Raw genomic sequence first — 288,358 nt, forward strand, 5'->3', positions numbered from 1 at the left:
CATCAAACACATTTAACCATTAGTCAAATATAACACAAGTAAACACAAATGCAGTTTTTAAATGATGTTTTTTATTATTTAGGGAGAAAAAAAAATCCAAACCTACATGGCCCTGTGTGAAAAAGTAATTGCCCCTGAACCTAATAACTGGTTGGGCCACCCTTAGCAGCAATAACTGCAATCAAGCGTTTGCGATAACGTGCAATGAGTCTTTTACAGCGCTCTGGAGGAATTTTGGCCCACTCATCTTTGCAGAATTGTTGTAATTCAGCTTTATTTGAGGGTTTTCTAGCATGAAATGCCTTTTTAAGGTCATGCCACAGCATCTCAATTGGATTCAGGTCAGGACTTTGACTAGGCCACTCCAAAGTCTTCATTTTGTTTTTCTTCAGCCATTCAGAGGTGGATTTGCTAGTGTGTTTTGGGTCATTGTCCTGTTGCAGCACCCAAGATCGCTTCAGCTTGAGTTGACGAACAGATGGCCGGACATTCTCCTTCAGGATTTTTTGGTAGACAGTAGAATTCATGGTTCCATCTATCACAGCAAGCCTTCCAGGTCCTGAAGCAGCAAAACAACCCCAGACTATCACACTACCACCACCATATTTTACTGTTGGTATGATGTTCTTTTTCTGAAATGCTGTGTTCCTTTTATGCCAGATGTAACGGACATTTGCCTTCCAAAAATTCAACTTTTGTCTCATCAGTCCACAAGGTATTTTCCCAAAAGTCTTGGCAATCATTGAGATATTTCTTAGCAAAATTGAGACGAGCCCTAATGTTCTTTTGCTTAACAGTGGTTTGCATCTTGGAAATCTGCCATGCAGGCCGTATTTGCCCAGTCTCTTTCTTATGGTGGAGTCGTGAACACTGACCTTAATTGAGGCAAGTGAGGCCTGCAGTTCTTTAGACGTTGTCCTGGGATCTTTTGTGACCTCTCAGATGAGTCGTCTCTGCACTCTTGGGGTAATTTTGGTCGGCCGGCCACTCCTGGGAAGGTTCACCACTGTTCCATGTTTTTGCCATTTGTGGATAATGGCTCTCACTGTGGTTTGCTGGAGTCCCAAAGCTTTAGAAATGGCTTTATAACCTTTACCAGACTGATAGATCTCAATTACTTCTGTTCTCATTTGTTCCTGAATTTCTTTGGATCTTGGCATGATGTCTAGCTTTTGAGGTGCTTTTGGTCTACTTCTCTGTGTCAGGCAACTCGTATTTAAGTGATTTCTTGATTGAAACAGGTGTGGCAGTAATCAGGCCTGGGGGTGGCTACGGAAATTGAACTCAGGTGTGATGCACCACAGTTAAGTTATTTTTTAACAAGGGGGCAATTACTTTTTCACACAGGGCCATGTAGGTTTGGATTTTTTCTCCCTAAATAATAAAAACCATCATTTAAAAACTGCATTTTGTGTTTACTTGTGTTATATTTGACTAATGGTTAAATGTGTTTGATGATCAGAAACATTTTGTGTGACAAACATGCAAAAGAATAAGAAATCAGGAAGGGGGCAAATAGTTTTTCACACCACTGTACTGTTTGAATTACTTTGAAAAGCATCATCTTTCTATTATAAAAAGAAATCCTGGAATGCAAAAGCAAGGCCACGGTGATACGTGATTTTCTCGGAAGTTCTTGAAAGACATTTAAAAGACCTGCGAGACAAAAGAGACTTGCCACAGAACATCTCGCGGGGACTGTAAACATGAGACTTGGTGCCAAGAGACTGTCCCAGGGCCATGGACATGGAGCATGAGATTCTTGCAAGACACGCCCTACTTACAACAGATATCATATAAGAGCACATCCATCAAAAAAACAGTCAGTTGTGTAAAAGCACATAGTGCACACACATCCTGTGCTCTAAACACATATAAAGCGTATCAGGACAATACGGAGAATAGAGACCCAAAGGCGTTGGAGTGAAAAAAAGGCAGATTAGAGATTATGAAACCGTAAAATTCAAAGGTATTGCAGTATCCCAGCCAGGTTGCGGCCTTTTTGGTTTTAAGTGACTGTTCAGTCTGATTGAGGGAGGGCAGAGTACAGCACGGAAGACTGATAACGGGGTATTGATTGATGCGTTAAGGTGGGGGCGAGACATATGGGATGAGGGATTGGAGAGGGTGCTAGAAAGTTGTGTTTGGGGTTACGAAGTCAGCGATTGTTCAAGTAAAACTTTTGTGACACTTTATCATGTCAGTCGCTACAGTATCAAAGAAAAGATAGAAAAGATTGCATTACCGCAAAACAAAAAAAGGTGATTAACCATCAGAACCAGGTGTAATTGAAAAAAGAGCAGGACAAATCGAGGTCAGAAATAAAAGGCAAAGAGTAGAGTCTTTTCACATTGTGGAATATGCCCATGCAGTTTATCCCGGCCAAGACCGCCAAGCCGCCAGATGGAGCCCTCCCTGCAATGTGGAGATGCCCCGAATTCCAGCAGGGCATCATGGAATTTGGAGTTGTAATACACAGCCCTGCTGGATAACGTCGGGGCCGCCAGGGGACGCTGCAGGGAGGCACAGAGACATTTGGTGTTCCTAAAGCCCGGAAGTACTTGCAGGTCACGAGGACGCAAGGAATAAAGTGCTTCCGGGCTGAAGAAGAAAGAAGAGTTTTGATTTGACCCAGAAGTGCTAGGAAGTCACATGGACAGCAGGTTAAGGAGCACTTCCGGGTCGTGAACTATAAAAGGACTATGGGAACTCCCAGATGACGAGCTGAGCTGGGTGGTAGGAGGGCAACGCGTCTGGGAGTGGAGGATTGGTTTATTGTGATTATTATTGTGTTGTGGTTAATTAATGAATAGTGTAGAGTGGAGGGTGCTTAGTGCACATTATTGTAATAAAAATAATTATTGTGGCACTTTTACCTGGTGTTTGACGTGGTACCTGAGGGTTCAAGGGAGCGATACTGCTCCCTACTGTCACAACATTCACATAATTCTTATGCACAAGACGTGGATTTACACAATAATAGACCATACGCTATGAGAATCTGTGGTCCCGCAACAGTTAAAGTAACGACAAGTTGAATTTCAAAGAATACACAATTCAGTCAGGTGTATATTTATGATCACAGAGAAGCGATGCAAATTTTAACAGGCAAAAAGAAAGGTAATGTATATATTCCGCGAATAGCATTACACACCAAAGGAGATCGTGATATACCATTCGTATTAAAATGTTCACAGTTTAACGTGAGAATAGCTTTTGCTATGACAATCAATACATCACAGGGACAAACATTAGAAAAAGTCCGATTATTTATTAGAGAAACAGAAACAGTATTCACTCATGGACAGTTATACGTTGCATTGTCACAATGTGTCTCCAAAAAATATTGTTTTTAATGAAGCTTTAAAGTAAAAGTGCAAATACTGAAATCAAAACAATTCCAAAGAAAAAAAAAAATTTTAATTGTATATCCGATTAACCAAACACAGGGGTTGGCGAGCAAAGCGAGCAGGGGGCAAAGCCCCCTAGTTATTTATAATTTAATTAGATAGTTCATACCAGAAATCCTTATTCATGACACATCTCAGTTCACAAGTGTTATTAGCATTAGCATGAGCAGGAAAATCACCAAAAAACCTGTTCAAGCCTTACTATTAAACTAATTTAATTTATTAGAGTTAAGACGCAAAAGCAAACAAAAACTCAAGAAAATTTCAAAATAATATCTGAAAATACAAAATCCAAGGTTGGAAAACTAAATTTGAAATTTCAAAATAGAGACATAAAGAATATGGACGCAAAATCAGCAAATAATCAATTACCAAATATCAAAGTTCATAATCCAAAATTCATATTCCAAAGCAAAAATTAAAAAATAAAAACAAGAAAATTGAGAACGAAAAGGTCAAAGAGCATGAGACTTACAAGAAAGGGGAAAGAGAATGAAAGGGAGTACTGTATTGTGATTTGGCTCTTTGTTATAATTGCTGCTTGCATTTAATGTTTCTCAGGCTCTCGTGAAATGCTAAAAATAATACATGCAAGCTCTTTGGGGTTTTCTGAGGTAGGGTTTTGTTTTCTGGTGTCAGTGTTTTATTCAGTCATAAATTTTCCTGTGTGTATCAATGATTGTGTATTTCTTCCATGCACTGTTTTGCTGAGGTTAGCATGTCAACTGTTTTTATGGAAATGCTTCCCAAAATGCACTGGGTTTGTGTGGATGTGACATGAACAGCACAATAACTTTAAGGTAAGCTTGTGCAGCCTCACATTTATCAGAGATTACATTCATTTTTTGCCAACTACATGCTTTATTTTGAGATTTTTTTTATGATTGACTTTAACTCTGAACTTAGACTTTGATTGTTGGGTAAGCGTTTCTGGTTTTGTTGTTATCTCTCTTTGATCTCTGGTTTAGATCGCTTGCTTCATTTTTTGACCTCATCTTTTCTCTTTTTTTTATATTTTTGTTAATTTTAATTAGAAACAGATAGCATTCCATACAGTCAAGTCAAACTTAACAGATCAAAGCAAAATTCAACCCCTAGCCAAGAGAGAGAAAAGCCAGCAACCACAACTCTATAAAAGGAACCAGAAAGGAAGGGTATCCTTTTCCCTGAAATGGTAGTTTATTCCAGTTTATATTTATTGATATTAAAATGTTATTGATTAGATCCTGCCATATTTAAAAAAAAAGTTTTGAACAGATCCTCTAAATGAGAATTTGATTTGATCTCATCTCGTCTCATACAATTGTTATTTCCTTTCACCAAAGCCTGTGCACTCTTGTTGCTGATTTTTTATAAATAACCCTTGACCTCTAAACTTAATACTTAGACCTTATTTTGGGGGTTTTAGAGGTATGGTGAAATCTTTTATTGTGTTCATTTCTTTTATAATAATGTTCAACATTCTTCCACAACGCCATGTTGTTTTTGTTACAGGTTCCACTATGTTGAGGAGAATATGTGGACAGTTGTTGTTGTTTCATTGCTAAATGAGGTCAGCCAGATGTGAGTGACACAAAACACATCAGGGTTAAGAGTGTAAAGGTCACCTAGTACTCTTCCTCATTGTCGTTGATTGGATTCAACCTAAACCTTAAAACATGAATTCCTTTGTTTTTTCGAGATTATCCTGATTAATAAATTCTGGTTCTTTCTGACTATGTTCATAGATAGATAGATAGATAGATAGATAGATAGACAAACTTACACTCATCTATGTTTGTCTATCTATCTAACTAGGTTCATTCTGACTATGATTTAAGACTAACGTTTTGGTTTTTTGAATTCCTGCCCTTTCTATTTAATTGTAATTTTTATCACACTTATTGAGTTTCGATTATTTGTTTTTTAACTTTCCGGTTGTGACCCACCTCTTGTTGATTTGGTTACAATTCAGCTTCCAATTCCTTTTCTAACCAAATTCTGCTGCTGTCAAGCTTTGGAATGATCTTGAGATTCATTACAAGGCCTTCTTCAATTTTATGCTGCTTTAGAGTTTCATGGGGTTGAGTTCACATCAGTAACATTCAGAATAAAAAATAATATATTAAAATTAAATCACAACAGACTTGTAAAAGTTATTGTTACAGGGCAACCTATTCTACCATTAAGAGCAATGGTAGGAAAATATTTACAAAACAAGAATACATCCATCCATCCATCCATTTTCCAACCCGCTGAATCCGAACACAGGGTCACAGGGGTCTGCTGGAGCCAATCCCAGCCAACAAGGCAGGAACCAATCCTGGGCAGGGTGCCAACCCACCGCAGGACACACACAAACACACACCAAGGCCAATTTAGAATCGCCAATCCACCTAACCGGCATGTGTTTGGATTGTGGGAGGAAACCGGAGCGCCCAAAGGAAACCCACGCGAGACACGGGAGAACATGCAAACTCCACGCAGGGAGGACCCGGGAAGCGAACCCGGGTCTCCTAACTGCGAGGCAGCAGCGCTAAACAAGAATACAGTTAAAAGCAATTATCTGCTATACCTTAAGTGGATATTATGCTACACACATACAAAAATAATCATCTTGCTCATACACCAAAATTTCTTTTTCTTTAATTTACTAATAGACCATGGGAATTCTACCATATAGTGAAGAAACGAATGGTTGTCATATGCATGACTTTGTGAGAGCCAGCAGTTGCAGGTAAAAATTCTACATACCTGGGCCAGTTCAGCCATAGAGGCGGTGCACTGCTACAAGCCTTTGGGTTTCCACTTCATTGACAGGTTGGACTGGTCACAGAACACAGAGGAATTGTAGAAGAAAGGGCAGAGGAGACACTTTTTTGCTTACAGCATTGTGTTCCTCTAATGTGGGAAGTGACATCCCCATCTTCTATAACTCTGTGATGGTCAGTGTGATTTTCTATGCTGTGTTGTGCTGGGCTGGTAACATCACTTCAAGAGATGCCCACTAAATCAACAAGAAAATTAAAAGAGAAGGCTCAGTTATAAGATGCACTCTGGCCCTGGAGGTAGTAGCAAATAAGTGAATTAAAGCAAAACAGAGTGCTGTTATGAACAATGCTGTACATTCTCCCTCTCACTGACTTTCAGCCAACAAATTATTCAGCAGAAGTGTTTCAAGAAATGCTGCTAGGGGTCTTTTATGCCACCAGCAATACTCATGTATAATGCCTCACTGTGACATGTGACTGTCAAGTCAGACGTTTTTGTTTCTTTTAAATTTTCTTCCTTTTAATTTTTTTCTGGTGTATGTTTAGACCAAAGTGTAAGTTTACCTATCTATCTATCTATCTATCTATCTATCTATCTATCTATCTATCTATCTATCTATCTATCTATCTATCTATCTATCTATTGTTGTGGACGGCCGGAGTCCTTGCCCGGCCGGGATGCCCTGACCATGGAAGGCCCAGGGGACAGAGTATTTCCAGGACAGTTTCTCACACCCGGACTGACAGAGGGCAGCCCCCTTGGTTTCCAGTGGGGCCACAAGTCATGAGCACGGAAGGTTAACCCTGTTGGGGCCCATGGCCACCGCCAGGGAGCCCATGGATATTTACAGGGCCCTATTTAGCCACACTTCTGCCACATCCGGAAGAGCGGCTGGAATAAGCTGGAGTCCTCCAGGTGCCCTATAAAAAGGGGCCAGTCCCACACCATTCTTTGGCAAGAGTCGGGACGGAAGAGGGCAAAGCCTGAGGAGGAAGGGATGCAAATGGACTGACAGCAGAGAAGGGACTGTGTGTTTTTTGTTGATTTGGGCACTGTGCTTTGGGGAGCAGGGTGGAAGGCTCCCCAATTTTAAATCAACGGGTGTGGCAAATCCTGTCATCTGCCTGTCTGTGTCTGGGTTGGCTTTCACATTATCTATCTATCTATCTATCTATCTATCTATCTATCTATCTATCTATCTATCTATCTATCAATCAAGGTACAATACGCATTAAACAAAATTACTTATCTATTAGGCTAATTAGTAATTGGCCAGATACGAGTGAGTGTGTTTAGGGACAGCCCTACATTTGATGCCCCCAGGACTGGCACTGATTAGATGAGTTTGATAAGAGATGAATGGAAATCGGATAGGCCTAATTTCAAGCATAAACACTGTGATGCATGTAAATGTTATTACTATAAAGGAAGCAAACTAACATGAGTTATTTTGAAACCTTCCACATGCTGATTTTGCCATGTCAGGATTATTTTTTGAGAAAGTACAAAAAAAAAGCCTGCAGAGTCTTTGCAACTTTAAATAGAGAAGAAACATAGAAATCATTAGTCCTGTTGGGACTAAAAGAGATACAGTGTGTGGAGTGGAATAAAGTTAAAATCAGAAATCTGGGAATACTTACTGCCTTTAGCCCAAGCATATGGAGAACAATGTCTTAAAGAATGACAGCAAGCATGAGCTTCACTTTTAGCTCTTAACTACAAATATTTTGTGTCACTTAATGGCAGATCTGGATGCAAGCCCATAATAATAATGCAGATAATGCAGAGTTACCCTCAGAAGACCTCCTTATGCAATTATATGCCTTGTTTTTGCACAGTGTTGCCCAGAGCGTTCAAGGTTTCCGTGACTCTGTGACAATGCAAAGTCAAATCTACTCAGCACCAGAACAACTTCCTCATTCCATGACAGGAATTGTTTTTGTATTTCTTTGTCTTGAGGGGTATTAAGAATAGAACAACCCAGCAACACGTTAGGATTGCATAACCAGTGCCTTCATAAAAGGTTCTTAAATTAAAAATATCTGTCAAAGTTAAAATACGGCATTTAATGATGACCAGAGGATATTTCTGGAATCCTACACAGTATGCTTAGTGGAATACAATGTCACGAAAAGCATTCTGTACTTCAGTTGGTAAGGTAATACAAATAAAACTGGATTTTTATTTTGCTACAATACCTTCAGAAAATATTCAGACTCCCGCACTTTTTTCACATTTTCCTATGTTGCAGCCTTGTACTAAAATCGTATAAATTATTTTTTTTCCTCATGAGGCAGCACTCAATACCTTTTGCAAACTTCATTAAAAAATAAAAAAACTGAAATAGCTCATTAATGCTCATTTTTAGACTTTTATTCGGTACTTAGTTGTAGCACTATTGTCACTGATTTCAGCCTGAAGTCTTCTTGGGTTTGACATGACAAGCTTCTCACTCCTGGATTTGGGCGTTTTCTGCCATTCTCCTCTGCAGATCCTCTCAAGCTCTGTCAGGTTGGATGGAGCTATTTCAGGTCACTCCAGAGATGTTTGGGTTCAAATATGAGCTCTAGATCAAGAACATTCACAGAGTTGACCCTAATCCATACCTATGTTGTCTTTGCTTCATGCTTAGTGTCATTGTCCAGTTGAAGGTGAAACGTTGGCCCAGTCTGAGGTCCAGAGAGCTCTGGGCAGGTTTTCATTAAGGATAACTCTTTACGTTTTTCTGTTTTGTTTCACTTTAATCCTTACTAGTCTTCTATTCCCTAACACAAAAAGCAACCCCACAGAAGATGCTGGCACTGATATTCTTCACCGTTGGAATAGTATTGCACATTTTATGAGAGGTACCTGATTTCCTACAGAACTGATGCTTTGAACTGAGGTCATACAGTTCAGTCTTGATTTCATCAAACCACAGAATCATGTTTCTGATAGTCTGAGATTAATCTAGGTGCTTTTTTGCAAAATCCAAGCAGGCTTTCATATGTCTTTTACTAAGCAGAGGCTTCTGTCTGGTCACTCTTTATAAAGCCCAAATCAGTGGAGAGCTGCAGTGATGGTTGTTAATTTTTTTTCCCATCTCTACACAGAATCTCTTGGATTCAACAAGAATGATCATTGGATTCATGGTCACCTCTCTTGCCATTGCCCTTCTCTGGTTAGCTCCAGGAAGAGTTGTGGTTGTTCCAAATTCATTCCTTTTAGGAATTATGGAGACCATTGTCAGTCAGTCAGTCATTTTCCACCCTGCTATGTTTTTGTAGCCTTCCCCAAATCTCTGCCTTGACATAAACCCGTCTCTAAGCTTTGTAGGCAATACCTTCAACTTCATGGCTTGGGTTTTGTTTGCATACACATTGTGAACTGTGGGGCCTTCTATAGACAGGTGTGGTGGGCCTTTCCTAATCATATCCAGTCAATTGCATTGAATGGTGAACTCCAAACAAGGTAGAGGAACATCTCAACAGTGATCAACAGAATGGAATGCAACTAAACAAAATTTTGAGTGTCTTAGCAAAAGGTCTGATATTTGTATCAATGTAATATTTCAGTTTTTTTATTTTTAATAAATTTCTAAAAGCTTATCTCCATTTTGTCATTCGGGTGTATTGAGTGTTGGTTGATATTAAAAAATGAATTTAAACATTTTTAACATAAGGCTGCAACATAAAATGAGAAAAAAGTGAAGGGGTGTGAACACTTTTGGAAGGTTCTATATAATATATCAGATATCAGGTTAGGATGGAGTATTTATTTATTTGCAGGTAAGGCCCATTTATTAAATGGTAAGGTAGGCAGGTACTAACCTTACATTGTATACAGAGAAACACAATTAGAAGTGTGTTGTTATTTTGCAAATAAAACACTAATTCAAAATTAAACAAGAAAAAAATGCCACTTAGCTGGCAAGATTTAAATTTTTTGTAAATTTTAAAGGCTTGCATCCTGTTTCAATCCACAGCCTATCCTTGATTGATAAGGGAGACTTTAATTTCCTATTAGGCTGATTGTTGACTATGGATGGACTGGTGTGAGCATCTTGCCAGGACACGACAGCCGACAGATCTAATGTCTAGATGAGGAAAACCAGGAGATGAATTAACAAAACAGGCAAAACCAAATTGATGGTTGAGGAGCAAGTCAGGATCAGAATATCTAAGACGTGCACAAAATCAAATGACATAGTCAAAAGCTAGGAATCAAGTGAGAAAAAAGATGCCAAATAGCTGTTACACTAACACCAGTGCCACATTACATGATATCTAGTCAGAGAAGCTTTCAGTCAAGACGACTGTAGTTGCTGATCTGGTTTTCTGAGGTTGTCACATGTACGGTTGTGCAGTATGCCGGTAGTGAAAAAGTATTGAAAACCCAGTTTTAAAAACAGAACAGTGCCAGTTTTGGTATTTTTGGTATTGGAAGTAAAAGGCAGTTTTCAAGAACCTTGCGCTAAGCTGTTGCATGTAACTTGATTCATCCTCCCCATTTGACCTGGTTTTCAAAGCCCTGGAGACTCAACAGGGGAATCCCCTCCCTCTCTCTTCAACACACTGGTAGACTCCATAAGGGTATCGTTACTTGTATTGAGTTGTTAATTATGTTAATTGTTTCAGTACCCGTTTGGTACCGATACTTAGGCCTAAAAACTGTTATTAATACATAAGTCAAAATTGTAGTACCGATCCAACACTAGTTATATTACATGACTCAAAATCTCAGGGGATGGCTGACTACATGGCTTCATGGCAACTTTCCACTGCAGGTTCACATTTCCAAAGTATTGCAACTGTACCACTTTTTCTGACAGCCAGTGCTATTGAAATGTTTTCCATGTATGGCAAGTCCAGCCACAATCTTAGTCCTTTTTTTTTTTCTTTTTTCTATTCTGCTGTGGTATGTAAAACACAAAAGATCATACAGATGAGCCTCTCTTCTGTTAGTGAGATCCAAAACATGCACTTCTCTTGCGGCAACATTGCATGCACTGTATTTCAGCTGTTATCGAGGTGTTGAATAATTAGACTCAACTGATTCTTTAAATGAAGTCCTTTATAGCAAGTGCAATCGCCACAGGTTGTCCATAAGAAGTGTCAGAAAGAGGAGATGTCCAAATAATTATTTATTAAAATACAAATCCACGCAAGTCATATCTTCAAGAAGTTGTTTACAATAGGGTTAGATAATAATGATTATATCAGTGAACTACCGTAAGGGGGGAGAGAAAGAGAGCAAGTTATCTCTAATCTATCCTTTTAATCCTTATAAATTATAAATGCCAACGTAACAATAGGCTTCATGGCAATAATTCCTGGGAAAACTGGAAATTAAGGTCAAAGCTGTCTTATCTTAAGTTAAGACTACAAAATGACCACCAAAGTTCAGAAGCAATGTCTCCATGATTGAAGAGTTAACTTTGTGAGCTGGAATGTTAAAGGTCTGAATCACAAAAATAAAGAGAAAGAAAGTATTATCTCACCTAACTGGTCTAAATGCACATCTGTCTGATTTAAAATTGTCCAAAATGTTTCCAGGGCAAGATCCAACCTGTGAACGTTGCAATCAAGTTCCAGCCTCATTTGGTCACATGTTTTGGTCCTGCACCAAATTAACATCATTCTGGACCAAAATCTTTAAATGCCTTTCAGACAGCCTTGGTGTCACAATCCCTCCTAACCCATTAAAAGCTGTGTTTGGTGTTCTTCTAGGTGGGCTTCAAGTGGAGAAGGACAAACAAACACTACACTATTGACACATTGACTTATCTTGCTCATCCGGAAGAATCCTAACTTTCCTCTTTTAAGTCAGTGGGTAACTGATGTTATATACAAGTACTGTTTGAAAGTGGAAAAAATCAATTTCTCAGTTAGAGGATCTGTACAAAATGTTTTCAGAACCTGGCAGGCTCTAATCAATAATATTTTAGAATAAGCATTTAAATTGAGGAAGCAGATTCTCTCCCCTCTTTTTTATTCTATTTATTTTATTCATTTATTAATTTATCTATTTACTTATTTTTTTCTAGCTTAAAGTTTTACTTTGCTGGCCTAGCTCTCTTTCTCATGGGTACGGGGTTGATTTGTTTCTAACCTTGTTTTGTTAAACTTGACTCGCTTGTATGGAATGTTACTTGATTTTAATAAATTCAATAAAATGCAAAAAAAAATGATAAACTGTATACGTGTGTGGTTTTCTTTAACAAAACACCAGAAAAAAGGAAACATTCATTTAAAACTACTATAATAAATACAAATAATAACTAAGAACGTGACTGATCTAAATACCATATGATAATAATATGAGGGGCAGTCAAAAAGGTCTCGGAATTGTGATATAGCAGGAGAGTGAGAGATCAGATTATGCACACATTGTTTTGGAGGGGAGTGCAGCAAGTCTGTAGACCAGTTACAACAGGTCTGGATTGGTTTCGGCGTGTAGTATTGTTGTGATTACCATTTGATTTAGGCGTGTGCATAGTCATCAAGTTTATGTGCAAATCGGGGAAATCATGATTCTGCGCTCTTTTTGACTGCCCTTCATATAGAAAACAAGCTGCTGTTTTGTAGTTATAGCGTTATGCACATGGCACTGCCATTAAACAAGCATGAAAGCATTGACGACACACTATTCATGAACTGCAATATTTAAGCATAAGCATTACTGGTTACAAATAACAATGTTGAAATGACAACTATCTAAATAATATATAATAAATGATTATGAACTAACACGCAGTAAAGTTGCTTAACAATTATGATACACTGCATATACACAGACATTACTTTTACATGGTAATGAAGCTGTATTATATTGACATAATACCCATGTCTTACAGATTAAGTTTTGGAGATGTTCTTGGAATAGAATAAGTATGAAACGATGAATAGATATGCAGGTGAGAATTTGTTTGAGAAGTCTCTCGTAACGATCAACTGGAGACAACAGGAGATGCTACGAGCTCCTCCGGAGTTGGCTGATGCAATAACCCTGGGGTGGATATAAACTCCAGAACAGGGCAAAAGATCTTGGGCCAATCTCTTCAGGAGTTTAAAAATTGACAAGTTATACTAAAAGATTATTGGCTGCGCACAGAATAGCAACCTGGGTTGAAAACAGGAAACAACTGCGGCTGAATAACAAATCTTCTATACTTGAGCACTCAGTGGTTGTGAGCTCCCTACAGTCCGTCCATACAACTTAAGACAAAGTCCTCTCATCGTAAGTCACGGACTTTGTTGCTGGGGATGTCAAAGTACACAACTAATGGTCATGGGAGCATGCTGTGACCGCCCATGACGATCTAAGAAATGGAAATGAAACAATAATAAACATTTTATAAAAATAATAAAAATTTTAAATATAAAATGAAAATGTAAATGAAGTCAGCAATTGGAAACCTCTGTAATGTGTCAAGGACTTAAGTTGGATTGCCTACCACTAACTGTTCTAAAAAGTCTGATTTTTATTTATAGAGAATTTGATTAAAACTAGGATGATGTGAGATAGGTGCCATGATCTTACATAGAAAAGGGGAAATAACATTAAGACATTTCACATGACTGACAGCAGCCATAGCAACGATACTCAAAAAGACCGCAAAAAATACCGTTGCCCATGAACAAAACAGGAACTCAAAGCAACAAAGCATCAATGTCACAGTCAAAAGGAAAAACAAAAAATACAGTATATAACAAAACTGACATGTGCCAAAATTGCAGAAATTATTCCTATAAGTTAAAACAAACCTAAATTTACAAAATAAAAATCACAATCATGACCACTGGCATCCCCTTCTGGCATAGCTACAGCCTTGTACCTGAAGCTTCTGGGTTGATCCAAAGTGGCATATGACCGTCACTTGGTAAATATAGCGATTACAAAGAGTGACTGGATGGCTAAGTCTCCATTTGCATTCTATTTACTAATTCTTCTATGAAAAGCTTGCAGGGAAACAAAGTTTATCTCAGTACAGGCAAAACAGGAAAGCTCTTTAAACTGTCCAGCCATTCATTTTCCAATCTGCTTATCCAGGTCAGAGTTGCTGGATAGTTGTGACTGTCCTGGCAGCATTGGGCACAACATGGGAACCAGCCCTGGACAGGGCGTCAGCTGCTTTCTAAACTAATGCATGAAAATGCAGTTTAGTCTTGGGAAATAATGTTTACTGAACTAATTTTGATATCTGGGAACTAAAGCATCATGTATTTAAATACCTCGGTTTGTTCATACTGAGCATAATCAATGTCTTCATTTGTAAGTAAATGCTGTCACTACAGTAACAAACAATGGAAACAGGCAGACAGTGCATGGCATCTCCCTTGGGGCATTCAACGGCTAATAACAGCCATATGTGTGTTCTCTCCTGAAATCTAAAACACATTTTCTATGAACAAAAATGCAAACTTTGACTAATGTCAGAGTGAAGTGGAAGACTTTACAGCATGATGTGTGCAGAATTGTTTAACACTCGGTTTGCAGCCTGAAGGCAGGCAAGGTTGAGATTTGGGATAAGTTTGTGTTTGCACAAGAACAAAATATTTTTTTTTTATTTATGGAATATTAAAAATGTTTATTGTGCAAAATCAAGGAAGTCATGATGCTGTCATATCATAGCCAGGGTTCTTCACCTGGCTGTGGCTGAAATGCTTGTTTTGTATCTTTGTTTAATATTTTTGATTTATCTGTTTGTGATACTATTTCCTTCATTTACAGTTCACAGTATTCTTTACATTTTATGTATCTGTACCTAAGCTTGTGTTATGTTCCATGTGTTTTGTGGGTGGTACCCCAAGAGGCGGGGCCACCTGCCAATCACCACCAGGAACTGCCCTCTGCTCTATAAATCTGGAGGGCCTTCCATCTTCCCTGCCGGTTAATTTAGACTAACCTTGGGAATTTGGTGATTTTTTCTTAGTGTGCTTTTTTGATTCTTTGGATTTTTGACCATTTTGCTGTTTTTTTTTTTACTTTGCCATTGAATTGTGTATTAGGACTTGTTCACATTAGGTCTTGTTCTCCATGCTGCCAACTATATTTTGCCTTGTGTGCTCTAGGGAGCTTCTTGGCTTTTTGTAAAATAAACCATTTTATTTTATAAAAATATGGTGCCTGCCCTTATTAGTAGCTGGGGTTTCACTGTCATCTCCACCTCTAGTGGGCATTATATGAAGTGTGTGAGACTAGAGGCTTTGACACTTTTTAGTTCTTGGGATTCCTAGTTCACAACAGATGCATGTAATTAATTTATTGCATTTAATTTTGTTTCAGTGTGTTATGTCTTTTTATGATCAATTTTTTATTTAGCAAAATCAAAACAAATCCAATATAACAAAAGGAGAAGCAATCAATATGTGAAATAAATCATCACCCTCATCCACATGTCCATGTTATTATGTACATTTTCATTTGTTACTGTTTTTCCATTTTGACAAAGGTATCATCACTTTTCTATTTTGTTGTTTTGCTTTCTTTTGGATCTTGTCATCTTAGAGCTCTTGGTCTGTATGATGTTATGTTGTTAATAGCCATGTGACTCATGACATGAAGACAGCCATTATATAAAAGGTGGCAGTGCATAGCTCACAACATTTAAACTGAGAGACTCAAAATATATTTAGGGAAAGATTGTCATTTGTTGTTATGTTTGCAACTGCTGTAATGATTAATACAGCGGTTCTCAAACTTTCGTATTTTGCGCCCCCAATTTTCTACCTGGAATAATTCTGTGCCCCCTGCATAATATAAGATAGATGAGAATAACCCATGATACAACTAACAAAGGTGTGATACTCGTGTGGTGTAGCGGTATCCTATCATTTTTACTTCCATAAGATTTGCATGTGTTCGGCTAACTTCGATGAAATATTTGCAATTTATTTTTTTTCAAGTGCTTTAATAACCGTTAAAATGCCTTGTGTGGTTTTTGGTAGTAATTCTAATCCCAAAAACAAAGAATAAATTATTCTTATTTAATTATTTTTTTATGTAAATTTTAATTTTTAGTCGTGCTGCATTATCACCTAATCTACTGTTACCCGAATGTTCTGAGAAATACCAATGAGTCTCGAACTTTCTAGATTGAAAACACGCGACTATAAAAGCAGCAGCAGCGGCGCTGCTCGTCATAGAAAAACACTTCAAATAGAAAAGGAGCTCAGAGTGTCTATCTCGAATATCAAACCAAACCTGGACAGGCTGTGTACTTTAAAGCAGGCACATATTAGTCATTAGATCTATGCCTTTGAAATGTTTTATTGTAATTTTAGTTATAATGCATTCATTGTGATTATATGCTTGTAAATTTAAATTTGAAATAAAAATGTAAAAAATTCATTTTGATGTCTTGTTCATTTATTCAATGCCCTGCTTGTACAGCTTCAGCGCGCCCCACAGTTTGAGAACAGCTGGATTAATACATTTTAAGCTTTTGTTATGATATGGTGTTTTACTATGTCTATTATGTCTTTTAGGGTTTATAGTTATTTGGATTTAACATTTTTTTTTATTCACATCTCATTCTTTGTTTACACAACACAGCAGGATATATCACATGATCATAATCTTCACATCAAGATCGCATTACATTATGCTATTGGATATGAAGATATAAATATTGCGGTGGTTCTGTGGCAATTTGTCCCTTGGTTGGATAAAATCTTTGAATTATTTTCTAGCTATAATTATTATCAAAACAAATAGGCCGTAGCATCAGGTTTTGTTTTGGTTAATTAATCTCCTTCCTTTGACTACTGATTTACATCTTGCCCTCGGATTTTGTTTGCCTGATCATTTGTCTCATTTGTTTTTGATCTTCTTCCTCTGTTTATGATTCTAGTCTTATGTTACCATCTCCTGACTATTTAACCTTCCTCACAGTAATCCCCAGTATGAGTGTCCATCATAACAACTGTGTTATGTATCAGTTTAAATACAATGTTTTACTGTTAATTTTGAGTTATAATTTTCAATGTCTTTAAATTACAATATTTGTACTGTATTGGTTTAATTTGTAATTCTATAATTATGTTGTGTCTCTGTAAATGTTCTACTGTTTCTTGTTTTTTGTGGGTGAAGCCCCCAGGAGGCAGTGTCACCCTGACATCACTGCTCGAGTGACTTCACTCTGGCTATATAATTGAGAAGGCTCGGAAGCAGGAGATCATTCTTTTATTGTGTAGTTAAGTGAATATTGTGTTTTCTGAGCTGAATATTTAATCCTATTGTGTTCAGTTTTAAGGATTCTTATATTTGGATTATGTTTTGGAACTTGTTTGCTTAGGGTTGCCTTTGTGCCTCTTTTTTCTGTTTTGTGCTTTTTCTTTGTATTATCTAGTTTTCTGTGAATACATCTTTGATTTATAAAGATTGTCCTTTTAATTCCATACAAGGGTTTATCGCCATTCTTCCACTTGTTAGGCTTTTATTATATTTTTGTTATATTTATAGTTGTTTGCCAGCTCTCTATTATTGGGCCTACTCTAGCGGAAGCCAGCAGGTAGTATTTGGGGCCTAGCTGGGCTAAGGTGAGGCTCTGCTGGATAGACCAGCGATGATCTAGGGCTGCTTAAGTAGCAAGTTTTGAAGGCTTCACACCATTATGCCTTTGTGATAAAATTGAAAATTTGGTTTTGTCCTTAAAATAATGTGTTGAGCACTGAAACAAATCTCCATTCAATGACTTTTGATGAATCTCTGTTCTTGGAACATATTAGTTGTATTTCATTGTTAATTTGGTGATGTCAACATGCCACCATTTTTTGACAATCATTACACATGCCATGTTGTTTGCCCTTGTCATGTCAGTGGCCATCATGACATCCGAGTGATGAATTAATCATTAAAAATAAAACAGGAAACATCAGTTTAGTTTAGTATTAGTTAGGGGCAAGAATTCAGGCCAGAATATGGGCTTTGAAATGCTTATTTTTTTATTTTGTTTTGGTTGGGTGATTTTGTGTTTTGTCCTCAGTTTTAATATTTCTTTTAGCTCAGGCCTCTGAGTGCCAATGGTTTTCTTTTCCTGCTTTTTGGAACATTTACATGTCCCAGATAAAATGTTTTATGCCTCAATAATTATTTTAAAAACCACCATATGCAATAACATTTATCGAGCTTCTCATAACAACGATGACAATGCTAAAAAAAATTCTAACCCATAGGACGCTCATTTTGTCCCTTTCAAATGTCACAAGGATGACATAATGGACAGCACTGCTACTCCACAGCTACAGGAAACTGGGCTTGAATCCTGATCCAGTCACCTGTCCAAGTAGACTTGCTGGGATTGTATGGTTTTACTTCAGGTATTTACATTTTAAAGACCAGTCTGTTAAGTTGCCTGTTAATTTTAAACCTGCCTGGCGACAATGGCCCTGACCAATGGCTTTTGTTTTGCACCTGATTTTCATGGCATAAACTTTCTAGCTCCACTATATTCCTGCATTTAATTAAATAGATTTGAAGTGATACACTGAACTGGAGACAAACCCAGGTCGGTTTAGATTTGATGATGTCTTATTACCTTAGAGAAGTGCTTCTTAAACTATGGGTCATGACCCATTTTGGGAGGCATTACAATGTCTATAATTGGGTTTGCTGAGTCATAAATTACAATTGTACTGAATGAGAAATGGTCATGGAATGTTTTTGGAAACCCTTATGATCAGTCGCCGCTTGCATGGCTGAAACAAATTCCCATGATGATGATCTCTAAGCGGAACTGATGGTGATCGATGGTGAATCTCCAAGGGGGAATGGGATGATAACTGGTGATTACAGATCCTGAGAAAAAAAAGGTTTAAGAACCACTGCTTTAAAAAATTGTGTATACAGTGGTATAAAACTGAGTTCAGGTTAGTGGGTGCTGGAACTGATCCTGGCAGGAAGTCCTAATCTTAGAAGGGGTGCCAATCCATCATAGAGCACCAATATGTGCTTATGCTCAGCCACATTTGACTATACAATGGCAGTTTAAGGTTATTAATAAACCTTAAACACATGTGGAAGGAATAGCAGGAATGCTGACAGAAAACCACATGTAGCCACGGAGGCAACATGTAAACTGCACACACAGCACAGTGCCAGAACTATCATGTGAATCCAGGACAGTGTAGCAATGAAGGAATAATGCCACGTACACCAGTACTATGCAGCCACTTCAATAATATATAACCTTTCAAGTAAGGTAAAAATCAAATAACACAATATTAAAATAGTGTTTTAACCTCTTTAATTTTCAACGAGCACCAACTCCAAAGTTTAGGGTCATTTGAAGGCTCGTCAAGTTGATTTCTGTGTAGAGCTTGCACATTCTCTTCGTGTCATTAGGACTTTTCTCCCAGGACTTGGGTTTCCTTCAACATCCTAAAAATTTGCAGATTAGATGGACTGTATACTGATTGTATGTGGATGTCTGTCACAGCGACATCCTTTCCAGGCTTGGTTTCTTTCGCTGGCTGAATTCCAGAAGAAAGAAGGAAGGACGGAAAGCCAGACTGCTGGTTACAACACAAACCTGGCCCAGTTACATAGGTGCAGAAATTAAGAAGACACATCAACAAGTGTATGATCAACAAGTGCCTATCAACATTTGGTTTTCCTAAAATATTAGTAGTTTTAACAGAATGCTGTAGAATGTTTATCATCATCTGCATGACTGTCTAGTGCAGATTCAGACATTAAGGCATTATTGACGGTTAAAAGACCATGAATGTAACAGAACAGAGTGATAATTATCACTCTATGCAGGGCACATAATAAGAATGTTTAATGTGGTCTATTTTATTTTGTATGTTTGTTTCATTTCACTTTAGGTTTACTCTAACAAGACAGCATTGTAACAGTTCACAGAATGCTTTTCAAGAATAGATTAAATTGAATTGAACATAATGAAGGACCCGAGATGCCTTTGAAGTGTTTTATTTTTTCTCTCTAGGAAACCTGCATTTAATTGTTGACTTGGCAAGGTGGAACCAAAAAAAGAAAACATGGAAATAACTGCATCCCCCAACACAAAGACCAAAATGCTTCTGCTTCTGTTATGCCACATTTTAATGAAAAGTACCAGGAGAAAGCAAGGGAAAAATTGCTGTTGAAAAATAAACCGTAGGTTCAAAACCAGAAAATCAAACAAATAAACAGCTAAACTAAAAGTAAGAGATACCCAGTGTCACACACATGTGTGTAGAAGATAGCTTTAGGGCTTTGGTGATGGTAATTACTGGCCAAAGCAGGGACTGGTGCTATGGTCTAATGCCTTCTCTTCTCAGAACAGAAGATTGACAGCCACTCCATTGTTGATGTCATTTCCATTGACCACATCTGGATCTGCCCCTTCCTGCCACATGACTATATAACCTGAGAACTGGCAAGCCTGTTTCCAGTTCTGTGCTGAACTCGTGTCTGAGAAGACGTCTCTGCAGTTATCAGTTGGTTTTTAAAACCTTCAATTATACAGGGACATCATAGAACCCTAACTCCTTATCTTTATATCTGTTTTACTCATGTCTTTCAGTCAAAAAATCAGTACACAGAAACTCCTACACACTAGATTGAAACATTGGAAAGTCAGGACCCTAAACTAGATGAAAACATAAACAAAGAGAGCACACACCAGAAGTGAGTTAGCCACATTCTTGGGTTTAACATGCCACTGACTTCTATAGGGTTGTGGAAGTAATGACATGGCATGTCACTGCTGGCAACACACACATAGCAATGACTTGTCACATCTTGGCAACAGGTTGACAAAAAGGAAGTGCCTGCTAAAATGGGACCACGGTAAACTTCAAAACGTAAGTATAATTAGGGTCATGATGTTTCTTGAGCCAAAAAAGAGGACACAAAAATTAAAAATGCTACCAGCCATTTACATCAGTAAACGAATACTTTGGCTTCGGTATTTTTGGTTCTTGGAATGTATTCAGTTTATTTTTATTCACGTTAGTCACATTTTATTCATGTTATTCACATTTTATTCACGTACAGTACTAAAGTCAATCTTGAAAGTGATCTCATCAGACCTGCCTCTACTGCAAAGAATCTTGGTGTCATTTTTGATTCCTCCCTTTCTTACTCTGCCCACATAAATCACATTAAGAAACTTTCTTACTTTCATCTCTGTAACATATCCCGTGTTCGCTCCTTCCTCTCCTTTTCTAATACTGAGAAACTTGTCTATGCTTTTATCACATCCCACATTGATTATTTTAATTCCCTACTGACAGGTGCCCCTTCTAATCTTATATCACAGCTTCATCTTATTCAAAGCTTGGCTGCAAGAGTCCTTACTCAAACCAGCAGCAGTGAGCACATCACACTCATCCTGCTCCATCTTCACTGGCTCCCTGTGTCTTACAGAATTGAATATAAAATTCTATTAATAATGTAGAAAGCCTTCAACGACCTTGCGTCAAACTACATCAGTGACTTTCTCCATCACGATGTGCCTGCCCGCCCACTAAGGTCCTCTGATTCTGGCAATCTTGTTGGGCCCCACAATATTCTACACTAAATTGGTGACAGGGCCTTCAGCTGTTCAGCTGTATAGTGCCCAGACTCTGGAATGACCTACCAAAATTAATTAGATCAGCTGACTCCATGAATTCTTTTAAACAACAACTCAAAACTCATCTGTTCAGGAAGACTTTTAGCTCTACTTGACTTCATTCCCCTTCTATCAGTTTACCTCTCTGTCAAGATGCTCATGTAACCTGTATGTGTGTGCTAGACCATCAATTATGTTGTATGTTAGGCTTTCTCTGAATTTACTGCCTTAATCTTCTTTATTTATTTGGTTTGTACTATGCTATATACTGTATACCCTGCCATTCTTTCTTATATTCTGTAGGTGCCTTGAGCATGGGAAACGCACTATATAAATAAAATGTATTATTATCATTATTTATTAAAGTATATTGTTGATACACAAACAGTGCAATAGAGTAAGGCCTCCGGTGACATATAAAGCCTTGAAAAGCATTAAAATGTGGCAGAGAGTCTCACGTCACAAATGATGTAAGTTTGCATTTGGGCCATTTTAGTGTGGGTTATTAGAATCTATGTTATCACTGTTGCAGGTTCATTGGATGGTAGGTAAAACTGCAAAACCAATCTTGAATTGAAATTAAGTAAAACCTGGTTGGGAACAATGGGCCACAGCATGAAAAACTGGGACAAACTGCCAGCTTTATAAAATCCACCAGAGTGCCCTGATAGAAGCCTACAAATAAGACGTATCCAGGGAACCCCCAGACATATGGTAGCCCCGACTATAATAAAATTAATAAAGTTCAAACAAAATTATTATCAGAAAACAAATATATATGTTTTAATTATCCTTTAGACTTTTAAGAAAAATGTTTAAACGTAATAGTAAGAATCATAACATTTTTAGTTGCTACTCAGGAAACAACATTTGGCCAGAATAATAAGGCCTGAAAACCAGAAGAAAACAATCTGGTGTAGAGTTATAGGTGAATTCAAGAAGCTCCTCTGTGTTGTTGTTCTTATACAGGTGGAATTTCATTGTAAAGAAATTCATGGGACCATAAAAAATATTTTGTTATACTGAAATTTTGTTATAACGAATATGGGGAAAATATAAAATAAAAGGGCGGCACGGTGGCGCAGTGGTAGCGCTGCTGCCTCGCAGTTAGGAGACCCGGGTTCGCTTCCCAGGTCCTCCCTGCGTGGGTTTCCTCCGGGCGCTTCAGTTTCCTCCCACAATCCAAAGACATGCAGGTTAGGTGGATTGGCGACTCTAAATTGGCTCTAGTGTGTGTTTGTGTGTGTCCTGCCGTGGGTTGGCACCCTGCCCAGGATTGGTTCCTGCCTTGTGCCCTGTGTTGGCTGGGATTGGCTCCAGCAGACCCCCGTGACCCTGTATTCGGATTCAGCGGGTTAGCAAATGGATGGATGGATAAAGTAAAAAAACACTGCAGAAAATATTTGATTTAAAAATTACACATTGGATGTAACTTTTTTATACAAATATGAATACAAACTTTTTTAAAAAAAAAAAAAAAAATTTTTTGACTGCACAGACTTTTTTTAGCAGTATTCATGATCACATCTTCTACATTATATAATTTTCCTTTCTCGTATACATAGAGAAAACATAGGAAATATAAAAAAATTCGACCTTGAGATTTTATTGAATTTTGACGTTTTATACCTTCCTGAGTCTGAAAATACCATTTTTGAAATGATGTCTGTCTGTGTGTAAACACGGTAACTCGAAAATGCTTTGACCTAGTCAATGAGATTTTGTACAACTGCTTTATATCAGAAATTAGGAATACTATCCTAGGAATACTAGGAATACTTTGGGCCACTTCTGGTACTTTAATTGAATACTGTCATGAATTTTCAAGTAAATTATGGTTATAATTACAGATAGATGATTGTAGTACTAGGTTGACTACAGATCTGCATTGTTTTGAAAAACTTCACAAACTTCAAAGGACTTTATTGGACAGTTATCTTATCTAAAGATCTTGACCATACATTGTTCTTCTATCTCCTGTTAAATTAATCTTAGCCTGAATGAACCTATTAATTTTTTACATTTAAGAGTTTTCATTCAAAAATTTACCATTGTTGTTTCTTGTCCTAGTGTGTGGATATAAACACAGGAAACTTCAGTTTCTGTATTACATCTTGCCTGAAGAAGGGGCCTGAGTTGCCTCGAAAGCTTATATATTGTAATCTTTTTAGTTAGCAAATAAAAGGTGTCATTTTGCTTGGCTTTTCTCTAGATAGATGATTGAAATGTTTTATACATATGTATAATGATAAAAAGCAAACAGTTATTAAATTTGAGAAAAATTACTCAACTGGAAGTAGTATCTTATTGAAACACCCATCCAATTTTTTTGTATAACGGAAATATAAATGTATACATGATATGAAAAACTGTATTCAATATAACGTTGTGGAAGTTTGGGGGGTGCTGTTGCCCTGTGAAACCCAACAGACAGATGCTCTGGACAAAAACGTAAAAGCACCAAGCAGATTTTCAATCTTCTTTTCAGCCTTCCAAAGCACCACATCCACCAAATACAATAAACAATACTATAAATATAATAATTCTTTCCTCCCAGCAGCTCCATCGCACACCCTACCAACTTCGGTTCCCTTACTGGGTTTCCACTAGTCCTTTATATAGTCCTTGACCCAGAAGTGCTTCTGTCCTTCCGTCCATGTGATTCACCAGCACTTCCAGGTCAGATGGAGACTTGTATTTTCTTCAGCCTGGAAGTACTTCTGTCCTCTCATCCCCATGACTTGGGAGTACTTCCGGGCTATATAGAAAACAGAAATCCCAGTGTCTCCCTGCAGCATTCCCTGGCAGCACCCATGGTACCCAGCAGGGCTGTGAAGCCGAACTCCATCTCCCATAATGCCCTGCGGGAATCTGGGGTGCCGCTAATTTGCAGGAAAGTCGCCATCTAGCGTCCTGGGGGTGTTGGCCAGATTGAGCTGCCAGCCATCCGTCACAAACGCATATTTTTTCAATAACTATTATTACTTTTATTTTAATTTATACATAATCAGTTTAGCAATAACTTGTAAAAATGTCATGTAAATATAAAGATGTAATGGGAACAATAAGCTGCTACGTCCCCATCATGTTCCTGGTAATACATTTAATTTTATATCTTTTTTATTTCCGACATCATTATCATAATTAAATGTAGCTAAATGCAGTTTTACCTATAGCAATTTTTTGCAACAAATATTATATAATATTAACACTTATTCTGTGTGTTTAGGTGACTATAACTCTTTTTACTTTGCACGTAATCTAGGTAATGCATATGTAATTATGAAAATATCCACCACCGTTTTTGACCTCCCTAAGTGCGAAAATATCATTTTAATACAAAGATTGATTATAGAGATAAATGATTGTGTGTAGATGTTATCAATTTGTTATGATGAGAAACAAAGACATATTGTATTTGAGAAATATTACCAAACTGGAAGTGGTTCTGATGACCTTCTCCTCTATCAAAGTATACAGCAAAAGTCGAGGGGAGCACACTCCGATTTTTTTAAAAACACTTTCTGGGACATCAATGCTGGACGATGAATCTTTTTTAGTCCATCCATTGATTCAGAAAAGGAAACATTTGTAACAAGTGGCATATTATTTTCATCATCTTTTTCCTTGCTTTCCAGAGTTAAGACATTTGACACAGACGACTATAAATTTTCAATAATGTCCTTATTGGTTAGCGATCATTAAATTATTATGTGTCAATATACTCCTCATAATCTACAATATCAGCATCTACAGAGCGCCACATTTCTCTCACATCATTTTCCCCTTTTTCCCCCGGATCTGTTCCAGTCATCTGGATTTCATGGTTGATTTCAATAACAACCATTCGGCAGAGCACTGAATTTGGATATGTGTATGATGTTGTGCCTACACTATTGCCAAGACTAAAATTTTGCCACAGACTGTCTCTTTCTTTTGGTCTAACATGAAACAGACACTTGTTGCAGGGTTCTCGAGACTCAGTGAATGTGTAGGGGCAGCGTTAAATATTGTTTGTATCCCATTAATATCTTCAGTGGCTATTTTTGGTTGAAAAAAGTTTGATATACAGGAATTTACCCTTCTTTAAAACGAAATTCATTAAACATAATGTTTTATGAACGTTTGTTTGGTCCAACAAAAAATACTTATTCTGAAAATGTCATTATTCACTAAAATGAGATTTGACCTGTACTTGTGGATAAAACAAAGAAACCAGTAAGTGTTGGTTTCCCTCCATCAAATATTTACTTGGTGTTACCTCTAAATCAGTCCCTATGAGGCTTGTGATAAAGTGCACAAGTATAAAATGCCAGGCTTAATGAGATGTGTTATTTTTCTCTTTTGCCATATGACGTTTGACATCGACCACCTCATCATACTTTATATTCTATTTAAGTATAATGACATTTGACACTAAAAAGCCCACTTTATTTAGTACAAACTATCTTTAATTTTGCCTCCTTCTGACCTGGGAAAATTGTATTTAATTAGTGTAAAACTAGCTGGAAGGCCTTTTGAAATGATCAGTTTGGCCAAGACATATTATTTAGAGTAGCATGTTGTAAATGAATCCTATTCATAAGATTTCTTGGTTAACATTCTAAGCTGGATTTTCTTAAAATGATTTTTGACAGTCTGAACAGAAGAATGGACAGTAGACTTGCATCAAAAACCTTCAAGGAACAGAACGAAACTTGACTATTTCATCTAGGCCAAAACTCAAAATCAAGGAAGTTCCAGGAAAACATCTACAGTGGGTACCGAAAGTATTCAGACCCCCTTCAATTTTTCACTCTTTGTTATATTGCAGCCATTTGCTAAAATCATTTAAATTAATTTTTCCCCCATTAATGTACACACAGCACCCCATATTGACAGACAAAAAAAAGAATTTTTGAAATTGAAAAACTGAAATATCACAAATACAATATAGCAAAGAGTGAAAAATTGAAGGGGGTCTGAATACTTTCCGTACCCACTGTATATCTGTTTTATTGACTGCTCTAAAACCTTTGACAGCGTGGATCATAACAAACTATGGTATATTCTTAAAGAAATGGAGAAACCAGTTCATCTCATCTACCTCAAAAGGAAAGTACACGTAGAACGATAAGCAGCTTTTAGAAATGAAAATAGAACAACAAACTGGTTCAAGATAGGAAAAGGAAGGATGTATACTGTCACCCAGCTTATTTAATCTATATGCTGAGTATATCATGCAAAATGCTGGCCAAGAGGACTCAAATTGCCAGAGGAAATCTCAGCATTCTTAGGTATGTGGATGACACCACTCTAATGGCTGAAAGTGTGGAGGATTCGAAAAGACTTTTCACGAAAGTAAAAGAAAAATGTGCAAACATCAAGAAAACAAAGGTTATGTCAACCAGCATTGTCAATGTTATGCTAACAGATGAAGAGGAAGTAGAAGCAGTAGCAGATTTTGTTTTCCATGACTCCAAGATTTCTGTAGATGAGGATTGCAGCCATGAAATTACATGATAATTAGTTCTACAAAGGACAGCTATGCCAAATTTAGACAAGATACCAAAGAACAGAGGCATCACATTGTCAACAAAACTAGTGATGATGTATGGCTGTGAGAACTGGATGACTGCTAAAGCTGAACACAAAAGAATCAACACTTTTGAAATCTGATACTGGAGAAGACTGCTGAGAGGTCCTTGGATAGCAAGAAAATCCAGCAAATCAATACTTAATAAAATACTACCAGACTACTCATTGGAATTCTTGATTAGATAGATAGATAGATAGATAGATAGATAGATAGATAGATAGATAGATAGATAGATAGATAGATAGATAGATAGATAGATACTTTATTAATCCCAAGGGGAAATTCACATAATCCAGCAGCAGTATACTGATACAAAGAAACAATATTAAATTAAATAGTAATAAAAATGAAAAAAATTTAAAAAAAATTATTGTTAGCATTTACTCCCCCGGGTGGAATTGAACAGTCGCATAGTGTGGGGGGAGGAACGATCTCCTCAGTCTGTCAGTGGAGCAGGACAGTGACAAAAGTCTGTCACTGAAGCTACTCCTCTGCCTGGAGATGACACTGTTCAGTGGATGCAGTGGATTATTCATGATTGACAGGAGTTTGCTTAGTATCAAGGAAAAGCTGAAATACTTTGGCAACATAATGAGAGGACATAATTCCTTGGAGAAGAATCTCATGTTGGGAAGAACTGAAGGCAAATGGAGAAGAGGATGAAAGAGAATAAGATGGATAAATGGCATTACTTAGATATGCATATGATCTTGAAGGAACTGAGAGAAAGATAGAAAGATGTGACGTCACAAAAAGCTGAGTTTGAACAATGTGGTTAAAAAGACACACTTGAGCTTGTCCATTGACAAAATGTTTAATGAGAAGTTCATCTTTAACTTTCATACTCTTCCATCTATTTTCCTTACCCAGCCAGGGTTGAGTGGTTTCAAGATCTTTCTTTAATGAAAACATTCATCCTTTAACAAACTTGTTTCCAAGTGACACTATAGCAGGCTATTACAGCATCACACAATCTTAAAAATACTTTAACACCACTTCAAGGTTCATTACTGGGAGGTGTGGTTTTTTGTAGAGCCATTGCTTGACAAAGCACCATTCATTTCATTCTGGGAAGACTTCTTTGCATATGATGTTGGTTATTTCTGCTTTGGAAAACTTAATATATAGAAAAAAAAATCTTTAATGTATAGTAGGCTACCATGCAGGACACAAACAGATTAAGAAAATCTAGACTTAGCCTTTGTGATTGTATGCAGCGAGAGTCCTTTTGAAAAAGTCCTTTGGTATTTCACAAATTTGTTGACATCTATTCATGGTTATTTACTGTACGGAGACGGTTGTGGATCTTAATAAATAATGGTTCTTTCTGCAGCATTCATGTGGATGAATCTTTTGGGAACCAAAAATGGTTCACCCTATGGCACTGCTCTGAAGAACCTCTCTGGCACTTTTACAGAGTGCATGTAAAACAATCATAGGGCACACTCATCCCCAAAGACGCTTAGCTATTTTTGAGCCAACAATTAATCTAATGTGCACATCTTTATAATGTGGGAAGAAAACTAGAGATTTACAGTACCATGATAAAAATATATAAAGATACATCATACAGTAAATAAGATTAAAGTGAACATATCTTATTTGAGAGCGGTGACATGTAAAAAAAATATGTGAGCTGAATTAGTGAATCAGATAATTGAGTTTTAAGGGTATATAAGGCCATGCATGACCTAGCCTACTAACAATGGGCTGAAAGTATTGACCAACCCCAGACAGAATACCAGACCATTGTTGGGCAGCCACCTTACCAACACTTACTCATACCAGGTCAATCAAATTTGGAATGAAAAGCAGAGCTCCTGGGAAAACAAAAACACACACAAACATGGGAGATGAATTTTGTTTTGCTTTACTCCATTCAATATAGAATAGAATCAATTTGATCATGATAATTATTATTCTCATATGCCTTAGCAAATCATATCATTGAATCTATAGATAGGAAATGAAAAATGGGAAACACTTATAAGGAATGTCAGTGTGTGCTGATTGCATTGTATTATATAAAAGAGATGTGCACCCATTGTGAAAATGATGAATTTCAAGAAAATAATCTCATTAGAACTCTGCCTTTACTGTTTTCACACAAAGCCTTCAAAATCAACAGGGGGTAGCCAGCAGTCTAAGGACAGGCGACAGTAAAAGTAATCCAGATGTGATCTGAAGCCCTAAAAGAAGGGAAGTCAGTGGCTCAGGACTGATTCACTATGGCATGTTTACAAGTCCGTTTGATACGGCTTGGCAGTCAATCTGGACCAATATGCATATCTGCCCATCATGAAGCTCAAGCAGCAATTATAGCAAACAGCATGACGCCCTCCTAACTATCAGAACCAATCAGTGTCTAGCGTCTGCATCAAATTTGAATGTCTGTAGCCCGAGGTCCCCCAGTATCTGCTCTGTCTGCTGTAAGGTGCAAGTTGTGTAACCCTATGCTTAAAAAGCAATGGAAGTGTAAGCCTTCATGAATGAAATTTCAAAAGGAAGCAGTTATTTAGTAATTTGTGTGCGGATTATATTACACTTAACTTTTAAAAGGACATTGTGTGGTATTTTGTGGTTATTTCCATATTTGGATATGTAATGTTTGTGTTTTTGTGTGTGTGTATATATATATATATATATATATATATATATATATATATATATATATATATATATACTAATAAAAGACAAGGCCCTCACTGACTGACTCACTGACTCATCACTAATTCTCCAAGTTCCCGTGTGGGTAGAAGGCTGAAATTTGGCAGGCTCATTCCTTACAGCTTCCTTACAAAAGTTGGGCAGGTTTCATTTCGAAATTCTAAGCGTAATGGTCATAACTGGAAGCTATTTTTCTCCATATAATGTAATGGAGTTGAGCAGGATGGCCGTGGGGGGTGGAGTTTCGTGTGACATCATCACACCTCCTACGTAAGTATGTAGGGAACAAGGAAGACCTCCAAACAGCGCTGAACAAAAAACGCCATTTCACATTTGAGAATGCAGAAAAAGATTATGAAGCAAGTGATGCATACAAGCGTATTCATAAATACAAGCATATTCATAAGTACAGCTACTGCGGAAACAAAGCACGGCGTGAACCGTAAGTTTATATCAAATTAAGTTCATAGACAGGCTGCCGCTGGCTTTTGCAATTTAGTGCCTGCCCATATAAGGCCATCCGTCAGCGGCAATCCAATAGAAACACTGCCGCTAAATATTCACGGGTGAAGGACTGTGCTTATGCAGAGGAAGATGAGATGGTCAGGGTGGTGTTTGGCACAAACTCATTGAAACTGTGAGAGAAAGTTTTCGAAGGCAGCAAAAAAATATGAAGCGTCTGATACATACAAGCATATTCATAAATGCAGCTACTGTGGAAACAAAGCACATGGTACAAAAAGTCAATGTCCCGCTAAAGGAAGTGTTAAAAAAAAACCTGTGCATGCAGTGTGTCACGTCTCAGATAAAGAGGAAGACGAGCTGTTTATTGATGCAGTAAGAAACAAATCGAATGAATGAAACCTGTTATCTTTACAACGATTGACAAACACGGAATGTAACTTGAAAACAACACATCCTACAAATACGAACCTGATTGAAAGAAATAATGATAATCAAATCCTTGATGACAGCAACACTCAATAACACTCACAAAACAATTACTGTATATTGACACTCATGTTACGTCATTTTTAAAATGTTCCCTTTTCTTTTTCATAACTTCTTTAACACACTACTTCTCCGCTGCGAATCGCGGGTATATATATATATATGTATATATATACCCCGATCTACATACAGTCAAATAGATAAGCCACATGCCATGGCGCAATGGTAGAGCCTTCGCCTCTAGCGCCGACGACCGAGGTTTGATTCCTGAGAGGGGGTGCACTGAATATGTACGCGCGCATTTTTATTCATTTTACCTTTGCATCCGCTTGGTTTGAGACGTATGAAAAAATATGCGGTTAACGCAGAAAGACAGATCGCCAATTGAAGCTTTATGAATAATGGATATTTTATTCGCCATCAATGATTGTTTTGGTAAAGCCATACTCAGTGTATTCATTAGATGAACGGTAAAAAAGTAAGAGCGAGGGGAGGGTGACTTATTGAGGCACGCAGGCAAAACCACAATAGCACGCGGGCTCGATGTAATGTAGTGCGCGTCAGCTCGTCAACTTGCGCGATTACATTCGAAAAAATATATCTTTTCAAGCTCTATTTAGTCCATATGTGTCAAACTCAAAGCCCACGGGCCACATCCGGCCCGGTGTGTAATTATATCCGGTCCGAGAGATAATTTTATATACTGTATTATTGTTATTAATGGCCTGGGGATATGAAGTGCTGGTAACACAATAAACTACAGATCCCATAATGCAGCGCTTCAGCTGCCTTGCCGAACACTTACCACGTTAATCAAGTCTAGCTTATGATGCTGCAAGTTATTGCGAAGTTCGCCCACACGATGCCGAAGAGAAAAGTTGATTCTGAAAATAGAGCCTTTAAAAACCGATGGGAGGCTGAGTATATGTTTACTGACATTGCCGGTAAACCCGTGTGTCTCATTTGTGGAGCTAATGTGGCTGTAATTACAGAATTTAATCTAAGACGGCACTATGAGACAAAACATCAGGATAACCTGAAAGACCTGAATGCAACGCACAACATACAGAAAGCAGAAGAGTTAAAGAAGAATCTGACACTTCAGCAGACGTTTTTAAGTGATTTCAAGTGAAGCTGCTTTTATGGGAGACACAAATGCACCAGTGCAACTTGCCCTACTTTCCCTGTTGCCAAATAATGTTGAACCAAGTCGGCACAATGGTGTTCCCAAATACGCACTTTGCTGATAAACTGAGCGCACTGCACACTGAGTTCGCACGGCGCTTTGGTGACTTTGAAGAACAAAAAAAGAATTTTGAGTTGTTTCGCAACCCATTTGCCGTTGATGTGGAAACTGCACCTGTGCAGATTCAAATGGAGGTGATTGAGCTGCAAATGGCACACTGAAGGCAAAGTACGATACTGCATGGCCCGCACAGTTTATTCAATCCATTCCCGCAGAAATGCTCCAGCTCCGTCTACATGCGGCTTGAACCTTGTGCATGTTTGGTACCACATATCTGTGTGAGAAGCTCTTCTCAGTGACGAAGACTAACAAAACAGCACACAGGAGTCGCCTCACTGATGAGCACCTGCAATCCATCCTGAGAATCTCCACAACACAGAACCTCACACCAAACATAAACGAACTTGTTGCCAAAAAAAGATGCCAGGCGTCCAGCTCTGATAAAATGACATAAGAGCAAAGACAACTGAATGATTTGATTTGTTATTGCTGAAAAGAACAAATTTTATTTATATTTCCAGGTTTTGTTATGCAGCATGTTCATATCTGAATTTGTATAATTTTGACAGGATATATTTTTATGGAGAGCAAAATCTTTTGGGATATTTAAAATCTAAGTTTATTTTTTATATAAAATTACATAAGAGTAAAGAAATTTGAATGTTTGTTCTTTTAACATTTACTTTATTTCTAACTTGTATAATTTAGACAGGATATATTTTTATGGAGAGCAAAATATTATAAGTTATTTAAGGTTTGAGTTGATTTATTCCGGAATAATATTCCTGTCTGTTTTTATTCATATTTATGTTCAAAAAAGTTACGTTTTAAAAGTTTTAAAGTTTTAAGAAAGTTTAGTTTTAGTGTGTTCAATAAATGTTTATCCTGTTTGGCCCGCGACCTAAAGTGTGTTTTGGATTTTGGACCCCTGTGCAATTGAGTTTGACACCCCTGATTTAGTCAACACAAATATCTTTGGTTGGAATGTAAGGCGAATTTACTCTTTACATTTGTATGGTGAAAAAAAATTTACATTTAACTTCCATTCCTACCAAAGATAATTCTGTTGACTAAATAAAAATTCCTTCTATTTAAAATTTAAATTGAACTTGAACAGATACGATAGCTCATAATATCCATGCAGACTTGTATGTAAGAGCGGGAGTCATACGTTTTAACAAACAGTGTATTGCACTGATACGAAATAGCCTGCCCATTTAATTATTTAGGAATGGATAAATAAATTAAGATTTTATACAAATAATGTTTTTCATTTTTCTTCCTTGATGGATTATGCCACCCCCAGCAACAGTTCCTCACACCCCAAAGAGTGTATGTATGTGTATATATATATATACGTATATGTGTGTGTGTATATGTATATATGTAGATATGTATGTATATGTATATATATGTTTATATATGTGTGTATGTATATATATATATATATGTGTGTGTGTATATATATGTGTGTATATGTATATATGTATGGATATGTATATATATATGTTTATATGTGTGTGTGTGTATATATATATATATATATATATATATATATATATATGACAGCAACACTCATCACTCACAACAGTGACAAAACAATTACATTGACAATCATGTTACGTTATTTTCAAAATGTTTCCTTTTCTTTTCATTACTTCTTTAACACACTACTTCTCCTCTGCGAAGCCTGCTGGTATTTTGCTAGTATATATATATATATATATATATATATATATCCATATATATATATATAGTGAATGCCAAATGGTTTAGATGAGCATCCCGTCTACAGAAGGTGATGGTTCCTTACCTGGAATGGAGGTTCTGAACAGGTAAATGGGCATCCTGAACAAGAAAAAAAAAGGAGCCAGACCCGGAAGTGAGAGAATATTGTAGAGTGAGTGAGAGAAACCTGTGCTTTTTGTTAATTTAGTTAATAAACCATCCTTTATTTGAACCCAGGACTCTTTGTGTGTTCGTGTTTGGGTTTGGGACAGGCTGACACTCTAGTTTCCATCACAATTGGCATAGTCGGCAGGATTTCTAGCCGTCTGATTGGCAGAAACCTGTTTAATATAAATTGTATTGTGAGTGGACACTCCAACACGATTTTTGCAAGTTTTTTCCTTTATTTTTCTTCTTTCCTTTTTTTGGCAAAGAGGACAGGGTGGCGCTATGACCTCTGGATCCCTGGTCATACCAGAGATGGGATTGGCGGTGGTCAAGAAACACAATGGATAACCTCTGCAGTGTTTACAGCTGAATCTCAGGTATGGAGGTATATGCTGATAGTGTGCTAAGGTCAAAGAATTAATAATTATTTTAATTATTTTTCTGATTCCTGTCTATGCAGCACAGAAGACATGGCTGCAGCCTCAAGTTATACCCCACCTAGTCAAGATGGTGCTGACGAGCAGTCCAGCCAATCTAGCTTTACAAATCTGGGAACCGTATTTGTTAAGGATAGTCACGTGGATCAAACTGGGGGAGGGTGGAAAAATCAACATGATACCTGGAATGACGAGCCAACAGATCCACTGGAGCAGGTAACAAATTTATATTGCCAAGACGGATCAGTTTTGTCTGCGATCGTCCGGAGCCATACTTTTCACCTGTAGCACTGGCGGAGCCTCTGCTGGAAGTTGTCATTATGTCTGACTCGATGGTCGGTGACGGGAATGCACAAGATCCTCACCGACAACCCACGGAAAAACCTAAAGAACCAATCGAATGGGAACAGCTTGCAACCCTACTGGAGCCAATGAAATCGCTTATTTATGCCTTAGAAACATAGAGACTGCTGTTAAAAAGGCAGAAAAGCAGACCAGACTCCAGTTTGAAGCGCTTAGCCATTTCCTTAGGCAGCAGGGTATTAATACCATGACTAAAGAGGATTCGGCAATGCAGGTGAATGAAACCTGTATAGTACATAATAAAGGGGTGCAGTGTAAAATAATCCCTAATCTATATGAGGGAAATTGGGTAATACTCATTCCAACAGCTACGTCAGTGCTTGCTGGAAAATTTACCCTACCGGAAATGTGAATCTCAGAGGATGTTACTGAAAATGCTAAGGTCAGGAGGAGAAAAGAAAAAGGGACGGCACCCGAAGGGACCATGGATCACATGATAGGGTGTCGAGTAGGGCAGATTCCCACAAAACATAAAGATAAATCTACTGTACTTTTAAGGCCACACAGATAGTGATGGGTCCCTCTTTAATCAATAGAGGATCCAGGACTGTCAGAAGGCCATATAAAAAAAATGGGTGTTCGGGCAATGGGGAATGACGAGCTCGATAAACTAGAGACAGCCAATTCATGGAAACCATTCCCCTCTAGAATAGAACAAGCAGCGATCAATCCTAAGGAATAAGGCATAATCCCAAATAATATTGGATAAACAGGAATGTTAATCAAAAATATACAAGCAAACTGCATAAAAAAATATGTCAAAACAACGAGAGAACAATTAAAGGTGAAGAAATCATGAAACAATGTCAAAATTTACTAACAACAATATACTACTACATAAGAAGTATATACAGTAAGTGTAGTGTATACCAAAAAAGTAGTCAAGAAAATAAAAAATCAGAAACAGAGAAAAAACAGGCAAATGTAATGCAATGATTGTACAGTATATTGTATTGAATCATAAAAGAATATAACAAAAATATACTAGAGAAATAACAAATTTGTTTAGAGATGGAGAATTCTTTACTAATTTGTTTAGCTCTGTTTTTTTCAGAAAGCTATGCTACCTCAATACATGTTGGCGAATTTACAAAGTGTGCTGTTCTTGTCAGAAAATATCAACTGAACATTTTTTTTGCTTTTTACAACTTTCTGCTGGGCGTCTGATTATAAACTTTAACTGTCCTGCTGATGCAGTATTGCTTTGAGTAAACTATACATCCTAATACAGCAAAACAGTGAAAATTATACAGTAATTAATAAAAAGGGTTATTGATAGCATAGAGTTGACGTTTTACTGAATATGATACTATACTGATTCCTTAAAATTATTATGAAGTAAATATCACACATATATTTTTTACTGGTTTTTATTTTTTTACTAGCAGATTACCTAATGGCTTCGCTCACTGAGTGGAAGGGAAAAATTTGTGGCTCTCGTGAGGCATTAATGCCATCTGAACAAAACATCCCACGTGATTCAAATTTAACCCTCTGTGCTTGGCAGTACTCACACATGTTGTCCATTTCTCCTATTGTAACTTTTGGATGTAGGCAATAATCTTTTTCAGTGTTATAATTGAATCCCTCCATATACAGACCCTGACACTTGTGTGACATGGTAGCCTGTGAATACTGCATCCGTCGAATTTGGTTCTATTCAGCACGTTGTTCGGGTGTTTGTGTGGCCCTCAATTGTGATTGTCGTATACGTTGATCAGCGAGCCTGCAAGCCTTCTCTCTCAATCTGCTTCTGTCTCACTTTCTCTGTGTAACCTGACTGTTGTGGTCATAAGTAATTTCTGTTTCAAACGTGAGTGCGCGAGTGCATTATATGTTCTGTGGTCATACACAATTTCTGTTTCAAACACAAAAATAATTTTATATATATGGATTTATTCGTATTATTGGAGACTGTGAGTTCTAAAGTTATAGTATCTGTCAACCACTGTCTGGTAAAGTGTGGCTGTGTACACATCTGATTCCTGTCGCTATATAAGGTTATATAAGAGACTATTCAGTTCATCAAGCTCAACTGTTTAGCTAATAGCTAAGATCTCATTCAGATACTTCTTGACCATTGTAGAGGTTTCTGTTTCACTCCATTGCTCGGTGGTTTGTTCCAGATTCCCACCAATCTTTGTGTAAAGAAGTGCTTCCTGGGTCCAGATTTAAATACACGTCCCCTTAATTTCTTCTGATGTCCTCGAGTATGTGATTCACACTTATGCTGAAAGAATGTTGCTGCATTTCCTTTATCAATGCCTTCTGAGGATTTTAAATACTTGGATTAGGTCCCCATTCTGTCTTCTCCACTCGACACTAAACAGGTTTAACAATCTGAGTCAGTCAGAGTAGGACATGTCCTTAAGTCCTGGGATGCACTTGGTTGCTCTCCTCTGCGCAGCTTCAAGTGCTGCTATGTCTTTCTTATACCGGGGTGACCAGAACTATACACCAGATGTGGCCTTACGAATGCATTATATCGTTCAAGCATAACATCCCTTGACTTCAATTCAACAGTTTTTATGATATAACCTAATATTTCATTCGCCTTTTGAATTGTCTGTGCATTGCTTAGTCGATGAAAATATTGTGTTAACATATACCCTTAAATTCTTTTCAGAGGTTGCTTCCTGTATGACAGTGTCTCCCATCTTGTATTCATAATTGATGTTCCTTTTGCCCACTTGTAGCACTTGGCACTTTTCTACGTTAAACTGCATTTTCCAGGTGTTTGCCCACTTCTGAACATTGTCCAGGTCTTTTTGAATTCTTTTTGCTGCCTCCATGATATCTGCCATCCCTCCAATTTTAGTGCCATCTGTGAATTTGACTAATTATATGAGAATCAATGTCATTACTATAAATCAGAAAAAGTAATAGTCCAAGGACAGACCCTAAGGGTCTCCACTGATGACCTTGCTCCATGTGGACATTTTCCTCTTATCTGTAATGTTTGTTACACATCAGGTCTTCTTTACTGAGTAATGCTGTGTAATTTGTTGAGAACAAAATGATGTAACAACAGTCAATGTAAACCAAAGTCATCAATCCATTGAGGGCTAAATTGAACACCACACGTACAATCAAAGTCAAAAACTGAGATTAGAGGCTGACCCAGCTTTCATGAAATTCATCACAGCAGCTCATAATGTGCCTCAGTAGTCTGTATGGCCACCACCTGTCTGTAGAGATAGTGGATTATGTTCTGGGGGAATTTCATCTCAGACCTGGGCATCAGTGACTTCCTGAACAGTCTGTGGCACTACTTGGTGGTGTTCTTGGTCTGGGGAATGTGTGGGCCAGTCAGTGGCATCAATTCCTTTGTCATCCAGGAACTGCCTACACACTCTGGCCGCATGAGGCCAGGTCTTGTCCTGCACCAGAAGGAACCCATGACCCACTGCACCAGTATAAGGTCTGACAATAGCCCTGAGGATTTCATCCTGGTACTTAACAGCAGTCAGGGTACTTTTGCCTAGCACGTGGAGGTCTGTGCGACCCTCCAAGGATATGCCTCCCCAGACTTTTACTGACTCACCGCCAAACCAAACATGCTGGATGATGTTGTAGACTGCATAACGTTCAACATGGCACCTCCAGACTCTTTTACGTCTGTGACATGTGATTAGTGTGAACTTGTTCTCATCTGTGTAGAGAATGGGATGGCAATAGTGGAGCTGCCAATTGTGGTATTCTCAGTTAAGCTGCACAGTGACGGGTTGCAAGCATAGCTCCCACTAGAGGACATTGGACCCTCATGGAGTTTGTTTCTACCAGTTTAGTCAGAGACATGTACACCAGTAACCAACTAGAGGTCACTTTGTAGGGTTCTGGTAGAGGTGTTTTGGTTTTCTGAGTATAAGCAGACACCAGTTCTGCAGCTGGGCTGATGCCCTTCTATAACCCTGTCCAGCTTTCCTTTTGTAACATCCCATCTCCTGGTATCTCCTCCATTCTCTTGAAACTGTGCTAGGAGATGCAGCAAACCTTCTTGCGACCACATGTATGGAAGTGCCGTCCTGGAGGAGGTGGAGCAACTGTACAACCTGAATCAGCTGTAGGTACCATCTAATGCTACCAGGAGTGACAAGGACACTAGCAAAATGCAAAACTAGCGAAGAATCAGTCAGGAAGGATAAGTAGAGAGCAATTGTCTGTGGCCACCACCTACAAAACCAATCCCTTTATGGCGATTGTCTTGCTGTTGCCTCTCTAGTGCACCAGTTGTCACTTTTATTTGCACCAAAGCAGGTGATGTCAATTCACAATCACTTATACTTCCTGACTGGACAGATTGATATCCCTAAACCTTAATTGACTTGGTATTATACTGTGATGATTGAATGTTCCCTTAATTTTTTGAGCAATATATATATATATTTATATATATTGTGTAATGCAAGGCCAGGATGGATGATATGCCCTTACCTGGTCAGAAGGCAAATAGTAACTAACAGGCAGTGGAAAAACACCTCTTATGGCCATGATTTTCTCTGGCATGCTGGGTGACAGCATCCTTCAAGTGTGGCTCCCATTTGAGACACCTGCAGGGCTACAATAGAGTTGTAGTTACAACAGGCTCCCCTGTCATGTGGAGGTTCTGCCTGAGCCTTAAGTGCTTCTAACATAGTAACTTTCTCAAGTTAAAAAAAGAGAAAACTGAAATCTTAGTGATTGGCAATAATAGATACAATGAGGCTATTAGGAATAAACTGGATACATTAGGATTAAAAGTCAAGATAGAGGTAAAAAGCTTAGGGGTAATTGTTGACTGCAATCTGAATTTTAAATTGCATATTCATTGGATCACTAGAACAGCATTTTTTCACTTAAGAAACATAGCAAAAGTTAGACCTCTTATATCACTGAAAGATGCTGAGAAATTAGTTCACGTGTTTGTTTTCAGTCGACTAGATTACTGTAACGCACTCCTCTCTGGACAACCCAAAAAAGACATAAATCGTTTGCAACTAGTGCAGAATGCAGCTGCTAGAATCTTAACTAGGAAAAGAAAATCCGAACACATTTCTCCAGTTTTAATGTCACTACACTGGTTACCTGTGTCTTTCAGGATTGACTTTAAAATTCTGCTTATGGTTTATAAAGCCTTAAATAATCTCGCCTCATCTTATATTTCGGAATGCCTGACACGTTATATTCCAAATCGTAACCTTAGATCTTCAAATGAGTATCTCCTTAGAATTCCAAGAACAAAACTTAAAAGAAGTGGTGAGGTGGCCTTCTGCTGCTATGCACCTAAAATCTGGAATAGCCTGCCAATAGGAATTCGCCAGGCAAATACAGTAGAGCACTTTAAAACACTGCTGAAAACACATTACTTTAACACGGCCTTCTCATAACTTCACTTTAACTTAATCCTGATACTCTGTATGTTCAATTCATCATAACTATTCATGGTGGCTCTACAATCAGTACTGACTCCTACTCTGTTTCTTTTTCCGGTTTCTCTGTGGTGGCGGCCTGCGCCACCTCCACCTACTCAAAGCATCATGATGCTCCAACAATTATGGACGGATCAAAAGCCAGAAGTATACGTGACCATCATCATCAAGTTCTTCAGTGAGAATCCTAAATCCAAAGAGGACTGTTTCATTTATGATAGGTAGAATGCCCAGAGGGGACTGGGCAGTCTAATGGTCTGGAATCCCTACAGATTTTATTTTTTTTCTCCAGCTGTCTGGAGTTTTTTTTGTTTTTTCTGTCCACCCTGGCCATTGGACCTTACTCTTATTCTATGTTAATTAATGTTGACTCATTTTATTTTTTTACTGTGTCTTTTATTTTTCTATTCTTCATTATGTAAAGCACTTTGAGCTACTGCTTGTATGAACATGTGCTATATAAATAAATGTTGTTGTTGTTCTAGCATATACTACTATTGTACCAGAAGTGCACATGGGTCCAGTTTGAAAAAAAGACCTTTCCGCCTCAGCCAGGTAAGTCAGAAGTACAGGACAAGCAAACTTCACCTGGAGAGAAGTGGAGGAAATAAAGGAAGAATAAATTTGCAAAGCTTTGCAAGACATTGTATTGTGAAGAACAACAAGCATGTTTGAAGGAAACTGGACAGACTTTTATGTTTAATACAATAAAGATGTATTTGTAAGTTACTTAAACCACCTTGCAAAGATTTGTTTTTACTTTGACATTAAATGTTTTTTCCTATCGATCAGCATCAAAAAAGCCACATTAAACCCAAGTTGTATGCAAATAAAATGTGAAAACTTCTAAAGGGGTGAATAATTTTTAGAGGTATTGCAGACAGGGTGTAGGCTCCTCTAGGGGAGTCTCTTATGTGTTACTGACTTTCATGGAGAGGTGCAGCTTTGTACTTGAGGACCGAATCACTGCTGTTTACAACCAGGTGGAGCAAAGCTGTGATCACAACACCTCCATCTCTACAGTTACGCTCATCTCTCAGAATAAAAGATGGCTTTCACCCTGTGGGTTGGGGGGAGCATCTGCTCCAGCTAGGGTATTTTTTTTATCTGGTGGTCTTCCTCATATGCTTGTGTATAGGCGTTTATGTAATTGATCTATTATCTATTATTAGCAGACTGGGAACAAAATATACTGAGGGAGCTTTACAGTTATAATTCAAAGTACAACCTCATCCTCACCCTCATCTGGAAATACACCAAAATTGTTTGATGGCCTGTACTCTCCACATTAGGCATGTTACTATTAGCCCACACCAGGAAAACTGGATGGTGAGTGAAGTGAGGGATACGGATGTGAGCTTTATCCAATGGGTACAAAAATATACACACAGTAGCCACTTCATCTAATTTAGTATCATGGGGGCCAAAACGTTTCTCATTAGCACTAGGCAGGAACTGACCCTTTATGAATTGACAGTCATTTGCAACGCTGACTCCTGAAGATGATTATAAATAATAATGATGGTAATCCAAGAATTTTATTCTTAATTATTGATCGCCTTCTAAACTCAGCACATTCAACGGAATGCCTTCTAAAAACTACTACTGAAACCTGTGAGGCTTCTGCTATATTTTGATAAAACATAAAATGAACGATATTAGAAATAACATAGTACATCTGCCCAAAAGTTAATCCCGTTGAACCCAAGCATGACCTTTTAAACAAATTTTTTAACTGTGCCAAGAAAACATCCTCCACACCATTACACCACCACCACCAGCCTGCACAGTGGTAACAAGGCATGATGGATCCATGTTCTCATTCTGTTTACGCCAAATTCTGACTCTACCATTTGAATGTCTCAACAGAAATCGAGACTCGTCAGACCAGGCAGCATTTTTCCAGTCTTTAACTGTCCAATTTTGGTGAGCTCATGCAAATTGTAGCCTCTTTTTCCTATTTGTAGTGGAGATGAGTGGTACCCGGTGGGGTCTTCTGCTGTTGTAGCCCATCCGCCTCAAGGTTGTGCGTGTTGTGGCTTCACAAATGCTTTGCTGCATGCCTCGGTTGTAACAAGTGGTTATTTCAGTCAAAGTTGCTCTTGTATCAGCTTGAATCAGTCGGCCCATTCTCCTCTGACCTCTAGCATCAACAAGGCATTTTCACCCACAGGACTGCCGCATACTAACCCCTAGAAATGGTTGTGCGTGAAAATCCCAGTAACTGAGCAGATTGTGAAATACTCAGACCGGCCCGTCTGGCACCAACAACCATGCCACGCTCAAAATTGCTTAAATCACCCTTCTTTCCCATTCTGACATTCAGTTTGGAGTTCAGGAGATTGTCTTGACCAGGACCACACCCCTAAATGCATTGAAGCAACTGCCGTGTGATTGGTTGATTAGATAATTGTATTAATGAGAAATTGAACAGGTGTTCCTAATAATCCTTTAGGTGAGTGTATTTTGGAATGACTCCCTACACTCAAGTCATAACCTTACATCTTCAAATGGAGGTTTGCTTATAATACCAAGAGCCAAGCGTAAAAGAAATGGTGAGGTGGCCTTTTGCTGTCATGCATTTAAAATCTGGAATACTTTACCTAAATAAATTCTCCGGGCAAATACTATGCAACATTTTTAAAAACTGCTAAAAACCCATTATTTTAAATTTATCTAATTATGCAGGTCCAAATCGTCTGGATGACTTTGATTTATGCGGAGACAATTCCAGTTTGGCACAAAGACGATTCTTCTTGTAGTCCGTTCGCTCACTTCTCGATGGTCCAGGATTTTTCAGGTGATTTTCTATGTAATAAACTTAATACGTTATAGCGTAATGAAAATTGCATAATTAGATCTGGACCACCCTATAGCTAGATTTTATTTGTATTCCTAATAGACTAGATATGCACATAATTACATTCTTCAGGGCTCTGCAATATTTAACAATTGTTACTGTTCTCTGCAATCTTTTCCGGTTCTTCTGTGGCAGCAATCTGCACCACCACCATTTGATCAAGGCACCATGTGGTCACCTGTGAGGATGGAATGAAAGCGGGCGCCCCAGCTGGCCACTAGGCAAACTTCAGCAAATCCTAGCATGTGAAGCATGAAAGCAAAGAGGAATGAATTAAGAACATTTATGTCAAGTAGAATGTCCAATGGGCACTGGATGGTCTTTCGGTCATGGTAATCCTTCATGTTTCCTTCAGCCTAACTAAACTATTTTTCCTTTTGCTCTTCTCCCAGCCATCTGACTTACCTTTTGTTTTTTGTTACTTATTCTTTAATTTACTTAATTTAATTTCATGTCTTGTGAAGCACTTTGAGCTTCATTGTTTGTATGAAATCGTGTAATACAAAAGTTTTTGAACATATCCAAACGACGCTCATAAAGCACTAAATTTAGAGTCCTGAATTAAATGAATATGCGTTCTGTATCTGTGAATTTAGAAAAACTGGTGTATACATTTTACACTTTATAAATCACAAACATATTGTAAATGTACCTTAACTCCACCCTGTTGCCCCCCTTAACCATATATGGTCTATGAAAATCAACCTTGTACACTACACACACACAGTCACAAGGCTGCAGGCCTTTGTTCACTTTTACAGTAGCCTCCCTCCTGATGGATCCTGGCACCGCCACCTACATTTCAGGAATCCTGTGGTGCGCCCCACAAACGAGTGCGCAAGTGCATACACGACCTTGTAACACTTCTCATCTGTACTCTGAGGATCGGGGATACAACAGGTACCCGCTACCACCTGACACATGTAACGACAGGATTGCGATTACACTGAATAGTATAGGCCATATGAAACAGAGTTCAGCCAGTTACCTTACCAACAAGCCAGCTATCACCAAGTTAAAGGTCATGGGTTGACCCAGGCCACGACACATCAGTCTCATCTTGGCATCACAGATGACTCGTATGTTAATGGAATGTCGCGGTTTATGAAGAACATTATCACTTGATGCCCCCGTTTACAATAGGACTATATGCGATTACATTGCTTACTTTAGGGAAACTGGCCACTGCTGCATATTGCTTTCTTATCTTGGCTTATAAACATATACCATAAGGCAACAGAATGTAGCTCCTTATCAGTTTATGGCTTCCAGAACAGCTAACATGATAGAACTAAAGCTTGGATTAAATATTCTGGACCTGTTAGCCAGTTTCCTCTGATAAGGTGCCTGTTGACAGAAGGCCAGCTACTGTTAAATCCTGGATATGAACAATTACAGCCGGATTTTGGGCAGTCTGTGTTTGTAATGCTGATCCCATCTCGGCACATATTTAGAAGAGAATGGCTCGTGGGATCCGAATTTACCTCAGGATTAGAAACAAATGTGATTATAAAAAAAAAAGTGGTAATGCATAATCGTTTTCCATTAAAAATTAAATTTACACATGCAGTTATTGAAAAGGCTTTTAATTTTTGCAGACTTTGCAGCTCTACCTTTATTAGAAATGCTCTCTTCTCCTCAAGAACAAATGTCACAGAAGACAGTTAACAGTGCAATACATTAAAATACAAGTTTTACAAAATGCATTAGAAGGTCACAAGCAGTTTCATTCCAAATTACCATTTCATTTTTATAATATAACCTAATATGTACAATACAAATGTCAACTAAATTGTAAATTGAATGCATGTGTGATTAAAAAAAAAACCAATCACATTGATGCAGTATTTAAACTCTAAAAAGGGAAAAGCATAAATGTGCTTAAAAATATTATTACAAACACTAGAATGAGTTACTTGGATAAATGTCACAGTGATGACATGGTAACATGACTCTTCCAGTAGGTTAAATAATAAATATACCAGCAATGAAAGTCATAATTTAAAATTGTTAGAATTTATAAAAATGATAAACACAAGAGACACACAGATTTACAATAAACTCTATATGTGATCATGTTCATTTTTTTAAATTTTATCTTGCTTAAAATGGTTTATAGTTTTCTAAAAATAAAGTGTAGAAAAACTATATTTATGGTATCACGCTGTATACTTTATATTTTCAGTGAAGATAGGTAACCATATTCTTTAAATAACATTTAAAGGCAAAAATTACAATTAATTAATTAATAAAACAATGCATTCTACAAGACATGAACATAAATCTTCATGTGACAACTAACTTCAACAGGATACAAAGACAGACAACAGAATTGCATAATTATTCTATATGAGGCGTGCTAAATAAAGCAGACTTTTGGCAAAAAGACCAATCTTGGATCTATATATACATCCAGCATACTGGGCACCTACACGAATGGAAAGGTTAACAGAAAGCACTTCAAAACATTTGTCACAGGATTGGCGAACAAATTGTCATTTAAAATATGAGGATACAGAAGATCAGATTAAAAAAAAACAAAAAAAAAAAAACAAAAGAAAATTATGTTGTAATTGGGTGCAGTGTGCTAAATCAACAAGTATAAAATAAATTAACAGCAAGAACAAGAGTTAAAACTGAACACTGAGTTATGAATTATACAAGAACTGTACACAATAACACAATATTAGTTCACATCACAAAATAAATAAATAAATAAATAATAAAAACACACCACACATTACATTAATGCGTGAATGTTTTGTTATGGGCAGCTTTTAATTTGCCTATTGATGAGATCCTTCTTGAAAATAGCTAGCAAAGCTTAGGAAAAATATAGATCAAAAGAAACAAGATGTTCAAGCTTTAATTAGATACATTCCTTTCAAACATCAAATATATATAAAAAGTATTCTTTGTGCCCCACCTCCCCCTTGGGAAATTCAGAAAAATTACAGCTTAGTGAGGCTTCCAAATTATGAAGATGCATTTAAACCGCATGTAAAGTGCAAAGAAAAAAAAAACTAATTCTAAATCTGTCTGATTGCCTGGCAGATTAATTAGAAAAGTCATGGAAAAAAAGTAATATGCAATTACTTTAAACCTGTCAAAAAACAAAAAAAGACCAACATGATTTAATAGAAGTACTTGCATTGTCCACGTTTTCTAAATCTGAAACCCAAAGATGTTTTTCTGATATCTACTGCAAAGAATTTTTTCCCCCCATAACCCAATTACAAAACAGTATTAAATCAATCATGCAAAGGCATATTTTCATTACCTAAATGGTTAAAGAAGTACCTTCATGATGAGGCATCTACTTCTACGGACAAATACTTCAGAGCTTCATGGATGGAACTGTTATGACCTCATAACCAAGACTTCTAACTAAAGGAAGTGGTTAAAAAACTATGGCATTTCATATACAAAGTTCAACATTCAAGACTGCAAAGGTACAATTTAGAAACTGTAAAGAAGCATGTAACTAGAATTGCTCTATATTACACATTTTCAAAAAATACTTGACCAAGCTAAATCTTATTCCTATTTACACTTATCTGTATGGTTCACTTTAAACATTGTAGTTGCAAACTAAATTTTCCCTTTCAATTCTAGTCAGAGTCTGTACAAGGGAAACTAAAAATCTATATTTCACATTTAACTCCTTATACGTATAGGAGTGCTTTCTCATATCCACACACAAAAAGAAAAAAGGCACTTTGTTCAAAATTAGCAACTATATAAAAAAAAGTGCAAACAAGAAACATCAGTAAACCAACAGCAAAACATTTTCAGAATGCCACAGAATATAAACTGTTATGCATTAAAAATTAACAAATGTAGTATATATATATATATATTACATAATTCTTTAGCATTTTGAACAATATATACAATAAGAAAAGAACTCCGTGTAATGCAGTCCATTACATTTCTTTGTAGTGCTTACTTTGATGCACCTCCCTTATTATTATGTAAAGATTCCACAAAAGCAATTGCACTTTGCATAGATGTAAGGCAATAACCTTCTTCTCCAATTAGATACCTGTTAATAAAAAGTGAGATATTGATCACAATTTAATAATACAAATATTTACTCATGAAAAGCAGATGCATTACTCTTAACTTTTAAGGAGAATGCAGGAAATTCAAATAAAAACATATGGCATACTAAAACATAAAAAAAAAGTTACTTGTTTTAAACAAAAACACAACAGATCACAATAGATTTTTAACAAATTTCATACTAAATACATATCAATTTTAAACCATAAAGTAAAAATAACAAAATATTTTCATCCATCTATTTATTGAAACTGCTTAAGCTATGCTTAGGAGAGGGATTATTTTATTTAATGTCAATAGGCTGAGCTGGACCACATTAGGTGGCATTTGCAAAGTATACTCGGGATTAAAATGACTGCAATAGTAGTAGGACTGTTACATGTACAGAGTACAATGAAATACCCAGTATAAAAAAAAGAAAACCTTGAAAAGTCTTCAGCATGAAACAATATACAATTTGGAAAATGCAACGCAATTCAAGTTTATATTATTTCCTTAAAAGCACTTGAAATGCCCTTTCTTAATGCATACCTCTTGTTCTACATGTACCATCCTACCAAATTTCAGCTTTTTAACTGAATAGGAAATAGTGTTTTGGTGATGAGTGAGTGAATGAACAAGTCAGTCAACTTTGCAATAGATTTTATACAGTATATATATTTAATGTAAAAGTACTTGAAATCCCTTTTTCAATAAATAGCCGACTGTGAGGTTTATGCATAAACTGCTTATTATACATTTAAAATATAAAGTGGGTGCTTTTGTTTTTTCAAAATAAATAAATAAATAAATAAATAAATAAATAAAATTAAATATATACCACCATCCAAAAATAATTTGGATTGCAGGTCCAGAGGCTACTAGGTTTCTGAGCAAAAAGTATCACAGTCGTGCACCCCATCTAACAACAAGGAAATGGTATTGTAGCAGTTATGATGGAACTGGAAAATGGTTAGTGCATTTCTCTTTCAAACAAGAAATGTGCGTTGGATTCCCAACACCTACACTAAACTTTTTTCTTTAATCTACCATCTCATTCACTGTTTTTGTCATGTCCCCCTTGTGGTCCCTGATGCTACCATATTCTCTGTGGACTTATTTATTGAATTTAGTGTTATATGTATCATCCACACACCACTTTCACAGCAGGCCTAGTACAGTTTACCTGTCATATTTGAAGATGCACTCTAGGAATATATAGTCATAATTCCACAACTTAAACCTCATAACAAATTGGGATTTATTCTTCTGACAATTACTTTAAACTTACAGTGGACTTTCTAAATAACAGCCATGGCAAAACAAGGAAATGTGGCTATTTCTATATAAATAAAAGAAAACTTGTCATCTGTTTGTATGTTTTTTTCCAGTAGTACTCAAAAATAGCTGCCAACATCTACAAGAGACTTCTAGGTATCTATAATCTACATGGTGTCACTATACAGTGAAAACAAGGGCTCAGTTAATCTGGTATATCTGTGTTTCTATTGTTGACCATTCAGTGCTTCCTTTAAGATGTCGGAGGCTACATTTTAAAGTTGCCATATCCCTGTTGGTTTGCGTTTTGCAGTCAGACATTTTGGGTCAAACTGCTTCTCCACAAGCAACCATATATTGCTTTCTCAAATGACTGTAAATTCTAATTTACTGAGATGTTCTGAAATTAAACTTTTTTTTTAATAAATGGTAACTGTTACCTGTAGGTGCTGAAGTTTAATATATCCACATTATAAATGCAATGAAACTGGTTTAGTTACAGTATTCCTTTTATCAAATCTCTTCCCCTAAAAAGTGTCTTGATTTGGCCATTTTGGAAAATCTTATAAGCATTACTATTCATACAAAAAACATGGCTATATAAGTGTGCCATATTTAGTGATTTTCTAGATCATGGTGCAATTACCTTTTGCAGTTTTTTGTTGCATTTTAGCAACAAATGCACTAAATGCTACATAAGTCTTAAAGGCAGAACACTCAATTTCAACCTAAACTTCAAATTAATGTGCATGTTGAATAAACAGCATAGACAGCTGCATGCTGACCTGCAAGTTGCCTCTGAAGTTTTGTATTAAGATGCCCCGTTTCACTTATTGGTGCCGATTACTTCAGACAGTCTTGCTATACATCCCTTTTGTTTTCCTGTTATTTTGATGAGCATTAAAGCAAAAATAAATAAATACTGAATGCTAATATTATAAAAAGATATGAATAACATTACTGTCCAGAAAAGTAAACAAAAACAGAAAAGTTAATTGAAATGAATCACACACAGCTATTGCTGTATGTGTTTGAGGCTTTATGAGTAAAATACCAAAATTTGTATTAGAACTTTGGGATAATATTCTGCAAAAAACATTTACATTTCTTTTTTCAGGAGGAGTTGATGATCTTGCCCATTCTTTCTCCATTGCTTAAAATCTCAAATTTAACAAGTATAATAAAATTTGGTAATATATCATTTTTAATTCGTCTTTATTTTTCCACCATTACACTTTCAAATCTAAGCTAGTTATTACATAAAGTTGGGAAACAAAGGGTGCTCAAATTGATGATTCCCGAGCATCTTATTGTCTCCAGTACTTGGAACTACTTCTACCAAGATCTGACAGACTAATTTGGCTAAGTACGGTGTCCATTGACTCAAGTAAAAATCCACACACATTCAAAATACAGTAAGGATCACTGACTCAAAGTGCATGTAGTCTGATGCCTTGGAATGTAAATCTGAAATGTAGCTTTAAAAAAAATAGAAATAAAAAAAATAATGGAGGAGGACAACTTGAATTTCTACCAATAAGTAAATGAGACTACTACTGCTACCTTCATATGAACCATCTGTTCCACGCTCCTTCAATTATATAGCAAATGAAGAGTATTGGAGCTCAACCCTTTGCTTTTTTGGTGCTGCTGCGAAAAACATTCTTTAATACTGTAGCATTAAGAATGTCACAAAACCACCAGGTCCAAAGGAGCAGGAAAAACAAAAAGAGAAAGAAAAACTACTGGGGCCAGGAAAAAAAACAAAAAAAAAAAAACAAAAAACAAACAAAAAAAAAACCAAAACAAAAAAAACAAACCCTTGCATACTGCAAAACGATACAAGTTTAATTCTGGAATTCAGATTGTTCAAGATGAATCTTGGATGCACAACTCATTAAGACCTCTTAAGGAAGCTAATTCACACAAGTAATAACACAACCTAAAGTATCTTAAGCACAATCTCTGCAACTAATCCACTTCAATTACAAAGACTACAAGAAGAGAGAGAAGTACCCCATCTGGAAAAAGAATGTCAGAGTTTGTATGACTTCTCCCTTTCATCCTATAAATGCATTGCATGTTCGGCTACTAGCCAACAATACTCTATGATACTATTCTACAATAAACAGAAATTTGGGGAAAAAAAACAAAAACAAAAAAAGTGCAGTTTATCAAATTCTTTAAAAATAAAAAAACAACAATTTGTTAACACTCAATTAAGATCAATTTATTTTTTTTAAATTACACATGAAAAACTATTTGTAACAACAAGCCAAGCTATGTTACCAGTATAAATGCCTTTATTTTACTACAAATGTAGTAGTTAAACATAAGTATACAGACGATGCCTGATGGACTATTAAATAGTTATTTTGTTCATGCCATACATACAGGCAAAAAAAAAAAAAAACTGGTCTTAAACTCACACCAGAAACGCCTCCAATATTCACGGTACTTTAAATCTAATATACTGCATGTTCTAGCACACCTGCACATGGGTTCACCTTAGCCAAGTATGCCTGAACATTCCATTGTACTCATTGTTGAAAAAAATATACCTGTCTATGTTTAGACTGGAAAAGAGATAGAAAGTGAAGTCTGTAAAACAGTGTATGCTTGTGTGCCCTGCACTGATGTAGATTTTGTTTTACTTGCCTCTTAAAAGAAAGGTCAGCATTTGTAACTAGAAGCACTTAAAAATTTCATTAGTGTTTATGCATGCAAGTTTGTAAAAAATTGCAGCACAATTATGCGAGGCTTATTTTAATTATTTTGCATTGCAAATATATTTGTTAATGGTGATTAGAGACCAAAGCTTGTTTACTGGGAATGGTACATACCAGCATCACAAACATTTTTTTCAGGAAGAAAGTGTTTTAAATCATAAGAATCATCTCCCCTCACCCAAGTCAATTAAAATAACCAAAAACATCCACCTTTCCTCAGACCTGCTATTCCACGCCATAGCATGAAACCTAAACTAGAAACACTGGGTGCTGCTTAAAGGCCAAACCATGATGTGGTGCCAAATACACACACACAATGTAGAATTGCCAACAAGCCTATCATGCATGTCTTTGGGATGTAAAAAGAAAAACAGGGTACCTGAAGGATAAACTCACTGTCTCTCACTCACACACACACACACACACACTTACTTGGAGTGGGATTTAAACTGATAAAATGCACTGCACATATGCTAGAAAGGAAAAATAACTGATAAGACAATTAACGTTTTACAGTATTTAATTCATTAACAAGATCTGACCCTTAGTTCCACTGTGACATCTAGTTGTGCTTCATTAAAAGGAAAATTACAAAATATTGATGTTATAAATACTTAGCATTTATATGCAGACTTTAAGATCAAGTGGATGTACCTTTTACTAATTTTATTTACTTTCTCTCTCATGCAAGAAATAAGAAAATTAAGGCAAGATTTTTTTCAGACATAAGTACCAAAACATAATAAAATAAAACTTTGCATTAAAGTTCGCAATTGGGAATAGTATGATTCCCATATCCAATATTATGTAATATGATATAACTAAACTTTTTATAATTTGGAATAGTTCCCACAGTATAATCTGATTTTAATCCTGGATTAATAACATACTAAAAAAGCAAAACTTTCATTCAAAAGAAAGCAACTGTGAACTACAGTCCATACAAAATGGTGATTTTGGACCATCAGTAAATTAACTCTCCAAGAACTAAGGCTATCGTGACAGCCTGCAAATCAACGAATTAAAAACTGCTGTTAACTTTGGGTGACCTCTTGTTAATTACTTCAAGACATGAACCAAAACAAAAAAAATCATCTCCCATCTGCCAAAGTTATTGAAAGGGGATTTAGGCTCATAAACAGTATTTATGTTTTTATAATGTAAGCTATTTTAACTTTGTGCCTATTTTTTAAGGAAACATGGAAAAGTATATTTTTAATGTAACATTAAAAAATAAAAGCATGATACACACAGAGAGAGAGAGAATGAATATGTACACACACACACACATATACTGTACATATATACACACACACACACACACACACACACACACACACATACATTATACACATACATACATAGGGTATAGAAAAGAATCACCCCCTTCGAAATATTCCCAGCTTTACTTACTCAATGCAACCTATAACACCCAAGTGAAAGATATAACTACAGATCGGAAAAGTTATAATAAAAAAAACAAAAACAAAAAAAAAACAAAACGAAAACAAGACATACGGAGATTAATAAAGGATCACCCCCAATGTCAATATTTTGTTGAACCACCTTGTGCTTTAATGACCGCCTTGAATGTGTTGGGATACTTCTCTATCAGCTTTGCACATCTAGATTGAGCAATATTTGCCCACTCTGCTTTACAGAACTGTTCCAAGTTCGGTCAAATGGGATGGTGAGCATTGGTGGACTGCTATCTTGAAATCTTTCTACAGATTTTCAAAGGGATTTACGTCTGGGCTCCGATTGGGCAACACGAGAACATTCACTTTTTTCTCCTTCAGCCACTGTGTGGTCAATTTTGTTGTGTGCTTCAGGTCATTGTGTTGAAAAATGAACATTCTGCCCATCTTCAACTTTCTGGCAGAGGGTAGCAGGTTTTCCTCAAGAACTTGACAGTATTTTTTCCTTCTAATCTAACAAGAGCCCCAGGCCCTGCGGCAGAGAAACAACCCCAGAACAGGATGCTGCCACCTCCATGCTTTACTGTAGGTATGGTGTGTTTGGGATGGTGTGCTGCATTCGATTTTGGTCTCATCTGACCAGAACACCTTTTTCCACTTGCCATCAGAATCTTCAAGGTGCATTCTGGCAATGCTCAAAAAAGCCTTAATGTGGCCTTTCTTGAGAAGTGGCTTTTTCCTTGTGACTCTCCTGAATAAGCCACAATTGTGGAGCACTTGTGAAATTGTTGTCACATGCACACAATGACCACTCTTTGCCATAAAACCCTGTAACTCCTTCAAAGTGGCCATTGGCCTCTTGGTAGACTCTCTAACCAGTTTTCTCTTTGCTCTAGTCATAGTAGTACCAAACACTTCCCACTTCTTTATTATGGACTTTACTGTACTCCTTGAGATTGAAAAATCCTTCGAGTTGTTATTTGTATCCATCTCATGCCGTATGTCTGTCCACAACTCTATCCCTGAGATCTTTTGAAAGTGGCTTGCCACCGATAGTCAGTTGTTTGCTGTCAGTTGCACTACCAAGCAATGGAATGATCCAGGAACAGCTGTTTTTATGCTTCACTAATCACACTGATTACAACTGATCAAAGGTGGAAGCCATTAACCATGGTCTGAGATATATATATATATATATATATATATATATAGAGATATATATATATATATATATATATATATATATATATATATATATATATATATATATATATATATATATATATATATATATATATATATATATATATATATATATATATATATATATATATATATATATATATATATATATATATATATATATATATATATATATATATATATATATATATATATATATATATATATATAGATATATATATATATATAGATATATATATATATATAGATATATATATATATATATATATATAGATATATATATAGATATAGATATAGACATTTTAGAGACCCGCGAGGCAAAAAAGAATGGCCACGGAGTGTCTCACAGGGACCATAAACATGAGACTTGGTGCAAAGAGATTGTCCCAGGGCAGTCTCACGGGGACGTGTAACATAAGATTCTTGCAAGACACACCCTTCTTATCAAATAGGAGCAAGGACAGCCAGCAAAACATTCAGTCATGTAAAGTCACGTGGCACACACAGATCCTGTGCTCTCAGCAAAGAAGAGCGAGCAGTGCGGAGAAAAGAGACCCAAGGCGCGATACATATACAGAGAAAGGTACTGAATATGAAAGCAGTAACAGTCGAAAGTATTTTAGCGTCCCAGCCAAGCTGAAGCCTTTTTCGTTTTAAGGGACAGTTCGGTCGAATCGAGGGAGGGCAGAGTGTAGCATGGAAGACTGATAGCTGGGTGCCGATTGATGCGGTAAGGGAGAGGTGATACTCGTGTGAGGAGGGGTTGGAGAGGGTGCTAGAAAGTTGTGTTTGGGGTTACGCAGTCGACGATTGTTAAAGTAGAACTTGTGACACTTTATTACATCAGTCGCTACAGTATCAAAAAAAAAAAAAGATAGCACAGATTGCATTACTGCAAAACAAACAGAAATTAGTTTAAGTCGGAGAATTTCAAAAACGGGGTTTAACTCACATGCATTTATTGGTTACTTTGCAAAACAAATTATTAACTGCTGACGATGTGGATCGTTTTGTCTTTGCTGAAATTCCAAACAGAGAAATCTATCCTAAATTAAGGTACAAAGTCATTAAACACAAGTCTCACAGACCTCATTTAAAAGATTCAGCATATTGGGACACGAACAATTCCAAATATTGTTTTTACAGAAGTTCTGAAATAAAAGTGAAACTAATGAAATAGCATCAATTCAAAGAAAACAACGCTGTACAGCAAAAAAAAAAAAAAGGAATATTTCGAAGGGGGCGATTCTTTTCTATACCCAATGTGTGTATATTATTATATTATAGTATATTACACACACACACACACACACACACAATATATATTATCTTATATATTATATATTTTATATAATATATATTTCCATATGTATCTCAAACATATACATTATATAGAATATGATTGATATATGTATATTATACAGTATATACAGTATGCAATACATACATTTACACATCTATAGATATACCCATGAACATATTATACTATACATGTATAGTGTTGTGTCTATATACAAGTTTAGTAAACAAGCAAATATTACATACTCTTAAATATCAAAGATGCTCAAAAAAATTAACACTGTGTCCAATAATCCCTGAATTTAAGTCACAATTTGTAGTACAATCTAAATTGTGCTTATGCAGTCTAAAATTCCTTCTTATGCTTGACTCAAACAAAAAAAAGCAAAACTTATTAAAACATATTTGTTAGTATAATACTAAATTTTGCTATCCTTGATTGTGTAAATGATCAGTAGGCTATTTCAATCTAATCCACAAAAGAGGACACTGGTAAAAGGAGTCTGAATTGTAGAATTATCAAATAGAACTAAAATGCAAGCTGTGTGCATCCATAGTTCGTTCCTTCAAAAAAAAAAAAAAGAATTCCAATAAATACCACGTTTCCTGGAGCTTTTTCTCAATTTGTGTGTATTCTAAAAAGGGGGATGCCAAATGCTGAAATAGTGTTACTACAGTTAAAATATTAAGGGACCACACAGTAAATACACAATCAGGACTGTTTACAGCAAGGTGATGGGAATATTTTCCTGCTTCAATCCTGCATATCACTGAAATGAGGCACACTTGCCTTGAGCAAACCAATACTGCCATACTGCTGGAATATATTCCAGTCCCTTATATGAGAATGTCATGTTAGGTTACATACTTGTTTTATTGCAATGGCTGAAAATTAATCAAGGTCCCAGTCAAAGTGAACTAAAAAGTCTTCATGATTGTCAGCTTTCCTGTAGGGGTTTAACATTGGCAGTACATCTATGCATGAATATATTGTATGTAAAGTAAATATATTAATATAGATGCGTGTCCAAGAGAAATTAAATTAAAATACACTTACACACTATTTGTTATAAATGCTCTCCATTAAGTAGTGAGATCATTTAGTTTTTGTGGACTAGTGATACGAACGCTCCAGAAACAAGGCTACATAATGAGGCAATATGAACAAATTTGAATTACTCAAAATAACCCTACCCTTCATGGATGAACTCCTCCAGTGCTGCACATTCCGACACCAGTTGTGGAAAGTTACTCTTCAAGGCAACATATGACAAAATTGGAAGCAGGTCATCTGCACCACTGCAAAGAGACAAAAATTACTTTATGTGAAAACAACATGCACTAAAGCGGTACTTTGCTGTATTTTGCCAATTTAGAAAGGATATAGTGATACTGATTGCAACAAACTTGTACATCGATTTGTTTGAATGCTGGTTTATCCAAAGCACAGTTTATTCATTACTCTTATTAAAACCGAGCTTAAAGGCATATTCATCCATCGTTTTCCATTTTAAATGTGGTGTCTTGCTTAATTTCCCACCTAAATCCTTCATGAAAGTTGCAACCAAAAGTGAACACTTAGTGCACATCATGTCTCTTTTTATCCATAAACAAATATATGGCATTCAGATTTAGGGTAGCATTAAGTAGATAAATAAGGTGTTTTGTATTTCATCAAACACATGTAAGCTGTGAACAAGAGTAAAAAAATAAAAAATGCTCCAAAGGAAAAATTATTAACAATTACTTGGAATATAATCTAATTTTAAGGTTCTGGAATAAGTAAAATTGCTTGCAGCACTCAGCTGTTGCAAGACCAAACAATATTGTGTCTGATATATTTAGAATTTTTTTAGTTATTTGTATATAGCAGTTGTAGATCTTCAAAAATCCAAATTTTTATCAATATTATAGTTTATTTCAAAATGCCCTTGAAACGAGACATCTGAATGAAACTTGGTAATCATAAACCAATAATCCGGTTACTAAGCTTGGAAAGCCATTTTTTTTTAACTAAGGCAACACTAATCTAGAGATGGAGCACTGGTTTAATCCTTGCTAGTTGTGTGATGTTTTCTGACAAACCAGCCCAATGTTTCAGAGTGGTTTTTTTTTTATTATTTATCAGCAGTGTAAAACTTGACTTCATAACTTACAGTGATGTGGTACTAATGGCTGTGTATTTCTATAACTACTTGTGTATCAGATGTTTTGTGTGTTGTTTTAATGCTTAACTTTCAGTTAAACATATTACTTACATATCTATAACACTCATACCAATGTCCAAGTGATATTTTTGGGAACTCAAGGATGAACATATAATGTTGGCAATGTGATAAACAGCAATTTTCTATTAACTTGTGTATTTAACTGAATTCAATAAATACTAATTGCTTGTGAATTACCCTCCTTAAACAATAATGAAATCTTATAGTTCATGTAGAGGATACAGTGGCTGCAGGTCTTAAAGTTTTTGCATTAACCAATTTCTTAATTGGAACGATTCCATTTTCTGCTAAAGCAACATGTTTTTTGGAACTATTTTTAGTTAACTTACTTGTTATGATTCAGAACTGTTAACTGTTTATTTTAAACAGCCGCATTTATGTTTTGATTCCCATTATTTTTAACCATCACCAGTGAAAGAGACACAAATGACAAAGGAACCAACAGCTCTCCAGCTAACTTCATTACATTTAAACCTCTGTATATGCATCATGAAGCATCCACATTAATAGAGGTTTACAAATAAGAGACAAGGGAAGGATCAAGAAGTACAAATCTGTTTTGGTCCACAAAACATTCAGATAATGTTCTCAAAAAGGAAACTCTACAGCTTCTGGAATTCTCTTGGGAGAATCAAAGCACTAACAAGCCATAAAATGAAATAAGTTTCATTACCAGCAAGAATTGGCTTCAAATTAGGAAACTGATTGGGGAAAAAAGCCTGCAGCTACCACGGCCCTCCAGGAACATAAATGAGAATCCTTTGTCTAAAACAAATCAGTTTATCAGGTCTATCACGACTGTTGTTGGCCAGGGATCAAAATTTTGATAAAGCATATATTAAAACTTTTAAATAAATTCTATTGAAGTAATTTAAGTAAAAAAAAACAAAAAAAGTTGTACATTGTTGTCTTGTATTTAAATCAACAGTAAAATGAACAGCATAAGGATTGGTCCATAACTCTGAACTGAACAGTATGGTTAAAATATACTGTAGATGAATTTAGATGTTAATATAAAGCCAGGACAGCATTTAGACATTGGTGAAAACCACAGAATGTGCAATGTAAGAACAAACATTGGCTGGCAAACTACTGTGAAAAGATACTTGTGCTCAGATCCTGCACACATCAAAATGCCCTTGAAATGAGACAAATACTGTACATAAATATGATAAATGGCATATGCTGATGACCGTACACATGCACAACCACAGGAATAAAGAAAGAACTGAGAGACAACAGCAGTTGTCCTGCTACTGCACTGCCACTGTATGCACCAAAAATAAGCATTAAAAGTATCACCCTAAAATATGAACAGTATACACTCACCTAAAGGATTAGGAACACCTGTTCATTTTCTCATTAATGCAATTATCCAATCAACCAATCACATGGCAGTTGCTTCAATGCATTTAGGGGTGTGGTCCTGGTCAAGACAATCTCCTGAACTCCAAACTGAATGTCAGAATGGGAAAGAAAGGTGATTTAAGCAATTTTGAGCGTGGCATGGTTGTTGGTGCCAGACGGGCCGGTCTGAGTATTTCACAATCTGCTCAGTTACTGGGATTTTCACGCACAACCATTTCTAGGGTTTACAAAGAATGGTGTGAAAAAGGAAAAACATCCAGTATGTGGCAGTCCTGTGGGTGAAAATGCCTTGTTGATGCTAGAGGTCAGAGGAGAATGGGCCGACTGATTCAAGCTAATAGAAGAGCAACTTTGACTGAAATAACCACTCGTTACAACCGAGGTATGCAGCAAAGCATTTGTGAAGCCACAACACGCACAACCTTGAGGCGGATGGGCTACAACAGCAGAAGACCCCACCGGGTACCACTCATCTCCACTACAAATAGGAAAAAGAGGCTACAATTTGCATGAGCTCACCAAAATTGGACAGTTGAAGACTGGATGTGCATCCCACAAATCTCCATCAACTGCAAGATGCTATCCTATCAATATGGGCCAACATTTCTAAAGAATGCTTTCAGCACCTTGTTGAATCAATGCCACGTAGAATTAAGGCAGTTCTGAAGGCGAAAGGGGGTCAAACACCGTATTAGTATGGTGTTCCTAATAATCCTTTAGGCGAGTGTATAAATGTAACAGCAGAAAATTAGTACTGTTGTATTATTTTTATTATTTGATAAAATCTGCATATGACTAGAATGGTTTTCATTTTGAAACAGGTGCTCTATATTGCCACTCATTCAGAATATTAAAAAAACGGAGATCAAAAGATAGAACAAATGCCACTGTTTTTCGTTTTAAAAGTGGTGTCATGGTTAATTTCCCACCTAAATCCTTCCTGAGTGTTTTATCCAAGCAGCAGATGTTAAAAGCATTACTCAGCCTCTGTATCTGCAAAACTATTCTAGAAATCAGTGTTTTAAAGTTACTGTCAAACATCATTTACTGATGCATGATTTATTGTATCATATAAAATAAGCCACACAACAAAAAGGCACTAATAAAATCTAAATGAATGACACCCTGTTAATGCTGTGGCGATCTCAACATCTTTGCAAAGGGACAAAAGGCCCAAGTCTTTAGAGTCCTGGTGCTTCCTGTTTTGCTATACGGTTGCAAGACATGGATGCTATTCACTGACCGGAGACGAAGACTGAATGCCTTCAGTACTGGGTCTCTTTGGAGGATCCTTAGGTACCGGTGGTTTGACTTTGTGATGTACAAGTACTTGCTCACAGAATTCCAAAAGAAGCACATTACCAGCATTGTAAGGAAGAGTCAGTTATAGCACTATGGCCATGTGGCACAATTCCATTACAGAGGACCTGAGCAGCTGGGCCATACCATGGGGACACCCATATAACACCTGGCTGCGGCAGATAGATGGTAATTTCCAGAGTGGGTGTGGCAATACTCCTTGACACAGACATTACATACAAGTTAGATTCATTGACTTTACCTTATAATTGATTTGTAAACTATGAAGTTGTAGATTAAGTGTAGGACATTTTCATGCTTTCCATCATCAATCTCTGCATTCATGAAATACTCTTCAAAAAAATATATAAGCAACAGACGTGATCACTGGTAAACTCAAAGTACTGGCACATATACAACTTTTACACTGCAATTGAAGGTACCACTACATCACAAAATGTATTATTTCATAGCTCTGTTCTGTTAACTATTGACCATCAGTTTAACTTTTTATGTGCTATTTGGTAATGGAAAATATATAGATTTTAATAAAAGGCTCAGGTTTGACTATTAAGACTTGCTACATGTTAGATATGTAACTAAAAATCATTAAGTATTGCCTCTACCAGGAATAATGCCAAGAAGGTCCTTTGCTTCCCAATGTTTTTAGAAAAGGAGGTGTTACAGATATTAGTTAGCCACAGATTATTTTATCATCACACAATTTTACAGTTTGTTGTGACTATTGTATACTGCATGAGTAAAGTAACTTTCATGGCCTGCATGTGCTTCCTTTTTATTTTAATTTTATGAAAGGTGAAAAACTGGAGAAAATTAATAAAAAGCCAAACAAATATGAGAACCTACAAAATTCTCAAATGTTTTTAAAATGAAGTGCAATACTGTTCTATTGTTACGTATATTAAACAAAACAAAAAAAAAATACAATGAAAACATGTGGAAAAAATGTTAAATATTAACAAATCAAAAAAAAAAAAAAAAAAAAAAAGTTTTTACTAATACTCTATAAAACACGGACATTCAGCATTTAAACTGCGGCAAGTACCACAAAAAAAATTAAATTAATATAATCCAACTTAACATACAATTACGTAAAAAGGTTGGGTTTTGTAAACTTATTTACTTGCTTCCCCAGCTTATCTTCACACTTGACTTCATTTGTTTGAAAAATGCTGTGGTGTGCGTGAGTCAAGTTGTTTATATTAGACATGAAATGCAACACCGCCGCTCTGTCACGCACTCTTGTAAACACTCATTTTAACTTGGAGTTTACTTTCTAGCTTTGATTGTTTTCTTGGGTGTGGGGAGGGGAAACATCTAATTATATCACTCCAGCATCATTTACATTTAACAAGTGAGCTAGGATATCATGTGCTGAAAAGAAAATGAGGTGCCATTTATAAGCCACTGTGTTAATTCTGTCAAGTTTTATTTTATTGTTGTATTTTCTCATGAATATTAGGAGTTGACACAGAAGCTCTGAATATAAAAATGTATAATTTATATCACATGGGGATTTTTTTTTTTACACTTTTTTTATATTGTTCATGATTTCCTTTAATACAGATACTTTTTGGAATGATGTCAGCAACTATGAACTCCCTTGAAACTATTGTATTTAAAAGCTAAATAAATAAAAGCATGGTGTGGGTAAGGAAACAAAGCTTAAAGTAAAGTTTTTTTTTTATTAATAATATTATTGTTATTTATTATTATTATTAATTATATAGCACATTCCCAACCACAAAGCGCTTATGCTTTATGGTCATCTGTCAAACATCATCTCTGGGAACAATGATTATTCTTCTTGTGTTACATTTTGTAAATTGTCTGCATTGCAAACACAAAACTGCTTTTTAATTGAATGTTCAGAAGCCTAAAGAGAGCACTTGCAGCACCACTATCACACCAAGGAATAGTGATGAAGACAGACTATGATCTAATTGTTTAATAATTGTGGTGGCTATTGGTTGCTGGACCAAAAAGGGTCATGTTCTACAATTTACAGTTTCAGTGAGCCAACTTCCAATTTATGATTGGAATTGCATTAAACAGAAAGCCAAACAAATCAAAATTCAACACCAACAATTCAATTTCAAGTATTGGTTTGATATGCTCCATACCACTTTACATTCCCTTTAAGCTGCATAATTGCTCTTCACAAAGCATAATATTGATTGCACTTTGTTTTTCAAAAATCATGTCCTAGACATTAGCCACTTTGAAATACACCAGCCTCTTAATGGCAGATAAGACATGGTCTACTAAGTTTTTGATTAAAAAAAAAAACACAAAAAAAAAACTGCTTGATAGTCTACCCCATTATTTCTTCCATTTCTGGCTTGCTACATATTATCTGCCTAGGCTTTACAAGTTGAGGATTGCATTTCAACTGTGCAATTCCAATTTGCTACTTATTTCTTTTAAATTTGGCATAAAAAAAAAAAATCAGGAGGTTCATGCATAGATGTACAACTGCTTTCAATGTATCTCACAGATAGAAATATTAAACTGAAATGATCAACTTTAAAACAATAGAAAAAAGTGTATATATATATCTATATATCTATATCTATATCTATATCTCCACTAGCAGGGATTTATTTAGACATAGTGATTCAGAGTATTAAGCAGGTGCAGCATTGAAGGTTCTTAGAAAGGAGGGATTTATTAGCAACCCATATAATGATTATTTGAGGCAAATGAGGCTAAATATTTAGGGTGTTGTTGTTTAAGGGACAGAATATTTTACCAATCTGCAAATCTTTGAACAGACAGTTTAGTCTACAAAACATTTCAAATAACTGCCTGATGATTGCTGCAAATCAGCAACGTGGAACTTAACATCACTGTTAGAAACAACTTGGGGCAAAGGACAAAAACATTCCTTTAACAAATTTACTCCTTAAAACACCAGAATGGAAGCAAAACATGATTTTAAGACAAGTCTGAAGCATCAGTTTAGGATCAAAACAAAACAGGCTTTACCTTGCCTTTCTACTGGTAAATTTGAATTTAAATCCATCATCATTGTATCTCTGTTTTAATTCTCTCTTAATGTTTGTTTTTAATATTTTGCTTTTAGTCCTGCTTGTTGTAACTGTACAGCGCTTCGGTCAGTTGTAATGCTGCGTTTTTAAGCGCTCAACAAATAAATATGGTATGGTATCATATAAAGCAGTCATTTGAATAGCTAGAATTTTAACTTTAATGCCTGCAATGTTTCTCTTATTGTTATAATTGAAAGTATTTTTCTGAGGGAAAAAAACCTGAACAAAAATTGCAACAGCTTTAAACTTTAAGTCTTTTTTGTTACATTTTTAGGTGCTCAAAGGAAAGGTATCTCCCCTCACTTCAAAATTCTTTACCAAATACAGGCAAATACACATCATACAGTAAACCAAAAAAAGAGAAAACCTTCAGTATTTGGAAATTGTTCCCAAGGATGAAGCAGACTTGTGGAGGACCACAATTTTTTTTTTACGTGGTCCAGTCCCGGAAATGACCCTCTATCTGCTGCAGCCAGGTGTTACGTGGGCTTCCTTTTGGCCTGATCCAGCCACTTAGGTCCTCAGCAATGAGGATCCTGCTAGCTGCATCGCCTTCAAGGAATCGTGCCAAATGGCCGCAGTGCCGTAACTGACGTTCCCTTACAATGCTGTTAATGTGCCTCATTTGGGACTCCGTGAGAAACCGCTCATTCAACACAAAGATGAACCAGCCACACCCCCATTCTAGTGACCACATGACACCCCATGCTTTCCCAATCTGTCTACTGACTTCATAGGAAGAGTCACCAGAGACATGAATGTCACTGCCGAGGTAAGTAAACCTCTTAACAAGGTCAACACTCTCTCCGCAAACAGACACACTGCTGATGGCTTTGCCCAAGAGGTCACTAAAGACCTGGATCTTGCTTTTCATCCAGGACATTCGCAAGCTCAGACACTCAGATTCCTCTCTCCGTCTCTCAAGAGCCCCAATCACAGCCTCCATGAACACCACAGTATTGTCAGCAAAGTCAACATCAGTAAATCTTTTTTCACCAACAGATGACCCACATCTGCTGGACCCCACGACTGTGCCCAACACCCAGTCCATGCGAGCAATGAACAGAGAAGGAGCAAGAACACACTCCTGACAAACTCCAGAATCAACTAGGGAAAAAAGCAGATATTCTGCCTCAACTCTGCACAGCACTCACAGTACCAGTGTATAGGCTGGCCATGATATCGAGCAACTTTGGGGATCCCGCAAAGTCTCAGGATGTCTTAAACGATACGCTAAATTTATAGTTTGTTAGTATAAAAACTGTGGAGGGGTTACAAAGTGAGTTTTAAAGAATTCACCCTAAATGCATGTAAAATTCTCACTTCAACTGTATCTCCAATTCTCTGTAACAACCACCAATATCTAATATAAAAACAAATCATACATACCTTTTTAACTGCATCTATACAGTAATCGGTTGTGTACAGCTAGGACTTTTAATCTATTATATTAGACTTAACTTTACTGCTCCATGCCCCACTAGGCCATAATAGTGAAAAATGGAAAAGCCTAGATTCTACTACCATAAAATCCTTTTGTTATTTCTTCACTAAATTCCCTTGTTTGTATGTAAAGCAGTATTTAACCTGCTTTAAAACCAACCAACACTGGCTGACTACCAACACACCTGTACTTGATGGCTGCTTCATTATCGCACGTTTTATATTTGTTCCCCATTAACCTACCTGTACACTTTTTAACTAAATAGTTAATCGTTACTGGGGTGGCTCCATCACCTTTCTCTTCAAGGGAGAAGCCATTCTCTCTCATCAGCCAGACATTTCATGTGCATGCAGCAATTTCAAAATTGAGGATTTATATCTTCAAAGTCCTGTTTCCTTGCTCCCTTCTCTGTAAATGTTGTATCAAAAATAAAATGCTGTCATCAGCAGTGCAGCAACTTATACCACAGTGCACGCTGACCATTTTCTGCATTTATTTCCCATCTACTTGTACAGGTGAGCAGCTGTTTATCTACAGATGCCGATTTGCATTATACACAAGACAGGCACTATACATTTAACTCTTTGCCATTCCCCTTAGTGTATTTCTAGTTAACTTTAAGCTCTCCCCCCTTTCTATGAACCTGAAGTAATTTAGCATTTTGTTATACTACAGGTGAAAAAACAAAAAAATAATTAGCACATTTCTTTTTCCATTTTGGTATACAATTACAATTCATAACATGTTTTACCTTATCCTTGACCAATGCATTGCTAAAATACTGTAATATAACATTAACCACAAATTATTAGAGAATATTTAAAAGTTCACAGTTAAAACTTAATTTAGAACTATTCGAAAAATAGTTGAAAATTAAATACAGAGGACAATCAGAAACAAATGTATACAAATTGAGTTTTACCTTCAGTCTTAAGTATATTGTAGGTTATTAGATGGAAAGATTAACATTTTTCTTGTCCTACTGTGCACATATATAAGTGTTGTTTCATTTTAGCATTGTCTTCACAACAGATTTTATTTTTTTTTAATAATTCACATCTCTGTTCTGTGCTTTAACTATGTAATACGATGACCCAAATTTGGGAGTATTTCTATGTTTGGACTCCCATTGCTTCTTGTCTCAAAGGTTTAGCATCAGGTGTGACCCAAATTTGGCAAACTACAGTATTCTTTTGTTCCAAGCTTCACTAGAAAAAACGTTTCCAAGCAATCTGACCTAACAAGTTTTCTGGCTGGATTTTTGTGCCAGAATTTACTACACTATATGAAAATGTTGGATGGACAGAGTCGGAACATGAAAATAAAAGCTTGAAAAATGCAGCCTAAAGCATTCAAAAGACAACTGTGCACTTAAGGCTGATAAATATGTATTTATATATAATGATTGTTTGATTCAAAGTAGCTTGGCTTGGCAACTGAGCAGTGAAAAGCACCCAAAACAGTAATTTGTTGTTGTGTTTTGTATTTTTTAGAATTTGTTTCAGTTCCACAATCTGTAACTATTGTTCACCCTGAGAAGATTTCAGAAATACTTTCTGTATGCTAAAGGTGTGAACAAATGTGTCAGTAAAACAACGGTGTGTTTAAAGAATGCTTAAGGCCTGTCATAAAGTGAATTATGTGCAGAATGGATTTGGACCATTAGTCAAGCAAGCGACTGGACAGCTTCTAGAATAGAACTTCATATTGGTAACCAACCAAAGGGAAAAAAACACAGATATTCCTTGAATTGTCAACAGAACTGGAGAAGAGTCCTGGAAGTAATGCAATCATATAAATGAGGCATTCACACAAAAGCTACTTTGACATAACAGTTAACTATTATGAAATAAAAAAACAGACCATGGCTATGATGAAAGAACTGTAGTTGTTTGTATAAACATCAGTTAATTATCAAAGCTGCAAAGAAAATTTAGCATCTAATTTATTAAGTGAGCATATCCTAATACAATTTTATTTATGCTTGACCTTAGAAGAATAATATACTGGGATTGCACTTGGAACTACACCAAGCAACAGGACTAGGGAATGGCAAAGAGTAAAAACTACACAATGCCAGTCTTGTGCACAAGTGAAAGTAGGCATCTGATGACAAACAGATGCTCACCACTTCAAATAAGAGGGAAATAGCTGCAGAAGCTGATCATTATGAACTGTGGTATAAGATGCTACACTACTGATGGCAGTCTATAATCACAACAACAACATACACATTTGCACATGGCCCATTATTAATGATGATTTAAGTTAGACTAGTATAGAAAAACAATCAATCTACGTAGATATACTGTTGCCCACCCCAATTTGTAGAACATGGAAAGTTGATATACCTATTCGGCAAAAAGGCTTTTTCAGCATGCAAAGATAGTAAGAACCTCAGATATTCAAATTGAGTAGGACAGTACTTTACATTGCACAAGCATTGAAGACTTGCTACCAAATGTATTCCTTAATTAAATCTTTTTTGATGTTGGTTGATATATTACATGGGGTTTTGGGCAAGTACATTCTTTAAGGTAAAATATTTGCCAGAATCAGAATAAAATCACTCAAAATTACACATTCTATCAAGTGGTTAAACTTTCTTCAAGATGACACTTCAATAAAGATTGCAAAAAAAAAAAATAAAAAATAATGGCACAGAGTTAAAAACCCTTAATAAAAAGTCACTCCTAGCCATCTGGGAATGTATCCCCTGGTTTTATACAGTAGAAGTAGTGTCAAATTCAAGCTACCCAAAAAATCACTTCATTATTCAAAACATGAAACAAAAAGATTTCTTCAAAATCCCTTTTTAACATGCATTTAGTATCTAGACAATAAGGCATTTTAAATATGATATGGCTAAATTATGCCTCTGGTTCTTATCTGATCTGTACATTTGCAATTGTATGGAACACTGGCTTTAAAAAAAATATTAATGTTGAAGGCAGTGCCCACAGAAATTCTTCCAGACTGAAATGCTGGAGAAGACTTGTAACAAAGTGGTTAGCAAGACAAAGAATGTCTAAATGCAAAAAATGCTAGTAGCATTTCTCGTACAACTGACTGCTGACTTGGATTAACCGAATACACAATGAGTGTAATGATTCATTTTATTGACAGTAATTCAAAGATTATTCAAGTGGTTTCAATAAAAAGGACAGGACAGTGTTTCACAAAGAAGTGTACACTGTGCAGTTTATGAACACTGGGACACTGAAAGACTGTACCCACTGCTGGTTTTCAGAGATGGTGCAATTATGGTCAAGGGCATGAGAGTGGTTAAAATGTCTGGTCTTAGCTGTAATACAAATTTTCTTTAGCTTTCCATATATGATGGCATCAATTCAAAAAAAGAGTATTTTGAGATATTCTTATCTAAAGATGCACAACCTATTTTAATCTCCTTGACGTTAACCACAAGCATGACTCAGGCTAAATACGAGTCAGACTCTGGGTCAAGTGTAATCATCCGCTTTACAGTGTTAAGTCCAAACAACTCAGGATAAACTCTGCTGCGATCTAGTGGATGAAATATCATGCTGCAGAAAACCTGAATACCTCTATGTGTTGTGCCACATTACGGTAACTAATTAATACTCATGAGTGCGGCAGAGCCTTTAACCAAAAGCACAATGGCAAATAAAGTCAGTTTTAGAGCATAGTGATAGCGATGATGTGAATTGGACATCAGATGTTGAAATCGATGCATACAGAGAGTATTGTGCGACTGAACTGCTGTAACATGCATGATGAATTCAGTTGTTGAAGAACCTATCTATTCTACCCTCCACAATCCCAAGTCAGACGATTTTTAAAACACAGTGGTGAACATTTATAAAGACCACAGAAGTTCATTCTCAAATGAAAAAGCTGAGAAACGGTCTCCTCCAGTACAATCTGCCACTGCTAGACTGGAATAATTAAGGCCATTTTAAACGTTGGTGAAAACATTTTTTTGGAACAGTTGCTCTCAATCAGTCTTTATTATGCTTGCATAAAAGTTAAATTAAAACATATTCATGTGAAAACATTATACAGTTAATGTCTTTGTTTTAATAGGAAAAACATGAAGGAAAAGAAACACTTAAAATGATACCAGCAATATCTGCACAATCTATAAATTAGTCAAGGCAGCCTTGCTGCCCACATATCAATATAGTAATCGTCAATCAAAAAAGAAAATCCATACAAGTCAGGTACTACTAGAAAAGTGCCTAAAAAACAAATGAAAAAAAATTCAAATAAACTCAGAAGAAACTACAGACATTTGTTCACTCCACAGTTTAACAATTAATGGACAGATATGGTTGGTTTCCAGTTTTTACTCTGAAGCATTTGTTAAAACACTACTCTGGATCAACTTTATCAATACCCTTATAATTTCATAAACCAGAATTAGATCCCTACATCCAATTTGGCTGTATCGAAAGATTCAATTCCCTCACTCTAATAACAGAATACATGCAAGTAGACAGGAAGTGGTAATTTCTGACGAATACTCAAAGATCTGAATTTTAGATGAAACACAAGACGTAAGATACATTTTATTCTTTAGAAAGGCGATCACAAATTCTGTAACATTTAAAAATATGTGGTTGGAAAAAGTGTTTCATATCTTGAACAGTCAGTAATGGGCGAAAATTTTGAAGGGGAGTTACGAATGGTACATGCAGCGTGGCACAGTGGCTAAGGCAATCTACTTTAAAATCACTAAGCCCCTGGCTTAATTCCTACCTTTAACTTACTGTTTACCCAAATCAAGTCAATTGTAAAACAAAAAATTGTGTGCTATCCTGCATCTAGTAAATTGACTTGGATACTGGTCATTAGCAAATATATACACCAGCTGTCTTATAACAAGTTCGATGAGATCATAGGTTTCCAGTTGTATAAAATTTCAAGTTCACATGAAGCAAATAAAGCAATATATAGTTCTAATTAACAAACCAATAGGTCAAGGGTGGCGAACTCCAGGCCTAGGTTTTCATTCTTACCATCTTCTTAATTAGTGACCAGTTTTTGCTGCCAATTACTTCTTTTAATTAACTTGACTCAGGTCCCATAATTGTTTATTTTTCTTTAATTAGCAGCCAAACAATAATGAGACACACAACAAGCCACCACATGACCAGCTCCCCTGTACCCATTACACAATATCTGAAATTAAAGAAATGTGATGGTCTTCGTAAGGTTAATCTCTCAGGTCATCAAAACATTTTGACGGTGCTCTTAGAAAGAACAGAAAAACAACAGTTTTTGAAATGTGTGCTCTGGCAGAATGAGAGGAGCAACAAGCCATGGAATTAAATGACGGGTTTAACAGCAAGAATTGGGTTCTCATTAAGAAAGTGATTAGAGTGAAATTGGTTGGAGTTTGAAGCCCCATTTTATCTGGTCATCTGTTAGCGCGTTTCACATCTCATTTCTGCTTGGCTGTCATTTAATGAAGAAAGGAATCAATTCAGGGGATGAACTCTTCTAACAGTGCTATTAAAGTGATGGGGAAAAAGTTAATTAGCAGTGAAAAATGGTCACTGATTAGGAAAAGGTTTAGAATGAAAAGCTGTGGCCACTGCGGCACTCCAGGCCTGGAGTTCGCCACCCCTGCAATAGGTATTCAATCATTAATGAAGAACAAAGATTTGAACATTAGCCTCTAAGAATTGTTATTCATTATTTATCACAGACAGAAACAAATTAAAAAACAAAACACCATATTGGGGGTTGATTTGTATTTAGTTTTGTTAAGTTTGACTTGATTGCATGGAATGTTATTTGCTTTTAATAAATTCAATAAAAGATCCAAAAAACACACACCATACTTACATTGCTGCAGAAGTGTGTGAGGTAGATGGCTCGTTTGAATTGCGGTACTCTTCAGCACATTCACAGATTAAACGTAGAGCTTTCACTTCATACAACAGAGAAAAAAAATTTAATGATGTATAGTAAGAACATATCCAGTTCACTACTGTATAACCCTGGACATTAATCTGTATGTATTCAGTATTGAAGCAAAACTCACTAATTAATCAGCATTACTGTGTCTTCTAAACAGGCACCTCCTACATTATTGTAGCCTGGAGATTGGTAAATATCACAGATACATTTTTTTATGCGAGTTAATCAGTTCACATCCTGATTAACATTTAAATGTGAAAATTATTGATTACAGCCTTCCAATTTTATCCAACCACCTAGTAAACACAGACTATCAAATCATGCAGAAGTGTTATTATTAAAAAAAAAAACCAAAAAAAACAGGAACACCTATGTTTAAAGACAAAGGTTTTGTTCATTGTATCTGTCCTATTTTGCTCTACTATGAAACTGAATTTTTTGTTGTTACTATAAAAAGCTTAAGTCAACCAGTAACTGATACAGCCTGAATTTACTTTAAATATGAAAAGTACCAAAATGATAGTTAATGGGTGCAAACTGAATTTAAATATCAACATATAGTACTTGGAAATTTTAGTAATGAACTGACAAAAAAAGCTTGGGATGGATTAGTGGAAAGAATTATTCCACATTTTAAAACAAGTTACCTTCAGTCTAAAGAAACTGCATCCAAATACAACAGAATGATGCCAAAAAGTGACTATTTCATATTCTACCCTATTCTTGGTTATGGTTTTTATAAGAGCTGGCAAAATGCTGAAAACAAATTAGTATAAAAACAAAAGCCTTACCAATACATTCAAGTTTCTTTTGAGGATAGCAGAATTTAGATATTTGCTTCAGCTCCATCACTGCTACCTCATAAGGGTAGCAGCCAGAAGGTGGTGAAGACTCAGACGGAAAAAGTTTAGACTTAACACCAATGTCACAGGGCTTCATATTTTTGTACAATGCCATACTTCTTTCAAAAGCAATTTCACGATTAATGTAAACTTTTCTAAAAGTACAAAGAGAAAAAAAAATACTTAATAAATGAGTTACTTTAGAACAGGGGTTCTCGACGTTGGTCCTGGGGACCCCCTGTCGCTGCAGGTTTTTGTTCCAACCAGCTTCTGTTTTTAATTGAACTCCTGGGCTAATTAAGTGAACTGATATTTCCCAAGTTGTGTTTAAGGAACAATATATTAATTAGAAAACTAAGTTTGATATATATAGATATTATATATATATATATATATATATATATATATATCTCTATATCTCATATATATATCTCTATCTCTCTCTATATATATATATATATAGAGATAGAGATAGAGAGATATACATACATACACACACACACACACACACATATATATACACATATATATACCAGCTAATTAAATGAGATCAGTGCTATAAGGTGTTGTCACCAATTAGGACTGAAGTTGAGAACCCCTGCTTTAGAAGGATAGTGCAAGTAGACTCATTGTCAAAACAGACATTTATTATGCTCTAATTTATTAAATTGAAGTGTACATAAAAGCTACTATGAAGACTGAGAAACAAGTTTAATAACAACAACCTAACCTATTTAACACAAATACATCTCATTAATATGCTAGGTTTTACTGATGCGGACTATAGTCTTTAAAGAACTTCAACACCAAGCTTAACTTTGTATTTTAGGGAAGTCTACAATGTATTCTGTAGCTAAGAAATTGCTTTGAAACAGAATTAAACCGTGGAAAAATGATTTTTAGCAACAACGGTGCCACCTGCAGGATATTACAAATATTACAATGTCCTTTATACGAATGGCAACAAAAAAGTTCTCCAATGAAATATTAAAAAAAAAAAAAATTAAGAGCCTCTTATGAAAACATTTTTGAAATGTAAATGTTGCTAATTGAAAAGGAGTAGCTTAGAAGTCAAGATATAAAACCCTACATTAGGTACGAGAATAATTAGGAATGCCCAAAGGTTGGCACTAGAATCAGGAATAAAAAGGCAAATCTGCCTAAGCTTCCAAAATTGGACACATTATACTGCTCAAATCAATAACGTAATAAACATAATTCTGAAATCATACTAAAGCTTAATTAGATTAGAAAGATTTACAAAAATCAGCTTCATTTCCAGTTGTACTACATGTTTTATCAAGCAAAGAAGCTCCTACTTAATTAGACATCAGTTTATTGAAAACACTAACTTTTGTGGACAGGGTTGTTTACTATGAAATGATGGAAACTGGTCCCCATCTATCCACTTCTCCTTCTGAAAGGGCTTGCTTAATAATGACTCAGCTTCTATTCTGCATGCATTACATCCTGAACATACAACACAGACATTAACATAAGACGAAAGACAGAACTGGTAAAGACAGAAGGAAATTTAGCCTAAGCCTTCATTCAAAATTCTGACATTATATGCAGTGAAACCGGAACAGATTGCTGAAATAAAAAAGTTATTTGAATTGGAGTAAGCAATTGCTGGAAAAAGTGTAATCAATACATACCTAAACAAGGCAAATAAAAGTGTCCAAATAGGGGTGAAGAAAGCCTCTTCCAATATTGCTAAACACTGATCTTTAGCAGCAGCATTGTTCAAAGTTTCAAACGACAGAATGCATAATGACAGAAGTCGATCTGGCCATAATGGGAGAGGGAAAAAAAAAAAAAAAAAAAAAGAAAGTTTGCCAATTAATACAACAATTCACAACCAAACCATTATTGTAGAATTGTCGCTGTTGGCACTAAAGTTAGAAATCACAGAAAGCCTCCAAACCCACCCCCCCTAAACACCACATAAAATCAACTACTAAGAGCAATAACATGCCGCTCTATATTTGATATTTTGGTTTAACAGCCACACAACCACTTATTTTTTAACCAAACTGTTAATCTTAGGGTGAAGGAAACCCACACCTACTGCATAAATAGCACAAGGTAGGAACTGAAATTTGAAAGACACCATCCACTGACCAATTTAGAGTTGTCAACAAGCTTAATGTTCAAGCCTTTTGGAGCAGAGGGGGAAAAACTGGAGCACAAAGAAGAAAACCAAGTGGCCCATTTGTAATGGTAAAACTCTACATAGAGCGCATGAGGACTGGTTTTTAAAAACCTGATCTCTGAACATGCAAGACAACACCACTGGCCTCTGTGCCAGTGGTTTTACTCCGCTTACTAAACAGTGGTCTTTATGCTTATAGACTCTGAAAACATAAAACAGCACTGACTCACCTTTTCCAAATGTATCTACACTATGTAATAATTCTAATTTAGACCACACAATCCAGGTTACCTGGACTCTATCCCACCAAAAACACAGGAAAAATCCAGCAGAAAAATCATGAGCAGGCCAAGTTGCTTAAATTATTGTATTTGCTGCAAATTCCAAAATATTCTCCAAATTCATTAAAGTTTGTTTTGAATTCAACATATATGTATAATGTAATGTATATATTGCTACCAGCAAAATATACATTAAATACATTTTGATATTTTAAATTAACTAAATTACCACTTACACCAAACAATTACTGTTTTCCCAGCTATACAATCTCTTTAATAAAAAGGGCCTTATAACACTACTCTGCAATAAAGACAATGGGCGTTGAATACTTACAAAATACTAACCTATAGAGTTATGAATATCTTTGACAATGTCTTTCAGTTGCTGGGGAAGGTTATCATTCTCCAAAGACAGAACTGGAAACTCTTCTGGTTTCTGTGAAGACAGATTAGGAAGACTTTCTGGCTGGCCTTGAAACTGTGGTAAAAACTGTTCCAGATCTTCAAAGGAGCCATCTTTGTCAACAGCACTTAATGTGGAGGTTTCTTGGTTATTAATATGTTGTGTCTGCTCTTGAACTCGAGAGTCTGTGTTGGCATTGTAGTCTTCAATTAGGGGTAGAGATGTCACAGAAACACTGTGCTTCATTTTTTCATTGTTCATTTGGTTGTTCTCCTGTAGGGACTGCATGCAGTGTATACTATGTGAAGCCTTCATGCTGTGCTGCTTGCCGATAGAAGCCACATGTGCAGGAGATTTCTGGACTAAGTTGTGACTGCAGTTAGCTCGGCTAACAATACTATATAGCTTGTTGTAAATACGGTACTGCAGTTTCTTCAAAAGCTTCATGACAGGATGTTCAGGGCAGCTGGGGGTAGGAGACAAAAGGAACAAAACGCTTATTCCCCGCTCAAAAAAAACATATAGGCATCCAGTAAATTTTATTTTTTGCTCCAAATTCACATATATAATTCATCAAAAGCAAAAACCTTCTGAAGTTAGAATTAAAAACATTTTCAATATTCCATTTGCACAATATGATGAAATAAGTTTATGCTAGGCACAAATACATATTTAAGTCAGGAATAAGTTAAAATGAATATTTTCTCCCAATGTATCCTAAACAGAAAGATGAAACTAAGTTTTTTTTTTTTTATAAAAACACTTTTGCACATTTTTAAGCACACTATTGAGTCTACCTGTACATTTTCTTTACCTTAGAATACATGATAAAAGACCAACAACAAGCGAAAGATCATTAGGATTTTTCTTTAATTTTGACTTCCAATTCTTGGGCCAATCCTGAAAATACATAAGATATACAATGGCATAAAACATCTGATTCATATTGTTTCAATTTTCACATTATGAACAGCTTATGTACCACAGCACTGACCAATACTTCATGCTCGCATTACTATTTAAAAACAACTATTTTGCCTGATTACTTGGTAATCCTTTATTTTAAATTGCTTGTCAAAATCTTCCAATAATTAAATTTTCATTATAAAAATTAACTCCTATACCTCAGCAAATCTTCATCTTGAATGCTTGCATTTGAACATGCATTGGTCTTTCCAATTAAGGACAAAACCCATTTATTTATACATTCTCTGTGCTATCCTTGTCAGATTAGACTTTGGCACACCATAGTCCTGATACTACCAGCATTGAGGCCACAGCAGGAAGCAACCCTGAATGGGACATCAATCCATCACACAGAAAACTCCCTCACCCAGTCCACCAAACACTGAGCCACTTTACAGTTTTCACTTAACCAGTCACGCAAATCTTTGGAATATGGGAAGAAAACCTGAATACCCTATTAACCTCAGCACAGAGAGGGAAAAATATGAAAAATTCATGCAGTTAGTGACCGAGATGGCATCCAATCCCAGTTTACGGGAGATGGGAGGCTGTAGTGCCAACCACCACCACTGTGCAACCCACAAATAGAAACAAGATTTTTTGAATATATCTGTGTAAATTTATGTTGACATCTTTCAATAACTAATATAATCTCAAATAGAAAGCTATAGTACTTATTTTTCAACAATTGAAGTATAGACAGGTTCTTGACTTACAGGTTCCTGCATTATTCTACCTCAACACCTCCAGTATCTGGTGTCTCCAAAACTTCCCTTCGAGGAAGCTCCTTTCAGCATCAGTATATCTGCCAACTGCACCTCCTCTCACCAGATATGCTAATACTGGACGGTTTTTCCCATTCTTGCACTTCAGCTCCCCTGACCATCCAAAATGCTCATAACCTACTGATATTTCAGCACCTCTAAGTTCTACCTCTTTTCAAGGTATCTTGGGACATTTTAGACTTTCTGACTCACTGCTCTCTTCTTGAAAATCCCAAGCTATACTGGTCCAATCAACTTTCAAGTAACTTAGATTTTGCTTGAATTCTAATTTTTCATTTTATCTTGGAACTGCAGTACTGCACTACTTGTGTTCCATCGTAATTTTTTTTTTGTTTGTTTTTTAAACATGTGCTGAGACTTACTTTAGAAAGTCACCTTGGATGGAGGTCCAAGGTAAGAAAAATGGTTTGGACAAATCTTATTGAATATTATGTTTTTATAATTTTAGGCATGTTGATCTACAGTTTTATGTTTAAATGCTTGACAATTCATTTACATTATGCCCATGACAAATATTTAAGTTTAAGTGCAGGTATAAATTAGTTTTGAATGCAAAAATTCAAAAACGTTTAAATGCTATAACTAATAACATTGTGAAATTTTGACAAGTAAAATGTTGAACCACAATCATCATATCCTCCCAATTACTATGTGCGCCACTTCAAAAGTTAATTTGTGGTTTGAGGCAATTAGTTTGTTATAACATGGTAGCGTGGATATAAATAGCCCAAATTGGTATAATGTTAGTTCTGCCTGCAGTAGTCAATGACAGGGCAAGAACTGCTTAAATTAGCAAAGAGAAACAGTATATCACCAATTTAAGAACTGGTGGTCTGTCAATCAGTAAAAATTCAAAAACATTGAAAGTTTCTCAACATGAACTGAGGAGACCATGTAAATCATTAGAGAAAAAGAAATAGCTAATGAAAGACAAATAAGTAGAGACTTGCTTAGGTCAATAAACACATGATCAAAGAAAATGTGTTTGAGATTTGTGGTTCCAACTGCTGTGTGCTCATGAAAAACAGAAAATGTGAATGGAAGACACCTACATGTATGGTTCCCACCATGAAGCACATAGAAGGTGGCGTGATGGCGCTTTGCTGGTAACAAGATCAAATATTTATGAAGGCAGTGATACACCATCCTTTGAGTTTGGCAGGGCAGTCTATTTTTCAACACGACAGCGACCCAAAACATACCCCCAGGCTGTATAAGGCTGGCGGCACATTATACAACTTCTAGTTTGAGCATATCAAACTTAATGACTACAGTCGCTGAATTTCATTGCATTTAGAATGGCACAGTACATGCCTAGGAATAACAAGGGAGGACAGAAAAAAACCAACTACACTCATGATTTTGAAGCACAGTTTAAAATTTTCAATGCATTGCAAACTTGATGCATCTTTACAGCCAATTGACAGACTACCTGAAAACACCAATGGCCATTATAAAGGTTTTCAAAGTATGGCAAAGTTCAGCTGCAATCTGTTAGTCTTTTTCATTTTTCCATAGTGTTTTGATATGATAAACAGGACAGGTAGACAAGCCTCTCTTATTATCATAATCCAAAGCACCCTTTAGTACAGGGGTTGCTGTGTATGCACTGTACTTCCAATTGACAACACATTGGCACAATCAAGAGAGCACCCAGGTGTGTACCACTTTAACCTTTGTCTGGGTTAGTTCTAGACTAATCTGACCGAGTAGCAGAAAACGTCAAACTACATGACTAGCATCACAGAAGTGCACCCTGCCTCACCGAGATTATATAAATGAAGTCTACAACTTAAATTCACTGGGAAAATACATGCAGTGTGATGGGTCTGTAAGAGCAATTTGGCAAAAAACTAGGGTTATTCAGTGCTGCAGTAGAAGACCGGACTTCAACCATTAACTGAAATAAACTCAACAGAGATGTTTTCAGGGGAATTCTACCAGAGAATAAAGGAAAAAGTAACCAACTGGTGTTATCATTCAAGACGACTGTAAACACATCCCTGGAGACTACATCATGAAGCTAGTTCAGAGACCCTGTCAGTAAAGCCATTATCAAGGCAACAGGAAGCTACTTTGAAGAATCTAAAATAACAGCTTTCATTTAACATTTCTTTGATGATTGCAGAATTCCACATCATTATTTTAAAGCCTTTTACTATTCTAAAATGTAAAAAAAAAACAAAAAGAAAAACACTTCTAAGACTAGGTGTGTCCAGCCTTTTAACTAGTATGGTTAGTGGATGGTGAGGACTAAACAGGAAAAACCTGCGTTATAAAATTCAGTGTGTTAGCCTCTAGGTCACTCTCTGCAAAAATAAAGCTTAGAATAAAAGTAATACAACACCTTGAATTTTGTAAATTATCTCAAATATAAAACTATTACACCTTTCTTAAATATATATATACAAAGTAAGTTTTAGGAACTAAACATAGAAGAGAAAATATACACACACACACCTCACAAAGAACATCCAAGTTATTCACTGTCCACTCATTGTGTTACCCTTTCAATTAAAATCTACTCCACTCAGAACAATACAAGCATAATTTTAAACAGAATGCAAAAACAACTTAAATCAGTTAGTCTGGACTTGTTTGGCTTGACTATAAAGACTAAATATTTATGAAGACAAATGTAAAAGCTAGAAGGCTAGACAAAAATTAACACTCACAAAAACAAGAAACATTTTTAAAGTGATAACATTCTGGATAAAAAGTAGTACTATCAGGGCTGTTTATCTTGCAAAACTTCAGCTTTGTAAACACACTCTTAAAGATGTCCCCTAACAACAAAAGTAGTTTTAGAAGCAAACACACTGCAGAATAGTGAAGATAAAACAACAATATGCAAAGAGATAAAGATGTAAAATCAGATTTTAAAAAGTAAGTTTGAGAAACGCTCAAGTTAGCTGCTCGGTTACTGATATTTATGAAATTAATCTGGAATTAAAGATTTTTTCTGATACTATTCTAGTATCCATCCATCCATTTTCTAACCCGCTGAATCCGAATACAGGGTCACGGGGGTCTGCTGGAGCCAATCCCAGCCAACACAGGGCACAAGGCAGGAACCAATCCTGGGCAGGGTGCCAACCCACCGCAGGACACACACAAACACACCCACACACCAAGCACACACTAGGGCCAATTTAGAATCGCCAATCCACCTAACCTGCATGTCTTTGGATTGTGGGAGGAAACCGGAACGTCCGGAGGAAACCCACGCAGACACGGGGAGAACATGCAAACTCCACGCAGGGAGGACCCGGGAAGCGAACCCGGGTCTCCTAACTGCGAGGCAGCAGTGCTACCACTGCGCCACCGTGCCGCCCATCTATTCTAGTATCGTGACACAAATTGTATTATCGCATGCGTGACTTGCAGTGGAAGACAGTGGGGGTGGTGGCCCCACCGATTTGCGTCACGATAATAAAAGTGCCTTTTTTCCTCTTGAACTAAACACGCCTCATGGAAATGCAGTAATGTAAATGCATAAAACATCACAAGCATCATGTACAGAAAACAGGCTTTTGTTTTACCCTGTAGCCATCCTAAGTCTAAGTTTTATATACTTCCTTTCACATACATGATCTTGATCATATTCAAGTATGCTGGTGTAAAAAATTCTTTGTTCTTGTTCTTCTGCAGTCAAACATGCTGAACTAGAAAATCTCCTAAAATGATAAAGTTTCATAATTAAATTATAAGCAGCTTTAACAAGCTATGAAATAGAACAAACATAATAAACTACTATATACATTTATAAAATCACGTTTCCTTTCTATGCAAAAAAGCTAATCAGATATCAAAATACATTAAGTAACATTAGCAGGAATAAAACAAATTCAATACATATGAAATTAAATTACTGTAGTCTTATAGCGAAGACAGTACTGTGAAATTCTCTAACAGATTAAAGTGGCAAAACTATCAAATAAAGTCAGTGGCGTAGCGTGGGTGTCAGCCGCCCGGGGCGGAGAAAAATTTTGTTGCCCCCTTATTTAGGTATTTCAATTTAAAAGACTAAAATATACAGTAATTCTTTGCCGCCCCCTAAAAGTGCCGCCCAGGGCGGGCTGCCCCTGCCGCTCCCACTACACTACACCACTGAATAAAGTACAAATTAAAATAAGACCATTCGCAGCCACATGTACATATCCGTTTTTTTTCTTTTTTTTTTTTTTTTTTAAAAACAAGTAATTCGGAATTAAAATGAAAAGGCATATAAATTGAATGAGTAATACTTAATCCAATAAAGTGAATTAGCCACCCATTCCTTTTCCGATCACTTAAATTACTGGCATCACTAGCATTCCATCATACAGAGGGGAGGAGAAAAATCAATTCTTTTCATAAAATGCAATTCTATTTTAGAGGTAAAATTACTAGTTTGCAGTTGTCCTGCTACTGAACAGAATCAAAAGCAAAACAAAATGAAAGCAAGTTTGATTCCGTCATACTGCAGTCACACACTGCTTTAAAACTTTCAATTATTACCACTAAGACTATTACATTTAAGAAGTTTCATTCAAACTGCTGTAAGCATTTTAAAATGTAATGGCTGTAAAAACCCTGACGAGCTCCAAATTATTTCATTCATTTGAATGCTATTAACACGTGTATATTGCAAACAAAAATTTTAACTCCTGTCTCTTCACTTGTTACATCTGTAGATTAACGATTTGTTTGTACATTCCTCCTAAAATCACATTTTCCTAGGAAAATCTAAATCTAAAAGCAATTTAGCATGCCAAGAAAACCAAAGTACTTATAGAAAAACTATATATAAACAATTAAAGCATATGCACAACATCCAGTAAAAAAGAATAATGTGTGAAAGGTTCTCTTACAGTATGTCATAAGTGAAACCGAAATGGCTTAGTTAAAATCAAAGACAATATTAAATGCATTCACTTACCTGTTAGCTTCTTCCTGTAGCCGGAGACGTCTTTCCTCCACCTTCCTTTGAAGCTATTAAGATTTTAGTTAAAGTATTCTAACCAAAAATTACTGTTAAACTTAAGATAGTTTAGATAAACCTTGTTTTCTGACCAACTGTGTGTTTTCTGTGAACTGCAGTTAATTTTACGAATAAAATCCAACTATAAATACTGCACTGTACCATCCTGAAAATAGCCGCAAATTTGACATTAGGACAATCTGCATCAAATAGCAATTATTGCAGAGCTAGCCATATTTTTTATTAAATGTATATCATTACACCATGCTTATAATCTTATACTGAATATATAAAAATATATTTTCTCTGTGGTCTAAGAAACAAATTCAGAATAAACAGAGGCTACTGCAGAATACTCACTTCAGCAGGTTAAACTGTACCCATTTTTGGAAGAGAAATGATTCTGATATTACAGAATCATATTTTAAGAGAAATACAGTATGTATTTCATATTTAATTATTTTATTTGAAAAACTACTTAATAGATCATATTGCCTTATGTATCTGATTATATAAAGGAATCATTCAACTGTCAGTGTACCACTTATTATTACTTAGGCCAAAACTCTACATTTGACACTTTCCAAGTTTCCAATTCAATTTAAATGACCACTTTTTCTCCAGTGTTCAGATGATATACACAAAATTTTACAATTCTGGTCCAAACTTAAAATGATTTTGCTTTACCTTTCCATTACTCTTAACTAAGAGGCAGAATACATTGCTTTTTATTTCCATCAATACAAAGCAATCCTATGAAATGTAGTAAATCTATTAATATATCTAAAAGCAGGACTATACAGCAAAGACAGTGTTAAAAGTAGGACAAAGTTGTGAGCACAACATATACTAAACATTTACAAAAGAAATTAAACATTAACTGCAAATGTAAATGGAGTCCTCTTATCAGAAGATAGGAAAGCAACATGCAATCTTTAGGATACAGCATCTTGTCTTGCCTTTGCAATAATTAGATTCTCCATCATCTGGCGCTGTAGAGACAGGGTCTGCAAAACAGAGAAAACACAGCAATTCTATTACCTTCCACAAGGCGGCACTATCAACATTTTAAAAGTACTGTACTTCATCTGACAAAAATCCATTCTAAGCAAAGCAAGGAAGTGGAGTCAGATCAACCTTCAGTCCTAAAAGACCCCTATGTCTACAAATTTTTATTCTAACCAGTTTCTCAATTAGTGAGTCATGGTTACCTTAAATTGAACTTACTGTTTAATCGCCTACGCTGTTTTCCCCCCCTTTTTGCATTTAGAAAAAAGTGCAGTAGTCTCCGATTTACAATTAAAGTAAATTGATATACTTTTATTTTTTCTGTATCTTTAAATGCTTACTATGTTGTGTTGTTTTGTGCAACTTCTCTGTGGAATTTGCTTTCTTAACTGTACCTGAATCCAGACAATGTTGAGCAGAGCAGACACCAGCACAAATGACTCAAAGAAACACTTTCCGCTGCTAATTACCAGGAAATAGTTATCTAAAAAGGCCAATAAAAAATAAAATATTTAAAAGAATAAAAGTTAATTCCTACCTAAAACAAAAATTACCGCTTCATTTAGTAAAAATAGAGCACAACCATATTGTAATTAACAGGAGGATGCAAAAAACATTTAAACTGGGAAATAACCACTTGCCTACTCTAATTGAGACAAGAAGCTGGTTGGGACAAAAACCAGCAGTCACAATTGGCCTCGATGTCTGAACGTTAAGAACCACTGAGGTAGTGAAAGTTTTACGATTAAAATCGGTGTACAAGCATTGTTGATCTACTTAACTTCAGACTTGAAACTGGTCCATGACAACCAGGCAGAACAGAAAACCCCCTAACAAGACGTGGCTTTGCTAACTCACCTTAACACTTAACTTGTTTTTTTCATACGCAACAACCGCCGTATGTTCGTTGCGTCATTCGATACTGCGCTCCTGCTACAGGTGTATACTAAAACTCCAACTTTCAAGTGAAGGTAAGTTATAAACTCTCCACTAACGTTCTTAAATTTGTTCTAATTGCGTTTACCGTTACGCCAGAAAAAAATACCACTTTCGATTGTTCGCTATTGAGGACGTGAACTTCCACGGGCCCCTTTTAAAGTACCTTTAAAAATGCCTTGAATGTTCTCCAAAAGTAGTGTATTTCTTCCGAAAGCGTATACCCTGCCATCATTGAAATGGACACTCTCTTCAAAAACGAAGGATCCAATCTACCTGCAAAGGTGAATGCTTTTGTGATTTACGCCACACCGCCTCCTCTAAGAGCTCAGAACCCTTTTATAAATAATGCCTTGCTGCGTTAATGCTGGAAAATACTGGCGCGAGAAAAAGCAAGAGAGGGGCTGAGACATCGATGAGGTTATCCCGCACAAACACGCAACGCCCCATTGTGCGGATTGGCGTTGGCGGTATTTTTCCTTTGTGCGTTTCACACCTTTCACATGCTTCGGTTTTGGAGAAGGGTGGGGTCTAATGACGTTTTTCTTCTTGGCCAGCCATTCGAAATCACGTTAGGTACCTTTGATAACATTTTAATTGGCTAGTTTGACATTCACGAATTCCGAAAGTCAGAGGATCGCATACAGTGCATTATTTTATATACATATAGTTTTAAATGGTTCATTTATATTCGCATGTAAATTGCGAACAGCGTTGTCCTCCGATTCAACCCTTTTTAGCGTATTTTAAATGGAACACATTTTTGGGAAGCCGAACGTACATAGTCCACAATTTGCATGGGCATTCCCGGACTAGAATTTGGAACCTCATCTCATGTTCATATTAGGTTTCCTCATATTCCCCAGAAACGTACCGGTATTTTTAAATGGTGTGTTTCGTTGTAAGTCGTACCGTGTGCGTGTACTCTGCGATCAGTTCTAAGACTTCTTTTTCCGCCCAGTGCTGTTGAAATGGGCTCCTCAATCGCATCCCTGGATTAGGTTAATCGGGCTTGAGACTTTTCGAATGTAAACAAATGTATGCTTTTTTTTGATAACCTTTAAATGAACATATTCCGTGGAACAGTAAGCGTAATCAGGAATGAAATTCAATGATACTGTATGTAAAGTAGTAGTGCACATCTCCCTGATGGCCCTTCCGATCTAAATTCATCCATCCATTTACACAGGTGTTGGGTGTCGTCAGTACAGGATGACCGGCAGTAAGCGCCTATAACCCAACTGCATCAGACGCAAGATATGTGTCAGCTCTGATACGTACACACTCACGTTTAACCATACTGGCCCAAATTTGAACGTCACCACTGGAATGGCGCTAATTGAAAGAGTATTCTTTCTTTTAGGCTATCGCGCCCTTTCCCCGCCAATTCATTTGTTTTTTCCAAATACAGGATCAAAGATAACACAAATCTAGCAGTGGTGGACAAGTGGCCCTCGCTACGGGACGGGGTCGCAAACACACTGCGTGGCCCATGCTCATTAATCTTACCTTTATATATTTTTAAGAGTATTTAATTTATTCAAGGAAGGGTCTAATGGAGTTTAAACAACAGCGTTTCTAAGAGTCGAACTTTACAAAATCAAGGAAACTTTTGCGTTCATGCTTTCAATAATAGCGCATGCTTAAGCGTGTTTTGAACTGCGCTAGTTTCTTTAGTAGTTCATTCATTAGAAAAAAAGCTTCTCATGCCGTTATGAAGGCAATCGCTTACTGCACAAAACTCCACAGAGTGTAGTAGCTATTCGTGAGATCTTCGTAATTTTTTTTAATATCTTCAGTGCGAAGTCAAATAGGCAGACACTGTGGTACATATATACTGAGCGGTGCCAGTCAGCTACCAGTGGTTTTTCAAAAACGCTTAGAGTAGAATTTATTTTGTGTATATTGTTGTTGAATTATCAGCATCCAGCAGTAGTCGGCCTTCATACTCTAATTTCTAAACCCGGTCATGTAAATCAACCCAAATGAAACCCATTAATCGAACGTACTTTAAATCGCCCTAAATAACGCCCCATTAAATCAAATTCCATGTGTGGTTCTGAGAGATTCTCATTTCGCACAGTGCTAGCCGTGGATTACTATGCAGCTGATAACGGGCACAGTTTCAGAGGGCGAGCACGCCATTTTTTTTATCTTTTTCAATTGTTAGCAGCGCTGATTGATCATTCCTCTCTTAGCAAGCACTGGGTTAAAACTACTAACGGGTTCCGTTTCAGACGTTTGTCAACAAGCATACACAGTTTAATCTTTTTCCATTGTCGGCAATACTGCTTGATCACTCTCCTTTTAGCAAACACTGAGTTAAAAGTCAATGCTAGGCTGCTCTCTGTACAGATGATATCTAGGTTAGGTTAGGTAGACTTCATTATCCCAGAGGAAAATCTGTTTGCAGCAGGAAAGTACAAAAAAAAGAAGCCACTGTTACATATTGTCACATATACACATTAATCATCTTAACTGAAATGAGCCACCGTTACAGGTTATAATTTGACCTTACATCTTTTATAATTCTTATCCACCTATTTAAAAAAAAATATTAAGGCTACCTTTATAAGTGTGATTTTTACTATTTCAAAACCAAGAAATTCAATTTATCTGTTTCCAAACCCATATTGCCCATTAAAAAAAAATCCATCATTCATACTCTTAATACACTGGACCAGTTGTTATATTGGTCACTTTGGGCGCAGGGAGAACCCCGATTTTTTTATTTCTTAAAAAAAAAAACCCTAAATCATCTCAGTAACAGATGATCGTTAATTAGTGGCGTATAGACTGTGCTTGGATGCCGATTAGAATACTAGTTAGGTGTATTTTTTATGCTGACAGAGAATTACGACTTGTAGATTTACTTTGATGTTTTTTTTAGTGTCATACATGTTTTCAAGCTGCTTTTATCAGCAAATATTATTACATCGATCAATGAGAATTATTAATAGCATAAATGGTTTATTTTTTTTTTTTTAAGTAATTTTATTGCAATCCATACAAAGCAATCAAGTTTTTACAAAAAGAATTGAGTTAAGAACAGATCGATCCCCACCCCTGAGAGAGAGAGCAAGCCAAACAGCGTAAAATTTAAGGCTTGTAAACATACCTAAATTAATAAATTCTCTGTGCTTCATGACCTTATTTTACAATGTTACTGATTAGCTCCTGCCATGTTTTGAAAAAAGTCTGTATGGATCCTCTGAGCATTTGATTTTTTCCAATTTCAAATAATATAACACATCGGTTTCCCACTGACTTAAAAGAGGAGAGTTTGGGTTCTTCCAGTTTATCAGAATAAGTCTGCATGCCAAAAGTGTAGCCCCTCTAATGGTTTCTAATTAAGTAGCAAATTACATATACAGTATTAACTTTCATTGCCTAAAGTGGAAGCAAATAAGTTGTGCCAATACTCTGTTTTTGTCAGCGTCTCGGTCCTCTTTTGGGTTCTGAGGTCTGTTTATCATGTTTTGGGGGATAATGGGGGGGCTCCACTTGGAGTGTCGATTGCAATGTAGTTTGATATTCGCATATTGCATCGTAGAACTGGGTGGTTGGCAGAGGCTTGGTCCCCCGTAGGTCTCCCTCATAGGTTCTTTGTGTAGGTCATAGTGGGCGGTACCAGTATGTATCCATTTACTGTTGGTAAAAATGAATACTACCAGTAATATGTACCAGTGCATACTGGTCCACTTCAAACCCCACAAATTCCTCTTTTTTCATAAGTTATATCAAAACTCAGCCAATATTTTCATTCTTTCTTTATTCCGCTTAATACTATATCTGCTACCAGACAAAATTAAGGCAAGAACACTAGTAGTGACAAAACTTGAACAGCACTACATTTCGGCCAGTGCTATAACCAGACAGATGTAAGTGTGCATTTGAATTCACCACATAAATAAAATAATTTTCTAGCCAAATATACAAATTTTAATTTTATTATTTTTAACTCCTGTTTCCTGTGTTTTTAATCCTGATGGCAGCAACCTAAACTCAGCATGTTAATCATAGCCCCTATCCTATAGCTTGCATCCTGTCATGGAAATGAACACTTGCAACATTTAAACATTAAAACTTGGACTGTTTAATATTAACAATGTTTTCAAGGCTTCAGCAAGATTAATGCAATACCGAGTTAAGGGGTGTTAGAACCTAACATTGCAGAATGGGCCCAAGCCAGGAATCAAACCAAAAATGAGGATGCCATTATTTCACATAAAAACTGTTTTGCACACCCACATTTACCAGCATAATACATATTTAGATATGATAATCAACCAAAGTTGGATGTTTTTGGATGTGGGATATAAACATAGTCTGCATGCATGCACAGTCTATCAGATTTAAAAAAAACGCACACACACACACAATCATTAAATATTACAAGAAACTTTGTACTGAATTAGGGCCATGTAGTTTCAGCAAATGTGAACTGTTATTAATAGGGGAACTAAATTGCTAAATCTGCTTATTTTACAATTTCTGCTATCAGATTCAGAATTTGACTTAGCTGTTTCAAATGTTTTAAATTGGTTCTCCAGCACACTATCTACCCAGTCCTCTACCTGGTGATTGGAACTTTGCCCAATGTTGGGAATGGACCTTCTCTCCCCAAAAAAGAAAAGAATTTCTGCCAGTGTAATGTAGATTAAGTAGCCTTTTAATTACAGCCATCCAGTATTATTTATTTATATTTTTCATTATTTTATATTGTAAGTAGTAAGAGCCCAGGAGTGTTTCAGTTAAGTTTTATTTTCACAGGAATGAAAAGCAGTTTCCAAAGACTTAGTAGTTATTAATCAAAATATAAACAGTTATTACACCCATCTATTCACTTTTGTACAGTACGTCTGTAACCCTTAGTGGGCTAAGCAAGTGTAAGATGTATGTATGTATGCAAGCACAATACAACATCAAAAGTATGACTTCCCACTAATAAGCCCAATATGAGTGCTATTTAAGTAGCTTTAAAACATTTTCTTAATAAAAAAGTATGAATATAGCTAAATTAAAACCATAGCTGCCAAACCACAAACAAAATTAAGGGAATATAACCAGGGATAATTAACACAAAAGACAAACTGAGCAAAGGCTTAAAAACCACTGAAGTCTCTAAGGAAATACCGTAACTGTCACCAACAACAGTCTTGGCTAAACATAAGGAGCCTGATGAAATAAACGAGACAGATGAACCGCAGTAGCTTCAGTTGATGGCTAAGTAATTGCTGTCACCAGTTAAAAACAACAAGAAAATGTATTGAAATGTGAAATATTTAACTTGAATTAGATTATCTGTAAATTGTGCTATATTTATGCTACACTAATGATTTCGGAAGCACCAAAACCAACAATTAATTTCAGAATTTTCCAGCACGATGAGGAAATTGCTCTTCTACAATATTTAGAAATTCTTATTAAACAGAAAGTAATGTTTCATGAGGAATATATCAATGGCTCTATATCTCAAGTAAATATTACATATATTTTTCCTATATGAATGCTTTGCTTTTATTCGAGCAACTTGAAATGAGTTATGTGCCCGTGCTAATAATCAAATGACTATAGAAAATGGAGTACTTTCAAGAATGCCTTTAGGGAAGTTGCTGACATTTTCAATAAAATGTAACACAGACTCACTATTCTACTGAATATATCAAGACACTATTAAGTTCATTTATCATTATAAAACATACCCAGAAAGAAATCATAAGGTATGCAAGACAACATATGCAACTACGGTGAGAAAATAAATTTACTTCGGTTCTTACAAAATGCATACACAATCTAAACATACATGTAAATTAGAATAACTAATGGGTATTCTAAAAAATATGCATTTAATATTACAAGGAAAAAATCAATGAAATATACAGTACAGGCCAAAAGTTTGGACACACCTCCTCATTCAATGTGTTTTCTTTATTTTCATGACCATTTACATTGGTAGATTCTCACTGAAGGCATCAAAACTATGAATGAACACATGTGGAGTTATGTACATAACAAAAAAAGGTGAAATAACTGAAAAAATGTTTTATATTCTAGTTTCTTCAAAATAGCCACCCTTTGCTCTGATTAATGCTTTGCACACTCTAGGCATTCTCTCAATGAGCTTCAACAGGTAGTCACCTGAAATAAAACCACTATTTTGAAGAAACTAGAATATAAAACATGTTTTCAGTTATTTCACCTTTTTTTGTTAAGTACATAACTCCACATGTGTTCATTCATAGTTTTGATGCCTTCAGTGAGAATCTACCAATGTAAATGGTCATGAAAATAAAGAAAACACATTGAATGAGGAGGTGTGTCCAAACTTTTGGCCTGTACTGTATTTAGTAATACATTTTATAAAAATGGCAACCAAACTCACATGAAAAATGTATTGCTTAAACATTTATTTACTTTATCCAGCATTAGACAGAATTCATAATATACATTACTATCTCTCACTATAACGGGTGTAAGTTATACATTAAAGGAACAGAGTTATATTTTTACTCTTTAAATATATATTTCTGTATATAGATTTATAAAAATAAAGCAGTAGAATTAAAACCAGCCTATAGCAGTCTCACCCAAAATAAGCTACTATTGTCACATAAAAAATAAACTATTTTCAGATTTTAAAAGGAAATATCAACTTTATTTGTAACACTTTGAACCTTATAATAATATTATTACTCAAAGACATAGATATGAAATTAAAAAAATGTTTAGTTTTTCTTTTAAAAAGCATGTTGTATTAAATGTTGAACTACTGTTTTCCCAAGAGTACAGCAAGATAAACGAGCTGACAAATTGATCTTCACAAACATGACTCACCAGGGATGTTTTCTGCATAGCCTGACTGGGATTCAGACGGGCCAGTCTTGCTTCGTATGTAGCCTTGAGCTTCTGATTAAGTCTAGATGCCTCTTCCATTGGTGTAAGCTCCCTTTCACAAAAAACACATGCACACATTACATTTTATTCATAATATTAGAAGTTTCTTCCCCTGAACTATTATCTCCAAGTGCTTTTACTTCCACATTGGTATTAAGAATTCTTTATTTTGGAAACTACACAGATCAAATCTACTTAATCCAGTTCCAGGTTGAAGGATACAGGACCGTATTCCAGCAGCATTCTATGCAAAACAGGAACAAACTTTGGAAGACGCACCAGTTCACATTTCATGTCCAAACCCATTTTCACTCATAGAGCATCAATTTAAGTTATAAGTTATCCTAAAACACACAAACTTTAGGAGAATAAGTGCAGTCCCTAATGAAAGACCTCTGTACAGGAAATGGAGATTACTTGGAAGTTTCATACACATGATAACCGGACCAGAATTTGAACCCAGTCTTCTGCAGCTGTGACACAGAAGCAGTAACTGCTGCACCACTCTGCCATCCATTTTTGGAAAAGTAACTTAAGAAAATATAACATTGGAGGATTGAGGAGCCAAGGCAATTTCAGCAGCATTCAGTCACAAAGCAAGAATTATCCATGGACAGTTCATTGCAGGGCCCACTCACACCCACAGTCATGCAGGGCCAATTAGGAATCATCAACTCACATGTCTGTAGGTAAATAGCAGGAAAACCCAAACAGACAAGGGGAGATTTTGCATGCTCAATCTACATAGACAATGATTGGATACAGAATTCTAAACTCAGGATGCTAGATCCATGAGGCAATACTGCTAACCACTGTGCCACCGTCCAGCCCATTTCTGGAAAATGTGTTTCACAAATGTATAATATTTGCTTATCAGGTATAGGTCTGCCTAACATAATTAAACCTAAATAAATAATTATCCGGTACTTGATATCAACAGTCTAAAAATTCTTAGTCTGTAGGTTGATAATCTTTGAAAAAACTGATTTGCTCTTTACATATTTTAGGAAGGTGGTACAGTAGTAGCATTGCTGCCTCTCCGTAAGGAGACCAGGGTTTATGGCACGGGTCCTCCTTGCATGGAGTTTGCATGTTCTCCCCGTGTATGCATGGGTTTCCTCCAGGTGCTCCTTTTATTCTTACTGTCGAAAGACATCTACGTTAGGTTAATTGGTGATGCTAAATTGGCCCTAGTGTGTATCTGGTGTGTGGGGATGTGTGTTGACCCTGAGATGGACTGGCACCCTGTCCAGGGTTTGTTCTTGCCTTGTGCCCAATGCTAGTTGGAATAGGCTCCAGCCCCCAACATGACCCTCATCTGGATTAAGCAGGTTGGAAAATGACATGACAGGTTTTAGGAAAAGAAGTACAACAGTTGAATCAATGAAAAAAAATTCTTTGCACAGAAATGTTTTAAATAGTCGTGTAAGTTACTACCTGAGTGTCACTTAAAGTAATTCTTTATTCAAGAAAACAGACAAAATTAACAGTGGAGCAATGGTCTCTAGCAGAAAATGATATCATGTGCTGAAAGAACATGTATATCTATACATTAATTCCTGTCCATTTGCATTATAAACTGTACAGTCAAATCTGAAAGACTCAATTTAGACAATGCTGTCTGACATCTATCTTACTTTTTTGTGTTTTGTGTGTCAGCAATCTGCATCTTCTCAAAGATTTCTGGAGGAAGGAAAGGGGATGTTGCTTGCCCTCCATCTGAGAGAACTCTGCGATGCCCTGGCTTGCACGTAGGTCGGTGCTGTTCCAAGGCGGCAGGCTTTTCTTCTAATTTGCCTTTAATAACAAATAGGAAAAATACATAAAATGTCACATTAGAAAAGTTTTATTTGCCTCCATAGGTCATTTTCAAAGCACTTACAATCTCAATCAAAGAAATAATTTCATGGTCAGTTTGAAATTTAAACAATGAAAAGAAAACAGAATTTGCTCCTCTGGGATATGAAATGGTAACATCAGGATTTCAAAGTATGTTGTTAATCTCCTATACTCAAAGGAGTGTAATTTACACTTTATTGTATTCTTTTTCAATGCCTAAATGATAATGCGCTTGCAAATGTAAACAGCTAATTATACCCTTAGTAAATTTCTCACTAAAATATAATCTGACCCTGCAACAACTGCTCTTTGTTTTTTATTTTTCAGGGTTGTTAGGACAAAAGTATTTCGAACTAGCATCAAAATTAAGGCTGAATGCAAATCAACTGCACAGTGCACACACATGCAGTCCCACAGGCCCAAAGTTCAGCCCCCATTCAATCCACTAAGCCATTAGAATGTGGAAAGTAAACTGGAGTACCAGAAGGAAAGCCCACAAAGACTTAGGGAAATGTGCAGACTCCATATGGTCAGTGACCAGGCCCAATATTTTACTTGTTCATGTTGCAAAGGTTCAAGGAGCAGCTGAAGGATATGGTGGACTAGTATCCCAGAGCCTTTATAGAATGAACCTAACCCCAGAACTAATTTAAGCAGCACCATGGTAGAATTTAAAGGCACATTCTTGCAAGAAACACTTTAAGGCTAAAGGCATTGGTGCAAGATGGGGCAGAGCTCAAACTGCAGGAGGTGGAAAGTCAAAATCTGACAGGGAGAGAAGGGGAAGCGATTTTGAACATTACCGTTTTTCTGATTTGGATTAACCACCCTATCCATAAAATAAGAGTTGGAATTTTTAACAGCCAGACGTATTCCTTAAACACTTTGCTTTCTCCCTATAAACACCTTTCCACTTATTTTTATTAAAAATAGTGAACAGGAATCCCTTTTGATCACGAGGACAGTTTCTTAGTCAGATGGGAGGCCAGAGCACAAGGAAGGACAGGATTGCTGGCTGGATGAAGAAACAACTTTGTGCCTGGCCGGAATAATATAATGGTTGGACCAGTGGAAGTTGGGACCAGTTCCATTCCTCATCCGGCAGGTGGCAGTGGTCCTCTTGTGGTGGTTCAGTTGGGACATCTGCCAGGGTTCTTGAGAGTGGGAGTCCCTGACCTCCCTACTTTCCAAACAACCCAGAAGTGTTCTCAAGTGGACAGGCTGTGGCACTTTTAGCATTGCCGGGTCTGGTTTGAAAAAAAGCCTGCTGCCACACATCTGGGAGTCAGAGTCGGGAGGCGGCGGGTGACACTCAAGAGGAGCGGAAGGAGAGAAGAGAGACACTTACTGTAATTATAATTGTGGTTGGTCTTTACTGCACATATGGTGACTTATTTATAATAAAATACTTTATTTGAACCCAGGACTGTGTGGAGTACTATTGTGTCTGAGGTTTTGGGGCTCAGTGGCTCCCCCTTGTGGACACACTAGATACTCTGTATTTTTATACATTTTTGAGTTTGCTTGATTTATCTAAGTAACATTACCGTACACAAGTGCCAAATTTTTCAGTTTTTCTAAATTAATTTTATTAAAAAGATTAAGAAAATGAACAATTAGTTCCTGGGTCTTCTTTTACTAATCATGGTTAATAGCATTTTTAAACCTTAATCCAATTCATAGCCATGGGGAGCCACAACAGCTTATCCTAGCAGCATTGTGCACAAAACGTGAATCTGCCCATCACAGGGCCCACTCATACACACCCACCCACACTGGGTTTAATTTAGGGGCATCATTTAACCTAAACTGCTTGCATTTTCAGGATGGGGGAGGAAAACATTGATACCCAGAACTAAATCCACACACTGGTAAGGAGAATGTGCAAACTACATTCAGAAAATGTTTCGGTGTGGGATTCAAACCCAGGATGGTAGATCAATGTAGCAGTAGCACTAACTTCCTCATGACCATGCTACCAATTATAGTCAATAACATTTGTTAAATGGTTTTCAATAAAAATTATTTAAATGTAAAGAAATTGTAGAATTGAATATGATTTGTGGTAATCTAATTTAATAACTGTACCTTAGTCAATAATCAGACAAATATAAAGGTATGTAAAGATTTGCCTCAGCTGGGGGTATCAAACTTCCTATAGTTTCTGAAGAACCACAGTGGCTCAAGGTTTTTGTACCAATTTCTAAATTAGATGCAAATTTCTGAAGACAGTTATTATAATGAATGGTCTCAAGGGGCTAGAGACTGTCATAGCAGAAGTGGGTAGAAAGCAGGAATCATCCATGAGCAGGACACCTTTCAATTACTGGACACACTCAGTCACATTACACAATTTAAATAGACTCACTATGAAAAGCACTTTGAGTAGTGAGAAAAAGCACTTTCACAGCCTACTGTGCAAATATTTAGCCCATGATAAGAAACTAGTTCATAGAAAGAAACACTTGTGCTTTGTGCTAATTACTGCACCACTGTGTACTCATTCCTCATTGTGTCTGTTTAAGTAGAATTCCAGAAAAGGAGAGGAAACATTCAAGGACTTAAAGAGTTACTGTTTAATTTCAGTGTTTAAAAGTGCTATTTTGATTTCCTCAGAAAAGCCTTATCAAGTGCATTCAGATAGCAGTGTCTTATGTGAAAAAATCAGTGCAGACCCAACAACACATCACTGTCTAAATGAGTTTATCAGCTCTGTTCTCTTCAGAGCTTAACAACATTTCTTCACTGGAATAAACAATATTATTAATGCAACCATATCACTTATTATTCATCTTTTTTTAAATCACCAAATGTTGATCATTTTACTTAGTGCAAATAATGTATTAAATATAATGTATTAAAGATGTGTTAAATTTGACTGATTTAAAACATAACCATTCCTGCACACGTAGACACACAAACTAATTCCTTAATTGCATAAAGCTGCTGGGTCATTTGTAAGGTTACTGTGAGCCAGAGCATTGCACAAGAGGCATTATCCAGCTCTGCCAGGTAAGCAAGTATAATGCAAAGCACACTTCCTCGCTTTGGGCAACCTGCATGTCTTTTGTGATGTAGACAAATAACCTCAGTGTGCGTTTAAAAAAAAATAAAATAAAAACAGGCAATATGGAGAAATAAGAAGATTCCACAAAGACAAAGCCCAGGCCCAAGATTACTAAAATTATTCATTATTCAGGGAATTATTTTGTGAGCTCATATATATATGTCTATCAGTTTCTCTTCTTCTCTTATCTGAACCCATCTTAGCTAATTTTAAGATAGCAGGTAGCCAACACTTTCTCCAGCAGCACTGTGCACAAGAAAGGAATCACCGCTAGACGCAAAACTAGTCCACCACAGGCCACACTTATGCAGGGGCAATTTAAAGAGTGTAAGAATGTACAAGCTCTGAACGGACGCTGACTGGGATGCAATTTAAAACATGTTACCTGGAGATTTGATAAAGTACAGCTATTCAATTTGGGAAAATTAAACTGTTGAGGTAGGCCACAGCAAGAACAAGAAGAATCATGCAGGTGGCACAGTGGTAGTGCTGCTGCTTTGAAGTAAGAAGATCATGGGTTCACGTCCTGGGTTCTCCCTGTGTGGTAGTGCTTTGAGTAGTGAGAAAAGCACCATATAAATGTAAAGAAGTATCATTATTAATGGGAAAGTAAGGATATTAATAAAAGTTTGAATGAAGCATTTCAAGGTGGCCTCAATGTATGTATGTGAAATAAACATCAATTTAATCAAGTCAGACAATATATGACTAATTTGATATCCTAAGCCTGAGAAACGTTTCCATTTATGCTAAAATGCATGCTCACTAGTCGGAAAGCTTCATTTAACCATGTATTCATCCTGGGAAAGATTGCTTCAAGTGACAAATATAGCCTTCAGACAGTGGGGAAACCAGCCAAGCACTTTAAGAAAAAAATATTTTAAATTTTATCAGCTTTGTAGAACAGCTGTCAGAGATGCTGTCAAGAACATTGTTGATCTGAAATTTTCAAGCCTATGGTTGATGTTTACATTGTTGTTGCCATTGCTTATCATCACTTGGGCTGTTTTGACTAAACAGGTACAGTGTGTTCACAAATGTCTCCAACTGACAGTGCACAAATCTTGAACTCTTCTTGCTTGCAGATGAATGTTTGAATAACACAGTCAAAGCTTTACTCCACACGAGTATAAATCCAGCATTGGTAAAATTTAATTTTTGCTCTGTTTAAGTTTTGGTCCCCTGTATGGTCTTGCCTTGCAAACAAAAAGTATTACACATTCTTTTTGCTCTTATGATATTTGTTTCTAGTTTGTCTGGCATGCAAAAGTTAAGCACCCTTGCTTAAAATGTCTGTTACTGTGAATAGTAAAGTGAGGAGAACATGAACTGATCACCAAAGGCATAAAAGTTAAAGATGACACATTTCTTTAATATTTTAAGCAAGCTTACACTTTTATTTCCATCATTCATAGGTGCAAAATACCAAAAATTAAAAAGGACCTGAAACAAAAGTTTAGGGCATCTGACATGGTCAGTATTTAGGAACACCCCCTTTGTCAAGTAGTACAGCTTGTAAACTCTTTTTGTAGCAAGCTAATAGTGTTTCAAATCCTTACTTGTGGTATTTTCACCCATTCGTCCTTGCAAAAGGCCTCTAATTTTGCAAGATTCTTGAGTCGTCTTGTATGCACTGCTCTTTCAAGTTCTATCTACAGATTTTCAATTATGTTTAGGTCAGGGGACTGTGAGGGCCATGGCAAAACTTCAGCATGTGCCTCTTGAGGTATTCCATTGTACATTTTGAGGAGGGTTTCAGATCATTGTCTTTTTGTAGGACCCATCCTCTTTTAAGTTCAACTTTTTTTTACAGATGATGTGATATTTGCTTCCAGAATTTGCTGGTATTTATTTGAATTCATTCTTCCTTCTTATCTATGACATGTTCCTTGTGCCACTGGCTGCAACACAAGCCCAGAGCTGGATTGATCCACTCCCATGCTTAATAGCTGAAGAAGTATTTTTTCCAGGAACTTGGCCCCTTTTTTTTTTGCAAACATACCTTTGCACATTGTGCCCAAAAAGTTCAGGCTTGTGTAGTTCATTTGAAAACCGTTGTTCATTTGCAGCCACTGAATTTTTTGAGTTGGGCCCAGGAAAGATTTTCTTCTGCTGACTCTACCATGGAGGTAATATTTGTTCAGGTGTCACTGCACATTAGAACAATGCAGCTAAATCTTCCTGAAGGTCTATTTTCGAAGGGTGGTGGTTGGGTGTGGGAGGGTCATCTGCTTTTCTAGCAATCCAATAAGTTGTAAATAGTTGGTGATCAGTTCATCTTCTGCTCACTTAACTATTCACAGTAACAGATATTTTAAGCAAGGGTGCCTAAACTTTTGAATGCATTCCCCTCAGTCATCACCATTTGTGGTGCAGTTGGTGTCCTTTAATCATACAAATTACCTCCTGCATGGCAGAATGCAGCTCTAAAGCACTGTGATTAGCAGGAATACCATTCTTGTTACTCTATGTACAGTATCTGTATCAATAAAAGAACAGAATAGAGAGTGCTTTGATAGATGCATGACTGTGATAGTGATGCAGATGGTAGCTTTCATCTTTATGATAAGATCAAAAAATTAATTTTAGATGACAAGATTATGATAATGCACAACTTCATTTAAACAAACTTAAATTGAGAGAACCTGGGAAATAGTGGAGTGGAACAACAGTTATTTAGATGTTAATCAATAATTGTTTTCTTAACTGAGAATATCGAAGAGTTACGCTTTGAGAATCAGGAATGGGTTTTAGTTTAATTTTTCTTCCAGTGATAAATTTCTTCTACCGTGTTAATTGTTTTTGTATTCTACTTTGGCATAATTTGAAGTGCTATTTAGTTGTATTTAATTATTAAACCATCTCCCACAAAACATTTTGGGATGCCACTGTTAAGACACAATGGTGGGTTTCAACGTCATTAAGACAGCAATTACTTAAAGCAGCATTGCAGTGAAAATAAAATCAAAGATTCTGAATTCACTCTAAAAGTTTTCATGGTGCTTTACACTAAATCTATAATTAAAGTAACACATTTTTGCACATTTGCTTCCAACTTTGCTTTCTGGATAATGTTTAGGTACACAATTTTTTGACTTCCCAGTATTAGACCTTTCCTTTTTCGCTAGCCTTGATCTCAGTCTTTGTTTCTGTCCAACTGCTAGTCATTACTATTCAGTGTTAGTGTTGGCTCTGCCGATCTATACACAAAAAGCCTACTTTAATCAGTATTTTTTTTAAGCTAAGAATATCACAGGGAAGTGAAGCCTGTATGGATGTAATATTTTATAATAAATGCATACTACTGAGATTACTGAAACAGACTACGTGAAGGAATATTCTGAAAGGCAATGTCTAAATTGGGATTTAAAGCCAGTCTAATGCAGATGTAAGACAGCGACAATAACAGATAATAGCATGTCATTCAACCATGTGTTAGATGTGATAAACAATGATCACTAATATGCTGCAGTTTTGTAATAAAACACCAATAGTGTGGGACTCTAATGAGAGTGAATGGAAGCATTCATCATGATTTTCAGGAATCTTTTACTAGGTTGAAGGTACTTCATAGTAAACTAATTATCAAAATATGAGACACAAGGAGATTTAAGTAACAGGTGCAAATGCGTGAAGAAAGAGCTTACAGAATGAAGACAAAGATATGGTCTTGCAAGTCAGTTAAAGCTGCTATTTTAATCTTTATAAATCATTTAGATAAGAAAACTAGTTGTCAAGAACCTTTTCTGGCAGCATTAGGCACAAGTCTAAACCAAATACTCATAGGGTATTGAACTAGATGGATAAGCAGGTATTGTCAAAATCACTGAAGGAGGACCTGGACAGTTTAATAAATTTTTGAGTAAATAAATAAAAGCTGATACAGATTAACTAATAATATGTAGTTCAACTGCATGATGCACAATATGGGCTAGAGAATGATTTGGATTATGGTTGTCAACCTAACAGTGCACATACGTAATAAGCAGCTAATAGGATGCAAGTTTAAGTAGCACGTTGCATGGGATGTGGAATGCAAGTCATGAGAGGTTAGGCTTACGCTGAGACATTAACTGCAAGGGCTGATGTGAAATTTCTTCTGCAGTTCTGGACTCTCTGAGACAGAGATAGTCTAGGCAAGAGCCGAGAGCAAAGATTGCCGAAACTGAATATTTTTATCAAAGGAAATAAAGAAGAGACATGATAAAAGCATTTACAATTGTGCACAGAGTTCTTTGGATGAGTGCTGTCACTTTAAGATCTTTTGAATAATACGATAATGGGGAGCCCAGATGGTAAACTTAAATAAACACATGGAGATATTTCACAGTTCCCAGAGTTCACAGACAGAACAGAGTTCACAGAAAGAACTGTGTACCTTAGAGATCTTTAAATCTTGACAGATAAAACAGGAAAATGTGAAGTGATAAACTATCCTGAGCCTGTTCCCTTCAAAACTTTTCTTACATTTTCATTATAAAGTAGGGGGTTCCCCCCGCTCACTTGCTATTGCTAACCAACCCCCCCTGCCGCTCACGTTGTGAAAAGGGGGGCTGAACGCACCCCAAGGAGATGCGGTCGCTCCTCCGAAACCCTCTCTTAAACGGTGATACAATGGGAAAGAATTTTTTTTTTTCTTTTTTAACACCTCCTCTTTGCTCAATCAGCTGCTGGCTTGCTGCTGCTGCTGCCGTGCTGCGTGATCTGCATCTCGCACAGCGCTTCAAATATTTAAAAGCCTGTACAGCAGCTGTCCTACTCTTTGTCTTTTATTTCTGCCACCGGGCGTGGTTAAATCTTTTGGCACAAAGTTGTCTCGGGGGATGTTAGTTCTTGATATTTTTTAGTTTATAATTTAAAAATGGAATAAGAATCTGAAAATTTAACAACATCACATTAAAGTTCAGTAAATTCTGAAAAGAACATTACCAAACATTTATATGTAGGTTTTAAAATAAGTCTCATATAAGGCGTTACAAAAAACAGGACATAAAAACGCCACAGAAAATATGGGAGTTATAAACACTGTGAACTCAAATCTCTAATAGTTTTATCTTTTATATTTTACTCACTTTCAGTTCACTCATGTGACATGAAATTCATTAAAGTTGTTAACAGAGGTGGGTAGAGTAGCTAAAAATTGTACTCAAGTAAAAGTAGTGTGACCTCAAAATAATATTACACAAGCAGTTAAAAGTTAAAAGTAGTTATCCAAAAAATTACTCAAGTAAGAGTACAACCCCAATTCCAATGAAGTTGTGACGTTGTGTAAAACGTAAATAAAAACAGAATACAATGATCTGCAAATCCTTTTCAACCTATATTCAATTGAATACACTATGAAGACAAGATATCTAATGTTCAAACTGATAAACTTTATTGTTGTTTTGCAAATCTTCATTCATTTTGAATTTGATGCCTGCAACACATTCCAAAAAAGCTGGGACAGGGGCAGCAAAAGACTGGGAAAGTTGAGGAATGTTCAAAAAACACCTGTTTTGAACATTCCACAGGTGAACAGGTTATTTGGAAACAGGTGTTTGTCATGATTGGGTATAAAAGGAGCATCCCCAAAAGGCTCAGTCGTTCACAAGCAAGGATGGGGCGATGTTCACCACTTTGTCAACAACTGCGTGGGCAAATAGTCCAGCAGTTTAAGAACAACGTTTCTCAACATACAATTGTAAGAAATCTAGGGATTTCATCATCTACTGTCCATAATATCATCAAAAGAGGAGGAGTTGGTCTCGTCCGATGCGAGAGATGGACGTCTGAAGTGGAGCTCCGCTAGCAGTGGTGCTATTTTTCATATTATTTGCTTATTATTCTGAGATATCCTGTATTTATTCAACCCGAGAGGGACCGCTACAGTATATGTAAACACATATAAACATGGCCAACAAGAAGGGGGGTCCGAAAGAATCGAAGACTAAAGCTACATCCAAGCTGCGATCAGCAAGCCCTAGTTCGAGATACGGCCTCTCAGAGACAGACCTGGATCAGATGGGCGAAAGTACAGACTCCTCGGGACCACGGTCCGCTACATCGTCGCCTGCTGAGAGCGAAAAGGGGCGAAGGTGCGATCGTGAGTGCAGATGTGGATAGCTCGCCGATTGGAGAGGATTACCTGAAACTGGAAAAGGCCGGGAGGTCCGCGGCTTCAGTTACGCAATCACGCGGGACTGGAGCAGCGGGACACCGGCTTCAGCAGAGTCTGCTGCTTCATCTACGGTACAAGAAGGCACATTTGAGCTATCTGAACTGAAAGTGTTGCTCGCTGAGCTCAGGCAAGATATAAAGAAAAGCGAGAAGGCTAATGAGAAAGCAACGGCAAAGGCACATGAGAGACTGAAACAGGAATGGAACAGGAGATGAAACAGGCCAATGAATGTCTGAGGAAATCCAACAGGCAAATGAAAGGCTGCGCAAGAGGTACAGCTTGAACTTCGACAGGTGCTGGGTAAAATTGAAGAGCGCATTGAGAAAAACTCGGCTAAACTGAGCACGCTTGCTGATCGATTGGAGCATCTTAGTGAGACATTCACGAATCGGATCGAAATAGCGAACATCTAGCTGCCAGTGCCGAGGAAAGAGCAGTAAATGTCAGTTGAATGTAAAAAACTCGGAGAAAAACTTGGAGACAGACTGGCTGCTTTAGAAGATGGGAATAGAAGGTATAATGTCAGAATTGAAGGCTTGCCGGAGAATCGAAAGTTTAAACCCGTGAAATTCGCAACTGAACTTTTTCTAAAATAATCGGGCGACTTTAAAGCAGAATCTGAGATAGCAGCGGCTTACGCGTCGCGGATCAAACACCGTCAGACCCGACCAAGATCTTTTATAGTCCGTTTTGAACGATTATCATTTAAGTTAGAGGTGATGGAACTCCTCAGGAAAAAAAGGAAGATATTATATATGAAGATTGCCACATTGCGTCTTCCCTGACTTCTCTCCAGCAACAGCTATCAAGCGCCGCCTTCTATAATATTAAACAGCGGCTCGGCAAGCCAATGTCAAATCGGCCTCCTGTATCCGGCAAAACTGAAAGTGGAATGGCAGGGTCATTTCTATGTTTTCGCTAGCAAGGAGGAGGCAGAAAATGAGTTAAGAAAGCTGATCCCGGGACTATTCTGATACATAATTGTGAGTCATGGCGGTAAATGATAAAGCTAGGATTAATAATCTACTGTCTGATCTATTTGTTTTAAAATACGGGTTTTTATCAGCATATATTCTCATATTCTTATATTATTATTACTTACTTATTACTTATCATTACTTAGTATTACTAGGGCGCTAAATGTTTATGTTTTATTGTGCTTAATTACGTTTTCCTCCTCTTTTTTTTTTCTTTTCTAATTATTTCATGTGTACCCTAAATGAGACTGTTCAATATCATACCCTTGGTTTGCTGTTATTGCTATTACTGCATTAAGACTTGTTATGCTTGTTTTGGACACATCTTTAACACCATCACCTGGGTTTATTATCTGGGGATATCATCTTAATGCACTAAAATTGATGAAGATTATATGTATGTATGTATGTATATATATATATATATATATATATATATATATATATATATATATATATATATATATATATATATGTATATTAAGTGCAAAATTCTTTTCTTTCTTTTTCCTCTTTTAAAGACTATATTGGTAACAGATATCTCTATCTTTTAACCTTAAAGCGCCACTGCATGGGGGCTTGATGTGCTTTGGGCGTGCTCTGTCTCTGGGTATGTCAGAGGACTGGGACTGCATGAAGTGGGTTTTAGCCTCACCTGGGGAGGCAAAAAGGGAGGGTGGGGGTTAAGGGGGGAAGAGAAAGAGAGCAGGCTTGATCTATATCTAATCTATCATCTCAATCTTTATAATTATAACTATCAACGTAATAATAAGCTGCATGGCAACAACTCTTGGGGGAATAGGAAATTAAGACCTAAACTATTTCACTTCCAGTTAAGACTATAATATGACACCAAAACTCAGAATCAGTGTCTCCATGATGGGACAGTTAACCGTAAGCTGGAATGTTAAAGGCCTGAATCACGAATTAAAGAGAAAGAAAGTACTTTCTCACCTAACAGGTCTAAATGCTAAAATAGTATTTTTACAGGAAACCCACTTACTAAGTAAGGATCAGTTCCGGCTGCAAAAAGACTGGACTGGCCAAATGTTCCATTCTAGTTTTACAAAGAAAACTAGAGGGGTGGGAATTCTCATACATAGAACAGTACCATTTGTAGCATCAGATGTAGTATTGGATCCTGAAGGGAGATATGTGATGGTCATGGGAGACTTATCTAACTGTAAAATGATTTTGATAAATGTTTATGCACCTAATGTTGATGATAAGGAATTTATACAAAATTTATTTGCATCCATTCCCAATCTGAACACTCATAAACTTATAATGGCTGGGGACTTTAATTGTGTTCTAAATCCACTTTTAGATAAGACTTCCTCCACAGGGGGAACGGCAACTAACACCGCAAAGATAATTACAAAGTTTATAACTGATCACAACTTATCAGATCCCTGGAGGTTTTTAAACCCAAATTCAAGAACATATTCTTTCTACTCACCAGTACATCATTGCTACTCAAGGATTGATTACTTCTTTATAGATAATAACTTCTTGCCTAAGATTAAATCTTGTAAATACGATGCTATTGTTATTTCAGACCATGCTCGATGATCTTGGAGCTGAAATTACTAAGCCCCATACACTCACTCCGCAGATGGCGTCTCAATCCGCTTCTATTAGCTGACGAGAATTGTACTGAATTTATATCCAAACAAATTGAATTCTTTCTAGAGACAAATACATCCCCTGAGATCTCTGCAGGAACACTCTGGGAAACTCTTAAGGCCTTCTTAAGAGGACAGATTATCTCATATCTTTCCCACAGAAATAAATCCGCGAAGAAAGTAGCAGAGATAAAAGCGAAATTACTAAAATAGATGAAGAACATGCCAGACTACCAAGCGAGACTCTACATAAGAGGAGGCAGGCTCTACATTCAGAATTAAACCTCTTGACAACTAAAGAAACCGAACAACTAATTTACAAATCCAGACATCATTATTATGAACATGGAGAGAAAGCTAATAAGCTTTTAGCGCAACAAATTCACAAGCAAGAAGTGCATAGCGCAATCTCGTAATTACTAACACGAATGGAGATAAAATCATCGAACACAAAAATATAATGTGCACTTTTAGAGACTACTATAAATCCCTATATACTACTGAGTTTAAAGAAGACAATATACAATCTAATGCATTTCTGGATAAATTACAGATACCACAAATTGACGCTATTAGTGTGGAGGAGCTCGATAAACCTCTGTCATTATCAGAATTACTGGATGCTATAAAGTCACTCCAAGGTGGAAAAGCAGCAGGCCCTGATGGCTACCCTGCAGAGTTTTACAAGAAATTCTCCGCTCAGCTAGCTCCCCTCCTATTTATTTGCATCCATTCCCAATCTGAACACTCATAAACTTATAATGGCTGGGGACTTTAATTGTGTTCTAAATCCACTTTTAGATAAGACTTCCTCCACAGGGGGAACGGCAACTAACACCGCAAAGATAATTACAAAGTTTATAACTGATCACAACTTATCAGATCCCTGGAGGTTTTTAAACCCAAATTCAAGAACATATTCTTTCTACTCACCAGTACATCATTGCTACTCAAGGATTGATTACTTCTTTATAGATAATAACTTCTTGCCTAAGATTAAATCTTGTAAATACGATGCTATTGTTATTTCAGACCATGCTCCTATGATCTTGGAGCTGAAATTACTAAGCCCCATACACTCACCCCAGATGGCCTCAATCCGCTTCTATTAGCTGACGAGAATTGTACTGAATTTATATCCAAACAAATCAAATTCTTTCTAGAGACAAATACATCCCCTGAGATCTCTGCAGGAATACTCTGGGAAACTCTTAAGGCCTTCTTAAGAGGACAGATTATCTCATATCTTTCCCACAGAAATAAATCCGAAGCCAAGAAAGTAGCAGAGATAAAAGCGAAATTACTAAAATAGATGAAGAACATGCCAGACTACCAAGCGAGACTCTACATAGGAGGAGGCAGGCTCTACATTCAGAATTAAACCTCTTGACAACTAAAGAAACTGAACAACTAATCTACAAATCCAGACATCATTATTATGAACATGGAGAAAGCTAATAAGCTTTTAGCTCAACAAATTCACAAGCAAGAAGTGCATAGCGCAATCTCGGTAATTACTAACACGAACGGAGATAAAATCATCGAACACAAAAATATAATGCACACTTTTAGAGACTACTATAAATCCCTATATACTACTGAGTTTAAAGAAGACAATATACAATCTAATGCATTTCTGGATAAATTACAGATACCACAAATTGACGCTTTTAGTGTGGAGGAACTTGATAAACCTCTGTCATTATCAGAATTACTGGATGCTATAAAGTCACTCCAAGGTGGAAAAGCAGCAGGCCCTGATGGCTACCCTGCAGAGTTTTACAAGAAATTCTCCGCTCAGCTAGCTCCCTCCTATTAGCAACATTTACAGAAGCCAGAGATAACCAATCTCTTCCACAAACCTTTCGCCAAGCACTAATCACTGTCTTTCCAAAACAAAATAAGGACTTATTACAATGTGCATCATACAGACCAATTTCACTTCTGAATAACGACGTTAAAATACTCTCTAAAATCATAGCTAGAAGGATGGAGAAAGTGCTCCCTCAATAATATCACAAGACCAAACTGGATTTATTAGGGGCCGACACTTATCTTCAAATCTTGACGCCTGTTTAATGTAATATACTCACCAACTAAATCAAACACCCCAGAAATATTATTATCATTGGATGCAGAAAAAGCATTCGACATGATTGAATGGAAATACCTTTTACTATTTTGGAGAAGTTTGGGTTTGGCCCAACATTTGTGCATGGATTAAATTACTGTATACTAACCCAGAAGCTTCAGTTTGCATCAATAACATTTGCTCAGACTACTTTAAACTAGAGCGTGGCACAAGACAAGGATGCCCTTTGTCACCACTGCTGTTTGCAATTGCCATTGAACCACTGGCAATACATTGTCGAAATACTGATCAGATAAAGGGGATTAGCAGAGAAGGACTGGAACAGAAAATCTCATTATATGCAGATGACATGGTACTGTATATATCGGACCCAGAAAATTCTGTGCCTGCAGTCTTAGCAGCACTCACAGAATTTCAAAAGCTCTCTGGTCTCAGAATTAATCTGAATAAAAGTGTACTCTTTCCGGTGAATTCTCAAGCATATAATATTAGATTAGACACCCTTCCTTTTATCATTGCAGAACAGTTTAAATACCTCGGGTAAACATCACAAGTAAACATAAAGCTCTTTATCAACAAAATTTAGCGTCTGTATGGAAAAAATTAAACAAGACTTGCATAGATGGTCAACCCTTCATCTCACACTAGCTGGAAGAATTAACACTGTTAAGATGAATATTCTTCCTAAGCTCCTTTTTATTTCAAAACATACCAATATACATTAATAAATCGTTCTTTAAGCAATTAGATTCAACAATAACCTCATTTATTTGAATTCTAAACATCCACGCATCAAAGAGCGACCCTACAAAGACAAAAGGCAGAAGGCGGCATGGCTCTACCTAACTTCCAGTTTTATTACTGGGCAAATATACAGTCGATAAGAACCTGGACACAAATAGAAGAACATACACAGGCATGGACCGCAATAGAAGTAAAATCCTGCAGTACTTCTTTGTATTCCTTGCTTTGTGCTCCAATAAACACACGTTATCGGCAATACACTAATAACCCAATTGTGCTCCACTCACTTAGAATCTGGAACCAATGTAGAAAGCATTTTAAGACGGAGAAGCTTCTTTCTGTGGCACCTGCAAAGAACCACCTCTTTCAACCCTCACAAACATATGCAGTTTTTAATATCTGGAAAAATTTGGAATTAACTTGCTTAGAGATCTTTATATAGACAACGTCTTTGCATCCTATGAACAATTACATTCCAAATTTAACATTCCAGCTACAAATTTCTTTCACTATCTTCAAATCAGGAACTTTGTTAAACAGAACCTTCCAGATTTTCCTCATCTTGCACCCTCATCCACGCTGGAAAAATTATTGCTCAATTTCAAGGAGTTAGACTCCATCTCTACAATATATAAAATCCTTTTACAATCCCTTCCTTTCAAAGATCCAAGAGGACACTGGGAAAATGACCTCTCAATTAATATATCAGAAAAGGAGTGGAAAGTAGCAATGCAGAGAATTCACTCAAGCTCCATATGCAAAGCATACAATTATACAACTCAAAATTATATATCGAGCACATCTGTCTCGACTAAAACTCTCAAAATGTTTCCAGGGCATGATCCAACCTGCGAGCGTTGCAACCAAGCCCCAGCCTCACTAGGTCACATGTTCTGGGCCTGCTCCAAATTAACATTATTCTGGACAAAAAATTTTAATTACCTCTCAGACAGTCTTGGACTCACAATCCCTCCTAACCCATTAACAGCTGTGTTTGGGGTTCTTCCAGAGGGTCTTAAAGTGGAGAAAGACAAACAAATTGTGATTGCATTCACTACACTGTTGGCACGCAGACTTATTCTGATAAACTGGAAGAACCCAAACTCTCCTCTTTTAAGTCAGTGGGAAACTGATGTGTTATATTATTTAAAATTGGAAAAAATCAAATACTCAGTTAGAGGATCTGTGCAGACTTTTTTCAAAACATGGCAGGATCTAATCAGTAATATTTTGAAATGATTTTATAAAGCACAGAGAATTTGTTGATTTAGGTATTTTTAAAAGCCTTAAATTTTACACCGTTTGGCTTGCTCTCTCTCTCAAGGGTGGGGATCGATCTGTTCTTAGCATAATTCTTTTTTTTGTAAAAACTTGATTGCTATGTATTGATTGTAATAAAATTAATAAAAAAAAAAAAAAAAAAATATCATCAAAAGATTCAGAGAATCTGGAGAAATCTCGTATATAAGCGGCAAGACCAAATACCAACACTGGATGCCCGTGACCTTCGATCCCTCAGGCGGCCCTGCATTAAAAACCAACATCATTCTGTAAAGGATATTACCACGTGGGCTCAGGAATACTTCAGAAAACAATTGTCAGTTAACACAGTTGGTCACTACATCTACAAGTACAAGTTAAAACTCTACCATGCAAAGCGAAAGCCATATATCAACAACACCCAGAAACGCTGACAGCTTCTCTGGGTCCAAGCTCATCTGAGATGGACTGACGCAAAGTGGAAAAGTGGTCTGACGAGTCCACATTTCAAATTGTTTTTGGAAATCATGGACGTCGTGTCTTCCGGGCCAAAGAGGAAAAGAACCATCCAGATTGTTATCAGCACAAAGTTCAAAAGCCAGCATCTGTGATGGTATGGGGGTGTGTTAGTGCCCATGGCATGGGTAACTTGCATATTTGTGAAGGCACCATTAATGCTGAAAGGTACTTACAGGTTTTGGAGCAATATATGCTGCCATCCACGCGACGTCTTTTTCAGGGACGTCCCTGCTTATTTTAGCAGGACAATGCGAAACCACATTCTGCATGTGTTACAACAGCGTGGCTTTGTAGTAAAAGAGTGCGGGTACTAGACTGGCCTGCCTGCAGTCCAGACCTGTCTCCCATTGAAAATGTGTGGCGCATTATGAAGCGCAAAATACGACGACAGAGACCCCGGACTGTCGAGCAACTGAAGTTGTACATCAAGCAAGAATGGGAAAGAATTCCACCTACACAGCTTCAACAATTAGTGTCCTCAGTTCCCAAACGCTTATTGAGTGTTGTTAAAAGGAAAGGTGATATAACACAGTGGTAAACATGCCCCTGTCCCAGCTTTTTTGGAATGTGTTGCAGGCATCAAATTCAAAATGAGTGAAGATTTGCAAAACAACAATAAAGTTTATCAGTTTGAACATTCGATATCTTGTCTTTGTAGTGTATTCAATTGAATATAGGTTCAAAAGGATTTGGAAATCATTGTATTCTGTTTTTATTTATGTTTTACACAACGTCCCAACTTAATTGGAATTGGGGTTGTAAAAAAGTATTTGGTTAAAAGACTACTCAAGTACTGAGTAACTGTTTGAACATAATAAATGATTTATTTTTTAGAAATGTTGTAATAAGACAGACAAAAATATAAAATAATGTGCAAATTCTACTATTTCCAAATAATAAAATAAAAAAATGAGTAAAAATAAATAACATCTTTACAAAATAAAGATGCACAAATAACACAAAGTTCCAAATCTCAGTTTTCACAACAAAGCTTTTGAAGCCAATACCTACAGTAGGTAACATGTATGTTTGAACAGTGCAAACTACTTACAGCGACAAGATACACTGTACACTGATAATATAATACTGTATATTCACTTTGTGGTGCAGCGGGCCCGCGGCTTCAAAAAAAAAAAAAAAAAAAAAGGCCCAGTTTCAAATCCATAAAGCCATGTCAATCTCCGTGGGCACAACAGCACGACCATAGGGAATTAATGAGGTAGCTGGAGCGAGTCGCATCTGCACGTGCGGGTGCGATCGTTCTCAATTGCTTCATTGGCTTCCTGCGGCATATGATTAAGGAGACCTGGAGAGAGACCCGGGTGAGCACAAAAAAAAGGGGGAAATCAAAGAAAAGGAGAAAAGAAAAGAGCCAAGATGGAGGTCGGCCGAAAGGAGCTTGTGGCTGCCGAGTCTCCGCAGCTACACAAGCAATGGGTGAGCCAGGAGAATAAGAAGGAGGTGAGTTGAGATCAAAAGGAGTTAGTCTGCATTTTAACCTCAGATTTTTAACGGATTTATTTATTCATTTTTCTTAACTTTTCACAATGATTTTTATGGATTTATATATGTTCTGTTTTTTAGAACACTGCACCATTGACACTTTTGTTTTGACTGGTTTTTAATAAAAGCACTTGAGCACTTTTTCCACCATCCTCTGGTCTCATCAGTGAATTATCCTCATATGTCAGCTCATCTCGGTCATAACTATCGACGGTGTGGGTTTAGCAAACTCCCATGAGGGAAAAGGGAGTCTGTAGGGGACCGGCATTGTCATACACTTGCCCTCCAAATAGCACAGCTGATAGAAAATAACATTAGAACAAGGCAGCTTGTGCACATACAAGAAGTCTCACTTTACCATGACTGTCTGTGCAGGTTTGGTTAAAACGTGCTTGTTCTTCACTCAGTGAAGTAATGGTTAAGCTACAGTGAGAGTTGGCGCTCAAGGTTCTTGCAGTGAAGCTGTGACCATTTAGCAGTGAACAGGAGCCCCGCATGACTAAAAAGTCTTTCACAGGCTGCAGAAGCAGGAAGTTTGTGTGTGGTCATGTGACTGCATGGATCCTTCTGATTGCTGAAATGTAGTCATGTGATTATTGTTGCTACATCTGATTGGCGAAACAGTCTTGCAGTAGATCCATTGGCGACTTCTCTCTGGCAAAAATATAGTGTAATGTATAAATGGAAAAAAGTAACGAGTGGAGTGTTGCCCAATGTAGCAGAGTTAAGAGTAGTGTTTCTTCATCCCAAATGTACTCAAGTAAAAGTAAAAAGTATGGTGCAGTAAAACTACTCTTAGAAGTACATTTTTTAAAAAAAAGTTACTCACGTACATGTAACGGAGTAAATGTAACTCGTTACTACCACCTCTGGTTGGGACCCATTTGTGTCCCCAAGAGAACTTGAGTGAGTAAATAAATTACTGCGCGTTTCGATGTTTAACCTTCTACTGATATACATAAAGTCACAACCTTTTCAGGAAAATCTCCAGCAGGCATTGTGCTGTAATGCAGAAAGCAATATGCATGCTGTAATATTATTTTGGTGCAAAGACCCATTTTGGCTTTCTTTGTAAGTTTCTTTGATGTTTCATAAAAGACTGAAAAGTGTTAGGGAACTGAAAATATGATACTATAAAATCGATTAAAAGAAAACCAAAATAATTCTCTTTTTACACTATATTATAAGGCACATGGCATGAATACATAAATCACATGAACCTGTTAACAGATGAATAAATCCCCCAACCCCTTTATAAGATGAAAATAACTTCATATGCAAATCACACTTAAAACTGTTTTCAGTAGAAAAAAAAGTATCTCATAGATTTACCTGTGATTTCGACATCCATTTAACACTGAATTTACAGGGCTGAACTGATACCCAGGTCAGACCCTAATGTTGACTTACCAAGCTTAGTGGCGGTTGACTTGGCTCTTTCCAAACATTGCTCCGCCAACTTAAGCATCTTCTGTGCATCTGCTGCAACAATCTCAGTGCCATCTTTAAAAAAATATAAGCAGAACAAGATAATCACAAATACAGTGCCATTTTTGATCTCTTTATTATGTTGCTCTTACTATATGTTTACAATGGCTTTCATTGGCTTTAGTTGTTTCAAAGCCAAAAACCTGCCCAGGTGCTTCTGTGTATTCTAACATACATAAATATACTGTACATTTATACATTACTAGCTGCATGTGGTCTTCAGGACAGAAAACAACCCGAAGACTTCATAACAGCTTTACTACATTGGTGAACTTGCAGAGGTGCCAGCTAAGTGGGCCAGGACAGGTTGCATCTTCTCCAAGACAGATGTGTAGTCGAGTGCAGCTGTGGCACAAATTGAGCAGGACAGGCTGGAACTTGTCTGAGGCAAAGATATGGTAGCTTGTTGTGTGACCATACAACGTGCATATACAACAAAGCTGAGTTTGTCTACTTGGGTTAAATGAGAAGTGAGGTGCATGCATGCGCCATCTCAGCAAGTGCTAGCTACACTTGTATAAGCTTCTACATCTTCTATAGAATTCAGACCAACTCCCGTGGCTGTGGTTGAGTGTGAGCAGAGCAGACCACTCTATACAAACATACACTAATTTTTCGTATTGAGAACTGAAGTGCATGCAAACGCCAAAAAAAAAGTAAAAGTGCATGCATGCACCATCTAGTGGCTGTGGTTGAGAATGACCAAAGCAGACTGCTCCATACACACACACACAAAAAGGTCTTTCTTTTATATATGTCTAATGAACTATCAAACACAAAGTCAAGTAATTTATTTATACTGAATTATTTTCAACAGTTCACTAATGGCAACAGTGGGAGGCATGGTGGCGCACTGGTAGCTCTTCTGCTTCACAGTAAGGAGATCAGGGTTCATGTCCTGGATCCTTCCTGCGTGGAGTTTACATGTTCTTCCTGTGTCAGTGTGGGTTTTCTGTGGGTGCTCATGTTTCCTCCCACAGACCAAAGATATCCAGGTTAGGTGATTTGGCAATCCTAAATTGGCCCTAGTGTTTGGTTAGGGTGTGTTTGTGTTCACCCTGCGATGTACTGTACAAGTTCAGGGTTTGTTCCTGCCTTGTGCTCTATGCTAGCTGGGATGGGCTTCAGCAGACTTCCGCAACCCTGTTCAGGATTAAGCGGGTTTGAAAATGACTGACTAATGGCAGTAGGGCAGTGCTTAGTACTGCTGCTACACAGTTCATAGTGATAAGCTTTGAATTTCAGGTGGCCATTGTCTGTGCAGAGTTTACAAGTGCTCTCTGTATGTCTGTGTAGGATTTCTTAAGTTCTCCAGTTTTTCTCCTGTATACCAAAACATGTTTGGTTAATTAGTGACTCAAAAATAGCAGAGTATGAGTAAATGTGTGTGTATTTCCCCTGAATTCCATGGTTGCTGTGTACTTTGTGCCCAATTTTGTTATGATAGGCTTTTGCTCTCCAGGACTATAAAATTCAATTATGGGAATTTGGAAAATGGATAGAGAAACATAACAAGAAGAGGATCTTGATCTGACATTGTGAAAGAGTACAGCATGACTATTATCACAGTGACTCATGTAGCGAAACTCAGTTTTAATATATAATAACTTCCACAGAATATGAGTGCTTGTCATTTAAAAAAAAAAAAAATCACTCCTAGAAGACAATTTCATTTACTTAACTACTGTACTATAATGAAGAACAAACTACTGGGCTGCAAAATATACTGGCTTTATGGAGAGCTAAAGCTATAGCAGTATGTCACATTTAATACTTCTTCAGCGCAAATGAAAACACTAATATTAAAAATGACTTCTGCATAAAACAGAGGAAAGGCAGATTGGCATAATGTTGTACTTTGTACTAGCACTGCTGCTTCACCACTCCAGAAACCTGAGTTCAGATTCAACCCAGACAATACCTAGATTAAGCATGTTCTTTCTATATCTACATTCCTTCTGGGTACTCTGCTTTTCACTAGGCCATTCTAATGACATGCACGTTAACTTAACCGGCAATGCTAAATTGGCCTTGAATGAGTAAATGTGTGTTTGAAAATGAGTGTTCCTAGTGATAGACTGTCCTTCCATACTACATTGTGCCCAGTTATGCTAGGAGAGGGTCAAGCACCATGAAGCCCTGCGTTAACTAAGCTAGTCCAGAAAATAGATTTAATTGAATTGACCAGTTAGACAATCAAAGGTAATTGTCCCAGTAACAACACACAAAAAAATATTAATCTAAAGGAAAAGGTGATTAAACAGTGGTCAACAGTAACGTCAAAAAAAAATAAAATATTGAAAGGACATAAGAAAGTGATATACCTTGAGTGACTGCCTCATCCAGAAGAGCTTGGGAAATAAAATTTATACTTTTCAAGTATTCACAATAAGCATCCTATGAAAAAGAACAACAAAATTCTGTAAATTACACACACACACACACACACATATATATATATTATGTGTATATATATATATTATATATATATATATATATATATATATATATATATATATATATATATATATATATATATATATTATGTATATATAGATATATATATACACTGAATGAAATGGAAACAGTCAGTGTTAAACACATGCAATAAAGTATAACACTAGCATTTAAATCATTGCATGGAATACAACCTACAGTGCATCCAGAAAGTATTCACAGCACATCAGTTTTTCCACATTTTGTTATGTTACAGCCTTATTCCAAAATGGATTAAATTCATTTTTTCCTCAGAATTCTACACACAACACCCCATAATGACAACATCAAAAAAGTTTACTTGAGATTTTTGCAAATTTATTAAAAATGTACATAAGTATTCACAGCCTTTGCCATGAAGCTCAAAATTGAGCTCAGGTGCATCCTGTTTCCCCTGATCATCCTTGAGATGTTTCTGCAGCTTAACTGGAGTCCACCTGTGGTAAATTCAGTTGATTGGACACGATTTGGACAGGCACACACCTGTCTATATAAAGTCCCACAGTTGACAGTTCATGTCAGAGCACAAATCAAGCATGAAGTCAAAGGAATTGTCTGTAGACCTCCAAGACAGGATTGTCTCGAGGCACAAATCTGGGGAAGGTTACAGAAAAATTTCTGCTTTTTTGAAGGTCCCAATGAGGACAGTAGCCTCCATCATCTGTAAGTGGAAGAAGTTCGAAACCACCAGGACTCTTCCTAGAGCTGGCCGGCCATCTAAACTGAGCGATCGGGGGAGAAGGGCCTTAGTCAGGGAGGTGATCAAGAACCCGATGGTCACTCTGTCAGAGCTCCAGAGGTCCTCTGTGGAGAGAGAAGAACCTTCCAGAAGGACAACCATCTCTGCAACAATCCACAAATCAGGCCTGTATGGTAGAGTGGCCAGACGGAAGCCACTCCTTAGTAAAAGGCACATGGCAGCCCGCCTGGAGTTTGCTAAAAGGCACCCGAAGGACTCTCAGACCATGAGAAATAAAATTCTCTGGTCTGATGAGACAAAGATTGAACTTTCTGGTGTGAATGCCAGGCATCACGTTTGGAGGAAACCAGGCCCTGCTCATCACCAGGCCAATACCATCCCTACAGTGAAGCATGGTGGTGGCAGCATCATGCTGTGGGGATGTTTTTCAGTGGCAGGAACTGGGAGACTAGTCAGGATAAAGGGAAAGATGACTGCAGCAATGTACAGAGACATCCTGGATGAAAACCTGCTCCAGAGCGCTCTAGACCTCAGACTGGGGCGACGGTTCATCTTTCAGCAGGACAACGACCCTAAGCACACAGCCAGAATATCAAAAAAGTGGCTTCAGGACAACTCTGTGAATGTCCTTGAGTGGCCCATCCAGAACCCAGACTTGAATCCGATTGAACATCTTTGGAGAGATCTTAAAATGGCTGTGCACCGACGCTTCCCATCCAACCTGATGGAGCTTGAGAGGTGCTGCAAAGAGGAATGGGCGAAACTGGCCAAGGATAGGTGTGCCAAGCTTGTGGCATCATATTCAAAAAGACTTGAGGCTGGGGGGGTTGGTCTCGTCCAATGCGAGAGATGGACGTCTGAAGTGGAGCTCCGCTAGCAGTGGTGTTATTTTTCATATTATTTGCTTATTATCCTGAGATATCCTGTATTTATTCAACCCGAGAGGGACTGCTACAGTATATGTAAGCACATATAAACATGGCCAACAAGAAGGGGGGTTCGAAAGAATCAAAAACTAAAGCTACACCCAAGCTGCGATCAGCAAGCCCCAGTTCTAGATACGGCCTTTCAGAGACAGACCTGGATCAGATGGGAGAAAGCACAGACTCCTCGGGACCACGGTCCGCTACATCGTCGCCGACTAAGAGCGAAAAGGGGAGCGAAGGTGCGATCGTGAGTGCAGATCTGGATAGCTCACCGATTGGAGAAGATCACATGAAACTGGAAAGGGCCTGGAAGTCCGCGGCTTCAATTACGCAATTATGCGAGCCTGGAGCAGCGGGGACACCGGCTACAGCAAAGTCTGCTGCTTCATCTACGGTACAAGAAAGCACAATTGAACTATCTGAACTGAAGGTGTTGCTCGCTGAGCTCACGCAAGATATAAAGAAAAGCGAGAAGGCTAATGAGAAAGCAAGGGCAAAGGCACATGAGAGACTGAAACAGGAATTGAAACAGAAGATGAAACAGGCCAATGAATGGCTGCGACAGGAATTCCAACAGGCAAATGAAAGGCTGCGACAGGAATTCCAACAGGCAAATGAAAGGCTGCGTCAAGAGGTGCAACTTGAGCTTCGACAGGTGCTGGGTAAAATTGAAGAGCGCATTCAGGAAAACTCGGTTAAACTGAGCACGCTTACTAATCAATTGAAGCATTTCAAGGAGACATTCATGAATCGGATTGAAATGGCCGAACATTTAGCTGCCAGTGCCGAGGAAAGAGCAGTAAATGTCAGTTCCGAATGCAAAAAACTCGGAGAAAAACTTGGAGACAGACTGGCTGCTTTAGAAGATGGGAGTAGAAGGTATAATGTCAGAATTGAAGGTCTGCCGGAGAATCGAGAAAGTTCAAACCCTGTGAAATTTGCGGCTGAACTTTTTCTAAAATAATCGGGGATGACTTTAAAGCAGAATCTGAGATAGCAGCGGCTTACCGCGTACGCGGATCAAACACCGTCAGACCCTGACCAAGATCTTTTATAGTTCATTTTGAATGATTATCATTTAAGCTAGAGGTGATGGCACTCCTCAGAAACAAGGAAGATACTATATATGAAAATAACCACATCTTATCTTCCCTGACTTCTCTCCAGCAACAGCTACTAAACGCGCAGCCTTCTATAATATTAAACAGCGGCTACGGCAAGCCAGTGTCAAATACAGCCTCTTGTATCCGGCAAAACTGAAAGTGGAATGGCAGGGTCAATTCTATGTCTTCGCTAGCAAGGAAGCAGCAGAAAAGGAATTAAGAAAGCTGATCCCGGGACTATTCTGATACATAATAGTGAGTCATGGCGCTTAATGATAAAGCAAAGAATAATAATCTTTTGTCTGATCTATTAGTTTTAAAATACGGGTTTTTATCAGCATATATTCTAATATATTCTCATTATTACTTAGTATTACGAGGGCGCTATCTGTTTATGTTTTATTGTTCTTAATTATGCTTTTTTTTTCTCTTTTTCTTTTCTAATTATTTCATCTCTACCCTAAACGAGACTGTTCAATATCATACCCTTGGTTTACTGTTATTGCTATTACTGCATTAAGACTTGTTATGCTTCTTCTGGACACATTTTTAACACCATCCCCCGGGTTTATTATCTGGGTGTATCATCTTAATGCACTAAAATTGCTGAAGACTATATATATATATATATAAGAGATATCTCTATCTTTTAACCCTAAAGCGCTGCTGCATTGGAGCTTGTTTTGCTTTGGACGTACTCTGTCTCTGGGTATGTCAGAGGACTGGGACTGTGTGAAGTGGGTTTTAGCCTCACTTGGGGAGGCAAAAGGGAGGGTGGGGGGTTAAGGGGGGGAGAGAAAGAGAGCAGGCCTGATCTATACCTAATCTATCCTCTCAGTCTTTATAATTATAATAAGACTATAAAATGACATCAAAAACTCAGAATCAGTGTCTCCATGATGGGACAGTTAACTTCGTAAGCTGGAATGTTAAAGGCCTGAATCACGAATTAAAGAGAAAGAAAGTACTCTCTCACCTAACAGGTCTAAATGCTAAAATAGTATTTTTACAGGAAACCCACTTACTAAGCAAGGATCAGTTCCGGCTGCAAAAGACTGGACTGGCCAAATGTTCCATTCTAGTTTTACAAAGAAAACTAGAGGTGTGGGAATTCTCATACATAGAACAGTACCATTTGTAGCATCAGATGTAGTATTGGATCCTGAAGGGAGATATGTAATGGTCATGGGAGACTTATCTAACTGTAAAATGATTTTGATAAATGTTTATGCACCTAATGTTGATGATAAGGAATTTATACAAAATTTATTTGCATCCATTCCCAATCTGAACACTCATAAAGTTATAATGGCTGGGGACTTTAATTGTGTTCTAAATCCACTTTTAGATAGGACTTCCTCCACAGGGGAACGCATCTAACACTGCAAAATAATTACAAAGTTTATAACTGATCATAACTTATCAGACCTCTGGAGGTTTTTAAACCCAAATTCAAGAACATATTCTTTCTACTCACCAGTACATCATTGCTACTCAAGGATTGATTACTTCTTTATAGACAATAACTTCTTGCCTAAGATTAAATCTTGCAAATACGATGCTATTGTTATTTCTGACCATGCACCTATGATCTTGGAGCTAAAATTACTAAGCCCCATGCACTCACCCGCAGATGGCCTCAACCCGCTTCTATTAGCTGAGAGAATTGTACTGAATTTATATCCAAACAAATCAAATTCTTTCTAGAGACAAATACATCCCCGAGATCTCTGCAGGAATACTCTGGGAAACTCTTAAGGCCTTCTTAAGAGGACAGATTATCTCATATCTTTCCCACAGAAATAAATCCGAGCCAAGAAAGTAGCAGAGATAAAAAGCGAAATTACTAAAATAGATGAAGAACATGCCAGACTACCAAGCGAGACTCTACATAGGAGGAGGCAGGCTCTACATTCAGAATTAAACCTCTTGACAACTAAAGAAACTGAACAACTAATTTACAAATCCAGACATCATTACTATGAACATGGAGAAAGCTAATAAGCTTTTAGCTCAACAAATTCACAAGCAAGAAGTGCAAGCGCAATCTCGGTAATCACTAACACGAACGGAGATAAAATCATCGAACACAAAAATATAATGCACACTTTCAGAGACTACTATAAATCCCTATATACTACTGAGTTTAAAGAAGACAATACACAATCTAATGCATTTCTGGATACATTACAGATACCACAAATAGACGCTTTAGTGTGGAGGAACTTGATAAACCTCTGGCATTATCAGAATTACTAGATGCTATAAAGTCACTCCAAGGTGGAAAGCAGCAGGCCCTGATGGCTACCCTGCAGAATTTTACAAGAAATTCTCCGCTCAGCTAGCTCCCTCCTATTAGCAACATTTACAGAAGCCAGAGATAACCAATCTCTTCCACAAACCTTTCGCCAAGCACTAATCACTGTCTTTCCAAAACAAAATAAGGACTTATTACAATGTGCATCATACAGACCAATTTCACTTCTGAATAACGACGTTAAAATACTCTCTAAAATCATAGCTAGAAGGATGGAGAAAGTGCTCCCTCGTAATATCACAAGACCAAACTGGATTTATTAGGGGCCGACACTTATCTTCAAATCTTGACGCCTGTTTAATGTAATATACTCACCAACTAAATCAAACACCCCAGAAATATTATTATCATTGGATGCAGAAAAAGCATTCGACATGATTGAATGGAAATACCTTTTTACTATATTGGAGAAGTTTGGGTTTGGCCCGAACATTTGTGCATGGATTAAATTATTGTATACTAACCCAGAAGCTTCAGTTTGCATCAACAACCTTTGCTCGGACTACTTTAAACTAGAGCGTGGCACTAGACAAGGATGCCCTTGTCACCGCTGCTGTTTGCGATTGCCATTGAACCACTGGCAATACATTGTCGAAATACTGATCAGATAAAGGGGATTAGCAGAGAAGGACTGGAACAGAAAATCTCATTATATGCAGATGACATGGTACTGTATATATCGACCCAGAAAATTCTGTGCCTGCAGTCTTAGCAGCACTCACAGAATTTCAAAAGATCTCTGGTCTCAGAATTAATCTGAATAAAAGTGTACTCTTTCCAGTGAATTCTCAAGCATATAATATTAGATTAGATACCCTACCTTTTATCATTGCAGAACAGTTTAAATACCTAGGGTAAACATCACAAGTAAACATAAAGTTCTATATCAACAAAATTTAGCCGTCTGCATGGAAAAAATTAAACAAGACTTGCATAGATGGTCAACCCTTCATCTCACACTAGCTGGAAGAATTAACACTGTTAAGATGAATATTCTTCCTAAGCTCCTTTTTATTTCAAAACATCCCAATATACATTAATAAATCATTTTTAAGCAATTAGATTCAACAATAACCTCATTTATTTGGAATTCAAAACATCCACGCATCAAAAGAGCGACCTACAAAGATAAAAGGCAGAAGGTGGCATGGCTCTACCTAACTTCCAGTTTTATTACTGGGCAGCAAATATACAGGCGATAAGAACCTGGACACAAATAGAAGAACATACACAGGCTTGGACCGCAATAGAAGTAAAATCCTGCAGTACTTCTTTGTATTCCTTGCTCTGTGCTCCAATAAACACACGTTATCGGCAATATACTAATAACCCAATTGTGCTCCACTCACTTAGAATCTGGAACCAATGTAGAAAGCATTTTAAGACGGAGAAGCTTCTATCTGTGGCAACCCTGCAAGAGAACCACCTCTTTCAACCTTCACAAACATATGCAGTTTTAATATCTGGAAAAATTTGGAATTAACTTGCTTAGAGATCTTTATATAGACAACGTCTTTGCATCCTATGAACAATTACATTCCAAATTTAACATTCCAGCTACACATTTCTTTCACTATCTTCAAATCAGGAACTTTGTTAAACAGAACCTTCCAGATTTTCCTCATCTTGCACCCTCATCCATGCTGGAAAAATATTGCTCAATCTCAAGGACTTAGACTCCATCTCTACAATATATAAAATCATTTTACAATCCCTCCCTTTCAAAGATCCAAGAGGACACTGGGAAAAAGATCTCTCAATTAATATATCAGAAAAGGAGTGGAAAGTAGCAATGCAGAGAATTCACTCGAGCTCCATATGCAAAGCATACAATTATATAACTCAAAATTATATATCGAGCACATCTGTCTCGACTAAAACTCTCCAAAATGTTTCCAGGGCATGATCCAACCTGCGAACGTTGCAACCAAGTCCCAGCCTCACTAGGTCACATGTTCTGGGCCTGCACCAAATTAACATTATTCTGGACAAAATTTTAATTACCTTCAGACAGCCTTGGACTCACAATCCCTCCTAACCCATTAACAGCTGTGTTTGGTGTTCTTCCAGATTGGTTTAAAGTGGAGAAAGACAAACAAATTGTGATTGCATTCACTACACTGTTGGCACGCAGACTTATTCTGATAAACTGGAAGAACCCAAACTCTCCTCTTTTAAGTCAGTGGGAAACCGATGTGTTATATTATTTGAAATTGGAAAAATCAAATACTCAGTTAGAGGATCTACAGACTTTTTCAAAACATGGCAGGATCTAATCAGTAATATTTTAAAATAAGTTCATAAAGCACAGAGAATTTATTAATTTAGGTATGTTTACAAGCCTTAAATTTAACGCCGTTTGGCTTGCTCTCTCTCTGGGGTGGGGATCGATTTGTTCTTAACTAATTTTTCTTTTGTAAAACTTGATTGCTTTGTATGGATTGTAATAAAATTAATAAAAAAATAAATAAAAAAAAAAAAAGACTTGAGGCTGTAATTACTGTCAAAGGTGCATCGACAAAGTATTGAGCAAAGGCTGTGAATACTTATGTACATGTGATTTCTCAGTTTTTTTATTTTTAATAAATTTGCAAAAATCTCAAGTAAACGTTTTTCACGTTGTCATTATGGGGTGTTGTGTGTAGAATTCTGAGGAAAAAAATGAATGTAATCCATTTTGGAATAAGGCTGTAACATAACAAAATGTGGAAAAAGTGATGCGCTATGAATACTTTCCAGATGCACTGTATATTCTTGTAATGAATTAATTGATAAAATTGGCAATTCAAATATGTAAATCAAAGTTTTATATACTGTTTTGATGCCCCAAACATGCCATCTTTAAAGAAGACTTGTATATATTTTGCACAAAGGAATGGACTAAAGATGGAAGTGAGCCTATTGTAACATATACTAAGATTAATGTACATCAGTTTCAAAATAATTAATGGCTAAAATATGTTCTACTCTGCATTCTAGCAGAAGCCAAATAAAACACTTCTGTCATTTGATCTCCTTCTACTGTATGTCTAGATAGTGTGGACGCTGGCCCGGACACACACAGACGGACATCTTCAGTTCACCACACACTGTTTATTTACACTATTTACACAGTTCAATTACGTGCACCACAAACCCCAGTGCCTCTTGCACCGTTCCCCCAAATGTCCAGGCCTCACAGTTCCAATGCCTTTCTCCTGGCCACCTCCAGTCCTCTCTCCAGCTCTGTCCACTTCCACCCGGGGAGGGCAGAGTACAGCACAGAAGACTGATAGCAGCGTGACAGCAACAGAAAGACAGCAGATGATCCGACAGCACCTCCTTAGCATGCGTTCAGCCCCCTCCCCACCTTGACAACGCGAGCAGCATTATACGTCCTGAGAAAGAGATTTAGCCACGCCCGGGGCCAGAAATAAAGAACAAGTTTTTTGTTTACAATGTCACGCGAGACAAGGCAGTGAGACATCATTTAAATCAAGTCCAAGGACATCTAACCTAGCAGTTGTTGGATTGCTGCTGGCAGACACGCTTCATGTGCTCCCAGTTCTTAAAACAACGACAGGAGACAAGCAAAACACGTAGCTCGCCAGCAGCAAAAAGCCTGCAGATGATCAGAATGCTTCTCATTAGTATGCGTTCAGCTAAACTAACCATCGCGCCCCCTCCCCCCCCACAACACGAGCAACACAGATGCGAAGTGGCAAAAGGACAGCTGCTATACAGGCTTTGAGACAAACAGAACAGACAGCTCACCAGCAGCAGAAAGACAGCAGATGATCCGACGGCATCTCCTTAGCGTGTGTTCAGCCGCACCCCCTTCACAACGCGAGCAGCGTTATATATCCGGAGAGAAACAGATGTAACCACGCCTGGGGCCGGAAATAAAGTATTGTTTTTACAAAAGTTTTAAAATAAAAGTGACAATAATGCATATGTAACAATTCCCATGAAATGAACAACCTTTTTAAATTGTATATCTGGTAAACCAAACCCGGGGGTGGGCGAGCGAAGCGAGCAGGGGGAAGAGCCCCCTAGTCTGTCAAAAACAAAACAAAAATTTCTTATGTTTGTAACTGATGAACCCGTGTTTGGTGATTGGCTGCTTATGTCTACATTGTGGAAACATCTTCAGGTTTCTTACTGGCACGCTCTGACTAGTGGATCTGACTTTGGCAATCCTGCTATTGGTAAGCTTTTCAGATTCTCCTAGGTAACAGGTAACCCTTAGTGCCCATTATATTTAGCTTGCAAAAGGTTTACAAAAATTGGTTCCATAAAAAGGAAAGAATTAATATCTTGTATTTTTTCATTCCTTACTAATCTGCAGGTACAATAAGGTGTTCTTATGATGTCAGAATTAGATCATAGATAGTTAAAACTTTATATTTTCCCCAGAGGGAAATTCGAGTTTTTACAGATCCCCATTAGATAGATAGATCTAAACACACCAGAATGTCTAAAAAGGAAGGAAATTAAAAAGAAAACCTTCTGCCTTGTCAGTTAAAGGTCACAGCGAGGCACTACACAGGTGTACTGCTGTCTTATAGCGCTCCTCTGTGTTACAAGATCAGTCAAACCTGTCATTTATATGGTCCCCCAAGTGGTTGCAGGAGTGCACCTCCTCTATTTCTGCTCCCTGAATAGTGACAGACATAGAGGCTTTCTGGTGTGGCAAAAGTTGATTACCAGTTAATTGATTTTAATAATGTTAAGCTGTACACAAATCTTTCTGCACCAAAAAAAAAAAAAAAAAAGTTCTCCACCTGACTGCTATACTCTGTCTCTTCCCCCTTATTGATACACTCTATAAGTGCATAATCATCCGACAGTTTTTGCAAGTAACACGACATGGCATTATATTTATAATCTGAGGTGTAGTAAAAAGAAAAGGAGATGTGACTGTTCCTTGTGGAGCTTCACTGTTGCTCACATTCATAATAATGACACAGTCATTAAGCCACACAAACTGGGGTCTGTTGGGCAGACAGTCCATTATCCAGGACATTATAGGCTCTATAGCTATATATCTCTGAGCTTACCCTTTTACTGCTTTGTTTACATTTTTTTCTGATGTGTTTTTTGCCCTTCATTGAAACCATATGTCTGAAACAAATACAGATAAGAGCCATTCATTACCTAAAAGATTTTGTAGCTATAGCAAGCAAATTTTTTAATGTTGTATTACATTAGTTTTTATGCTGCCGTTCAATATAAAATAATTGTTCCAATAGAATACAAAATAAAAATCTAAATGAAGCACAATTGTACAAGTGACAAAATTTCATCTCCCAATTTCTGACTCCTTGGTTCAACTTTTGGCCCCAGCACTACCTGTTTTAAATTAGAATAATCTGAAAGAGAACAGGCCATTCAGCCCAGCAAAGCCTGCCAGTACTATCAACTTAATTCTTCTAAAACAGGGGTTCTCAACGTCGGTCCTGGGACCCCAGTCACTGCAGGTTTTTGTTCCAAACAGCTTCTGTTTTTATTTGAACTCCTAGGCTAATTAAGTGAACTGATATTCCCAAGTTCTGTGTATTTAATGAACAATATATTAATTAGAAAACTGAGTTTGCTATATATATATATATATATATATATATATATATTAAAATGTACCAAGCAGTTATATAGGAATAATGTATTTTTTTCTTTTTTAACAGTATTTTCATCTTGATTTTCATTCTACTTTTCAAGGTGTTCTAATTGTTTAATTAATCCATTATTTACTAATTAGTGGGTCCGACTCTAAAGTAGCTGCAGCCTTTGATTATTCAGTGTTGTTTGCCTGGGTGTCTGCTCTGCTTGTTTTAAGTTGTCATTATTAAGATACAATGAAGGGGGAAAAACTGCACAGAGAAAGGGCAAAGTATAATGAAATCAACAAAAGAGAGTTAAGCATTTAAATCTATAGCAAAAGCAGAAATATTTATAAATATCTTATTAATGTAAAAATCATGCTGCTATGCTTTTCTGAATGTCGAATAAAAGAAAAAAGAATACCAGCTAATTAAATGAGATCAGTGTTATCACTGATTAGGAATCTGGTTGGAACAAAAACCTGCAGCCACAGGGGGTCCCCAGGACCGAAGTTGAGAACCCCTGTTCTAAAAGAACATCAAGTTGAATTTTAAAGTTCCCCAACGTCTTACTGTCTACCACACTACTTGGTAGCTTATTCCAAATGCCTATGTTTGTGCGAAATTTACCCAGAACAAAATTCCAACTGGGTCCCCGTGTTCTTGCTTGATCCACTGTTTTAATTCCCTTCACAATTTTCAGCACTTCAATCGTTTCTTCTCTTTATCACTAAAAAGTGATTAAAAATTAAAAACCCCAGCTGTTTTAATCTTTTCTCATAACTCATCCCCTGCAGTCCTGGAATCAGCCTGGTCGCTCTTATCTGGACCTTTTCCAGTGCTGCTATGTCATTTTTATAGCCTGGAGACCAAAACACCACACACACAGCACTCCAACTGAGGTCTAACCAATGCATTTTAAAGTTTAAGCATAACCTCCTTTGATTTGTACTCTACACATTGTGCTATAACACCTAACATTCTGTTAGCCTTCCTAATGGTTTCTGAACACTGTTTAACAATTGAAAATGACAAGTCCATTCCATGTTCAGAAGCCATTTAGAAGGCTTCTGTGTAAGTCCTGCTTGTGCTTGCATGGATGGATGTTTCTTCAGGTAACTTGGTTTCCATTCCACAAGACAAAGGCATACACTTCAGATTGACTGGTAGCTCTAAATTTACCTCGTATTAGCCAGTGTGTTGCTATGTACAATGTTATGTCCAGAGTTTGTACCTGCCTTGCACCAGGCATTGCCACAAACCTAAATTGCATTATGCGGGTGTACAATTTTAAATTTCCCTTTGGTGAAAAATAAAGTATAATATAATCTAAAAATGTATTGGATGGCTAGAGAGTACATACAGCATGCATTCAGAATATGCAGAACTGCATCCTTAAATTATTAATTTTTAGCAAGCAGTATAACAATGGTCATCTGAAAATTTAAATAGAAGTTCGCAGGCAGAGAACTTGCACTTCAATGCAATATGTGATCTTTAATTTGAAATGCCCATAAAAGTTATTTTATCGTGTTGATCATAAGGGAACATAGATAAAACGACAACATATTAAAAAATCCGGTTACTTCTCTTTTCTCTAATTCAATTCAGTTAAATGCGGTATTCCTGTTCTCGTGATTTTCTACGCAAAATACAGTCTGCGTAATGCATTAGTTTAAATTATTTTACTAATTGCTCTGTAAAATTCGGCATTACAAAAAAAAAGCCACCAAAACTAATATATATCCCATCTTTATGAATAAAATAACATTTTCAACATATTTAACGAGGTAACACCCATAGGAATTGCTCAAGATCTTTAGAGCTCGTCGAATCCTTTTCCTCGCAAGGATAGATGGGTATAAATTAAGTAAGTCATACTGACCTCTGCTGTGCAACAGAAGCACCAGATACATGTCCTGATCATTTAACGTCGTCGATTAGCTCTCCGTGTTCTATATATATTTTTGTTTTCTTAAATTACACTTTATAACACCGTATTTGTTAAATGTTATCGTCAAAATCGCATGAACCGCAGAATTGGTTCTAGCTTGGCTGTATGTTTACAAAGACTGAAACGGAGCATTTGGTACAGACGCAGCCGTTACGCTTTCAACACATTCTGCGACAACGATCAAAAGAGCCGAGATCGGAGCTTTCCATGACAAACAAAGGTGCCGGACACAGCTGTCAATTTCTTTATACAAACAGAACCAATTCGTTAGCGCGATATCCATGGCGATTCGTTTTAATTTTCCTGAAGCAGATCCCATCTACCTTTGCATGTTACCTTGTGTCTGTTTTGGGTGTCCAGCTGTATGGCTACATTAGCCAACTTCATTGCATTCTGCAGCGGCGCAGCCATTGCGGAGCCAACCATCCCCCGGATATTTACTTCCTGGCTGAAGGAAACGGTGGGTTCTTGTAGCGCACACTCTGTGCAAATATGCGCATCTATGGAAGCTGATTGGATCGTTTTGTTATCTTTCCCCAGTCTTGCGCAGTATGAGCTGTCTGCTCTTTTATATAAATTCGGGGACGGCCACTTATTTTACATAAAAAAGTTAATTACAAATGATCTGAAAAAGTAATGTCTTGTGCATTATCACAGATGGGAATAGATAGCATGACAATGCAAACTGAGAGAGAAAAGTAACCATTTTAATAATATAACCCTTTATCATTAAATCTCAGACTATGAAACCAAATGTCAAATAGGACAGCAAACTTTTACTGAGGTCTACTTGTAAGTAATTTAAGACGACTTGTTTACCCTGTTTGTAATTTCATTTTGTGATTTAATTGTGAAATCCAAAGAACTTCACAGAAAACAGGGAACATCAACCCCAATCATAATACATATGAATTCTGTACAATAGATGAGACTTTAAAACTAGAAATCAGATGGTCAATTGACATACCTAGCAGAACCAACAGATATGCTGCCACAGTTTTCACTTTAAAACTTTTAATACAATTAATTTTTTGGCAATTTAATCTGTATTTGATATTTTCATGTTCACTTCTTTGTAAAATTTGTCATCTAACACCTGATGAAGGTCACCCGAATGGGGCTGTGCAGCTAAAATGTTGCGTTTTTACCATTTTTTTCAGCATGGAAACTTCTTTCCTTTGGAGATACACTTTGATGTAGCCCAAATCTAACTCTAGCTATAATTTTTATTGTGGATTTGGTAATGAAATGTTATCACCTTTTTCTAACCAAATTTTGATTTAGTTCTAATAACTTTCTTTATTTCATCAAGTGGTATTCAGAGGTTCATGGAGCAGTATTTCACTAATGCATGTAAATATGATTTTGTGACAACCTTTATCACAAGAGGTTTAAAAAAAGTGCAGGTTATTATTAAGTACAAATGAATGGCCACCCAGAAATAAAAATTGAATAGTGCATCTATTGTATGCTTTATGTACTTTATGTCTTCCTCTTTTTACAGTAGTGGGGCCAACATAGTGGTTAATCCTTTTTTGAAAGAGATTTCTTTTTTTTCTTTTGGTAACTCAGGTGTGTGTTGTGTCGTGTGTTGTAAATTAATAAAATTCCATTGGATTTACTGGTATTGATTTTTAATGTCACTTGTCATCTGCATGACCCTGTTCTGGATAGGCAGGTTAGGAAAATGGATGGATAGATGGATTTATAATCTCCAAATTTATAATGGCATAGCCTTGCTTATGGCCATAGAGGACCCTGGCCCACTCACAGGGATTACATGGTGGGGAGGCAGGGAGTAAAGATATGAAAACCGACAGAAGTTCTTTTGAGCAGGCTAGTAGTGGAAACTGAGTAGACAAGTATGATTTGGGTTAGGGAAATGTAGGAGTTAGAGGGATGATGTTTACAATGGAAATGCAAAATCAGCTTTGATGGATGGATGTCTTTTTTCTTAATTATTGTGCCTTTTATTAACTGTTGTTAACAAACAGTTATTTTGCAGTCATCTGTGGCTCACTTTATAATGTTGCTCTCACTATTTATTTTAAATGTCTCTCATTCTCATTCACTATTGCCTTACTGTAGGGTCAATTTAAGTTTAACTATGTTCTTATGTTTTTGACCTTCAACCATCTGATTTTGCCTTTGGATCATTCATGATTTCTTTTGTTCTTATTTTGACATTTGTCACAAAATAAAGTCAAATCAGGCCCAGCCCAATCTTTATACTTAATAAATATAAAGTAAAAACAAATTATTATAATTACAGTGTTTTTGGATGGGTTAGGTTGATAATTTATTGTTATCTTCTTGGCAGACACTTATAACTTGTAACATTCGGATGAATTCAAATTGTTAACATGCACTGTTTATCTCACAGTCTGAGCAGAAGCCAGCCAAGTGACTCACTCTGGGTCTCTTAGTGAACCATCAATGAAGATTACATTTGCAGTTTAAAGGGCAATGCCCTATCCACTGAGCAATTGCCTCTGCTTTTCCAACTAGCATAAACAGTGCCTCTGCTCATGTTTACCTGATAGCAATATTGTGTCTAGAATAACTGCCTCACTCCAATTATTATTTAACTCCTGTCTATTGCACATAGTTTTAATGCCAGAAAAGACTGCTGCATAATAAACTTGACTGTAAAATATTTCAAACAATGCTTGTGGTTCTTACAAAACAAAGCTAATATAATTTTAATGTAAAGCAGTTTTTCTGTAAAGTGACATGGTTCAGATCAAATATATTTATTTTAAATGTAAAATTCAAATAATTAAATACCATAGCGTAACATTCAGAAACCCTCTTAACACAATTTAGGGACACAGTGGGTATCCTTGCAGCATCAGGCTTAAGGCAGGAACCAGCCCTAGAAGTCCATCTCTGGAAATTTAGAATAAGGCTATAAACTAACCTTTAATTGTGAAAAGATAGTGCACAGATTAGTGCTGCTGCTTTTCATCTCCAAATTCTTGGGTGCAAATCTTATCCCGGTCACTGGGCAGACTTTGTACATTCTCCCGTTGTTCGTGTAGTTTTTATCTCCCAGGCACTATTGTTTTCCTCTAAAGTTACAAATATGTATATGTCTCTAAACAAAAGGATTTCATCTTCTTTTTTACACTATCCTGCATCTATTTCTGATATTTGATAATGCCCAGGAAGGGATAGACATGCAGTTGGTCTAGCCCTAGGTCATCAGAAATTTATTTTGTTTTATTTTTTACTGTTAAAACGTTGTTGATACACCAAACTTTTTTACCCAATATGCTGTTGACTGTTATTTTGCTTTAACTTTGTATAGTAACAACTGGTCAGCGTTACATTGTAAATGCACTATATGCGGTCATGATTTGTTAATGCTAATCAGATTAAAACTGCTGTTTTACTGTGATTGTGTGCTCTTTTATGTACTGTAAATACTGTAAGATTTTGGAATTTGCTCTTGATGCATTTTAATTGTGGATTTGCACATGTGCAATTAGCGGGGTGTGCTATACAATAATACATTTTTAAAAATCTGGACTGAAAGTGGGTGAATGAGTATGTCTACCCCACCTGGACTGTAGTTCAATCGAGGTAGCAGCTGCCCACGTAAGCTCTAGTCCCCCTTGACCGTTAAACTGGAGAAAGTGGTGACAGAATGAATAGGTAAATAAAATTTCAGTTTAGCTACCCAAACTAGATTTTAAGTGGTAAAATTACTTTGAAAATACAAAGAAAGACATCCATTTATGTCCTTAATATAAACAATGTTTCTGTTTAAATGAGAAAAAGAAATTCCATATTCATAACTGTTCATAAATGAAAGATTTTTTATTACATTGATACTTTGTCTTCTTTATATGGCTTGTGAACACTGACCCGGACACACACAGGCGGACATCGTAAGTTCACCCAACACACTTTTATTTACAATATTTACAGGGTTTTTGCTTTAGTGCACTTCCCAGTGCCTTCTGCACCGTTCTCCCAAATGTCCAAGGCCTCACAGTCCTTGTGCCTTTCTCCTGGCCGCCTCCAATCCTCTCTCCACCTCTGTCTACTTCCACCCGACATCCACCAATGACTGGAGGGAGGCGGCCCCTTAAATAGGAACCCGGATGGGCTCCAGCTGCTTCCCGGCACTCCTCTGAAGACACGCCCCAGTGTGGCGGAAATGCCGACTGCGCACCCGGAAGCCCTCCGGGTGTCCCTTGTCTTCTTCCCCCCAGCACTTCCTGGTGTGGCGGAAGTGCTGGGCTCCAGACTTCTACAGGCACCGGGGCGCCGCCTGGCGGTTGCCACAGGTCCCTACAGGGCTGGGCTTCCAAGCCCTTTACCCGAGGCCCCCAACATAACCAGGGCGGACTCCCCCTCACGGTCTGGAGGAGGCACAAGTCCTCCTCCGGTCCTCCTGGGCGTCCCGGCCAGGCTCCAGCCCCGGCCGGATGCCACAGGCTGTATGATGTTCTCAGAGCCAGCAGTCAGAAAGAAACTGAAAGCTAGATTGACCTAAAAATTATATTCTGATGATGTCACCTTTGTGTGCTAATCTGGAATAAAAACCAAAGAAATGTGAGATTATATGAAATAATTATGACTTTATAAGACCAAATACAAAGGCAGGCATGATCTGAGGAGAAAAATAAATAGTATATGAATTGCAAATTATAAATCAAAACCTGTGGTTCCACCATACCTGATAAAACACTGGTTTCTGTTTCTGTTCTTATGGCTCGCCCACTTTCTGGACTCTAAATGCCACTAAAACACTGTCCTCTCCACCCCAGAATATACCCCCCTCTCTCTCTTGCCTTCATACTTCTCTATTACCCTTCTAATGGAGTCAATATACTATAACTCTGTGATGTCCCTTTTCAATGATGTCCCTACAATATTCAACAGCTGCCAGGCCACAGTGCCCTCTAATGTGCTGGGATAACTATAGCTCTGATTCTAAAATGATCTTTAAGGGGAAAGAAAGTGTTGTTGAGATTTCATGAGCTGACAGACTGCCTATATGGCCTGTAAGTTACTACATTCATAGACTAAGATAGCTATTTTGGAAAGCAGTGAGTACTTAAGTTCCTTATTTTGTATCAGAAGTGCTTGAAGTTAGCCACTAACTAAATAAAAGCTGTTTAGAGAGAACTGTTGTGTTGGCCTCTGACCTTTACTCTAAATTTTGACCTTGCATGGTTTGTTTTGTTATTTGGAAGATTAAGGAATGACCCAGATGTGTCTTGCAATGACTAACAGAGGAGAAAAGCATACCATTCCGGCTTAACAACATAAAAGTCATATCTAGAAAATCTTGAGAGAGGCAACTACAAAAATCATTATGGACTAAACTTTAAAACTGCAACAGGTCTCAAATTTACTGTTTCTACAGCAACCCATATATATACTGTACAATGAATTCCAAAAAAGTTGGGAAGCTATGCAAAATGTAAATAAAAACAATGCAATGATTTGCAAACCTCACAATAGAGCATATAAAAACATATCAAATGTTTAAACTCAGAAAATTTTGAATTTGATGTCAGCAACCAGTCTCAAAAAAGTTAATCCATATACAGGTATATTGTGTGTGTGTATATATATTTGGATTTATTACAATAATCCAGTGCACAAAGCACCCTACACTCCACTATATTCATACAATAAACAAATCACCAATAATCAATACACAAATCAATCCTCCTACTCCCAGACGCGTTGCCACCCTTCCAGCTCAGCTCACCCACAATCCTTTATACTGTTTAACCCGGAAGTGCTTCATCTCTCAGTCCATGATTCCCCATCACTTCCGGGTAATATAAAAAGTCCTTTTTTCTTCATCCCAGAAGTACATTGGTCCTTCCGTCCCCATGACTATGACGTACTTCTGGATTGTAGTAAACACCAATGTCTCTGAGCCTCCCAGCAGCGTCTCCTGGTGGCCCCCACGTTATCCAGCAGGGTTGCACTGGAAGACTCCAATTCCCATGAGTCCCTGCAGGAATTTGGGGCCCCTCCATGGTGCAAGGATGTCTCCACCTGGCGGCCTGGAGGTATTGGCTGGGATGACTGGCCGGCCATATCTCACTATATATATATATATATATATATATATATATATATATATAGTGGCTGACGCCTGGAGGATGGAAGGACCGGGAGAGGATGAACGCCCTGGTGGGTGTTGGGGCCAAGGGAACAGAAGTTGGATGCTCAACCCTGTGGGGCAATGTGGCCACCACCAGGGGGTGCATGGACATTGGCTAAGCCCTGGACTGGAGCACTTCCGCCACACCAGCAAGTGCTGGCAGAACAGGAACCAGGTACACCCGGAGTGCTTCTGGGTGCCCATGCAACACTTTTTGCCACACAAGGAAGTACTGCAGGAAGGTCATCAGGGAGCGCCTGGAGCACATCTGGGTGCATTATATATAAGGGGCCACCTCACTCTATTCAGGGAGCCGGAGTTGGGAGGCAGAGGACGGAGCTTTCAAATTGAGGAGTGAGTGCAGAAGTGAAAAGAAGAGAAGAGAAAGGAAAAGAGAATGGAAGGACTGAGCATTGTGAGTTTGAGCGCTGTGTGGTGCTCTAAAACAAAGAAGAAAATAAACATGTGTGTATTTTGGACTTAAGGCTGTTTCAGTATCTGCCTGTGTCCGGGCTTCTTTCACTATATATAGTGCCTATATATAGTATTACAATTTGCACGCATGTTTCCATTAAACATCTGTCCAGCAAACAATTTTAACGTTATTGCAACATTTTCTGAAGGTTACATCTAGGTAATCATAACGTTACTGACACTACTGTAATGTTCAAATGGAGAGTTTTTTTTACCTGTTCCTCGGATTTTATCTAAAATGTTATGAAATAACCATTTGGGAGCCTTTAAAGAACTCCATGTGCGTTGTGGAGGACCGGAGGAGGGCTTGTACCTCCTCCAGACCGCGAGGGGGCGACCACCCTGGTTACGTTGGGGGCGACGGGTAGAGGGCTTGGAAGCCCAGCCCTGTAGGGACCCGTGGCCACTGCCAGGCGGCGCCCCAGTGCCTGAACAACCCTGGAGCCCAGCACTTTCGCCACACCAGGAAGTGCTTGGGGGAAGAAGACAGGGGACACCCGGAGGGCTTCCGGGTGCGCAGCTGGCACTTCTGCCACACTGGGGCGTGTCTGCGGAGGAGTGCCGGGAAGCAGCTGGAGCCCATCCGGGTTCCTATTTAAGGGGCCGCCTCCCTTCAGTTGAGAGCGGAAGTCAGGTGGAAGAAAGATGGAGCTGGAGAGAGGACTGGAGGTGGCCAGGAGAAAGGCACAAAGGACTATGAGGCCTGGACATTGGGGAAATGGTGCAAGAGGCACTGGGGAGTGCACAAACTGTAATTATTGTAAGTAAACGTGTGTTGGGTTAACTAACGATGTCCGTCTGTCTGTGTCAGGGTTCAAGTTCACAGCGTATATGTCTGGGGGCTACAGCTGTCAGGTATCTGCAGTTATAACTTGTGCTTTGTTCTTAGGACTGCTGGGCTGAGCTGGAGAATTCTTAATTGTTTTTAAAGGAAGATCAGAAGTATTGGAATTATGAACACAAAAATACTTTCTTTTTTATGCAGCTTAACGTTTATTCATCTTACTCTGCTTCTGTATCCGCAACCGCTATAAAATCTGGTCTGAGTTTCTTCCATCTTACCTAAACAAAAATAGAACAAACCTTATAAAAAATGTAAAACACGTAAAATTGCAAATCGCATTCTTTGTAACAAAAATAATATCAATAGATATGTTAGTTTTATTAATAAAATAGTAATGTTATGATTTAGTATAGTATGCAAGCATTTTTATCAGCCCGGTTGCTTAAAACACATATTAGGTTATCCAGTAACCAACAGGAAATCAAAAGGTTACATTACCGTTGTTAAGTGTTTTCTGGATGATAAAACCAACTTTGTATTTTCTCCTTCCAACCATTTTTCATCACAACGAATCAATAACTGATAACTTTGTTTGCTTTTCTTTCTGTCTTTCTTACTCCAAGAAATCGGCCTATCACCAGTAAATCAAATGGAAGGAAGATGCCCTTTTTCTTATAGCAAGCCTCCACAGATTTTTAGTTGTTGACACAGATCGATCACAGAAAGGGGATGGTGGATGGCCACCACTGTGGAGAATGGAGGGCAGGAGTCACTTCTCAATCTTTAACAGGAAAATCTGCTCTTCTTTGGTTTGGCTTTCAATATTTTATGTGTGTGATTAAGTAAAACTGATAGGCAGCAGAGCGTTTCGCTTCTTCACTGTTGCTGCTCGAAATACAAAGGTGTGCGCATTACTGCATAATGACAGTTACCTTCTTCAACGTGGAGATCCATGACAGATCACCATGGTTAAAATTGTTCAAAAGTTTTAACCACTACATATCAAATTTTGATTAAAATTGATGTACTGGAGTATCTCACATGTCAAAGAAAGAAATTAAAGGAACACTTAATCATCACAGTCTAACACCAAGTCAGTTAAGCTTCAGGGAAATCAATCTGTCCAGTTAGGTAGCATAAGCAAATGTGAATCAACCACACCTGCTTTGGTGAAAATGAAAGGAAGGCAGTGTGGTGTAGTAGTTAAGGCTTTTGACTTCAATCCCTGAGGTTGTGGTTTCAAATTCTACTACTGATGCTCTGTGACCACAAGCAAGTCACTTGACCTGCCTGTGCTCCAACTGGAAAACCAACAGAAATGTAACCAATTGTATCATAAATGTTGTAAGTCACCTTGGATAAATGCATCAGCCATATATGAAAATAAAAGTGACAACATATACAATAAAGAGGCAACAGCAAGACAACCACCAAAAAGGTGCACTTCCCTTATACTTTCTGATTGATTCTTCTCTAGTTTTGTTAGTCTCCTTGTCACTACTGGTAGCATGAGGCGATAACAGCAGCCGATTCAGGTTGCACAGGTAGTTCAGCTCCTCCAGGATGACATGGAGGAGATACGAGGAGACAGGTTGATACACGAGGAGAGCTGGACAGGGCCGTAGAAAGGCATCAACCCACCAGAAGGACCGGTATATGCTCCTTTGTGTGTACAGGAACAGGAGGAACACTTCGAGAGCCTTACAAAATTATCTCCAGTTTGCTGCTGGTGTGCATGTTTCTTTCCAAACTGTCAGAAACAGGCTCCATAAGTGTGGCATTAGGACCCGATGTCCTCTAGTGGGACCTGTGCTCACAGCACATCACCATGCAGGTCGACTGGCTTTTGCCAGAGAATACCACAATTGTCAACTGCACAATTGGTATTCTGTTCTCTTCACAGATGAGAACAAGTTCACGCTGAGCACATGTACCAGACATGAAAGAGTCCGGATATGTTGTGGTGAATGTTATGCAGCCTACAACATCATCCACCATGACTGGTTTGGTGATGGGTCGATGATGGTCTGGGGTGGGGGGGTTGAATATCCATGGAGGGTTGCACAGACCTCCATGGATATACAACTGCACACTGACTGCTGTTACAACAACAACAGCAACATTTATTTATATAGCACATTTTCATACAAACAGTAGCTCAAAGTGCTTTACATAATAACGAATAGAAAAATAAAAGACACAGTAAGAAAACAAAATAAGTCAACATTAATTAACATAGAATAAGACTAAGGTCCAATGGCCAGGGGGGACATAAAAAACAAAAAAAAAACTCCAGACGGCTGGAGAAAAAAATAAAATCTGTAGGGATTCCAGACCATTAGACTGTCCAGTCCCCTCTGGGCATTCTACCTAACATAAATGAAACAGTCCTCTTTGGATTTAGGGTTCTCACGGAAGGACTTGATGATGATGGTCACGTAGACTTCTGCCTTTTAATCCATCCATCATTGTTGGAGCATCATGAAGCTTTGAGTAGGTGGAGGTGGCACAGGCCACCACCACAAAGAAACCGGAAAAAGAAACAGAAGAGAGTAGTAGGGGTCAGTACGGATTTTAGAGCCACCATGAATAGTTATTATGAAGAATTGAACATACAGAGTATCAGGATTAAGTTAAATTAAGTTAAATTGAAGTTTTAAAAAGGCCATGTTAAAGTAATACTGTATGTTTTCGGCAGTGTTTTAAAGTGCTCTACTGTACTAGCCTGGCGAATTCCTATTGGCCGGCTATTTCAGATTTTAGGTGCATAACAGCAGAAGGCCGCCTCACCACTTCTTTTAAGCTTTGTTCTTGGAATTCTAAGGAGACACTCATTTGAGGATCTAAGGTTACAATTTGGAATATAAGGTGTCAGACATTCCGATATATAAGATGAGATGAGATTATTTAAGGCTTTATAAACCATAAGCAGAATTTTAAAGTCAATCCTGAATGACACAGGTAACCAGTGTAGTGACATCAAAACTGAAGAGATGTGCTCAGATTTTCTTTTTCTAGTTAGGATTCTAGCAGCTGCATTCTGCACTAGTTGCAAACGATTTATGTTTTTTTTGGGTATTCCTGAGAGGAGTGCGTTACAGTAATCTAGTCAACTGAAAACAAACGCATAAACTAATTTCTCAGCATCTTTCAATGATATAAGAGGTCTAACTTTAGCTGTGTTTCTTAAGTGAAAAAATGCTGTCCTAGTGATCTGATTAATATGCGATTTAAAATTTAGATTACAGTCAACAATTACCCCTAAGCTTTTTACCTCCATCTTGACTTTTAATCCTAATGTATTCAGTTTATTTCTAATAGCCTCATTGTATCCATTATTGCCAATCACTAAGATTTCAGTTTTCTCTTTATTTAACTTGAGAAAGCTACTATTCATCCATTCTGAGATAAAAGTCAGACATTGTGTTGGTGAATCAAGAGAATCGGGGTCATCAGGTGCTATTGATAAGTACAGCTGTGTGTCATCAGCATAGCTGTGGTAGCTCACGTTGTGCCCTGAGATCATCTGACCTAACGGAAGCATGTAGATTGAGAATAGCAGCGGACCCAGGATAGAGCCTTGTGGAACACCGTATCGGATATCATGTGATTTGAGTTGTAATTACCACAACTAACAAAGAATTTTCTCCCTTTCAGGTAGGTTTCAAACCAATTTAAGACACTGGCAGAGAGGCCCACCCATTGACTAAGGCGATTTCTAAGAATATTATGATCAGTGGTGTCAAATGCAGCGCTCAGATCTAAGAGGATGAGAACAGATAAATGGCCTCTGTCTGCATTTACCCGCAGATCATTTACTCCTTTAATGAGTGCAGTGATTTGTTCTAAAACCCAACTGAAATTTATCAAGCATGTTTATTTAGGTGGTCATTTAACTGCATAATGACTGCCTTCTCCAGAATTTTACTTAAGAAAGGCAGGTTAGAGATGGGTCTAAAATTTTCAAGAGCCGAGGAGTCGAGATTATGTTTCTTAAGTAGGGGTTTAACTACAGCAGTCTTAAGACAGTCTGGGAAGACCCCCGTATCTAATGACGAATTTACTATGTCAAGAATATCATCAATAAGCACGTCTGATACTTTGAAAAAATTTGTTGGTATTTGGTCTGTTATTTTAACTTTTAATATTTCATAGTGGACAGTTAGTTTAGTCTTCCTCCATTTACGCTCAGCTCTACGGCATGTTCTCTTTAAATCAGACAGGTACCAGGATGAAATTCTCAAAGCCATTGCCAGACCTTATACTGGTGCAGTGGGCACTGGATTCCTCCTGCTGCAGGACAATGCCCAGCCTCATGTGGCCAGAGTGAGTGGGCAGTTCCTGCATGATGAAGGCATTGATGCCATTGACTGGCCTACAAGTTCCCCAGACATGAATCCAACTGAGAACCTCTGGGATGTTATGTATCAGTGCATCCGACGCTGTCAAGTAGCACCACAGACTGTCCAGGAGCTCACTGAGGCTCTGATCCAGGTCTAAGAGGAGATCCCCCAGGACACCATCAGTCACCTCATCAGGAGCATGCCCAGACATTTTCTGGAGTGCATACAGGCATGTGGGGGGCCATACACACTACTGAGTCATATTACGAGTTGCCATGATGAAATTCACATAAGTTGGATCAGCCTATGGTTTCAATTTTTATCTTTGATTTTCAGTGTGATGTTGAATCCAGCCCTCTGGGGTTTGGTGATTTTGGTTTTCATCAACTGTTGTTACATCATTTTTGTCTCAACAAATTACACAATATTACTCAGTAAAAGTTGTACACTTAAATATTTCATTCATCCAGATCTTATGTGTGATTTAAGTGTTCCCTTAATTTTTTTGAGCAGTGTATATTTAAAACGAATCACCATAATTTTAATGTTTTTCATTGACAGCTAGCCTACATGATACTTTAATAACCCGTTAATTTTTATTTTAACAATTATTTTGCATTGAATTACAGTATATTATTAAAACGATTTAAAAAAAACAAACCTTTTTCATACAGAAGACACCCACATTTTTTAAGCAATACGGACTAAAGTCGCTTCTGGGGCCCCTATGGGATTAAGGGCCCTGAAGCTTAAACTGCATTAGTTTTAATAGTAGCATAACGACAGGTTTTTAACAGACATTTAAATTTTAGATAGAAACCTCTCAGAATACATCCCATCTGCACATCTTATTCTATTTGCCATGCAAAGTGGTGAATCCACTTTAAATTGTCAAAAGACATCCTTGTGCACAACACTTTTAAATGAAAACTTCACCCTGCGCTAACGGATTAATTTACGTTTTCCAAGTATAAATATAAGAGAGTACATTAATGCCATGCTTGCGTATGAATGTGAAGGACTGGCGTCACGACCTTTGAGTGTTTTGAAGTTGCCAGGATCCCTGGTTACACAGCGACCCAAATAATAAATACGGGGTACACTGGCACATAAGGGGTAATTCAGAGTAGCTACTCTGTTATTGTCTCCGTTTCAGACGGCTCAAATATACAGTAAGATTAAGCTCATATAATGAAATTTAGTAATGTTCCAGAAACAGCGCTAGACTACGCGGTGTTTCTGAGCCTCCAGAGGGCAGTGTGATACTTCTTGAAAACGTCATTCCCATGCAGGGCTGCTCCTCGGTTTGTTTTTCTTTTCTCTCTGCTACTTCCGGGCCGTTTTGTTTACTTTGTGGCCCGCTGGCTTAAGACTGAATCGGAGGAGGAAAAATTATATAGAGAAGAATGAACAGAAGGACATTTGGAAATACAGTCCACGGGTTAAATTGAACAGTCGGTAAAGGCTGTGCTGTATTTATTTCAAAAGGGCGCGCCGCTCCTTTCCTAAAGTCACAGGGGGGCGGCGGCGGCGGCGGCGGGGGGGACATGAAGCGGGACCGGCGTGGTCGTTTTTTGGCTCCGGCGCCTGGAACTCGACGTGGACAGCTGGACGAAGCGAGTCGGGTACCAGGAGGGCGCAGAGGAAAAACGCGTTTGCCGGCTGACGGTAGGACTGCAAGCGAAGAAAGTCAGGCTGGGCCGCAGCATCAGTCGGAGCATTCGGGAGTGGAGAAAGGTGTTGAAATTTCGCCTGTCAGAAAAGGTGTTTCGGAAGAGGGACCGGAGGAGATTGGTAAGAGAGGTTGGGAAATGTTCCCGATGAGGTTTCAAATTAGCGTTAAACTGTCTGTCTCTCACGCGTGTTTTCTGACTGTTCCGTGATTTGTGAACTTGCAGAATGTCAGACGCACATGTGCAGGCGGGCACTTTGAAACCGTAGGTTAGTACGGCACTTTCGATTTAGTTGCACTGTGAGGGACGTTTGCGATCGTACATGATGATTGCAAGTTGAGGATAATATGTGTTTGAATGTTATGATGATGGTAATAGTAGGTTTAGTTTTCGTAGCACCTTTCTCATGCCCAAAACGTATCACAGAAATTCGGAATGAACAACAGGGCGTAGGCAACAGTGATGCAAATAATTCACTCTAATAAAAGGGCAAGTGTCTGTGTATCTGTGAGGGTTTGTGGTTGTTATGTCACAGACATTGCAACGGGTTGCTCATCACAAAGTTTTCATGTATTAAAATGTATTGCCTTTGTCATTTCAACAGATTGTGCTTTACAAACTTTAATTCTGCATTTACAATTCCCATACCAAATTGCAAAAGGCAGTAACATATGCTTTGCATTTACTATTCCAACAGGTGGTGCATCACAAACATTTGTAGTAATGCCATTCATTACTACAAATGTTTGTGATGTGCCATCTGTTGGAATGACAAATGCAATTTATTTCATTACTAAACGCCAGGGGTGCCCAATGCATCGATCGCGATCGACCGGTAGGTCGCATAGGTAGTGCAGGTAGCTCGCGTTGCGTTAAAAAAAAATGTTTTTAAATGTTAGCCTATCATATATGGCCAGTCTGAGATCTCCTTTCTTCTAACATGCTGATCATCCTGCATGCACGATCAAACGCGCGAGCAACTGTAAAACTCTGGCTGTGATCTAGTTAGCTTTCTAATTTATATTGACTAAAAAAGGGATTAAAAAAAAATGTTTGGGGAGGGTATGGGCTTTATGTGGAATTAGAAGAAGATTTTTTTCTCTCACAATGTCACAATCGAAGTGCGTTTGTCTGATCTGTCAATCTATCATTGCTATTCCAAAGAAGGAAAATGTGGAAAGGCACTTTTCGAACTGTTCATAAAAACTATGAAACTGACTTCCTTCCGAAAAGCGATCTGAGAAAGAGAAAGGAGAGGGAACTAAAATCGCAGATAATCGGACAGCCGTCATTTTTCACTCTGCTGAATTCAAAAGCTCCTTGACTGCATTATTCGGCTCTACTTATTTATGCGAGCTAGCCTTTTCCCACATGAAGATTATTAAATCCAAATACTTTAGTGTCCATAAATGTATTGAATTGTTATTGTGCCATAAAGATTATTCAGTTATGCAAGGTACGAGAACATATATTTTATGTATAAAGTATACTCAGTGTATGTATATATATATATATATATATATATATATATATATATATATACACACTAAGCAAAAAAAGAAACGTCCCTTTTTCAGGACTGTGTATTTCAACAATAATGTTTTAAAAATCCAAATAACTTTACAGATCTTCATTGTAAAGGGTTTAAACAATGTTTTCCATGCATGTTCAATTAACCATAATCAATTAATTAACATGCACCTGTGGAATGGTCGTTAAGACCTTAATAGCTTACAGAAAGTAGGCATTTAAGGTCACAGTTCTAAAAACGCAGGACACTAAAGAGACTTGTCTACCGACTGTGAAAAACACCCAAAGAAAGATGCCCAGGGTCCCTGCTCATCTGTGTGAACGTGCATTAGGCATGCTGCAGGGAGGCATGAGGACTGCTGATGTGGCTAGGGCAATAAATTGCCATGTCCGCACTGTGAGACGCCTAAGACAGTGCTACAGGGAGACAGGAAGGACAGCTGATCATCCTCGCAGTGGAAGACCACGTGTAACAACACCTGCACAGGATCGGTACATCTGAATATCACACCTGCGTGACAGGTACAGGATGGCCACAACAACTGCCCGAGTCACACCAGGAACACACAATCCCTCCATCAGTGCTCAGACTGTCCGCAATAGGCTGAGAGAGGCTGGACTGAGGGCTTGTAGGCCTGTTGTAAGGCAGGTCCTTACCAGACATCACCAGCAACAATGCAGCCTATGGGCACAAACCCACCTTCGCTGGACCAGACAGGAGTGGCAAAAAGTGCTCTTCACTGATGAGTCACGGTTTTGTCTCACCAGGGGTGATGGACGGATTTGTGTTTATCGTTGAAGGAATGAGCGTTACACCGAGGCCTGTACCCTGGAGCGGGATCGATTTGGAGGTAGGGGGTCCGTCATGGTCTGGGGCGGTATATCACATCACCATCAGACTGAGCTTGTTGTCATTGCAGGCAATCTCAATGCCTTGCGGTACAGGGAAGACATCCTCCTCCCTTTTAAATTATTGTTTTACTATTTTTTAATATGGTTAATTACTCGCTGTAATGTAAAATAGTTAGTTCTATTATGCATATGTACTGATTCCCATGAAAATAACAATCTTTTTAAATTGTACATCCGCATCCCCATACGCTAACGGCCTAACCGCTAAATGGTTAGTGCGTAGCACCATCCCGGGGGTTGGTGATCGAAGCGAGCAGGGGGCAAAGCCCCCTAGTATATATAAAATATAGAGTGCTTATAAAGTATTCACCCTCTTAGAAATTTTGCAATTTTATTGTTATACAACATTAAATCACAGTGGATTTAATTTGGCTTTTTTTTTTTGACCCAGATCAACAGAAATGGCTCTTTAATGTTAAAGTGAAAATAGATCCCTGCAAAGTTATCTAAATGAATTGCATCTATTAAACACAAAATAATTGATTGCTTAAGTAGTCATCCCCTTTAATATGACACACCTAAATCAACACTTGTGCAGGTAATTGGTTTTAGGAGTCACAAAATATGTTAAATGGATATCACTAGTCTGTAGTCATTGACTTTCAGTTGACTGTAGTATAAATGATCCTGTATCTGAAAGTTCCATCTTGTGAACTTTATATTTGAAATAGTATATAGAGGAGACATTAGGTATTTAATAACAAATAACAATAAGTGTGCTGTTTCAGTAGCTAGGCTAGTCGTGTGTCTCTGAGATTATTAATTTCCATTATCACATTGCATATTGCTTAATTGGAGAGATTTGCTTGTTCTGAAAAACATAAAGAGCAGAGCCACATGAATATCTGGTCAATGTGGAAGTTTTGAAACATCCATCATCCATTTTCCAACCCGCTGAATCCGAATACAGGGTCACGGGGGTCTGCTGGAGCCAATCCCAGCCAACACAGGGCACAAGGCAGGAACCAATCCTGGGCAGGGTGCCAACCCACCGCAGGACACACACAAACACACCCAGCACACACTAGGGCCAATTTAGAATCGCCAATCCACCTAACCTGCATGTCTTTGGATTGTGGGAGGAAACCGGAGCGCCCGGAGGAAACCCACGCAGACACGGGAGAACATGCAAACTCCACGCAGGGAGGACCCGGGAAGCGAACCCGGGTCTCCTAACTGCGAGGCAGCAGCGCTACCACTGCGCCACCGTGCCGCCCCAGTTTTGAAACATTAACTAAATAATACGTATTTTGGAACGACATGTAGATGCATGAGTACAATGTTGGATTCTATCTTGTAGCCAGGATACATGCCAATTTCTATACATGTGACCCTGAACTGCACATGTCAGTTAGAAAATTGATGGTTTAATGGACAAAAGTATCCATTTTCATAACAATCCAAAGGATAAGTGCAAAGCCTTCATTCCATTATTTTGGATGTAGCTGAAGCAGTAATCTTGACAACTGTTAAGAAATTTGTGTATGAGATATCAGGACAGCTTAGCTATTAGCTAAACAGACGAGGTTGATGGACTGAATGGTCTCCACTTATTTGTCAAATTTCTTATGTTGGTATGGATTTGTATGGTGCATTATTAAAAAGAAAATAAGCACACCACTCGCTCAGGTAATTCAACTGATAGTTGTTTTTCAAATCCTCATGCTGTCATAAATGTAATGAAAGAAAAGTGGCAGTGATTTTTTTTTTTTTTGGGAGGGATTTTTCCAGCTCTATCATATTAAACCATGCAGGATTTTTCAATAGGGAATCAATCCCATATTGAAATGCAAGTCCTGCAACCTTTTTCAATGTGTGGTATATTATAAAGCTGTATCGATCAGTTTGTTTATTTAACTACCTTAAACATCAGATTATTTTTGGTTAAGTGTACAGTTTAAAGAATTATTCTTTACTGGAGGCATTTTTAAGAAAAATGAACAAAAATTTTGAAGGTGTTTTAATGTATACAGTATAAACTACAGTTTTGCTTACACAAAGTAATGATTTTAATTTGAGACTGATAAAAAGAGATGGCTTCTAATTTAATGTTCTCTTACTTGAAAACAAAACATTAATTGGCACAGCTCTAGACAGTGCAGATGAAAACAAAAATATTTTATTGAAGGATTCTGGTGGCATGTAATAAATAACAAATTTTTCATTTTTATGGTAGAGTATTTACTGTATTTTAAAAAATAACTTTTAGTATTCTGTTCTTTTACTTGAAACAATTGCCTGACACTCTTTTTATGCATTAAAAAAAACTATTTTGTTGGACAGACATTTTGTGGGGAGGTGGTAATGATAATGTGAACATATGACAGTTTTGTTTAATTTACAGTTATGGTTTTCTGTGTTCTGAATACAAGTAGTAAATGAGATGCAGTTCTTGGGATGAAACAAACAAATTTTTAAGAATGTTAATTTGAATTGTAATGCGTTATAATAGCAACAATTACAATATGTTAATATCTCCATTTCAGCTTTGAGTACAGTACTGTAGCTTTAGCAGTGAATGAAACCATCACATTGAATTACTACAGACTGGCACATCTTTCTGTGCTATAGAACACAGCTAACAAATATTAGAGGAAATAGAAAATTAGGGTGATGGTAAAAATTTCAGTGTTTAGGAACCAAAAATTTGTTTGTGAGCTTTATGCATGGGAAAAGAATTGCATTATTATTATTATTATTATTATTTGATGACTGAGTAAAATAGTTGTCCATATTTTATTTCTTAATACAATCTGTATGGTTGTGTAAGTTTATGTGTGTATGATGGGGTAGGAAGTTTCAACAACCCTTATATTCAGTATTATTTGATACAATATTCTTTGAAACTTGGGTAATATTGCAACTTTTTAATGTTTTAAAATATTAAGTATTACAGTTCAGTTCTACAGTATATTGCTAGTTACTATTTCTTTTTAACTGGGTGAAGTTAAAGTTGAAATTGTACCTATGTAGTAGGAGTTGGTGATGCACCGATTGATCCGGTATACTGTATTAAAAAAAATTTTTTTTTGTTGGTATGTTAAAAATTACTTGAAAACATGCAAACAATTTTAAGCAGAACACAAACTGTGTAAATCTGTGCATGCAAAAGATGTTTATGAGTTAGTGCCCTAAAGGCAATATGCTAGTCATTGCAAACAGAAAGAGAGAACAGGAAAATGCCATGTCTTATGCTATGTTTTGTTGGCAGCGGCAGCTGTGTAAGTGAGTGAGTGGGGAAGAAGTTCTACTTTTATAGGATAGAGAGTAGTGAATATCTGTAGTTTAATCAGAGTAGCATAGTGTTAATAGGCATTTCTATAAAAAAGGAGGACCTCCAGTTTGTTCCAGTGATCTATAATGAGAGTAGGCAGCAGGTTGAAGAGTCCATGGAGAGGTGAAGATGTCCTCTAGAGAGGAGAGGAATGAAGGTCTCTAGGACCAAGACAGAATACATGTGTGTAAATGAGTGGGTGGTCAGAAGAATGGTGAGGATGCAGGGAGTAGAGTTGGGGAAGTTGGATGAGTTTAAATACTTGGGATCTCTAATACAGTGTTAATGGGATTGTAAAAGAGGGGTGAAGAAGAGAGTGTAGGCAGGGTGGAATGGTTGAAGAGCGTCAGAAGTGATTTGTGACAGATGGGTATTAGCAAGAGTGAAATGGAAGGTCTACAAGATGGTAGTGAGACCAGCTATGTTATATGTGTTGGAGACGGTGGCACTGACAATAAGACAGGAGATATGTGCATGTGGACATGTGCAGAGGAGAGATGCTGGGTATATTGGGAAAACGATGTTAACGATAGAGCCAGGCAAGAGAAAAAGAGAAAGGCCTAAGAGAAGGTTTATGGATGTGGTGAGAGAGGACATGCAGGTGGGGGGGTAACAGGGCAAGATGCAGAAAACAAGACGATATGGAAGAAGATGATCCGCTGTGGCAACCCCTTATAGGAGCAGCCTAAAGAAGAAGAAGAATTCACATTCAATTAACATTGAATGTCAATCTGCATTTGAAGACAAGCTATTTTTGCTTATGTGTGAAAGTTCAATAAAGAATAGAGAAAAATAATATTAGTAATTTATGAATACATCATTGGCAGTATACATTTATGTATGCCCAAGAATTATAAATGTAAATTTGCGTGTATTTAAACAATATCTAATTTCATTGGTTGAAAGTCTTACTATAGACATAAGGGCTAATCTCAAAAGAAGTTATACAGTGCTAAATTTAGACAGTGTATTGGGGAGGCTGCAGTTAAAAGGGTGGTTGAATTTTGGCAATGAATTATATTTAATACGTGTAATAAATAAACATGTTTTTTCCTGTGGGATATAATTTCAACCTTAAGTTCAGTCAAATATAGCAGAATTGAATACTTTAATAAATTAAAAAGTCAATATATTATTATATTGTGATACAAGTATTCTCCTTTAATGTTAAATGAAGTAAACATGATTTTATCTGGACATTTGTCATAATACGTAATATTGACAAGATTAAATCCTTTTTAAAATATACTGAATTATTCTGCACATTTCATGTAATCAGTTGTTTACTGTGTCTGTTTAGACTAAGACAGCAAGAGTGTACTTTATTTTAAAATATGGCTTAACACAAATAACCTATAAGAGAGTTCATCTCTGTACATTAATTTTATTTGTTTTTCTTTGGTAATTCAACTTTGAGTGGCACTGACCATTTTCACTTTTTTCAATGTTTTTTTTATTTCCGCTTACTCTTTCAGGGAGAGCTGTAACTACTGCCTTCTGCCGACTATGTCATGGGAAGTTTTCGTCCCGGAGTTTGCGGAGTGCTTTTGGAAAGGCTTCAGCCATTGAAAAAACCTCTGACAAAAAGCGTCAAAAACCTCAAGTCTTTTTTGCTGATTTCCAGCGGTTAGTTGGGGTACCTGTGATGCAGGATCCTGTTTTATCACGCTACATCTGCAAAAACTGTTATTCTCAGTTTTATAAATGTCACAACATTTTACGAACTTTCATACAGAGGGTGAATTTGTCCCCAGTGGCCTCTTTAAGGTCTAAAGGAAGGTAAGTGAACAATTTAGTTTTTCTTCTGTTAGGTATGCAAAAAAGTTTGAAACAGAACTGTCACGATATGATAAATCTGAATTACAGATGGAAAAATTAGTTGGTAAATTCAATTAATGCAGTACTAAAAATGCTGTAATAAAGGATTTTTATAGAAGTTGTATTTTATTAAAAAAATCTTTTCTGTGTTGTTGGTTTGGCAGGATGTCCACCTTGGTAGTACCAGCATTTCACCAACAACATATAGCAAAAAATTCTGTTGTGAACTTGGCTTTAAGTATAACAATATTGAGTGTCCAGTTTTCAAGTTACTTTTTCCAACTCCTACTACTAAAACTGTCACCTAGCGTGATAAAATTTATTTTTTGTATTTGAAGTTATCACTTATAAAGCTGAAACAAGTTATTTATCCTTTTTTTATTTGGTAATATATAATATACCTTAAGAAAATACCAAATTTCTCTCCAATTAGCTTCCTGCTTAATGAATTCATGAAATTGAATATCTTAGTATGATTTTTATATTGATGAACTTTCTGTGAGGGTGCTTGTGTATTTGTTTTGACTTGCAGTTGGTGTTGCACAGTACATACTTTTAAGTGTCAATTGCTACATTAATTAGTCATCTTCAGTCTTATTCTGTTAATTCCCCCATTTTTTTATGTATTTTATTTTCAAAAACCAGAATATTGCAATGGCATGGTATTCAGTCAAACAAATATTAATAATATGTTTGAGTTTTTAAAGGTAAGAATAGAGATCATGCCATCTTGGAGAACACATAACCCCATTCTTTTTGTTGACCATTGGTGCAAAGTTCTGGCCCTAAGGGCCGGTTAATACTTCACGCTCAGAATGCGTACGCGCCCGCATCATGGCTGCTACGCATTCCCAGCGTTCATTTCACACGTCCTCAGAAATTAACGCGACGCGTGCACGAGCTGCAGTACCAGCAAAAAGTCGGGGGGGGCGCAGTGTGCTAAAAGTCGGAACATGACGTCAGAGTCTCTGTTGACTATCTACATGTGACAGCAAACCTCTATGGAGATCCTTCGGGGATCGATGTGTGCGCTTTGCTGTTTGATGAATGGTTCAAAGTGGTGAAACAAAATGCTGACATACAGATGCATTCGTGGTGCTTTTATATTCAAGCGTCGCATATTCCCGATTGTAATGACACGATACATTTTAAAAGTCTCACATACCATCTTTTGTGCCGTCTATTTTTTATTTTTTTTACTTTACCTGCTGTCGGGTCCAAGAAGCTCGTAGCGATTAAAAACTGGGATGACATTTACAATGGTCTGCTTTAATAATAAAGTAAACTACGAGGTTAAAGTGGACATTTCGAATGCCACGAATGAATCTGTATGTCGGCATTTTGCTTCACCACATCGAAGCATCCATCCCGTAGAATCGGCGTAGACGCTTTCTGTCATATGTAGATAGTACCCGAACGTAATGACATGATACATTTTAAAAGTCTCACATACTATCTTTTGTGTCGTGTTTTTTATTTTTTTATTTTTGCAACTTAACAGCAGCAACCTAATGTATAGCGTTATACAGTATTTGAACCACTGAGAAAAAAATAAAGGACACGGTGAAAACGTGTATTTTGTGATTAAAGTGGAAATTTCGGCTTTAATCTCGAAATGTCCACTTTAACCTCGTAGTTTACTTTATCATTAAAGCAGGCCGTCGTAAACATCATCCCAGTTTTTAATCGCTACGAGCTTCTTGGACCTGACCGCAGCGGAAAGCAGCAATAGATCGCCACACAGAACAAATTAAATGTATGATATTCCAACTCTCTGCACATTCAGAATCTTTAGATTTATACTTGATATCACTTTCATGATGAAATGCATTAAAGTGTGTATGTTACATTTTACATATAATTTTGTTTAAATAATGAATACTGTTAATTACACACATGGGGGTGTCACGGTGGTGGAGCGATAGCACTGCTGTCTCGCAGGGAGTTATGTTGCTGGTATTTCCTGCTTGTCTTCCACACTGTGCTCTGTTTTCCTTCCAAAGATATGCAGATTTGGGGATTTGGTGCCGCTAAAATGACGCTAGTGTATATGTGTGCTTGTATTCACCTTGCGATGAGCTGAGGCCTCGTCAAGGGACTATTTCTCACTCGTGCCCAATGCTTGCTGGAATGGACACATCCCTGAATTGATGGATTTAATCAATAAACATCCTTTTCAGAGATATTGCGGTAAGGTGTCATCAGAATTTAATAGGTGTTCTAGGCAATTCACAACACAGAGAAGCCGAACATGTTCTCACCGTGATAATATCTCGCACTGCCACCTGGTGGATTCCTCCATATTTACGTAAAGTACGCGCACAAGTATGAACACTACAACGCTTGCGTAGCAGGAGCGTCCGCTGCAGCATGCGTCACATCACGTGAAGTATAACTCCGGCCTTAGGGTTGTCAGTCTTTGAGTTATGTGCCTTTGTTGAAACTTGGGCAACCTGCTTGTACCACTGAGAGCTACCCTTGAGTGCTACTTGGTTTGTGATTGATCATCTTATTGCATACGATTCAGCAGAGAGGCCCTGTCAGGCAAACTAAGACTTTTTAGCTGGCAATAAATGTCTGGCAGCAACTTTTTAATCCAGGACTTGTTTTGTAGCAATAGCAAAACATGGATAATGGCTGTCCTACAATGGTTTCTTCTTGGAAAAAAAAATCCTCTAAACTGATGCACAAAAAAAAAAAAAATTATGACATATTAACCCACTTTCCAAGGCATGTACTCCAAAGCATGATGATTTGGCTTGGAAGTTAATAACCTTAAACATTGTTGACAAATAAGGAGAAAGAGTTTCTTCCAGTGCAACCCAGGAGCACTCATCTGGACCATAGCTAAGCCAGTCAACCAAATTTTCAATTTTTATTCCACACTTCCTGGTATCTAAAAAAAACAAAAAACATATCAAACTCTTGGTGACCATCCGGTAACACTGGAGGAGGAGGAAACACCAGAGAACCGGCTAATATGAACCTTTTTCAAATAAGAAACATGAAAAGGAGAGTTGCGTACAAAAATGGGCCTAGAGGGATAGCTTATAAGAAAAGGATAACCCATCTGATGACTTAATAATGGGTAATATATATCTGTGCCCAAGCTTGGGAGAAGGCAAGTTAGGACAGCTGTCCTTGCCAGCCAGTGACAGTAGCTTGCAAAAGTTTGGGCACCTGTGCTTTTTTAACTATTCACAGTAACAGACAATTTAAGAAAGGGTGCCCAAACTTTTGCATTCCACTGTATACACGGGATAATGAAATGATCATTTGTCTACATATGCCTTCACACCCTTATCAGTTGCTTATGAATAGTGGACGGGCTGGTATGCAAAGATGACAATAATTCAGAGAGGACTAGAAAGTGTCTCACTACAGAGTAACATCTAAGGCCTAAAAACATACTGTCACCCTCAAGGTAACATCCTAACTTAGTAATTAATTAAACAATGCATTATGTATGAATTCAGCCATTGGCATGATATCCACCCAGTAAGACTGAAAATAATTTTCTGTACATTGTAGAAATTTCTCCAGATCTTGATTAACTGGTTCACATAACCTGTTACATTCAGTATTGTAAACAGATGTGAGATTTGCATCAGTGCCAACCCTAGCACAAAATCCTCTCCAGAACCTAGAACTACATTCAAGAACTTGGTCAGACTGAATAGGCTTAGGAACTCCATGAAGTCTGAAATACCAGTGAATAAATGTTTAATTTAAAGACTTGGCAGTAGGATGAGACTTCAAAGGAAGAAAATGAGCTGCCTTAGAGAAATGGTCCAGAATAACTTGAATAACCAAACAAACCCTTGGGTTGAGGTCTCTGTAATTCCTTTCAAGGACAAAAAGGAGAATCAATAAGATGTAATAACCTCCACCTTGCCACCAAATGAGATTTGTCCTGATTGCACATTGTACAAGCCTTAACAAAGTTTCACACATTCTTAGTCATGCTTGGCCACTAAAAATACATGTGCAGGGATTAGTCTTAGAAATATCTTTATGGCCCAGGAAAAGTGAAGAATGACCCCAACACCTGCTGTACCACAAGACCAGGGACAAAAAGTTTACCCTCGGGAAGGTCAGGTGGGGAAGAGAAACCAGCAAAGCATTATATAGAGTGTCTCTTGAAAATTAGAGATTTCAACCATAATTGACCTCTAAAAATTATTAAACCAGGATAATAGGTTCTGGTTTAGTACCCATAGTATCCAGCTTAAACATAGCTAGTCAAACTGTCTCCGCTTCTAGAAAATAGTGCTTTATTTTCTTTATTAATATGAATTCTTTTCATAATGTTTATCCTTCATTGCTTTATATGCTACTTTTAAGTTCTCAACACCATAATCTAAGATAAACATCATGGAACTAAAGTTGTCCCCTATCAAAAGAAATGTTTCACTCAGTATTAGGAATTTTCTTTTCACGCTAAATACTGTAGATCCCGTTATATAAGCCGAGAATTTCGTCCTAGATTTTTGGCTTGGAGTTTGGGGGTCGGTTTATACAACGAGTATTGTTTCAGATTCAAGATATCCAGCGCAATGCCGGTTTTGCCGATGAATATGGAAGTAAATAATGACGAAACCACAGAGCCATCTTTCAGATGAAGAAGTAACTTTGCATGCCGGTACTTTAAATTAAATAAAGAATTTATTAAAAAAAGTGTTTTAGTTGTTGATTTTTTTAATAAAATTGATAATAAATTATCGGGAAGTTTAAAATGAAATTTTTTGTTTTGATTTACGACCAACATCTTGCGTTACAAAACGGATGCGGTCACGTGTATCGGCTTGCGCGATTGTAAACAAACAAGCGAGAGCGTTAGTAGCGTCAGTCGGAGCCCAGATACATGTGTTTGTGGATGTAATTTCGGTCATTGCAGTGATTTACCTATATATATAATTCATTAAGACCATGCAAGCAAGACACATAATTGCTAAGGAAGGAAGAGAAGGTAAAGAAAGCGATCACAATCGAAACGAAGATGGACATTGTGTGGAAATATCTCCTCCTCCTCCCTTCCTGTAGCCCAAAGATGTCAAATTAAATGGTGAGTACAGTATGAAATTGTTTCTAAAATAGAATGCCTTTTATTGTCACTATACACATCTACAATGAGATTAAAAGCAGCTCCTTCAGTGCAGAAAAAAGTTCTGTATAGGGCTTGTATGGTTGTTTTTTAGCCTTAGCATAACGCCGGATCTGCGGCCCCGCTTCTGCTTTCTTTCCCTCCTCCGTCTGTGTCATCTCCTAGACCCGACAACAATCCACGGAGAGCCCGCTGGTCTCGCTATTTTGTCTGGGATGTTGTATGTGTGATGAAAAACCACTCGAAACAGATGTTTGGCTCTGGACACCGATGTCTATAAGGTTCTGGCGGGTGTAGCGGATGTTCACCGAACCGATCGTGCACAAACAAGGACAAAAAAAAAGTACAAAAACAACAAAAAAGTGTACTGAAAAGGAGAGCCCTGAGCCGCTGCGACCATGCGCACCGCCATGCTCCTAGCTTAATCGAAGTAGGCTAGGCACTTTTTATAACTTTTTAGTTAGTACATTAGAAAAATTATTGGTGTTTTGGTAAATTATGCACATTATACAACCCTTTTTTATTATGAAAAGGTTAAGTAAGTGTTGCAGTGGTAGGTTTGGAACGCATTATGGGTTAGCCTTTGCGAACGAATTAAGTTCGTAAGTCAAGGGTCCACTGTATTGCGTATTTAAGTTTAAATTTATAAAAAGTCTCCGGAAATCCACCCGCCGATGTACCGTATTTGCATATATAGTTTCAACACAAAGGTTTCATTTTACCAAACTTCTCCGCAATTACTTCCTGGTTTCGATCAAAAATGCCGGCAGTCTCAAATTCTCGACGATAAACATTATAAATATACCCGAAGAGACACTTTTAAGGAAATTTAGAAAATTTTGCTTGGAGAAGGGGGTCGGCTTAAATACCGGTCATCGGCAAATACATGTAATTTAGTAGGTAGAGAAGGGAGTCGGCCAATATACCGGGTCGGCTTGTATTCTGGGATCTACGGTAATTGTTTAAAGTGAATCCTGAAGGGGGAATGTGACTCAAAGAAGCATGCATTTATCACAAAGCCACAAATGCATTAAACCATCCTATCATGAAGTTGGAGGTCTTCATACAAGCTTTGACAAGTTATAAAGAGACTTTAGTACCAGTATTCTAAATAACTAGAATTTGGCAGATTATATTTAGTGTGAACATGTGAAATAAAATAGATTCAATGCTAATTTTTTGCATTGTGCTGTCACTTTCATTATTGCTGTTATCAGTGATCTTTTGTACAAATCAGTTTTCTTTAAAGGCTTTGTTTTTGTCATGATTTATAATGTTGTACCTCTTTGGGGATCTATTAAAAAAACAAAAATAAAAACATGTTACCAAATCACTGCTTTGATTACTCTGCATGTAGAAAATCGATATGGTACCACAATAACCACTCATTGCTGTTTATGTTCTGTTTTCTGTTGTAAGTAAAGTTATTGTAATTGATACGGCAGGTTTGGGGGTATGACTTGGTGTTTGTCATCTCTGCAGGGACTATTTATTAAGTTATTATCTGTTTTCCACATACAACCTGATTAACCAACCTAGAAATTACTAGGACTGTTCTTACAAAGAATTTTCTGCGTCAGTATTTACACATGGATATTTAATCGAATGTAGACCTCAACATACTAACATGACAGTTATTTTTGGCTAACATAAAACAGCAACAAGCAAATACTGCATTAATTTTATTCAATGGTTTTAATTATTTTTTTCACAATATATCACTAAGATGTATTTGATGCATAGATAATACTATGCATGGGCATCTAAAAACTACAGAGACTATGTGAAGTATCAGAAATATGCTGCTACATTTTTGTTGTTGCCAAAAGTGTTGAAAGTTCTGTTTACACCCAAAGATTATCACACACTTGCTGTTTCAACATTTCTTCACTGCTGCCCAAACCAATTGCTTTATTTGCTGGTGGAAAACCATGGCTGTGAAGAGAACAAGGCATGGATGCTTCTGGTGAAAAATATGTTAACAGATTGGCTTGGCTGAAGAATACCTTCCCTGTCGTGGAGCTCATACAAATTTCCAGACATATTTCCCATAGCTAAACTTAGAAAGCACACACTTCTGTAAAATAATCAACTAATCGTAATATTTTACATAACATAGTTAAAGTCTGTTGTGATAGGTGCACTGAAATGATTATTAGCACGTCCTTGTTTTCCATACGTTATCCAGCAGTTTTAAGTCATTGTTCTATATGGACAAGTACATGCATGGATTGAGCTTATTATCATAAATAATACTATTAATACAGTTAAAGCAGTCCAAAAAACAATACCAAAAGAAAAAAACAACCCTTGCATAATAGGGATATGCTAGTCAGTGGCAGTTTGTAATGTGGGGGTGCTGGAGCACCTCCCATCCCTCCAAATATTTTATTAACTCTCCTTAAATTAAGTACTGTAAAACAATCATGAAATATGTTTATTTGCTCAACATGCCTGGTGTCAGTGCATGTCAACATCTATTAAAAATTACTTCCAACTTGTATTTGTTTAATTTCTGTGTGAATACCTACTGTATATTTCCTGAGTCAAGGGCTCTGGCCAAATGAAAGTTTATGTTGATCTTATGGAAAGCAGGTGACCTGAAGTTGCCCTTTAACTGGTTGCTTTCAGATTTTTTCGGGGATGCACTCCCGTATTTATTGGCAATAAATTAGTATTGTTTTATATATATATATATATATATATATATATTTTTTAAATGTGATTGGACAGTCATCGACACACAATTTCATGTCCATGTCAATGGTTCACAGTTCACACCTGTCATTAACATAACTACAGACGAGCGAGCGCTTTAGGGAAATGGCAATTTCAAGTGGAACTTCAGAAATCAAGGACAATTTGGCTATTTCTTTAATGAAACACCCCTTCATAGATTGTGCACTTGAAGAAAAAAAATAGATAAAGGAGCTTGAACTGGGCCAATCTGAGTTAAGAATTCAGCAGCAAGCAAGCAAGTGATCAAGGATGAGCTTACACACAGACTTTTTCCGGCACAAGCTTCGCAGGTGGTTGAGACCTGTCTGTGGGGGATAGGTCTATCTGGAGAAGCTGGTATAAAAGCAGCTCTGTGATTGCCATGTTATAGCACTTCAGATGCATCTCTTGGCTGCTAGAGTTCATCTGCTCTAGGCGATTGGTCACCAGTGAGCCTCGCAGGGCTCGTGGGTAGTGGCATATATGTTGCCTCTGAGGTACAGAGGGGCAGGCAAAATGCTCACTAAGTACCATGTCTGCAAACGCTAATCTCGGAGCTCCCTTTTCTTACTGGCTTCTCAGGTGGTCCAGCCCATTCAGGCAGTTGAACAGGTGTATCACATATGCTGTTTATGTGTTTGTGGTTGGTAAAATAGTGGTGTGCTTTGGGATGATTATGGTTACAAAAAAGATTTCACTATAGAAAAAAAGTTTGGGTAACATTGATCTAGACAATAGTATGAGGCTAAATTAATTTAGCAGGCTTAGTGAAATGAATCAGTTTGATCAGAAAGGAAGTGAGAAAGTTTCAGGTGTGAAAGAAAGAAGGGCAAAATTAATATTCAAGGAAATATAGGTATCCTGATCGCAAAGGCAGAATAAGATTTAGGTTGGATTTTTCCTGTTGGTTTTAGTACAAGATAGATTGGAGGGACAAGTTATGTTTTAAGATGTGGGGGTCTGTGGATCTTACAGTGTGAATTTGTGCCCAAGTGAGATAAACCAGCAAACTTGCATAGGTCTGGGAACAAGTGTAGAATAAAATTAGGGTGGGAATGATTCTGTGGATGTGCCAAATATTAAACTGGGATGCAAAATCAGAGGACAAGTGATTGTATGATATGGATTTATGGAATACAGTGGGAATGGCCAAGGACCTAGCACTGTATTAGCAGAGGCAGAATAAGATTTGTATTGGACTTATGCTATGGATGTGTTACAGGACAGACGAAAGTCCATGTTATTGAAAGATTACAGAAGTGGGTGTGTGGACATTATGGTGTGGATTTTGGCAGAATGGGGAACTGGGAAAGTTGCCAGTGGATTGGGTAATTTAGAGACAGGTGTAGCATAAACTTCGGGTGGCAGGTGCATCTGTTGTTTTCCGCATCTATAGGGGAAGATATGGAAAGAATAAGGAATCTGTGGTTTCACAGACTGAAGTTTTGGAGCACAGTAGCAATGGGAAAGCTGGCATCAGATTGAGCAGCATGGTGGAAAAAGAGTAATACATTTACGCCTGGAATTGTCCTATGAGTCTGGTACTGGACAGGCCAAGATGTCCATTGACACTATGATGAGGACCCCGAGAGCATGTGGAATGACCAGATAGATAGATGTGAAAGGCACTGTATAACAGACAAGTGCTGCTTAGGTTTGTTCCACAAAAACTGTGCCCTTACCCCAATTTTTTTTTCACCAGCTGCCCATGGTGCTTGTGTTCATATTGGTCTGATACTGCTCCCTAGGTACTTGTACTTGGTATCGGGTTAATCTTATGGATTTTTCCAAATGAAGATTGAACTCAACAGGTCAAGTAGCAGAAAATTCAAAGAGGGACAAGGTATAAAATGCAAAAAAGTTTTGAAGCTCTAAGATGGCTGTACGTTAATCAATAAGTGACTACAATCAAACAATAGACAGGAACAGTATTTAGTAGTGGAAACGTGCAAGAAAATTATTTTTTGATGAGAAGCAAAGACATTGACTATGCAAAAAAAAAAATCACAGATAAACACATGGATCTCCAGTAGAAGTAAAATTACTTTGTGATTGATCCAATATTAGTTTGAAGTTAGAATATATCTGAAATTACTTTACACATCCATGTGTACTGCTGTGGGTTCACACCATAACAGTTTGCAGATTTGCATTGTGGCAACTATAGGTCAGCCTTGAGCCTGCAATATCTGACTCAGAAGCAGTCTCCTTACAGTATGAGCTAATATATGAACTTGTTGCATCAACACAGAAAAGGGGGTGGCTGAAAGAGAGAGAGCGCTCAGCTGATGTCTCAAGGATGTGCACCACTCACAGTGTTCTGAAGCAGTCTGCGTTGTGCCAGTGAGTTCTCCCGTTAGAGAGAGAGAGGTTGGGAGCATACACTGATACAACATATTACGGCACTCCCTGCAAGCTGACGTTGTAATGAGACTGCTACTGAGCCAGACATTGTGGGTTTGTGGCTGACATCCAGCAGTTCAACCATGTACAAATCTGTGAGCTGGGATTCTTTGGGCTATGCGTCCATAGCAATACTGCTTTAATATCTCTCTATATATAAAATCCAACGTCTGTCTGTCTGCTCGCTTTTTATGAGAGAACTACTTTATGGATTTAGATCAGGTTTTTTTCTATAATTTGCTTGATCATTCTGGTTCATTTTGTGACTTCTCTCATTGCACTATCATAGTTCGCTTGCAGGACCTATTTATTCATGTGAATCTGAGACAGAGGCTGCAGGCCGAGGTAGGGAGGGAAGCATGACATCAAGAGTTGGGAACCGGACGTGGCCCACCTCACTCACGCACTAGCCTTCGTTTGAATCACTTTATCACTTGCCACGTTTTGGAGCGGACCTTGCCTCTGCTTAGCTAGCGATACCCATTTGTTTATTGATTTTTAAAGTTTGTCCTGTTTCACTACTACACGGTAGAGCCGTGGTGGACAGCTAGTTTGAAATACAATCCATAGCTTCAAATCCCTTTACTTGGCTTCATGTTACTGGACTCAGCACTGTATACCAGTTTCTGGGGGACTGCCATGTGCAGTGGAATGTATAATCATATTTGGCCTGCAGGTAGACTTTATGTGCAGATGCTACTAATAATGAAACAACCACTACATAGTATGCTAATAACAGAATTAAAAATGTTAACAAAAATTAGGATAAATTTAATTTAGTTAATAGCAATATGCAACTATGCCGGTGCTCATGGTGAAAAGACTGATAATGAGAATTCTCTATGTATAAAATAAGTATTCAGTGATTTGTTGCCTCCCTGTGCATAAAACATTCTTTGATGCTTTAGACTCTCAAAATAAATTTTGTCTTTTAATGTTTTGTCATTTATAGTGAATAATGATAATAAAGATGAAATAACAATGCAACCTTTAGTTCATTCGGCTATTTCATTTTTAAAGCATGTAAACATTTGAAATAAAATTACTAGTTTTAGTACTTGTTTGCTTGCAAAGGCTTATGTTTCTTAACAAATTACCTTTGCAGGTGCTGTATACAGATTTTACTGCTTTCTTCACAGCTACAGATCATAGAATTTCAAAGTCACCTGAGCTCTCTTATACAAGTTAATAAGACACTACATGACCAGAGTATGGCATGGAAGTGCACTGCTTAGTATTTACTCGCAAATCCAGAGTGCTCAACTTCTAGTCCTAGTCTTTGCACTGTCTACCTGGAGTTTGCATGTCCTATCCATATATACATGGATATTAATGCCACATTCCAAATACATCCAATTAATAGTTTAATTGGCAAGTATCCTCTGATGGACTGTTGTTCATTGGCCATGGCTTGAGACCTTGAATTGTATTATTTATGTGTGATAATGGATAAATAAGCAAACTGAAAAAACTAATTCTTCCTACCCCTTTGAAGGTTGCACGGTCCAGATTCTATTCTACCATCATTACAAATAGCTCCAGGGATCCAAAAAAACTTTTTTCTACTATAAATCATCTTCTTAAACCTCCTTCATGTGCTCATTCCGAGGCCACTGATGAGAGGTGTAATCTGCATATCAATTTTTTCAGACAACAGGTTTATAACATTCGCTTAAACCTCTCTACCATGGATTTTCTGTTATCCTCAACTGTCGACCCGCTGCCTGAGACTGTCCAGCCCTTTTGCTCCTTCTCTGTTGCCACACGGGAAGAGGTGGAGGACGTCATCAGGAAAATGAAACCGTCTACCAGTTCCCTGGACCCTTTTACCTCAGCCTTGCTGAAGGCCAACATTTCTGCTATTTCTACACTTATCACCAGGATTATAAACCAATCCCTTTTGGTTGGCCATATTCCTTCAGCACTAAAAACTGCTGTCATCAGACCTCTACTAAAAAAAACCCACCCTGGATCCTGAAGTTCTGTCTAACTATAGACCCATCTCTAATCTTCCATTTCTTTCTAAAGTTCTGGAAAAAATAGTTGCAGTACAACTTCAATCATTTGAAAAGTTTCAGTCTGGTTTTCGCCCTGGCCATAGCACCGAAACAGCCCTGGTCAGGGTCACAAATGACCTTCTGATGTCAGCAGATACTGGTTCTCCTTCTTTACTCATTCTCCTTGACCTGACAGCTGCTTTTGATACAATTGATCATAATAATCTTCTTCACCGTCTGCAATACACCCTTGGACTTTCAGGAACTGTTCAAAATTGGTTTACATCTTATTTGACCGGTAGAACTGAGTATGTTGCACTTGGCAGCGCAAAATCTCACACCCATAATGTTACCTGTGGTGTTCTACAGGGCTCTGTGTTGGGCCCCATCCTTTTCATCATTTATATGCTCCCCCTTGGAAGTGTCATTAGCAGACATGGTTTTTCTTTTCATTGTTATGCCGATGACACTCAGCTTTATCTTAGGACTATTCCCACCTCCTCTACTGCTCCTCTGCCAACATCTACACTGACTATTTGTTTGGAGGAAATAGAGGCATGGATGAGGCTCAACTTCCTTCAGCTAAACAGATCTAAAACAGAAGCCATTTTAGTTGGCACACCACACCAGCTTCGTTCCACTACCATCACCAGTATCACCTTTTCTGGAAAAAAGATACCTCTTTTTACATTTGTAACAAACTTGGGTGTTAAAATGGATTCTCAACTAACTTTTGACACCCACATTAAACATCTCTGTAAGTCATCTTTTCACCATCTCAGGAACATTGCTAAACTCCGTCCAACAATTACCCTGGCAGATGCAGAGGCTTGTCCATGCCTTTGTCTCGTCCAGGGTGGATTACTGTAATGCGCTCCTCATTGGGATTCCTGGCAAGAGTATCCAGAGACTCCAGTACATTCAGAACAGCGCTGCCAGGATCCTGATGAGGGTGCGAAAGCATGACCACATCACTCATATCTTGAAAACCTTTCAATGGCTCCCTGTACCACTTAGAATTGAGTACAAGGTTTCCCTCCTTACCCATCAGTGCATTTATGGATCTGCTCCCCTGTATTTACAGGAACTCCTTATCCCTCATACTTCCTCACGCACCCTCCGCTCTGTGCATACCAACACTCTTCAAGTTCCCAGAACTAAACTTAGCAGTATGGGTGATAGAGCCTTTTCTTCGGTGGCGCCGAGGCTGTGGAATTCCCTCCCCGACTACTTGAGAGCCCCACAGTCGATTGATGCCTTCAAACGAAACCTAAAAACTTATCTTTTTAGAAAGGCTTTTCATTAAATTATTTCTATAGATTTTTTTGTTTGTTAATTTTATTCTTATTTTGTAGCACTTTGAGATTGTTAAATATAAAGCGCGATTTAAATAAAATCTATTATTATTATTATTTCTCAAGAGTAAGAAAACAATCGAATTTTGAATGAAGTATCTATTCCTATTTAAAAATAGAAAGTTGCGAGAGCTATACCAATAGAAACAAGACCCTGCTAGAAATTTTTATTAATTGTTTTTACCATGGTAGAGTGCATCAGGAAGCATTTGGTAGGAATTACATCATCTTTTACATTGTGACACTCCTTCACTTCTCACAGCTCACAAACCCCCTCCCCTCCAAAACTGTTTACGATGGTATCTTCAGACTTTGATGAAGTCCCCTCCCATCCCCATTTCACTCTCCAAAATCTATATATATAATTCACTAAGGCAAGACACCCATGGAAAGCACGCTGGAAGGGGCGTGGATTCACTAAGCCGCCGACAAGTAAGATACCTATGGCGCACACAGGGAGGAGCCACGCCCACCAACTCTAAGACCATTGGATACGACAACTCACAGAGCCACGCCCACCAACTCGGGCGCGATGACACAGAAAGAACAGTGTCATTTATATTCGTCTATCGTAGAGGCCTCATGTACCTCCGAGCCACCTTGACTGTTCATAGAGGCATGTTTCTCGCGGAGGTGAGTCGCAATATGCAGCGTGTAAAACAGTTTGCGAGGGGAATCCCACGGGATCCTTTACAACTGAGGTTAAAACACAATGAAGTAAGCAGTCTTTGAAAACCGAGTATTCGGTTACGACGCATGACCGCGTGCACCATAGCAAACTGTTTTACACGCTACATAGAGCAATTTGCATCCGCGACAAACATGCGTCTTCTTCACTCACAGACAATTATATGTTGCTGTCTCCAGAGTTCCATCTTTTCATTCACTTTCTGTTGTATCCTCAATCCCTCCCTTTTTAGACAACTGTGTCTTTCCAGAAGTGTTCAACCATCAATAAATAATTATGTGGCGTTTTATGTCGCGGGTTCACTTTTATGTTGTATTTTGCGATCTCCAGAGTTCCATCTTTTCATTCACTTACTGTTGTATTTTCACACCAACTCGTTTTAGACAACCGTGTCTTTCCAGAAGTGTTTAGCATTCAATAAATAATCATGTATGAGATTGAGCGTGTGTCTACCCGGCGCAGAGAGGCGTGCGTAAGCCGTTGAACCCTATTCGGGCTGCAAACCGTGGAATTCCCACTAAGTGCGATTCATACGCTCCCAGTTGTTGTGTCCCTACCCTTTGTGCACACCCCCCTCCCACCTCGCTACTACTGTGGTCGGGTGTCTTGGTGGATTATATATAGAAAAGCAGCCAACGACTCAAGTGACGAGTTGGAGGTGGGAACATGAGCGGGCAGTACATACTGAACAAGAATTCAGCAGACTAGCATGACGGAGGGAGCTGAATGAACGTCCTTCTCCTCTCCTCCCATTCCACACTCCGCGCCGTGCACCCCCATCCCTCCATCTGGCAAGAGAAAGCGCGATTGCGGTCCGCCAGTTTTCAGTCATGGACGATTGTGTGTTGGTTCGTTCTGTGCATTGTTACAATGATGCTTTTCTTACTGATTTATTACATTACCGATTTTTCAAATGTTAATTTTCTCCCTGTGCTTAAAAATCATTAAAAAACCGGCCTGATAATGCGGCGTATTGTACGCCGCGGGTTAGCTAGTGAATTTTAATGTTGATTGCATCTTCGGAGTTAATGATCATTTTCTCACCCCTGCATTAGTTGAAGAAGCTGATAAAACAGACTACAGTTATTTGTTTCACTTCAAACACTGATGATAATAGGCACTTTCCCACCGCTGCAACTTTGTTGTTTGCAATGATTGAGTTACTTATGGTCCCTGACCACCTTAAAATTTTGCCTCTCAACCACACAAACGGAACTGTAACATTGCTTCGATGCCTTGCATGGCTCACCAGGGAGGCAGCTATAAAGAGTGATGTGGAGCTCCATCTTCAGTGATGGGTCTCTGAAGTCCAGAATCCCAACAGATTTGTCAGATGGCTCCAGCAGTTGTGGTCCACTGATAGCACATTTCATCACCAGCGCCACACCCATGATAGTTCATGGTTGAACAAAAAGTACATAACCAAGACTGCTACAAAAGCTTCGGAGTTCGTAAAAAGTCCTTGGTTCCTGAAAAAAGCTCCTATGATGGGGAATCACCTATAGATAATAAAGTAGCCCTGAATTGAAGATTAAACAAAATAAGGAAATGCTTAGGGCACCAAGGGAAAAAGAGTGTTGAGAAAATAGTAGAAAGCTTAAGGTATAAATAGTTATAATTAGGCAACAATAAACATTTTTATATATCTTCTGATCCTTATCTGTTGAAGTGCTGTATCAATGGAATGAAAGACGTTTTTAATACAAATAATGATTTTTTTTTTTTAAAGAATTGTCTACCAGCATCAATTTCTGTAGAAAAGGGATTTTTATAGTCAGTAGTGTGACAAGTTGGAAGACTTTCTTTAATACACAGTATTGTAGGGCTTGGATTGATGGCCTCTGCTGTGGCAGTATTCAGTCAATGGAGTAGGACATTTTCTTTGTTTTCTCTTTATATAATTTTTCTTCATATTCATAAAGATAGTTAGAACTGCAATATTAAAGCCTGGTTAGGTTTGTTTGTTTTTGTTCGAAGGAATTGGGAAGAATAGCTCTTTGAAGATTTATTTTTTATTGTCAGTCTTGTTTCTTTTTTTGCTATATACTCTGTAATATGGACATTTTCAAAAATTCTGTTTTGTTACGATAAGTGCAGTAAATGTTTTTTATTACTTGTTCAGTTCTTATTTTTTAATTTTGCACAATATATTTTGCATATAAATTAATTAGATCAGCTGACTCAAATCATTCTTTTAAAAAAAGTACTTTAAATTCATTTGTTCAGAAATGCATTTAACTGATTCTGACAATGACATTCTGACCCTTTATTCAGTTCTATTCAGGTGCTCAAGAATTTGTATCACAAATGGTTGTTACTTGTTCAGGCATTTCTTTGGTATTTTTTGGTGCTTATCATGTTCCCTGTATTTATTTAGTGTTTCATGCTGGTATTATTTTTATCCAATGTTTTGTATTTGATCTTTTTTCTGTTGTTTCCATGTTGTTCATTCTGAAATTGTATAAAGTGCTTTAGTCATGGGAAAAATGCTATATACTGTAAATAAAATGTATTATTATTATTTTAGTTGATTAAACATTTTGTTTTGAACCCTCCACCACCATTACCATTTGTCTATGGGGGAGCAGAAGCTTTAGATTTCTCAAAAATTTCAGTCTTCAGTTTTTGATGGATCTCAACGTTTTAGGGTCCCTGGATGCAGAAAACATTGATATTTTAGTGATGGGGATGTGTGTGTCTGTGTGTTACAGTTTCCTGAGAGTGGTGTACAACTAAAACAGCTGGACGGAGAAATATCAAACTGGAAACTTAAGCCTGTTATGAGATGACAATGTGCTGATTAATTTTTGAGCCAAATCGTGCAAGAGAAATAGGCACTCTAGAGGAACCCTCTTTAATTTAATTCTGCAATTAATTATTAATTCATCTCATCAATTGCTATCATAATGACCTATTTTGTGATCAGAAAGATCACCATCAGAGTGGTAAATAATTACTGAAATGTTATACAATAGTATAGTTCAGGTAACTTGGTTCCTAGGGGGCAAAACTTACTGACGCTCGCGTCCAAGTCTTTTCCTTATGAAAAGAAACATCACAGTTGAACTACTCACTTTTAACTTATAAAATTGGGCCAACAGAAGCTCCTAAACTAGATTCAGGCTGAAAATTATATACACATAGAATATACAGTGACATATACTTTAACTGTGATAATTTTTAATTATATTGTTATATAAATTTTTGGCATACTACCCAACCCTAAAACTGTCCACCCAACATCAGGGCTTAGGAGATCAATGTGATTCAAAATTTGATAAATGTGTACATGGGGCTTTTTTAACTTAGAAAATTAGTGATTTAGATGACTGAACAAATGCAGTGCATTTGATTATTTAATATGTGATTTTAATTATGTATTAAGTAATAAAAGGATTTAATTACATATTAAGTGTAATTTGATGACAAGATAAAGCCAAAGTTCATTTTGATACAAATAAGTTACTTAATTAGTCATGTAAATCTGTAAGGTAGGAATGGCTGGTATTGGTACCTCTGAATAATTGCAGCATCCAGGGGCCTGCTTGCAATTATAGTTTGAATGACGGTGTGAGTTTGACTAGCAGTGCATGAGTTACTACAGGGTTAACAATAAAAGGGTTTTTAAAGAAGACTGAGTGGACAGTCTAGTGGCAGAAATGTTTCCTTGAAAAACAAAGCACAGTTATTTATGTATTTTGATTAATTTGAATCCACCACAGCCCAGGTTTAGCCCAGGTGTAACTTGTGGTTGTGATTAAAAAAAAAAAAAACTGAAAATATTTTTTAAATGTATCCATCTTATGAGTTACTTTAATAGTTCAAGTAGTTTTCGTTTTTCATTTTGGTTTTATTTTACTACATTTATCTAAATGTTTGTTTAATTAATAGATACATAGATACTTTATTAATCGCCAAGGGGAAATTCACATACTCTAGCAGCAGCATACTGATAAAGACAATATTAATTAAAGAGTGGTAAATAGTGTACATCTTTATTTTAGTATTAATTTACAATAATAATATTGCAGTGCGCCTGTAATAGGTCAAATAACCTACAGAAGATTAACTGCTGTCAGTTAAAATAAGAGTTTAGAAAAATAATACAAATATTCTTCAACAGTAGTCTCTATGAGAATTTATTGTTTATGGGCATTAGAGCATATATTTTTCCAAAGGAAAATTACATTAGTGGTTGCTACAATAAATGTTTAGCTGTTCCTTTCTCTTAGTATGTCTCTTCTATCTATCCTTCCATCCATCCATCTTCAAAACATACTTTTACAGAGTAGGGGCACTTGGAGTCCATTCCAGCAAGCACTAGGTGTGAGGCAGGAACAAACCTTTGATAGGGAGCCAGCTCATCTCATGGTGAATGCTTCTTTTATTTTATTAGAATCCTCATTTTGTGCTGTGTAAAATATTTGGGCAGAAAAAAACCCAACAAATTAGCACAGTGGAGTATTGTACTGTCCTGAAGGTTTTCATGATAAATGGTCTTAAATCATTAAGTTTACAGCAGGAATAGAAATCCTTTTATTTTTACTAAGGCAATCACTTGTAATCATGTTTGTTTTTATTGATTTTAATTTGTTTGTATATATGGCATTTTTTGTGAGCTGCATATAATGTATATCTTATTTCTGTAGGGAGAATTTACATTCAACTTGTAATGCCAGAGAAAAATCAACCTTTGGTAAGTTTTTTTTCATAATCTACAAATCTATAACTATAATCCATAAATTATATTAGCTTTTTTAATAATTACATGACATAAATTTCACAAAGAATTAGAATCACTGGTTATATGTATTCAAAACATAGTAATTCTTTCCACCTTAAATTTACTGCATTTTCAAGCCATTGCTAAAATGGACAAATGTTTCAGAACACTCCCATTTTTCCAGTTGTTATAGAATGTATACAGTTTAATGTCTCAATGTACTCTGAAATTAAAGCACTGAAAGTGAGACTTGCCTACTTCAACCACTGTTAAGTTGTGCTTAAGCTGTTATCCTGTGTTGCGCCTATTAAGCAAACTGTTCTCTCTCAGAAACTTGTCTTCTGTTTCTGTTATTGTTTTGGGACTGTGAGGCTTGTTCTGTCAGAGTTTTCTCCAGTTTACAAGTTCTTTTAATGGTATAGAAAACTGTACAGTACCTTGGCTTTCTTTGCAATTTCTCTGAAGGAAAGGCCTACACTTTTAATGGTTAGAATGGTCCACCTGTCTGTCTGTCTTCCTTTTGTTAATTGCCTTTCTTAGCAATATACTACTTCCTGCAGTGCATTATTGTCCAAATAATGCTTCAGAGGGCGTTCAAGTAAAGCTTTTTTTAACACTGCTTTTATACGAACAGAGGCTTTGTAAGTAATCAACAAAAGTTGGGACATCTGTAGGAATTTCAAGGTTTAAATAATTTCTGTTGCTGCAGAAAAGCTGCAAGTTGTTAAATCATTACTTGTTCTCTGGAAAAAAAAGAAAAAAAAAAAGATATATATATATATATATACATAAATACATACATACACACACACACAGTGTGTGTGTGTGTGTGTGTGTGTGTGTGTGTGTGTGTGTGTGTGTGTGTGTGTGTGTGTGTGTGTGTGTGTGTGTGTATGTGTGTGTATGTATATATATGTATGTATGTACAGGTGCCGGTCATAAAATTAGAATATCATGACAAAGTTGATTTAAGTAATTCCATTCAAAAAGTGAAACTTGTATATTAGATTCATTTATTACACACAGACTGATGTATTTCAAATGTTTATTTCTTTTAATTTTGATGATTATAACTGACAACTAATGGAAGTCACAAATTCAGTATCTCGGAAAATTAGAATATCAATTAAGACCAATGCAAAAAAGGGATTTTTAGAAATTTTGGCCAACTGAAAGGTATAAACATGAAAAGTATGAGCATGTACAGCACTTAATATTTAGTTTGGGCTCCGTTGGCCTGGATTACTGCAGCAATGCGGCGTGGCATGGAGTCGATCAGTCTGTGGCACTGCTCAGGTGTTATGAGAGCCCATGTTGCTCTGATAGTGGCCTTCAGCTCTTCTGAATTGTTGGGTCTGGCATATTGCATCTTCCTTTTCACAATACCCCATAGATTTTCTATGGGTTTAAGGTCAGGCGAGTTTGCTGGCCAATCAAGAACAGGGATACCATGGTCCTTAAACCAGGTACTGGTAGTTTTGGCATTTTGTGCAGGTGCCAGGTCCTGTTGGAAAATGAAATCTGCATCTCCATAAAGTTCGTCAGCAGCAGGAAGCATGAAGTGCTCTAAAACTTTCTGCGTTGACCTTGGACCTCAGAAAACACAATGGACCAACACCAGCAGATGACGGCACTCCAAATCATCACTGACTGTGGAAACTTTACACTGGACCTCAAGCAACGTGGATTCTTTGCCTCTCCTCTCTTCCTCCAGACTCTGGGACCTTGATTTCCAAAGGAAATTCAAAATTTACTTTCATCAGAGAACATAACTTTGGACCACTCAGCAGCAGTTTTGCCTTTAGCCCAGGCGAGACGCTTCTGACGCTGTCTCTTGTTCAAGAGTGACTTGACACAAGGAATGTGACAGCTGAAACCCATGTCTTGTATACGTCTGTGCGTGGTGGTTCTTGAAGCACTGACTCCGGTTGCAGTCCACTCTTTGTGAATCTCCCCCACAGTTTTGAATGGGTTTTGTTTCACAATCCTCTCCAGGGTGCGGTTATCCCTATTGCTTGTACACTTTTTCTACCACATCTTGTCCTTCCCTTCGCCTATCTGTTAATGTGCTTGGACACAGAGCTCTGTGAACAGCCAGACTCTTTAGCAATGACCTTTTTTGTCTTGCCCTCCTTGTGCCACTGAGAAAAAAATAAAGGACATGGTGAAAACGTGTATTTTGTGATTAAAGTGAAAATTTCGGCTTTAATCTCGAAATGTCCACTTTAACCTCGTAATTTACTTTATCATTAAAGCAGACCGTCGTAAACGGCATCCCAGTTTTTAATTGCTACAAGCTTCTTGGACCTGACAGCAGCGGAAAGCAGCAATAGATCGCCACACAGAACAAATTAAATGTATGATATTCCAACTCTCTGTACATTTAGAATCTTTAGATTTATACTTGATATCACTTTCATGATGAAATGCATTAAAGTGTGTATGTTACATTTTACATATAATTTCGTTTAAGTAATGAATACTGTTAATTACACACATGGGGAAATAATTACACACATGGACGTGTCGCAGTGTTGGAGCATTAGCACTGCTGTCTCGCAGGGAGTTATGTTGCTGGTATTTTCCTGCTTGTATTCCACACTTTGCTCCGGTTTCCTTCCAAAGATATGCAGATTTGGGGATTTGGTGCCGCTAAAATGACGCTAGTGTATGTGTGTGCTTGTATTCACTTTGCAATGAGTTGAGGCCTCGTCAAGGGACTGTTTCTCACTCGTGCCCAATGCTTGCTGGAATGGACACATTTCTGGATTGATGGATTTAATCAATAAACATCCTTTTCAGAGATATTGCGGTAAGGTGTCATCAGAATTTAATAGGTGTTCTAGGCAATTCACAACACAGAGAAGCCAATCATGTTCTCACCGTGATAATATCTCAGACTGCCACTTGGTGGATTCCTCCAGATTTACGTAAAGTACTCGCGCAAGTATAAACACTACAAAGCTTGCGTAGCAGGAGCGTCCGCTGCAGCTTGCGTCGCATGAAGTATAACTCCGGCCTTAGATTCACGAGTACCGATTTGGGTAGTGAACACTTCGATGAATGAAACCTGTTATCTTTACAATGGTTGACAAATACGGAATATAACTTGAACACAACACATCCTCCAAATACGAACCTGATTGAAAAAAATAATGATAATCAAATCCTTGATGACAGCAACACTCCTAACAGTCACAAAACAATTACATTGACAATCATGTTATTTTTCAAATGTTTCCTTTTCTTTTACATAACTTCTTTAACACACTACTTCTCCGCTGCGAAGCGTGGGTATTTTGCTAGTATATATACAGTGGACCCTTGACTTATGAACTCCATTCGTTTGTGAGGGCTGGTTGTAACTCAAGTTGGTTGTAAGTCAAGACTATTTTTCCCATAAGAAATAATGGAAATACCCATAATGTGCTCCGAACCTCCCACAGCAATACTTACTTAACCTTTTCATAATAAAAAAGGGTTGTATAATGTGCATAATTTACCAAAACGCCAATAATTTTTCTAATGTACTAACCAAAAAGTTATAAAAAGTGCCTAGCCTACCAGAAACAACAATTTCATACTGTACTCGCCATTTAATTTGACATCTTTGGGCTACAGGAAGGGAGGAGGAGGAGAATGAAACGGAAAGTGGTTATTGTTTAGAAGGAGCCTCCTTATGCAAATCTTTTCTTTGTAAAATTGTTGAGATGGTGAATTTCGACATGCTGTACATATTAGCGAGATTGGTCACATGAACACCACTCTCATATTTCCACATCATTTCCTTCTTCGTTTCAAATGTGATCGCTGTTTCTCAATTTAATAATGACAGTAGTCAAGCACTCAGTTCAAAGCTGGTCGTGTTGTGAAATGCTGTAATAATACACTCCAAAGCAAGCCGGTGCTGACTCAGCCTGATGACGTCATCATGTGCTGCGCCAGCCCGCTAGCTAACATCCCTTAACATTCGCTTTCTTTACCTTCGTTACCTTCTTTTCCTTCCTTAACAATTATGCGTCTTGCTTGCCATGGTCTTAGTGAATTGTATATATAGATAAATCACTGCACTGACCGAAATTACGTCCACAAACACATGTATCTGGGCTCCGACTGACTCTTAGGAACGCTCTCGGCTGTTTGTTTACAATCCCAAAAGCGGATACACGTGACCGCATTCAGGTCGTAACGCAAGATGTTGGTCGTAAATCAAAACAAAAATTTTGGTCGTAAATCAAGTTGTTCGCATGTCAGGCCAGTCATATCAAGGGTCGATTGTATATATGTGTATATGTATAAATATTGTAAGAGCCATTTTCCTAGTTCTAGAAGATTCATGAATATTTTACTAGATGACAATGCATAATCTATGGGAGGTTCCTATAACCCGATTAGTATAGGATGGTCCAGATCTAATTATGCAATTTTCATTACGCTATAACTTTATTTTATTATAAAGCTTGTTACATAGAAAATCCTGGAAAAATCCCAGACCATCGAGAAGTGTGCGAACTGGCAACATGAAGAATCGTCTTTGCACCGAAGTGGAATCGTCCCCGTGTAAATCAGAGTCATTCAGATGATCTGGATCTGCATAATTAGATCTGGACCACCTTGTAGAATTGTATTTGTATATTCCTGTCGTTTCTAACACCTTTGAGTAAACATTATTCTTCAGTTAGTAACAGCCTTGCCATGAGTAAGGTGTAGAGGCATACAGTTTTAAACTTTAGTGTAGCCACCGGTTAAACGCGCGTCGAAAGAAATCTCTCAGCCCAAAAGTTCGTTTTGTTGTAAATCCCTTACGATCTTCATCAGACGATAAAATTGTTTGTATTTGTATTCCATTTCTGATTGAAGTTTAGTTGTCACTGAATTGAATGGCTTTCTGTTGTCATTTAGATGGTCCTTTGTGACGTCGTATTCAAAGCGACTTTCACTCACACTTCTCTGATATTTCCTCTGGATGCCGGAATCAGGTGCCATGATGATTTTATTAGGTGTTTAAGCTCCTTTATAATTTATGAAGTCTCGCGAGGAGCGCTAGCAATTCTCAAATATGTCCTACTCCGATCAAAGGCAAAAATTAAGAGTACCTGTCGAGTCTTTTTCAAGTTGTTGTTTTCTTTCGTCGCAATCTGATCTCAGGCGTAGAACACGTAGGCTTGCTTTTGTTTTATAATCCAAGGCAATTTTCAAGCTTTCACTTTTAGGTTGGTTTCAAACCTAGGCGGGCTTTAAACTTTACTTGTGCTTATGCACGTGACCTTGCCTGGGCATGTGCTCGTGCCCGCGTCTACAGGCTTTTTGAGTGTGTAAAGTAAATTGTAAAACAGCACATATTTAAGTGTTGAACCGTATGCTTAAGGCATACAGAAGAAGAAATTAAGAACCTTTAAGTATAGAAAGAAGAAGTCAAGGAACTTTTAAGTACAGAAGTAATTTTCTCAAGAAAAGCTAAGTTTAGAGAAGATACAATTTTCCTATTTTTTTTACCTTTTACTCTATGTGTTTAACTATTTTTTCTTTTATCGTGTGGATTATTTGCTTTTAACTTTCAGTAAATATTTTTAAATCGAAATTCAGGACTGAGAGATTTCAACATGCGTTTTACCCGTGCTTGACTTTGCCTTATGCTTCGGCAGCTGTATATATATATATATTGCTGACCCCTGTCCATTGCTGAAAGTGTTTATGCTGGGCATATGAGTGTCAGAATTTGACCATGGAACAATGTAGGATAGTGGCCTGGTCTGATGAATCACATTCTCTTTTAGATTGTGTGGAGGGCTAGGTGTGTATGTGTCATTAATCTGACATGACAAAGAGTTTAAGGTGATGAATTGATTCTATTGTGAATATGTGATATGTGATGGAAAAACAAGTCTGATCCATGGAGGCCCAGCGTCACCACATACAGGACTTAAAGGAGCTGCTTCTAGCATCTTGGTTCTAGACACCACAGCACCTTCAGAGGGCTTGTGGAGTCCATGCCTTGATGAGCTGTCAACAGAGTTGTTTTTATGTCACGAGGGTACCCATACAATATTAGGCAGGTGGTTTTAACATTGTGGGTGATCAGTGTGTGTATTTATGTATATATTGCTTATCTATACATACGTATATGACCATATATATCACATGGTTAAAGGTTACATTCATGGTGAATAAAGGTTAAAGACACAATGCTTTGGCAATATAGCCTTCATCTGGTGGGCAACTCAAAATGAAAAGTAGGTAACACATATAAGAGGGGGAGTAGGGAAAAAGTCAGGACAAATTTAAGAAGAAAAGGGGAAAAAATGCTGTCATTAGTGAAGATTAGTGTTGCGCGAACATTCCCAACTTTGTTTCTCTCTGAGATCCCCAGAAACATGGAAATATTTGTGATATTCTCTGAACTTGGTGAACTACATTAAAGTAAATGGGGAAAGACTAACTGAACTAGATTTGATTGCATTATAATTGTGCAATCATCTTTAAAGTGTCTGTAAAGGTTAGGGAAACGGCTGCCAACTATACTGGACCGATTAGTGTGGCCAAAAAGGTGACCTGAGCTGTACGGCAGCAGTGCCAACCACTGCACTACCTTGCCTCCTTGATATCAAAGAAGAAAGTATGCAGTCACAGATGCACAGTCATTGATTTCATCAAATTAAAGCAGAAATACTTAAAGGCAGAAAATTCAAAGTGGCATGTACAGTAATCCCTCGCTATATCGCGCTTTGACTTTCGTGGTTTCGCTCTATCGCAGATATTATATGAAAGCATAACTAAATATATAACGCGGATTTTTCACTGCTTCGCGGGTTCTGCGGTCAATGTGTCTTTTTACTTCCTGTACATGCTTCCTCAGTTGGTTTGCCCAGTTGATTTCATACAAGGGATGCTATTGGCGGATGACTGAGAAGCTAACCAATCGGAGCACGCAGTTAAGTTCCTGCTTGCTGAATGCAGTGTGTTAACCAGGAAGTCTCGTCTCGCTCATTCAGCATCAACGTGTTTCGCTGTGTAAAGAGTTGTGCTCTTTTGTGTTTATCTTTGTGCATAGTCAAGCCCTTCATTATGGCTCCAAAACGATCTGCTACTGCTTCAGGGGCCGTGCCCAAGCGCAAACGGAAGATGTTAACGATTGCCGAAAAGGTAAATGTTTTGGATTTGTTGAAGGCTATGATTCTTTTTATTTAAAAAGTAGGAAAGGAATATAAGATCTACGGCCGCAGTGTCCTTTTAACCAGGGTGCAAAACAAGTTGTAAGTGGATGTAATAAGGCAGTAGTCTGGATGGAATCTGCTTTAGGGTTTTGGATTGAAGACTGCTGGAAGAAGAACAACGACGGTGCTACACAGTCGCCTGAAGAGGCTCCTTTAGAAAAGCTGTAACGCTCTCCTTTGTTGTGCAGTAAAATTAAACTCATCGTTATCGGACAAGTCATCGTGTCATCGTGTCATGTACTTAGTACATGTACGTATGTTTAGTGTCACTGTACACACATTTACTGTATACTATTTTTCTTGCGTTGTACGTATTTATTGCTGGTGGCCTGTCTATCGTAATGGCTGTAACATATGTGATATCGGAGACATTCAATATCTTTAAAATAATATTTAGGTTTTACTGTATATAAACAGTGTGTTTATATACATAATTTCAATGAATCTTACCTAATATCTAAGAGAATACAAAGGGATTATGCTGTATAACTCTGCGGGGAATATTTATAAACAGTGTGGGAGAGTTTATAAGGGCTTAAAATATATAAAAATAACCATATAAACATATGGTTTCTACTTCACGGATTTTCACCTATCGCGGGGGGGTCTGGAACGCAACCCCCGCGATCGAGGAGGGATTACTGTAATGGTTGAAGCCACTGGCTTGTTCTATTTTTTGAAGTTGTGCTGAAGGCTCTCTAAATTGTCTGTGCTGATGCTTTGTGCCTTTTCTTCTATGAGAAAGATAGAAATGTCTTGTAAATAATAATAAATCTTTCATTATTACTATTATTATTTCATAGAGTCTCCTGTGTTTTTCAGGTGGTGGTGTCAGGCTTGTTCAAGGTTTGTTCTTTATCTGCACGTGGCTAATTATTATGCATGCATAGGTCACGTGCCACCTTCTTTTATACTGAGTACTGACATGGTACTCAAACATCAACTTGCACATTGGTCAAAAACCTTGAACAAACCTTCTGGTTAATGACTCCTAGCATTCCATTTATCTACTTGAGTTATGGTTTTAACATCTTGGTTCTTGTAACAACTTGTATTTGCTTAAAGGCTTTTAACATGTCTCAGACAGTTTTACTGTCTAGTATTTGATAATATCAGGCCCGTTTAAAACAATGTTCCAAGTTGCTCACAAACCCAGTTGATGGCTAGCCAATGCAAACACGTCAGCTGCAACTAAAAAAAGTAGGTTGACCTACTCTATGCAGCAGTCTAGCCAAGCATTTTGAATATGTGTAATTGACATAATTAACATTTTAAAATTATAACTGTTTATTATAATACACTATTACTTCACAAGCAGAGAAAATTCATTATTTATGCTCTATATGTTTCATTATTGTGGCCAAAAAGGTGACCTGAGCTGTGTGTCAGCAGTGCCAACCAATGCACCTTTGTGAGATCAAAGAAGAAAGAATGTTTTCAGAAATGCGTGATCATCTATTTCATCAAAACAAAGAAGAAATGCTGAAATCACAGTCAAAAGTCAGAAAAAATATGTAGGTCTTTTAAAGGCAGAACATTTAAAGTTCAAAATTCAAAGATCCCCTGATCATAGCCACACTTCTGTTTGTGTTTTTTCACACGGCTTCAAAGACTAAAACAAAACTGGTAATCTTAAACCAGCTACAAATACAAGGAGAATTTGTTGTGCAATATTTGTGTACACTGGTTTATTTTCTTTTGCTTTGGGAAATAACAGCAAATCATAGTTGTTCCTATTGAAGTTGCTAAATAAAACAATGTTTTTTAAGTTGGAATTTAAATCCAGTCTTCTGGTCGCATAAGGCCACTTGGATAAGCTAAAATGATGAAAAAATACCCACAACCTTGTGCATCTATTAGGTGTTTTATTAAATATTTCTCATTGGTTGGCATAGATATTGCTTATTTAATATCTGATGTCAACAAAAGAGATTACCCACAGGAAACTGGAAAAGCAATTAATTGTATAGTGTACTTCTTGATCAGTAGATGTCACCATTGATTTTGATTGTTTTCACTTCAAAATATCACCTTTTACTGACAATGACAATCATGTAGATTTTTACAAGTCATGCTGTTTTTTTTTAGTTAGGTGGCAGTGAATTCTGAGCAGATGGATATTTGGCTTTAATATAATTTTGGAAAGTTCTGAATTTGATGGACTTTATTAATGGTTTACTGGTGTATAGATAGAGTTGATCATCATCATCCTGAATTAATTTCAGTTGGTTTCCTTTTTCTAATTCTTAATTTTAAAAATTACTTACTTCTGTAATGGAAAGCTGTTATGGTGAATTGTGATATTCAATTATTATATTTGAGGTTTTTTTTTTATTGGAGTCTTGTATAACAGCTTTGCTGGATAGTCATTAAAAGTTCTTTTCTTTTTTATGAATTAGAAAACTAAAGATGCAGCCAATTTCTTTTCACTCTGCTAAAGATTTTTGTATTTACTTTTTAATGATTCAAAAAACTGACCTGATATCATCATAAACTAGTATAAACGTATAACGCATACACTTCCTTTTAACACTTGTTCTTCAATTTTTTGTGACAGATGACCTCATTACTTCAAGAACAAGAACTCTGCGATCCCTGGTGTCCTGGGCACATCAGCATGCTTCTACATGTCAAACTGCACCAAGTCTTCAAGAAGTCTTGGGATCTGATTATCAGAGTGTTGTGCGAGCTATCTGGTGCTGTGATGATGGTCACAACTATGTAATGGACACTTACCCTCATCACTTGGCTTTAGATGTCCCTGCTGCTACAGCAGTAAAGTTGGAGAGTGATGAAAGGTTGGGGCACACTATGTTAGACAATGGTGCAGTGGAGTCAAGCAAACAGCCGCTAGCCGCCACTACTCCATCGTGGAACACAGATTCCCACCAGCCTGTGTTTCCAGAGGCAACGTCTCTTGTGACAAGCACGGGGATTCAGCTGCAGCACAGTATATCTCACCAGCCTGTTGACACAGAAGAGAGGCTACAGAGGATACGAGAACCTCTAACAAGTCTGAACAGTGCTGAAGCTGGGAAGGGCATGAATGGTAAGAGATGGAGCCTTGAGTAATAAGCTGAAACTGGTATTAAATGTGTAAATAGTTGCACTTCGGCATTGTCAGTCATTTAGTGAAATGAAGAGAAACAGCTAAAGTACAAAAAAACCACGATCAACTTAATGTAATTATGTACAATTGTAAAATAAGACTACTGGAGTGTTTCAGTGTGACAAAGATGTCAGAAACCAAGTTTACATTTTATGTGGCCTAAAGTTACTGTTAATAGTTCTAAATATCTTTACATTTGACACTCTTTCTTTTTTAACTATTTAAAAGATTTGCTAAGCTCATCACAAACAGAAACACAAGAAGAGGACGAAGAGGACAGTGATTTGTCTGATAGGTACTTTAAAATATTTACTTTTTTTAAATAAATGTTTATTGTAACTACATTATTGTGTATTTTTGCATTGAAACCGTAAATTATTTTTGTTACTTTTTTGTAATCAATATTAAGCTGATTTATAAAATTTGACTTCTAAATACTATATACAGTAGTTATAAAAATTAGTAAAATATACATAATTGTTAAAAAATTACATTTGTGAATTCTCATATGACATGTAAATGTAATTTATATATATTATTATGTCTTGACTAATTAGTTTACATTTCTAGGTGGAACGGTGTTGGACAGGTCAGTGTAGCAGCCTCACAACTCCAGGGTTAAAATCAATTCCATGTCACTTGTTGTTTGGAATGTGTCCACTGATGGAACATTTATGTTTCATTTAAACTCTAAATTGGCTCAATATAAATGAATGTGGGCGTTTGTTCGCTGGAATGGAATATAACCTGGGATTAATTTAGTTCACTGCTGCAGGTATTGACTAAAACTTCCCTGTGAACAATCCTGAAATAAACAGGGTTCAGAAAGCATGCATCTATAGTGGCATGCTAAAGTTTGGGTACCCTTGCTTAAAATGTCTGTTACCGTGAATAGTTAAGTACTGCTCTTTTGAGATCTATCTACAGATTTTCAATGATGTTTAGGTTGAGGTATTCCATTTTAGATTTTGAAGAGTGTTTCAGATCATTATCTTGTTGTAGGACCCATCCTCTTTTTAACTTCAACTTTTTTATAGATGGTGTAATGTTTGCTTCCAGAATTTGCTGGCATTTATTTGAATTCATTCTTTCTTCTACCAGTTACATGTTGCCTGTACCACTGGCTGCAACACAAGCCCAAAACATGATTGATCCACCTCCATGCTTAATAGTTAGAGAGGTGTTATTTTTCTGGAACTTGACACCCCTTATATTGATTTCATGAGTCCACAAAATTTGTTTCCAGAATGCATCAGGCTTGTTTGGATGCTCATTTGCAAACTTCAAGCACTGAATTTTGTGACTAGGATGTAGGAAATACATTTTTCTGCTGACTTAACTATGAAAATCATATTTGTTCAGGTGTCATTGCACAGCAGAACAGTGCACCACCACTCATTTTCCTGAATGTTTTTTGCAGTCAAACAGGGGTTTTTATTTGCCCTTCTAGCAATCTAACTACTACAGTAACACGTTTTAAGCAAGGGTGCTCAGATATTTGCATGCCACTGCCTAACAGTTATTAATTATGACAGCAGAGTCACTTGTGCATGTACAACTGGTATTTTTTGCTAATTGGGCTTAATATGTATTATTTTAGTTGTAAATCTGCATAATATGACTTAAAAACATAATCAGATTTTCATACAAGTCATAAAAGTAGATAGGGAGAACCGAGCTAAACAAATGAGACACTTGGTCATTTATTTATTGAAAATCACCCAGTAACTTTGAGTGGCAAAATTGAAGGTGAGATTGGAGTCGGGTGTTGTCAATCAGTATCATGGTTATTAGTCAATGTGATGACAATCAGGTGTGAATGGGCACCCTGTTTCTATTAAAAGAACAGGGTTCTGTTAAGGGCTTTATCTTCAAACACGTTTGTGCAGTATCAGTGTATCATACCATGGACAAAGAACCTTTCAGAGGACCACAGAAAAAGAATTGTTGATGCTCATCATACTGGGAAAGGCTACAAAACCATCTCTAAAGATTTCAGACTACACCAATCCACAGTCTGACAGATTGTATACAAATGGAGCAAGTTTAACACTAGAATCCCTGAAGTCTTTGATACAAGTCGTAATCCCGGGCCACTTTAAATTCTTTCACACCTCTCCATCAGCGTCTTTTGTTTTGTAAATGATGATGATGTTTTAAGTCATATTTATGCAGGAATATGGAAAATTCTGAAGGGTTCACTAACATTAAAGCACCACTGTGTAAGCAGAGAATAAAACTACAGCTCTGTCACCTAACAAGTTTCTTGGTTTGTCTACAATTTGAAGGATAATTTTATTTGTCAAATCAAAGCTATCTGTTCACAGTCATGTTAATATATGTATCTAAATCTGTCACATGAACTTGCGCCCTTAAAGTAAGGCAAGTGAGCCTGTTCTTTCGATGCAAAGTGTGTTTCAAGAGGCGTGGGTTCAAATTTAAAAACAAAAGCTTTAAAACTCGCTGAAAGAGTCAGTTTTTAATGCTGATTGTGACTAAGTATTGATCTACATCATCAGGTTGCACAAAAATTGTAAAACAGCATGTCCATGCCATTTTAGGAAGGAGGAAAACAAAAAACAAAATGATTTTGAGAGATTCGGACATTTTTAAAGAAGATAGATAGATAGATAGATAGATACTTTATTAATCCCAAGGGGAAATTCACATAATCCAGCAGCAGTATACTGATACAAAAAACAATATTAAATTAAATAGTAATAAAAATGCATGTAAAAGCAGACAATAACTTTGAGTAATGTTAGCATATACACCCCCGGTTGGAATTGAAGAGTTGCATAGTGTGGGGGAGGAACTGTGTAGCTGTGTAGTTTACCTCACTGCTAGTCTTCCTCCACAGCAAACTTTCAGCCCCGGGGGCGTGGTGTCCAAGTGTAATATTGAGTTCTCCTTGAAAATCTTTCTCCTGCTGCTGCAATAATTGACAGTATTGAGTGTTACTGTCCTGGAGTGAATTTATGTTTGTTATATACATTGTGAAATCCCAGAGCGTGTACAGCTGCCCTAGAACCTGACACAGAAAGGCAAGAGACAAGTTTTGTACACAATTCACGGTTTATTTACAACTAGCAAACCCACGGTGTACCATACGCCGCATAATCAGGCCGGTTTTTTAATAATTTTTAAGCACAGGGAGAAAATTAACATTTGAAAAATCGGTAATGTAATAAATCAGCAAGAAAAGCAACATTGTAACAATGCACGGAACGAACCAACACACAATCGTCCGTGCGGCGCTCAGGCGCGGAGGGTGGAACGGGAGGAGAGGAGAAGGACGTCCATTCGCTCCCTTCGTCATGCTAGTCTGCTGATTTCTCGTCCCGTATGCACTGCCTGCTCATGTGCCCACCTCCAACTCGTCACTCAAGTCTTTGTCGTCTTTGCACAGTCCAGATGCATCTGTGACTCACGTAGACTTTTCATTGCTCTGTGCAGTTTTAGTTGCCTTTCTATATATAATCCTCCAAGACACCCGACCACGGTAGCAGCGAGGTGGGAGGGGGGTGTGTACAAAGTGCAGGAGCATCTAATAAGACTCATGTTTGTCGCGGATGCGAATTGCTGTTTGTAGCGTGTAAAACAGTTTGCTATGGTGCATGCGGTCGTGCATTGTAACCGAAAACTCGGTTTTTAAAGACTGCTCACTTCATTGTGTATACGACTGTAGGTGAATGAAAAGATGTAACTCTGGAGAGGGCAACATACAATACAGCGTTTTACACACTGCATACAGCTATTCACATTCGCGACAAATTGTTTTACATGCTGCATACAGCGATTTACATCTGTGACAAACATGCCTCTTCTTAGATAGTCCTGTCGCGTCCACCCTCGTTCTCGAAGCATACACACCGCCTGGTCATGTGGTGCCTCTGTGTGAACCGGTCAGGCACAGAGAAGGTCAGCTGCTGAGAGAGCGTCTCGACTGTTGCAGGGCCTGCATTGGTGAAGCAGGTGAGATGGTAATGAAACAGAGGCACAGGGCTTATTGGTTTTTAAAGACTGCTTCCTTCATTGGGTTTTAACCAATGCACGGAACGAACCAACACACAATCATCCGTGCGGCGCTGAGTCGCGGAGGGTGGAACGGGAGGAGAGGAAAAGGACGTGCATTCCGCTCCCTCCGTCATGCTAGTCTGCTGATTTCTCGTTCAGTATGCACTGCCTGCTCATGTGCCCACCTCCAACTCGTCACTCAAGTCGTTGTCGTCTTTGCACAGTCCAGATGCACCTGTGACTCACGTAGACTTTTCATTGCTCTGTGCGGTTTTGGCTGCCTTTCTATATATAATCCACCAAGACACCTGACCACGGTAGTAGCGAGGTGGGAGGGGGGTGTGTACAAAGTGCAGGAGCATCTAAGAAGACGCATGTTTGTCGCGGAGGCAAATTGCTGTATGTAGCGTGTAAAACAGTTTGCTATGGTGCACGTGGTCGTGCGTCGTAACCGAAAACTCGGTTTTTAAAGACTGCTTATTTCATTGTGTTTTAACCTCAGTTGTAAAGGAATGTTTTAAGGATCCCATGGGATACCCCACGCAAACTGTTTTACACGCTGCATATGGCGATTCACCTCCGCGAGAAACACGCCTCTATGAACAGTCAACGTGGCTTGGAGTAGCATGTGGCCTCTACGACAGACGAATATAAATGACACCGTTTTTTCTGTGTCGTCGTATCCGAGTTGTCGGGCGTGGCTCTGCAAGTTGTTGTCGTATCCAGTGGTCTTGGCGTTGGTGGGCGTGTCTCCATCTTGCGTGCGCCATAGGTGTCTTACTTGTCGGCGGCTTAGTGAATCCACGCCCTTCCGCGTGATTTCCAAATGTCACACTTTCTATCACTATGTGTGATATAGTTATAAAGCTTGGTAATCATACTTGCAAGGATGATAAAATCATTTCTTGTTCGAGGGTTTCAATATTTCTATCATACTCAATTTTTGAGTATTTATCAATATTATTGTTAAATACTATGTATTTATATATTGTGAAAAGATCAGGCTCAACATACTTAAAAAGGTTTGTAGACAGAAGTGTCTCTGTTGGAGTCCAGACATGAACTGTTTGAGGTTTGGAAAGATGGAGGTTTTAACTGATAAGACCATAAGTGATGTAGGGGAACCTGACATCAGGCTGGGAGCCAGAACCAGAAGTGACGTCAGCCTGAGCGGCAGAACCGTAAGTAACGTCTTCAGCAATGAGACCGGTTTTTCCCACATCTTGTCTGCAGAGATAACAGGAGAAGGTTTCGTGCACCCCGCCACCCCATGGCCTGGCTTGGAATTACCTTTGCTTGGTCCATACAGCGTCCTCCTACTCACATGTGCATGACAATATATTCGTCATGTCATTATTTGGTTATCCTTATTAGATAGTAAGAAACTGCACCACATATAGTTTTTCTTACTCATCAATATAATTACTGTACTTATAAATAATTAAATTGGTTATGTACCATTGCTTATTTTCTCCTCTGCTGAAACAACAGTACAGTATTTGATTAATGAAGGATGAAGGCCATGATAAGGTCTGAGTATTCAATTAAATTTATAATTATCAACTAGAATATCACAGCACACATTTATCATTCTTTTTATTCTGTTTAGTGGGTTGGACATTGCGTTACTAACGTGGTTCACTTTCTTATCTTAAATCAAACATTTATCAGTCCGTTTCACATTAAGAATAAAGTCATCTGAATTCAGACAATATTTGATGAGGAAAAGCATCTTGAATTACTAAGCGCAGTTAGCAACACATACCAAATCAAAGTATTTTAGTAGGAAGGATTACGATTCAGTACCAGAGTAACACTGTACTAACAAGTCTTCTTTTATAGTATATCTTTGCACATTTGATTATTTTATGATTTGTTTAATAGTGGCACAGTATATACTGTATAATGCGCACTACTGTAATATTGACAGGATTAGGTGACATCAAATATCAAGATTAATGTGATATAATTCAAAACTCGGTTGAAGCTTGAATAAAGTCAGTTCAGCAGAGTCAGCTTCAAAGAGCTCATATAAGAAACCAAGTTCTAGAATGCAAGAGCAATAACGAGAACTCTTTAATTGCAATTTAAATGTTATAATTAAAGAAGTCTCACTACAGACTAAGGTAGAAAGTTCTCGAGAGTTGTAACCACAAAGCTAAATGGATAGGGATCGTAAGATTTCAGCAGTTGCATGTATTTATAAAGATTAAGCTGCCTACAAAGGTATTGTCAGTGGGTACAGCTTTGGTTTTGTTTGTATAATTAAAAAAAAACATGTTCCTATAAAAAAAAAAATCATATTTGGTCATGCTACCCCTGGGTTAATATGAATTCAATCTGCCTATAATTGACCAGTGCCACAATTAATAATGCATCTTTCTATGTTATCAGTCTCTAACTAAAGGTAGTTTCCTTTACTTTCATTGTTCTCTGTTCTTTTTTTTCCCCAAAATTTCATCATGCGATCTGCTGGTAACTCTTGCAACAGTTGTCAAATTGCATGCATCTGCAATCAGAAAGAGAAATGCGCAGAACATATAATGGAATTGATGTCATAAACTGGTGGGCAGTTATGGAAACTGGCCGCAAGAGGTTGTTTCTTCTAAAGGGGGCAATACCAGCTTCTGCGGCCAAAGGTGTACTTACTTTTTTCCCCAGTAGACCATTACATCTATTGATATTTTTGTTGAATGCTGTAAATGATTGAAAAAGCAAAATTTTCCTTGTGCTTTTATTCAGGCATATCAGCTTTATGTCTAGGCATTGTTTGTATGAAAATTTAATGTTTGCCTGTTCAAATATGTTGAAAAAGTCAACAATTCTATAGAGGTACTTATTTTCTTACATGACTATATAAACATTGTAGTGATTTAGTGAGGGTTTTTTTCATAACATAAATTACGGTATGTTGATTTATCAGTTATTAATAGAATAAACAATTTTGTACTAAACAAGGTGGCTTTAAATGAGACCTACAATGCTGCTGAATTAGTATTTGTTTAAAAAAAAAACTGAAAGGGAACATTAGCATTTGTTTTAGCTTATAGTAAGTATTATCTATACATATAAAGGACAGTTGGTATCCGAGAGACTGTGTTTGTGGAGGGATGGAGAGTTAAGGTGTGTGGGGGAGTCACGTGATCATCTCCCCTCCCGTTCACGTCATTTCATTCACTTCATTTCGCTCTGAGCTGAGCTCTGCAGCTTGACGCGGTCTTGCCGTTCTTTTTCCTTACTGTTTAGTCCTCTCTCCTTTACTGATTTATATAAAGGAGAGTTGGGATCCAAGAGAGTGTGTTTGTGGAGGGATAGAGAGTTAAGGCGGGTGGGGGAGTCACGTGATCATCTCCCCTCCCATTCACCTCATTTCATTCACTTCATTTCGCTCCGAGCTGACGTGGTCTTGCCGTTCTTTTTCCTTAGTGTTTAGTCCTCTCTCCTTTACTGATTTACTGTTTACTAGACGCAGTACTTACTGAATAGTATTTTTTCCTTTAGTGTTTCTTAGTGTTCAGGACAAACCAAAAATGTTGTATATAAAGAAGCTCTATAAGTTGCATGTAGATACATAATTATTCCAACTACAGCGACTGCAGCGAAGCGCACATGGTCTGCTAGTAGATGTATAAAAATCTAAAAGAGGGTGCTAGATGCAGCTCGCTCACCTACAGTTTTTTTTAGTTGTTTTTTGATTAGGAAGGAGGTCAGGTCAGTTTCTTGTCATTTGTGCGTAGTACAATGAAATTCTTACTTGCATATGTATTTGTAAGTATCATTTACTGTATGTATATATATAGAAAAACACTCTGTAATGTTACAATATTTGATATTTTAGTGATTGACTATTCAGGAACCTTATGACTTGTGGGTATATACTATCTCTGAACTATACTGTTTTCCAGAAAGGATGAGTGAGAAAAGTAGCTGTACAGGATAGCTGATGTCTTTAAGTATATACTGTTAGATGTTCTAAGGCAGTTAGTGTTACACAAAAAGCAGCTTGGTGCTGGTAATACTCTGTACCACCCTCATCACCATCTGCAGTGTTTTATGATCTTGAGCTGAGCAAGTACCATACAAGGATATGATGCAGCCAATGCACCCGTAGACGTTCATGAGAACAGATGAGGCAGGCATCTAACCTTGGGCATCGGAGGAAGTAAAGGCACTGGTGGGCCTTTTTGAATAGGGACTGTTTTGCGCCCATATCAGTTTGTCACTGTATTTTTTGTTGGCTCAAACAGTATGGGTAGAGAGAGAGGGACTTTCTTTCTTTCAAAATAAAGTTCTTTGGACTTTTTTTATCATTAGATAAGAACAAACTGTATGAACTAGTAGGTCAATGTAGTTTTAAAATGTAGTTTTACTTGAGAACAGTGACCCTAACAATATAAGAACAATGTTCTTCTGCTTGCATTATTATCCACTTCAAAAACATATAAAAATAAGAGCCTAGTTCAGTAGTTGGCAGACAGTAAGAATTTATAATTTAATGATGCTGTTAAATATGTATCCTACATTGATTTAACAAAATACATCCTAAATGAGTTCTACACATTATATATGCCTTAAACTGTTGTGTTTTGTGTGTTTAACTCCATCCCCCCACCCCCCACCATGTGTGCCACTGTCTAAATATACTAATACATATTTCTGACATTGGCAAGGTATTCATTTCATTCAAAAAACTTGTTTGAAGTATATCATTCACATGTATTTGCTCAGAAATACCATGTCAAGTCAAGACTCTTCCAATCTTATCAAAGCTGTTAATCTAGAATTCTATGCAGAAAAATTAAAATAAATTTGCCTATAAACTACAAAAGTATGTTATAAAGATACCAAAATGGTTCTAATTTATTTAATTGAAAACTGTTTCACAAAACAACACAATTAGGGATTTATTCAAGAAATTAAAAGTATACCAGACAACTTCCCGATATCATTCAAAACTAAGCTACATAGAAGTAGAAAAGTTAAAACAGTATTGCAGAGATGTTTTTGAAACATCAGGTAAAGAAAACATATTTTTTAAGTCAGTTAGAATTGTCCAGAGAAGTTAAATTTTGAAAAATTACAAAGGAGTGACACACTGCTCACGAGGGAGGTCAAAGGACACATGTCCAATGAAGCCTGGAATGGCAAGGGGTATTTTTCAATGGAGCTAAATCTTTCCATGTGACATTATGATATGTTTGTAAAGCAACTTGTTTCTTAAGAATTGTCATATGCCTGCCACTGGTTAATTCTATAAAATTATTAATTTTCCTTTCCCTGTTTAAGTGTAGTATATTTAATGACAGTTTTTCACTTGTAATTCTCACAAGATTTGGGAGCAGTGTATCTGCAAATCTGTGTATTAAAAGTAGTTGATGCACACAGGATATTGTATCTTAGTATTTTTCTTACAGCTGCTTTATAGACTATTTAAAAATAAAGAAATGCTGAAGTGAGTGAACACATGTTATTTTGTAGAGATTTATCCAGTGAAGAAGAAGAGGAAAAGAAGAAAAGTGGTTCTTCTGATGAACTATTTGAGCCACACCCAGAGAAGAGGTAAGAAACAAAACAAATTAACATGGCTGTCCAAATGTGGATTGAAAAAGTAACTTTTTTGTCACGTTTTGTGAAAGCAACACTTGAAGTTTTATCGTTAAGATTTATTACTCCAGCTAGATTTGAAGATTTCATATTGTATCAAAACTAGGCTTTATTTTATTTTTTCAATTTAAAATAAAGATTTGATAAAGGATAATGATGGAAACATACAACTGAGTAGTGTGTTGAGCAGATGGAAAGATTGAGAGGTTGATGAATGAGAGAGAAGGTGGGATGATGTGGAGATAGTGAACCAGGAAGCACAACAAAATAGCAAGGAAGAAGTAAGGACACCTATGAAGAGGCTAGAATACGGGAAGACTGTTGGTCCAGATGACATACCTGTGGAAGCATGGAGGTGTTTAGGAGAGATGGCAGTGGAGTTTTTGACAAGATTGTTTAATACAATCTTGGAAAGGGAGAGGATACCTAAGGAGTGTACTGTGGTAACCACAGAGAGATAAAATTGATCTGCCACAGCATGAAATTATGGTAAAGAGTAGCAGAGGTTAGGTTTAGGGTTGGGGGATAATAGCCCAAAGGCTATATTAAAATGCATTGGCACACATCTCCCCAATTATAAATCTTTTATTTTACAATCCCCACCCATCCTACCAATTGTAAAACCATAATTTAAATAAAATGTCTATAGATCTGTTCTAAAATATCCATCTAATAATTTCAAATGTGTCCAATAATTTACTAAAATCAATTATTTAAGATAGGAGGTGATGATTGGTGAGCAGCAGTATGGTTTCATGCCGGGAAAGAGCACTACGGATAGATGCCATCTTTGCTGTGAGGGTGTTGATGGAGAAGTATAGATAAGGCAAAAAGGAGTTGCATTGTGTTGCTGAGGACATAGAGAAACCATATGACAGGGTGCCTAGAGGAGGACTTATGGTATTATATGAGGAAGTTGGGAGTGACAGAGAAATATGTAAGAGTGGTACAGGATATGTACGAGGGAAGTGGGACAATGGTGAAGTCTGTGGTAGGAGTGACAGATGTGTTTAAGGTTGAGGTGGGATTACATCAGGGATCGGCTCTGAGCCCTTACTTATTTGCAATGGTGATGGACATGTTGACAAAGGAGATTAGACAGGAATCGCTGCGGACTGTGATGTTTGTGGAGGACATTGTGATCTGTAACAAGAATAGGAAGCAAGCTGAGGGGACCTTGGAGTGGTGGAGATATCCTCTAGAGAGGAGAGGGATGCAGGCCAGTAGGAACAAGACAGAATACATGTGTGTAAATAAGGGGGAGGTCAGAATAATGGTGGGGATGCAGGGAGTAGAGTTGGCAAAGGTGGAGGAGTTTAAATACTTGGGATCAACAGTACAGAGTAACAGGGAATTTAGAAGAGAGGTGAAAAAGAGAGTGCAGGCAGGGTGGAGAAGAGTGTCAGGAGTAATTTGTGACAGACGGGTATAAGCAAGAGTAGAAGGGAAGGTCTATAAGATGGTAGTGAGACCAGCTATGTTATATGGGTTGGAGATGGTGGCACTGACCTAAAAACGGGAGCTAGAGCAGGAGGTGGCAGAGTTACAGATGTTAAGATTTGCATTGAGTGTGGCGAGGATGGACAGGATTAGGAATGAGTGCATTAGAGGGTCAGCTCAGGTTGGATGATTTGGAGACAAAGCTAGAGAGGCGAGATTGTGTTGGTTTGGACATGTGCAGAGGGGAGATGCTTGGTATATTGGGAGAAGGATTTAGGCATGGAGTTGCCAGGCAAGAGGAAAAGAGGAAGGCCTAAGAGGAGATTTATGGATGTAGTGAGAGAAGATGTGCAGGTGGTGGGTGTGACAGAGCAAGATACAGAGGACAGGAAGATGTGGAAGAAGATGATCTGCTGTGACAACCTCTAGCAGGAGCAGCCAAAAAAAAGAAAGAAAAAAGATTGATTGATTGATTTGTACCAGGGTGAACACTGCAGTAGACTAGCCACCTATCCATATTTGGTTACTACCATGTACTGAGTACTAGAAAAAGCTTAGGATCTATGAAGATCTAAAGTTTGGATAATCCAGATATCTAAAGTTAATAGAATATTCGTAAATAAATGGATAAGAGAGATAAAAATTACAGTTCACAAAATGAATCAAATATGTTTCAGTGTACTTTTCAATACAATCATCTAAAGATGCTTGCATAATCAAGCAGTATTCTGACCTGAATTATGTGCATTTACTTTTAAAGTATAGGTTAGATAGTTGAAAACTTTTCAACTTAATAGATTTGATAGGATTGTTTGGTAACAAGTGTTATAGGAAAAGGTAAAATATTGACCATTACAAATTAAAAGCACAGAACAAAAATACAAGTTAGTTACCCATGTAATAAAACCTTATAGGTAGTATCAGACAAAACTTCACTAAACAAAACAGTCTTCAATTGCTTCTTAAACACACTGAAGGAATCAAAATTCAGAATTCCATAGGATCTCATGGACATGTGTCCAAGTACGTAGGTGCTGATCCATTTATTACTCTGTCGGCAAGCATCAGAGATTTGAACTTAATACATGCTGCTACAGGAAGCCAATGTAGTTAAATGAAGAGAGGAGTGACGTGTGTACCTTGGCTGATTGAACACCAGATGTGCTTCTTGCTTTTGGTGACTCATGGCAGCATTCTTGTCAGCAGAGATGGTGGCTCACCCAGTGATGTGTTATCAGGGTTCTAAGTAATGGGCTGGTGTTCACCATCTCTACAGATTCATGGTTGAACAGATATTTTAAGTGTTGTATCACAGCACTGTAAGATGCTAGAAAAATTATTTTAGCTTTCTGTATTGTTTCAGATATTTGCCTTAATGTAGCTGCTATATAGCGTACCACATATGTAGCCTTATCTGCACGTAGACAGCTGCTTTAAGCAAAGAGACTTGTTAGCTCAGCACAAGCAGAGCAAATGGTTAAGTGACACCAGCTACTTTTTATTGTAGGCGTCCCTCCTCAGCTGCTAACATCTGTGTGAATTTGGCAATAACCCTGACCAGGTGCAGTTATCACTATACCTTGAAAAGTAGTGAGAAAAGCGCTATATAAATGTAAACAATTTTATTAGTATTATTATGGAAATTCCTGTGTCCATTATTTTGGTTTGCCTACATTATAGTTAATGGTAACTATATTGTTTGAGTGTTAGGTATCTACTTTATAGCACCCCATGTGTACAGCCTTACCTGCATGTGGGCAGCTGCCTAAAGCAAACAGACTTGTTAGCTGAGCACAAGCAGAGCACATGATTATCTTTAGACATAAGCTACACCTTTACAAGCAGGTGCTCGCTCACTGTTCTGCTTTCTATTGAAGATGTTTCCTCTCAGTTGCAAACCTTGTGGAAATACAGAAATCATCCACACCAGGTACTCTTAGATATACCATAAGCCAATCAATACAGCTACAAATTAAAATAAATAAAAGCACAGTAAAACCAGTAGTAGGAAATGTGTGTGGAAAGAGTCTTTAAAGGTTAGGAAATTTGTTTGAAAAACAGTCTTATTAGAAAATATTTATGTAGGTGATGGAAAATTAATCTTTTCAGTTCTAGGCGCAGAGCTGCTTTCAGATTTTTTTCAGTCTGCAGAAGTCTTACCAATTTCTTTGGTTTCTTCTTTCATTAATTGTTCCCTCGTTTGCTCTCCTTGTTCTGCTTGATCTTCTATGTGTAGCACAGCTGCAAACTTAAAGGCATAACTTCCTGTGGAATTAGCAATGATTATAAAAATAATCAATAAGTGTTTGTCTTTCTCAGGCTTGACAGGCTGATTGTCCATTCTGATCCTAATTACCCCAGGCCTAACAAAAAGGATTTGTAACAATCTGTTTTTTTAGGATGTTAAAAGAATAATCTAAAAGATACTTAATTCAAGTCAGTAAACGTACAGAGTTTAAAATCAGTCTATATCAGTCATTTAAAATAAGACACACAAGACTCAGTTTGAGATGGAATTTAGAGTTCAGAGTTTGGAGGTTTAAGGAGACATCGTTGAAGTAAAGAAAAAGGTCCTGCTTCTCAAAATGCCAAATTGTTGGCATGTTAGTCCGTATTTGCTCTCACAGGTCAAATTTTGACTTGCTTCGAGTCCCAGTTTCTATTTTATATATTATTTACTTCATAGTTCAGTATTGTGAGTTTTGAACATTTGTTCTTCATATGGTATATGTCTATGCCTGTACACTTTCTCACAAACATTCACAGTTGACATTTTGCAGGTTTTTGTTATGTTGAAGATGTTTTTCTTGTTTTAGAGATCAATGAATTATTTTCTGTTTATCTCTATCCTCCCTGACTTTGTGATAACATATGCACTCTTTGGAGCATAAAATTAGATGTGTTTTTTTTTTGTTTTGCTTTGGTTTTTTTTCCTCATAAATATGATGCAAAATGACCTCATTCTGTCAATCGTAAACTGTTTTTTCCTGATAGTCTTGGTGTATACAGGATATATCTATCATGGAACACTGGTATCAGAGCTGCTGTTCAGTGCTCATAAAGTGTGAGTCAGCCTTCAGAGCCAACCTGAGATACATTGCTGTAATGAATTATCTTCAAAGCCATAGACCCTAACTAACATTAAGTTCCTTTTTGGGAACTTTTTTTGCTTTTAAATATGTATTATTGGCAGTAGTCTGTCAAACACTTGACAGTTTTCTGCCTACGCATGCCTATAAAAAGTATTGAACCTGTTGGAAATTTTCACATTTTATTGTTAAACACCATTGAATGCCAGTGGTTTTAATTTGACTTTTTTGAGTTTGATCAGTAAAAAATTAGTCTTTAACATCAAAGTGAAAACAAATCTCTGTAACATGGTTTAAATTATTTGCAAATATAAAGCACAAACAATTCATTGCATAAGCGTCCACTCCTAAATCATTACTGGTGTAGCCAGTAATAGAGACCACCTGTCTGCAGTCAAGAAAATTTAGTTGATAGTAGTGTAAATGCACATTATCCTGGAGGTCCAGCTTGTGGTGAGTCAGTATTGTGGTCTAATCTATGCAGTGAAGACAAAAGAATACTCCAGGCAACTTTGTGAAAAGCACAAGTTGCTAGATGGAGACAAGTAAATATCAAAGTCACGGAATATTCAGTTAAATCAATCATTAAGGAATGGAAAGAGTATGACACAGCTTTAAGAGCAGCCCATCCAAAATACTGATCTTGTAAGAAGAAGACAAGTGAGACAGTATACCAAGAGACTTCTGATAACTCTGAAGGAGTTACAAGCTACAGTGATTGAAATTGGAGCCACTTTTCAGACAGCAACTGTTGCCCTGGTGCTTCACCAGTGGCATCTTTATGTCAGAGTAGCAATGAGAGAACAACTGTTAAAAAAAAAAAAACAACAAATGCACATGACATCTCAGCTAAAGTTTGCCAGAAGGCACATGGAAGACTTTGAAGTCAGGTAGAAAATGTCTTAACAGTCTGATGACATTAAAATAGTGTTTTTTTAGTCGTCAGACTAAACACTGCTTGAACACTGCACATTATAAAAAACACATTATCATCACTTGTATTATGGAGATGGCACATTCATGCTGTGTGATTGTAGAGGGTAAAATAAATGCAGCAAAATATGGAGAAATCTTTGTGGAAAACCAGATGCAATCTACTAGAAACCTGCACATTGGGGAAATATTAATTTTCAGGCAACCACAAGCATAAGGTGAAAGCTAAATAGGAATGGGTTAAAAACAATAATGTTAATGTCCTGGGGCCTCATGCATAATGGCATGTGTAGAATTCACACTAAAACTTGGCCTACAGACTAAAAAATCCAGATGCATAGATTTGTGCGTACGCCAATTTCCACATTCTTCTGCTCAATAAATCCCAGTGAGTGTGAAAAGTAACGCTTGTGCATGCGTCTCTCGCTCCACCCTGACTCCGTCCAGAATTATGCCTCTTTGAATATGCAAATCAATATAAATAGCCCCTTATGTTTTGTGTTCTGTGAAAAGTCAATGGCAAAAGCACAGGGAAAAGGAAAAATTTCAGCAAATACCAAGTACAGGCAAGGAAAAAATTTACTATTTGTTGTTTTAAGCAGTGATATAAACAAAAAAAAGAAGTTGATCGAGTGACAGAGTGGCAGACAAACTTGAAAGTTCAAGTTCAGAAAGTCACACAGTGCCCGAAATAAAAAAAAAAAAGTGGTCAGATAATGCTGTCAAAGAGTGAGTCATAGCCCACCGTCTGAGTGTCATTTGGAAGCGTATTAGTATACAGAGAAAAGAAAAAAGCTGGGACACAGTGTGAAAAAGTGGTTGAAATTTCCACTTTAATCACGTAGTTTGTTTTGTCATTAAAGTAGAACATCATAAACTTCATCTTAAAATCATTTAACAGTTTCTCAATTGCCAACGTAACTAAAGTAGCACGTTAAATGCTTAGTATTCTATATACTCTTACTGTGTAAACCACTATATGCTTCTTGAACGGGCTTTCTCTTATGCCTACAGGACACAGAATACATTACATTCATGATGATAGAAATTAAAGCATGTATAAAGCATTGAGGCATGTTGGCACAGTGGTAGCAACGAGTTGCCGCCCCTTCCTGGGATTGTTCCTGCCTCCTGCAAGATGCTTGCAGCCCCGTGCACGAACCTCAATAAAATAATTCATTGCAGCAGTACTGTTTCTTGCAAAGGTACTAACCCCCATTCCTGTTCTTCCTTTTCTTTCTCGAAATAACCAATCGCCAAACAATCAGCTGTTTAATAAATGTCAAGCCATCTGTAAGTGTAGAACGTCGATTTTTCAAAACTTTTAAGGAACATTGAAATATCTTCGTAGTACATGTTTAATTATTCCATCCATCTATCCTTCCAAGGTCGCGCCAATCCCAGCAAGCAAACAGCACGAGGCAGGAACTATCCCTTAACGGGGCGCCAGCTCATCACTGATGCTGCGCCACCGAGTCCTTGCATATTTAATCAATAACAATATACATTATTTAAATGAAGCTTAAAATGTATCTGTATAATGTAATATGTATACTTTTATGCATTTCATCTTTAAAATGATATCAAGAGCTCCACGAAAATAGCGCCTGGAAGTCTAAATCGACTTAGAAACCAGTTGTCATCATCTGTAAATACGCGCTCTCAATTGAATTGAATTCCTTTACTGTTATTGTATGGTACAGTGAGATTCAATATGCAAATCCTCAGTAAACTTATTTTCCTATAAAATGGTAAAATAACATCAACAATAATAATAGGATAAAAAAGTGAAAAATATACAATATGAAAGCATAAGTGGCTCAGGTTGTGCAATATCACAACTGTAATGCAAGTTTACAGTGAGGCAATTCTACTTACAAGTACAAATAGTTCTACTGGGAGCACTTGATGGACTGATTGAGTGTGTTTATAGCTCTTGGGGTGAAACTGTTTCTGAACCAAAAGGTCCGTACAGGAAAGGCTCTAAAGTGTTTGCCAAATGGGCAAAGTTCAAATAGACTGTGTGCATGGCTGAGGCAGTGTGTGCTAGAAGCTATATCCCGATATTTCTCCCCGCTCTTTTCACAATCTGCGGTACAACTTTCCGATCTGCTGCTGTAGAACTGTGATTCCACACTCAGATACAGTGGGTTAAATACTCTGAGTGGTGCAGTGACAGTGACAATGCTAAAGCAGCTGTAGCATTTGGAATAGTTTGGCCATTCTGTGCACCATTATATGGTTACAGGTTGATTACAATCAGATGCCTTAAACAAATACACTGAAATTAACCGCATATTGTTTATTTGATAAAGCCACGTCAGGGATGTGAATCTAAAAAATAAAAGGAAACCACACAGGAACAGTAGCACTGCTTTCACGCTGGGTGCCGTCAGTTTGGAAAACCGAGTGGAGAATTTGTGTATGCAAAGGATTGACCTGGCGTGAAAATGTACGTGGTTTTACACCAAGTTTAGTTTTTATACATTGCGATGTGAGCATGGAAATGGGTGTACGCAACATTTTTGTGTGTACGCACCATTTATGCATGAGACCCCTGGTGTGGCAGAGTCGGAGTACAGATGTCAGTCCAATTGAAAATTTATAGCTGGACTTGAAAATTGTTGTTCACTCTTGATTTCCATGCAACCTGACAGAACTTGAGCAGTATTGCAAAGAAGAATAGGAAGAAATTGCAGTTTTCATAGGTGCAAAACTGACAGAGACCTGTGCACACAGATTTAAGGCTATCATGGCTGCCAATGGTGCATCTACTAAATACTGACATGAAGGGGTAGTAAATCCTTAGGTGATCAGTTATTTTGTGTTTTATATTTGTAAATAATTTAGATCACTCTGCAAAGGTCTGATTTCACTTTGACATTGAGTTTTTTTCTGTTGACCATAGCCAAAAAAGCCAAATTAAATTCACTGTGATTCAATGCTGTATAACAAAAAAATGTGAACACTTCCAAGAAATTACTACTTTTATAGACAGTGTACAAAGTTTTTTTAGATGCCAATGTGTGGATCAGGGATGCATAAGTGTTTTTTTTTGTCTTCTGGATGATCACTGTTGATTATGACATTGAATGTGTAATGTGGAAATGATCTTCCCAGAACTTGTTTGCCAGTTGTATAATCTTTCAGTCAGCACCAGCTACTTCTGTATCATTTCTGTTAAAAGATGAAAAGGAGTAGGAGGAGGTAGAGGAAGAAGAAGAAAGCTTGTTAAGAGTTTTCATATATGAAAATGGTTATAACATCATTTGGAACAACAGCAGTTAAGCAGCAAGCAAAACATATTTTGACATTACGCAGGCTGGAGTTATTACAGTAAACTGCTTGATGATTTGATCAGACTGCTGGTGATAATGCTGATCTTTTGCTTAAACAACATATCTTAGGATAGTAATGGTCTCTGACTCTGTGTGAGCCTGATATCATGGTATCATCTTCCTGACTGAACGGGGATGAGTAAGTATCAAGCGTACCTATTAATGCTGATAGCTTTGTCATTATAGTGTTTGATGTAGATGGCAGGTCAACTTGTGTGACTTTCTGTGTTATGGAGTGCAATATATTTAACAGAATTGGGATTCTTGGAATTACATTTTCGAAAAAATATAATTTTAGAATCTTAATAATTATGCATCCAGTGGTTCAGCAATAAAAGTAAATCATAATTAACCTACACAGCTGCTGTTTAGTATTTTCAACTGCCATGGAAATAACATTTTAAATGTTCTACCAGTCCATAGTGGCCAGTATACCGTGTAACACTATGATCTACTTATGGAGTAAAATTGCCTTAGAGAATACAAAATGCCTAAATAAACTGATCAGGATGACATTAAGAACTGTCCCTGGACAGTGTTAGTAAAGGTGATGATATAAATCCAGGCAATCGTGGATACTTAGTCCATCGTCTCTGTGCCTCATTGTTTCAGACCACCCTTAACAGCTTGCACATTCAACCACTGTCTGCTGCTTGGATTCTTTTTCCCTCTGCCATGAGGCTGTCTTGTACGTTTTCTCCTAGCCAATTAAAACCAAATTTTGGCACATGGATAATATTTCTTCATATTTTTATACAATTATTTTTATGTGTTAGATGTGTCTTACACTACTGTAACAGTTGGAGTTTTCCTGTATTACACTCAATTCAGATATTCTGTGTTGTTCTTGGAGTAAGTTGAGTGAATTTCCCTCCTGGGAACAGTAAAGACCTATCAGTTTATATCTACTATAATTATATAGTGCTTTATCTATCAGTCTGTGTATATCATTTAGTGACGTGTCTTTTTGTAGGTCGTAATTATATAAGTGCTCCATCTACCTATGCCTCCCACTGCGATGATGCTCAAGTGATTGCTCTTGAGTAACATATCACTGAAATGAGACTGTCCTGCTAGCAGTGGGCATCAGTCCTACGTATTCACACACTTATCTACTTATCCTTGTCAGTGTTGTGTCTGGGATATAGACGGAAACTTGGGAAACCCACAGTGGCCTGGAAAAGGTTTAAAATCCAAAAACAGAAGTTTTGGAATGTGTCACGTGCTTTACAGTTCTGTTCCTGCTAGCTTTTTAGAACTTGGCCTAAGGCTTTAGACTTTTAATTAGATAGTGTGATCCCTCCCTTTTAGGGGAAATTCAAACTCTAGTCTCTGGTGCTACAGTATGAGGCAGCAGTGCCAGACACCTGTGCCTTGTAGTACTAAAGTAATTTCATGTTTAAATAAAATTCCCTTTATAATAAACAATCTTATAGAAGTATACTTTTTGTAATATTTGAAAATAGTGAATCTTCTGGTTATTAGAATATTACACCAGTCAAAGACGTTACTCTGACAGAAAGAAAGCAGTGGACACTCTTTGAAACTGCATCACGTCCAGTCTTTCAAATGTTTCTGCAGCAGTGTGTTTTCTAAATGTCAAAGGCTTTTTCAGGCATGGAGAGATTAAAGCTGCAGGTTTGCAGAGGATGCATATTGAGTGGCCAAATGGGAAAGGAATTAGGATAGTCATGGTGTGTGTGTGAGAGTGTGACTGACTTGATGCACAAGTGAGTGAAGTTCAAAGGACCAACACGTACCTGAGAGTTAAACAAAACTAGCCAGGGAGTTGGATAGACTTTTCTAGAATGAGACTGAATAATAAACGATTCTGCAAGCAAATCCTGCAGTAAATTCCAGGCTCATTTAAATACTTTTGAATTATTAGAAGGAACTTAAACTTAAATATAGTAAGTAGTCACTGGGACTGAGCAATCAAAGGGAAAGTGACTAGGCAGAATGTCATAAGCAGACATGAGTCCACCATAATGTTTTTTTTTAGGCTGCTACAAAAGATTGATAATGGCGCTTGCTTATGCATTGCATGCAGGATATTACAATAAAATGGACAGTTCTGTATTTACATATTTCTTTCATTTGTTGTAGAACTTAACAATAATCCAAATAAAACATTTTAACTTTTGTGTTACAGAGTGTGCAGTCAATAAGTCAAATCAGTGGAATGGCTACTGGGATCATAACATAAGTTTTTAAAAAAAAAAAATTAAAAAAATCTTGCTGCTCCAAGAAGCTCCCGTTTTTTCCTCCTTGTCTCAGCCTGGTATAAAGGCTGTATTTCTTCACTGGCTGTAGTATGTAATTACACATTCATATGAGGTGGTATATTAAATAGAGTCATGTATTTTAATACATTTTTGTTTATCCTGGCACTGAAGGTGACATGCTATATGTTGGTGAGGATTTCACTGTACTCGGTACATGCTTATACAACTCCAACTACTACCATATTTATTGTATGAGAGAGAGAGAGGGAGGTTGGCAGCATGCACTAGTACAGCGCATTGCTGCACCCACCACACGACAAACCACCTCAGAATCCCAAATTAGGGCCTGAGTGTAGCTGTGCAACGGGTGAGGTTTTCTCGCAGGGCTGGATGCAGATTAACGTCATACCCAGGACAGAGCAATTGCAGGTTAAGGGCCTTGCTCATCGGCCCAATGGAGTGGAATCGCTTGTGGCAAATTATGGGATTCGAACAGCAATCTTTCGATTGGCAGTGCAGATCCCTAGCCTTAGAGCCACCACTCCGCCTGTATGTATGAGGCACTGACTTTACTTTTAATGTTCTCATAAAATTATTTTTCAAAGCATTATTACAGTTGTTTGTGCCTGTTTTAGGTGTGCCATTACTTGAAATTGTTGTTTATTTTGTAAAATTCATGTCTGGTTCTGTTTAGGTTGGATTGTTGATTTACAAACTCCTACATTGTGAATTTGTCTCCCTTGATAAGTTACTTATGGAGTTGTTTTTTCCTTCTGTTACCATATCAGTAATTGGCATCAGAACACATACGGGTCAAGTCAAATTTTTCTCTGAATCTGACCTGCTAAATAAAATGGCAGGTCAAAAAACAGGAAGGATATTCAACAGAACAACTTTATTCTCAGTTGGTCTCATTTGCTATAGTTCATACTGTTTTCTCTATGTAACCTTCTTGTGTATTTCATTTATATGAATATCAGCACTTTTTAAATTTTATTGCAATTAAAAAAAAAAAAGTTATTACATGTTATCTAAGACATGATTATGTCTATACATCCATTCATTTTTGAGTTTACATCTTCCATTACACAATTTTCTGGACCCAGAGCTCTTCCTTGCGACAAGTACAAGATATAAATCCAAATGCTGCTCCATCACAGGGCACACTTGCTCACACTAAGCTCCTGTTAGCCTCGAGCTAGGCGGACGATGTGGTGTAATGACTAGAGCATTGTACTCACACAGGCACGTTTGTTCTGTACCGTGCCCAAGTGTGATTGTCCCAACCTGCACTCACACTGCGCTAATGTTCTGGGCCTGGCCATGCTTTCGTCATTACATTGTGATTTGTGTAAAGACAAGGTCTGAACATGGAGTGACATCTTGCATGTCATAATGATTTGACTTATTTTGTGGTTGTCTTGGAGTTGTGTAGAGCAGTATAATACTCTGCCGTCTTACAGATTTATTGAGTGTGCAGCGCAGGGTTTTGGTGTTAATTGTGCTGCACGTTCAAGAAGATTTTTACATAGACAAATGATGTTAAGGAAGTAATTTTTAGCTTTTCTTGTGCAGTACAATTAATGTTCAACTGTAAGGTGAAAATAAAAACCTATTTTTAACTCAAAAGATATTGAATGAAATGAGAATTACATTATCTAACATGTCGCATCATTGGCGTCATGTCTGTTTTCCATGCTCAGGCATGTTTAGTGATCATACTGTTCCTGAATACTACTGAACCGTGCTTGGGCCCAACTCTTCTAGGTGGGTCAGGGCACGGTACGGTTAGCCCAGCACAAAGCAATCGCACTATTCAAACGAACTAGACTTTGTGCGGTTACATATGGACAAACGTGCTCGAGAATGGAACGAATTGCCAGTGTGAGTACGCTCTTAAACCTGACTACTGACGTGACAGAGATGACTATACTTCCTTAGAAGGCTGGTGTCTTTCAACATCTGCAATAAGATGCTGCAGATGTTCTACCAGACGGTTGTGGCGAGTGCCCTCTTCTACGCGGTGGTGTGCTGGGGAGGCAGCATAAAGAAGAGGGACGCCTCATGCCTGGACAAACATGTAAGAAAGGCAGGCTCTCTTGTAGGAATGGAGCTGGACAGTTTAACATCTGTGGCAGAGCGACAGGCGCTGAGCAGGCATCTATCAGTCATGGAGAATCCACTGCATCCACTAAACAGTATCATCTCCAGTCAGAGGAGCAGCTTCAGCAACAGACTGCTCTCACTGTCCTGCTCCACTGACAGACTGAGGAGATCGTTCCTCTCCCACACTGTGCGACTCTTCATTTCCACGAGGGGGGATGGGGGAGGATAAACGTTACCATTATACAAGGTTATTGTCTGTTAGACCTGCATTGTTATCACTCTTTAATTTAATATTGTTTTTTATCAGCATGCTGCTGCTGGAGTATGGGGATTTCCCCTTGGGATTAATAAAGTATCTTATCTATCTACTGGTCCAGTCCTCATTGTGACTCATTGTGTGACTGCACAAGCTATGTAACCTGCCTGTGGTATGGAAAACACACACACACAAAAAGTTAGCTTGGGTAAGGCATTTGTTAATGGTAATGTGGAGAAGCACATGTTTGGAATGTCTGGGTAGACCTCTGCGGATACTGAGAAGAGCTGTAAGTTTTATATAGACTTGGCCAGACCTTGAACCTGCCAGGAGCTGTGAGATTGCAGCGTTTACCACAGTACCACCTTATTGTGCTGCAGATTAGGTGTAAAGTGAAAATAAAAATAATCTCTTCACTGCATTAATAACACGAAACATTACTAATGAGGATAAATACATCATGGTGATGAGGAGAAGGAGGTGGTGCACTGTCAGGTCACCATTCACTATGCCAGAGAATCAGCACTTGCATGTTATCTAAGGAATGTTTTGTTAACAATTGCTTACAATGCTCCTCTTAATAAACATAGAATAAACAGCTTTATAACCTTCTGATTAAATACTGACTTGCATTTTCTTTCAGTAAAGTTTCAGCCAAAAAGTGTGAGAGTAAAGAAGTGAAAAAGAAACTAGAACCAAAGGAGAGGAAGAAGCCTGGTCCTAAACCAGGCTGGAAGAAAAAAATTAAATCAGAAAGGTAAGGCAGAAGTTCCATGGCAGTTGTTAGTGGGAAACTTCAGTAGTGGCAACATGTTTGTGTTGAATCAAAACCAGAAACCAGTTATTGCTTTTCAAGCAATGGGTCATTTAATTAGATGGCTCGGTTTTGTGAATATGTAGAAATAAGCAATTTTATCTATTTATTTATTATAGAGAGGAGCTACCCACAATTTATAAGTGTCCTTATCAAGGGTGTACAGCTGTCTACAGAGGAGCTGATGGAATGAAGGTACATAAATAAATTATTAAAATATCCAACTTTTGATTTTTTTGAACAGTTTGCATTTTAAGGTTTATGCAAATTACTCCTTTGTTACATTATGAACGACAATGAAAGTTTTAATCAAATGCCTTTTCTGTTGAACTGGCATTCTGGCAGTATTGTAGTAATCTTGATAGATGTCACTTTCGTTGTTATTTCTCATTAGAAACACATTAAGGAGCATCACGAAGAGGTTCGAGAGAGGCCGTGTCCTCACCCTGGCTGTAATAAAGTATTCATGATTGACAGATACTTGCAACGCCATGTCAAGTTAATTCACACAGGTGAGTGTGACCGTGGCTTGCCAGTTTGTTTTCTGAAATACTGGACTACTAAAACTATAAAAAGTCATTTTAAAAAACAAAAAAGACATTTTAAGAGCTGTATACACAAGCAATGCTCCTCTTTTTTATCTTAATATAGTTAAACAAATCACTCTGGTCCATAATCGGGTGGACAGATAGCCCGGCTTTATAGTGCACTGCACACTAAGGAATTCTTGTATAATAGTCCGAGTTTCTCTGTGTAGCATCTTTAAAAAAAAATATTTAAAATATGTTATACAAAGGAAGTGTGGTGCTTTAGTGTTTTTGATAGGGCTGTTTACTATGTATCTACAAAAGGAAAAAAAGCACATAAAATATAAAAAGACATTTTGAAATCTGTGTCCAATTTGAATTTTCACTGCAGAGTTACCTTTAACCTGTTTTGATTTTTTGAAAGCAGTATCACAGATTTAACTCGAGGGAAAATGTAATTCAGAGAATATATATAAAAAGTGGACTCGTTACATTTTAAAGGACACCAATGCCATGTTTTTACTTATATATTTTTTACTACCTTAAAGTTGGAATTTTACAAATGTATTATATCAATTTGCCACTTTTAACTTTTGTAGTTTGAATTGTAAGAATTTAAAAGTGCAAAAAGTTGTGTCATCAGTGGCACGGCATTGTAATGCAGGCAAGCTCCTCAGATTCTAATGGACCTTGTTCAAATAAAAGTAAAAACTCAACCTGCAGAAACAATTGTTGTGTCTTGCAGAGGTCCGTAACTACATTTGTGATGAATGTGGGCAAACATTCAAGCAGAGGAAGCACCTTTCTGTTCACCAGATGCGACATTCTGGAGCAAAGCCTTTGCAGTAAGTTCTTTAATGCTTCAGTTAGTAGCTGCAAATGTTGCATCTGATTTAATATTATCATTTAAACTAAGCGTTTTTTTTTCTCTCTATCTTAATTACCTTTCTCCCATAGTATGGATGTGTGCATAACATCTTGATTATGTTTATCCCATTTGCCCCAGTATTGGTAAAAGAGAGGAATGGCAGTTAGACTATCACAAATCTGCAAATAAAATGCATCACAAACTGCTTAAAACTAGGCTGATATAGTTCAAGTATTGCATAAGTCTTATGTAGGATGTGAAAATTAAATAGAAAAATAATGTTCCCTGAAGGGCTGTCAAATTAGCCATAACAAGATTTGAATATTCAGATTAAAAATAAATGAACAGTTATATGTATATAAACTTAGGTTAACAATTCTGGGTGTTACATATACATTTGTATGTGCATTTTTCTTTTAAATGCTTTATTACTATGGTCACAGTCGAAGAGGCAGCAAGAACAAACATCAATAGTCAGTCAGGTCAGGTTGGGGAGTGTGCACTGGTACAGCGTGTTGCCACACCCATCACACGACGAAACAGCTCGGGATCCCAGTTGGCAAACCCCAATCCCCCCACACAGGAGATATACGGACCATTCCCAAACTCCAGAAATTACCATTTTTTCTGCTGCAGCCAGGTGTTACGTGGGCGTCCCCTTGGATTGGTCCAGGCTGCTCGGGCCCTCAATAATGAGGATCCTGTAAGCTGGATCACCCTCGGGGTATCGTGCCATAATTCTGTAGTGCTGTAATTGATACTCCCTCACAATGCAGATAGGAAGAGTCACCAGATACATGAATGTTGCTGCCTAGGTAAGTAAACCTCTCAACGTGGTCGACATTCTTTCTGCAGACAGACACCCAAGTGATCATTAAAGGCCTGAATCTTGGCTTTCATCCAGGACACTCGCAAGCCCAGACACAGACTCCACACTCAAGTCTCTCAAGAGCCCCGATCAGAGCCTCGACTCTGCAAAGATCACGGCATCATCAGCAAAGTCAAGATCAGTGAATCTTTCTCTCCAACACATGCCCCACAGCCACTGGACCTCATAACCTTACCCAACACCCAGTCCATGCAAGCATTGAACAGCGTAAGAGCAAGTACTCAACCCTGATGAACCCCAGAATCAACTGGGAAAAACACAGAACTTCTTCCCAGCACTCACAGTAAAAATATATAGGCCGACTGTGACATCCAGCAACTTCGAGGGGATCCCACAAATTCTCTGGGTGTCCCACAGGGTAGCTCGATCAATGTTCATTTACTCAAATGCTTTACAAAAATCAACAAAGGCCCCAAAAACGCTACCTATAGTTGCGTTTGCGCTCCATGAGAACCCTCAGTGCCAGGATGTGGTTCATGGTAGACTTCTTAGGCATAAAACCAGACTGCTCCGGTCCCTGGTAGGCAAGCAAGTGATCATGGACCCTGTGGAGGATGACCCTAGCAAGGACCATACCTGGCCCAGAGAGCACAAGCCAAGCGATCACCCTTCCCTTTCCAGTTAGGGACGACAAGTCTTGTTTTTTTAACTGTTCCAGAGGTGCCTTCCCAAAATGTGTTTTTCCTGGGCCGCGCCCCAGGCCTGCTTCCGATTCCTCATAACTGTCCTTCCAACAGAAAGATACATCAGAATACTTATGTAGCAGGATACCATTTAGTAAAACCGGTCCCAATACATGTGTAGATCAGAGTGCAGAGAAGTGGCGTAGAGAAAAGGGGAAAAAAAAAATGCTGTAAAGGGGTCTGGCTGTGTGTTTTGCTATTGAGGATGATACGCTGTTTTTTGATTTCTCCAGTGCCAGCCATCTTTGTTAAGGGGTAAGCTCAGAGATGTGCAGGTGAATGAGCCTCTGGTGTCCTCTAATGGACTATCTTATCGGGCAGACCACAGTCTATGAGGCTTGCAGACTGTGTTTCTGGTACTTGTATGAGCAACACTAGAGCACCAAAAGGAACAGTCCTGTCTCCTTTTCTTTTTACCATTACCTGCAACTTAAAAATCTGATTCGTTTGTGAAAGCACTTGAGATAAGTACGTGTTTTACTGTAATGTGTGCAAAGTCAAGAGGTAAATCCAAATGGTGGAACATGTTCCATTTCAAAGGAAATGTTTTCCGATAAATGTTAAAGTACTGATTCAGATTTTAGGATCCCTCTGACAACAATAATAAGCTCCTCTGAGAATAGTTATTTGGTTTGTCAGGTGATTTTTACATTTGAAAGCTAAAATTAACAACCAAGTGTTTGGAGGAAGTATTGGAGCACAAAGATTGTAAGGGAAACGACTTATCCAGAAGCAAACTGCTAATGAATAATCAGTAATCGTTAAGTAGTTTTGATCCACCCAAGACAGAAGAAACCACCTCATTTAATGCATCTGTCCAGCGTGGAGTCGGAGTCCATCCCAGCTGCAGCATGAGGTTTGTTTGTGTTGTTTTCTTTAATTTTTATGTATAGGCATTATGGGGTGACTTCTACTAGTACAGTAATCCCTCCTCGATCGCTGGGGTTGCGTTCCAGAACCCCCCGCGATAGGTGAAAATCCGCGAAGTAGAAACCATATGTTTGTATGATTATTTTTATATATTTTAAGCTCTTAGAAACTCTCCCACACTGTTTATAAATATTCTCCGCACAGTTATACAGTAAACCCTTGTTTATCGCGGTTAATCCGCTCCAGACAGATAAATGAATTTCCACGAAGTAGGATTCTTTATTTATAAATCTAATATTTTCGCAGTTAGAGCATAGAAAACCTGTTTACGACCTTCTAAATACGTTTTTTTAACATTATTAGAGCCCTCTAGCCATGAAATAACACCCTTTAGTCAAAAGTTTAAACTGTGCTCCATGACAAGACAGAGATGACAGTTCTTTCTCACAATTAAAAGAATGCAAACATATCTTCCTCTTCAAAGTGTGCGTAAGGAGCGGAGAACGTCAGAGAAAGAGTAAAGTAAACAATGAAAAATCAATAGGGCTGTTGCGCTTTTAAGTATGCAAGCACTGCGATAAAGCAGCGGCAATGAAGGGATCAATGCGAAGGTAGCCTTTCAGCATTTTTTACAGGAGTGTCCGTATCTTCTAAGCAAACAGCCTCTGTGCAAAAGCCCCTCTGCTCACATCTCCTCCGTCAAGCGCAGAGAACGTCAGAGAGAGAGAGAGAGCGCGAGATTAAAGCAAACAATCAAAAAATCAATAAGTGTGCTTTTGGACGCACCTCGATAAAGCGGCATTTCTTAGAGGAGCGTCCGTATTCACTAGGCAAACAGCTTCTGTGCAAGCAGCACCTCTGCTCACAGCCCCTCCGTCAGGCGCAGAGAATGTCAGAGAGGGTGAGATAGAGGCAGAGACAAGCAAACAATCGAGCACCGCGCAGGAGGCATATCTTATAGCATTGAGGAGTTTTAGTTAATATGTAATACATGCTCTGATTGGGTAGCTTCTAAGCCATCCGCCAATAGCGTCCCTTGTATGAAATCAACTGGGCAAACAAACTGAGGAAGCATGTACCATAAATTAAAAGACCCATTGTCCGCAGAAATCCGCGAATCAGCGAAAAATCCGCAATATACATTTACATATGCTTACATATAAAATTCGCGATAGAGCAAAACCGCGAAAGTCAAAGCGCAATACAGCAAGGGATCACTGTATTTTTTTTTCTTTGTTTTTCTGTGGGGCTTTCCACTGTGCTGCACTTAAATACCAAAGTTATAACAGATAGCATTTAGTTCAGCTGGGACTGACGTCAGTATATCCACTGGCTCAGAGCTGCAGGTATTACATTTCTATATCAGAAAACATACGGGTTCGAACAGAATAAGATTTGTGACAGCGTAAAACTTCAAAACTGTTCTGTTACACGACAAACTTATTTTCTAAAGGCAAGTCTAAAATTGTGTAAACAGTATAAACCAACTGTCTGAAATAGAGTTTTGGCAGAAAGAGCAGCATGGTACATGAGACTTTGAATGTTATTTTTGATAATTGATAATTTATTCAGGCCACAGAGTGTGTGTGTGTATTTATACAGTATATCTATCCATCTGGATATTATTTAAAGAGCTTCTATAAACCGCCATATTCACAGCTAAAGTTCTCTCTTTTTTCTTTTTTCCTCTGTTCTGTTCTTGGTAGGTGTGAAGTCTGCGGTTTCCAGTGTCGACAGAGGGCTTCGCTGAAGTACCACATGACTAAACACAAAGCGGAAGCCGAGCTGGAGTTTGCCTGCGACCAATGTGGGAAACGGTTTGAAAAGGCCCATAATTTGAACGTGCACATGTCTATGGTCCACCCACTGACACAAAACACTGACAAGAACAAGTCCTATGAGACAGTTCAGTTCATACCTTCTGATGAACCTCAAGGAATAGAGAGACTGGCAGAAACTTTAGCAGATCCCATCATTCACCAGGAAATAGCCAGCTGAGATAAGGGCATTGGGCAGAAATGAAATTTCTGTTAATTTTAAATTAGAAAATAATGTTGCCCAAACTGTTTGCAGCATGTTCAAAAGGTAAAATATTAAGTAAGGCTGAAATCTCACGACCGCTCTGATAATGGTGCTGAACATTATCTAAACCTATTGGCTCTTCTGTACGCCATTTTGCAACAGAAGGGAGTTCAAAATGATGCTGTAGGGTTACTGGGGAAAATAAATCAGTCATTAGGTTGTTTGTTGTATTCACTGAACAGCACATTTTTCTGCTCTGCATGGATTTTATTTATTTTCAAACCTTTTAATTTTGAGATGTCTCAAATTCTCTTACATGACTGTTCTTTTGGTGATGTAATAAGTCAACATCAGTTGTTTCTCATTGTTTTAACAAATAAAACTGATTAAGTTGTGTTTAAAGTTTTTTTTTTAAATAAAATATAAAATACACTATTTTTGAAATTTTGATAACCTAATGCTTGCTCTTATTGTTGCTCAATGTAATACAGTCATCTGTAATATATTGATGGCAAGTGCAGGGGGGTCTGACGTACAAAAGCCAGCCGTGGGCATCTTTAGGGGCAACGAGATCAAGAACGTGGGGGTCGGCTCTGGTCAGAGTGGGCTGCAGCCATTCACTTAATTTAATGTCGGTCTTGTAGCTGATGGGTCTCAGAAATCAACACTAATGGGACTTGCCACACAGAATTCAAAATTTTCAGCTTTGGGTTTTATGTTAATTCACTTGCTTATCTAGGATTTTAGTTATTGACTTGATGGCAAGTAATGAGACAACAGCTTCTCTGCTCCACTGCTGCCTTAATAAGATAAACACACAGAGTGAGGAGCTATAATCCGTCTGAAGCCAGTTTGTTGATCTTTCCAGACAGACATTTTGATTCAGAGTCCTGTTGGGATTCTGTGGTGTCCTTCCTCAATAAAAGGAGAGTGCAGAAAACTACCATTGGTTTTCAATTCAGAAATAGGTTGTGAAAAAAGACGCCCCCCACGGTCAGCAGAGAGGGTCCCTGCTCTAAAATTTGTATTGAAATTAGTGAAAAGTCAAGCAAAATAACCCCTTTTATTGGCTAACTAAAAAGATTACAATATGCTAGAGTAGTAACACATTGGAACATCACCAAAGGCACAGTGGCTCGTGGCTGGGGTCTTTACATATTAACTGTAAGGTTTTTTTTTCTTCCTAATATTTAAGAGTTTCTTTTGTTTTTCAGCTATATTCACCATGCACGTGGGGCTTCACTCTGAAATAAGTCCTGCTGCTCTTTATCTGTTTCATGGCTTTGCTTTTGTCAATAAAGGAAAAAAAAAAAGTTAAGCTGATTCATTAATCCTTGGGGGTGAATTACTTGAATGGTGGGCTACAGCCATAGATACAGCAACAGTAAAACACACCGCAGGCTCCAACACTAGCAGGGGTGGCTTGCCTTCTGCAGGCATTGAGGTTTATTTGATTACAGATGATAAAGAAGAACTTTGGTATTTTTCTAAGTCAAAAGTTATTTCTTCACAAACATGCATAATGTATATGCCACGTGAAACTGTGTAGTTCTACAGTTAAAGCAGTTGGGATTCTGTGTTGTCCTTCCTCAATAAAAGTTGTTGACTATTGATCCATGCTTTCCGTGTTTCTGATGCATTTGTGACAAGGATTGGAAATTACTGTTTTATGATATATTCCTGGTGATATTTTTCTTGGGGTAAGGATGTGTTATCCTTTCACTTGTCTGAGGTCTTGCAGAACTACATAAATAAATGAATGTAGCATGAAAAGTTTACTGTGATTTGGTCTACCAAGAGGTTGTTGCACAGGAAGACTCCGTGGTGAGCTGTCGTGCACAGCTGGCCTTCTTTTAAATGGTCGACTCTCATATTCAAAATTGACAGGCATAAACTTTTTTTTACAGTGTGTGTGTGTTTGTAATCGCAAGATATGGATCAATAATCTTTAGCTGTCTTGGTTTGACAAATGGACGTCTTTGGTACATTTCCCTGGTTTTCCTCCGTGACCCATTGCCCACAATGTAAAACGCCAGTGCAGGCAAGATATTTTTTTCAATGTATGGAAAACACTTAACTTTTTTGCCATTTTGTGTGGCAAATGCATATATAGCATGTTTGTGAATAAATGACTTTGACCTGAAAAGTACCAAACTTAATCCTTTACACTTGTCCTATAATTGTTTTTATTTTTTTTTTAGATTTTAACTTTCCTTAACTATGCGAGGAAACGCTAACATATCACTTAAATCATTATCTTTATCTACAACTTGAGGATGCTGAGGAAATAATCTCTTAAGTCACGTCTCTCTGATTGCTAGGCATCCATTTGCAATGAAAGTACCGTCAAACACTTCAGAATCAAATGCGATTTGAGCAATTCCAAAAAGCATGTGCTATTTCGACTAAGGTTATCCGCAAATTCTTGGGGGAAAACATCTTCCTTTATTCTGCACACACTTTGATGAGCACCATAGTCCTCTGTAGTTTCAGGAACAGCTAGAAGAGCTGATCTACAGGGAGACGCAATGCAACCGCTCTCAAATACACGACACGTACAACACTGCTGGGCGCAAACAACATAAAATCAAACTCGGTACAAAGCAAGCGCCATTAACAGGGTGAGAATAGAATGTATGTCACTGCATTTTAAAAGCTAGCTCGGTGTTTTTATTTTTCCCAAACTAGCTAGATGGGAGGTGAGAATTATTTTGGTGATTACAGCACACATTCGATATGTACATCTCAAAGGTTTAACTGAAATGTGTCTGGACATAAAGAAGGGAGACAATAGGATTGGTAAGAACAGCATACACGTTGATTAATACAATCACTTGGAAAGGAGCTTCAGGACACAATGTGAAGCCTGGTTTTATTTTAAGATTTGTCGGACCTCTTCACTGTTCACCTTGCTGTAGAGCGATGCCCCTACTGAACTCTGCCAATACAGTGGGCCTTACATTAGTTGATGAGAATTTTACAAGCAGCTTAAAGAACCTCCATTTTAAATACTTAATTTTCCTGGACCAGTTGACCATTTTTTGGGGTTTGCTTTAAACATTTCTGCACACAAGTGAGTACTTACAAAATTTATAAAACGCTCAAGTTGAGGATGAACATTTTAAGTAGCTTTCACAGACAATATAGTTATGAGCAAATATGGTAGACAAGCTACACGGATGGAATACACAAGCATGCCATGCAAACAGACACAAAACAGTCAATGTGCTGCAATGAGCCGGCGGCCCCGAAAATACACAAGGCTAAGGTGGTCTCGCTTCCAAGCATCACGTAGTACAGCGTCATGGAGGCAGCTTTGTAGATTCTAAGTGTAGATGACTTAAGTAGAAGGGGGCCCACTTTAACATAGCAGTGATCGCCATCCCGTCTTCATTAATTAAGCATGTTTCTCACTCCTCTTTCTGATTCTTGTAAATGAGATTTCTTTGAAATTTTCTCACAAAGTTAAAAACTCAGCCCTGCAAGCTGAATATGCAGGTTAGCTATGCAAGTGAGGAGCGAGGATGAAAGCGAAGAGATACAATTACGGGTTTCTTGTGTATTTTTCACAAACTGGGACTTGTGATGTACAGCATAAATTCGGATCATTAAAAAAAAATGAAAATTTGTATTTTGTGTACTATATAAAAGCACTGATAAAAATCATATATGACTGTACTATACAATGCCCAAAATTATTTTTAACCTGAAAGGAGTGGAAAGTTTTGCATAATAGGTGTATTAGTTTAAACTATACACTGTAGAGAAAAAATATGTTCATATAACTGTAGTTTATTTAACTTTGTGGTTTTTTGTTTTTTTAATTTCCATGTGTAAAACATGGCTAAGCAGCTCTGGCTTTCAGTAAGAAAGTCACTGAATCCTGTTCTGTTTCTAAACGGAGTCGTTTTGTACATTTTTGGATGAAACTGTTTCCATAGACTATTTGTACAAATGTGGAGCCGAGCTGTCAAATTATGGAAACAGAACTTTTGATGCACGTTTACTGCTATAATATTTTTTTAATTCTACATGGCTAACTTAGAATTTAAAATTTGGGAAATACTGGGCAAAAATGTGCTGTGATATTTTTTAAGGGGACTTGATATACAAGAAGAAGTATCTTTGAATAAAAATGTTTTTCAGATCAACCTATTTCCAAAGTGTCTGAACCAAAAATGGACTAAAAGAATAATAATGCTCACAGCTTGGATTAATGCATTTTTACTACTTTTTGTATGTTAACTTGGTCACTTTTGTCAAATTCCACATCAGTGTCTGTCACACATATTCTGTGGTGTACTTGGAGTTAACAATGTATGTTATTAAATGTGGAAAAAAGTTGTAGTGCCACCTTTTTTTTATTTTTTATTTCAGTGCTCTAATATGTTGTAACACTGAACAGCTTTGTTCACACCTCATGCCACACAATCAGATCATGAGCTTCCCCAGTCATAAGCTGCATCACAATTTGTATGCCTGGCCTGGTCTGGTCTTGTTCACTGAATGGCACACAACACATCTTCACAGGCCTGTTTCACTTTAACAAGCGGTTTCAGGGTGTGAGGGAGGGTTACCTCCACACTTGTTGTTTAAAAAGTACTTTTCCTCTTTATTAAAATGTTTCATGCACACCACATAATTTGAAAGAGGATAAACCCAGTATTGTGCTCATCAATCCAAAAACTGACATTAAATATTAGGATGGGCATGAACTTTATGAGAAAATCAATGACTTAATTATTTTGAAAGCTGAACATTTTTAATTGTTCAATTACTTCATAAAAGAGGGAAGTTAAAAAATAACAGCGATATGGTTATGTAATTACATGTATTATCAGCAGCGTCCATTAAGCATGTTACGAGGTGTGGCAGAAAAGTAATGAGACTGATTTTTTATTTACCAAAGTTTTTATTTTTTTCAAACATCAATGTTATCCCCTTCAAAGTAGTTCCCTTGGGCAGCTACACACAGATGGAGACGTTGTTCCCACTGTTGGTAGCAGCGCTGGAAGTCTTCAACCGGTATGGTCTTCAGCATGTCCGTTACACTCTTTTGGATGTTTTCTAAAGTCCCAAAATGACGTCCTTTGAGGACATTTTTCAGTTTAGGAAAAAGGAAAAAGTCACACGGACTGAGGTCAGATGAATAAGGGGGCTGGGAACCACAGGAATGCCTTTTGAGGTCAAAAATTCTGTTATGGAGAGGGCAGTTTTTCGGCACCATTTTGGCACAGACCTTTCGCATGTGCAAATGTTCAGTCAAAATTTGATGAACGGTAAATCTGTTCAAATTTAATTGTTCACTCAACATTCTTAATGTTAAACGACGGTCTGATCTCACAAGAGTGTTCACACGTTCGATGTTTTCATTGGTTTTCGAAGTTGAAGTCCTCCCTGAACGGTGTTCATCTTCAACGTGTTTTCTGCCTTCCAAAAATGATTTGTGCCAGCGAAAAACTTGAGCTCAGGATAAAGAATGTTCCCCATAGGCCTGTTTTAACTTTTCAAACGTCACACTTGCCGTTTAGTGGCACAACGTTGCTCCAAATTCCGCTATTCCATTTTGCGTGACGCACAACCAAAAACACAACTTCGCTAATAGCAGTCACAAAAATCACGTAGTTAATGGAAGGAGTTGAAACTCGCACTGAGCTATGGGAGGGTACTGATACACGTGCTCTATCAAGGACAACAGCGCAGCGTTGCCAGATCGCTTGCAGTGTTGCCAGTCTCATTACTTTTCTGCCACACCTCGTATTTTAACAGCATTCTGTAATATCGCATTGTCAAAAATGGAGCCCAAATCGGCTGACGGTGCGTTCATAGACCGCCGAGTCTTAACTCAAGTGAAGTCCTACTGTTAGTATTTGGTTGTGCAGAGTCTGTGGCTAACTGTGCTCTAAAGGAACATTAATGCACTTGCACAAGCCACCAGCTGACATGACATTGAGTTCCTAGCCATACAGGCGTCTCCTCTGCAGTTTCAGTTACTTGTATCAAGGATACATTTTGCTATCGGGAGTAAATATGAAAGAGTATATTAAGCAGTATATGCTGGTTGCACAGAACGCTTCTCTATTTTAAGAGACATTTCGAAAATTTATTTTACCAGAAGTTTTTAAAAGTGTATGAAATTTTTTTAAATTTGTGCCGTGCACCATGATTACGTCACTGAAAAGAAAATGTCTTTGAAGAAGAAGTGTACCAAATTTGGTGATAGACAGACATGACAACACTAGCAGCTACTTTTGCAAACACAACAAAAAAACACAGAAAGTCAGTTTTATAAGTGCCATTTTAAAAAAGGAACCCACCTTTAAAATATTTCCAGGCCTACAGGAAGTGATGCTGTGAAGAGAACTCAAAAGCAAAGCAGGAATTTGAAAAGATACTGTAGCTGTTGTAACCAGGAGGTGAACACCCTGTAAGGCTGTCAAACATATCGTCACGCCAGTCTCTTAAACGCACGACAAATAACAGGCAAGCCTGTAGATGTAGCACAGAAACTTTTATTAGTATTTTCAACACTTAACATCTCTGAAATTGTCTTGTTCAAAACATTCATTTACACAAAGTCTGGCCCATCTAGAAAATCATTTCCAGTTGCCTGCAGACGGAATGCGAGAGCAGCTTTTACTTCAGGATCGTGATTTCCACAAATGGCTTCCAACTAGAGAAAAAAAAAAAATCTCATTATAATGTAGTTGTAGTCGTGCTGTCTTGTGTACCGAGTACAGGGAAGTTCCCGCTTGCTGTCAAACCAACATACAACACATCCCCCTGTCTAGTGCCATGCTGAACTACATTTACATTTGCATCACATATGAATGTGTACACAAAGAGGTGACTTCATCTGTCAAATTATCTTTTACTTTTTTATGTCATTTGTGACCGAGTACTTGTAAGTCATCCTAAATTAAGGCAGGAGTTCCAGAAATTCCAAACATCAATACAGAATTTTAGGTTTTCATTAAAACCATTACAGTGCTGTCCACTGTCCATGTATGTGTGCTTTTGTCTCGAGTCAAACAACTGGGAGACACACTACTCCACTAATATGTCAAATAGGGACCAGTGGCACTTCTCACTTGAGAATCACGTCTGATAGAACAGAACACACGTCTGGGGCAACCTGTTAAAAAGCGTGTATTGAATAGAGTGGCAAAGCCTACACCCACTGCTAATTTCTCCAGTCCGTGCATTTTAAAAATTGATGCCAGGGATACAAGCAGAGAGCAAAAGATAAAAAGGCTGTTACTCCATTCAGGAGCTCCGTAGCACAAGGTGACTGAAGCTTAATAATTAACTTGCATGTTGTAATGAGGACCGCCAACAATGAAGACTGGGAGACACACATAGACCACTGCAGTTACTGGGCTCCACACGTTTGAGAAGTGCCTCTGTCGCTTTCTTTCATTTTAACTATTGCAGGACTATATGAAATAACGGCAGCAAACAGGGTTTAGATGAGCATTGTGGTCTATGGATATACGACATGTTAAAAATGATGTGGCGATTGTGTCATGGCCCGATTGCTTTTCCAGTTAGACAGTCAAGTTACGTTTCTTTTGTTATTCATTTAAACATGCAGGCAGAAGGTGGATGTTATGCAGCCTCATCTCTGCCTCTACTGGTATTGTTGGCCAGATTTGGGGATTCAGGCGTTTTAAGTAATGAAATCTGCATCTCCCATGACTCTTCATCATCAGCTCTCTAAACGGTAGTCCTTTTGACGCAGTGTGACACACCGTTTACTTCAAGTACGTATTTTGCTGTTCACATTTTCATGAATATAGACACCAATTCTTTAAAGCTCACATCAACTGCTACACTATCATTGTAACACTGAACAGAGAGCACACACGGCCCCTGCGATAATGTATTGTTCACATTGACCATTCGTCCATTGATGCCTTCAAATGCCAATGTATAATTCTGATGCTACAGAAAGGGATTTCCTTTACATCAGTTTGTTTATTTCTATACTATGCAATGTGCTCTCTGCACAAACACAACACACATTGACTTGTCTAAAAGGGTTTTTGGGAGACATTTTGACTTGTAGATGGTTCATCATAATCAGAAGTTTGCTCTCTGTCAGACCAAGTTAACAAGAGCACCTCTGATCTTTGCAATTCCAAATCACCAGCCCTACTTTGAACGCCACCTTCATGAAGCGTTGGATTGGCTAAGAAATGTGACAATTGTTCCACTCATGGTTGTCTCCAGATGTATATATTATATGCTGGGCTTCTGCAAGACTAATACTCTCTCATAACAAGAGCCTATAAACACCTCCAAACACTCTGTACTCCCTGGGTGCGTTGGAGACTTCTTGAGCCGCCACAGGCCGTGACAAACTGCCTTCAAATGGACAAAGGGACCAAGGTGAGGCAGAAATGCCTCTGGGTTTTATATAATCTCATACAAGACACAATCACATTCTCTAGAGCCAACCCTTGTCTGCTTTTCCCAAAAATGATGCTAGAATTTTTAAGAATAGGTAAAATAGAAAACTGTTAAATGTAATCATATCTGACCACTTGAAACCGCAAGATTCTCTACTAAAATAGCAACTACTCAGTTTACTTTTAAAGTCCCTGGGGACAAAAGCTTAATATCCCGCCAGCATCCATGGATAATAAGCTTTAGTAGAAGTTATTTTTTTTTTCCAGCTATAACGTTTGTATTTTTCTGAGTTCTTGCAATTATACAAAAAAAATAAATAAATAAATAAATAAAAACCAACACTTCAAGTATTTTATGAAGTAAAGGTTTCTGTGCAATTGAGTGACTTATCTTTTCACAGACACAGTCTTAATAGCCTTAGTGTTTTCATTTCTTACAGTTTACTGCAGTCCAGGCAGGATCAAAGCCACTCTGTCAGGAAACATTTTTGAGATTCTGTGGACCAAAATCTACTTAAATATCATACGCTTCCTTAAATTTGAAGCAACATTAGAGAAACCAAATCTCTGGCCCAGGACTTTCCATGGTACATCGTTTCCTGGTTGAGATCACTTGATCACAGAGGCTGGAGCTTCTTAGAACTGGGGTTAGTCTGAACCCATCTACTGTGAGTGGCTCACAGGCGTCACTACTGCCATAGAAGTAACAAGTGTGACTTATAAAGCATTCCTATCCATACATAAAAGACAGAAATGTGCTTAAGGGTTGGTGCAGTGGCTGTATTACATTTTTAAACAAGAAGCTCACGTGTCTCACTAGCGATGATCAACCAGCCTAGCGTTTCAAAATCCCATAAAACGTGCAGGGCTGATGTTGTACAGCATCCTGAAATTTCCAGTATTACTGGCAGAACTGCTAAGCTAAGAATTAATTAATTCAGCTTTTGCAGAAGGCGTACAGACTCAGCACTCGGTGACCAACATTAATACAAACAGCCTGGAATTAAAATGAAAACGTATACAAGTGTTTGTTTTGCCATGCTTCTGCAGGGTGTGTAAATTGCTGTTTGTCCAGCACTATTTTCAGCCTAACTACTTTCACTAACAATTTTAATTCCTGAAATTTAATGTTAGTGAAAAAAAAGTAGAGAATTACTGCAACAGTCTGTTTTAAAATCCACAAAAATGTGAAGTTCTGAAGCACTAAAAACATGCAAAGTTTTTAACAGAAAACAAATTGGGTCAGTTGCGCAATCTGTTGATGCAGTCAGATTATTTTCTTACCCTGTTATGTCTGTAGGTCCCAGAAAGGTGAGCACATTTCTTCTGATGCCTTAAATACTGTGGGCCTCTTGTCAGCATTGGGAGATGCTTTTACTAAAATGCCTGCACACTGCAGTTCACCATTAATTGTTGTCAAGTGCTGAATCAGCCTTTCCACACTCTGCTTACCTGGGAAATTAAAACTCAGTTTTCTTTTACCTGAGGAAGAGTCCTTAGAGCTTTTCTATCTCAAATTACCTGCTTTCTGTTGAAAATGTTTCTTTCCGGGGTCTGAGAAATAACTTGGAGAAGAAACTTCTTAGCTGTAGTGACTAACTCAATCACATTAATCTGTAAAATTAAAACACACAAATAGGATGGAACACACATGCTGTTTCTTCACATAATGATAAACACATTTTATTAATCAATCAAATAATGGAAACTTTCCGGTCAATTAAGACAAAGTGTGGGGATCCAGCCAAATTTTACCACATGTGATGCCAATAATTTCCTCAACTTAAACTTAAATGTTTTCAGAATTACATGGCCTTTGAATATGGCCACTGAGAGGGGTAGTCTTCTTTTCCTCCACTGATGGAAAAATGGCAGAGAGGCTAAGCTTTGTCACCTTTTTACCTGGCTTTATCTTAGTCCAACTTTCTTGACCATTTGGATAAGTGGACTCCCTACCTCATACCAATCCTATTCCGTCACATCTCAGTCCTCCAGTCCGCTCCCCATTCTGGCCAAAACTTTCCTCCTGAAGGGGGACAGGGCATCATAATTCTACCTACCCCTTTATTCCAGTCTATGCCAGCCCGTTAATGGCCTTTCGTCTCAGCTCACCTGTATTCTTCCAGGCTAGCTGACTGGTCAGTTTCTGAGATTTTATCATTACTACTTTGAAGCTTTACTAAGTTCTTAAGTATTTTTTCCTATTGTACTTATATTATTATTACATCATCCTTATGGCATTACTCCTGAATTTTACTAAAACATCTAATATAATATGATTAACTAGCTTCTAAAAAACGTTTATCAATCAGACACTGTAGTTTTAATGCACATTAAAGTTTATTCTGATGTATGCATTGCCACTATTTATGATTTCATTAATCAAAGCTGATAATAAAGTATTATTTTTTGTATGAAGTGCAAAATCTTGAAGATATCTTGGTGTAAAACTAAAAAATTAACCATTTGTTAAAATTTAGTTTTTTTCTCTGAGGAAACAACCAAGAATATGTGATTTATCTCTTGTACAAAAACAAACTAAATAAAAGCATAAAAGCAGTCAAGTCAAACAATTCATTAAACCAAATAAAATACTGTAAAAGCTGTGATAAAATACATTCTATACTGTTCAGTGAATATACATTTGTGCAAAATATAAAAAATAAAACAATAAATAAAAAAATTTTCACAATGTCAAAACAACTTATTATACCGATTATTTCCACAGTGTTTTTTAATATTTAAATCATGTAGTCCTAGAGGTTTACGCATTTATTCATTTGTATATTATGTCCACAAACATGCATTTTACACACTTCACCTGCTCATAACTTTGTTCTTCTTTGCTTTCTGAGGAACATCCATCAAATGACAACTTTAGAAGCTCAATGTACATCCGCAGTACTGTTCTCAAGAAATCCTTATGCTGGAGAATGCAATCACGCACCTTCAGGTCCAGACTTAGAAGAAGGCTGTGGCAAAGTGACAGGTGTATGAATGGTTATCTCCTGTATTTGTGTACTGCTATGGAAATAAGAATTAACCTGCAAGACTGCTGGCTCTAACTCCTTTGTACAAAACACTGGTCAAACAGCATGAATGGGATACCCGACGCTTGCTGTGCTTTCTAGTTTTCATTCAAGCTTTACTCCCATTTTAAAGTTTGACCAGGGTGGGGTATTGAGACATTACAGAAAGCACAATGACATCTCTGTGGGCACACTTCTACCACTAATCCTATGAGGGAAATTACTTCAGTTCACGACCAGAGTTTTGGAACGAATTATGGTCGTGAACTGAGGTTCCACTGTATACTTTTCCTCAACACTGTTGTGTGCCAAGTGTATCACATTGTTTTTGTTGATCATGCATCAGTTCAGTGTACAGCACAAAAGTAACTACATAGAGATGAGTAGGGGAAGCTATGAAGGCTGCACCCAGTTCTATAAAGAACACGTGTGTCGATGACAAGAAGCTTTTTTTACCTGTAGAAAGCAAAAGGTAGCATCTGAATTTCAACATCTGACATCATTTTTTTCATTGTTTTGTTAATTTCTTGTTCTAACAGCAAAAGAGAGGGAAAAACAAAGGGAAAACATGTTAAAGATTTGATACCTGAACAACATGTAAAGACGTTTATTAATGAATTATAAACTTCAGAAAAATCAAAAGGTAATGCTGATATGATAGCCAGACAACAAAGTACCAGTAGAAAAACAGCAACAAAATAAAATTCAGAAGCTGCATCACCCGCAAATGTTAAAATAATCATCTTTACATAAAACAATAATCTACTAATTCCATTAAAAAATAATACACAAAAAATGAAAGATGCTTCTGAAATTTACATTTCACTTTGTCTGACCTATTATATATACAGTATAACATAACAGCAAGACTACCTGCACCGGAGTCGTTGAAAATAACCAGCATTTGCCCCACATCTTCAAGACATTTTACAATATCTGTACAGCACTTCTGTACTTTTGCTAAATCCATGTTGTCCTTTCATGAAAAAAGAAAAATAACTCAAGTCAGCTATAAAATAAGGCAGAAAATGGAATCACAACCGTCAGGATGATCAGCTTATTAAATTAGTACAAGATTGGAAATTATTTTCCTTAGAGTTCATGACTTTTAATCTTGATATAAATACACTTTTAGAATTTTTAACAATACCTTTCTCTGCACTTGATTTAAAGCAGTTTTTAAGAATGTTACTTTTAGTCAGCTGTTACTGTCAATTATTGACATTTACATCTAAACCCCACTTTAGAAACAGGGAAAAAATGATATTCCTTTTTTAAAATCCCACTTAGATTATGGTACTGACCCTTCCCCCTCCGCTGAACCATGCAGGTCACACTGTTACTCAATTTCAATCAATTAGCTTTAAACTTTGCCTGTTTTAGAGTAAAGGAAGAACCCAACGCTCAAAGATATGAGGTTCATGGAGCCCTATACACCCTAGAGATGCGATATCGGCTTTATTCTAACCCAGATTATCAAGGAATGTTCCTCTAATTTTCATTAAAATATATACAGTCCTTTTGAGTGGCACAGGATCAAACATACAGACAAATATATATATACACACACAAATATATATATATATATATATATATATATTTATATTATATATATTTTATATATATATTTATATATATATTTTATATATATATAAAGCTGACTCGAAATCTGTGTGCAAATCTACATTTTGCTCTTTATTATTTCAAAAATCAGATAAAATTTAGTGGAAAAAGTACTGTGTTTAGACCATATGCTATCAGTGATCCCAAATGATTTTGAGATATGACTAACTTGAGGGGTTATGACCAATGTTCCCTCTAAGGAGTAGCATATAGTGAGCAAAAAACATTGTTTATGAGCGACATTTTGTTTAAGCCAAAAATTTATGAGCACCAATTTTCGCGATAAGTACGAGCGACGCCGTCGGAATGAGCGATCATGCGGGAAGTATGAGCGATGCTCTGAATTCGTGTGAGCGATCGAGGAACATTGGTTATGACTATTCGTTAGCAGGCTACAGCTTTGACTACGACATGTCCAGACCGATTATGATGGTGGTGTAACACAAAGATGTTATACTTGCAGCCCCCAACCACAATAAACAACTCTAGAGACAGGTTGAGCCACAACAATAATACTGAGGGAAATGAATAAAGAAAATGTTGAACATGATAGGCGGGAATCAAACCATTGTCGATAAATTACAGTACATTATTTCATGGCACTCATTCCAAAGCCAAGCAGCCTCCACAAAGCTAAAATTATATGACCAACACCTAATTAATGGTGAGATGTACTTGTGTCTGTGTCTTGAAAAACAAAGCGCTACTATGAATTTGCAAAAATATGTGGTATGTTATAAATTAATAATTTACATTAATAATAGTTTTAGTTGTTTTATGATGAACTGTATTTCATACCTAACATCTTCTATAAATTTACCTAATCTTTTATTCCATTTTCCACTAATGAAAATTAGAAAAGCCCTTAAGATCCTTTACAGAATAACACATAAAAGCACAACATTTCTTGAGAAACAAGAACAAAATAGAAATTAATACAATTTTATTTGAAATATAGTATTCTAATAAAATTAAAACTGAACGTTTAGGATATGTAATATATAAATACCTTGGGATGAAGATGAACATTGATCAAATCAACCAATGATAAAAACAAAAGGAAAATTAGCACCTGAGGGGGGGGAAAAAAAAAAAATCACAAACTGTCTTTACATAATCATCGTCATAACAGCATGGCAAAAATAAACATGTTTTGTGTTATAATGATTCTTCAACATGTATGTTATATCATACAAACGATTCAGTATTCAGTTCAGAAAAATATGTCCAATGTGAATACTGAATATAATATTATACAGTAATACAGAACTAGTAATGTTCTAGTTTAAGGTTGGGTCCTTGAGCAAGGCCCTAACCTGATAATTGCTAGAGGAACACTACAATAGCAGACATTGCACTCTGACTCCCAAAGGTCATGTTAAAAGATTATTAATCTCCAAGGGGATTTTTTTTTTTTTTAAACTTTTATTGAATTTATTTAAAGCAAGAAACATTCCATAAAATCAAGTCAAACTTAACTAAACTAAATTCAATTCAACCCCCACCCATGAGAAAGAGAGAAAGGCCAACAGCCAGTGTAAAACTTTTAACAGTAGTAAAGAGAGGAAGGAGTCTCTCTCCACAATATAAATGCTTATTCTAAAGCGTTATTGATTAGGTCCTGTCAAGTTTTACAAAATTTTTGTACAGATCCTGTAAGTGAGAATTAGATTTTTTCCAGTTTCAAATAGTATATAACATCAGTTACCCACTGACTTAACAAAGGTGGTTTGGATTCTTCCAGTTGAGGAAGATAAGCCTACGTGCTAATAGTGAAGTAAAGGCAATTAGTTTGTTTGTCCTTCTCCACTTTAAGCCCACCTGAGAGAACACCAAACACAGCTGTTAATGGGTTAGGAGGGATTGTGACACCAAGGCTGTCTGAAAGGCATTTAAAGATTTTGGTTAAAAATTATGTTAATTTGGTGCAGTCCCAAAACATGTGGCCTAGTGAGGCTGGAGCTTGATTGCAATGTTTGCAGGTTGGAGCTTGCCCTGAAAACATTTTGACAATTTTAAGCAAGATAGATGTGCTCAATAAAAAATTTGAAGTTGAATAACAGAATGCTTTGCAATAACGGAGCTAGGGTGAATTCTGTTCATGGCTGTCCACTCCGTTTCTGAAATGCTGTTAAGAGATCCTTTTCCCACTGTACTTTGGGATCTTTAAAAGGAAGGAACTTACCATATAAAATTTGAAAAAGACACACACACAGGAAAAAAAAAACTATTCTATTGAGGCCTTCAAAAATGGCCCATTTATTTAACTAGGGGGCGGAGCCCCCTGCTTGCTTCGCTCACCTACCCCCGAGTTTGGTTTACCGGATATACAATTTAAAGAGATTGTTATTTTCATGGGAATTTTTACATATTAATTATTTTTACTTTAAAACTTTTGTAAAAAAAAAAAAAACTACTTGTCCTTTATTTTTCAGCTTTGTTGGGCTGAATGGCCTGTTCTCGTCTAGGGTGTTCTAATGTTCTAATTTCCGCCCTCGGCTTGGTTAAATCTGTTTCTCGCAGTACGTATAACGCTGCTTGCGTTGTGAAGGGTGGGTGACTGAACGAATGCTAAGGAGATGCTGTTCATTCCAATTGTATCCGGCTGCAGGTTGCAGACTCGGCCTTCCACACCTCCTGCCTTCAATAGTCTGCCCCAGGACCTCCCATAGTCCGTAGAAAAAGATGGAGAAATGCTGCTGTACAGTTTTTCCAATTTGAAAAAGAAAATGAGCTGAAAACTTTTTCCGTCACGGAACAATGGCACTACAGAACCAGGTATGGACTCACAGAATTAAAAGCTCAGTATATTTAAGGAGACTTTAGATCCTGTAAACAAAACTAATGAGATGTATGATTATATATAGCAAATCCAAGTGTTCTGTGTTTATCGTCATTAATGACATATCCTATTTTTAAGCATATCGTTTTAATTATTTTTTACCTCTTCTATTATTTCTTTTTAATATTTGCCATATTATTTAATCTATATTAACTTTTTAACTTATTTATGAGAAGTTATGTAGCATATCTGCAATGTTAGTGTGCAGCGAGCTAATCCTGCATTTTCCAGTATTTACAGATGCAACACATGGTGTGTAACAAGTGGCCATTTCCATTGTTGTTTTTGTTTAAAAGTCATTGTCAACAGTTTACTGTATGTCAGTATTTAATATATGTCTTTAGATTTATTGTTTTACATCTTGTATTAGGGCGTTCCAAGTCAGATGAATAGTCATGACTGTGGAATTTTCATGTTGATGGTATGACCATTTCATATAGTAACCATATCTTTGTGTACATCTGTATTTAATGTTGTTATCTCCAGGGGCCTCATGTATAAACGGTGCGTACGCACAGAAATGTTGCGTAAGAACTTTTCCACGTTCAAATCGAGATGTATAAAACCTACACTTGGCGTAAATCCACGCACTTTTCCACGGTATCTCATACCTTGTCGTACGCAAGATCTCCACTCGGTTTTGCAGACTGGCGGCACCCAGCGTCAAAGCAGTTCTACTGTTCCTGTGTGGTTACACCTTATTTTCCTGACGCGGCTTTATAAATACACCGAAACTAACCGGATATTGTTTATTAGTGTAATGCATCTGATTGTAATTAACTTGTAACAATATAATGGTCCAGGGAACAGCCATAGTATTCCAAATACCATAACTGCTTTAGCGTTGTTACTCTTACTTCTTCTTCTTCTTCTTCTAGCTCCTCCCGTTAGCAGTTGCCACAGTGGATCATCTTTTTCAATATTTCTCTCACTGCACCACTCAGAGTATTTATATCACTGTATCTGAGTGTGAATCACAGCAGCAGCTGATCGGAAAGGGAATTATCGGTATACAGCTTCAAGGACACGCTGTGTCAGCCACTGCAAAATGTTTTAAAGCCTTTCCTGTACAGACCTCGCGGTTCAGAAACAGAAACGATATCATTTATAAGGTGAAATTCAGCAAAATATGTTTATTAAATTATACAGATAAAACTTTAACTTCATTTAAATAATCTATATTCTTCACTGGGAGTGTCGTTAAGGATAGAATAATTAAACATGTACTACGAAGACATTTCAATGTTCTTTAAACGTTTTGAAGAATCGGCGCTAAGCTTACAGATGGCTTAACGTCTATTACAGAGCTGATTGTATGGCGATCGGTTACTTGGGTAAACAAAAGCACTGACTGCAGTGACGGCTACGCCAATATATATTGAATATAAAACAGAAAGAGAAAATAACAACACGGCTAAAAACACAGCGACAAATTTCGGCAAAAGTTAAATGTTTGTATCATGAGCATGAGGAGGCTATGCAGCCATCCACTGTGCATAAGCTACCTTACTGACGGGGGGCGAAGGAGCCTCTGCCCAGTGCCACCACAAGCCTAGAGCCGCCCCTGATTGTACTGCTGCAATAAATTATTTCATCGAAGTGAAACACATGTTTAATAACGTGCTTTAACTCCTATCATCATGAAAATGATATCACGTATACATCTCAGTATTTTAGTTATTCAGAGAACTGTAATATTACGAATGTAATGGACTCTGTGTCCAGTTGGAGGAAGAGAGCCGGTTTAAAAAGCAAGTAGTGATTCACACACATAGAGCACATAGAAGATCAAATACAAAACAAAGAATTTAACGTGCTACTTTAATTATGATGTGATTTGAGAAACTGGTTAATTATTTGTGAATTATTTGCGATTTGTGAATGTGAGCTTTCAAGTTTCTCCAACACGCTATGTCACTCGATCAACTTCCTTTTGTTGATTATACCACGGTTTATTTGAACAAATAGTATGTTTTTCCTTTGCCTCCACTTGGTATTCGCTGAAATTCTTATATTTTCCCCGTGCTTTTCCCATTGTCTTTTCACAGAAGGCTGTGCTTAAGGGCGATTTATATTGATTTGCATATTCAAATAGGCGTAATTCTGGGAGGATTTGGGGCGTTACATAATGCGCGTGCACGAGCGTTAGTTTTCACGCTGGTCAGGATTTATGTAGCGGAAGAACGTGGAAGTTGGAGTATGCACAGATTCCTGCATCTGGATTTTTCTGTGCGTAAGCACATTTCGGCTTTTGTGCTTAGGCCATGTTATAGTGCGAGTTCTACGCATGGCCTTATACATGAGGCCCCAGGTTTCCAAGTGACGATTTTGTGGTTTCTCTGTATTTCATCCTCGAGGCCCCTTCAGTTTTAATGAGGTGTGTCACAACTTTAGTACTCTCTTGTTTCATTGTAGTATTTGTAGAGGGAGGATTATATCTGGTTGTTGGTTCCCATTTTTGCCACCTGCTACAGTCTGTGTTGGATATTTGTGTTATGTTTATTTTATTTTATTATATTTGTATTTTTTTCATTTTAGCATACTGTCCCTACTGGTATTGATGTTCCACAAACGCCTACCTTTTAAAATGCAGATATTTTAAATGTATGTTTATGATGGTTTGCATAAATATTTTTGTAACATTAAACTCCTTTTAACAATGTGACTCTGCTCAATCCTCTTTATAATGACATGCTGGCTTTGAGGAAGTGCTGGTGTGTGTGTGTGTATATATATATATATATATATATATATATAAAAGGATTAATACAAAATATAAAGTAAAATACATAATACAAATTAACCTGCAATTTACCTTTAAAAAGAATCATGGCTGGTGTGAGTTTCTAAACTGATTTGGAATTCCACCCAACGGGACGACATGCTGAAGAGTGTCCCAAAGCAATCGCAGTCTCCCAGCGCTGTAGCAGTTCGCCGTATAAGCGCATCCAAAAAGATCAAGGAACATTATAAAGATCCCGCTGCAATAAATAACAGTGCTGTTGCTGTTTCAAACTGAATAAACTGGTGTTTTTTCAGCTGGTGTTAAAGTACTGAGACTCAGCTTCGTGTTTTGGGGAGCAAGATGAGGACTCGCACTTCACAGCGCACACACACAGTCACAATGCTGTAGTAAACAGAGAGAGGCGCTGGGCGAGTGAGATAAGAAGAGAGAGAGAAGCGCTGTAAATAGAGAGAAGCGCTGGGCGAGCAAGAATAGGAGAGAGAGAGAAAAAGACGCACTGGGTGAGCGAGTGAGCGAGATGAGAGAGAGAAAAAGACGCGATGAGGGAGCGAGCAAGATAAGGAGAGAGAGAAAAAGACGCGATGAGCGAGCGAGATAAGGAGAGAGAGAAAAAGACGCGATGAGCGAGCGAGATAAGGAGAGAGAGACAGAGAACGACCATCAGCTCAGTTGTGATCACATGACGCTCAGCAGACAAAGTGTATCCATACTACTCGTATTGCAAGACATCGCTCGTTTATCAAGTCAAAAGTTCTTAAAAATTTTTGCTCGTCTTGCAAAACAATCGTAAACCAAGTTACTCGTAAACCGAGGTTCCACTGTATACTGTGTATATATATATATATATATATATATATATATATATATATATATTTATATATATATATATATTACACACACACACAGTGCATCCATAAAGTATTCACAGCGTATCACTTATTCCACATTTTGTTATGTTACAGCCTTGTTCCAAAATGGATTAAATTCATTTGTTTCCTCAGAATTCTACACACAACACCCCATAATGACAACGTGAAAAAAGTTTACTTGAGATCTTTGCAAATTTATTAAAAATAAAAAAATAGAGAAAGCACATGTACATAAGTATTCACAGCCTTTGCCATGAAGCTCAAAATTGAGCTCAGGTGCATCCTGTTTCCCCTGATCATCCTTGAGATGTTTCTGCAGCTTAATTGAGAGTCCACCTGTGGTAAATTCAGTTGATTGGACATGATTTGGAAAGGCACACACCTGTCTATATAAGGTCCCACAGTTGACAGTTCATGTCAGAGCATAAACCAAGCATGAAGTCAAAGGAATTGTCTGTAGACCTCCGAGACAGGATTGTCTCGAGGCACAATTCTGGGGAAGGTTACAGAAAAATTTCTGCTGCTTTGAAGGTCCCAATAAGCACAGTGGCCTCCATCATCCGTAAGTGGAAGAAGTTCGAAACCACCAGAACTCTTCCTAGAGCTGGCCGGCCATCTAAACTGAGCGAATGGGGGAGAAGGGCCTTAGTCAGGGAGGTGACCAAGAACCCAATGGTCACTCTCTCAGAGTGTCCTCTGTGGAGAAAGGAGAACTTTCCAGAAGGACAACCATCTCTGCAGCAATCCACCAATCAGGCCTGTATGGTAGAGTGGCCAGACGGAAGCCACTCCTTAGTAAAAGGCACATGGCAGCACACCTGGAGTTTGCCTGAAGGACTCTCAGACCATGAGAAACAAAATTCTCTGGTCTGATGAGACAAAGATTGAACTCTTTGGTGTGAATGCCAGGCATCACATTTGGAGGAAACCAGGCACCGCTCATCACCAGGCCAATACCATACCTACAGTGAAGCATGATTGTGGCAGCATCATGCTGTGGGGATGTTTTTCAGGGGCAAGAACTGGGAGACTAGTCAGGATAAAGGGAAAAATGACTGCAGCAATGTAGGGAGACATCCTGGATGAAAACCTGCTCCAGAGCGCTCTTGACCTCAGACTGGGGCAACAGTTCATCTTTCAGCAGGACAACGACCCTAAGCACACAGCCAAGATATCAAAGGAGTGGCTTCAGGACAACTCTGTTAATGTCAATGAGTGGCCCAGCCAGAGCCCAGACTTGAATCCGATTGAACATCTCTGGAGAGATCTTAAAATGGCTGTGCACCAACGCTTCCCATCCAACCTGATGGAGCTTCAGAGGTGCTGCAAAGAGGAATGGGCAAAACTGGCCAAGGATAGGTGTGTCAAGCTTGTGAACTTTTTTCACGTTGTCATTATGGGGTGTTGTGTGTAGAATTCTGAGGAAAAAAATGAATTTAATCAATTTTGGAATAAGGCTGTGTATATGTATATAAATATATATATATATATAAAGATATAATGAGAAAATGATTAATTCGTTCCCATGAAAAAACAATCCTATTGTTATTGGCATATTATACATTGATGGGGTTGTATAAAATAATTTAAACACTGCTTAATACTAAAATACATAAATACAAAAGCAATTAGATGAAATAAATGAAAATGACTTGTCCGATAACAATGAGTTTAATTTTACTGCACAACAAAGGAGAGCGTTACAGCTCTTCCAAAGGAGCCTCTTCAGGCAGATGTGAAGCACTGCCGTTCTTCTTCTTCTGGCAGTCTTCAATCCAAATCCCTAAAGCAGATTCCATACAGACTACTGCCTTATTACATCCACTTACAACTCGTTTTGCACTCTGGTTAAAAGGACACTGCAGCCATAGATCTTATATTCCTTTCCTACTTTTTAAATAAAAAGAATCGTAGCCTTCAACAAATCCAAAACATTTACCTTTTCGGCAATCATTAACATCTTCCATTTGCACTTGGGCAAGGCCCCTGAAGCAGTAGCAGATCGTTTTGGAGCCATAAACACAAAAGAGCACAAAAGTTAACTCTTTACACAGCGAAACACGTTGATGCTGAATGAGCGAGACAAGACTTCCTGGTTAACACTGCATTCAGCACGCAGGAACTTAACTGCGTGCTCTGATTGGTTAGCTTCTCAGTCATCCGCCAATAGCGTCCCTTGTATGAAATCAACTGGGAAAACCAACTGAGGAAGCATGTACAGGAAGTAAAAAGACATATTGTCCACAGAACCTGCAAAGCAGCGAAAAATCCGCGTTATATATTTAGTTATGCTTTCATATAAAATCCACGATAGAGTGAAGCTGCGAAAGTCGAACCGCGATATAGTGAGGGATTACTGTACAGGTAAAACTTTTTTTTAATTTTGAAGGCACCAAGTTGGACTTATTCCAAAGCAGACGTATACCGAGGTACCACTGTAAATATCCACTGTATATATATATATTTATATATATATATATATATATATACATACATACACACACACACACACATATACATACATATATATATATATACACACACACACACACACACATATACATACATATATATATACACACACACACACATACATATATATATTTTTTTTTTTTTTAGGGGTGGGACTCGATTAAAAAAATTCATCTAATTAATTAGAGGCTGTGTAATTAATTAATCTTCATTAATCGAATGTAAGCACACATGAAAATCTGCCAGGACAGGAATACTGTAAACTCAAGCGGTTTTAATTTCTGAAAAAAAAAAAAAAGAATTTAAACTGCATTTCATTTCAAAACAGAAACAAAAATATGATCCTTGGCTAAAATTGGCCAGACTTAAAAAAAAAAAAAAAAAAGTGGTATTTTAAGTACTTTAAGTACATTTTCAGAATGGTATTGTCTTTAAATAATAATAACAAAAATTTCAACATTAAAGTGCAGTTTTTCTTCTTTAAAAAATAAGGCAGAAACATAAAAGGTAATTTGACCAGCCTCACCTTTAAACTGTGAGTAACCTTAGCCAAAATTATTTTGTACATTAGGCTAAAACAGTGTGATCATTGAACATTTTGTAATTAGATGTAATTAGAATTACTAACGGTCATGGAAGTCCAATGATCCCCAGTAAGAGCCACAAAGTCCGCTTTCTGTAATGCATCTAATTTTGCTTGCTTTTCAGTGTGCACAAAACCATGCTTTTATCAAGGCTTCCGTCGGGTAGTCTTTTGAAATGAAATTTTCCTCTAATCAGTCGTAGGAACACGCTTTATTCCGACTATAACATTTTTGTAGCTCTGATGTGTGCATCAATGTAATCGATATACCAGGAAATCATGCATTGACAAAAGTTCCCCTTTGCTTGGAATTGAAAGTGTGATTAAATGCGTTATTTTTTTTTAACGCGTTATGGAGTACATGCATCGAAGCTTCTCAGCTGTGCTTGTGCTAAGAAAAGGAAACATTTTAAAAATAACGTAACATGATTGTGAATGTAATAGTTTTGTGACCGTTATGAGTGTTGCGGTCATCAAAGATTTGATTATAATTTCTTTCAATCAGGTTCGTATTTGGACAGTTTGCACAAAACCACGCTTTTATCAAGGCTTCCGTCGGGTAGTCTCTTGAAATGAAATTTGCCTCCGATCAGTCTTAGGAATGCGCTTTGTATCCATTATTCATAAAGCTTCAATTGGTGATCTGTCTTTCTGCGTTAACCGCATATTTTTTCATACGTTTCAAACCAAGGGGATGCGAGGGTAAAATGAATCGGGAAGCGCGACGGCGTGTGGTTTGTCTATTTGAGAGTATGTTGATCGGGGTATATATATATCTATACTAATAAAAGGCAAAGCCCTCACTCACTCATCACTAATTCTCAAACTTCCCGTGTAGGTAGAAGGCTGAAATTTGGCAGACTTATTCCTTACAGCTTACTTACAAAAGTTAAGCAGGTTTCATTTCGAAATTCTACGTGTAACGGTCATAACGGTCAACAACGTCCGCAATGTTGAACTTTCTTATTCTTGGCCCCATCTTCATAAAATTTGTTAGGCGGCTTCCCTGCGCTAACCGAAACCAATGTACGTACTTATTTCGGTGATATGATGCCACTGTCAGCTGCCATATTGAACTTTCCAACGTCACTAATTCTCCAACTTCCTGTGTAGGTAAAAGGCTGAAATTTGGTACTTATTTCGGTGGTATGATGCCACTGTCGGCCGCCATATTGAACTTTTCAAAGGTCTTGGTTACTTATGGGCCCATCATCAAGAAATTTGGTATGGGGGTTCCCAGTGCTAACTGAATCCTACTTACGTACATATAAACGTCCATAACCTGCAGCTTGTTCACCGTGTGAGGCGGCGTTGGGTCATTCATCCCAACGCCTCCCAAGTTGTTGGCTGTCTTCCTATATAAGGCCGGCCGTCGCTCCAGTCTCTACATTCCCTTCCTTGCTTCACCACGGGATTCCCGTCTCCCTGCTGATAACTACAGCCTTTTTATTTAATCCACGGCTTCTCCGCTGCTTTATTGTTCATTTATTACAATTATAGTTATTGTATAGGTATTTTAGACTTACTTTACATTGTTCAGGTACCCATTTCCTTTATCATTCCAACCGTACCCCCATTAACATGTCTATTGAGGTGATCACCATCGATCAAAGAACTGTCACTTACCGAGTGGTTTCTAAGCCCGGAGATGCCACCGGCCTTTACCATTCTCTTTGTTATATATTGCACGGCCATATCAGGCTCACTCTTGATATCCGGAGGAACATTGTGTCTTATGTATTGAATAACTGGGACAGGTTCAAGGTGTGGACTGATGACGGTACAGGAGATAATTAGACTACACAGGAGCACTAGAAGAGTGAAATGCTTAAGCCCTTCACCTATGCATCTGCCGCTGAATTGTTCGGTTGTCGCTTTCAAGTGTACTGAAATGGCCAAATATTTTACAACTTTTGACAACCACCAATGCCTCTTAAACATCTTAGATTCACAGGTGACGATTTGAGTAGTGGACACTTTGATGTTTATGAACGTTTAAACTCTCAAAAGCTGGATGTGAAGTTATCGATGAAACCGGTTGTATGCTTACAATGCTTGACAGATGCCAAATGTCACTTCAACACATCAAGTCCTACAAATACTGTCGTAATTGAAACAAACCATGAAACTCAAACCAATTATGACAGCAGCAATCCAAGCTGTGAGATTTGAGACAAAATTACTGTTCACATGGCCAACTGTACGTTACATGCTCAAGCTTGGTCATATTACAACCGGAGGGCCGAACTGACAATGTGGCATACAAAGAGATCCTTAACAAATAATTATTGGTATATTTTCCCTCAGTTTAAAAAGGTTTGATTTTCTTCTTAATAAAAATTTTAAGGCAGTACTTTGCCGCTGCGAAGCGCGGGTATTTTGCTAGTATATATATATTTATAATATATATACACACACACCTGCGCTTTGAAGCGGAGAAGTAGTGTGTTAAAGAAGTTATGAAAAAGAAAAGGGAACATTTTAAAAATAATGTAACATGATTGTCAATATACAGTAATTGTTTTGTGTTATGAGTGTTGCTGTCATCAAGGATTTGATTATCATTATTTCTTTCAATCAGATTCGTATTTGTAGGATGTGTTGTGTTCAAGTTACATTCCGTGTTTGTCAATCGTTCTAAAGATAACAGGTTTCATTCATCGATTCGTTTCTTACTGCATCAATAAACAGCTCGTCTTCCTCTTTATCTGAGACGTGACACACTGCATGCACTACACCATGTTCCTTTAGCGGGACATTGACTTTTTCCACCGTGTGCTTTGTTTCCGCAGTAGCTGCACTTATGAATATGCTTGTTTGTATCACACGCTTCATATTTTTTTGCTGCCTTCTCAATTGTGTAATTCGGTTTTTGTTCAGCACTCTTTGGAACTGTTGCTTTTTGTCTGTGCACTGCATCATTTCATGTGAGCCGCTCGGTGTACATGCATCGAAGGTTCATAGCTGTGCTGGTGCCATTTCGTGCGATGTCCATGGCTGTATTTAATGTTAGCTAAGACCCGGCACTTAAAAGTTTCTCTCGCAATTTCGCCGAGTTTGTGCCAAACACCACCCTGACCATCTCATCTTCCTCTGCATAAGCACAGTCCTTCACCTGTGAATATTTAGCGGCAGTGTTTCTATTGGATTGCTGCTGACGGACGGCCTTATATGGGGCAGGCACTAAATTACGTGGGAGTTGTAACTCCGCCTCCCATGGGCATCGAGCAGAAGTCTATTATAGTATATGGACGAAAAAATAGGTTCCAGTTATGACCATTACGCGTAGAATTTTGAAATGAAACCTGCCCAACTTTTGTAAGTAAGCTGTAAGGAATGAGCCTGCCAAATTTCAGCCTTCTACCTACACGGGAAGTTGGAGAATTAGTGATGAGTCAGTGAGTGAGGGCTTTGCCTTTTATTAGTATAGATATAGATACATGTGTGTATGAAAGTGAATGAAATGAGGTGAATGGGAGGGGAGATGATGACGTGACTCCCCCACCCGCTTTAACTGTCAATCCCCTGACAAACACAGTCTCTCGGAATTTGCATAAACACAGTCCTTCACCAACAATTTTAACTTAGTTGCAAATTGATCAAAACTCTTGTTTATACCCTGCGTCCCCTCATTAAACTTGTATCCCGCGAATATCATATTCGTCGTGGGCATGACAAACGCCAGCGGCAGCCTGTCTATGAACTTAATTTAAACTTTAGGTTTACACCGTGCTTTGTTTCCGAAGTAGCTGCACTCATGAATATGCTTGTATGCGTCACTCGCTTCATATTCTTTTGTTACCTTCTCAATTGTGTAATGCGTTTTTTGAACAGGTTTGATTCATCGATGTGATCACTCGTACTGCATTCACAGTCAGTTTACGTGAGCCGCTCTCTTGTGTGATCTTGCAATGTCCACGGCTTTTTTTAATGTTAGCTAAGATCCGGCACTTAAAAGTTTCTTGCTACAGCAATTTTAACTCCGTTACAAAGTGATCCAAAGTCTCGTTTATACCTCGTGTCTTCTCATTAAACTTGTATCTCGCGAATATCGTATTCGTCTTAGGCATGACAAATGGCAGCGGGAGCGTGTCTATAAACTTAATTTAAACTTACGGTTTACATCGTGCTTTGTTTCCGCAGTAGCTGCACTTATGAATATGCTTGTAGGCGTCACTCGCTTGATATTCTTTTGTTGCCTTCTCAATTGTGTAATGCGTTTTTTCTTCAGCGCTCTTTGGAGCTCTTCCTTGTTCTCTAAGTACTGCGTTCACAATCAGTTCACGTGATTACGTGGGAGGCGTGACGATGAGAGACGCAACTCCGCCTCACACGGCGACTGACCTGCAGGCTATGGCCGGTATATATGCACATAAGTAGGTTCCAGTTATGACCGTTTCGCGTAGAATTTCGAAATGAAACCTGCCTAACTTTTGTAAGTAAGCTGTAAGGAATGAGCCATCCAAATTTCAGCCTTCTACCTACACGGGAAGATGGAGAATTAGTGATGAGTCAGTCAGTGAATGAGTGAGTGAGTCAGTGAGGGCTTTGCCTTTTATTAGTATAGATCAAGACAAATAGTCAAAATGTTTACCATTATAAACTTAGTGCTTCTTTTTGAAATCACTGAAGTAACTGCTCACATTGGACTGAGCAAGCAAACGCCTTTCTAAATGAAGGCCAAGAACCAAACAAAAAATTATTCTTTTGGTTCTTTTTTAACATTTCCTTAGGTAAATATTTTTTTCTGTTTTCAGGTTTACACTCTATTGAGTAATTAGAAGATGAATAAAGACTTGCACTACATCTGAAGTGAAAAAAATGCCTTGCTATTCTGTTTCATAGCACTGTGTTCATGCAGGTTTCAGATATTTTCTTTTAGAAGAAATGTCAGCCTCCTTTTTCCAACATCCAGCACAGGACACCGATGAGCAGGTACAGACACCTCATTTTATAAACTTCCATAAAAAAGATGAATTACATTTTGTTGATGCTGGCTTACAATGCCTATGTTATTGTTAATTAAAATGTATAGAAGGACTTGTAATGCTTGTCTCAGATGCCTACTGATAATCGTTAACCAGTGGGAGTCAAAGCCCAAAAGACTAAAAGCCTGTTTTACATCTTCTGAGAAACTGCAGTGCTAGTAGAACTCTTAAAGGCCTTAAAACATTTGAAATGCATTGTGTTTTGTGTTAATAACAGTGTATTGTAAGAAACATTGAAGACTTGTAGAATCTGCGATCGAAAGCAGTAATGTTAATAATGTATAATAAATTCAGAATATACTGCACATTATTTTTTACTTTCCTTTCCTTTCCTTTTTCGTACATTCCCCTGTGGAGGAAAAGGCTATAAGCTTTATAATGACCATTTTAAAGATTTTTTTTTATAAAATGGATTACAGCAACACTGAGAATCCTTCAACATTTTACCGAGGCAGAGAAGTGGTATGCTGAGAACATTTCTGTGTTCAGGGGGCACATCTCACTCCCTTCATTACTGTCAATGGCCCAAAGACGACATTGAGGAGGCCCTTCAGAAATTCGGTTTGCTATCTGAATTTCCAGAAGAAGATAAGAGGGAATATGTCCTTAGACCCTTCATCATCCTTTTTTCATATATGGAAGATATGCATCTGTTTTAAGATAACGTGAGAGGAAAAAGGAAAATGACTGTGTTTTGTGAGAAAATGTAACAAACGTACTGTTCATGTCCCTCATTGTTCAGTTACAACCGACAATTCTTGTTCTTTATTTTATATATTCTTTAACTCTTTTGTAATAAATGTTGCAAACCAACTTCATCAACTGAGTCCATTGTCACAGATCTGCACTTCTTAGTGTTATGTATTAAAATAATGTTTTATAAGATAGGGCAAGGAAATTTTTATTTTTAAAGCACATTTACAACAGCAGCCAGAACTGAACCAAAGAAAGGGTAAAAGAAGCAGTTCAAATATACTGTATGTACACATTACAAAACTGCAAGCATAACCAACCATTACATAAAAGATTAACTTAAAATACACATACATACATATTTATAATCCTGTATGTACATGAGCCAACATATATAAACAATGTCAACTTCTTGCAGGGTCAAATAGCAGCAAGAAGAAATAAGACTTTAATGATGACTTAAAAATGGCCAGTGTTAGAGCAGACCTAATATAATAAGGTGAGCCATTCCAGAGAAACGGAGCAGCCGCTACAAACACCCAATTCCTCCTTTGCTTCAACCTCGACCTCGGCACAACTAAGAGCATCTGGCTAGTAGACCGCAGGGCTCTTGTTGGCACATACAAGTGAAGAGGTTCCGAGAGGCAAGATGGGGCTGATCCATTCAAACATTTGAAAACAAGAAATAGAATTTTAAAATCAATTCTGAAACGGACCAGAAGCCAATGAAGCAAGGTCAGTATTGGTGAAATATGGCCACACTTATGAGAGCCATTCAATACGCGAACAGCAAAGTTATGGAATAGTTGTAGGTGTCGTAACAAGGCCTGACCAACACCTACGTACAAAGAACTGCAATAGTTCAAATGAGATTTTAGAACAGCTTGGATGGCCTTTTCAAGATCCCTGAAAGAAAGAAAAGCCTTTGCCTTAAAGTCTCAGGTAGAAAAGGCTTCATTTAACCTCACAATTCATCTGTTTGTCAAGTTTGAATGAGCTGTCAAAAATCACGCCTGGTCTCCTAACTGAAGCTTTATATGTATATGGCAAGGGATCCAAGAGCAACATTAGAGACACTCTAACTTTGTTAACTTTTGGATCCATAATCATCATTTAGTTTAAGAAGATGCATTGCCATCCAGGTTTTAATATCACTAAAGCACGCATGGAGGGTCTATATTTTCTTGCTTTGATTTTAGTAGCAAATATATTTGAGTGCCATCAGCATAGAGAAGCCATACTTGTTAACAATGAAGCCTAAAGGTAACATGCATATCAAAAATAGAACTGGTCCAAGGATGGAACCCTACAAGTAAGAGGAGCTACAGAGGATGGGATCTCATTCAAATGAATAGAAAAGCTCCTATTTCTTAGATAAGATTTAACCCATTTCAGGGCATTACCTTGGATGCCTACATACTATTCAAGGCAGGATATACGAATTGTAAGATCTACAATGTCAAAAGCTGAGGTAAGATCTAGCAGTACAAGAATGGCAGAATCACCAGCATTAGTAGTTGGGAAGAAGTCACTGTAAACTTTTAACAAGGATGTTTCAATGCTGTAAGAACATGTGTATCTGGATTGGAATTTTTCCAGAACAGTATTTTCATCCAGAAATGTTTGAGTTAGGACTTTTTCTAAGACTTTAGATAAAAAGACAGTTTAACAATTGGCTTGAAATTTGACACATTAGAGGGTCCTTATTCTGTTTTTTTAATACGTTTCTGCACCACAGTGTTTTCAAGGCAGCAGGAACTCAATCAGAAATCAAGCTAGCATTTATCAAACTAGCAATACTTGGTCTGACAGAATCAAAACCCCTTTAAACTAATCAAGAGGGGACACTGTCCAGGGGGCAATTTGTAGGATTCAGGCATAAGACAACAGAGAAGATGACACATGCAGGCTCAGAGTTGTCCAAGACAGCTGAACACACTATGGGAAGGGATGAATCCTGAGCAGGTAGTGAGACCGATGACCATTATAATGGTAATCTTATTTACAAAAAAGTATATCCCTGTTTGTAGAGTAAGTTGGGGTATGCGACAAATGCCAAATTCCTAATACAAGAAATTGTATATGGCGATTAAAGGATTTAAAATCACTAAAAAATCGATTTGATTCGATTGCATCTACCCAAACAAAACATTTTTAAAGTTAAGTTTAAAATCTGTTAGTTCAGTTCCAAAATAAATTGTTTATGGAAGTGCAACTTTCAATAATGAAAATTTTTACATTTCTTTAGAAAAACAAACTATCTACTAAGCCATTTAAAAGATTTGCTTTACTTTTTTTGATAAGTACATACTTATAAGTTATGGTCCTAGGTAGAACAAGTATGCATTAAAATTAAAAACCAGGAAAACGTTTGAAAGTTTAATAACTCCACTTGAAATTTATCAACATTATATCAGCTGAGTAGAACAAAATTAAGAAAACACAATTCAAGACAGACAATGGAAATGAAGGTACCCATGAACTGTATAGTAAGTTGTATCATTAAAAAAATTGTTCAATAAAAACAATTTTAAAAGTTTCTTTAACAGAGAACTCAAAAGTTTAGACCTTCATTTTCATGCCAGTTGATTGTTATGTTGTGTTATTGATCATCATTTATTTTGTAACATAATAAATTAATGTCATTAATGGAATTTTCCTTTATTGAACGAGGTTCCAGAAATAATGTCAGACATGCTGTTTAGTACACAAGTACTGTAAAAATAATTTAAAATATTTTGAATGATAGAATCTATATTCACTAAGGGCACCCAAGACGCACACAATACAGAGAGCCATGCCTGCCAACTCACAGAGCCCCGCCCGCCAACTGTAACCCTCCTTCTGCAACCACCATCACTCTCGAGGCATGTGCACTTCTGACTCCACTGAACGAATGATGCAATGTGAACATTGCCAGCAGTGCTTCAAACCAACTCACGCTCTCAAGAAGCACTTACAAACTCATTCCACTCACACCTTCAGTTGCACATTTTGTAACGAGGACTTCACGGCTGAGATGGATCTCCTCAAACATGTGCAAATCCATTCAACACAAACATTTGTCTGCAGCCACGCCGATGTGTCGTCACCTTCCCACTATCCTCTTAGTGAAAAGCATTTACAAACGCATTTCACACCAGCAACATTTGCTCAAAAACCTTCACGATCCAGAAATATATCAGAGCACATTTAAACACACACTCGACTGAACAAACGCATTCCACACAGATCTTTCAATGCAGTATTTGTTCGAAAATGGTCTGACTGCAGAGATATCTCAACGCACATTTAAAATCACACTCCACTGAACAACTGTGTCTTTCAGGAAGTGTTCACACATCAATAAATAATTATGCGGCGTTGGCTAGTTCACTATAATAGCAGTTAGAGCAACCACATTCATATTTAGTATGGTGTTTCCTTAATCTAAAAATATGTCCTCTTTCTTTTAACTATATCGAATCCTGACTCAAATTATAAAACTGTTTTTTTATTTCTAAAAGTAAATAGGACAGTAATACTATAAAGAGAAACTTGGATTCTTGCCTTGTGATTGGAGGAAGTCATATTACTATCGTCTTTTAGGGTTACAGTATAAATCAACGTTACTAGTTTTTTAAATGAAAGCAATGTGACAGAGGATGGAAGCGAATGCTGGGAGCGTGATGTGGAAGGCCGAGTCTGTGACCTGTAGCTGGACCCTTCTCATTCGTTCAGCTGCTGTCTTTCTGCTGCTACTGCTGGCGAGCTGTATGTTTGGTTTGTCACGCTGTGTGTTGATCATTTAAAAGCCTGCACAGCAGCTGTACTTTTGCCACTTCGTGTCTCTGCCACTCACGTTTTGAGGGGAGAGGCTGAACGCACACTAAGGAGAAGCGGTTGGATCATCTGCTGGTTTGTTGTTGTTGCTGCTGCTGCTGCTACTAGCGAGCTGCGTGTTATGCTTGTCGCACAGCGTGTCAATATTTGAAAGTCTGTACAGCATCTGTCCTTTTGGTACTTCTCATCTCTGCTAATCGCGTTGAGAATGGGGGGGAGAGCGGAAGTTTAACGCACACTAAGGAGTTGCAGTCAGATCATCTGCTAGCGAGCTGCATGTTCTGCTTGTCGCTTGACATTGTTTCAAGAGCTGGGAGCACATGAAGTGTGTCTGCCAAAAATGTTCCAACAACTGCTGGGTTAGATGTCCGTGAACTATTTTCAAATTGTTGTCTCACTGCCTTGTCTCACGGGACATCAAATTGTCTTCCGAGAAGATCATGTCTCATCTCCCTAGTCTCCTTCCCAAGATTTTCTTTTTTATAATCGAGAGACAAGAAACTTCAGCAGTAATATTAATGATCATGCACAAAATGCAAAGGAAACAAAATCAAAATTAAATATAACCTGAATGATAATACTGATGTTCATAATCAAATATTCAAAAATGCATTTTGAATAGCATGAAATATGTACATACTGCATCTCATCATAAACGATTCTTCCATTATAAGGCCAAAAGCAACCAAACATGGCACTTTTTATTTGTGCTTTTTGTGGCCAGAGCGGAATATGGAATTGAAATGTCGACATTCATTGTGTTAAGTGTAATCTACTAAAATCTGGCATATTATTTAATAGTGTAATGGCACAGTCTCTGTGATAAGGGAAGAAGCATGATAATCTAGGAGGAAATACAGAGTCATTGCTGCTTCTTTGGAGGGAAACAAAGGCATTGTCCACTGGGGAAAAACCTAGAAGCACAGCAAGAACATGCTTGAGGGAATGCCTAGATAATCCCCAGAACCTTCTGGAAAAAATGGTTATGGTTGCAAAGTTTTGTGCAACTTACCCTCCATAGCCTCAACAGGAAAACCATTTAAAAATTAGTTGAGATTACATTATCAAGAAAAACAAAACATACTATACTGTATATAAACCAGGCAATTAACTCTCTATAAATAAGAAAATGGATATTAGTTGATCCAATTCAGTTTAAACACCATCAGAGCAGAAGATATGGATTATTTTAATTCATTAAATATGCAACATCAGTCAGACTCCAGGACAAAATAAAAAGCACAAGCAGAAGCTGAAAATTATGCTTGCTTGAGGAGTACAAAATTGCTTGGATCACTCTGTTGTATAATATACTGAAAAAACATAATAAAATAGCAAGTGATATACAGTATATACTGTACTTACCTGCTCATTATCATCACACATGGTCCCCAGCACAGCTGTCATGCTGCAGTTATCAGTCCGTTTTAAAAAGGAGAAATAGAGAAATGAAGCCAAAACAAAAGGCGAGTCTGATGGAGGGCGGTTTACTTCACCACAAAGTGACCTGCAATAATAATTTATAAACTTAGAATGCAATTGTTTTTTGTTTTTTTTTTGCACAATTGATTGTTTAAGCATTTTTTAAATATTTTTAACATAACTGCTCCACTTAATATATAGTACATACTAAACAACTAATGCATATTTCAGGATTTAGCTTGGATTATAAGAATCAGAATCTACCTTCTTTTATTTCCTAAACTTAGGGCAAAATCAAACCTATTAGCAGTGTGAGTTTCTCTTTTTAATTTAAAATGACACCTTTTATTTGCTAACTAAAAAGATTACAATATGCAAAGGACTCCCTTCATCTTGCCTGAAGGGGCCAGAGTTGCCTCGAAAGCTTGCATACTGTAATCTTTTTAGTTAGCCAATAAAAGGTGCCATTTTGCTTGACTTCTCATTTATTTATTGAATAATATTGAGTACACAGTCTAACTGCATGATTTTATTTTGTTTAGTTTTTGTTTTGCCAATCATTTATCTTAACAAGGAAATTCCGGCATTTAAATTTTGGTGGCTATTACTTTTGAGGCCTATTTATTTTCATCTTTTTCTTAATCTTGATAAAGGGTGCAGTTTCTAAGTACTGTTTCATGGGTGCTATACAGCCATAGACAAAACATTAAAATTAGTTTTCCTGGAAAAATGCCATATTGTGCCAATTCCAACATATTTTGTTTTTATTACCGGACCTCAGTACAATAGAATATCCATTCTGTAAAGAAAAGACATAGAACATACCATGATGCCCACGGCAAAATGACTTAAATTTGAGTACTTGAACAGTCGTGCCTTAAGTATTTCTAGCAAACGTAACTGTAGATTCTAACTATTTATAATGCGCTGGACTTTTATAAAGGTGCTAAAAGCCACTGTACTTAATAACTAAGTCATTGTGTAAATTAAGATATGAAAGTAGACAAAACTGCTTTGTCTAAATATAATTTTGACAACACAATACAGATGCACATTAGAGTGGAGGGCTCTGTGATGGCTTAAACTTTGGAATTTAAATCATTAAATTGCTGGTATTATTACAGCCCGTCTTGCTATGTGGCTTTAAGCAAGTCAGTTAACCTGCACATTCTCTAATTGTTTTTCTTTTTATTATACATAGTAGATAATAACTAACATATCAATGTCTTGTAAGCCACCATGACTAACAGTAACAGACAAACAACAATAACTTAAAATAAGATGTTGTTTAGTGTTTATTTTGCACTGAAAATTTCATAAGCATTCACAGGGCATGTTGTTATTTCTTACACTATTCTTGGTTAATAAAATAAATTTCTCTAGTGAAAAAAATATTTTTCACAGTTCAACATTACACAGCTGCTATTCATAAATTCAAAAAAGAAAAAAGTAAGAATTTCAGTTTGCTGTATTTAATTAATGTTAGCAATTTTGTTCAGTTACAAGAGAAACCATACACAGTATAAGTGCAATGTATTCCACATTGCCAAGACTGGAGTATCCAAACACTTAGGAATCACATCTGTGCATGTATATACAGTTCTCTTTAAATTGATTTTAATTTTACTTTTCACAGGTGACTTAGTAAGCAAACAATTTAAAGAACAGATATTTTTAAATACAACCTTTTAGCCCAAGCTTGGCATTCTGTCATCATCCCCAGTGCTACAGCTTGGTGCCCTCTTCCAACCCTGTTCCACTGGGACTGAAGTACAGGTTCTAATTTAAGCCACCAAAACTACAAAATAAGAAAACAAGATTAATAGCATAAATTATTAATCAATGCTCTGCCTTCATTCAGATCAGTCTTTCATTAATCAGAGTTTCCAAAAATTGCGCTAGTCAATTAAATAAGGTGAAATGACATAATGACCCAGCACTGCATTATAAGGCACATTTGTTCACAAAGAGAAATATGACGTAGCCAATTTTGAATTGGTGATCAACCGAACAGTATAAAAATATACACACATACACTATATATATATATATATATAATACTGTGTGCGTATACACAAAAGTTTTAGAACATCTCAGCTTTTTAAGTCTTTATGGATATGCACACAGTTTAATGTCTTAATGTTTAATGAAATCAAGGCACAGAATAAATAAACAATGGCAAATAAAAAATAATCAAGGAATTACTAAGTATACAGAATTTTATGCAAAGTTTTTATTAAAGTAGCCACCTTTTGCTGATATACAATAGCAGCCAAACTGTAGTAACCATGTTGATTCACAATGGCAGTCACTCTTGTGCAAGTTACCAACTCTGCCTCCGGCAAAAAGCAGAGACCATCACACTTCTCCTCTTATGTTTGACAGTTGGTGTCACACATTGAGGGACCATCCTTTCAACAACTCGTTGGCGTACAAACACCCTGCCTGATGAACCGAAGATTTTGATTCATCAGTCCATAAGACTTTCTTCCAGTTTTCAAGGCTCTATTTTGTCCTTTAAGGAATGGCTTTCTCACTGCCACTCGCCCTGTCAAACCTGCGGCTCAAAGCCTCCTCTTCACACTAGAAACTGAGACTTGCCACTTTCGACCACTGTTAAGCTGTACTTGAAGTTATTGTGCTGTGAGGCGCCTATCACGCAAGCTGGTGACCCTCAGAAACTTGTCTTCTGATTGAGTTGTGACTTTGGGTCTGCCAGATCTCTTCCTATCAGAGTTTCTTCCAGTTTCTAACTGCCTTTGGACACTGCACTCGCTGACACACTGATTTTTGATTTTGCAATTTCTCTAAATGAAAGGCCTACATTTTTTAAAGTCTCATTTAAATTGTTAATTAAAAATAAGCAAGTAATATGTTACAAGTTGATTGTGTCAGGTTTTATTTGAATGGTGCTGGAGTTTAAGCATGGTATAGTAAGAAATTAGCAACAATGTGCAAGAACACCCATAAAAAGTGTACTTAGTGTGCATTTAAATAAAGTAATAAAAAAAACCAAAGACACATTGCTTCAGTACCATTTCATCCAAAAACTACATACTGCACACTTTATATCCATTTCCAAATAATTCTTACCGCAGCAGAAGAGATTAGCAAAGGGCAAGCCATTATGCAGTCTGTTAGAAGTTCAGATACAACATGGTGAGGGTTTTCACAAAATATACTTGAATTCACCAGTCCCTTTGGAAGTAAAACAAAAGCTGAATTACTTTTAAGTATGCCTTTTAAATTATTTAAAATCCTGTTAATGAATCATTATTAACACACTTTAAATGCTTGAAAAAGATTTCCTACCCTGAAGAAATGTGCTGTCAGTGAATACTGAAGAACACATCCTCTGAAACAGGAATTTTTCTGGAAAAAGAAAATAATCTCATCATGATGGTAATGTTACTATTGATGATGTTTTGTTATTTGAGAAACCTCATAACTGACTACAGCTGTGGATTACATGAACAAATTGACATCCTTATTGTACTCGTTAATGTCTGAAGTCATCTCCCATCTCTTTCAAGATACAACACTATAAACCCACTTCTCTACATGACTTACCTATAATGACAATAGCGTTCTTTTACAAAACCTCCTAACCTTTCATTTAGGCAAACTAGAAAAATGAAATGTATAATCCCTCTCAAAAGTAATAATGTACACCAATAGATAAGCCAGTTTATAATATATTTATGTTTTTTCCAATGACAGATATATCGTTATCGGCATAGGATGTAACTCATTTTAAATGAAATATCACTAAAAATGTAATTTTATAAATTGCACTTTTACAGGTAGCTACACTAAAATTACATAATCCATATTTCTGCACTGCGGTGGGCTGGCGCCCTGCCTGGGGTTTGTTTCCTGTTTGCACCCTGTGTTGGCTGGGATTGGCTCCAGCAGACGCCTGTGACCCTGTAGTTAGGATATAGCAGGTTGGATAATGGATGAATGGATGGATATTTCTGCAGCCTTCAACTAAATAGGTGGAAAACAAGAGCATATACAGTAATCTATTTTCAGATTTAGAACTTACTGTATAAAGTGTTTTGTTATTTTTATATTTAAATAGCAACAACATAAAATCAAGTGTGCTTGGTTTACCAAAAATATTTTTTTCTGAACCCATTTATGATTTTTAGCATACTAAATTATCTTCACTGTCACAAATATCCCCTAAAAATGTAGATGTAGAAAGAAATCCGTATTAACTTCAGAAAAGTTACTCCATAAATAACTGTTCTATTTCATAAGAGATTGGTAACATCTTTTGCAGCTGCATAATTTAATTGAAAGAAATTGATATTTCTATATTACCTGTTTTTGAGGACTGTGATTTAATTACTTTATTCTAAACATTAAAATTTCTTTATTAATTCCTAAAAGTGAATTCTATTTTTTCCTAGCTACTGTATGTCAACATAATTACATTTTAACTGCAGAAGATTGTCCCTGTGTATTAAACCAATGGTCTATACCAAATTCTTTCAAAAGAAATGTTCATGTTATTATTTAACTATGTTACAATTTTTCAGGACTTTTCATCTTTTTTTATTGGCGAATCATTATCAGATTCACAGCATAAATATCCAACACCATTTACAACAAACTTTTTGTCTTCTTAAGGTCCTAACACATTATACAATTTTTTCCAGTCACCCACTTTATTTACACAATCTTCGAGTGTTGGCAGCAGTCGCAATGTGCCCCTGTGACCAGCAGTCATGTAGTATGAAATCCCTAGTGACTCTATCCAAGCAGTCTGCGACTTACCCGTGTGTCTGTTTGAGCAGATAAAAGGTCACCTGGAAATATAATGCATACAATGCAAACACAAGGGATAAGAATTAAGGGTGCTTTGGACTGCATCAATGGAAGACAGGCTCATTTGTCTGATGTGTCGGGTTCATTGTATCAGTAAAGGGCAGAGAATGCTGCTGTAATTCCTATACCTTGAAACACTTTTTTTTAGAACTAGTGCTTTGATACTGAACACTGAGTGTGCAGCGAGTTCAGGGTACTTTGGAAATTTGAAATTGTCAAAGAGTCCTGTAATTTATCATCCCCTTTGAATTCTAACCATGAAATTTGACACCCTCAGGTGATAAGATCTACAACTGCAGTCAAATCTGACTCTGTGTAAATGTGTCACAGACTTTAATTGAAGGCAAAATGAAAAAAGCAAACTTTTCTATTTTACCTTGTTTTTTTGTGGTTATTTAAATCAGAAAACAAACAATTTCACGGCTGGTGGCGAATGTTATAGTCACTACTGGAAAATATCTTACATTCCCCACTTATTATGGACAGCACACGTCACCTCTTACACTTAGTTTCAGAAATATTCTTAAATCCTAAAAATGCTTTAACATGTTTACAAACTTTAAAAGTCTGAATAATAATTATATTTAAACCAGTAACGGTGCACTGCATGATAATGTGCAGTGAATACACTTGACTTGAGCATACTCCATTGACAGTTGACGTTCAGTTGCTCGAGCAATTCTCTTTCACTCTGCGTCAGCTTGTCGTAAATGCGAGTGCACTCTTCATAGTTTTCATACTCTTTCCCTGTACGTTTAGCATTTATTTGCTAAAAGGTTGATGCGCTTGCTGCTTCCTGAGCAGCTCTTCTTTTCTCCACCCTAGCGACCCAATTCTTCTCTTTTATACGTATCTATTTGCGTTAAAACTGTTGAAGTCATTGTTTGTGTTGCAATTACTTAGTAAGTTTTCTTTACTTTTTCAGTTAAGCTGGCACTTAAGTCTTCAATCTGCCTCAAGAATGATTTAAGATATAAAGAGGTAGGGGAAGTGGCAGCGAAGGTGGTAGGGATGAGAACGGCGCCTGTACACATGCCGAGAGTTGATTCTACAATAAAATGAAATAAACATAAAAAAGAATAATAATAAGTCCAAAATTCTTCGCTTTTAATATAAAGCTGTAGTGCAGAGTTTCAATGTAGTATATGTGTACCAAATTTCAGGCTAGAGGTTATTTGATTTTTGACCTTGACCTTTCTGGGTTGACTGCAGACCTTGGAGGTCAATCCTCACCCCAAAAGTGGATAGCAGACGTCACGTAGTATAAGTGTACTAAATTTCAGATCAATAGGTCAAACAGTTTGCGAGCTACAGGTGATTTAAAATCCTTGACAGACAAATGGACAGCCACGATAGCATATTATATAAGAAGATTCAGAATAAAACAAAATAAGTAACTCTTTTGTTATAAAAATAAGGAAAACCCAGCAGGACAAACTTTACATTCTTCTGTGACTCAGCGTGAAATAACTTCTGCCTATTTGTTCAATTTGTACTCATATTCTGATGCAACACTTGGATATATAAGTCTAAGAACAAGACTCATTCGGTCAATTTCTTATGCTCTGTGAAATATCCTATAGAAGGGAACATAAAACAGTCTTATCTGAGACGCTAATATTTGTTGCGGGCATTTCCCCACAAAGAATTATATTTCATTATGAAAAGTTTGGCTGGGGTTATGTATGTAGTTTGGGATTCAAAAGCAGAGGCTAGTAAGCTGAACTAATTCTAAAGAATCATGATTTGATTCTAGTCATCTTTACCTCAGCGAGGAAGCTGAAACTGGTGCATCAATACTTCCCGTAGATGATTAGAATCTTCTCCATGCAGCACAGACTGAATTGTTTGAGTTTTCAGGTGAAATATTTAGTCACAACTCTCTAAGTCCCAGTGGCACAGTTTTCTGAATGAGGTTTTGGGAAATCAAATACAGTACTCAAGTTCCCTCTTGACAGTTACATCTTGGGGTAGTTGACTGCCAAGTTATATAACTTAGTTAACTTCAAGTATTTGCTTGGCAGTCCTACGTACTTAATTCTTCCAAAATAGCTCAGCTTGGAGAGCTTTGGTGGCCTGAATGGCCTGTTCTCATCTAGATTGTATTAATGTTCTAAATTATTTCTCCAGAAGTAATGATTTGTGGGGTCTCAGTTTCCTTCTCAGGTTAATCTTAGTAGAGGATCCTGGTATTCCTGATGCTGATGGCCCTTGTAGGCATCTGCAAAGAATTTCAAAATAGCCTGCAGTTCTACCAAAGAGTGAGCATGAATGTTGCAGCTAAATGTAAACTAGGGTGTTAATGACTATTGTCTTGGATAATGCTGTCATGGCCTTAAGATGGTATAGAGTGAAAAACCTCTAATATTTAATCTTGACATGACAAGGCATGCAAAACATTACTTTGGTAAATTGTGGAAAAGGTCTATCAGTAACAAAGGCCTGTTTGATCAATTTCATCTTTTTTTATTCCACTTTTTCTTTATTCAAATTTTGATCTTTCCTGCACTACATTCTTTAAAATACTATTTTTACTTATTATAGATATAAGTAATTCACAGATAATATTATGTTTAAAAAAGCAAAACCGATTAAAACCGCTGTATTCTGTCAACATGTTAGCAGGAGCTGTTAGCAGGAGTCAAACTTATTTACAATACTCATGTCTTATATGTGTCATTACTCTGTTTTTCAGAGCACACCACCAATAAGATAACAGCCATTTATTTAAGGAACAGTGTATGCTCTATGACCGAGTTTTCTTTGAACACCAAAATTCTGAAAGTACTGTAGTAGCCTTCAAGCCTATATTTATGTTTAATATTATGAACTACAAATGAATCAAAAAATAACCCAGTGTACACAATGGTACAGAAAAAATGTCATTTTAGCAAGATATGGACATCCCATGAACGTTTTGGTCGGACTTAATTTAAAAAAAAATGCATACAGAAGAGTACAATTTGTAGTATTTTGCAGTGAGAAGTCAAGAAAAATGACACCTTTTATTGGCCAACTAAACAGATTACAATATGCAAACTTTCGAGGCAACTCAGGGCCCTTCTACAGGCAGTTTGTAATACAGAAAATGGAATTCCCTGTGTTTATATAGGCACTACAACAAATAACAGCATTGGAGAGCCTTTAAGTGAGACATCTTAAATGTAAAAAAATTAATAGACCTTTGTCCAATAGCCAATAAAAGTTGTCACTTTGCTTGACTTCTCACTACATTCATAATGGCTAACACGGTACAACAACCTAGCATTTTGCACAAAGAAATCCTTATTTTACATACTAACTCAAATTTAAATGCTCTTCCAAAGGTTATAAATATATTCATTTTTTACACCAAAATTCAGACTATTGTCATTACATTACCAATTGTCGAGGGATGGTGATAACTGGTTACACAATGTTTATATGTTCCAGTATATGGAACTACTCTGTAATCATTTTAAATAAATAAATAAATAAATAAAAACACAAAATTATATGCCAAGCATAAACATTACCCATCCTGCAGTTGTAGTTATCGAAACTTTATATTTGTGTTAATTTTCTTAAAAATAATGAATATTTAATAAACAAACCTACTTGCTCCGTATTCACAAAATTCCAAAACTCCTCACAGCTCAAATAGACTTTACTTCTATCTTTGTAGTGTTTTAAAAGCATTGTAGGAGGGAGCGTTAGTATAATCCTGGGGGAGGTAAAAAGGAACATAAATTAGAAGTAAATGTACACTGCTATATTTAAGCAATTTAATAGACTTGTTTTTACCTTGTGATCACTTCAATTTCTTGCTGTCTGATTAGTTGGCTACTTATGTTTTGGCTCTCTTGTAACTTTGTTAACCTCTCTTTGATCACATTAAATAAGAAGTGTCTATTTTCATGCATATCATCAGTAAACATTTTTCTTGTCCTCATTAATTCTAAATCCAGTGTCAACTCCTAAAAATATAAAGGTTAAAGATTATAAAATTCAAGCAACCTAAATTGTGAACTCTTGCAAATGAAGGTAGTATTTCTTATAGTAAATTCATTGTCATAAAAGACTAGGCAATTCATCGTAAATTCCTTGTATCATTAATCCAAAACAGAAAAATAATCGATGTGTATTTACTTTATTTATGTACTACTTTACAACACTTTGATTTTATATGGTTTAAATATTGCATTACTAAAATATGAATTTCTGCACAAACATCCCAGACTAGAATAAATTAATTTGAAATTTGAACAGCAAAACAATAAGCAGTATATAATAATTAATTTAATACATTTTATTTAATAGGCGCCTTTCTTAGCACTCAAGGCCTTACAATAAAATTAAACAACATTAGTAAAATAAAAACAAGGGAATGATAAATCAAAAAGCAATAATTAGCAAACAAACAAAGATAACTGTCAGTAACAGTGCTAAATTAATAATTGGTATGCCAGTTTGAAAAGATAAGTTTTGAGGGCAGTTTTAAAATGTGTTATTGAATCGAGCTGATGTATATGAGAGGGAATAGGATTCCCGAGTTGAGAAGCACACCGAGAGACGCTGGAGCTCCCATAGCACAGAGTTTGATGTGTGGTACAGAAAGTACAGCTGCAGATGAGGATCTGAGTGAGTGAAAGGAGTGTCAGTCTGTAGAAGATCAGTGAGGTTGTGGAGAGCTTTAAATCTTAAGAGCAGTATTTAGTATTGTATTCTGTAGTTAACAGGATATATACAGTATCTATATTAATACATAGACAAACACTTCTATAATATATTCAAAGAGACAGATTTTGAAGTAAGATGCAGGTAAAAAGTGTGCAAAGTACTCTACTCAAAGAAAAGAATGATATTATTAATATTCACAAAAGACATTTATTTGCCAATTTTTAAAGCAAGAATAAGGATTAGATAAAAGTATCAACATTCTTGATTAAGACAGCCTACATTCCTGGGCCTAACTCTTAATAGAAGCAATGTGATCTTAATGTATGCAGCAAAAGAAAACAATTCAGTTTCTACATTTAAGACACAGCAGCAGCACTAAAATGACTCTTAAATTAATTTTCGTTTTTATCAAATAGCTGCATCTGCATGCCACTGGCTTCTGCACTATACATAGCATAAGTGAAGCATGGCCCACTGAGTTTTCCTTGCTGGGAGGTTTACTTGCTCAAAGATATGACATATAAATCACTGAAAAAACTGATTAGAAAATAAATTGAGGAGCTACTTAACACCAGAATTTCACAAATGCAGTTTTCCTTTGATGAAGTAGAAAAAAAAAAACACACACACACAATGTGAAAAACCTCCTTGTCCAAAATAAAATGAGAAATTTCTTAAAATATTCATTTTCAATATTAACAACCCCTAGTAATCAAACTGTAATAAGAAAGGATTCTTTAACATTCTGTTATGGAATAATTTGTGTTGCAATTGTATCCCACTAACTAATATACTGTTTACATCTAAAAATTAATCATTTTGTACTTGTTAGTTTTCCTGAATACACATATATAAGCACTTGCATGGTTTGCAGTAGTTTCGTGGGGGCAGATGTGATTCTCAAACAAAAATACACATCTGAGGTCAACGCCAAAAGTGTGTAGTGAATAGAGGTAAAATCCTGCTCTGCAAAAGCTAGTTTCTCCATTTTGAACACAAGGAGAGAGCATAAGAAATTGAACAAAAGACTTGATGGTTAGAGAAAATAAAAAGCTTAAATAGCGGTTATCCATTTAGTAGCTCAGTAGCACAAGGTAACTGAAGGTTAAAAATTAATTTGCACGTTGTAATGAGCGCTGCAACAGTGGAGACAGACAGACACACACACACAACCATGGCTACTAGGCTACACACTTCTTGAAAGTGCCTCTGTCTGCTATGATGTTTTTCTGTCATTTTAACTACTGCATCACTATAAGCCATAACAAATACAGTTTAGGTAAAGCATTGTGGAATATGGATATATGACGTTAAAAATGCTGCGGCTGTTTTATCATGGCATGTTGGCATTTCCAAATAGACAGTAATGTTAAATTTACTTAGTTATTTGCTTAAACGTGCAGTCAGGAGGTGAATGTTGTGCAGCCTTATCTGTGCATCTAATGGTGTTATTAGGCAGATTTATTGATTCTGGTGTTTTGAGTACTGAAATCTGCATGTCCTGTGCCTCCTCATCATCAGCTTTCTTATCAGCAGTCCTTTTGATGGAGTGTATCACACAGTTTATTTCAATTGTATATTTTGCAGTTCATATTTTCAATTCCAATACTTTCACACTTATATTGACTCCCACACTATTGCCATAATGCAGAACAGCAGAGAGCACACGTAACACCTGCAACAACATATTGTTCATGTTTACCATTCGTCCACTGATGCCATCACATGCTATTGTATAATGTGATGCTAAAGAAAAGTTTTTCCCTTGCATCAGGTTATTTGTAAATCAAGTTATGTTTATTTTTAAAATAATGTAATGTAATGTGCTTTCTGCACACGACACACATTTATATGTCTAATAAGGTTTTTAGGAGACTTTTTGACTGTGGATAGTTCATCATAAACAGAAGCTTGCTCTCTGTAGGAACAGGTTAACAAGAGCACCTCTGATTTGACAGAAATGTGACACTCACTGAGCCATCTAATTGTTCCCACCCAGGAAGGACATAAAAACAAGCAAGGCTGGTGCATTGAATGTGCCAAATGCAGTTTATTATAGCAGTGTTCAAATACATAATTGCAGTGCATTCTTCAATCAAATAAATAATCTAATAAATATTCTAATAAAAACAAGTGCTCAGAAGGTGTTTAAAATCAATCAATAAATAATCCATAAAAACAAAGGTTAAAATTAAGAAACTGGAAGAATCCTAACTCACCTCTTTTAAGTCAGTGGGACTTTTTATACTATTTGAAACTTGAAAAAATTAAATACTCAGTTAGAGGATCTGTACAGATTTTTTTTAAAACATGGCCGGAACTAATCAGTAATATTTTAGAATAAGCTCTTAAAGCACAGAAGAAGCAATTATTTATGCATTTCTTTTTCTTCTCCATTCATCTCTATTGGCTTATCAAACTCATCAATTTAGGTATGTTTACAAGCCTCAGGTTTTACTCCGTTGGCCATGCTCTCTCTCTCTCAGGGGTGGGGGTTGACTTGTTCTCAACCCTACTTTTTGTAAAAATTGATTGATTTGTATGGAATGATTGCAATAAAATTACTAAAATTTCAAAAAAAAAAAAAAAAAAAAAATGAATAAAACCGTAGTTTCTTCTACCCTTCTGAGAGCCAAGTGCATCTCTCTCTGTCTGTCACTGCTGAAACACCAGCAAGTGTAGTCAACCCTTAAACAGTTTGTGTACCAGCTACCTTACTCGGTTGCCCCCTGGTACACCCCATGGCCTGGCTCCAATATCCCACCATCATCATCCATAGGCCAATTGGCCGCTCCTGGTCACTTGATGCTCAGCAGGAATGACCTGACTCTAAAGCACTGTCCTTCTGACCACTATGTCTCCTGTTCAATGCACCAGTTCACACTTCCAATCTCACTCTTAAGTGTTCAACTCAACTCTCTTGATTTTCTTTCCCATCATTCTTTCTTTTTAATCGATTCTTTCTCTTTTCTTGCCCTCTCTGTCCAACTCAGGCCCTTTATACTTTGTGGATGCAGGTGATTTGCTTAGGACCTGCAGAGTGTCAATTAGGAATAGCTGAACTGATCGTGTCTTGATGTTAAACAAGCAATCAGCCGTTTCCCCACTGAATACCGTGCAGCTGCACAGCTTCAAAATGGCACATACCTACACCCATCACCCAATAAAAACCGCACTGTTTTTATTTTAAAAACTCTGAATCGCCACAAACCCCTAACTCACTTTACCATATTGTATTAATTATATATATTAATGAATATATTTTTGAATAATAGCATGTAATACTAATTAAATGAAAATGTTTCTCGGCACACTGTTTTAGTTTCATTCATGTTTGCTGAAAGCAGTGTTTTATTCATTCCAGATATTCCCGGCAACTGTATGGAAGCAATTAACCTTTTAATTAGGTAAAAAAAATTCTGAAGAACATACCTGTAGTCTGCAAAGTATATCTGAATAACATGTACCATGCTCTAATCCATTGCTCATATTACAGTAAGGCACCTTTGATCTGAGATTAAAGAGTACAACAAGTAACCATCAATCCACGTAAACAGTCAAGCTCCATCGACAGGTATAGGTCGATAACAGGTATGTGAGAGGTCAAAGGGATGTACTGTAATCTTCTAGTGAATATTTTTACTTATAATGTTTGTCATATTCTTGATACAGACATAAAAATAAGGTTAATAAAATTATATTAACTAATTTAAACAAAACCAAAAGCCTAACATAAAAAAAACTATACTTAACATCATCATAATAACACTTCATTTAAAAATTTTGCACACCAAAAATCCAGCACTGAGATTTTAAGTCAAAAGAAACTTTGTAGGTGTCATGTAGATCCTCTTGCATAAACATACACAACCAAGTGCTTATTTCATATTACACAATCCTAAAAACAACATATTAGGGGGCTGTTTCTTATGCCAAAATATTACTTAAACCCATAATCTTGAGTTGAAAAATACATAATTTAGCCTAGTGTGCTAAAATAATTGCTATTTAGATCAAAGATTTTCTAACATTACTTGATCGAAGGGCTTTAACATTACTGCTACTATATTTGTATACTCACATTTACATGGTATTGCAACAGTTTCACAATCGAGTATAGAGAAACCATGCCATGCCATTGTGTTAGAGATTTAATCAACTTTATTCATTTTCTTGTTAACAAATGTTAAAGATTCAAAATTAAATGTAGCTCTGAAAGGCAGTGTAGCAGCTTTAATAACAAATTGTCTGATTATACACCTGCACCTGTATTATTTAATATTATGCTTAGTTATGACTGAACTTGAAAATAACACATTTGTACTGTCCAGTATTGTGTGTTACTGACCTTTGACTGTGATCCACCAATGTGTTAATGATGGCAGAGCATTCACTTTCCAAATCTCCTGCAAAGCCTCCAAAAATAAAAGAAGATGATAAATACTGCTGATAACAAATCCAGCGCTGATATTCCTGCCTAACACAGAAAAAAACATGATATGAACATAATGATGATGAAACACTTACTTAACTAAATATATTATATATTTAAACAATGCTTGGAAATGCTGAAAATGCAAAAGCATTACTTGACAGGGTAGCTTTAATGAAAAAATGAAAGACATGCCTTTTGTAAAAAGAACCGTCAACCCATCATACAATGAAAAACAAACTAACAATCAACAATTCTTATGTTATTTGAACTACTTTACCCAAAAATAACAGTTTTAGGAATTTTTTTTGGGGGAATGAAATATTATTTTTACTATTTTCGGACAGAGTGTAAAATTGTTACATCGGGATCAAAATTTGTACTTCATCATATTTACACATTACAAATCTTGTATATAAACGTCTACGCATGGTGTGTGTGTGTCTGTCCAGCCCAGAAATTAGAGGTGGAGTCGGGGTAAGGGCACCACCTCCGAGGATACATAAGCGAGGCCGGCATGTCGGCAAAACGAAACCTCCAAAGAAAGTCACTCACTCACTTAGCCGCTAATACAGAAGCGAGCCGAGCACATCAGCAAAATGTATCCCTTTCATTTTTCCTCCCGTAACTAATACACAAGCCAAGTCAAGTACGTCGGCAAAACAAAAACTCTGAAGAAACACAAAATCGCTTAGCCGCTAATACACAGATGCCCACAGTAGTTCCTTTCAATTACCCGACATCTCTACATTTCACTTTTTTTTTCCTGACGATTTCAATAGTTTCTAGGACCCCATGCTTTTTACAGCATGGGCTTACACAACTAGTTTACTTATAATTACCTTTCCATATCCAAAAGAAAATCTTTTCCTGGCTGAACATCCAATTCAGCCATGATCCAGTCTTTAAATGTCAACTGAAATTAAAAAAAAAAACAAAACATAAATTTAACCTATGAAAATGCTAAGACAAAATTATTTTTTTTATTTTTTGAATATGAAATACATACCTTAAACTCTGGTAGCATTACAAGCTCTTTAAGTTTGTGATAATTATACAGGGCAAGAGCAGACTTCTTCCAACCACAAGAAGGAGGTACAATGTTCCTTGTTATTTCATCCTCAAAACTTCCAAATCGAACTTCTGCGTAAAGTCTTGGGATTATGTATTGAATCTGAAAATATATTCACTTGTATCTCTTCAGTAATTTCAAAATCATTACATACATAAGAAAAAGTTCATAAGATATATTTTTAAGCTCAAATGATGAATTATGTAAAGTATCAGAGTATCAAAAAGGTCAGGGAGCATGCACTGGTATGACACGTTCCCGCACACACCACACAATGAAACAGCTCAGCATTCTTGGTTGGCAACCCCCAAGGCAGGCACACACTCCAGTCCCACTCCTCCAGAAATTACCATCTATCTGCCGCAGCCAGGTGTTATGTGGTTGCCTCCTTGGCCTAGACCAACCGTTCGGTTCCTAAACAATGAGGATCCTGTAAGCCGGATCACCCAAGGGGAAATCGCACTACATGGCTGTAGTGTTGTAACTGACGCTCCCTTACAATGCAGATAATGTATCTCATTCAGGAGCACAAAGTTATGGACACAAAGTCAAACCAGCAGTACCCAGGGATTCTCCGATAATCGTGTTTGTGCTTGATGAGAACCCTCAGTGCCAGGATGTGGTCAATGGTAGACTTCTTAAGCGTAAAACCAGACTGCTCCTGTTTCTGGTAAGTGAGCATGTGATCAAGGATCATATAGAGGAAGGCCTTAGCATGGACCTTACTGGGCATAGAGAGCTGTGTTATCTACCTATAGTTGTCGCAATTCAGGCGATCACCCTTCCCTTTCCCGACAGGGATGACAAGTCCCGCCTTCAAGTCAGTTGGAATTACGCCCATCTTCCAAATGTAAGTGAAGATTGCTTGCAATGCAAGGAGCACAACCTTGCCCCATTACAGTCTGAGGAAGATAAAGTAGGGTAAATCTTCATATTACCAATATAATTACAAATATATTTATTTACATACCTTTTTGCAAAAACCCTTAGGAATGCAGGCCTTTATTTCTTCTACAGAAGCAAAGTTCCACACACAAAATCCGTAAGTTAAAGCTGCAGTGCAAAACCTGAAGTGGGTGGAAAACAGATATGCTAGTACATTAAAATAATTCCACTTTTGTATCATGAAAAGCAAGACATACTATTAGAGTCAACATAATTATGTGGAAAGAGAACAATTTAGGTTTCTTTTTGCTTTTTTTTGTTTTTTTAAGGTGACTCATGAAAATGTATATAATATATGCACTGGTTTATCTTGTATTCAGAGTATTTAATTATTTAATATTGTAGACATGCATTTGGTGCACGTACAATGCCTGGCTGGAACCTAAATAATATATATATATATTTTTTAAATCATTGTTTATACAGTAGGTAAGGCGGTTTCTTGCTTGAACTTACCTTGAACAGAATGTCATTGATTCTTCACTGTTGCATAGCATTAATTTATTTAAACATTCAGCAAAGTCAATGAGGTTATCACAGTCTACACCTGAATTGACAAGTGTGACCTTGATTTTAGATTCATGAAAGTGAATCACAAAAGCAGACAATCCTAAGATATGTACACCTGTTAGAGAGGACCCCTGGAGGAAGAAACAAAAATATGAGAGATGTCAGAAATGAGCAAACACTCCAAAATGAAGTTCAAATAAATTTTAAGTTAAAATTTAAAAATAGTTTTAGATTTTTACTTTACTGTAAAATAATAAATGGCTAGTGTGCAGGACTATAGTGCAAAAATCTTATTTTTAAGGAAAAAAACTATATGTTTTCTCATGCATGTATGTCTGAGGGCCTTCACCCAAGCTCTTCCCAGGTATTTAATACCATCTTGGGCCAAGAGGGTGTTCTTCCTCCACAGTCTGGAGAAAATGCTCCATGAGGGTAATTAACCCCGTCCCTTCTGGTCCAGAGGCTTTTAAAATGAATGACAACCAAATGGAGGTGTTACATTGCTGGCAGAAGCCCGACGATTGGGCCATGTGACTAGGTGGCAGTGATTCTGTGGTTTTCACACCACTGTGCATTATTTTTGTTTATAAAAGAACTAGTACTACAATGGGGAGTGCTGTTCTGACACCTCAAACTGCTTTCTGATTCACCAACTCTTCTTCCCTCGACCACATCTGGTATAGTCGGCAGAGCCACTAAATCTCCCCAACCTGGTTCACCAGCTTACCAACCAGGCCAACCAAGTGCAACACGCTGTGCTACTGGATGCGGAAGCCTGCAGCAAGGCAGCAGACTTCCTCCTACCCAGCTGGGGCCAGGACCCACCACAGCTGCTTGTCCCGATGCAACCTTGGGATGATGTGGAAATTTGTATTTGAGTGTATGGCTACCCGGTAGCATTGGTTGCGGCATGAAGGGGGCACACATGCTCGCTCCCTTTTTGATAGGAGAAGCCCAAAGGGAATTTTACAATTTGGAGGAGCAGGCAGCAGCAGAATACGTTACTACTTGTCCACTATGGTCTAACACTAGTGTGCCAAGCACAAATGTGTCAAGAATGGCATTTCGACACTGAGCAATCAATGAGGTCACAAGCCTTCGATCTGTGGGGAAAAATGGTCCACTAGTTGCTTCTGTGGGAACTGGCACCCAAGTGTATCACAGAAATGGTTACCACAGATTACCTAGTACACACTTGAGGAGCTTGTGGCTATAATCGAGTGACATCGGTCCACTAGTCAATCTGAGAGGCTGGAGCAGTGACGAAGAACCAGACCAACCTATGCCCAGTGCCCAGAAGCCATACCCAGAGAAGCAGAGATGCACCCAGAGAGACAGGTCTGCTCACCTGCAGCAATCCAGTGCCTTTGCTGGGTTGAGCTGGGACACACCGTGACAAACTGTCCCCAAGCAAACAATCTGATGGAGTGTGGATGTAACAAGTGAGACAGATGCTGTGAAGCAGTTGCAGCTAACCCTTGTGTTTCCTTTTACAGATCCGACAGTGAGTGGGCATTATGTCCTGTCACAACAATACAATTGAAAACCGTCCAGTCTCACTTGCATACACAGTGAGTCTCAGCTATATCCTAGTGCGTTATGTTGGCTAATGGCACAGGGGCAGCTGTGGAGAATGAGGGTGGTAGGTATACTGGCTCCACCATTTGTGTTCATCTTAGGATGAGACTGGCCACAGAATAAAGTCAACGGTGACCAACCGTGCCGGGCAGCACGGAGGAACCTGATCACAGACAAATATTCCACGTCCAGTAGTGATGCCCCTCAATGTAAGCAAGCAGGTAAAGATGTGGTCACCCAGTATGACACAGCCGAACTGGAGGTGACTGCAGTGGAGTCATGGCCAATGTCATTCATGGCTCTACCTCCTGGACCCGCTGCCACAGGGGAGGCTATGCCTGACCCCTTGATGAATCTGCTACTACGATTTTGTTCCATGCCTGCATCATTCAAGGGGGCACAATGGAGCCATGCCTCACTCAAGTTTGCTTGGAATGTCAACTTTGTGGTGGATGGCCAACCAACCAGTGATTCCATAGCATCCAGATCTCAATTCACGCTCAAAAATGATCTGTCATACCGGAAAATGGAGGACCATTGCAAAGACCAAAACCAGTTACTGTTCCCGAGGCCTTACCACTGCGAGATCTGCAATTTGACACACACGCACATCTATTAGGTGCTCACCTCGACTGGTTTTGTAGGCCTTGTCCAGAGTGCCAACTAACTCAAATACCCCTGCAAGACTGTGCACCTCTTATTTCCCGGCCATTAGTTGACTTCTCCTTTGAGCAGACTGGATTAGATATAGTAGTTGGTCCGCTTGAATACTCAGCACAGACCAGGGGTCACATTTTATTTCAAACTCCTTCAGGTTGGTGGCCCTATTAACCTTTAGGGTGGTCCAGATCTAATTATGCAATTTTCATTATGCTATAACTTAAGTTTATTACATAGAAAATCATCCAAAAAATCCCGGACCATCGAGAAGTGTGCAAACTGGTGACATGAAGAATCATCTTTGCGCTGAACTGGAATAGCCCCCGCATAAATCAGCAGAGAGCGGCAGCGGATCAGCGAGCGGAAGCAGAGAGCGGCGGCGTCTCCCACAGGCACGTAGCCCTTCGAAAGCACCGAGCAAGTTCACCTGAGGTAAAGCCGGCAGCTGACCAGTAGAAATAACCGGCAGTGAGAAATTAAAGTCGATCGCTCAGCGGGTGGTGGAAACTTAAAGCGACGGTGATTCAGCTGAACACGGAAAGCGCCGAAGCACCTATAAAAACGGCAAAGATGACTTCAACATTTAATGTAAGTTCTATCTGCTCTCTGCCCATCGAGGGCACGTTTATATGTTGTGTGTCCTGCAGTATGTACAGCTCAGGTTTTACGGCCGACAGCGCAGATAGCTTCACCTGCCAAAAATGTTTAGTTAATTTAGAGTTGGTCGGGAAAATACGCGAATTGGAGGACCGCGTTAGGAATCTGATAGCGATTAGGCAAACCGAAAATTGGATCGACTCGGTTTGTTTAGACAATTCGGCTACATCTGATTCGGCTTCAGTCTCTCCAGGTCCCACTGTAGTCAGTGCGAGGCCGAAATCAGCAGCACCAATTCAGCCACAGGGCGAGTGGGTAACAGTAAGACGGGGGTCTAAGAATCCAAAATTTAGTCCTCCAGCACCCAGGTCACCAATTCGGACCCAGAACAGGTTCTCAGCTCTCCGCAGCGGCCTGTGGAAACTGAGAATAATAAAGTGCTCATAATTGGCGATTCCATAATGTTAGAATTCCAAACTATGTTAAACCAGCAGTTAATGTTAAGTGCCTTGCAGGGGCCAAGATTTCTGGCATAAAGGCCGCATTGGACCGTGTTGCCGACGATGAAGTATCTACCTTATTGCTGCATGTCGGCACTAATGATATTTATTTACAGCAATCTGAGGTATTAAAGCGAACTTCATCTCTATGCACCAAAGCTAAAACAAAATGTCGGAATTTAATTGTATCTGGTCCCTTACCAAGATTATATAGAGGGATGTGATTTATAGCAGATTGCATTCCTTTCACTGCTGGCTAGAAACCTGGTGTGCAAATAAAAGCATAGCATTTGTGAACAATTGGGATGATTTTTGGGAAAGGCCTGGATTTTTCAGAAGAGATGGTCTTCATCCTAACTGGAGGGATCTTATGTATTATCCCAAAATATGGCAGCAAAACTGCCTGGTTGACTGATTAGAGCACCATCCAGGCCGCAGTCATGTGATCTTAAATCACAGGCTGTTCTTTATCCCACCTGTTATTTTCCTGAAGCTGTTACCCATAATCCCTGTTGTGGGGCATCCAGTAAATTTAGTCTTGATACAAACCATAAATTAATTGATAACCAAAAATAAGGTGTATAATTAGACCAAGGGATAAAACCAGACACTCCACCAGGGGCATCTGTAATAGAAATTTAATTCAAATTAAAACAAAAATATATCAGCAGTTCAGAAAGAACCATGCAGTTTTAAATGCTGTTTATTGAACATTCGCTCTCTTGGCACTAAAGCTGTTTTGGTAAATGATATAATATTAAGTACAAAATCTGATCTGTGTCTTCTTACTGAAACCTGGCTTAGTAAATGTGACACTGTTCCCCTAGCTGAGGCGTCACCAGATGGATACTGTTCCTTCATAAGTCTAGAGATTCTGGTCGAGGAGGAGGCCTTGGAATAATTCATTGTAACAAAATGCAAATCACTCCTAAAAATTTAGGCAACTTTACATCCTTTGAGGCATTCATTTTAAATATTAAAACAGATTCCAACACAATTATAGTGCTAGTCTACAGACCACCAGGGCCATATTCATTGTTCATGACTGAATTTAGCAACCTTCTGTCTGATTTGGCTATAAATTATGATCACGTTGTTCTGTTGGGGATTTTAATGTACACATTGATGTGGAAACTGACACTTTTAGCAAATGTTTTACTTATTTGTTAAATTCAGTAGGATTTTGTCAGATTGTCAAAGGTCCAACTCATAATCATAACCATACATTAGATTTAATTATAACTTACAAAGTTGAAATTCAAAATTTAAATATTACTCCATTAAATGTAGTTATTTCCGATCACTTCTTAATTACGTTTGATTTAGTTCTGCCCATGCCAGCGCACTCAGATTAAAACAAAGACAGTGCGACATCTAGATTGTAATTCTGCTTCAAAATTTATAGATACCTTGAGTAAGTCGAGTGTAATTGTGGAAAACCATTTAGATCAGTTAACATCAAATGTAAACGTGGAAAACAATTTAGATCAGCTAATATCACATTATAATGTGACCTTGAGAGATGCTCTGGACACAGTGGCTCCCCTAAAACAAAAGTGATCAAAGCACATAGAAACTCTCCCTGGTTTAATGAAAATACTCGAGCTCTTAAATTAGAGTGTCGAAAACTGGAGCAGATGGAGAACAACAAAGCTACATGTCTTTCAAATTGCATGGACAGAGAGTGTAATAAATATAAAAAGCCCTCTTTAAAGCTCGCTCAGAATACTATTCTACATTAATAGATAGCAATAATAAAAATCCTAGGGTACTTTTTAGAGCAGTGGCTAAATTAACAAATGGAATTCAGATCAACAGTGCAAAATACCAACAGATATTAGCAGTACAGACTTTATGAACTTCTTCAATGAGAAAATTAAAAATATAAGATCCCAGATCTCAGCATCACAGTACAAACCAAATACTAGCTTAGCAGACCCTGTCCACATTGCATTCAGCACTTTAATAATTTTAATCCTGTAACTCACCAGGAAGTCTTAACTTTAATTACTAAAATGAAGCCCACTACTTGTTCCCTAGATCCAGTGCCAACAAAACTAGTAAAAGTGCAATGGATGTTCTTGCAGCCTATTCTAACCATTATCAATAGTTCATTACTGCATGGCACATACCTGATGCACTAAAAGTGTCAGTCATTAAACCTTTACTTAAAAAGTCAGACCTAGACCCACACATACTAAATAACTATAGGCCTATTTCAAATTTACCATTTCTCTCTAAAATACTAGAGAAAGTAGTCGCCAGTCAGCTTCAGTCACACCTTACGCATTACAATTTATTTGAGAAATTCCAGTCTGGCTTTCGCACTGGTCATAGTACAGAAACGGCACTAACACGGGTTGTAAATGACATTCTGATATCCTCTGATGAAGGAAATTCCACTGTAATTATGTTGTTGGACTTAAGTGCAGCATTTGACACCATTGACCATTCTATTTTACTGCACAGGCTAGAAAACGATGTTGGGCTTACAGGCCCCGTGCTCGCTTGGTTCAGTTCTTATTTATCAAATCGATTCCAGTATGTACAGAAATGTGCAGACAGTACTCCATCATTATACACAGAAGTTCAATATGGTGTCCCGCAGGGCTCAGTACTGGGACCTTTACTGTTTTCACTTTACATGCTTCCACTGGGATCTCTCATTAGGAAACATAATGTTAATTTTCACTGTATGCAGATGACACCCAGTTATACCTTTCATTTAAATCAAATGAAGTTTCTCCGATGTTGTCTTTAATAAGTTGTGTTAGTGAATTAAAGGAATGGATGAATGAGAACTACTTGTCTTTAAATACAGATAAAACTGAGATGTTAATTGTTGGAGGGAATGACGCTGATCACAGCAATATTTTGTAGTCATTTAACTCAGTTGGAATCCCAACAACAACAACAACATTTATTTATATAGCACATTTTCATACAAACAGTAGCTCAAAGTGCTTTACATATTAAAGAATTGAAAAATTGGAATCCCAATTAATTTTACTGAATCAGCCCGCAATCTAGGAGTGATCTTTGACTCTAGCATGTCATTTAAAGCGCATATTACAAAGTCGTCCAAAACATGTTTTTTCCATCTTGTAGTTAAACCCCTTCTTGTAGTTAAACCCCTTCTTAAGAAACATAACCTTGACCCCTTTGCCTTTGAAAATTTTAGACCCATTTCTAACCTACCCTTCTTAAGTAAAATTCTAGAGAAGGCAGTCATTATGCAGTTAAATGACCACCTCAATAAACATGCTATTCTTGATACTTTTCAGTCAGGCTTCAGAACAAATCACAGTACAGAAACTGCACTCGTTAAAGTAGTAAATGACTTGCGGGTAAATGCAGACAGAGGTCATTTATCTGTTCTCATCCTCTTAGATCTGAGTGCTGCATTTGACACCATTGATCATAATATTCTTAGAAATCGCCTTAGTCAATGGGTGGGCCTCTCTGGCAGTGTCTTAAATTGGTTTGAATCCTACCTGGCAGGGAGAAAATTCTTTGTGAGTTGTGGTAATCAAATCTCAAAGACACATGATATCCGATATGGTGTTCCACAAGGCTCTATCCTGGGTCCGCTGTTATTCTCAATCTACATGCTTCCGTTAGGTCAGATTATCTCAGGTTACAACGTGAGCTACCACAGCTATGCTGATGACACACAGCTGTACTTATCTATAGCACCTGATGACTCGACTCTTCGATACACTAACACAATGTCTTACTGGTATTTCTGAATGGATGAATAGTAATTTTCTCAAACTAAATAAAGAGAAAACTGAAATTTTAGTAATTGGCAATAATGGATTCAGCGAGGTTATCAGAAATAAACTTAATGCACTAGGATTAAAAGTTAAGACGGAAGTAAAAAATTTATGGGTAACCGTTGACTGTAATCTGAATTTTAAATCGCATATTCATCAGACCACTAGGACAGCATTTTTCACTTAAGAAACATAGCTAAAGTTAGACCTCTTATATCATTGAAAGATGCTGAGAAATTAATTCACGCTTTTGTTTTCAGTAGACTAGATTACTGTAACGCACTCCTCTCAGGACTACCCAAAAGACATAAATCATTTGCAACGAGTGCAGAATGCAGCTGCTAGAATCCTAACTGGGAAAAGAAAATCCAACACATTTCTCCAGTTTTGATGTCACTACACTGGTTGCCTGTGTCATTCAGGATTGACTTTAAAATACTGCTTATGGTTTATAAAGCCTTAAATAATCTCGCCCATCTTATATATCGGAATGCCTGACACGTTATATTCCAAATCGTAACCTTAGATCTTCAAATGAGTGTCTCCTTATAATTCCAAAAGCTAAACTTAAAAGAAGTGGTGAGGCGGCCTTCTGCTGTTATGCACCCAAAATCTGGAATAGCCTGCCAATAGGAATTCGCCAGGCAAATACAGTAGAGCACTTTAAAACACTGCTGAAAACACATTACTTTAAAATGGCCTTTTTATAACTTCACTTTAACTTAATACTGATACTCTGTATGTTCAATTCTTCATAATAACTATTCATGGTGGCTCTAAAATCCGTACTGACCCCTACTTTTATCTTCTGTTTCTTTTTCCGGTTTCTTTGTGGTGGCGGCCTGCGCCACCACCACCTACTCAAAGCATCATGATGCACCAACATTGATGGACTGAAAGCCAGAAGTCTACGTGACCATCATCATCAGGTCCTTCGATGAAAACGCTAAATACAAAGAGGACTGTTTGATTTATGTTAGGTAGATTGCCCAGAGGGGACTGGGCGGTCTCTTGGTCTGGAACCCTACAGATTTTATTTTTTTCTCCAGCCTTTGGAGTTTTTTGTTTTTCTGTCCACCCTGGCCATCGGACCTTACTCTTATTCTATGTTAATTAATGTTGACTTATGTTTATCTTTTATTGTGTCTTCTATTTCTCTATTCATTTTGTAAAGCACTTTGAGCTACATTTTTTTGTATGAATATGTGCTATATAAATAAATGTTTGATCTTAAAAATGTTAGGAAATTAAGGCGCTTTCTAAATAAACAGGATTGTGAGAAATTAATTCATGCATTTATCTCTAGTAGGATTGACTACTGCAATGCAGTGTTCACTGGCTGTTCAAACTGTTCTCTATACAGCCTCCAGTTAATCCAAAATGCCGCTGCAAGAATTATTACAAGAACAAGAAAATATGAACACATAACCCCAGTTCTTAAATCTTTACACTGGCTCCCAGTTAAGTTCAGGGCAGATTTCAAAATCCTCCTTTTAACATATAAAGCATTAAATGGCCAAGGTCCGCTTACTTGTCTGAACTTATCATGACTTACAAACCTGAGCGCACATTAAGATCTCAAGATGCCGGACTGCTTAGGATTCCAAGGATTAATAAAATAACAGTGGGAGGTCGAGCTTTTAGTTACAGGGCCCCTAAACTGTGGAATGGTCTTCCTGCTTCCATAAGAGATGCCCCTTCAGTCTCAGCCTTTAAATCCCGGCTGAAGACTCACTACTTCAGTTTAGCATATCCTGACTAGAGCTGCTGATTAACTGTACATACTGCATCTCTGTTGTTAGTCAATAGCACTATAACATAAGTAACATGATAATTATATTTGAATACTAACCCTCACCTATTCTGTTTCTTTTCTCGGTACCCAAATGTGGCAATTGGTGCCACGGCCCACCTGCCAAGTTGTTTGCCTGCCTATGGTAAAGTCATCCCTGATGGAGGATCACAGGAATCATGAGAAAGAGGGGTCCTTTCATCGGAGCAACGTTTCAGCCATGGCATGGCCAAATGGGGAGGCAGCTAGATGGATGAGGTCTCCAGGACTCTAAAAATATCCAAACCTAATTATGTCATATCATCTACTGTTAAACCGTACTTCTAAAATTTTTATTATTATGCTGTCTTAAGGAATTGTTCTGTTCTGTGTATTGTATTGTATTGACCCCCTACTTTTGACACCCACTGCACGCCCAACCTACCTGGAAAGGGGTCTCTCCTTGTCTTCTCAGAGAGTCAAGGCTGGGGGGCTGTCAAAAGGCAGGGCCTGTTAAAGCCCATTGCGGCACTTCCTGTGTGATTTTGGGCTATACAAAAATAAACTGTATTGTATTGTATTGTATAAATCAAAGTCATCCAGACGATCTGGATCTGCATAATTAGATCTGGACCACCCTGTATATCACCCACCTCAAAACCTCTGTTTACCTCCCTCAAACAGATGGGCTGGTTGAGCATTTCAATCAGACATTTAAACAGATGCTGAGGAAGGTTGTGCGGACTGACAGACAGGGCAGGGACCAGCTCTTACTGCTTCTTTTATTTGCCTTCTGGGACGTTCCATAGACCTCCATGGGTTTCACCCCATTCAAACTTTTATAAAGGAGACAGCTGCGGGGGTCTTCTTGACCTGATTCAATAGGGATGGGAGAGGGAATCAACGCCTTACTCCTGCAATACTACTGAGTACACTGCAGGCTTACACAACCATTTCTTGAAACTGTGGCAGCTCGAGGCAGCACAGCTTTCTCAGGACCAGCTATACAACCATGGCAACAGCATTTGCAAGTTCAGTGCGGGAGACTGGGTCATGGTATTGTTTCCTACATCACACTGGCAAGGGTTGTTTGAAGTCTGCAAACAGAAGTGGCTTGTGGATTACCTGATATATTAGCAGAATCTGCATCCTATGGAGCAAGTATACCACAACTTACAAAACTATGGCGAGAGCGCAATGCCACGGCTACTCCAGTAGTGTTAGTTCTAATGGACGCGGAGCAATTAAATTATGGGGACACCCTCTCTCCCAGGCACAGGAAGGAATTAGGTGCCATCAAAGCTTCTGTGCATGGAGTAGATAATCTCAAGCAGGGCAGGACTTTGATGATCGCCCAAGACACTATTACAGATCCCGGGGTCATTTTCAGGAAACATCAGTATCGCCTTCCAGAGGCAAAGAAGACAGAGTTAGAGCTGGAGATACAGCAGATGCTGGATCTCGGTGTCAGAGGCCTGCCACAGCCTGTGATCCAGTCCAACTGTCCTTGTACCCAAACCAGAAGGAAGCTGGAGCTTTTGTAACGAAAGGGTGGATGACCTCCTATAACCACCGTTGATATTACTAAGGGCTACTGGAAAATTTCCCTAATGGATTTGACTAAAGAGAAGACTGTGTTTAGCAGTCACTTTGCTGTATCGCGTAATTCCATTCGGGCTGCACAGGGCTCCAGTGACCTTCTAGAGTCTGGTGAAGAGAGTGCTACAGCAATCAGGAGCCTGTTTTAAATAAATAAATAAATGGTCAGCTCAATCTCCATGGGTGTGCATCCAAGCGCAGCTGCAGAAGGTAACTGGTGTGAGACGCACCTGCATGTGAGGGTGTAGTCTGTCTCAACTGCTTAATAGCTTTCTGCAGTGCATGATTGAGCCATTGCGCCCAAAGAGGCATATAAGGGAGAGCTGGCACAAGAAAAAGAAGTGGAGAGAAAAAGAAAAGAAAGAAGAAAGGAGGTTAAAGGAAGGAGAGAGAAAGACAGGAATGAGCGAGAGCCAGTGCAAAATGGGAGGAAGCAAGTGAACAGGAAGGCAAGTCCCAGGAAGGAGCATGTGGCTGGAGCTTAGTAGGGACTGTGGGATCACTCTTGTTGAGTGAACATGTAGCAGGACAGCCATTGTGCTCAGGGTGTGCTATCACAAGAAGCAGCCAGCAAGCGGAGACACAGGCCGGAATAAAAGGTTGATAATCGCCTGTTGGATGGATGTCTCTCTGTACTGCTGGCCTTATCAGGTTAAGATGGAGAGATGCAGTTTCAACAGGAAGGCACCAGGGCTCAGAAATGTAAAGGGAAGTTTCCTGCCTGTGTTTTTAACCTATTTTATTCTGATTAATTACAGACTTGTTTTTAAACTCCACATGGACACTTTTCATTGTAAAGGATTACTTATTTATTGAACACATTTTGCACTGCAATATTTATTTGGACACTGTTATTATTAATAGCACTGGTACTGTTTCACCTACCCCATGCTATGTTTGTGCATTGTGTCCTCATTCGCTGGCTCATCCCTAAGGTATGCTATGAGCAGTAACGAGTTCAAGAGGCTCCTCGGATGCAACCAGTAGCGTGGAGCCGATTAATATCATCACACTGAGGCCAAGTATTTAGGATACGTGGTGGGTTAGTGGGAGCATGAAGCTACAGTGGTCCAAAGTTATGGCCATTCGAGACTGGCCCCAGCTGCAAACCAAGTGGCACATACAAGCTTTCTTGGGACTAGAGGAATACCACCGCAGGTTCAATCCCTGGTACTGGGAGAGAGCTTTGCCCTTAACAGCATTCACAAGAAAGAAAGCTCCCAACTAGGTGGTATGGAGACAGCTTTCAATGACATTAACTCAGTCCTTATGTCATCTCCTGTGATGATTGCTCCTAACTTTGCCTTGCCTTTTTATCTCCAGACCGATGCCTTGGACTCTAACCTCAGTGCATGCCTTATTCAGACTTAACATTGCCAGCAGAAGCCTGGTGATCAGGGTCACTTTGCTACATGGAAGCGATTCTAGTGTTTCCACGTCATTGTGCTTTACTTTTGTTTATAATAGAACTAGTACTAAACAGGAAGGGCCATGTTGGCACCCTAAACTGCTTTTTATTCACAGACTCTTCTTTCCTTGACCACAGTTTCTACAAATGTCAATGAAAGGTCACTGATACTGCCAATACATTTATCAGAAAAAGGGGCTACTAATTGGGAAGAGTGGCATACAACAGGTCTTGACCCAAATAACACCTCATCTGTAAGACTTACACATATAAAAATGTCCATAAAATACAGTTAAAAGAAAATATTAACAAAAGTTTAAAATTTGTATGTTACTTTCTAACAGTAAAAACACAGACTGGATAAATAAATATTACAATTGCCTTACACATATTTTGGTAACATAGTGCGTATATTTTATACAAATACATACAAGCAACACGCAATAATTTAACATTTAAGAAGCAATTTTACCTGGTGGCAAATCAAGTGCAATAATCTGGTTAAAACTATTTGCAAAATTTGTCTATGGTCACACAGCATCTTCATAAAGACAGAAGCCCAGCATTCGTTACTGCAATTAAAAAGTATACAATGCTATCAGGAGACAGGGTGGAAAATAATAATTTCTTTAAAAAAAAAAAAAAAAAAAAAAAGGTCCAATATGTTTAATTTTTATAACAGCAAAAATATTCCTAATTTTTAATCACATCATTAAATCCAAGTATTTTTAATAACAAATACCACTCTACAAGAATTTATATTATTACAACACCTCACTTATTCCAGTGTTTCTTCTAGTTTAATCAGTTGAAATGCAAAAAATGACGAAAAGCTAAGCAGTAAACTGTCAGAAGTTTAACTGTTAAGTTTAGGATAGTGAGTAGGAGACTTTGTCCAGGCTATAGTAGTCCACAGGAAGTATTTCAAGGCCCTACTTTGTCCTTCAAGAAATGGCTTCCTTATTGCCACTCACTGTCAAATCTGCAGCACAAAGTCTCCGCTTCACCCTAGAAATGGACAATTGCTTTTTTCAACTACTGTTAAGCTGTGCTTGAAATGTTGTGCTGTGAGACGCCTATCATGCAAGCTGGTGACCCTTAGAAACATGTCTTCTGACTGGGTTGGGACTGAGTTTACTGCTTACCTTTTCACAATTTTAGGTAATTTTTTTAATCTGAACTGATTAAATTTGAAGAAAAACTGTAAAAACTAGGGTGCTTTAAAACAATTGATGAGCCGTATATTAACTGCCAGAATATGCACAATTTGGTTTTAAAACTCATAATTAATCATTACTCGAACAAAACATATAGATTTAGAAGGGAGAAGGAATGGATTAGGGCCTTGGACACAATAGAGCCTAACAGCCTTAATGAAAAATTTTAATGTGTTATAATTATCTTCTTATGCAATTGAATAAAAAGAAATTTATTTAAAATTTTAATTCCTAGATCAGTGGACCCTTGTGTGGCTAGTCATAGCCATATGCCCTACCCTAAGTCTAACTACAACCTAAACAAGAAAAATAGAAAAAAAAATGTTATGGTGTCCTTTCATCCATTCATTTTTATACCTTCTTTATTCAGGAGTAGTGGGAACTGCAGCCTAATCAGGCAGCATCAGGCACAAATACATAAATTAAACGGTTTATATTCCCATCTGCAACTCTGCAACAAATCAACTCCACAATTGTCTGTCTGAACTAAGATCCTGGATGGCCAATAATTTTCTTGCTCTAAATCAGAATAAAAACGGAGGTGCTTACAGTGGGTCCATCAGCTAAAGCCCAAATTGGTCTTGGATTTCTCGTCTCTTTCTCTGCCTTTTCCAAACTTCAAGTCCGCAATCTTGGTGTTACCTTTGATAGTTACCTCTCTTTTGAGAAACAAGTAAATTCTGTAGTCAAGAGTTGCTTTTTCCAACTTCATCTATTAGGTAAGATAAAGCCTTTATCTTTTAAAAGATCTTGAGAAAGCTACTCATGCTTTTATTTTTTCTCACCTCGATTATTGCAATTTGCTGTATTCTGGGATTAACAAATCTCTGATACACAGGTTACAGCTGGTCCAAAATGCTACCGCTAGCTTTCTGGTTGTGGCAAGGAAGTATGACTCTCTTTCTCCTATTTTAGCTTCTTTACACTGGCTGCCTGTCAGTTTTCGAATTGATTTTAAAATCTTGCTGCTAGTTTTTAAATCTTTACATGGGCTTGCTCCTGCCTATTTATCTGAACTGTGTGTTTTACACCAGCCATCCAGAGTGCTTAGATCTTCTGGTGAGTTGTCACTTGTACCAAATGAAAACCAAGGGTGACAGGGTCTTTGCAGCTGCTGCCGCTCGCCTGTGGAACTCTCTACCTCATCATATTAGGGAGTCGTCTACAACTGAACTGCTCAAAACAAGATTAAAAACTCACTTCTTTTCACTTGCATTCAGCGACCTTCAGTAAATACTGATGGTTTTCCTCTTTGTGATCATACAACATTATTTCTATTTATTATCTATCTTATTTTATGTTCATATATTTTACTACTATTTATGTTTTATTGTTTTTTTTTGTTATTATTTTTCTTTTATTCTATTATTGTAAAGCACTTTGGCCGCAGCATTACTATGTTGTTTTAAATGTGCTACTGTATATAAATAAATTGACATTAAACTTTGGAGTACCATCACAGGGCACACACTATCATATCCACCAGGCCAATTTAAAGAAACTAACAAGCACATTTTTGGGGTGCGGGATTAAAGACGGAGATCCAGGTAAAAACCCACACACATTGAGTGAACATGCATGCATGCACAAAAATCAAGCTACAATTCAAGCCCATTCTCCTGGCAAAATGAAGCAACAGCTGAAGTTAAAAACAATGAAAACAGATTAAATGAACAGATCATACTTAGATACATTATAAATGAAAGCATAAGATGCAAGTACTGTCATGACATTTTCCAAGTATTCAAGAACTTTTATATTTCACAATCCAAGGGAAAAAGACAAAAAGGACACATGTTTAAAATAACTATTAAGGCCCAACAAAGAACTGTTTATACTTACCCATCAGGGGGACCAAATTTTGAAGCATGCAAGATATTCTGACAGAAACTTTTCAATATGTCATCTGTGACCTTCAAGATATCAAACCACAAAGTACATTTGAATTCACTATACATACACCTCTGGTACATAAATATTTCTAAGCAACCCAAATTGTTTCCATAATTTGGCAAACACTACGATTAAAAGTGACATTTTAAAATCAATTTTATGATTGACTTTCTAAAAAAGAAATTGCTTTCAAAGCTTTAATTTGCTGCTTTAACAAACATAAAAACAGCTTATATCTCACTATGACAGTCATCATTCCTCAGGTTTCTATAGCTAAGACATGTTTACATAGAATCTTTAAGTAAACCGATTATACAGTAACTGATATTCTAAAATTAGAATGAAAAGTAGGTTTAATAAGCACAGCACTTTCAATTCTTATATAATACTATATTATATCTCGCTAAGCTCTGAAGTGCAATAGCACTGTAAACATTAAGTTGGATGATGGGTATTTCACAAATCGTATATTTAAATATCCATGCAGAATATTAAATAAATTACCCAAACACTTTCTTTAAAAACAGATTACTGACCAATAAAATAACCTAAATACTTTGGAAGTCATTTAAAATTTGCTCAAGTGTTGGTATTAGTTGTTTTCTGACTACAAGTTTTTTTTTTTTTAAATTTGAGACATTCCAGTAAATGTCTTGGTGGGATTGGTTTTACCACTGACTCATGTCAAGGCAAAGAAATTTATTCTGAAGGCAGCTAAAGCTCTAGTTCTAGTGTGCAGTATGTTTTAACATGTGGGGAAACACACTGTTTAAATGTCAGTTCTATTATCCCAAGTGTACATACACAGCTGAAATTATTTTCTTGCAATTCAAGCACTTTCACTACACTTTTCATTTCCTTACATTTTATTTCTGTATTATTGGAGTGGCTTACATTTTGCAGTTTTTTTTATTAATTTTATTGCAATCCATACAAACCAATCAAGTTTTTACAAAAAGAAAAATTAAGTTAAGGACAAATCGATCCCCACCCCTGAGAGAAACAGCAAGGCAAACTGTGTGAAATTTCAAGCTTGTAAATATACCTAAATAAATAAATTCTCTGTGCTTTATGAGCTTATTTTAAAATATTACTGATTAGATCCTGCCATGTTTTGAAAAAAGTCTGTACGGATCCTTTGAGTATTTGATTTTTTCCCAATTTCAAATAGTATAACAAATCAATGTTTTGCAGTTTTAAGCTCCTTACAAAATTACATAACATGAAATGAAAGGCTGGCAGCTTGAGTATGTGAATAAAAGGATCCGCAGAAATTGCCTAATGAGACACAATAGTATGGACCAATATATCTAAGACATACAGTGCATCCGAAAAGTATTCACAGTGCATCACTTTTTCCACATTTTATGTTACAGCCTTATTCCAAAATGGATTAAATTCATTTTTTTCCCTCAGAATTCTACACACAAAACCCCATAATGACAACGTGAAAAAAGTTTACTTGAGGTTTTTGAAAATTTATTAAAAATAAAAAAACCGAGAAGTCACATGTACATAAGTATTCACAGCCTTTGCCATGAAGCTCAAAATTGAGCTCAGGTGCATCCTGTTTCCCCTGATAATCCTTGAGATGTATCTGCAGTTTAATTGGAGTCCACCTGTGGTAAATTCAGTTGAATGGACATGATTTGGAAAGGCACACACCTGTCTATACAAGGTCCCACAGTTGATCGTTCATGTCAGAGCACAAACCAAGAATGAAGATAAAGGAATTGTCTGTATACCTCTGAGACAGTATTGTCTCGAGACACAAATCTGGGGAAGGTTACAGAAAAATTTCTGCTGCTTTGAAGGCCTCAATGAGCACAGTGTCCTCCATCATCCGTAAGTGGAAGAAGTTCAAAACCACCAGGACTCTTCCTAGAGCTGGCCAGCCATCTAAACTGAGCGATCGGGGGAGAAGGGCCTTAGTCAGGGAGGTGACCAAGAACCTGATGGCCACTCTGTCTCAGCTCCAGAGGTCTTCTATGGAGAGAGGAGAACCTTCCAGAAGGACAACCATCTCTGCAGCAATCCACCAATCAGGCCTGTATGGTAGAGTGGCCAGATGGAAGCCACTCCTTAGTAAAAGGCACATGGCAGCCCGCCTGGAGTTTGCCAAAAGGCACCTCAAGGACTCTCAGACCATGAGAAACAAAATTCTCTGGTCTGATGAGACAAAGATTGAACTCTTTGGTGTGAATGGCAGGCATCACGTTTGGAGGAAACCAGGCACCACTCATCACCAGGCCAATACCATCCCTACAGTGAAGCATGGTGGTGGCAGCATCATGCTGTGGGGATGTTTTTCAGCGTCAGGAACTGGGAGACTAGTCAGGATAAAGGGAAAGATGATTGCAGCAATGTACAGAGACATCCTGGATGAAAACCTGCTTCAGAGCACTCTTGACCTCAGACTGGGGCGACGGTTCATCTTTCAGCAAGACAACGACCCTAAGCACACAGCCAAAATATTAAAGGAGTGGCTTCAGGACAACTCTGTGAATGTCCTTGAGTGGCCCAGCCAGAGCCCAGACTTGAATCCGATTGAACATCTCTGGAGAGATGTTAAAATGGCTGTGCACCGAAGCTTCCCATCCAACCTGATGGAGCTTGAGAGGTGCTGCAAAGAGGAATGGGCGAAATTGGCCAAGGATAGGTGTGCCAAGCTTGTGGCATCATATTCAAAAAGACTTGAGGCTGTAATTGCTGCCAAAGGTGCATCGACAAAGTATTGAGCAAAGGCTGTGAATACATGTGATTTCTCAGTTTTTTTTATTTTTAATGAATTTGCAAAAATCTAAAGTAAACTTTTTTCACGTTGTCATTATGGGGTATTGTGTTTAGAATTCTGAGGGAAAAATGAATTTAATCCATTTTGGAATAAGGCTGTGACATAAAATGTGGGAAAAGTGATGCGTTGTGAATACTTTCTGGATGCACTTTATATATATTTCTCATCATTATACAGTATATATATATATATATATATATATATTATATATATATATATATCTCATAAACTGGATCTTCCAGACACTTGATCCTGCAGTATAGATTCATAACATTTTTTTATGTAGAAATGTTTTTGTCCACCACTTATTAACCGATCATAAGCATACAAATTTGCATACTTAAAGGTATATCTCTTTTAAAATGGATGTGCATGCTAACCCTTAAGCCACTGCTTAAATATCTGAATGGTAGATAAGATTCCTTGGACTTTTCTTGTCCAAAATAGCTGTAATATTTATGGGACAACATTTAAATTTCTCAGATCAAAATTTTATTTCCAGCACTCACAGGTACAAAATACAAAAAAAAAATGAAAAGGGCCTGAAGCAAATGTTTGGGCATTCAATGTGATCAGTACTCAATAACAGCATCTTTGTCAAGTATCACAGCTTGTAAATGCTTTTTGTGGCCAGCTAAGAGTCCTTCAGTTCATAAATGGGGTATTTTTGTCCATTCATCCTTGCAAAAGGCTTCTAATTCTGCAAGATTTTTGGACTGTCTTGCATGCACACTTTTGAGATCTATCCACAGATTTACAATGATGTTTAGGCTGGGGGACTATAAGGGCCACAGTAAAACCATCAGCTTGAGCCTCATGAGGTATTCCATTATAGATTTTGAGGTGTGTTTTGGATCATTATCTTTTTAACTTCAACTATTTTACAGATGGTGTGATGTTTGCTCAAATTACTGGTATTTATTTGAATCCATTCTTTCCTCCTGACGTACCAATGACTTGTTCCCTGTGCCTGAGCAATCCACCCCATGCTTAATAGTTGAAGAGGTGTTCTTTGTCTGAAATTCTGCACTCCTCTAAACACACCTTTGTACGTTGTGGCCAAAAAGGTCTATTTTGACTTCATCAGTCCACAGGACTTGCTTCCAAAATGTATCAGGCTTATTTAGATGTTTATTTGCAAAGTTCAGGTGCTGAATATTGTGGCTTGGATGCAAGAAACATTTTCTCCTGCTGACTTTACCATGAAGGTCATATTTGTTCAGGTGACGCTGCACAGTAGAACAGTGCACCACCACTCCAGAGTCTCCTAAATCTTCCTAAAGGATTTTTGCAGTCAAATGGGGTTTTTATTTGCCTTTCTAGCAATCCAATGAGCAATTCCATTAGAAAGTTTTCTTGGTCTTCCAAACCTCATCCTGACCACCATCATTCCTATTAACAGCCATTTCTTAATAACATTACGAACTGAGGAAACGGCTACCTGATAATGCTTTGCTATCTTCTTTCAGCCCCCTTCTGCTTTGTGAGCAGCATCAATTATTTTAATTTTTGGAGAGATGGACAGCTGTTTAGGGGGGCCCATGGCTGTTGATTTGGGACAAGGTTTGAGGAGTCAGAGTTTATGCAGCTTTGCAATGTGCATCATCTGGGGTTTCCCAACGATGACTGTGAACAAGCCATAAAAGTTATCTAAGAGATCAAATATCTTGGGGTGCCCAAACATAAGCATGGTGCTCCTTTCCTTTTTTCACTGTACAATTGTACAAAACAAAAACAATACAATAATCTTTCATAAAATGCTGAAAAGAAATGTGTCATCTTTAACGTTATGCATTTTGGTGATCGGTTCATCTTCTGCTTACTTAACTATTCATAGTAACAAATATTTTAAGCAAGGGTGTCCAAACTTTTGTATGTACCTGTAAATATAAAATTCTCCTTTTTTCAAAAATAACACTTTTGTTCTGCATAAGATAAAATCATTTGTAAAAGGATTTTGAGCTGAATTATTCTAAAATAACAACATTGAGCAGTGAGAGAAATGTAGTTTATTCCAGAATATGTGCATCTGAATGACTTCAAAATAACTTTACAAATAATCTACTAAAATAGTTTAATAGCAGCAAAAAAAAAAAAAAAAAAAGCCTATAGTACTTGCAACAAGCATGACTGTTCTTTAATACAAGACACCAACCTTATTCTCTAAAGGTTCTAGTTTTGGTGTTAAGATATCCAACTTCAATGGCATATTGAGATAACTTTCATTACTATTATGTGGAATAATATTTCTTAAATGGTTCGAAATCAAGGAAATTTGAGGAGTGATATCTGAAAAACAATAAGTTATGTTTAAATCAAGTGCATAAAAATCAACTACATCAAATATTTAAAACACTTAAACTAATTAAGACCAGGATTTGATCAAAATATAAATACCAATAAAAGACATCTTTCAAAAGTGCATGTGGTATGGCTGCTTTAATATTTTATAATATTAGTGTAACAGATGGGCAAGTGTAGTATATATATCAATGAATTAGGATCAAATACCCTGTAAATTGACTTTAAGGGTACCATTGGGAATGCTGGCATCAAACTAAATTTCCTTTTATGCTATTATTAAATTTCCAAGGTAAATTTTTGATATAAATCACACATTTTTGTTGGTAACAATGGTAAACACAGGGAGATAAAGAAAAAAATATATTAACATGACTTTTTTTCCCCACAGTAACCCACATGAGCATATGCTGACCAAACAAGCTTGCTGGACTGAACAGTGTGATCATCTGTGAATCTTCTTATGTACATGTATAATTCATGCCAAAATCCCACTGTTCAATCAATGTCAGCCCAGCAAGACAACTGTTAGTCAGGAATGTTTGTCCATTTTAGATCTCTGAAGCATAACTTGGCCCCACTAAATAAGAATATAGCTCTAAAGTTTAAAAGTAGTACTTAACTGCACACAAAATATATTGTAAGAACTTTTTTGGATATTATTTATTCAATCACATTAATTTTATATATTAATGACAAATTCACATTGAATTACTTGTAAACATGACCCTTCCTGTACGTTTGCGGGAAAATGAAATTTGCCTTAATATTCTTTTGAAGGTTTGAGCACACCTGACGCCTTACTATGTAAACTTACATGTCACCGTGAGGGAAATTATGTGAATTATTTACTTTTACTCAAGTTTATCTTAACTCACAAAAAGCTAGTAGGGGATTTACAGAAGTATGTCATCTGTGACTAAGTAAACTATTATTCTGACTCTCCTTAGACTTCTGCATTACTACATAAAGTGATGCTGAGGAGTTCAAGAGCAATAATGATTTAGATAAAAGAAAGACCATACCCTCATCCTGCAATAAAACCAAATGACAAAATATTAAAATTTATATTATTTACACAAACGGACACTTCAGCATTAGAATAAAGCAGCTTAATCCAGTCTAGGATTTCTGCATCAACCCCAAACCTATGCAATTTGTTAATTAATCTCATTAAATTCTGTCAAAGGCCTTGTCTACAGAGAAATAATACATTCAAAAGACTATGCCAGCCACTTAACATCTCTACCGCTAGCGTTATGAACGCACCCTAAGGAGACGCGGTCAGTCCTCCGAAATCCCCTCTTAAAAGCTGATACAATGGGAAACAAATACAGTTTTATTTTACATCCTCTTTGCTCGATCAGCTGCTGGATTGCTGTTGCTGCTGTGCAGCACAATCTGCATCTCAAGCAGCACTTCAAACATTTAAAAGCCTGTACAGCAGCTGTCCTTTTGTCTCACTGCCTTGTCTCTCTTCTCCCCCAGACATTCTCTACACCTGTTGGGTGTCCTGCTCCTGAGGCACGTCCTTATGAAGAGGAAGATTTTTTATTCTTTTAATTGAGAGAAGCAACTGTCCTCTCTGACTACACATGGAGCTCGATTCACTCCTGAAAGAGACTTATGTCTGTTTGAAATGTTTGAATAACGTTTCTGTCTCTAAAATCTCCTGTGTATCTGTGCAACTCTGTGACCCAAGCATGACAGTGTATGTGAATTTCACAACTGTCAACCTGTCCATCACCATTGCAACAACAAATCTTAATTCTCTCGAATATGCATCTTCATTGGGCGGAAACACTACTTTTCCCTTAGACGATCTATAAGTCTCCGACTTAAAGTTTAAAACCGAACAATATATTCGATCTCTTTTCATGGTTCCGTTATTTCACAGAGTAATAATTTCCATTTGTTTTCGCTAATGTGATCTTTACTATCATATTTTGGAGACTTTCGAATTCTCGTACCTCCATTATCTCTAACTTGCTCTGCATGTGTATCGCGGCAACGTTTTTGAATTCTTTACAATGTTCTACTTTGTCATCTACTCTTTGTCTTTTATTTCCGGCCCCGGGTAGGTTTATTTCCGGCCCTGGGTGTGGTTAAATCTCTTGGCACAAAGTCTCGTCTCACGGGACGTGAAAGTGTCTCTCTAAGAAAGTCTCATCTCATCCCAAGATTTTTTTATATAAATAAGAGATTTATTGCTGAAAAACTGTAAAAAGGGTGTTTTTCTATACAGTTAACAATTACTTTTGCCACGTGTTTGGTGTTAGTATTTAAGAAATTTTCATATTATTGTTTTGTTTAACAGATACAGAAACCAAGAAGGTTTTATACCTGTCAAAGAGTCAGTAACAAATATATAATTAACTCGGACACAGGCAACGCAGTCGTTCAGCTGAAAAGATTCACTATCCAGATTGTGTATTATGCTGTATGCAATACCTTAGGGGAGAAAATACTTCATACGTAACATTTTAGAAACAATCAAATCAACAAAATGCAAAATAGCATAGTGCAATTAAAAATAGGTTATTTACCTTCTAACTTGCTCTGGCCACTTATAAGGCAGTTTAACTCTTCAAGGGCAGTGTTCAAAAGTTGACAGGGTTCTTGTAGCTGAGCAATACCCATCTCTTGAAATGCACCTGAAACATATATATAGTACAGTATAATAAGTTTACCTGACTCTGGTGATATGTAGTATTCTCTATTTAAAAACTTTGCTAGTTCAGTTTATTAGCAAAATTTATAGCTTTTTTGTCAAATTTATCGGCAGAATTCAGATGATGAAACTGGTCATTTAAAACTTATTTGTGCTTACTGGTGCTTATATATTAGTTGTACTATATATGTTACAGACCTTCATTGTTTTGCTGTTTAATCTTTTCACAGCTCTGAATATATGAAGAGTAAAAGTTTGCTGGGATTTTTTCTGCTCTGTTAAAAAAAAAAAAAAAGCATTACTATCACTACAATCGTCCCTAGGCTGAGAAGCCAATGTCATGGTTAGTTACCCTCAGTTCTTGACAGTTTCCTAAAACAAGTTGACATGTGAAATATTTAAATAAAACAAGTAATGCAAATGAAAATCCCAACTACTCTAGCCTCCTTGGTAATCTAGATTTATGCAATTAAAAACAAAATCATGAAAAAATTAGGATTACAGTCAAAATTATATTTTTAATGAAATTTTAAGTGTACACTTATTGCAGAGCTCTTGAAAATATGTTTTAAACATATAACTAAAATGACAGACTGAAAACCTAAAGTAAAAACTGTACGTAAGTGCTTTGTCTACTATTAAACTTGTTGGGGCTGAAATAAAATAAATATATATGTATTTCTTACTTTCGTAAGGATTCAATGAATGATACCTTAGAGTCAGGCTTGTTGGGCAACTGAAAGACATGAAAGATGTACATTTGAGAAAATAATGCTTAGAGTTAATTATTACTGTAAAGTGTGTACATTTATATTTTATGTTTTAATGGTCTGTTAATTATTCATAATACTGGAGTAAATGTAAAATACACATACACACACACACACACACAGGACAGCTGCTGTATTAAATGCTATATTACGCTATGATTTAAATAAGATTCCATGCAGCCCAAAGAGCTTACCATGAAGTCCTCCCAATGCATGACAAACTCAACAACAAAAATTACATGCATTTTAAAAGTTGTTAAAAAAGCAAATTATAGTTCAACTAATAAACTCTCACAATTCAATATTAATGGAGTTTGAGAGATACAAAATTAAAACAGTGAACTATAATCAAGTAATATTTATATTTATCAACAGAATGAACTGTTAAAAATTATTTTGTATAATCATACATGGTATTAATATGAACAATGACTACAAAAAACTGTTCAAATATACTGGTGTAATGAAAGATGCGAAGTTTTGTGCCATTATTATTGGCTTCTTCATATTTTAAATGTTATAATAATGCAAAGGTTCGCTACTTAACTTTTTACAGCTATATTTTGTTTGTTTCATATAGCTGTAAAAAGTTAAACAGTGAGCCTTTGCATTAAAAAGGAAGACTGCAAGGTTGAGGTTAGGGAGGAGGTGAAAAGAGTTACCAGACAATTGGGAAACTACAGCAGATGTAGTAAGGGTGATGGCAAGAAAGGTGCTTGGCGTGACATCTGGACAGAGGAAGGAGTAAAAGGAAACCTGGTGATGGAATGGGGAAGTACAGGAGAGTATACAGAGGAAGAGGATGGCGAAGAAAAAGTGGGATAGTCAAATAGATGCAGAAAGTAGACAAGAGTACAAGGAGATAAGGCACAAGGTGAAGAGAGAGGTGGTGAAGGCTAAAGAAAAGGCATATGATGAGTTATATGAGAGGTTGGACACTAAGGAGGGAGAAAAGGACCTGTACCGATTGGCTAGACAGAGAGGCCGAGCTGGGAAAGATGTGCAGCAGGTTAGGGTGATAAAGGATAAAGATGGAGACGTACTCGCAAGTGAGGAGAGTGTGTTGAGCAGATAGAGTACTTTGAGAGGTTGATGAATAAAGAGAATGACATTGTGATTTGTTGTGATAGTAGGGAGCAGGTTAAGGAGACCCTGGAGAGGAGAGGAATCAGGTCAGTAGGAACAAGACAGAATACATATGTGTAAATGAGAGGGAGGTCAGTGGAATGGTGAGGATGCAGGGAGTAGAGTTGATGAAGGTGGAGGAGTTTAAATACAGATCAACTGTACAGAGTAACGGGGAGTGTGGAAGAGAGGTGAAAAAGAGAGTGCAGGCAGGGTGGAATGAGTGGAGAAGAGTGTCAAGAGTAATTTGTGACAGACTGGTTTCAGCAAGAGTGAAAGGGAAGATCTACAGGACGGTAGTGTGACCAGAGACGGTGGCACTGACCAGAAAGCAGGAGACAGAGCTGGTGGTAGCAGAGTATGCTAAGATTTGCAATGGGTGTGATGAGGACAGATAGGATTAGAAATTAGTACATTAGTGGGTCAGCTCAAGTTGGACAGTTGGGAGACAAAGTCAGAGAGGTGAGATTGCATTGGTTTGGTCAAGGGCAGAGGAGAGATGCTGAGTATATTGGGAAAAGGATGTTAAGGGCAGAGCTGCCAGGTAAGAGGAAAAGAGGAAGACCTAAGAGGAGGTTTATGGATGTGGTGAGAGAGGACATGCAGGTGATGGGTGTTAAAGAACAAGATGCAGAGGACAGAAAGATATAGGAAGATGATCTGCTGTGGCAACCCCTAACAGGAGCAGCCGAAAGAAGAAGAAGAAGATTTTGTTTGGAATTTACAGTATAGTTTCTAATGTGCTGAAAATACAGACAAACTACAGCACTGAAAATAGACAAACTACAACACTATTATTTCAATTATTACTATAGCAAATCTGGAATAAAGGAAAGGATTCAGTCTAAATGGAAACAGTATATGATTGTAAATCTTCCAAAGGAAAGAAAATTACAAACTGCAATAACCAGATGGGCGTACCTTTGATTTTCATAACCAGTAAGATGCTTTCTGGGGTGATACTCAATTATATTAAAGACTTGAAAGGAATACTGGTAAGTTGGGTTTAAAAAAAATACCCTGTTCTGGAACAAAGCAGTGAGATTCAGGAACACTTAGTATGGCTTGTATTGATTTTAAAGATGCCTTTAAATTAGTAAATCACTTTGTCCTGTGGTAAGTTTAATGCAGTACCACATAATCTCCAAAACTGAACTGTCATTAAAATATTTATTAGTATTATGAATCACAAACTAATAAAAGCTGATGTTGGAATTTACTAGGGTTGTATACAGTTACTATATCTACCATTTACCACCACACTTAGATGTTACTCGAAAAAAGTAAACAACCTGCCAGTGCAACTCTATACAGAACAAAACCCAAAGAACAATAAAAGACTAAGATATTGGGCTGAAGATCAATAGGCATAAACTAAAGAAATAAAAATAAGAATGTGGATAACAGAATGACAACTAATGAAGGTTGGGAGGAACTCAGGGTTTGGTTTGTCTACTTAGGAAGCATGTAACAAATCACATTAGCAAAGCAAATCCAGCATGTGTGTTGTTGTGCCCCATTTGGAAAGATATAAATCTGTTAATTTAACAGCAATGTTAAGGTAGTTCTCTCCTCTGTGGTCACAAAACAAATAAGGTCAACAAAATAATTAAATACCAGTTACAAGTCTTTATAAATTGCAGTCTTTGCTGAATGTCTCAAATGAATCCTGTGGAACTCAACAAACTAGATGCATACAGAAATACAAATAACTGAAAGTAGGTGTACACTAGTAGGTGTTTACAGCGCTGTGAAAAATGATGTGTACTCTTGTTAATTACCTCTGTTTTTCTATATCTATCACAATGAAGAGCTTCAGATCTTTAGATGCCAAAGGATTATTTAAAAATTTGTTAGTAGTGCAGCTGTAGATCCAAAAGCATGATGAGGAAAGTAAAACATTTTAAAAAGCCTTCTGCACATAAACAGGAAAACATCATATTATTTTTACAGTAATGCAAATAATATCATGCTTTCTCTGATGAAAGTTAAGAAAGAAGCGCTACAATCTTAAATCTAATAAAACTGAAACATGGGTAAGAAAATCTTTTTTTTTCTTTTAACCTTTTTTCTGTATATTGCAAAAGTTAAGGCAAGGCATTCAAAATATTTTTTGTATAATGTACAAGAAATATGATCACGTAATATGATCATTTTTGTCAAACCTTATTAAATTTCTTCCAGACTATACTTTATTTATGGAATTTATACCACCAATGCAGCAGCATTATTTCTTTACTGCTGAGCTACACTTGATGACTATGTTTCAACTGTATACTGCATTTTCTTCATTCAACACAAATTCACTTAAATACTTCATTTTTTTGCTGTTTATGTATTTGTCTATAGAAATGCAAAAGACAACTAGCATGAAAGTGAGATTGTAACCTATAAAAATATGCTCACAAAATAATCATCTTAGTTTACAACACCTCACAAAAGCATTAATCTTCATGACAGAGTAGCCATGGAATACACATGTATATATGTAACATCTGTAGTTTAATTTTTTAATCTATACTGTATATATTAAACCTTTTTTCACTGGGCATGTTTTTAATTACAGTTCTTTATTTGGCATTAATCTTTGTATGCATGAATAATATTCTAGGTTATTATTTTAAAATCAGATTCCAAGAATTACAATCTTTTAATATATAAAATGTAAATTAACTATATTGGATACTGCTATCATGTATGCTAGGATCTTAATGTTTGTTTCAGAAGTGCATCATAAACAGGAGAAGATTATGGCTCTCAACAGCAATCTAGCAGCATTTAACTTTATATATGTAAAGTTATTTTAAACAGTATGCACATTGTTTGGGGAACAGAATTAAGTACAATATAAATCAGGTAAAATCACAAAAGAAAGATTCAAACCAAGCGTGGAGTCAATAGAGCTGGCAAGAATTTTGACATGTAGTAAGGTCTTCTAAAAATACTGTGGGGGAAAAAAAAACAAGATGTTTTTGCCATTTTAAACAATCATAAAAATGTAGTTAAATATTGAAAAGTCAGTTGTTATTTTAGAAAAAAATACCTGGCCTCCATTACACTGGCTGGGATACGGCCACTATTCTCAAATAGAGCAATGGCTTTTTCCACATCCTTTTCTGCTTGGCACTGAACCTAAAAACAGACAGATGCACAGAAATTTTAAAAGGGTGGTTTTAACTAAACATATACAGTAAAACAACAATAACATTTGTGTTAACATTTGAAAAGGCATAGATGTTATACAGAATAATAATTAATAACATAAATAATACTTAATGCATATATTTTTAAAGTACATGTCCTAACTTTTATTTATTTCTAATGTTAACAAAAAAATTTTTAGCACCTCAAAAACAAACCAAAAAACTAAGTTTTTTTTTTAACATAAAATTATGCCCATTCTAGTCTTGATTGTTTATTAGTGATATACATATACATTTGTGCTTGAAAGTTTGTGAACCCTTTAGAATTTTCTATATTTCTGCATAAATATGACCTAAAACATCATCAGATTTTCACTGAAGTCCTAAAAGTAGATAAAGAGAAACGAGTTAAACAAATGAGACAAAAATATTATACTTGGTCATTTATTTATTAAGGAAAATGATCGAATATTACATATTTGTGAGTTCACAAACTTTCAAGCACAACTGTAATAGTAATTATACAATGCCCGGAAACTACAAAAAGCAAGCCAGACCATGGCACTTTCCCTACTATGATTCTAGGATAAGATGGGGGGGTGTTTACTGTTGGTATTTAGTTCTTTTTCCCTCCAAACATGGGTTGCATGTTTCTGAAAAAGAGCTTAACATTTATCTGAAGTGTACACAGATTGTGGAATATCCAGAGTGGTCTGTTGCAAATTTGAAACTTGTAAATACAGTAATGGATTCCAACAAAGTTCTTTTCCACTTTATTCAGCACTGTACGTTATCCTTTTGCCATGGTCATTCCTGGATGTTCACTTCTTTGGAGAATATCCAAGAAGCTGAAATTCACCCAATTATAGATAAATCATTTTACTGTGCACAAATGAATACCTGTAAATTCTTTAGCTTTATAGCTATAGCTTTGAATCTTCTTAATTCATATGAACAGATTTTTCTTGAGAAGTGCAGACCATATGATTATTTTATAGGGCAGGGCAGCGCAAGTCCACACATATCTCATCTTATTGATTGGAACACCTGGCACTAATTTACTTCTGGAGACTAATGAAGCCAACATTTAAAGTAGGTCATTGTGATCTGTTAAATTTATTTCATTGTATCTGATTTTATTCATATGAACAGAAACCACACACATTTAGGTAAGACAGCTGGAAGAAAAAGATGTGTCTCTCACATAACACACAAGGCAAGCTGATGGACAGAAGAGGTAGACTCGCTAGGTTAGCAAGATGACAAGAGGATAAGAAAACAAAGAACTGTTTGCTGCCAAGGCAGAATATTCAGGGAAAGAAGGAGTTTGCAGTGACCCAAAATTTCAGTTTCTGATTTAAAGTGGCTATTCTATTTTCTGTGAGTGATGAACCAGCAAACCATAATGTGTCCACATTTGGAGCTTGCATGATCGTAGTGCTGGGCGGTATGACCAAAATTGTATTTCACTGTATTATTCAAAACTGTACCGGTTTCACGGTATTCAACGGTACTTTTTTTCCCATGCATGAGTTACCACATTTTCCACAGCAATTACTGCAGTAGACTGGCTAAGAATAACCTATTCCAGAGTCATGAGAATTGTACATTGTACAAAAAAACATTTTAATGTGCACACAAGTATTAATACAGATTTGCATGGCCCCATAAAGTGATAGATTTCAAGGATGGGGCACTAATGAAGATAAGGAATCACATTGCATGACGGTTGCAGTCAAAATATAGAACATTTTTATTGAACAAATTTTGCAAACAACTTAAACTAAACTTTTATTTGGGTACTGTATTTTTCTGAATACTGTACAATTGACACCTTTGGTTTTACTTTTTACTGTTTTTAACAAAAGCATTTGAGCACTTTCCATCATCCCCTGGTTACAATGAGATTTCTCAGCTCATCTTGGTCATAACTATCGACGGTGTTGGAACAACAGACTCCCATGTGGGAAGAGGGAGTCTGTAGGGGACCGGCATCATCACGCTATTACAATTTAACCAGGTACATTACACAGTATTGAAAAAATAAATAAAACAAGTACAACTTGGCTTGCAGTATTACCCAGTAGTATAGAAACAGTATTCACATATTTGAACAGAATGGTCTACATCCAAACTTTTAAAACCAAAGTATCTTCAGACAACAGACACGACACCTTTTTTCTTCAAAATTTCTTCTGTGTTATCATGTTCAACTTTATTGTCTGCTACAGCTTCCGTTTAGGAGTGTTCTCTGTCCATTTTCACTGCTCAATACCTCCACTAACACATGTACTCTGTTGTATGCCTGTTTAGAGATGCAGCAGTGAAAAAGGTCCCCCCTTAAACAGTTTCCTGCTGCGGCACGTTCCGAACATTGTTTAAGCTATTTAAACCAGTGTTCCGGTATAAGACAAATCCATATCATAACAAAAATAAAAAACGTTTTTTGTTATGAACCGGTATATATGCTCTGCACTACATGATTGTGTTCCAGACTCTTGAACTGTTGGAAATTTATAAATGCTTAGACATTGCCCAGAACAGCAGAGCTCACCTACGGACGGATGAAAGACATTGTTCCTGCCTGCGCCTATGGCAACACGATTTCAAACACTCTCTCTCAAAGCTAGACAAGTGCCGACTGCAGGAAACCAAGACTGTATCATACTTTGGACAAGTAGTTTTCTTTTGAGTATTATATTATGAGTGTTAAGCCTATATTAAACAGAAGCTAGTATATTTTACCTTTAGTGTTACCGATTCTTTATTCTGGTTAAAATCAATGTCGTACCACTAGGGAAAGATAGAAGATATATCCTTATGTATTTTGTTGGGCTGCAATCCCTAACAAACCTCTTTCAAGGGTGCATGTGCCCCCTGCAGGATACAACTCCATCCTTTTAAATGATACATTTAGCAGTGATAAGCAGAAGTACATTTATTTGTGTTCTTGTGTTCAGATTATGTCTATTACTGTGATCTGAAGTTAAATATCAGACCACAATATTAAACAATGCAGAAATGCATGCAATTCCAAAGGGTTCATAAGCTATTTCTTGCAGCTATAGTGACAAAAATAAAAAAACAGACCTTGTATTCATTATTTGTCTTTTTTATTACACACATACCATAAATAAATATGATGGAATTTGTTTCCAGTGCTTGGCAAGACATCACCCCCATATATTTTTGGTGTACCCCTAAAACACCTAGAGTAACATCTCAAAAAAAAGCATGCTAAATTAAATGTGAAGAACACACTGAATGAGTGTGCTTTGTGTAGGTGTGTCCTATTATTAAATAATGTTTTTTGCAAGGGCTCTTTTTATTTGCACCCAATGTTACCAAAACTTCACAATTATATACAGTTTTTTTTTGATAATTCATTGATATAATAATGTACAAATAGACAATTAAGAAAATTAAATTCATACATCACATTTTCTAACATAATGACATCTTACTTGTGTAGGTGCTTCGGCTGCAGATGGATCCTCAAACAGACCCATGTCTTCAACAGAAACCTTTAATTAAAAACAAATAGATAACTTGGGAAACCAAGTACTTAGGCATCATTGATTAACAATTGTGTGATGCATAAAAATACAATGCGTGTGCAAATACTATTTTTTTCTTTCTGCATTAAACATCCTGAGGTACATAACTACTTAGTGGTAAAACTGTATCAAAAAGAATGGATAATTCAAGATTGTTTCCCCAGAATACAATAAGCAGTTAGATTTCAGAAAATAAAAAAAAGAAATTTGATGAAAGATATCACAAAAATAAATACATTCTTGCAGACTTTATTACTTCTATAAAGCCACAATGTTTAAAAATAATACAGTGTCATCAAATATCTAGTATCAATATCCTGTATTTGTTAACTATCATAATGAATGTTTATATTCAGAGTTTTCTTGAATTATTACAGATTTATACTTCAGTAGGACAAAATTATGAGTTTCCAAAGAAACTGAGTGCATTATTTTACAGCACAAATGTAAATACAAGTGTGTACAGAAATAATTCCTGGTCATTTATTATTTAAAAAAATACAATCATTAAACTCACTAAAATATCTATAATGACCTAAGATAGGGCCAAATCACAAGAGTGGCATGAATAGTTAGCACCACAGAAACTACTTTAAAACAAAAATGAAGCTCTCTTTGACGCTTGTAAAACTAACCTTGAGATCAGACAGTCTTGTTTTTGCCACAGTTATGTATTCCAGGAGTGAAGAACGGTATTTTGCTGGGACATAGGGAGGGTAGAAAACATGAACCTAAACCAACAAAAGTAATTACTGGTAATGTGAAAGGGGAAAAACACACACACACACACACACACACTCTCTAAAACTGCAACAGATTACAATCAGAAACCAGAAAAAAAATTACATTTGTATCATAAAACATTTAGAAATTTACAATACAGTATATAGTGTCACACACATGCAAGGAGGAGGCAACTAAAGGGTCGGAGTAACTGTAATTCTACACCTGACCAGGGGTTGGGGGGTGGGGTGCACTGACTGTCTCTCTCAGTTCTTTGCAGACCATTCTCGGGAAATCCCGCACAGTTCCAGCACCCACGAAGATGTCCCTTCCAGTTCCGGCGCCCACGAAGAAGATGTCACTTCCGGTTCAGACACATAGACATTACTCAGGCCCTTTAG

At 37.4% G+C, this 288,358-nt stretch overlaps 3 protein-coding genes and 1 long non-coding RNA gene across 6 annotated transcripts in view; 2 read left to right on the forward strand and 2 right to left on the reverse strand.

Annotated features, from left to right (window-relative positions):
• Positions 1-44,672: 44,672 nt before the first annotated feature.
• Positions 44,673-126,425, reverse strand: vps9d1 (VPS9 domain containing 1). Of its 2 annotated transcripts, none has more exons than XM_039763451.1 (15): positions 126,321-126,425; positions 113,234-113,306; positions 110,832-110,924; positions 91,273-91,432; positions 89,576-89,687; positions 81,739-81,801; positions 80,753-80,805; positions 79,421-79,508; positions 74,895-74,980; positions 74,023-74,546; positions 72,900-73,029; positions 71,191-71,396; positions 70,325-70,409; positions 56,277-56,381; positions 44,673-47,156 (listed from the first exon to the last, which is right to left on the reverse strand). In XM_039763451.1, the coding sequence occupies exons 1-15, from the start codon at positions 126,408-126,410 to the stop codon at positions 47,057-47,059; spliced, it is 1,968 nt and encodes a 655-aa protein (XP_039619385.1). In that variant the 5' UTR covers positions 126,411-126,425; the 3' UTR covers positions 44,673-47,056. The 2 variants fall into 2 exon arrangements, with proteins under 2 accessions (XP_039619385.1, XP_039619386.1); XM_039763452.1 differs by having other exon boundaries at positions 126,308-126,425.
• Positions 126,426-139,019: 12,594 nt separating this feature from the next.
• Positions 139,020-207,533, forward strand: znf276 (zinc finger protein 276). 2 transcript variants are annotated; one of them, XM_039763453.1, is made up of 11 exons: positions 139,020-139,515; positions 146,586-146,889; positions 165,843-165,889; positions 175,688-176,179; positions 176,468-176,534; positions 185,735-185,815; positions 199,891-200,004; positions 200,181-200,256; positions 200,456-200,573; positions 201,334-201,433; positions 205,605-207,533. In XM_039763453.1, exons 1-11 carry the CDS (start codon positions 139,269-139,271, stop codon positions 205,894-205,896), a joined length of 1,938 nt encoding a protein of 645 aa, XP_039619387.1. In that variant the 5' UTR covers positions 139,020-139,268; the 3' UTR covers positions 205,897-207,533. The 2 variants fall into 2 exon arrangements, with proteins under 2 accessions (XP_039619387.1, XP_039619388.1); XM_039763454.1 differs by lacking the exon at positions 185,735-185,815.
• A 4,883-nt stretch (positions 207,534-212,416) lies between these two features.
• The window catches only part of LOC120535535 (Fanconi anemia group A protein), a 129,838-nt gene continuing 53,896 nt past the window's right edge, over positions 212,417-288,358 (reverse strand). Inside the window, exons 17-44 of the mRNA XM_039763455.1 lie at positions 287,870-287,965; positions 287,142-287,201; positions 283,578-283,666; positions 283,418-283,478; positions 279,326-279,375; positions 278,838-278,914; positions 278,515-278,622; positions 275,823-275,956; positions 270,823-270,893; positions 268,236-268,335; positions 255,821-256,005; positions 255,390-255,486; positions 254,357-254,521; positions 254,190-254,263; positions 253,264-253,392; positions 252,348-252,426; positions 248,040-248,212; positions 247,854-247,959; positions 242,733-242,792; positions 242,514-242,618; positions 241,106-241,218; positions 239,364-239,505; positions 219,993-220,055; positions 218,234-218,336; positions 217,817-217,892; positions 217,153-217,303; positions 215,853-215,945; positions 212,417-212,593 (exon numbers count right to left, since the gene is read on the reverse strand). Of these exons, the coding sequence (XP_039619389.1) occupies positions 212,489-212,593; positions 215,853-215,945; positions 217,153-217,303; positions 217,817-217,892; positions 218,234-218,336; positions 219,993-220,055; positions 239,364-239,505; positions 241,106-241,218; positions 242,514-242,618; positions 242,733-242,792; positions 247,854-247,959; positions 248,040-248,212; positions 252,348-252,426; positions 253,264-253,392; positions 254,190-254,263; positions 254,357-254,521; positions 255,390-255,486; positions 255,821-256,005; positions 268,236-268,335; positions 270,823-270,893; positions 275,823-275,956; positions 278,515-278,622; positions 278,838-278,914; positions 279,326-279,375; positions 283,418-283,478; positions 283,578-283,666; positions 287,142-287,201; positions 287,870-287,965 (2,865 nt within the window). The 3' untranslated portion in view covers positions 212,417-212,488. The remainder of the gene's footprint in view (positions 212,594-215,852; positions 215,946-217,152; positions 217,304-217,816; positions 217,893-218,233; positions 218,337-219,992; positions 220,056-239,363; positions 239,506-241,105; positions 241,219-242,513; positions 242,619-242,732; positions 242,793-247,853; positions 247,960-248,039; positions 248,213-252,347; positions 252,427-253,263; positions 253,393-254,189; positions 254,264-254,356; positions 254,522-255,389; positions 255,487-255,820; positions 256,006-268,235; positions 268,336-270,822; positions 270,894-275,822; positions 275,957-278,514; positions 278,623-278,837; positions 278,915-279,325; positions 279,376-283,417; positions 283,479-283,577; positions 283,667-287,141; positions 287,202-287,869; positions 287,966-288,358) is intronic.
• On the forward strand, positions 221,462-234,301 carry LOC120535536. Its single transcript, XR_005634917.1, has 3 exons — positions 221,462-221,761; positions 233,253-233,430; positions 233,903-234,301. It is a non-coding gene; the product is annotated as an uncharacterized LOC120535536 (long non-coding RNA).

This window comes from Polypterus senegalus, chromosome 9 (genome assembly GCF_016835505.1).
Source record: "Polypterus senegalus isolate Bchr_013 chromosome 9, ASM1683550v1, whole genome shotgun sequence".
Taxonomy (NCBI): domain Eukaryota; kingdom Metazoa; phylum Chordata; class Cladistia; order Polypteriformes; family Polypteridae; genus Polypterus; species Polypterus senegalus.

Bases quoted from the DNA above. Each gene is read 5' to 3' on its own strand.
- vps9d1 (XM_039763451.1), bottom strand. From the start codon at position 126,410: ATGGTTGGCTCCGCAATGGCTGCGCCGCTGCAGAATGCAATGAAGTTG. The intron at 110,925-113,233 runs GTATATCACTTT...ATTTTTTTAAAG, and splicing joins GGATGAGGCAGTCACTCAAG to ATGGCACTGAGATTGTTGCA. The intron at 47,157-56,276 runs GTAGGGTTATTT...TTTTATTAACAG, and splicing joins GAGGAGTTCATCCATGAAGG to GTATCTAATTGGAGAAGAAG.
- znf276 (XM_039763453.1), top strand. From the start codon at position 139,269: ATGAAGCGGGACCGGCGTGGTCGTTTTTTGGCTCCGGCGCCTGGAACT. The intron at 146,890-165,842 runs GTAAGTGAACAA...TTATTTCTGTAG, and splicing joins TCTTTAAGGTCTAAAGGAAG to GGAGAATTTACATTCAACTT. The intron at 165,890-175,687 runs GTAAGTTTTTTT...TTTTTGTGACAG, and splicing joins CAGAGAAAAATCAACCTTTG to ATGACCTCATTACTTCAAGA.